General features: G+C 42.0%; 6 protein-coding genes, 4 long non-coding RNA genes and 2 pseudogenes across 14 annotated transcripts; 9 read left to right on the top strand and 3 right to left on the bottom strand.

The window, feature by feature from the left end:
* Positions 1-4193: 4193 nt before the first annotated feature.
* LOC146673259 (uncharacterized) lies at positions 4194-15709 on the top strand. Its single transcript, XR_014910480.1, has 3 exons — positions 4194-4466; positions 13477-13582; positions 14037-15709. It is a non-coding gene; the product is annotated as an uncharacterized LOC146673259 (long non-coding RNA).
* A 7741-nt stretch (positions 15710-23450) lies between these two features.
* Positions 23451-55851, top strand: LOC146673258 (uncharacterized). Of its 2 annotated transcripts, XM_085401804.1 has the most exons (4): positions 23451-23705; positions 24768-24871; positions 46612-46698; positions 52951-55851. In XM_085401804.1, exons 3-4 carry the CDS (start codon positions 46678-46680, stop codon positions 54025-54027), a joined length of 1098 nt encoding a protein of 365 aa, XP_085257930.1. In that variant the 5' UTR covers positions 23451-23705; positions 24768-24871; positions 46612-46677; the 3' UTR covers positions 54028-55851. The 2 variants fall into 2 exon arrangements, with proteins under 2 accessions (XP_085257930.1, XP_085257931.1); XM_085401805.1 differs by lacking the exon at positions 46612-46698 and having other exon boundaries at positions 23452-23705.
* On the bottom strand, positions 50304-146092 carry LOC146673253 (uncharacterized). The gene is made up of 2 exons (XR_014910525.1): positions 145996-146092; positions 50304-50333 (listed from the first exon to the last, which is right to left on the bottom strand). It is a non-coding gene; the product is annotated as an uncharacterized LOC146673253 (long non-coding RNA).
* LOC146673257 (uncharacterized) lies at positions 57505-77909 on the top strand. The gene is made up of 4 exons (XM_085401709.1): positions 57505-57766; positions 73578-73683; positions 74132-75904; positions 76154-77909. Exons 2-3 carry the CDS (start codon positions 73666-73668, stop codon positions 75878-75880), a joined length of 1767 nt encoding a protein of 588 aa, XP_085257835.1. The 5' UTR covers positions 57505-57766; positions 73578-73665; the 3' UTR covers positions 75881-75904; positions 76154-77909.
* Positions 91591-95906, top strand: LOC146673256 (uncharacterized; annotated as a pseudogene).
* Positions 121361-123134, bottom strand: LOC146673255 (uncharacterized). Its single transcript, XR_014910493.1, has 3 exons — positions 122824-123134; positions 122536-122622; positions 121361-121835 (listed from the first exon to the last, which is right to left on the bottom strand). It is a non-coding gene; the product is annotated as an uncharacterized LOC146673255 (long non-coding RNA).
* LOC146673254 (uncharacterized) lies at positions 128685-135567 on the top strand. 2 transcript variants are annotated; one of them, XM_085401898.1, is made up of 3 exons: positions 128685-132838; positions 132956-133058; positions 133503-135567. In XM_085401898.1, the coding sequence occupies exons 2-3, from the start codon at positions 133041-133043 to the stop codon at positions 134325-134327; spliced, it is 843 nt and encodes a 280-aa protein (XP_085258024.1). In that variant the 5' UTR covers positions 128685-132838; positions 132956-133040; the 3' UTR covers positions 134328-135567. The 2 variants fall into 2 exon arrangements, with proteins under 2 accessions (XP_085258024.1, XP_085258023.1); XM_085401897.1 differs by having other exon boundaries at positions 128685-133058.
* A 460-nt stretch (positions 146093-146552) lies between the features above and the next one.
* Positions 146553-161422, top strand: LOC146673252 (uncharacterized). The gene is made up of 3 exons (XM_085401705.1): positions 146553-146785; positions 157081-157186; positions 157641-161422. Exons 2-3 carry the CDS (start codon positions 157169-157171, stop codon positions 159807-159809), a joined length of 2187 nt encoding a protein of 728 aa, XP_085257831.1. The 5' UTR covers positions 146553-146785; positions 157081-157168; the 3' UTR covers positions 159810-161422.
* A 6780-nt stretch (positions 161423-168202) lies between these two features.
* LOC146673251 (uncharacterized) lies at positions 168203-180477 on the bottom strand. 2 transcript variants are annotated; one of them, XR_014910487.1, is made up of 5 exons: positions 180153-180477; positions 179865-179951; positions 179096-179164; positions 171159-171411; positions 168203-168898 (listed from the first exon to the last, which is right to left on the bottom strand). It is a non-coding gene; the product is annotated as an uncharacterized LOC146673251 (long non-coding RNA). The 2 variants fall into 2 exon arrangements; XR_014910486.1 differs by lacking the exon at positions 171159-171411 and having other exon boundaries at positions 168205-168898; positions 180153-180471.
* Positions 180478-180914: 437 nt separating this feature from the next.
* Positions 180915-202925, top strand: LOC146673250 (uncharacterized; annotated as a pseudogene). Its single transcript, XR_014910434.1, has 3 exons — positions 180915-181159; positions 198090-198195; positions 198636-202925. The product of XR_014910434.1 is annotated as an uncharacterized LOC146673250 (transcript).
* A 170-nt stretch (positions 202926-203095) lies between these two features.
* On the top strand, positions 203096-230722 carry LOC146673248 (uncharacterized). The gene is made up of 8 exons (XM_085402082.1): positions 203096-203816; positions 218420-218504; positions 221174-221288; positions 221617-221805; positions 221890-221977; positions 228770-228935; positions 229783-229862; positions 230023-230722. The coding sequence occupies exons 1-8, from the start codon at positions 203811-203813 to the stop codon at positions 230323-230325; spliced, it is 1032 nt and encodes a 343-aa protein (XP_085258208.1). The 5' UTR covers positions 203096-203810; the 3' UTR covers positions 230326-230722.
* On the top strand, positions 208996-216060 carry LOC146673249 (uncharacterized). Its single transcript, XM_085401937.1, has one exon. It carries the CDS (start codon positions 212224-212226, stop codon positions 212917-212919), a length of 696 nt encoding a protein of 231 aa, XP_085258063.1. The 5' UTR covers positions 208996-212223; the 3' UTR covers positions 212920-216060.
* Positions 230723-233253: the final 2531 nt, after the last annotated feature.

Genomic DNA, 233253 nt, shown 5'->3' with positions numbered 1-233253 from the left:
TATAGAGTTTCTCTTAATTCTGCTTCAGAGTGTTTTCTGTAATCTTGAACTTCACATTTTAAGTTTGCAGATGGTGAGCTAAAGTTGCCAGAATGTAATTTTCCTACAAAAATACAGGCTAAGTGTGTACCTGTGTTAGTGTTTTAACTGAGGAAGCTCAACAAAGCCAGTCCTTCTTTGTATTAATTGACTTGACAAAAGCAACAAACCCAGGTGAGAGATAAAGGGTATCACAACAGTGGTTATCTGTTTTCTCTTATTTTGATCTAATACAGGAGACATTAAAGTCACTTTAGCAAAATGTATTTTGATAGTTGAATGTTATTGGCAATAACCTACAAATATGACTGATCGGTGTTCTAGTTTGAGCCCTGCTAGCTCAATCAACAAAATGCAGTGAATGAACAAAAGAGAACTCTAAATCAAATCAATACTTGGTGTGAACACACTTTGCCTTCAAAACAGCATCAAGTCTTCTAGGTGCACTTGCACACAGTTTTTGAAGGAACTCAGCTGGTAGGTTGTTCTTAACATTTTGGAGAACTAAGCACAGACCTTCTGTGGATGTAGGCTTCCTCACATCCTTCTCTCTCTTCATGTGATCCCAGACAAACTTGATGATGTGCTCTGTGGGGGCTGTACAATCACTTCCAATACTTCTTGTTCTTCTTTACACTGAAGATAGTTCTTAATGACTATTCTTACCTGCAGAAAAAAATGTTGGTGCAAGAAGAACAGAGAACAAAATATGAGCTCAAGATTATAATCTATATTGACTAATCAAAGTGACCTTAAAGTTCTGTATAGTTAGTGTTTATTAGTGATGTCCTTTGGTGTATTGCAGGCCTTAGGATTAAGTTTTACTTTTCCAACTTTGTTTTATTGATTTCAACAATGACATGACACGAGGGACAGTCTGGCCATATGCTTGGCTAAGTGTGTCAAATATATTCCTCCTAAATGCACTCAGTTTCGAACAAGACCAAAACATGTGGACATGGCTGACAGGCGATAGTCCGCATCTGCTACAGGCATCACTAATGGTTGGATAGATTTTAGATAATTTTGCGTTTGTATAGTGTACTTTATAGACCACCTTGCAATGAATCAAAGCATGACGAGCACAAATTGAGGACGAGTGAATCAATTTCAAAGCAGAATCCCACTGCTGTTCTGGCAGGGTTGTCTGTAGCTCTTCCTCCCAACTCAGCTTAATATGAGAAATTGATTTGGGGACAAAAGCATCTAGTATTTTATACAAGGCCAATGAGGGTTCGTCTGCAGGATGATATCCAGATTTGTTTCTGGAGGCCGATTGGAAAAGTGAGGGAACTGCGTTTTTACAAAATCTCTAGCCTGAAGATAATGAAAAAAGTTGGAATTAGGCAGGTAATATTTAGAGGATTAAGTTTTACTTCAGTGCAGTTCAGTGATTGATGGAGGGAATTTTATTGTAGTCACAGAGATCCTTAACAGGGAGGAGAAAAAGAGTAACACCGGATCACAACGATAAATTCTAAGAAAACAATATGTATTTAATTTTATCCAATCAAAACCATCTTTATTCATAAAGCACTTTAAAATACCCAGCACAGGACTAATAGAATAAAACAAAATGGTAAAAAACAAAAAACATCAAAATTGAAACAGCCCTATATTTAAAACAAGATAAAACAGCATAGAATCAAATAATAACAAACAAACAAACAAACAAACAAACAGAAGAGGCCTGTCTTATCTGTAAACGCAGATTGTTCCACCGTTTTGGTGCTGCTACAGCACAAGCACAATCTCTTCTATGTTTATGCTCAGTTCTGATTACATTAAGGGACAGTCATCAGCTGGCATCTAAATACACATTTAGGGCTACCAAAAACCATCACCTCAGTCTTTTTGTCATTGAACAGATTTATCCAGAGGAGAGATGCATCAGTGCAAACGATTTCATTCTTTAAACCTGGACTCTGTGAACGGCCGACTGTTCGATGTGCTAAAGCAGTGGTTCCCAAACTTTTTTGACTGGGCCTCCCTTTGTTTTACAGAAAAATGTTCGCGCTCCCCCCCCCCTCGCGAGTTCACACACACACACACGCACTAACACATCCTCCAACCACACACACCCATATTTTGCTCAATTGTGGTTTATTTCACACCTCAAACATTTATTAAAAAAAATTAAGCAAATACAAGTAATCTGCAGGTAATAATAAAATAAACTACTAACTATTTTACGCTACGTCCACACCTACATGGGTATTTTTGAAAATGCAGCTGTTTCGTCCACACGTAAATGGTGTTTTGAATCACCGAAAACGGAGATGTTTTTAACTCATTTTTTACCTTTATGTGTGGACGAGGAATGCAACGTCCTGTTTGAACAGGAACAACAGTGAACAACTGTTCTGTTTGTCATGCAACGTTAAAGGTATGTGCCTCTTTTCATGTCACGCTGTGCGCCACGTTATTGCTTACATGAGAGGAATGGCAGATAGTCAGATTAACAGTATTTTGTCTCTATCTTCAGGTTTTACACGCTTACATATAAACACGCAGTTACTGTCCCTCTATTTAGAAAGGCAGAGGAATCACGGTGTAATTATTTTCCATGTAGTTGTTTTTTTCCTGTGTAATAATATTCAACATTGCTATCAATAAATTAAAAAAAAAAGCCTCTCTGTGCAAAATGGGTTTAAAAACATGAACAGCTGTGGGATACTGTTTTTCCTTGATTTGAACAGGGGGAACAAATCGTGGCAGGATCAGCCTGATATTATTTGACTTACCTTGGCACTTGTGCAGGTGAAACCAAAGGGAAGATATGCTTCACCATATTTTCTAGTCTTTGGCTTAGAATGAAGTTGGTTTGGAAACATATTCAGCTATGCTTTATCTCCTGCTTTGCGTTTGTGTAGGCACCACATGATAGCAGTGTCCAAGCGTTGTTGGGTTTTTTTTTCCCTTTTCATAGAAAACATTATTTCTCATCAGACCATGAGCAACATTTAGGCATGTAACACAGTAACACTTTTATTTTTTTACATATTCAGCAGAGAGAGTTAGCTGTGTGCACTACTAAAAAAAGGCTGTTCTAATTCTCAGCATCGCTCCTCTCTTTCCCTGAGTCCTTAGCAATTCTCCCTCTCACGATGACGTTTTGCTCAAGGCCAAGGAAAGAGTTTAGGGAAAGGAGTAGTGATGCGCGAATCATGAACGAATTGTTCAATACTCGAGAATCACTTTACTGACTCATGAATCATGATTCACAAGCCCAACTGACTCATCTCTGTTGCTGTTAGCAGCAATATATCTAGCTTATAATTAAAATTGTGGAGAAAAACACAACATCCAGTATCTTAACAAAATAATTTCTGCTCTGAACTGGAAGAAAAACCCCTGAGTAGAAGCTCACATCAAGACAATAGCTCCTCAGTTCACAGTAGCATCGCTCTGCTAACATGCTAACAGCACATTTGAGCTACTCATCCCCTCCCTTCCTGTGCTGAATCGTAGGGTAAGCAAATCACTCAGGACTCACTAACCCCCTCCCTCCTGTGCTGAATCGTAAGCGTAAGCGAATCACTCAGGACTCACTAAGCCCCTCCCTCCTGTGCTGAATCGTAAGCATAAGCGAATCACTCAGGACTCGCTCACCCCCTCCCTCCTGGCTCACAGCTTTTTCTTCTTCTTGGTTGGCAACCAATGTTAAGGTGCATTACCGCCCACTGGCTCACAGCTCAGTGGACATTTAGATGAGAAAATATATATTTGACACATTTAAGGAAAATACTAATAAAATAAAAATAAACAAAATAAATGTTTATTAAGAAATTTTGATAGGAAATTGCTTAATTTTAGAAATGTTTTGCTCTTTTTTGCTCTATAAAATAGTTTTTTTGTTTTAGAATCACTCATCTTAGCAGTAGGATTTACATGAAAAGAGAAACAAATTAAGTTTGAGTGAAAATGTACATTTTTGCACTCTCTGGTCAACTGACTCAGTGAATCAAATGACTCAAAAATTCGTTTCGCTTTGGTGAGTGACTCATTCAAACTCGATTCAGTAAAAAGAATCAAATTTACCATCACTAGAAAGGAGATTGGCGCTAATTTTGAAATAACACTCCACGTGGTTACCTTGTGACACTGAGTCATGTGACCGCACAGCCACAAATCACAGCAGAGCCGGGAAAAGGGGGCGGAGCAAAGTGTCTGTGCAGGAGTGGAGTCCAGCAGAGAGAGCTGCTTTTTCATGAAACGTGAGTAAAGTAGTGAACTTACAGGAACATATACCACTATCAACGTTTGGATCGATACCTGCATCGATCTGCACACCCTTGTCTCCTGGATTGCAGTTTAGATCAGCGTGAACCACGTGGGTCTCTGCTCCCTGATCTGTTTCCTGTGTTTGGAAAGACTTCCACCTTCATCACGGAGTTTCTCTCGGCTTTTTGTGGGCTCATCTAAAGGTAAGCACCGAGCTAACTTTAATGTGGGTTCAGTTTATGTTGAGTTTAGCTCTGTTCAGAATAATAGATTGCTTGATATACACTGGAGTTAGACAGACTGTAGAGTTTGTAATTGCTTGGAACATTATGAAATGGCGGTTGCTAGGGGGTAAGAATACATATAGAAAATTAGTCTTGGAATATGAACAAAAGGATGGGCTGCAGGGCAGGAGAACAACCAACCCCCACCAAGAACAGTCAACCCCCACCCCCAGGACAGGAAGCCACAGGTACAAGCCTGGGGGAGGGCAACCCATGGTGAATAATCCGGTTGTTCAGTGATGACGCGACGAATCCTACTTCCGGGCCTAAAGTAGTCTGCGTTTAATATGGCTTTTGTGTTGTTAACCTGTTTAATGTTTTGTATTTTCTTCTATTTGATCTCAAAAAGCTCCTAAAACAGTCAGTGATCACTGTTGACCTCCCTCGGCTTTCATTACCGCTAATCATTTATTTAAGCTCAGTTTTTAAAACCTTAGGATGTAGCTACAGCCCATCCCATGCAGCAGTATATGAAGGACTAACCTCGTATTGTGGATGGATTATCTCAGTTGTTCTCCTGGCTGAAGTTTGGTCCCTTTACAGCATCCTGCCATGCGATTACATTTGTTCATGACCACCGAGAACACTCACGTTAACTTTTATTGAGTGGAAAAAAAAGTTAGCTTGTTTATATTATGCTAACATAGCTGTGTCGCTAGCGGTCACGTAGCACATCATTATATACCAGCTAGCCAAACTTCAGTAACCCTACAAACGTCACTGCTGTTTAGTTTCCCGTCTTCATTTATGTTGGAAGTGATAACAGAGCTGTAAGTTTGAATTTGTTTCCAAAACCCCGCAGTCAGGACATGCTATATTGTATTTAGATAGAAGCTAGCGAGCTTACTCCCTGCTAACTTCTAACTCCGTTAAATGTCATAAATTCCGTTTTCATAGATGCCTGGATGTTAAACTCAATTGTTACACCTGGTAGAGCAGAACGCTGATCATTTTATTAAAGATGAAAGACTTTAGACAGTTTTTCAACTCTCAGTAATGCCATAGTAATCGTTTGATATATGGACCTGCAGCGGAGTTTAGGTCCAGACACTGCTAGTGACGTCAGACTGAACAATTGGATAGAGGCTGTGTCCCAATTCAGGGTCTGCACCCTTGAAGTACGCATTTTAAGTACCATTACCTCACCGCCACGCGACGACGGCTGTCCCAATTCGAAGTGTACTTCAAATTGGGACAATACTCCAAATGCGCCGTCGATTTCCCCAAATATCAAGCGTGGTCCGGTGCACGCTTCGTGGTCCCATATATCCCACAATTCATAGCGCGGCGGTGGGTGTGGATAATTTTGCCGCAAAATACGGCAGAAGGGAGCGGCCGAAGAGGTTGTTTTTTTTTCCCCAAACTTTATTGATATTATAAAGCGAACAGTCACTCATTCCAGTTCAGTTTGTACAGTAGACATACAAGGCAAATAAGAGTAACAATATACAGTACAATGAAATAAGAAGGATAAATAAATAAAGGATAACAAAAGAAAAAAAAGGGGGGGAATGTGACAGACTTCATAACAACTTTGTACTTGAAAGTTGTGACAGCTCATTCGTTAAACATTTCTGAATGAATTTCTATCAATGATAAACCTTTTTTATTGGAAGTTAATTTAAGAGAGTTTAACCCTTTAGAGCCGGTCGGAGCGGGCGCGCTCTGTTTTGCGTAACTATTTTTAAATCCCGGTAGCTCTGCAACCACGTAAGCTAGCGCAATAATTTTTTTTGCATATGAAACCGGAGGAGTTGTACTTACATCTTATGCCATCAGCTTGTCCTAGGTCACAGTTTCCTTTCACATATAGCTTTGCAAAAACTGCATAAAAAGCACTTGCAGCAACAAAAACATAATATTCCAGAAACACGCTTTGCCGATCCGATCAGCTGTTCGTAACACTTCCTACGTCCATCAGCACGAACTATCGCATGACCTGCCTGAAACCGGAAGTGATGTCATTTTGCGGAAATGTAGTTTTTTACCATCAAGGCCTCATGAGCTTATGCTGGTGTTTTTAAAAGTTATCTTTGACTTTATGGCTTTCTGTGTCGTTTCTGGGATGCTTAGGACTCATATTGCACTGCTGGAAATAGTTTATTTTGATGCATATGCTGCTTTTTTGCAAATTTGCATTATAATATTTATTTTCGTTTTTCCTGCAGTGTATAGAAATTGGTGTATTTCAAAAATAAAACTATGAAGACACTTAAAAAAAATTTCCCGTGGTGGGAAACTATTTTGTGCAACTTTTTTGTATTTTCAATTTTGAGGGATAAGCCTCTTAAATTTCTCTAACTAGAAATATATCTTAAAAAATCAAATACGATTTTCAATTTCTTTGTAGTTTATTGCACTTTTTTGCAATTTATGTAATTGCTATGCTCTTAATGCAAGCATATTATTAAAATTTAGGCTGTAGTGGTTGTATTGATGTATAGCAACTTGAAATGCTCCCAAAAATGGCTCTACAACATTTCAATGGGAGCAACAGGACGGTCAGATGTGGCTGATTTTACTACAGAGTAGGACAGATTGTAGAGTAGCAAACATCGTCGGAAAAGACGTTTTCAACACTGCAGGTTACCTGGGTGTGATGTTTTTCTGCTAAAAAGAAACATGGTCTGAGTCCTACCTAACTATATAAAGAGTAACTGAAGGTTAAATGCAGTAAAAGTCTCCGCCTGATTGCTACCATCAAAAAGAATCGTACTCCAACAGCTCCTGGATGAGGTCTTCTGCTGCTCTCCTCGGTATCTGTTCATAGTTTATTGAGTGAGGCTGCGTCCACACTAGCTCGGATAGATTGGAAAACGGCGTTCTCTTCTGAAAACATTTCGTGTCCACACTAGCATTTTCAGTTGTTTTCACAGCGTTGCGCGTCCACATTGAAATGGCCAAAAATCCTTATTTGCCAGTAGGGCTGGGCGATATGGCCTAAAATTCATATCGCGATATCATTTGAAGCATGTGCATTAACGATATATATCACGATATATTCTTTTCTTCTGTATAACGTATTTTCCACACTATAAGGCACACTTAAAATCCTTTAATTTTCTCAAAAATTGAGAGTGTGCCTTATGTGTGAATTCTGGTTTTGCTTACTGACCTCGAACCGATTTGGGCTGCAGAAATCTGTTAAAAAATGTTTTAGTACAACTTTGGTAAGCCGCACTGCTTGATGGATTGTCAGAGCATTACGGCTGCCATAGTGAGGAGCTTCGCGGAGTAATCTGGGTCCAAAACTCCGTCCGCTTCAGGTCCCAAAGTCAAAAGAACACTAAGAGTTAAAAACGGTCTAAATTCTTTCGTCTTTAATTAAATCATCAGCATTGCTGCTTTATCGGGTGTAACAATTAAGTTTTACATCCATGAAAACAGAATTTATTAAATTTAACAGAGTTAGAAGTTAACAGGAAGTTAGCTCGCTAGTTTCCACCTAAACATTTCATACCATGTTCTGACTGAGAGATTTTTGAAACTAATTAAAACGTACAGCTCTGCTACCACTTCCAACATAAATGAAGACAGAAAACTAAACAGCAGTGGCGTTTGCAGGGTTACTGAAGTTGGACTACCTGGTACATAATGTTGTGCTACGTGATGGCAACAGACACAGCTATGTTAGCAAATTTATATAGTTTCTATCGTATATCGTTTATATCACCCACTCCTACGTGCCAGTACTGCGCATGTGTGAAACGCAAGAAGATTTGACCTGCCTCATTTCTGTCTGCTGCTTATTTACTTTCTGGTGTTCTGACAAACAATCCTACTTTGGCAAAACTTCCTACCGTAAGTAGTTTATGCACATTTCTGCTGTCACAGAGTAATCCCAGCACAAATTTAAGTAGTTATGACACTTTGCCACTTAACTTTGCCCATCAGAGTATGATTGTAGCTCATATTCAAAAAGCCAGGACAGTTTGCCACTTAATTTTACCCGTTAAAGTATGCTTGTAGGTAACATTCACAAAGGTATCATGGTTTGGCACTTAATTTTACCCATCAGAGTATGTTTCTAGCTGTTATTGACAAAGGTAGGATGGTTCGCCACCGAATTTTAGCTGTTAAAGTATGCTTGTAGCTCAGATTAACAAAGGTAGGATGGTTTGGCGCATGTGCTGAAACAACGGGTAGGATGGTATGTCAGGTCTCCCAGATGGTATGTCTGGATTCCCAGAACACCGGCTCTTTGAAACGTGGCAGCAAAATGTTGAGGAAAAGCACAGTTTTTTAAATGGACTAACAGTGAGGTGGACTTGTTGCTGTGAGTAACACAAAAGTAAAAAGTTGCAAAAGTGATTCAGAGTTAAATAATTTCAAGAAATCTGGAGCATGTAAAGACTGATATGAATCTTTAATAGGACTGTCAAAATTGAGAGCAAACAAAACAACTGCTGTATAATGCCCTCTGCTATCTTAGTTTAATTGGTCACATGACTGCATCATAAGGTTAACATGCGTCATCGTTTTAGAACGTTTCCACTCTGCAACGCAAATCCACCGTTTTCAGATGTATTTGTTTTCAAGAGCGTTTTGAAACCACTGCGCTTTCCACCAGCGTAAACGCCGTCTCAGTGTGGACCAGATGCCAAAATGGAGAGAAAACAATACATTTTCAAACAAAAACGCATTAGTGTGGACATAGCCTCAGGCTACACTCACACTATTCAGCTGGTGTTTCCACTTCAATGTAGTCCACGTCTATTCCATTAAAATATGGTCTACAGTGTCAGTCCCATACTAAACACACTAATCTGGCTAAGTGTGTCACGGTTGGCGGGTTGAGCCGTGTGGTGTGGAGGAAAAGGAGGACCCAAAATGCAGACAGCCGACTGATGATATGAGTGAAAGTTTATTTACAGGTGACAGTGGCAGGAACAGACAACGAATCATGAGACATACTAACGGAAACCTAAACTGGGAAAACTAAAGAGCAACTAGAAATCCTCAGGACACGGGGTGAAAGGCAGAGAGACGCAGACTGACGGAGGATACCAAAAACGCAGAGATACACGGATGAAATGCAGATGAGCCGACAACGAACACAGACCGACACCCACTATATATACACACACACATACACACATACACAAGGTAATCGGGTAATCGCACACAGGAGGGAAGAACAGCTGATCTGATTACACATGATGACTGGAGGACACAAGCTGAACACAATGACAACAGACACAGACCGTCAGAATAGAACAGGAAATCCAGAACACGAGCCTTCAGCGCCATCAGATCTGATATTTTATCTAATCGCGATATGTTTGTAAACACATCTGAGGGCTCGATTGTACCTGAGGAGACACTGGACAGCTTTGTCCTGGTTAATGCTGAGAACCTTAAGAAAGTTTTCTCCACAGTGAGACCCACCACATGTCTTTTAGATCCAATCCCTTCTTCACTCTTTAAAACACTTTATGGATTTTTTGAGGCTGAGCTTTTATACATAATGAATTGCTCTCTTCAGTTGGGTGTCTTCCCTGCTGCCTTTAAAACGGCGGTGGTGAGACCCCTTCTGAAGAAGAGCAATTTGGATTGTAATGATTTTAATAACTACAGACCTGTATCCAACTTACCATTTTTAAGTAAAATCTTAGAAAAACTTGTTTTTACTCAGATTACTGTTTTTCTCAATGATAGACAGATCCTGGAGATATTCCAGTCTGGATTTAGGGTGAACCACAGCACAGAGACTGCTCTCCTAAAGGTTTTAAATGATCTTAGATGTAACTGGGACGCCCAAAAGCTCTCAGTCCTGGTGCTACTGGATCTAAGCGCAGCCTTTGATACAGTAGACCACGCTATTCTTTTAAACAGACTGAAACTCATGGTGGGCCTCTCTGGTGCTGTACATAACTGGTTCACTTCCTATCTCTCTGACAGAACTTTTATGGTGAGTATGGATACATGCTCCTCTAAGATCCATAGAATGACATGTGGTGTGCCTCAAGGGTCAGTTTTAGGCCCTGTACTTTTTAATTTGTATATGCTCCCTCTCGGCGGTGTCATCAGGAGGCATGGAGTGAACTTTCACAGTTACGCTGATGACACGCAGCTGTACATCTCCGTGTCTCCTGATGACACCAGACCAATGGATGCCCTTTTTAACTGTATCTTAGATATACAATCTTGGATGGCAGAAAACTTTTTACAACTTAACCAGGACAAGACTGAAGTTTTAATCGTCGGTCCTGAGGCTCAGAGAGAGAAACTCTTGTCTAAATTAGAGGCATTTTCACTATGTCCTTCACTACAAGTAAAAAACCTGGGTGTTATTTTTGACTCTGAGCTTGGTTTTATCCCACATGTTAAACATGTAACCAAAATTGGATTTTATCATCTAAAAAATATAGCCAGAGTCCGCCCTATTCTCTCTCGGGCCAACACGGAGATGCTGATGCATGCTTTTATTACCAGTCGCATTGATTACTATAATGCCCTGCTCTCTGGTCTTCCTAAGAAGAATATTTCAACTTTACAACTTTTGCAAAACTCTGCAGCTCGTGTTCTGACGAAGACCAGAGGGCGGGCCCACATTACACTGGTTTTAGAATCGCTGCACTGGCTCCCCGTGTGTTTCAGGATCGATTTTAAAGTTCTTTTATTGGTTTTTAAATGTCTTAATGGTCTTGGGCCTTCTTATCTCTCAGATCTGCTTTTACCATACGAACCCTCGCAGACCCTGAGGTCCTCTGGTACTGGCCTTTTGATTGTCCCTAAAGTCAGGACACATACTCACGGAGAGGCAGCTTTTCAGTGGTATGGTCCTCGTCTGTGGAACAGCCTGCCGAAGGAGCTCAGGGCCGCAGAGAACGTACATGTTTTTAAGAACAGGCTCAAGACCCACCTTTTTAATTTAGCTTTTACTTAACGTTTATTTATTTTATGCTTATTTATTCTATCCTGTTATTCTATTATTAATTTAGACTTTACCTAATATTTATTGATTTTATTCTTATTCATTTTTTAATCTTCTTACTCTATTTATATTTATATTTATATTTATATTTATATTGTATCCTGTTCTTATTTATTTTATCATTTTACCCTGTATATATCCTATTGTGTCATATCTCCAGTGTTTCCTCAGAGGGCGCTCTCTGCACCGGGGCTGTGATCGACTGTGGCTGCTGGGTTTCTGGGGGTCCTCTCAGCCTGGCTGGGGGGCTCCTTGGCCTCCCTCCTGCTGTGTGCCCAGCCTGGAGGCTGCGGTCTGTGACCGGCTCCCGGTGCAGACGGCTCCCTGTTATAGTGTTTCCTCACTTGGCTCATGCGAGCCCAGCCCAATTTTTACTCTTTAAGTGTGCGTGTGTGTGTGTGTGTGTGTGTGTGTGTGTGGGGGGGGGGGATATGTGTGTATTCACATCATTTATGTTAATGAGAGTGTGGGGAGTGAGTTGGAGGGTGGGCTGCTTTTAACTATGTAAAGCACTTTGTGCTACATTTTTTTTTGTATGAAAAGTGCTTTATAAATAAAGATTGATTGATTGATTGATTAAAGCAGGAAACACACAGACTGATTTACAACACAACACGTGGACATGAACAGAGCACCAAGGACAGACACCGGTAGGGCTGAATATACACCAAACTTTAGGTTCAACCCTAAACTAGTACAAAATCAGAATAAACACAAGGCACAAAAATGAACTTCAAGGAAACACAAAACGCTGGGTCAAAATGACCCAGGACCATGACAAAGTGTGTTTTGCTCTCCCACAAAACCATCTTCAGCTGTGTCTCCTTCTTCTCTCTGTACTAAAATTAGAACCTCTGTTGTAATTTAACACTCAGTGTCTTCCGTGTTGGGTGATTCTCTGCGTTCTTTCTCCTCTTCTTGCTTCAATCTCAGGGGTAGACTGCCCTGAGATATGTTTTTCCACAGACTAGGGGATTATTCTGCCCCTGCAGTTGAGATTTGAGATGGACAGATCCGATATTACGTATTGGTCCGATACTCACCTAAATTACTTGATCGGTTATTGAAAAGAAATACAAAATTTAATCCGATCCTTTAAATATCACAAAAGCACTTCACAAAACCTTGTGACATAGCGTAACCCAGCTCATAACCATAGCACATCGGCGCAGCATGCGTCAAGTGATAGAGCAGCTGTGGCGTAAGAGAGCTGTCGGTGGTCTGGTGGAGCATTTGGAGGCTCGCTGCAAAACTAGCATTTCATCTCAGAGAAAGCTGTCCCGGAGAAAGCAAGAAAGCATTCCCACACTAAGCTTAACAACCGATATATGGAGCGACTTCTCCCCCCTCCCTCTCCTGTTGCTACTTCAATCATGAAACTGATCAGTGATCAGCTGATCGGCAGACTTTCATCCTAAATGACTTTTATATCTCGTCGGGACTGGATTTTATATTCCTGATGGAAACTTGGCTTGGATGCGGTGAGTTTTCTTCTTTCTCGGAACTCCTTCCCCCGATTGTTCATTTTTCAACTCTCCCCAGACCAATGGTAGAGGTGGAGGGCGTGCTCCATTTGTAAAATAATTTTAGAATTCCACATTAACAAAGTGAGTTTCGAAATGTTTTTTAAAAACCTCATTACCATCCTAGCTCCCCTAGGATGGTAATGAGGTGCTTGAAATCTTGTAGGTGGCTGAGTTTATACTGCTACCATTGAGACTGATCGGAACTCCGTCTTTGTGGATCTATGGAAGTCCATATATACAGGGTGTAGCATCCCCTGGGTAAAGGCGGTGATGTGCAGGGGGGTCAGGGTTTTTTCCCTTTCAAGTTCTTGTAGGCAACTGATGACTTTCTTTTTGTAGTTGCTTCTGGGGTTTCACCTTGAAGCTTCATGGGTATTGTTGTCACTGAGGAGTTTGGTCATGTTTATTTGCTCTGCTTCTTTTTGTCAGGGATAAAATACATATATATATACTTTTTGTGTCCCAGCTGAGTAACAGGAGGAGAAGAATCTGGTGGTGCAGCAGAGGATAAATTTCAGCCATTTGGACTCAGCTCAGCCACTACAGAGGAAACAATGACTTCAACACAAAAGGTAAGAAAAACATCACAGTTACACTGTTATTGAAACTGCGTGCACAGCTGGTTGGTTTTTAAAAACCTGTTAACAGCAGCTTTATCTTTTCCATCCTGGGCTCCTCCATATATACAGAATCTACATTCACAACCAAAAACCACAGAAGTTACAAGAAAATACAAAGATCATATTTTCTCTACACACATTGAAACAACAATATCATCAGTTGAACTCTGATTTTTTTCTGAAGTAAAAGAGTTTCTCTGCTGATCAATATTTCTTCAATAATGTCATTTTCATTACAACTCTCATTGTAGCACATCATTGTAATGTGATACTATCACCAGAAGGTGGTGGAAACACACCAACAATGTGTTTGTTCTCACATTAAATTCCACCAATGGAGGGAGTTTCAGTTTGTTCCACGACTGCATTTCACTCACTGCCTCTGTTTGTATCTCTGTCACTGCAGGACCAACATGGAGCAAGAAGTCAGCGCTCTCAGGAGGCCGACAAACCTCACAGAAGAAAGGGAGAGAAAACCTACACCTGTGATGAGTGTGGGAAGGATTTTACCCTGGCTAAAAGCCTAAAAACACACCAACTCATCCACAGTGGAGTTAAAGCGAACAGTTGTGACTTGTGTGGAAAGTCTTTTACCTGGGCTAAAAGCCTAAAAACACACCAAGTCATCCACAGTGGAGTTAAAATTTACACCTGTGACTAGTGTGGAAAGTCTTTTACCCAGGCTGGAGTCTTAAAAAGACACCAAATCATCCACAGTGGAGTTAAAATTTACACCTGTGACTAGTGTGGAAAGTCTTTTACCCAGGCTGGAGTCTTAAAAAGACACCAACTCATCCACAGTGGAGTTAAACCTTACAGCTGTGACTTGTGTGGAAAGTCTTTTACCCAGGCTGGAAACTTAAAAACTCACCAACTCATCCACAGTGGAGTTAAAGCGTACAGATGTAACTTGTGTGGAAAGTCTTTTAAATATCCTCATCAGCTGAAAAAACACCAAACAAACATAACAAACATGAACGTACACACATGGAAGTGAACTTCAGCTGTGACCAGTGTGACAAGAGCTTCAGGAATCTCAGTTCATACTCCGAACACAAACGATCCCACGCTGTAAATAAACTGTTTCACTGTTACCAACGTGCAAAAACATTCACTTCATTATCTGCTCTGTGCAAACATCAGCCTGATCATGCAGGACTGAAATCACTGGATCACAATGAATCTGAAGAGAGAGAAAGATCCTCTTCTGGTTTCAGGGTCAGACTTAAAACCTTGAGATCAGGCTCCACAGAGTTCAGATGGAATCTCCTGTAAAGAGTGTCAGCTGATGCCACACTTGGATCTGATGAGGTAGCTCTGATTTCTGGAGCTGCAGTGAATAATTCTGAATGTTACATTTAGGAAGCTGCATGTATAGATATGCATATCAAGTTTATTATTTTTCCTTTGAGGGATTTTAATTCTCTAAAATTTTATCCCTGTTACATTTTAATCTTTGTTCCCTTAGGACACAGTAGTGTTTAGCAGTTGTATTCATTTTATGTGTTACCTAAGTTAAATTTCATTCACATTCATATTTAATCTTTTGCTGTGGTAAAATCTTCTCTTAAATCATTTTCTCCCAAAACTTTTCACAGCAGTTGCTCTTAAAACCTCCAAAATGAACTAAATCTGTCCACCAGCTTTGAAACAACACCTGCTGTGACTTTATGTCCAGAAAAAAGAAACTCAAGATAAACTGGTTTTGGGCTGTACTTCCATGTAATACCAGTTTGTACCTGAAGATGAAGCAGTGAGTCAGTGTAACCTTTATTTAATTAGGCAAAGAACACATTCATATTCACAGTGGCAGCAAAGAAATGTTGAAAGTTATAAACAGCAGCACACATCAGGACCATTTTAAAGATCACAGGTGACTACTTTTACTTAATTCAGATTCCTTCTAATTTTCGGCTCCTGCTTTCACTTTAGTGTATTTACTGTATCCTTGAAGTCCACATGATGTTTTTTTTTAATGAATTCATTTTGATCCACATGTTCTGCAGCTGTTTCCCTGTTGATTTGAAGTTTGTATGATGAAATCCTGATAATATTAAAGTGTTAGTTATATTTGATGAACTCTGTGTAAAGTTTGTCTTATTAAACAGTTTGGTGTGAAAATGAAGAAATGGTCTCAGAACAACTAGTTTGAGCCATGATTTCAGATTCAAACTAATTTAACTGTTTTCAGTGGTACATGTGGAGGTTTATCAGAGGAGGAGACTTGGCTGTTCTCCACTCACACAGAACAGGGTTCCTGCAGCTCATTAAAAACTCTGAAATGATCTTCAAGGACCAAAATATTTGATTTTTCTCAAAAACGTGCTGTGGGCATGACGTTTTTAGAGAGTGTATTTAAGATGCATTGTGAATAACATCTCACACATTCCAATAAAGCATATGTTCCTGCATTGCAACAGCGCTTTGCAGATGTGTTCTCCCCCCTGCCCGTGTGCACGACTCTCATGGAGCACCAATTTGAAACGCAGCTGATTGGCAGATTCCCTTGTCTGCAGAGTCCAAAGACAAAAACGGCCTCATCCACTCTGTGTGGTTCGTACCAATTCGTCACACTTCCGTTTGGCTTGTTTGAAGCCCCGGCCATTTTTCAGCACTTCCTGTAGCGATAGCTGCGTGCTCACACTGCATATGCTGTTTCCTACCTGGATGATGTTGTCATTCATAGTGATACCTCAGTGGAGCATGTGCAGTGGTTGGTCACAGTCCCGGATTCCCTGAGGCAGGCAGGGCTGATAGCAAACCCAAAGAAGTGTGTGGTTGGATGGAGGGAGGTACACAGTTTTTGGTACAATTTTGAGACCCCATTTGGAGGCTGATTACACCACAGCGACGTGATGAAGGCTGTCCCAATTCCAAATGCGGCCGGAAATGCGCAGTTCATTTCCCCGGACTTGAAGGATGAGTCAGGTGTATCATTCGCGGCCCAACATATCCCAGAATTCATAGCGCAGCTTTGACTGTAACTAGTTTTAAAAAAACAACAAAAAACAGCAGATGGTAGAAGCGTGGTGGCTGAAGAGTAAACTTTTGAGTATTGAATTTTTCAACCTCATCAGTTAACGCTGTCCATGCAGATATTATAGATTTGTAAATGATTAGCTAACAATCTTGTCAACACAAAGTTCTTTATTGACAGGCAGTGGGGAGAGGGGACACCTGGGCAGTGTATTTACTCCATATAATCTGTTATCAACCTTTTCATCTTTTCTCATTACCCACAGCTACATCCACTTCTTTTGGGCTTAGGCTACTCACTAGGGCTGGGTATCATCGCTGATTTCTATAAGCGATTTGATTAAATTCAATTTTGACTCAGTAACTGTTTCAAAGTAACTGAGGATAAAACACAGAAAAACAGCAAGCTATGCGTTTTTCAATTTGGCATAATTAAAAAAAAATTTATTAAACAGCAAAAATGAAACTTTCTTTTGGTCGAAGAGGAATAAAAGCTGCAGCTCAGAATCAGTGAGATGTTGACTTTCTGCCCCGACGGCGTGTCCGTGTTCATGTCGTCAGCTGAGAAAGGCGACATGTCACTGATGCATCGGGTCCGCCCATATGGAAAAGATATATATAAATCTTATAAAGTTTTTATCTGTCTTGTATGAAACTTGTATGAAAAGCATACAAGAGTGAAAACACATATAAGATCCCTTGAAAAATTATAAAATGAAATTTGTATGTTTTGTATACTTACTAAAAAAAAAAAATGAAAGTAATGAGAAAGTGGCCACTTTCATGAGTAAATCATATATGTTTTTACTATTTTTTTTCCATATGCGCGCGCTTTGTGTTCACGTCTTTATGTGGAATCTGTTCACCTGTTCTCATTTATTGTTTTAGCTGTTTGGTGGTCATTGAAATATATTTCTGAGCTCCCTGCGTTTCTGGCAAAATACATTTATATTTAGAAATCGATTCAGGATTTAATGAATCAATATTGCATTATTCATCGCGTTATTAATCGATACCAAGTCAGCATTGGTATCGGATCGATTCTAGCCTGGTGAGATCAATTCTTTACTTTAATTTCTGCTCTTGTTTGCAATGCTGTGCATTCGGCAAAGACGAAACAGCCAGGTCGCCGGACTCGCTGCTCCCGTGTCAGCGAAGAGCAGGCAGACTTTGCTCCTCCTCCCCCCTCTTGTGTTTAGATGTTACGCTGTCATGTGACGTGACTTTGAGGGATTGTTAAGTTGTTTACATGTATATTCACCAGTTGTTTTTGTTGTTGAGAATTTTAATTGTAATTTTTTTATATCATAGTTTCTCAACAGTACTTGTTTCTTTTAATTTGTTTACTGGTTTGCATGCACTTTTTATTTTTCTAGATTTTTCTAAAAAATAAATTTGAAAAGAATTGATAACTGTAAACCACCACGGCAGACCCAATGGCATTTTCATGCTTTGCAGCATCATTCATTCTTACAAGTCATCCAGCTTGTAAGAATAAAGGCTTTGCACCCCTGATGATCCACCAGGACAAGCTCAGCAGTGTGTGAGGAAGAGGAGGAGGAAGAGCCAGCAGCAGCTGACAGATGGAGAGAATAGACAGACTGTTCCCTGTTTGTGAAGGACTGATTGAAATGTTTTAAATGACTAATTGTCTGCCCTGAATCAGTGTTAGTAGTAATATAAAGGCACTTTTTTTGCCCCCACACCCGTACCCCTCCCCTTTCCCCCTGCGCATCCATGTGAGTGCATGTACGCGTGCGTGTCCCCCTGTAGTAGGCACTGTGAGCTCAGGCGTCATATGAGTTCACATGTGTTTAATCTGCGTTTTATTTAATGAAACTATTATATGTTTTAATTAAACAGTTTTTAAGGGATGTATAGGTCTCAGCGCTCTGTTATTTAGACACAGATGATTTATTTTAGCTAGTTTAGGAGCATTTTACTTTTAATTTAACTAGTTTAGGAGCATTTCACATTCTTTAGCGCTCTGAAAGACACAGAGGCTAATAGTTTTTAAACTGAGTACCACAAACAACAGGTATCCCTTTAGAAATAAACTGTGATACTTCTAAAAGCACATATTCACACCTAGCCACACTAGCACTGTATGAACCCCCAATGTTCCTTTAATGCAACTAGCCCTCTAATTATCTACTAGTCACAAACACCCTGTAACAGTAAGACTCAAAGATTACACATAGATGATTTAACTGCATTAGGAGCATCTCACTTTTCTTTAGCTCTCCGAAAAGACACAGAGGCTAATATTTTTAAATAGAGCACCACAAACAACAGGTATTCCTTTAGAAATAAACTTTTCTTGTGATCTCTAAAAACCACAGATTCTTAACTCTGCAACAGTTACACAGGGGGGTTACAGTTAGGCCCCCAACAGTCAACAAAAGAAGTCATAAAACAATAAAAGCGGCTCCCTTTATCAAGAGCATCCCAGCACACACATCCCAACTGTAGTTCCATAGTTTTTCCACCTTTTTCTTTACAACCTGTTCTTTATATCTGCATCTCAGAGGCCAACTGAAACCAAATCCACCTATATAAAAAACCCCATCAGACACATAGTATTTTCCTCAGCACTTCACAAATGCCGCAAGGTATACTGTATCGTTTTAACTTTTTATTTTTCCCAAACACAGTGGTGGTTAGCACACAGTATGGACATGTAGAAAGCATCGTTTGTTTGGAACACATCAGCAGAGAGGTGGAATTCATAGCTGTTCATAAGAGTTTCATTTAATCAAACCTCATTTTAGTATCTAAGTGGCTCCTCATCATTATCCAATTCACCATTTTATTTAAATACCTGAATTTTCGGAATGAGGATCCAAGAGGGACACAGAGTAGCTCATACAATGGTATAAATGTATTTTTTGCGATACTTTATAAATATGAAACTCTAAAGATTTTGAATTCATGCACATTGTGAATCAAGAATCTAAATATTTGTGTCACAATGATTTCTATAAAAGCATGTTGTTTATGGGGATAATGTGACAAATTTTTTGTGCGTCCTATTAATGATCAATGGTAATTGAAAAGGAACCCTGGCTCAGGACATTTTCATGACAAGTGACAGCGCAGACATCTGCTAATGAGAGAACACATTTTATCATCATAAACACTGTGATATGAAGCATCGTTAAAGTGTCATTTCAGTAAAGTTGACTCATGTTTTTTAATAGATGACTTAAAACACTAAACTCTAATTTCTGTGGTTTATTTTAAGTTTACAGAATATAACATGTGGTAAGACGACGAGTTTTACTTCTCACTGACCGTGTTATGTGTATCTATTTATCATGTATGCTACTTTGCTCTGCGGACTTTAAAATGTTTCATTGTGTTCATGAAATAAACCAGACTTTCACTGTCTGCATCTTTTACTGTTTTTCTGCTTTTGTTCACTCCAAGTTTGACAAACCTACAGATATCCAGAGTTAACTCACTAACAATGTGGAGCAGTCTCAGTGTATTTAGCTGCTTTTTCCCTGAACACAACCAACTGAGAGTCCTCCCTTTGGTCATTGTGAATGTTGAAGGAGATTTGTACCATAGACACTTAATACTAGTGTTTCCTGCACTTAATCCATCACTACTATGTTCTATTTAAATCCAGATTCCTTTTATAGTTTGCAGTGAAATTTATTAAACCATTGCTTAATGAGACAGAAGTACAAGTCGCTCTTTACTAACACGTTTGTAGATAAGTTTATTGCTGAACGACACAGCTAGCAGTCTCACACACTCTTTAGGTTTTTGAAGTTATGTATGTAAGGGTTTAGTCTATCAAACCTTACCCTTTTCTCCCCAGTATCACAACAGTATGACTCCCAAAGTACGGCTCAGTAAACAACCAATGATTCTAAAGCCGGAACACAAAGATACAGTTGGAAGATGAATGATTGCGTTTTTATGATGCGTAGTAAAACGACCCCCTCTTCTTCTTCTCTGTGTTGTTGCTGTTCGTGTGTGTGTGTGTGTGTGTGTGTGTGTGTGTGTGTGTGTGCCTTAGAAGTCAAATAATAGAAAAAACAAAAAAGCATTTGAATTTCATTTAGAACTGAGATTCTAAGATGTAAGCAGAAATCTTATGCACAGCCAGAAACATGTTTCCCCACTTTCACAATGCTGAGGTGTCAAATCCACAGCTTTACTTACACACACACAGTAGATTTTTAAAGTTTTTGGGTACAGGGGTTTAGCCAAAGATGCAACATCTACTTTTGATAAAGATCACTCCACCTGTTTATTTCTGAATAAATTAAGCATCTTTATTAAGCTCTTGTTTATAAATGTCTACACAATAGTAGACACCGTGTGCTCTGTGACATTATAGTCTTCTACTTCTGCTTCCATCGGTTTGCATTTTAAACTCCCAGCCTTTCAGGTTGTTATGAACGACTTATATTTCTAACATTTTGTGATATAAAAGTGAACCACGCGACTTTTTTTCTTTTCTGTTTGATGGAAGGACTTAAGACACGAGTTATTTAAACATTTCTAAATGACAGTGTGATGGCCATGGTACTTTATGTGGGCCAAATATGTTAAGGATAATGTTTATCAATGTAAAATTGCAAAGAACCTTCGGATAGATTATAACATCTTGTAAACAGTTACCTCAGAAGCTGTACTGGTAGATCTATGTATGTAAGGTAAAACTTTCCACAGTACTTCCACTTAAGTAACTAAACACATAAAGTCACCCTTACCAATAATCCACTGCTCCTTGAAAAAAGTAGCACAAACAGACAACTGACTCAGCAATGATAAGTAGAGCTACCCGAGGCCGATACTCAAGCAGAAGAAAATTAAAAGTTGTTGTTTTTGGCTCGAAGAATTAAAGAAAGTATGTTTAATAATTCAACAAGACCCGCACCTTCAACACATGTACATTCAAATTTTGGAACAGGCTCAACATTGCTGTTGTTCAATAGTTTTTATCCGTTTGAAAAAGTCATTTTATGGCTTTAATGTTTTCAGCTGATAAGGAGAATGAGTGCATTTCAAATGAGCGTCCAAAGGCTTTAAACATCTGCTTTGTCTGTAACGACAGTATCAAACTACAGAGCATTGTTTTTACTAAAATTCAACATTTTCAGATGAAAATTTGGCTGCTTTTTGTTTTTTTCACTGTAACACCCCCCTCAATGCCATTTTTAGGATATTCTTGGTGATCCCACCTTTTTTCATATTTATGCTTTTGTCACTGAGGGTATCTAATACGCACGTTGTCACTGTGTTTGTACTACCAGCTGTGAGGGCTCTGCTTTTGCTTTGAGCAGTCTGTTTTTATTTTGTCTCGTGAGTGCGTGTTTTTCAAACGAGATCCTCGTCAGTTTGATTTTGTTACCATAAACTTTGTGTGAAGTTCACAACAGAGGTAAAGAGATTTAAACACCCCAGTTTAAGGAGGCAGGCAGGGGTTGGACCAGCTGCACAGGACAGGTGAAGCAGAGAGTGTCCGGGGAGATGTGCAACATAAGCAGAGGGAACATTTTACAAGATGATAAATGGCACATTTAGGTGATTAAGGATTTGTTGACAAGATTAAAAGACACATCCGTCAGAGTTCAACAACATTACAGTTTGATTAAATAAAAAGTTTTTAAACTACATATGGTTTATTTTCTCCTCTGATAGTAATCACATTAAACATGTCAAGAAAGAAAGAGTATAAAGAAAAATAGTAAGTGTGTCTAATTAACCTCTTCCTGTGAACCTTATATCATCCTTTAATATGTTTGGTGTGACAAACTTGAAGAAGCACAGAAAATATCATCATTAATCTAATCAGTTTTCAGCCTTCATTCATATTGAAAAGTTGAAATCTTCCCTGCTAGACCGAAGTGCAGCGTTTAACACCGTTGGCCATAACATTTTATTACAGCTATTATTAAATGGCTGAAGAGAAAACCAAGGGTTGTTTCTGCATTTTATTCTAAATTTGCGGATAGGGGCATGTTTATTTATAATTTTGATAAAAGTATCATAAAAATAATCTCGTTTAAAAGCTATCTGTGACCTTGATTTTGGGAGCTTCGATTGCCTGACTACAGCTACCACACAGTGGTCACTGATATCATTTGCGAAAACCCCAGTGTGAGAATATTTATACGGCATATTAGTTAAAAATAAATCAATAAGTGATGACTTTTCTGGGCATTTAAGATTTGGACGAGTTGTGCTGTAAATTAGTTGTGTGAGATTATATGAATCACACATGGATTTAAAACTGTCTGAGGCAGAGGACAACCAGTCCCAGTTGAAATCTCCGGCCAGCACAATTTCATTAAAATCTAAAGTAGATAGTTTTTCACTAAGTGAAACTAAAGCCTCACTACTAGCTGAGGGGGGTCTATAACAGCCCACAATGGTAATAAAATAGCCCTTGAAAAGTTGGAGTTTGAGGGCAAGAAGTTCAAATTGTTTACAAACAGATACCGATGAATCGACATCGGTATCTGTAAACCTGGACTCTGTGAACGGCTGACTGTTCGATGTGCTAAAGAATAGAAAACATTATTTCCCATCAGACCATGAGCAACATTCAGGCATGTAACACAGTAACACATTTTTTACATATTCAGCAGAGAGAGTTAGCTGTGTGCACTACGAAAAAGGCTGTTCCAATTCTCAGCATCGCTCCTCTCTTTTCCTGAGACCTTGGCAATTATCCTTCTCACCATGACGTTTTCATCGAGGATAAGGAAAGAGTTTAGGGAAAGAAGACAGGCGCTAATTTTGAAATATCACCCCCACGTGGTTACGTTGCGCAGCTGAGTCACGTGACCGCACAGCAACAAATCACAGCAGAGTCGGGAAAAGAGGGCGGAGCAAAGTCTGTGTGCAGGAGAGGAGTCGCGCAGAGAGAGCTGCTTTTTCATGAAACGGGAGTAAAGTAGTGAACTTACAGGAACATATACCACTACCAACGTTTGGCTGCACACCCTTGTCTCCTGGATTGTAGCTGAGATCAGCGTGAACCACGTGGGTCTCTGCTCCCTGATCTGTTTCCTGTGTTTGGAAAGACTTCCAGCTTCATCACGGAGTTTCTCTCGGTTTGTGGGCTCATCTAAAGGTAAGCACCGAGCTAACTTTAATGTGGGTTCAGTTTATGTTGAGTTTAGCTCTGTTGAGAATAATAGATTGCTTGGTATACACTGGAGTTAGACAGACTGTAGAGTTTGTGTTTTCTTGCAACATCAATATTATGGCGGTTGCTAGAGGGAAAGAATATATATAGAAAAATAGTCTTGGAATACGAACAAAAGGATGGGGTGCAGGGCAGGAGAACAACCAACCCCCAGGACAGGAAGCCACAGGTACAAGCGTGGGGGAGGGCAACCCCAGGGTGAATAATAGAGAGAGAGTAGTGGAAGCCTACTGAGCAGGGGTGCCAAAGGGCTACCCCCGCCGCCCGTCCCCCTTTATGCTATAAAGGTGTGTGTGAGGAATGCTCCTCAGATCAGCCTTTAGAATATGACTTCATAGGATGATTTTCAGATGCGTCTGTATTTTATTTACTCCCAGCCAGGGGCGATTCTAGGATCAGAGCTTTGGGGCTGCTGTCAGTCCCTGCATCCTTAAATGTTGTTGCTGCAAAAGAAGAATGGATTGGAATATAAACAAATAATAATTACTGGGGGAGAATAATGAATGATGCTCATAGTGAGTAAAAAGTAAACTGAGTGCATTTTTTGGACAGAGATTCACTTTTAATGTGTATAATGTATAATACAGAAACATTAAAAAACACTCCCAAAACAGAATAAATTATTACAAAATATTAATAAAAACTATGAAAATGGAGGCCACTTTGCCTGTGGTAGAATGTATGCAATGTATGAAAAAAACCTTTACTGCAGATACTAATTTTACAAATTTGATAATAATAATTTTGTGTTGTAAGATTTATGAGTTTCATGCTTTCATAGTGGTACTTAGGAGAGCTTGACATTTTTATCAGGTGCTACAAAAGTGTAAAAAGTTTGAGAAAGACTGATAAGTGTATGTGTGTTTTTGGAAAACGTTTTAAGCTGCAGTGCAGAATATATATATATATATATATATATATATATATATATATATATATATATATATATATATATATATATGTGTGTGTATACTTTTTGTGTCCTAGCTGAGTAACAGGAGGAGAAGAGTGGTGGTGCAGCAGAGGAACAATTTCAGCCATTTGGACTCAGCTCAGTCACTACAGAGGAGACAATGTCTTCAACACAAAAGGTGAGAAAAACATCACAGTTACACTGTTATTGAAACTGTGTGTACAGCTTGTTGGTTTTTAAAAACCTGTTAACAGCAGCTTTTATCTTTTCCATCCTGGGGCCCGTTCTTCGTACGTCGCTTACTACATCCAAGATCAAATGACACATCCAAGACCAAACCATTGCGCTAACCGTGAGCTCTCTAATCCGGTTCCCCGAACACACCTGCTGTTGACGATCAGTACAGCTGGATGAAGTAATGTGAGATCACTGGGTGTCGTAAAAGGGGCTATGCATCGATAGTAGAAACATTGATCGGCAACCCTCTGATTGGTCGGCGAAAATGTCGAAGGAGCGCGCTCGGTATTTTTCGGCAGCAGAGCAAGAACTCCTGAGTGAGGGATTTCAGGAGTTTCAGAGTTTAATCAGAACGCAAGGGAACACTGCAAAGGCTGCAAAAGCAAGGAGAGGGGGCTGGCAGAAAGTTGCTGACAAATTAAACTCGTAAGTAATTTAATAATAACAATAATAATGGAGTGGATTTATATAGCGCTTTTCAAGGCACCCAAAGCGCTTTACAATGCCACTATTCATTCACTCTCACATTCACACACTGGTGGAGGCAGCTACAGTTGTAGCCACAGCTGCCCTGGGGCAGACTGACAGAAGCCAGGCTGCCATATCGCGCCATCGGCCCCTCTGGCCAACACCAGTAGGCGGTAGGGTAGATTTATCATATCACACTATAATATCCAATATTATATTACATTATATTATATTATGTTATATTATATCCCCTTTCACATTAGAGCCACAACAGGACCCACTAGAACATGGGAACAGGTAAAAGTGGAATATAAGAATATTCCACAGAATGGTAATATTTATCACTTATATTGCTTTTCGTCTCTTGGAAAGAGACCCTGAAATAATCTGTTTGTTTGTTCATAACAGCAACCAAGAAAAGGGCAGAGCAAAAAAAAAGACAGGTGGTGGTCCTGCACCCCCTCGTCAACAAGTTGGTTAAGTGAATAATACCCTCACGGGAATATCGATATCTCTCTATGAGCACACTGTCGCGCTGAGCTAAAGGATCCTGTCTGTCCCGCAATATACGCTGAATTCTGAAAACTCTCCTTATCAATCTTGCACCTTCCGCAATGGGCTGCTCGCGTAAACGGACAGGACATGGCTGCGACAGGCTTCCCAAATCCACCTTCGCTTTTATAGCCGTGGTCTCTCATCTTGATTACACGAAGTAATTTCCAATTACTACTCTGAAATATGAATTACATCTGTAATAATCACATACATGTAATAGAATGTTAATAGTACATTTCCCTTTTTTAGGAAATGACCTGTATGTATCTGTATGAAATCAATAAATGGATCAAGTACTGCATTATCTTTAGTTACATTGATAATATTTATTTATGGTGAAACAGTGGTGGAATATCGCTGTTGCTTTCATATAAATGAAGCGGACATACCTGCGTGGCTATGGAACGCCAGGACTGCCATAATGAATTAATTAAATACACCATTAAATAATTAATTAAATGTGGCAATAATTAATTAAAATTGGAATTAAGTAATTAAATAAATAGTTATGACACATGTAATTAATTAATTATTGACACATGTAATTAATTATTTATGTATTTCACATTTTAATTAATTATTGACACATTTAATTAATTAATTATTGACACATTTAATTAATTATTTATGTATTTCACATTTTAATTAATTATTGACACATTTAATTAATTATTTAATGATATATTTATTTATTTCATTTTGGCAGTCCTGGCGCCTGGCTCTCGTCATGAAATAATTTTATCTGTCAGCCTCACCCATCAAACTCAGGGGGCGGGGTTAACGCTGCCCATGCAGCTTCTCTAACATTTGATTAGTTGCCGTGCAAAGTAAGTCAAAACAGGTCGATCCTAGATAATCGATTGCTTGTGCAGACTTGGGGCAGCCAGTTATCCCAGAATGCAGATCAAATCACAGGCAGCAATGGTGGTGGTGTAGTTTTTCTGTCACCAGCTACACTTTTAACAGTGTTTTAGCCGCGAATGTCGCGACGTATGTCTGGTCAGGTTGTCAACATAGAACATGTTTGCAAAAGTGCTCAGATGTTTTCAGAGATTTCACTAGCTCTGCTAACAATTAGCATGCAGAGTGCACCGAGGGGGTTACGTTAACCGGTTTGTTTACATATTCCACTCTCCGTGTTCCACATGTTGCATTCGCAGATTCTCACCGAACGATCGTCTCTTTCCGCCTGGTCTTGTGTCTCTGTGCTTCTGTAACATAAAGAACGAGCTGACATTTTTCTCACGAAACCAGCGATCAGCTTAACAGACCCTCAGTTTACCTGCATGCATCCTCCTCCTCATCTGTCAGCTGTTTAACACCTGCTGCTAATTCAAGAAACACGCCTAGTTACCTGGTGATAGTCACAGTTTAACTGGGCAGCCGGTGCTCAATATAAAGCAATGTCAGCGCATTTTTCTGCACAAGATAAGTAAATATAGTGTTTTCCCCGAGCGCAGAGCTGCTGGAGCTTGTTTCCTTACAGAGCACTTTATAGGCGAGCCAGCTTTATCAGCGGCTGATGTCCAATCACCGGCACACAGCTTTCAAACCTCAGCTGAGTTTTAGCTCTCAGTGGTTAAACGCTGGACTTCATTCACTCAGGTTCTGTCTGTCGGGTCACGTTTACTTCGCTGTTTTATTTACAACTGAGCAAATCGGTTTGGCTGAGGTTAAAGTTACGTTTCATAACTGCATAGTTTCACAGACGTTTAATGGTTCACTGGCACATGTGTTAGACTGAACTATCATCTAAATATCATCTGTTTTTTAATAGTTATTCAACTGTATTCTAAGCACCAGCTGTCTGTTAGAATGTGATTTTTTTCTCTCTCTCTGTTGGCAGAGGTATAAAAATGCGCAGGAAAATCTGACGTGCATGGCGAACTTCACCGACGATATTTAGGGAGGAATAAACACACATCAAACATAAATGAACCATTTGTCTGTCTCCATAATTGAGAGCATTTTCTCTTCTTATCTCAACACTCTCTCTCTTTTTTTTTTCTTTTTCGGTCATGTTATGTTTACCTGTCAAAGGCTTGTTACAAACTATGAAACACATGGTGCAGACTTCTGGATGTTAGAAGAAAACTAATACTGCTCATGAATGAGACTAAAGGCAGGAAGGTGTCCTTTAAGACTAAACATGTTAATAGGACCTCCCTATTTATATCATAGTTTATGATACAGCACGTGTATTTCAGTAATAGCCTGCTGAGGCCACTATACGTTTGTTTATATCTAATCTTCCTTTTCAAACATTTAAACAGCAGCGAGTCTGCAGCTGAGGGAATACAAATTCAAATTGTCGGAAAAGGTTTGCTCGTTTCTTGGATTCATTTGGTGATTTATTAAATGTATAACTGTTATTCTAATCTGCTGAGTCTCTTACACTTTTCTTTATGCTGTATATTTTCACGTCTCTGGAATAGTTGGCAGTTAGATAGTCAGCTGGGAAACTTTGTGTTAACTCGTGGAGCTGAGGATATCGTGGATATGCTGACCTCGCTGCGTGGTGTACAGAGCGAGGTCAGCATGATTAATATTCACAATAAAAATATTAGCCGAACATCATGAAGTCTGTATGTGTTTCATAGTGTCGAACAACCTTTGTACAGTTAAAGCCAGCAGTTACTACATGACGGAAACACCAACGTTATCTCTTTTATGCGTTTATACACAGGTCACGCTGATTACTGAACAAAAACCCAAAGATCAGATGTTAAACAGATTAATTTGCTCTCTCTCCTCCTTAAACATGTTTTTAATGTTAGTTATAATTCAGAATTGGCGACTGAAACACGTAGGACACATAAGAACATCAGGAAATAAAACACCGATAAATATAACCTCAGTAAAAGAAGTCAGCGGGGGTTACTACAGCTGTGTACCGGGGCCTGCGCTTTGTCGGTGGGATTGCTTGCGAGGCGAGCGGGTCTATCCCACGCTTTGCCGTGAGACTGGGCAGACATCTCCGAAATCATCGAAACACTTTTGCAAAGAGGCTGTATCTTGACAAACCGACCAGACACATGAAGATTAAACCACTACATTCTCGGCTAAAAAAATATTAAAACGGTATTTGGTAACACACAAACAGGGTTTTTCAAAGCTCAGTTCTGTTAGCTTCCACATGCCGGTTGTTGTGCGCTAGAAACAATGGCCACCAGGCCAAAGCAATGGTTTTGACTCGATCAGCGTTAACCCCGCCCCCTGAGTTTGATGGGTGAGGCTGACAGATAAAATTATTTCATGATGAGAGCCAGGCGTCAGGACTGCCAAAATGAAATAAATAAATATATCATTAAATAATTAATTAAATGTGTCAATAATTAATTAAATGTGTCAATAATTAATTAAAATGTGAAATACATAAATAATTAATTAAATGTGTCAATAATTAATTAATTAAATGTGTCAATAATTAATTAAAATGTGAAATACATAAATAATTAATTAAATGTGTCAATAATTAATTAATTACATGTGTCATAACTATTTATTTAATTAATTAATTCCAATTTTAATTAATTATTGACACATTTAATTAATTATTTAATGATGTATTTAATTAATTCATTATGGCAGTCCTGGCGTTCCATACGTGGCCATGATCTAATCCTGTTTACATAAAGTAAACCTGCTCCCGAGCAGGTTTACGCTTACGGCTCTGTTGCTATGGCAGCAAGTCCCGGATGAGCTTCGGGGAACCGAACGATCCAAGATCACGCGAAATCGTCAACAATCAAATCCAGCTAACCTACTTAGCGAGGTACGAAGAATGGGCCCCCGGACTCCTCCATATATACAGAATCTACATTCACAACCAAAAACCACAGAGGTTACAAGAAAATACAAAGATCATATTTTCTCTACACACATTGAAACAACAATATCATCAGTTGAATTCAAAAAATTTTCTGAAGTAAAAGAGTTTCTCTGCTGATCGATATTTCTTCAATAATGCCGTTTTCATTACAACTCTCATTGTAGCACATCATTGTAATGTGATACTATCACCAGAAGGTGGTGGAAACACACCAACAATGTGTTTTTGTTTACATGTTTGATTCCACCAATTCAATTCAATTTTATTTATATAGCACCAAATCACAACAAAAGTCGCCTCAAGGCGCTTTATAGATACAGAGAAAAACCCAACAATCATATGACCCCCTATGAGCAAGCACTTTGGCGACAGTGGGAAGGAAAAACTCCCTTTTAACAGGAAGAAACCTCTGGCAAAACCAGGCTCAGGGAGGGGCGGCCATCTGTTGCGACCGGTTGGGGTGAGAGAAGGAAGACAGGATAAAGACATGCAGTGGAAGAGAGACAGAGGTTAATAACAGATATGATTCAATGCAGAGAGGTCTATTAACACATAGTGAGTGAGAAAGGTGACTGGAAAGGAAAAACTCAATGCATCAAATTCAAATTTTATTTGTCACACACACACAACCATACACAGTATGACATGGGGGTGAAATGCTTGTAGCTGTACAATGCCCGACCATTAAATGACAGAAGAAAAGTTTTACAATATTTACAGTTTACTAGCAAATTTACAAATTAACTTAGGAATTTACAGTAAAGAATGTGCAAATAGCAGAAGAGATTATAAAGATTATAAATTATAGGAATTATAGGATTATAGGAAATGTGTGGTGGTGCGTGTGGTGATGTGTGTGAGAGTCCAGTCTTATAGTGATGTGTGTGGGAGAGTCCAGTCCTACACCTGGTTCAGGGCCCGAACAGCCTGGGGGAAGAAGCTCCTCCTCATTCTCACTGTTTTGGCCTTAAGGGAGCGGAAGCGCTTCCCAGACCTCAACAGTGAGAAGAGTCCATTGTTGGGATGGGAGAGGTCCATCATAATCTTCCTAGCTTTGGACTTGCACCGCTTAGTGTAGATGGACAGCAGGTCAGGGAGCTCTGATTGAATGATGCGTTCGGCTGAGCACACCACTCTTTGCAGATCTCGTCTGTCCTGCTTGGTGCTGTTCCCAAACCAGGTGCAGATGTTTGCCGTCAGGACGCTCTCGATGGTGCAGGAGTAGAAGTTCTTGAGCACCTTCAGTGGCAGATGGAAGTCTCTAAGTCTTCTGAGGAAGAAGAGACGCTGACGGGCTTTCCTAACCAGGGAGTTGATGTGACAGGACCATGACAGGTCCTGAGTGATGTGGACACCCAGGTATCGGAAACTGTCCACTCTCTCCACTGGCGTGCCACTGATGATGAGGGGTTTGTAATTCCTCGCCTGCTTTGTAGTGAAGTCCACGATGAGCTCCTTAGTTTTGCTGACGTTTAGGAGGAGGTTATTCTCCTGGCACCAGGTCTCCAGGTTCCTAATCTCCTCCAGGTAGGCCGTCTCGATGTTGTCGGAGATCAGGCCCACAACAGCAGTGTTGTCAGCAAACTTGACAATGGAGGTGGTGTCTGATGTGGCTACACAGTCATAAGTGTACAGTGAGTACAGCAGGGGGCTTAAAACACAGCCCTGAGGCACTCCAGTGCTGAGTGAGATGGAGGGGGAGACTTGTTTTCCCACCCTCACTGATTGGGGTCTGTCTGTGAGGAAGTTGAGGATCCACTGACACAGTGATGAGCTGAGTCCTAGATCCGTCAACTTGGTGAAAAGCTTAGAGGGAATTATTGTGTTGAATGCTGAACTGTAGTCCACGAACAGCATCCTAACATAATTCCCTCTGCCAGTGTCCAGGTGACTCAGGGATGTGTGGAGCAGGTGACATATGGCATCGTCTGTGGAACGATTAGTCCGGTAAGCAAACTGAAGTGAGTCGATGGTGGCAGGAAGTGAAGAAGTGATGTGATCTCTCATCAGTCTTTCAAAACACTTCATCACAATTGAAGTCAGTGCTACTGGACGGTAGTCATTGTGGCAAGCGGGCTGTTGTTTCTTTGGAACAGGAACAATAATGGACTGTTTGAAGCACGTGGGAACCACAGCTTGGGCCAGGGAGAGGTTGAAGATCTCCGTGAACACCGGTGCTAGCTGGTCAGCGCAGGCTCTAAGGACCCGACCAGGGATTGCATCTGGTCCTGCTGCCTTCCTGGTGTTAACCCTCCTGAAGGTGTTCCTCACGGCATGCTCTGTGATAACGAATGCATTTTCTTCACTGGTGCACTCCAAAGTCTATTGCAGCATAACTAAGGGAGGATTCAGGGTCACCTGGTCCAGCCCTAACTATATGCTTTAGCAAAAAGGAAAGTTTTAAGCCTAATCTTAAAAGTAGAGATAGTGTCTGTCTCCTGAATCCTAACTGGAAGCTGGTTCCACAGAAGAGGGGCCTGAAAACTGAAGGCTCTCCCTCCCATTCTACTTTTAAATACTCTAGGAACAACAAGTAGGCCTGCAGAGCGAGAGCGAAGTGCTCGAATAGGGTGATATGGTACTACAAGGTCATTAGGATAAGATGGGGCCTGATTATTTAAGACCTTGTATGTGAGGAGCAGGATTTTGAATTCAATTCTGGATTTAACAGGAAGCCAATGAAGGGAAGCCAAAACAGGAGAAATCTGCTCTGTCTTTCTAATAGGGCTGCTCAATTAATCGAATTTTAATCACGATTACGATCTGGGCTTTCAACGATCATTAAAAATGACTGAGCCGATTATTAGCACCTCCCTCGTGCTTTTACTCTCGCGCTGCTCCGTGTGGCAAATCGAGCGCACCTCTCTGCATTTCGAACACGCGTCACAACAATTAAGAGGACCCGAGGGAAGCTCGGAAAGCTAAGCAGAAGTTATTTGGAGAGGAGAGTGACTGCCGTTGGTTGAAAAGAGAGGTAAAAAAAAACTTCAGTGGTGTGGAAACATTATGGGTTCGCGGAGTCAGACGTGGATCAAGTAGACATAGTGTGTAAACTTTGCTACGGTGTTGTAGCTGCACCACAGAGCAACACTGCAAAGTTCACCAAACATAGATGTTTACATTTTTCATTTATTTCTTATATTGCAAACATTTGCACTGTTATCAGTATTTGCACACTATTTTATATTATTTTTTTAAAGTCATTATTCAATACATTGTTATTGTTAACCCTTTAAAGCCGGTCAGAGTGGCACGCTCCGTTTTGCGTAACTATTTTTAAATTCCTGTAGAACCATAATCGCGTAAGCTAGCGCAATAATTCTTTTGCATATGAAACCGGAGTTGTTGTACTTACATCTTATGCCATCAGCTTGTCCTCTGTCACGGTTTTCTTCCACAAAAAGCTTTGCAAAAATTGCATAAAAGGGCTTGCAGGAACAAAAACACAATATTCCAGAAACATGCTTTGCCGATCCGATCAGCTGTTCGTAACACTTCCCACATTGAAAAAGACGTCAACGCGAACTATCGCATGTCCGCCATTTCCTGCCCGAAACCGGAAGTGACGTAATTTTTGCGGAAATGTAGTTTTTGACTTGTAGGCCTTAAAAGCCTACAAGTAAAAACTACAGTTTTTGGGATGCTTAGAACTCGAATTGCACTGCTGGAAATAGTTTATTTTGATGCACATGCTGTTTTCTTTGCAAATTTGCATCACAGGATTGTTTTTCGTCGGCACGGTGGCACGGTGGTTAGCACTGTTGCCGCACAGCAAGAAGGCCCTGAGTTCAATTCCAACATCAGGCCGGGGTCTTTCTGTGTGGAGTTTGCATGTTCTCCCCGTGTGTGCGTGGGTTCCCACCGGGTACTCCGGCTTCCTCCCACCATCCAAAGACATGCAGCTTGTGGGGATAGGTTAATTGGATAATCCAAATTGTCACTAGGTGTGAATGTGTGAGTGAGTGCGAATGGTTGTCTGTCCCTGTGTGTTGGCCCTGCGACAGACTGGCGACCTGTTCAGGGTGTACCCTGCCTCTCGCCCTATGACAGCTGGAATAGGCTCCAGCGCCCCCCGCGACCCTGAAAAGGATAAGCGGAAGCGAATGGATGGATGGATGGATGGATGGATGGATGGATGGATGGAGGATTGTTTTTCGTTTTTCCTGCCGTATATAAAAATTGCTGTATCTCCAAAATAAAACTATGAAGACACTCAAAATAAATTTCCTGTTGTTGTAAACTAATTTTTGCAAATTTTTTGTATTTAAAGTTTTGAGGGATAAACCTCTTAAATTTCTGCAAGTAGAAATATATGTAAAAAAAACAAAAATGATTTTTTGTAGTTTATTGCACTTTTTTGCAATTAATGTAGTTACTATGGACTTAATGCATACATATTATTAAAATATGGGCTATAACAGTTGTATTGATGTATAGCAACTTGAAATGCTCCCAAAAATGGCACTACAAAATGTAAAAAAAAAAATATAAGCTCTGGCGGACTTGGTTCTATGGTAGGTCTTAAAGGGTTAAATAAATATCGTCAAATAATCGAGATCTCAATTTAAGTGAAAATAATCGTGATTATCATTTTTGCCATAATCGAGCAGCCCTACTTTCTAGACCCTGTCAGTACTCTTGCTGCAGCATTTTGGATTAGCTGAAGGCTTTTCAGTGAGTTTTTTGGACATCCTGATAATAATGAATTGCAGTAGTCCAGCCTGGAAGTAGTAAATGCATGAACTAGTTTTTCAGCGTCACTCTGAGACAGGATATTTCTAATTTTAGAGATGTTGCACAAATGGAAGAACGCAGTCTTACATATTTGTTTAAAGTGTGCGTTGAAGGAGATGTCCTGGTCAAAAATGACTCCAAGGTTCCTCACAGTGTTACTGGAGGCCAAGGTAATGCCATCCAGAGTAAGAATCTGCTTAGATACCATATTTCTAAGATTTTTAGGGCAGAGTACAATAACCTCAGTTTTATCTGAATTAAGAAGCAGAAAGTTAGCGGCCATCCAGGTCTTTATGTCTTTTGGACATTACTGCAGTTTAACTAATTAGTGTGTGTTATCTGGCTTCATGGACAGACAGAGATGGGTGTCATCTGCATAGCAGTGAAAATGTATGCTATGTCTTCTAATGATGCTGCCTAAGGGAAGCATGTATAATGTAAACAGAATTGGTCCTAGCACTGAACCCTGTGGAACTCCATAATTAACCTCAGTATGTGAAGAGGACTCTCCATTTACATGCACAAACTGGAGTCTATTAGATAGATATGATACAAACCACTGCAGTGCAGTGCCTGTAATACCTACAGCATGTTCGAATCGCTCTAATAGGATATTATGGTCAACAGTATCGAATGCTGCACTAAGGTCTAGCAGGACAAGCACAGAGATGAGTCCACTGTCAGAGGCCATAAGAAGATCGTTTATAACCTTCACTAAAGCTGTTTCTGCGCTGTGATGAAGTCTGAAACCTGACTGAAACTCTTCAAATAAACCATTCCTCTGCAATGATCTGTTAACTGTTTGAAACTACTCTTTCAATGATTTTTGATATGAAAGGAAGGTTGGAGATTGTCCTATAATTAGCTAAGACTGCTGGGTCTAGAGATGGCTTTTTAAGTAAAGGTTTAACTGCAGCCAGCTTGACTTTTTGTCAGCCTGGCTACAGTGCTGAAGAGAAACCTGGGGTTGTTCTTATTTTCTTCAATCAGTGACGAATAGTAAGATGTTCTGGCTTTGCGGAGGGCTTTCTTATAAAGCAGCAAACTATTTCTCCAGGCTAAATGATGATCCTCTAAATTTGTGACACGCCATTTCCTCTCCAGATTACGAGTAATCTGCTTTAGGGTACGTGTTTGAGAATTATACCACGGAGTCAGGTACTTCTGATTAGAGACCTTAGTTTTCACAGGAGCTACAGTATCCAGAGTCGTATGTAGTGAGGAGGTGAAATTATTAACAAGATAATCGACCTCTGTTGTGGTAGCGTTCATATAGCTCCTCTCCTCTATGTTGGTACAGGGCCTTGACAATGATAACAGTGGGTGGATTTTATTCTTAAACTTAGTTACAGCGCTTTCAGAAAGACATCTACTTTGATAAAGTCTACTCTCCACTGCTGTGTAATCAATTATTGTAAATGTAAATGTTATCAGGAAATGATCAGACAGGAGAGGGTTTTCAGGAAACACTGTTAAATGTTCAGTTTCTATGCCATATGTTAAAACAAGATCTAGAGTAGGGCTGCCCAATCCCAGTCCTCGAGAGCTACTATCCTGCAGCTTTTAGATGCATCCCTACTCCAACACAGCTGAATCAAACGGTTTGATTACCTCTTCAGCATGCCATCATGTTTGGCAAAGGCCTGATAACAAGCCATTCATTTGATTCGGGTGTGTGGGAACAAGGATGCATCTCAAAGCTGCAGGACGGTAGCTCTCGAGGACCGGGATTGGGCACCCCTGATCTAGAGTGTGATTAAAGTGGTGGGTGGGTTTCTTTTACATTTTGAGAGAAACCAATTGAGTCTAATAACAGATTAAATGCCATGTTGAGGCTGCCATTTTTAGCATCTACATGGATGTTAAAATCACCCACAATAATTATTTTATCTGAGCTCAGAACTAAATTAGATATAAAGTCTGAGAAATCAGACAGAAACTCTGTGTAAGGCCCAGGTGGACGATAGATGATAAGAAGTAAGACTGGTTTCTGAGTTTTTCAGCTGGGGTGGACAATGTTAAGCATCAGGCTTTCAAATGAATTAAAAGTGTGTCTGGGTCTTTCATTAATTAATAGACTGGTGTGAAAAATTGCTGCCACACCGCCCCCTCAGCCTGTGCTGCGAGATTTCTGGTACCGTACCGTATTTTCACGATCATAAGACGCACTGTACTAAAAGGCGCAGTCTCAGTTATGTGTGCCATTACCGTATTTAACACACACATAAGGCGCACTGGATTATAGGGCGCATACAAGTACCGTATGCGTATTTAAAAATAAAGCGGGAGCAAACCTGAGTTTGGTACCTTACTCACATTTCTATTACCAGTAATCGTCATCATCAACAACACACAAGCATACAAGTGTGCATATTTAAAAATAAAGCAGGAGCAAAACAAAGTTTGGTACTCACATTTTTTATCATCAATCAAACCCATCGAAGTCCTCATCCTCTGTGTCTGAATTGAACAGCTGCGCTAAATCTCCATCAAACATGCCATCTACCAGGCCCATCTACCTACCTAGGGAGTTCACCGTTGTCATAATAACAGCTGTTTACATACCACCAGATGCTAATGCTAACTCGGCAATCGCACTCCTGCATACAAACATCAATAAACAGAGCACCTACCCTGACGCTGTACATATCGTAGCGTGGGACTTCAATCACGCAGACTTAAAAAAGAGCAATCCCCAAATTCCACCAGCACGTCAAGTGTGCCACTAGGGGTGACAAGATTCTGGACAAAGTTTATTCCAACATCAAAATGGGCTACAGGGCCAGACCTTTGCCACATCTGGGTCAGTCTGACCACTTGTCACTGTTTCTAATCCCTGCATATGCCCCCCTCAAGAAAACTGCTCTTACCATCACAAAGAATATTACCATATGGCCAGAGGGTGCCTCTCAGCAGCTGCAGGACTGTTTTGACAGGACTAACTGGGATATCTTTGAACATCAGGACTTGGAAATGTTCACCCAACCAAAAGCCCTGGATGACCCGGGAGGTCAGGCAGCTGCTGAAGGAGAGGAACATTGCGTTCAGGTCTGGCAACAGGGATTACTACACCACAGCCCGATCCAACCTGAAGAGAGGCATCAGAGAGGCAAAGGGGGACCATAGGAGGAGGATTGAGGACCATCTGAAGAGTAATACCAGCCGGCAGGTGTGGCAAGGCATCCAGCACCTAACCAACTATAAGATCAATCTCGGAGCTGCGGACGGTGACCTGGAGCTGGCAGAGGAGCTGAATATCTTCTTCGCCCGCTTTGAGACCAGGGTACCGGAGGTATTGGAGCCACAGCAGCAACACGCCACCCATAGCAGCACCACCCTCACCCTGGAAGAGCACGAGGTGAGGCGCATGCTGCAGGCTGTTAACCCGAGGAAGGCGGCGGGTCCTGATGGTGTGCCAGGTCGAATATTGAGGGATTGTGCAGAACAGCTGGCTGGGATCTTCACCAGGATCTTCAACAAATCCCTCGCACAGGCGACTGTCCCACTCTGCCTGAAGTCCTCCACCATAGTCCCCTTGCCTAAGAAGCCCCACATCACCGGCCTGAATGACTACAGACCGGTGGCACTCACCCCAGTGGTAATGAAATGCTTTGAGAAGCTGGTCCGCAGACACATCACAGCAGCCCTGCCCCGCAGCCTGGATCCACACCAGTTTGCCTACAGAGCAAACCGGTCCACGGAAGACGCTGTAGCCACAGCACTCCATGCTGCATTAACTCACCTGGAAGAGCATGGTAGCTATGTGCGGATGCTCTTCATGGATTACTGCTCAGCTTTTAACACCATCCTTCCACACAAACTGGTGGCCAAGCTACAAGACCTGGGGCTTCCATACAGCACCTGCATGTGGATCAACAGCTTCCTCTCGGGCCGTAGACAGAGAGTCAGAGTTGGCCATCACACATCCTCAGCCCTGAGTCTCAGCACTGGCTCACCCCAGGGCTGTGTGCTCAGTCCACTGCTCTACTCTCTCTACACACACGACTGCACTCCTCGTCACCACAGCAACATCTTTGTGAAATTTGCAGATGACACCACAGTGGTGGGGCTCATTTCCAAGGGAGACGAGTCTACGTACAGAGACGAGGTGGAGCAGCTGACGTCATGTAAGGCCAATAACCTCCTCCTCAACACTTCAAAAACCAAAGAACTCATAATAGATTTCAGAAGGAAAAAGGCAGAGATCCAACCACTATTCATAAATGGGGACTGTGTAGAAAGGGTGGCAAGCTTCCGCTTCCTGGGAGTCAATATAGAGGAGAACTTTTCCTGGAGTGTGAACACCTCCGAGCTGCTGAAAAAGGCCCAACAGAGACTGTACTTCCTGAGAATTCTCAGGAGGAATAACATCACACAGAAACTGCTGGTGTCCTTCTACAGAGCCACCATTGAGAGTGTTCTAACTTACTGCATATGTATTTGGTACACTAGCTGCACAGGGGCTCAGAGGAAAGCACTCCAAGGGATCATTAACACCGCCCAAAAGATCACTGGCTGCCCTCTCCCCACACTGGAAGTTCTACACAATGCCCACTGTTTTAAAAAGGCCCAAAACATCATAAAAGACACCTCACATCCTGGCCACTCCCTGTTCGAACTGTTGCCCTCAGGCAGACGGTACAGGGCAATCAGAGCAAGGACTAATAGACTCAAACACAGCTGTTATCCAACTGCAATAACACATCTGAATACTACAAAAAAATGTCCATCACGCCACTCTTGTGTTAATCTATGCACGGCCTGAAGCATGTGTGTGGGAATGTATGTGAATGTTTTACTGTTACATCTTATTAGTATTTTAAGTATTCTATCTATTTTATTTATTGAATTTTATTGTTTTATTTATATTTTGATATTGCTAGGGATGATGCAATGATCGGGGACCATTCTTCATTTCGTTGTTCTCTTGACAATGACAATAAAGTTTCTGATTCTGATTCTGATGATTCTCAAGTTCACTTTCTTCACTGTCAGAGTCACTTTCCGTGCCGTGCGGCTCCTCGGAAATGATGCCGGCTTTTGCGAAAGCTCGAACAACAGTGCCAGCAGACATGTTAGCCCAAGCATCTACAATCCATTGGCAAATTGTGGCGTAACTCGCCCGGCGCTCCCTTCCACTCTTGGTGAAACTGTGGTCTCCATCGGTCATCCATCGCCCCCAGGCCGCTCGCAGCCTTACTTTGAACGGGCGGTTCACACCGATGTCCAGCGGTTGGAGTTCCTTTGTCAGGCCTCCCGGAATGACAGCAAGCTCACAGTTCATTTGTTTCACTGGTTTTTTCACATCGGCTGTGAGATGGGCACGCATAGAGTCACAGATTAAGAGCGATGGTGATGCGTGGAAAAAACCACCTCGTCTCCTTACATACACCTCCCTCAGCCAGTCTTTCATCATTTCCTCATCCATCCAGCCCTTTTCATTTGCCTTAATGATGATTCCTGCTGGAAACTTCTCTTTAGGCAAAGTCTTTCGCTTAAAAATCACCATAGGCGGCAGTTTCTGTCCATTAGCATGGCAGCCAAGCACAACAGTAAAAGAAGACTTTTCATACCCCGTGTCAAAGCGTGTCTCTTTGCCATTTTCAGGGTTGTTAAAACAACGATGTTCCACATAATGCACATACCTGTCCTTTTATACAGGTATGTGCGATTGTCCGGTATATACGATCAACGCCCACACTTCACCCTTTAGCGTTCTCATGGTGTTCTCTACTACGTCCTCCTTACAACACACAGGGCGCACTGCGCTATAGGGCGCGCCGTACTTTTTGAAGAAAATCCAAGACTTTTAAGTGCGCCTTATGGTCGTGAAAATACGGTATAAAATAACAGGTATGTGCATTATGCAGGACATCGTTGTTTTAACAACCCTGAAAATGGCAAAGAGACACGCTTACGAAGCACAGTTTAAACTGAAGGCCATCAGCTACACGGAGGAACATGGAAATCGAGCAGCGGCGAGAGAATTTAAGATTAACGAATCGATGGTTCACAAATGGAGGAAGCTAGAAAACAAGCTCCGGCAGGTCAAGAAAACGCAGCTGAGTTTCCACGGACATAAGGCGAGGTGGCCCGAGTTGGAGGAAAGACTCGAGCGGTGGATCATCGAGCAACGAACGAGCGGGAGAAGCGTTTCGACGGTCACCATTCGGCTAAAAGCAGTTTCACTAGCTGAAGAGATGAACATTGAACATTTCCAAGGAGGTCCGTCTTGGTGCTTTTGTTTTATGAAACGGTGCCATTTTTCCATCCGGACCAGGACTACGGTAGTGCAGCAACTTCCAGCGGATTATAAGGAAAAGCTGGCCATCTTCCGCTCCTACTGCAGCAAACACATCGGCGACAAAAACATCCAGCCCAGCCACATCACAAACATGGACGAGGTCCCGCTCACTTTTGACATCCCGGTGAGTCACACTGTGGAGAAGAAGGGGACCAGCACGGTAGCGATACGCACAACGGGGTATGAAAAGTCTTCTTTTACTGTTGTGCTTGGCTGCCATGCTAATGGACAGAAACTGCTGCCTATGATGATTTTTAAGCGAAAGACTTTGCCTAAAGAGAAGTTTCCAGCAGGAATCATCATTAAGGCAAATGAAAAGGGCTGGATGGATGAGGAAATGATGAAAGACTGGCTGAGGGAGGTGTATGTAAGGAGACGAGGTGGTTTTTTCCACGCATCACCATCGCTCTTAATCTGTGACTCTATGCGTGCCCATCTCACAGCCGATGTGAAAAAACTAGTGAAACAAATGAACTGTGAGCTTGCTGTCATTCCGGGAGGCCTGACAAAGGAACTCCAACCGCTGGACATCGGTGTGAACCGCCCGTTCAAAGTAAGGCTGCGAGCGGCCTGGGAGCGATGGATGACCGATGGAGACCACAGTTTCACCAAGAGTGGAAGGCAGCGCCGGGCGAGTTACGCCACAATTTGCCAATGGATTGTAGATGCTTTGGCTAACATGTCTGCTGGCACTGTTGTTCGAGCTTTCGCAAAAGCCGGCATCATTTCCGAGGAGCCGCACGGCACGGAAAGTGACTCTGACAGTGAAGAAAGTGAACCTGGCATGTTTGATGGAGATTTAGCGCAGCTGTTCAATTCAGACACAGAGGATGAGGACTTCGATGGGTTTGATTGATGATAAAAATGTGAGTACCAAACTTTGTTTTGCTCCTGCTTTATTTTTAAATACGCACACTTGTATGCTTGTGTGTTGTTGATGATGACGATTACCGGTAATAGAAATGTGAGTAAGGTACCGAACTCAGGTTTGCTCCCGCTTTATTTTTAAATACGCATACGGTACTTGTATGCACCCTATAATCCAGTGCGCCTTATGTGTGTGTTAAATACAGTAATGGCACACATAACTGAGACTGCGCCTTTTGGTACAGTGCGTCTTATGGTCGTGAAAATACGGTAGTTAGAATGACTCGGGGGTGTTGATTCATTTAAACTAACATAATCATCCTGCTGCAACCAGGTTTCTGTAAGGCAGAGTAAATCAATTTGTTGATCAATTATTAAGTCATGTACTAACAGAGACTTGGAGGAGAGAGACCTCATATTTAATAATCCACATTTCACTGTTCTACTCTTTGGTTCAGATGTGGATACTGTATTGTTCTTTCTTTGTAATTGTTTATGTTTAAGTTGTTTGTTGCTGGTTTTTAGTTTGTTTTTTGTCTTTTTGGAAGCTGACACAGTCTCTATGGAGATGGGTTTTTTGGGGGGGTAGCAGGAGGAGAGAAGCTACAGAGAGGCGTGTAAGACTGCAACTCTGCTTCCTGGTCCCAACTCTGGATAGTCATATTTTGGGGGGTTTAATAAATTTGTCCATATTTCTAGAAATGAGAGCTGCTCCATCCAAAGTGGGATGGATGCCGTCTCTCCTAACAAGACCAGGTTTCCTCCAGAAGGTTTGCCAATTATCTATGAAGCCCACATCGTTTCTGGGACACCGCTCAGACAGCCAGCAATTTAAGGAGAACGTGCGGCTAAACATGTCACTCCTGGTCTGATTGGGGAGGGGACCAGAGAAAACTACAGAGTCCGACATTGTTTTGGCAAAGTTGCACACCGATTCAATATTGATTTTAGTGACCTCCGATTGGCGTAACCGGGTGTCATTACTGCCGACGTGAATTATGATTTTACTGAATTTACGTTTACCCTTAGCCAGCAGTTTTAAATTTCCTTCAATGTCGCCTGCTCTGGCCCCTGGAAGATAATTGACTATGGTTGCCGGTGTCTCTAGCTTCACATGTCTGAGAACAGAATCACCAATTACCAGAGTTTGACCCCTGGCGGGTGTGTTGCCAAGTGGGGAAAAACGGTTAGACACATGAACAGGTTGGTGGTGTACCTGGGGCTTAGGGTTTCCAACCATCCCTTAAAAAACGGAATCGTCCCGTATTTCGAAACAAAAGTACACGTCCCGTATTGAGCTAATAAGGGATGCACTTTGTCCCGTAATACAGTGATAATCAAAAGTAGTCTATAACTTTTAATGGAATTAACGCTTTGTTTGAAAACATAATTCCCAGCCTCTCTCCTGCTTTGTGACCAATGAGCTGACAGCACACTTATAACAATTCGAGTATGACAAGTCAGATTACCGCTTATCTCATTGGTCGAGGAAAGGTCGCTTACGGAGAAAATACCAGAAGACAACAGATGACCACAACAAGAAGCATGGCCAACAGGGAAACAAACGCCGACACTGCGGTGCAAGTCTCGGACGACAGTACACCTAAAGCTGGACATACACTGTGCGATTTTCAAACTGCACGATTGACTCGCAGGGGTTAGAAGTTGGTAGGTCACGATGCAGGGTCTCACCCGATGCTCTGATGCGACCTGAGTGCTCACACTGTGCCTCCGTAAAATGAAGGTTATAACAGAAATTCTGTCGCTCGCTCCCCCTCTCTGTCTTTCACTCACACAGACACGCACACCACCACCATCAACTTTGCTAAATTGCTAATGAAAAACATTGATCAGGCAGCTGTGATTGAGCAGCAATGTAAATCCAACTATTTTCACGGTTGTTGTGGTCGTGATAATTTTGTGAGACCACATCGAAAAGGCTCGGATGAACTTTCCAAAGTTCTACAAGTTGTGCTTCCATCCCTCGTGTCCAGATCACAGGCTGCACAGCCGTATTGTACCGTCTTTTTCACCGACGTTTACGTGTTTGCGCGTGAGCAGTGTGAGCAGCTGCGGTGACACCCTCACGAGCGATTGATGATCGGGAGCTGCTCGAGGTGTTAATCGCTTCTCGTTACCTCACGTATACTACACGATGCACGATGAAGGCCAAAATTGGGCCGATCACCAAATCGGTCGCATGACTCAAAAATCGGCTCGAAATGGGCCAAAAATCGCACAGTGTAAGCCCAGCATTAGAGCAGCAATGTTTGTTCCCGTCAGAGAAAGAAAAAAAAAAAGTCTGCAAAAGTACAGGGAGGAATGGGAAAAGGAAAACACCTGGCTGGAAAAGTGCACGATAACACCTATAAAGCGCCACTGTGTGCCAGCGCACTTTTTCCATAGGCATGCTTCTAATGGTGGGCACATGAAGAACATGAGGGGAGTGAAAGCTCGGGGAACCCTTAACCAATTTCTTGTCCACCAGGCCACGGCAGAAGCAGATATGGTATGTAAACACTGGTTTGTTTTTTAAACCCTCTGGTTAAGGTTAATATGGGCATGTGCAGTAAATACCAGCGCTATGTGGCCAGGAGTGTGATAATATAATTTCTTTTGTGTAATAAACAACTGCAAGGATAGATGATTACAACAAATAGATGACTAATACATAAAAGTAATACATAGATTAATAATGATGATGAGTTAAGATGCGTAATCATGGGAACAAGTGGGTTTACAAACAGGAGCAGCTGATTAGCATTAGAAAAGCTGATATAATACCTCAACTGAAGCCAATTGTACTAAATGCACTATATGTGCACTGTCACAAGAATATTTTTGTTCTATTGCTTTCTATTAATTTATATAATTTTAAGTTAAGCAGGACAGAGTTCTTTTAAAGAAAGATTTACTTATATTCTCATAAGTTAAGCATGACAGGCTTCTGTTTAAGAAAGAGACCTGTTTTACTGTGTTAATGTTGTCATTTTGAGCTAAAAATAAATGGCTAAATGATCATGTGTTTCCCATATGTTCATATCACAAAGAATTTGCATCTGCTTAATAATAATAATAATGGATACTTTATTGATCCCCATGGGGAAATTACTTGTTTTTCTCTGCATTTGACCCATTCACTCAGTGAAGCAGTGGGCAGCCCACTAAGCAGGCGCCCGGGGAGCAGTGTGTAGGGACGGTACCTTGCTCAGGGGTACCTCAGGGTAGCCGTTAAGTGGATTCGAACCGCCGACCTTCCGATCATGGGGCGACCACTTTACCTACTGAGCTATCCCTGCCCCAAATCAAATTCAAGTCAAATGGTTAAAAAATAATTTCACACACAAAAAAAAGAACTACAAAATTCACCACACTGGGAAGGGTGAAGACAACTGGGTTGCCCGGCCCTGGCCACGAGGTGTCCCTTATTTATTTTTCAGGGAGTTGGCAACCCTACTGGGGCTTCTGTTTAGGACTATGCTTCCTCCTCACCATCACCCAGCCGCCCTCTTTCCCCAGCTGCATGAGAGTGAGTCTTGATGGGCCAGATGGATGGGTCCGTGGCTGGATTGGTAAAGGGCCTTAGAGCTCCAGTCCGACTCAGACGCCAGCAAGGTGGAGGTGGAGTACTGGTTTGGGCTGGTATCATCAAAGATGAGCTTGTGGGGCCTTTTCGGGTTGAGGATGGAGTCCAGCTCAACTCCCAGTCCTACTGCCAGTTTCTGGAAGACACCTTCTTCAAGCAGTGGTACAGGAAGAAGTCTGCATCCTTCAAGAAAAACATGATTTTCATGCAGGACAATGCTCCATCACACGCGTCCAAGTACTCCACAGCGTGGCTGGCAAGAAAGGGTATAAAAGAAGAAAAACTAATGACATGGCCTCCTTGTTCACCTGATCTGAACCCCATTGAGAACCTGTGGTCCATCATCAAATGTGAGATTTACAAGGAGGGAAAACAGTACACCTCTCTGAACAGTGTCTGGGAGGCTGTGGTTGCTGCTGCACGCAATGTTAATGGTGAACAGATCAAAACACTGACAGAATCCATGGATGGCAGGCTTTTGAGTGTCCTTGCAAAGAAAGGTGGCTATATTGGTCGCTGATTTGTTTTTGTTTTGTTTTTGAATGTCAGAAATGTATATTTGTGAATGTGGAGATGGTATATTGGTTTCACTGGTAAAAATAAATATTTGAAATGGGTATATATTTGTTTTTTGTTAAGTTGCCTAATAATTATGCACAGTAATGGTCACCTGCACACATAGATATCCCCCTAAAATAGCTAAAACTAAAAACAAACTTAAAAACTACTTCCAAAACCATTCAGCTTTGATATTAATGAGTTTTTTGGGTTTATTGAGAACATGGTTGTTGTTCAATAATAAAATGATTCCTCAAAAATACAACTTGCCTAATAATTCTGCACTCCCTGTATGCTATCGTCGGCTGCACCAGCTACCACAAGATGACAAGATGGCGGCGCGCACGGGTGCAGCGGCTCTTAGCTCTCCAGTTTGGTGCTCGTTTTTACTTTTAATGTGGATATTTTTGAATGTTTGCAACGCCGCCATCTCTTACAGTCGCCAGAACCTAATTGACCTAGGTTTTAAATATAGTTTGTCTGTTTCTCGCGACTATCAGCGAACACACAACATCCTGGTGGAGATAGCGAGACCACCAGGGTCACCGTGGATGGTCTGCCCGCCCAGCAAGCGTAGAAGGCGACGGAGGGAAAGAAAGCAGAAGAGGGGATGCCGGTCGGGCTCAGATGCTAGGCTACGCAAACATCCACACCGGCCAGCACTTCCGAGCCTTTTCCTATCGAACCCCAGATCCATCACCCACAAACTAGACGAATTGGAGCTACAGATAGCCAACACAAGCTTTGCACGTAACTGCAGCATTATTCTTATTACAGAGACGTGGCTTCACCCGCTGATTCCCGACGCTGCAGTCGAGTTAGCAGGCCGCACGCTACACCGGCATGACAGAAACAGCAACTCAGGTAAAAGCAGAGGAGGGGGGCTATGTGTTTACGTGCATAACGAGTGGTGTTGTAACAGCAGGATCATTCACACACACTGTTCTTCTGATTTAGAAGTTCTGGCAGTCTCGTGCAGACCTTTTTACATCCCGAGGGAGTTTACAGTAGTTATTGTGATAGCTGTTTATATACCGCCGGATGCTAACGTTAGCACGGCTCTCAGCCTCTTGCTCAACACCATAAACAATCAACAGCTTGCCCACCCCGATGGGGTTTTTATTGTCGCCGGCGACTTTAACAAAGCGTGCCTAAAGACTGTGCTTCCTAAATTTGTCCAGTTTGTGGACTTTGCTACGAGAGGAGAACACACTTTGGACCATGTCAATTCAAACATCAGGCATGCTTTCAGAGCGACACCCCTCCCCCACCTGGCTGGATCTGACCACCTCTGCATGTCCCTCACCCCCACCTACACCCCCCTGCTGAGAAAAACAAAGCCCCAGACAAAGACAATAAAAACCTGGCCTGAAGGAGCCCTTTCTCAACTGCAGGACTGCTCCTCAACAACTGTATGGGATTTATTCTCCAGCCACAACCTCCAGGAGTACACAGACACTGTACTCTCGTACATCAGGAACTGTGTTGACAATGTCACCGTCAACAAAAGGGTCAGGGTGTTTCCAAATCAAAAACCCTGGATGAATAGCAAAGTGCAATCCCTCCTAAAAAGCCGCAACACTGCCTTCAAGTCAGGGGACAGGGCTGCGTATAGGGCGGCCAGGGCAGACCTGAGTAGAGGCATGAGGAAAGCTAAGGCTGCCTATAGGAGGAGGATTGAAGATCACTTTGCTGACAACCACCCCAGACAAATGTGGCAGGGGATCAATCACATTACGAACTACAGAAGCAATAACCAGGCAACATCTAGGACTGATGCCTCGCTGGCTGAGGATCTAAACTGTTTCTTCGCCCGCTTTGAGACGACCACGCCCTCAGCTGCCACACCACTTCCACCCGCCCCCAGCACTGGCACACTAACACTCAGGGAGCATCAAGTGAGGTGTGTTCTAAGGTCAGTGAATTCCAGGAAGGCGGCAGGTCCTGATGGAATACATGGAAAAGTAGGGCTGCTCAATTAATCGAATTTTAATCACGATTACGATCTGGGCTTTCAACGATCATTAAAAATGACTGAGCCGATTATTAGCCCCTCCCTCGTGCTTTACTCTCGCGCTGCTCCGTGTGGCAAATCGAGCGCACCTCTCTGCATTTCGAACACGCGTCACAACAATTAAGAGGAGCCGAGGGAAGCTCGGAAAGCTAAGCAGAAGTTATTTGGAGAGGAGAGTGACTGCCGTTGGTTGAAAAGAGGTAAAAAAAACTTCAGTGGTGTGGAAACATGATGGGTTCGCGGAGTCAGACGTGGATCAAGTAGACACAGTGTGTAAACTTTGCTACAGTGTCGTAGCTGCACCACAGAGCAACACTGCAAAGTTCACTAAACATAGATGTTTGCATTTTTCATTTATTTTTTATATAGCAAACATTTGCACTGTTATCAGTATTTGCACACTATTTTATATTATTTTTTGACAATCTTTAAAGTCATTATTCAATACATTGTTATTGTTAAATAAATATCGTCAAATAATCGAGATCTCAATTTCAGTGAAAATAATCGTGATTATCATTTTTGCCATAATCGAGCAGCCCTATGGAAAAGTTCTCAGAGCATGTGCTGACGAACTGACCGGAGTCTTCACTAAAATCTTCAACCTTTCCTTGTCATCAAACACCGTCCCGCCCTGCCTCAAAACCTCCACCATCATCCCCATCGCCAAGAAGACAGCTGTGGCCAGCCCAAATGACTACAGGCCTGTTGCACTTACGCCTGTAGTGATGAAGTGCTTTGAGAGACTGGTCTGTCAGCACATCAGGGCCGGTCTGCCTCCCACTCTGGACCCCCACCAATTTGCCTACAGGACAAATTGTTCCACCGAGGACGCTATCACCATAGCGCTCCACACTGCGCTGAGTCACCTGGAGCACTGAGGAAGCTATGTGAGAATGCTCTTTCTGGACTTCAGCTCAGCATTCAATCATATCATCCCGGAGATCCTGGTCCAGAAACTGTCTCACCTGGGACTCTCCACCCCCATCTGCCTCTGGATCAAGGACTTCCTGACAAATAGACCACAGTCTGTCAGACTCGGCCCCCACCGGTCCAGCACCATCACACTCAGCACCGGGTCTCCACAAGGATGTGTTTTGAGTCCCCTCCTCTTTACGCTCTACACATCCGACTGCTCCCCTACCCATCTCTCAAGCACCATCATAAAGTTCGCGGATGACACCACAGTGGTTGGACTCATCTCAAGGGGGGATGAGTCGGGACTACAGAGATGAGGTCAACAGACTGACTGAGTGGTGTTCAGTTAACAACCTCCAACTGAACACCACGAAAACTAAAGAACTTATCTTGGACTTCAGGAAGGGCAGAGCAGACTCGGCCCCACTTTACATTCACGGGAACTGTGTGGAGAGGGTACGCTCCATGAGGTTTCTGGGCGTGCAGATCTCTGATGACCTCTCCTGGACTGCAAATACTACAGCGGTGGTTAAAAAGGCCCAACAGCGTCTCCACTTTCTGAGAGTGCTCAGGAGGAACAACCTGGAGGAGAGGCTGCTGGTGACATTTTACAGAGCCACCATTGAGAGCATCCTAACGTACGGCATAACAACATGGTATGCAGGGTGCTCAGCTGCGGACAGGAAAGTACTGCAGAGGGTCATCAACACAGCCCAGAAGATCACTGGCTGCTCTCTGCCCAGCCTGGAGACCACTGCAAACTCTCGGTACCTCAGCAGAGCTGGCAATATCATCAAGGACCACTCTCACCCCAGCAACCAACTGTTTGAACTATTACCGTCAGGCCGACGGTACAGGTCACATAAAACCAGGACAAACAGATTCAGGGATAGCTTCTTTCCCAGAGCTATCACCGTAGTAAATAAGCACAAAAACAATTGAACCTATTCCATACCGTCACTGTCATTATATTATGCTGCTATTCATACTGTCATTATATTAATGCTGATATCCTGTATATATTGTACATACTATTGTTTGAGTACTTACGATTGGTTTTTTTTGTACTTTTTATATTTTACATTTATATTTATTATTGAAACTTGCACCAAGGGAGTGGCACTCCAATTTCGTTGTACTCTGTACAATGACAATAAAGGCTATTCTATTCTATTCTATTCTACAGCGGCCTGGTTAGCTACTAGTGATGTTCGATTCGTGAACGAATCGTTCAATACTCGAGAATCACTTTACTGACTCGTGAATCATGATTCACAAGCCCAACTGACTCACTGACTCATCCCTGTTGCTGTTAGCAAACTAATTCCATTAGTAGAAATATATCTAGCTTATAATTAAAATTGTGGGGGGAAAAACAATAGCCAGTTTCGTAACAAAAGCATTTCTGCTCTGAACTGGAAGAAAAACCCCTGAGTAGAAGCTCACATCAAGAAAATAGCTCCTCGGTTCACAGTAGCATCGCGCTGCTAACATGCTAACAGCACATTTGAGCTACTCACCCCCTCCCTTCCTGTGCTGAATCAAAGAGCGAATGAATCACTCAGGACTCACTAACCCCCTCCCTCCTGTGCTGAATCAAAGAGCAAGCGAACGAATCACTCAGGACTCACTCACCCCCTCCCTCCTGTGCTGAATCAAAGAGCGAGCGAACGAATCACTCAGGACTCACTCACCCCCTCCCGCCTGTGCTGAATCAAAGAGCGAGCGAACGAATCACTCAGGACTCACTAACCCCCTCCCTCCTGTGCTGAATCATAGAGCGAGCGAGCGAACGAATCACTCACTCACCCCCTCCCTCCTGGCTCACAGCTTCTTCTTCTTCTTGGTTGGTGTCAGAGATTTACAGTTAACAAACAGTCAGGTGAATAAACAACAATGAGACACTTGTGTAGGTTAACGTGCTGCACGGGTGAAAAGCTCAGAGCAAATCACACCGAACTGCAGTATTCGTTTATTTTTATAGGTTACATCGTCAATATGCAAATATAATCACATTTCCTGTTACGCAGGTCCTGATGCTGTCTGTGTGTGTGTGTGTGTGTGTGTGTGTGTGTGTGTCACAAAGTATGTGTGTTGCAAGTCAGTTTCTAAGAATAATATAATGCAATCCAACTTCTGCGGATATGTATTTCTGTACTGGTCTCTTGTCAGTGTCACAGGGTCAGCTTCCTGTTTCAACAGAAAACTGTGTCTGGTGAAATATGTGTAACATAACTTTTGAAGCATAAGCAAATAAAACAATAAAAACTCCCTAACATCCCTCCCTGTTGTTACCGTATTTCACCACTTCAATCATACTTTATTATCAGCTAACAATCACTTGCTTATAACATTTTCAATTGTAGCATCATTCAGTATGTGTGAATGTGTGTGTTCCTATACTAAATCTTCTTCGTCCGGTTCATCTTCTTGTGGCAGTCCAACATAGGTGATCACTGTGGCCTGTAACATTTTGCCAATCATTGATCTGATACAGGGTAGAATGCATGTAGAGAACATGCAAAGCAATAAAAGAAGAACTCCTATCAAGACAAGTCCTCTGTGTTCATGACATAGTCTTGTTGCTGTGCATTACTCAGTTGTCGTAACTTCTCCAGGGCGGTGGTCATGGTCAAGGAATGCACGTTATCTGGAATGTAGGTGCAGCAAGTGGTGTTGAATAAGACACAGAGGCCCCCTCTCTCAGCGAGAATCATGTCCAGGGCGACTCTGTGTTGCATGACCACTATTCTGATCGCGTCAATTTCCTCATTATGAGCCTTGTTTATCCATGTTGAGCTGTTCTGGAAAAGTCCAAATCGGTAGTCAAGAGTCTCGATCCTTAGCATGTTTTTTCCATTCCCGATCCATGGGAAAAGTGAGTGCAGGACTTTCTGTCCGGTGGTCCACAACTTGAACTCCGCTAGCACATCACTGCCCCAGATTGGATCATGAGGTTGCACGTCATCAGTGCTCCTCTTGCGTCTTGGTTGGTCCCTTTCTGTCCTGCGGCATCTGTAAAGTCTGGGAGCAGTTTTGGTTCATCCCCAGCTTTCTGTTACCGTATGCGAAGGTGAAACACATTGGATGTTGTATTCCTGGTTCCCTCCTGACGTTGAAAGATTTTCCCTTGTCATTGGTTGCATTCAGGTGTACCCAGTATCGGTCATCACAGCTGTAGTTCCAGTCTGAGACCTCTGGTGTACAAAACACTACCTCATTAGGTTTATAGTTGATCAGTGTTCCATTACACCGTCGCAGGTCGATTTTTGTGACTTGTCTTTTTAACCAATGTTAAGGTGCATTACCACCCCCTGGCTCACAGCGCAGTGGACATTTAGATGAGAAAATATATATTTGACACACTTAAGGAAAATACTAATAAAATACAAATAAACAAAATAAATGTTTATTAAGCAAATTTGATAAGAAATTGCTTAATTTTAGAAATGTTTTTGCTCTTTGTTCTCTATAAAATAGTTGGGTTTTTTTTTGTTTTTTTAAATCATTCATCTTAGCAGTGGGATTTACATGAAAAGGGAAACAAATTAAGTTTGAGTGAAAATGTAAAATTGTTGCACTCTCTGGTCAACTGACTCAGTGAATCAAATGACTCAAAACACCCGATTCACTTTGGTGAGTGACTCATTAACACTCGATTCAGTAAAAAGAATCAAATTGTGAATGAAGGGTGCGAAGCAGAGTCTCCAATTCAGTAATCCTGGCCTCCAAATATGCTACATTTGTTAAAGGTATCATTACTGCTAAAGGAGGCCGAGGAGTAACTAAACATCTGACACAATGAGCAAGAAAGTGCAGGAGGGACAGGTGAAGTAGCCATGGTGCTAGTGAGTCGGCTACGAGCTAAGCTAAGCTAGCGAAACAGTACAGAGACAGTGAGTGAATACTTTGGCTATAAATTAGGTGGTGAGTACACAGAAAGTGTGTTTCGGATGAAGCACGTGAAGATTATACTCTGAAAAAAGAATGTATTTAAAAGTTGTTAATTAAATTGCTAAGCAAATAAGCTACTCAGAAACACCACTGTGTTTGAGCAGGAAAAGGATGTGATACTCTCCCGCAGAGCGAGCGAACATCAAGTGACAGCGCCACTGGAGGGAGTGTCAGTTTGTTCCACGACTGCATTTCACTCAATGCCTCTGTTTGTATGTCTTTCACTGCAGGACCAACATGGAGCAAGAAGTCAGCGCTCTCAGGAGGCCGACAAACCTCACAGAAGAAAGGGAGAGAAAAACTACAGCTGTGATGAGTGTGGGAAGGATTTTACCCGGGCTGGAGACTTAAAAACACACCAACTCATCCACAGTGGAGTTAAACCTTACAGCTGTGACTTGTGTGGAAAGTCTTTTACCCAGGCTGGAAACTTAAAAAAACACCAACTCATCCACAGTGGAGTTAAAGCGTACAGCTGTGACTTGTGTGGAAAGTCTTTTACCCTGGCTCAAAGCCTAAAAACACACAAAGTCATCCACAGTGGAGTTAAAGCGTACAGCTGTGACTTGTGTGGAAAGGCTTTTAACTGGGCTGAAAACTTAAAAACACACCAACTCATCCACAGTGGAGTTAAACCTTACAGCTGTGAGTTGTGTGGAAAGTCTTTTACCCGGGCTGGAGACTTAAAAACTCACCAACTCATCCACAGTGGATTTAAACCTTACAGCTGTGACTTGTGTGGAAAGTTTTTTACCCAGGCTGGAAGCTTAAAAACACACCAAATCATCCACAGTGGAGTTAAAGCTTACACATGTGAGTTGTGTGGAAAGTCTTTTACCCTGCCTCAAAGCCTAAAAACACACCAAGTCATCCACAGTGGAGTTAAAGCCTACAACTGTGACTTGTGTGGAAAGTCTTTTACCCTGGCTCAAAGCCTAAAAACTCACCAACTCATCCACAGTGGAGTTAAACCTTACAGCTGTGAGTTGTGTGGAAAGTCTTTTACCCAGGCTGGGGGCTTAAAAACACACAAACTCATCCACAGTGGAGTTAAAGCATACAGATGTAACTTGTGTGGAAAGTCTTTTACCCAGGCTCAAAGTCTAAAAACACACCAACTCATCCACAGTGGAGTTAAACCTTACAGCTGTGAGTTGTGTGGAAAGTCTTTTACCCAGGCTGGGGGCTTAAAAACACACCAAGTCATCCATGGTGGAGTTAAAGCTTACAACTGTGACTTGTGTGGAAAGTCTTTTATATATCCACATCAGCTTAAAAAACACCAACAGATCCACACCAGAAAGTAACTCTACAAGTGCAGTTACTGTGAGGATGTATTTAGTTTATCTTGTAATTGTAACCTGATTGTTTGGAACAAGTCTGATCAGTAAACTTATGGAGTTATACTGAATGAACTGTTTGGAAAAATGAAGACTCATTTTCAGTCAGTAAGCTGAGTGTTATAATGTAAACAGTAAAATGTAATTGGATGTTGGCAGAGATGCTCTTTATTTCAGGCGACGTTCAGGATAAAAACATTGAAGGAATTCCCTGATTTACAATGTCTTTGTTTAGAAGCGGAGCGAAGCACACTGATCCATTTCTCAACCCTGTCGTCACTGTGGTGGTGGGAAAGAGTTTCTCTGTGATCTTTGTGGAAAAACTTCCAATCATCAACGGGACCTAAAACCACATCAACGTAGCCACACTGGAGACAAAATGAACTACTGCAAAGAATGTGGGAGAGGCTTCCACACACCAAGTACATTAAAATACATGAACTCTTCCACAGTGGGGTCAAAAAGCACATCTGTGACCAGTGTGGGTCATCCTTCACCACTGAACATGAGCTCAATGAAAAAGCATAAGGGAATCCACACAGGAGAGACACGATACAATTGCAGACACTGTGACAAAAGCTTCTCACAATCAGGTCATCGTAACAAACATGAACGTACACACATGGAAGTGAACTTCAGCTGTGACCAGTGTGACAAGAGCTTCAGGAATCTCAGTTCATACTCCGAACACAAACGATCCCACGCTGTAAATAAACTGTTTCACTGTTACCAATGTGCAAAAACATTCACTTCATTATCTGCTCTGTGCAAACATCAGCCTGATCATGCAGGACTGAAATCACTGGATCACAATGAATCTGAAGAGAGAGAAAGATCCTCTTCTGGTTTCAGGCTCAGACTTAAAAACCTTGAGATCAGGCTCCACAGAGTTCAGATGGAATCTCCTGTAAAGAGTGTCAGCTGATGCCACACTTGGATCTGATGAGGTAGCTCTGATTTCTGGACCTGCAGTGAATAATCCTGAATGTTACATTTAGGAAGCTGCATGTCTAGATATGCATATCAAGTTTATTATTTTTCCTTTTAGGGATTTTAATTCTCTAAAATGTTATCCCTGTTACATTTTAGTCTTTGTTTCCTTAGGATACAGTAGTGTTTAGTAGTTGTATTCATTTTATGTGTTACCTAAGTTAAATTTCAATCCTTCATTCATATTTAATCTTTTGCTGTGGTAAAATCTTCTCTTAAATCATTTTCTCCCAAAACTACAAATATTTTCACAGCAGTTGCTCTTAAAACTTCCAAAATGAACTAAATCTGTCCACCAGCTTTGAAACGACACCTGCTGTGACTTTATGTCCAGAAAAAAGAAACTCAAGCTAAACTGGTTTTGGGCTGTACTTTCATATAATACCAGTTTGTACCTGAAGATGATGCAGTGAGTCAGTGTAACCTTTATTTAATTAGGCAAAGACCACATTCGTATTCACAGTGGCAGCAAAGAAATGTTGAAAGTTAAAAACAGCAGCACACATCAGGGCCAATTTAAAGATCATAAGGTGACTACTTTTACTTAATTCAAATTCCTTCAAATTTTGGCTCCTCCTTTCACTTTAGTGTATTTACTGTATCCTTGAAGTCCACATGTTGTTTTTTAATGAATTAATTTTGATCCACATGTTCTGCAGCTGTTTTCCTGTTGATTTGAAGTTTGTATTATGAAATCCTGACAATAATAGAGTGTTAGTTATATTTGATGTACTCTGTGTAAAGTTTGTCTTATTAAACAGTTTGGTGTGAAAATGAAGAAATGGTCTCAGAACAAGTAGTTTGAGCTCTGGTTTCCCATTCAAACTAATTTAACTGTTTTCAGTGGTACATGTGGAGGTTTATCAGAGGAGGCGACTTGGCTGTTCTCCACTCACACAGAACAGGGTTCCTGCAGCTCATTAAAAACTCTGAAATGATCTTCAAGGACCAAAATATTTGAATTTTCTCAAAAACGTGCTGTGGGCATGACGTTTTTAGAGAGTGTGTTTAAAACAATTAATAGCTTGAATTTTAATTTTATTTGGAGGAATAAGTGCCATTATATATCTAAAGATGATTTGGTTAAACCATACATTGAAGGCGGTGGAAACGCAATTGATTTTGATATAATGAATGGTGTTTTGAAACTTAAATGGTTAAAATCCTTCCTAAATAATCCACACTCCATTTGGTTTTTTATACCAAGTAAGGTCTTTAACACACTGGGGGGTATCGACTTTCTCCTAAAGTGTGACTTTGAAATCACTAAGCTACCTGCTAAACTCTCTGAATTCCATAAACAGGTCCTTCTTTATTGGAAAATGTTATTTAAACATAATTTCACTCCACATAATTGCCCAATTTGGAACAATAGATATATACTGATGAACAGAAAATCTATTTTTATTCAAGATTGGTTATCAAAAGGTGTTTGGGCAATTGCCCATTTTGTAGATGAGGAAGGACATGTTCTAGGACATCAAGATTTTTGCCAAAAGTTTAATATCCAATGTTCTAAAAGTAAATTTAATCGGGTTATAAAATCCATTCCATTGTCACTTAAAAACATATTGTAAATGATATAATATATTCTGACATCTCCCCCAAGTTAAGGCAATTATATATAAATGGTATTCGATTTTGTGATGTTAAATGCAACAATAAGTTTCTTAGATCTTCATTAAGGAGTCTTTATTCTCCAAATTTACTTAGACGTAATTACATATTAAAAGATTTCCAAAGGGAAGAAATTGAAAAAATAAGAACTGATTATATCACCTTCCCTATCCCTCCTAAAGGGAAAGAAGTCCAATTTAAAATCTTGAATAAAATTTACCCGGCAAATAGACTCCTTAGTGATAGATTCAAAATAGAAACGGGTAATTGTGTATTTTGTGAAACAGAAGAGGAGGATTTGGACCATCTATTCTTTTTGTGCAATTTTATACAAATATTTTGGTTGGATTTTCATACCTGGCTTTATTCCAGTGGGATTCAAATTACCCCATTTACCTTAAATATGATAATGTTTGGAGTGTTTTTGAAAGAAAAGAAAGCTAATTATGGTGTTAATGTGTTATTAATCTTGTGCAAGCATTTTATACATAAATGTCTCTTTTTTAAGACTAAACCAACACTGGCTCACTGGAAAAACGACTTAAACCTGTTGGTTAAATCTTTGACTTTAGTTAAAAAGAAAAAGGCTGCTTTTTTGTTTCCTTTATGGAAGATTTTGATTTAGTGAGTTAATAATTTGTTAAATTATGTGACCCCATCTTTATATTTTATTTTCACTATATATGAAAGTTGCTAATATGTAAGAAATGTCTATTCTCTGAATCTGTAATATATGGTGCATTTTGTTTGTATGTTTATATTACTAATAAAAAAAAAACCTTGTGAAGCTCGGTCACGTGACCGCGCAGAAACAAATCACAGCAGAGCCGGAAAAGGAGGCGGCGCAAAGTGTCTGTGCAGGAGAGGAGTCGAGCAGAGAGAGCTGCTTTTTCATGAAACGGGAGTAAAGTAGTGAACTTACAGGAACATATACCACTACCAACGTTTGGATCGATGTCTGCATCGATCTGCACACCCTTGTCTCCTGGATCGTAGCTGAGATCAGCGTGAACCACGTGGGTCTCTGCTCCGTCTCTGTGTTTCTTAAGACTTCCAGCTTCATCACGGAGTTTCTCTCGGTTTGTGGGCTCATCTAAAGGTAAGCACCGAGCTAACTTTAATGTGGGTTCCGTTTATGTTGAGTTTAGCTCTGTTGAGAATAATAGATTGCTTGGGATACACTGGAGTTAGACAGACTGTAGAGTTTGTGATTGCTTGCAACAATATGAAATGGCGGTTGCTAGGGGGTAAGAATACATATAGAAAAATAGTCTTGGAGTATGAACAAAAGGATGGGGTGCAGGCAGGGCTCTAGAGTGCGACCAAATTGGTCGCTAATGCGACCAAATTTTTCAATGGTGCGACTAAAAAAAATCTTTGGGCGCACCACAACAACAAAAAAAAATCTCTGCAACTCTCCGTGTGGTCAACAACAGACACACGTTATGCCCCTATCGTGGACTAAACCAATCAGAGATAGTCAGGGGCGGGACCTCTCTGATTGGCCGTGGTCCAGTTGAAAGTGCAGGTGGAGAGAGGGAGGTGAGTAGTTTGAATAAAGCGATATCGAATCATTAAATCCTGAATTGACTTTTAAATATAACTGTGTTTTGCCAGATTCTCAGATTAAAGCTCACAAAACTATTTCAACATCCACCAAACATTAAGTGAGAGCAGGTACACGGATTCCACGCAAAGACGTAAACACACACCGACGCATCAGAATCAGCTTTGTCTCTTCGGCCAAAGGAGCTTGCAAAGAAAAGCGTCTGGACTCCTATAAGTTGCTTGAAGACGTCTCACCTCTCATCCGAGAAGCTTCTTCAGTTCTTTGTCTTTCTCGGCTTTCTCACCCTACAGCCCGCAGACGGACTGTCGGAGCTCAGCGATTCTGCTGTGTTGGGTCAGCTCTGTGTTTACGTCTCCAACCAAATTGACTGAGCCAGCAGCAAAAGACGCAGCAAACTAGCTTCACATTTGATAAATGTTATCATGACTGTTTCTGATAAAATGAAGAGTAGACTGATATATTAAATATTCCTTTATTGGGTGAGAAAATCATACCATGTCATAACTGCTTTAAGTCATACAGAATAGATATCAGAGCCTTAAACAGGCTGACTTCTGCTAAATGGGTCAAACTGGGCAAAAAGTATACAAACACATAACATCATTATAGAATATGATGTAACACTATAGATCAACTTACCTCAGAATATATAAAGCATATAAACAATTACAGCAATGCGATGCAACAAACGCAGCAGTACTACTAATCCACAATATTCAAAGCTTCATATAACTGAAACAAACATGGGCACTTATTTTCAGGTCCATTCTGCTACTGATACATACTTTAGGTTTCTGAATATTCTAAACATCACACACACACTCCTTTGTGCCTTTTGCTTTCCCACGTGTGGGACTAATAAAGGTTATCTTATCTTATCTTTGCCCTGTCCAGATGTTTTCCATAAAGGAGAGTGGCTATACTAAAACCTATAGGTAAATGAATAACACAAACATAAACTAAATTCAATGTTAGTGCCGTCAAAGTCTGGGGTAAAACCCAGATGTGGCCATGTACAGCCAACATATATCAAACACTTCTGAGCTAAATTTTACAACAGACTGATAGATCTTTCCTCTCTATCTATGCAGTGTACTGTACTCTTTACTATTGTAGGGCAATAGACCCATTTAAAAAGTGTAAACCCTCTCAAAGGAATTTACAATTATCTTTACTGTGCCCACATCAGTGATTGGGGAAACCAAAACAATCACATTAAACACTGGAAGAACTACCTCATTCTTTAGGTGCTTCAGGCATGTTTGAGGCCAATCAAAAATCCCTCAATGAAATGTGACGAACCCAAAATCTTACCTATACCTCCTCCCTCACAGAGAGAATTATTATGACCTTGTTTTCTGCTTGATCGTCACCTAAGGATTTACATCCCTGATAAGGAGAAGGAGTTGCACTGTGTGTTCAATGTCTCCCATTACAATGGCCTCACTGTGTTAACATTCCACATGCATGCAAACTGGTGACAGGAGTGCTCTTACTATAGGAAAGTGAGAAAGTGATATTACTTTAACTAATGTGATGTGATTAAATATGTGATTAATACATGAGAAGAAAAATCTGCCTCCACAACACCTACAGGCCAGTGGACACTCTTTCACTGATGAGGATGTACACATCCTGGACAGGGAGGAACGCCGGTTTGCGTGTGGAGTCGAGGAGGCCATTTACATGAGAAGGGAAAGACCATCTCTGAATCGAGGAGGGGGCCTAAGGGGACATCTTTCGCCATCTTACAATGCTGTGATTGCAGCCATTCTCCAACTCTCTGTGAATGGTATTCATAGCTATTGATCACTGGTCTTTGATCAGTGGTCATGAGAATTTACATAATTATGATGAAGGAACTGACCTCCCAGCCCATTGTTCCTTCAGTGGTTCTAGTTACTGTTTATAAGATTGGGGAAACCTGCAGTCAGCTGAGACTGAAGAAGTCACTTGGATGAGTGACGAAGCGTTTCTCCCACTGAAAACGCTACGTCCAGATGAACAGAATCAACTTTTTGAAATTTACTTACCTGGATGATTGAGCATGCATCAAGAAGAATTTAGAATGGATTACCTTGCTGAATCCTTTTAGACAAGGGACTTAGGACTTACTATCTAATCGAGTCCCACATAGATGTTCTCCAGTGCCCATTGTAATGTGGAGAAGCTCACTTGATGATTGTTTTCCAGCAACACTGTTGTATAGCACTTTTAGTTCCAATCATGCAGGCCTGCTTAAAGGAGAACAGATTCTCAAACATAATTCTCAGTGCACTCCTCAAAAAAAAAAAAAAAAGTAAAGAAAAGAAAAGAAAATACTAACAAATGTAAAGAATTTTAGGACTTGTCAAAGCATACTCTTCTCCTTAAACTGATAAATCAAACCAATACTTATTGACAGTGTAGCGGCGGCACTCCGTCCCTATTTCACTTTTCTGTACCGCCGTTAGGAGTCAGTCCGGCAACATGCATTGAAACGCGAGCAAGTCCAAGTATCCTTCTTGCAAACAATATGTTTATTGACACTTTTAGTTTACATGGCAAGACTCGGTCAAAAAACTGTGTCGCTTCCAGCTTATCCAACTCCTCAACTACGTAACTACAGTGCGCCGGAAGCTCAAAATACTAAAAAGCGCTTTAGAATGTTGCACTTCTCTATTCTATACATTTAACAAACAGTATTTTAAAATCAACTAGAATTATATTCTTAACATCAAACATATATATTTCTCCTCTAATCATTTTACCAGTACCAATAAAATTAACCCTTAATTGGCTCTTACATCATCCGGCCCCTAATTGGTTAGGCGAGAGAACTAAACAATTACTAACTTACACATCAATCATTAAGAGCCAACCTAATCGTAATGTCCATGAACAAACATTCCTTATCTTCATCGCTCAGATGAAGCCTCCTCCAAAAGACACAACTTGTTAACAGGTCTTTCCAGGATGTTGCTTTTAGTTTTTACTTTCAATCTTCGGACTGTTCCACTTGAGTCTGGCAACGTCTCAACCACTCTCCCCATGAGCCAGGAGTTGCGTGGAGAAGAACTGTCCACCAACAGCACAAGATCTCCGACCACGAAGTTTCTTCTTAGTTTCAGCCACTTCTGGCGCTCTTGCAGAAGTGGAAGATATTCACGAGTCCATCTGGTCCAAAACAAATCTGCTAGATATTGAACCTGTCTCCATCTTTTTCTGGTGTATGCATCATTTTTGTTGAAGACACCTGGAGGCATGAGGGGCTGTGACTTAAGCAGCAACAGATGGCTCGGCGTTAAAGCTTCAACGTCATTTATGTCATCTGAGACGCTTGTGAGAGGTCTGCCATTAATGATGCTTTCAATCTCACACATTATTGTATGAAGACAATCTTCATTTGGCACTTGTTCCTTCAAGAGAGCGCTGAGAATTCGACGCACTGTTCGAATTTGTCTCTCCCAAACTCCACCTTGATGTGAAGCAGCCGGGCTGTTAAAAATCCACTTTATACCTTTTGGTTGTAGGACTCTTTCTATTTTGTCGTTATCCAGTCTTTGAATGGCTTCCCTCAACTCCCTTTCCGCTGCCACAAAGTTTGTGCCATTATCTGACCTCATGATGGTAACTTGACCTCTTCTGCAGATGAAACGTCGAATCGCGTTGATACAGGAGTCTGTGTCAAGACTGTCTGCAACTTCAATATGCACAGCTCTGAGAGTGAGGCAGGTAAACATGACACCATATCTTTTGACAGTACCCCGGCCCCGCTTGACATCAAATGGGCCAAAGTAGTCGACACCAGTGTTTGTAAACGGAGGTTTGTCTGGTAGAAGACGGTCTTCAGGTAAGTCTGCCATCTTCTGCTCACCAACCCTTCCAGAAATCCTACGGCAAGTTTGACATTTGTTGATTATCTTTCTAACTGCCGAATTGGCTTGAGGAATCCAATATCTGCATCGCAATTGCGCCAGCACATAATTGCGACCGCAGTGACCAGTTCGTTGATGGATGTCTCTCAAAATGATTTCAGAGATTTTGCTGTGTTTAGAAAGAATTGCTGGTTGTTTAGCATTTTCTGGCAAGCCTGATTTATTGAGTCTGCCGCCAACTCTCAGCATCCCATCCCGAAGAACTGGGTCTAATTTGAACAGCTGGGCTGCTACAACTGAGCTGTCCTCCCTCCTGTAGGATTTTGATCTCCTCTCCATGATGCTGTTTCTGGCTGAAACGAACGATTACTGATTCGGCAGCCTCAAGATCCTCCAAAGCAAGCGCTTTCTTTCCCATTGCAGATTTAAATGTCCTCATGTGCACTTGCAACTTTAACTTTTGCTTTTCAGAATCATTTTCATTTTTCTGTACTATTTTTGAGTACTGTTTTCTTTCTTCTTTTAACATCCACAGCACCTTCCTTAGCTTCATTATCCAGGCTACTGCTCTTTTCAGTTTATTCCAGTCTGAATAGTAGTCTATCACACGTTTCATTGGTTCCATGCCTTCCTCAACTGTCAGTATATTAACCGTTGCTGAAGTCTTGACTTCTGGATCATTTTGAAGGTTTTCCTTCTTTCTCACTGGCTGTTCTGGCCATTCGTTTTCATCTAGAAGATAGTTCGGCCCGTGAATCCATGAACCTCCTTCCAACAGATCTTTTGCCTTTAAGCCTCTGCTTGCTTGATCTGCAGGATTTTCTGCCGATGTCACATACTTCCATTGCGATGGCTTGGTTGCTTCTCGAATCAGTGAAACTCTATTTGCAACAAATGTTTTGAAGCGAGATGTTTCGCTATCAATGTATCTAAGCACAGTTGTGCTGTCCGTCCAAAAGACTGATTGTTGCAGAGGAACTTGAAGTTCTTGTCGCAGTAATCTGTCCATCCTCACTGAAATCACTGCTGCAGTCAGCTCAAGCCTAGGAATTGTGACTTGCTTGAGCGGAGAAACTCTGGATTTCCCAATGAGAAAGGCACAATGTCTCTTGCCTTGTCTATTTTCCATCAACAGGTAAGAGACAGTTCCATATGCGTAATCTGAAGCATCGGAAAAATGGTGCAACTGCGCAACAACAGTGCATCCGAAACCTGTAGGCTTTAGGCATCTACTCACATGGAAGTTGGAGAGGAGTACAATGTCTTCTTTCCATTTTTTCCAAATTTTTGCATGCTTTTCATTGATCTCTTTGTCCCAACCATGCTGCTCTTTACAGAGATCTTTCAACAAAAGCTTTGCAGGCAAGATGACTGGTGCTAGAAAGCCAAGAGGGTCATAAATTGAATTAATGACTGACAAAATGCCTCTTCGTGTCATTGGCTTGTCTTGCAACCTTATAGTGTAAGTGAAGTTATCTGTTTCTGTGTTCCACTGTACACCTAGAGTTCTCTCAACTGGCAAAGTGTCATGCCTAAGATCCAGATCTTTCACCTCGTTGGCTCTGTGTTCTTCAGGAATTGACATCAACACTTTCCTACTGTTACTTGTCCATTTTGTTAATGTAAACCCTCCACTGGTACACAGAGCACAAAGATCACTGACTAATTTCACTGCAGCCTCTTCTGTAGCTACACTTTTAAGACAGTCATCTACGTAGAAGTTGCACAGGACTGTCTGAACAGCTTCTGGCGATGCTTCTTCCTTGTGATCTTCTGCCGTTCTTCTTAGCGCATATGAGGCGACACTTGGTGAGGAAGTAGCTCCAAAGAGGTGCACCATCATCCTATATTCCTTCATGGGCTCATCCAGCTTGCCATCTGGCCACCAGAGAAAACGAAGAAGATCAGCATCTCTTTCTGGTACGTTGACTTGGTAAAACATTGATTCAATGTCTGCCATCAGCGCTACTGGCTCTTCACGGAATCTTAAAAGAACACCCACCAGTGTGTTAGTCAGATCCGGTCCCTGCAGTAACTCCTTGTTTAGAGACATATCCTGGTATGAAGCCGTACAGTCGAACACGACCCGTAACTTTCTCTTCTTCGGGTGATACACCCCATGGTGTGGTATATAGAACACTCTGTTGTCGTCACGGCTCAACTGGTGGTCTGGCACTGGAACTGCATAGCCCTTGGTGATGATGTTTTCCATGAAGCACTTATAATCTTCAAAAAACTGAGGATTCTTCTTAAACTTTCTGAACAAACATGCTATCCGCTGCTCCGCAACACAATGGTTGTTTGGCATTTGAAGATTCTCATTCTTAAGTGGCAATCCAATGTTATAGTGTCCATTTTCGAAGGTCGTTGTCTTTTCTACCGCTCGTAGAAACTGTTTGTCTTCTTGTGACATTTCCTCTTTGTCATCATAATTACGTTCTGAAAAATCGATGTTATACTGTTGGACCAGTAGCTTCTCAACTTCCACTAAGGAGATTCGGCTCACTGAGAAATGCGGTTCTTTGTTTTCTGAGTCATTTAGTTCTTTTCTTATGGGTCCATTCACAACCCAACCAATGGTGGTCTTCACTGCATAAGGACCTCCATTTTGTCCATTAATGACACGCCATGGCTCCATTGCTTTTACACAGTTGGCTCCTATAAGCAGGTCTACATTAGCCTCTATCTCTGGTAGCCTCACTTCATGTAGATAAGGCCACTTCTGGATGTCTGACTGCTTGGGTATGTTTCCACTACTCACAGGTATACTAGTGTGAGTGAACACCTTGGGTAAGTCAACGAACTTGGAATCTTCCAACCCACACACTTCCAGGTCTGATATAACAAAACTGTTAATGAGTTTCTGTTCTCCTGGTTTTTCTTGACTCATGGTACTTAGAAGTATCCGTGTAGGCTTTCCTTTAACATTCAGTTTCCTTTGTAGATCTTCCGTGCAGAATGTTGCCGTGCTTCCCGGGTCCAAAAAGGCATATGTCTCTATATTTTTATCACTCATTTTAGATTTAATCTTGACTGGTACTATAGAGAGCACACACTCCTCTTCTCCGGCCCCTGTAAGCCCACAAGTCTCTTGACTGACAGGAACTTGAGCACAAGGTGCCTCATTACCATCAGTAACATCCTTCCTTTCTGTTTCCACAGAACTTTCTTTTTTCCCCATGTGCAGAATGTCTGGGTGCTTTAGTGAACACTCTTTACATTCCATTCTGCGCTTGCAGAACTTGCTGAGATGCCCATAAACCAAACATCCAAAACAGAGTCCCTTTGACTTCAAGAAATCCACACGTTCTTTGTGTGGTTGATTCTTAATCTTTCCACAAGAAGCAAGAGTATGAGGCTGCTGACAATACAAACATGGCTTCTCAAAGGCACTTGCTGTCTTGATTGAATTTTCAGTTTTAACGTTTGTTTTTTGCAGTCTTTTGTTCTCGGCGGAAATGTTGGTGGCAAAACTGCTTCCTCGAAACTCCTTCTTTGCTGGATATTTTTCCTTTTGGTCAGTCTTTCCACTTGTCGCTGCACGGTTGTCTGGGATATTACCAAAGAGTGGATCCATAGCTATTTTAGCCTGGCGGTCTATAAAGTTCACCAAATCTGCAAATCTTGCTCTTTTGCCCCTCTTTTCTTGGAGTTCAAATGCTTCTACGCGCCAACGTTCTCTGGTTTTGTAGGGCAGCTTGGATATCACTGTGCGTAGATTGGTTGGATTATCCATCTCTTCCAAAAATTCAACATCCTCCATGGTGTTGCGACAGCCAGTCAGGAACATAGCATAGGCATTTAATGCCTTTGCATCGTCATTTTTCACTTGCGGCCATTTGAGTGCTTTCTCAATGAATGCGCTTGCGATCCTTAGCTCATCTCCATAGTGCTTATGTAGCAACCGTCTGGCCTCACGGTAACCTTTGCTAGGAGTCATGTGTACACAACTGCGAATTAGCTCCTGTGGTTCGCCAGCAGTGAACTGTTCCAAAAAATACAGCTTATCTTGCTCGTTATCAGTCTTTTGCTCTACTGCATGTTCAAAGGCTCTTATGAAGGCCTTATACTGTAGTGCATCACCTTTAAAAACCGGAATGTCCTTTGATGGCAACTGAGCCAACTGCTGCTGTTTCACAAGTAACTCAGTGATTACATTCTGTTTCTGCATGACTGACAATAGATCATCACTTCTGTCAACGTGAGCATTAAGCCCATGAGTGGAGACTGGATGAGACAGTTGTGGTACCTGTGAGTTTTGCACTTGTGAATTAGCGTGACTACTCACATCAGCTTGTTGTGGGAGCATTATGCCAACTCTTTCCTTTTTAACTTCTCGACCTTGCGATCTTTGTATTGACACATAACTGCTCAGACCATCTTCAGATCTTTCATATTCTTTGAGCACCTTTAATTTTGCTTGACTTTCCGCTAGTGCAGTCTCCAACTCTAACTCTTCCTTTTCCGCTTTGACTCTTGCTGTTTCCAGCTCAAGATGTTGCCTAATCCTGGCCAACTCCAACTCAAGTTCTTGCCTTTTCTTCAATGCTGCGGCTCGTTCCAGCAAGGCTGCGTGTTCTGCCTCCTGTTTAGCACGAGTGGAGGAAACTCTAGATGTTGTAGATGCTCGGCTGACTTGAGACCCACGCGAGCTATGAACTGCATCCTTTCTAGCTCCAACCTGTGATGCGCTGTCATCTGGGTTAACAGCTTCTTCCAAGTCATCTGTAATGTGCTCCTGCTGCTCAGCTTCATTTGGAATCATATGCTTATGATCCTCTGCGATCCATTTCTTTGTTGTTTGCATAAACTCTCTTATAGATGCCATTTTGGGCTCAAACCAATTGTCCTGGTCAAATATTTTTTCTTCTTCAGACAAAAGGCTCATAACCTGGTTATTGTGACTGTGAAACTCATTCAGAGCCAATGCAAAGTCACTTTCCATTATTTCTTTCACATTTTGAAGGTTCTGAGCATCACTCATCATTATCTTTATCTCCTTTATTTTGCCTGTGATTGTTCCTAATGTTCGTCTTCTTAAAGCAATCCATCTGTGTAATTTTTCTTCCAAAGCTTTCTCTGTTAACTTGCATGTTCTTCCCACCTCTCTTTCCTCCGCCATCTTATAAGTTGCAGGGGTTTATTGGCTCAATTAGCATGCACTATTTGTCTTCTGCTTAGAATCTTTAATAGACATAGTGTAAACCATCTTCATAACATGCCAAAAACTCCGCATAGACCGCATCAAATCTTGTTTTACAACATGCAGTCCCACAGACAAAGAAAGAAAAAAAGAGATCGGGTTTGACGATAGCACGCAGTTAAGTTTCACTTTCGTTTTCCACCAGACTTAACAAGCCTCCGAAAAACGTATTTTTCTTCTTACTGCACGAAGTAATAAGAGAGTTTGTTACCTTCTTCTACAGAATAATCCAAAGAATTATCCGGTTTGGTGCCAGCATCCTTAAGCAGTGCCTCTTACTTTCCGTTAGGCTGCTCCCTTCCGTCCGAGCGCCGTGCAGCCGATCCTCCACATGTCGGTGAAGCTAGTTTTTTGACTTCTGTAGCGGCGGCACTCCGTCCCTATTTCACTTTTCTGTACCGCCGTTAGGAGTCAGTCCGGCAACATGCATTGAAACGCGAGCAAGTCCAAGTATCCTTCTTGCAAACAATATGTTTATTGACACTTTTAGTTTACATGGCAAGACTCGGTCAAAAAACTGTGTCGCTTCCAGCTTATCCAACTCCTCAACTACGTAACTACAGTGCGCCGGAAGCTCAAAATACTAAAAAGCGCTTTAGAATGTTGCACTTCTCTATTCTATACATTTAACAAACAGTATTTTAAAATCAACTAGAATTATATTCTTAACATCAAACATATATATTTCTCCTCTAATCATTTTACCAGTACCAATAAAATTAACCCTTAATTGGCTCTTACAGACAGGTTCCACTGTATGTAGCCGCCAAATAATTCCCCAAACATTCATTCACCAGCCAGACACATTTCACACAACCCTAATGTCCTATTAGATAATAGGTTTATTCCCATGTAACCAGGTGTATGTCATGGTAAAGTCTCCCTCACACATTTGAATTTGAAGTTATTTATTTAAAAGAGACAGTGCAGTTTGACATAGTCCAAGTACAAAACATGAAACTGATTTGTAGCTATTGCTAATTTTCAACAATTGTCCCTTGTTGGGCTTACAATCAAAATAAATACATTTTACCATAAAACATACATTTTCATGAAGCCAAAATACATCGTAAATACAACTACAATTAATAGAAAATGAATAAAAATAAAATCATTAGTTAAAATGACTACATCTCTGATTTCCCTTTAACCAAACTTTAACCTTCAATGGAAAGGATCTGATGTCTGTAATCAATTTGATTTTGGTTGGATGGATATATATGTGTGTATATACAGTGGGGCAAAAAAGTATTTAGTCAACCACCGATTGTGCAAGTTCCCCCACTTAAAATGATGACAGAGGTCAGTAATTTGCACCAGAGGTACACTTCAACTGTGAGAGACAGAATGTGAAAAAAAAAATCCATGAATTCACATGGTAGGATTTGTAAAGAATTTATTAGTAAATCAGGGTGGAAAATAAGTATTTGGTCACCTCAAACATGGACAATCTCTGGCTCTCACAGACCTGTAACGTCTTCTGTAAGAAGCTTTTCTGTCCCCCACTCGTTACCTGTATGAATGGCACCTGTTTGAACTCATCATCTGTATAAAAGACACCTGTCCACAGCCTCAAACAGTCAGACTCCAAACTCCGCCAAAGAAGACCAAATTCGGCCAAGACCAAAGAGCTTTCGAAGGACACCAGGAAAAGTATTGTAGACCTGCACCAGACTGGGAAGAGTGAATCTACAATAGGCAAGCAGCTTGGTGTGAAAAAATCAACTGTGGGAGCAATCATCAGAAAATGGAAGACATACAAGACCACTGATAATCTCCCACGATCTGGGGCTCCACGCAAGATCTCATCCCGTGGGGTCAAAATGATCATGAGAACGGTGAGCAAAGATCCCAGAACCACACGGGGGGACCTGGTGAATGACCTGCAGAGAGCTGGGACCAAAGTAACAAAGGTCACCATCAGTAACACACTACAACGGCAGGGAATCAAATCCCGCAGTGCCAGACGTGTTCCGCTGCTGAAGCCAGTGCATGTCCAGGCCCGTCTGAAGTTTGCCAGAGAGCACATGGATGATGCAGCAGAGGATTGGGAGAATGTCATGTGGTCAGATGAAACCAAAGTAGAACTTTTTGGTATAAACTCAACTCGTCGTGTTTGGAGGACGAAGAATACTGAGTTGCATCCCAAGAACACCATACCTACTGTGAAGCATGGGGGTGGAAACATCATGCTATGGGGCTGTTTTTCTGCCAAGGGGACAGGACGACTGATCCGTGTTAAGGACAGAATGAATGGGGCCATGTATGGTGAGATTTTGAGCCAAAACCTCCTTCCATCAGTGAGAACTTTGAAGATGAAACGAGGCTGGGTCTTCCAACATGACAATGATCCAAAACACACCGCCCGGGCAACAAAGGAGTGGCTCCGTAAGAAGCATTTAAAAGTCCTGGAGTGGCCTAGCCAGTCTCCAGACCTCAACCCCATAGAAAATCTGTGGCGGGAGTTGAAAGTCCGTGTTGCTCGGCGACAGCCCCAAAACATCACTGCTCTCGAGAAGATCTGCATGGAGGAATGGGCCAAAATACCAGCTACTGTGTGTGCAAACCTGGTAAAGACCTATAGTAAACGTTTGACCTCTGTTATTGCCAACAAAGGTTATGTTACAAAGTATTGAGTTGTATTTTTGTTGTTGACCAAATACTTATTTTCCACCCTGATTTACGAATAAATTCTTTACAAATCCTACCATGTGGATTCATGGATTTTTTTTTCACATTCTGTCTCTCACAGTTGAAGTGTACCTCTGGTGCAAATTACTGACCTCTGTCATCATTTTAGGTGGGGGAACTTGCACAATCGGTGGCTGACTAAATACTTTTTTGCCCCACTGTATAGGGAGTGCAGAATTATTAGGCAAGTTGTATTTTTGAGGAATAATTTTATTATTGAACAACAACCATGTTCTCAATGAACCCAAAAAACTCATTAATATCAAAGCTGAATGGTTTTGGAAGTAGTTTTTAAGTTTGTTTTTAGTTTTAGCTATTTTAGGGGGATATCTATGTGTGCAGGTGACTATTACTGTGCATAATTATTAGGCAACTTAACAAAAAACAAATATATACCCATTTCAAATATTTATTTTTACCAGTGAAACCAATATAACATCTCCACATTCACAAATATACATTTCTGACATTCAAAAACAAAACAAAAACAAATCAGCGACCAATATAGCCACCTTTCTTTGCAAGGACACTCAAAAGCCTGCCATCCATGGATTCTGTCAGTGTTTTGATCTGTTCACCATCAACATTGTGTGCAGCAGCAACTACAGCCTCCCAGACACTGTTCAGAGAGGTGTACTGTTTTCCCTCCTTGTAAATCTCACATTTGATGATGGACCACAGGTTCTCAATGGGGTTCAGATCAGGTGAACAAGGAGGCCATGTCATTAGTTTTTCTTCTTTTATACCCTTTCTTGCCAGCCACGCTGTGGAGTACTTGGACGCGTGTGATGGAGCATTGTCCTGCATGGAAATCATGTTTTTCTTGAAGGATGCAGACTTCTTCCTGTACCACTGCTTGAAGAAGGTGTCTTCCAGAAACTGGCAGTAGGACTGGGAGTTGAGCTTGACTCCATCCTCAACCCGAAAAGGCCCACAAGCTCATCTTTGATGATACCAGCCCAAACCAGTACTCCACCTCCACCTTGCTGGCGTCTGAGTCGGACTGGAGCTCTCTGCCCTTTACCAATCCAGCCACGGGCCCATCCATCTGGCCCATCAAGACTCACTCTCATTTCATCAGTCCATAAAACCTTAGAAAAATCAGTCTCGAGATATTTCTTGGCCCAGTCTTGACATTTCAGCTTGTGTGTCTTGTTCAGTGGTGGTCGTCTTTCAGCCTTTCTCACCTTGGCCATGTCTCTGAGTATTGCACACCTTGTGCTTTTGGGCACTCCAGTGATGTTGCAGCTCTGAAATATGGCCAAAGTTTTCCACACGCTTCTTGCGACCCTGTTGACTATTTTGATTGAAACACTTGATTGTTCGATGATCACGCTTCAGAAGCTTTGCAGTTTTGAGACTGCTGCATCCCTCTGCAAGATATCGCACTATTTTTGACTTTTCTGAGCCTGTCAAGTCCTTCTTCTGACCCATTTTGCCAAAGGAAAGGATGTTGCCTAATAATTATGCACACCTGATATAGGGTGTTGATGTCATTAGACCACACCCCTTCTCATTACAGAGATGCACATCACCTAATATGCTTAATTGGTAGTAGGCTTTCGAGCCTATACAGCTTGGAGTAAGACAACATGCATGAAGAGGATGATGTGGACAAAATACTCATTTGCCTAATAATTCTGCACTCTGTGTGTGTGTGTGTGTGTGTGTGTGTGTATATATATATATATATATATATATATATATATATATATATATACATATATATAATTTTTTAGGGGTGCAACGATACACAAAATTCACGGTTCGGTTCGGTTCGATACTTTGGTGTCACGGTTCGATATTTTGTCGATACAAAAAAATGTTCATGCATTTTTAATTTGTCATTTATTAAAATTATAAATATATATTTTAACTCAAAAGTACAGTTTTTAAATTTAACCCTAACCCTTGTGCGTGTTTTTTATTTTGACAGCGAATGCGCACCTGCGGACCACTTATGTGCAGCCCTGGTTATTTAGCTTGTCATATCGCAGCCACAGAAATTCTTTTGTCCATGAAACCATAAAGCTGCACTTTCTTTTTGCCTTATAGTCTGATTTGTCATAACTTCTCCGTTTTGTGGTAAGCTTTTCTTTGGCTGTCACTTCTTCACCCTGACCTGTCTTATTTGGCTCAGCAGAACTAAAATATATATCTGTCTGTGAAGGTTCTCAGTCATCCAGGTCATCGTAGTCAAATATAAATCCTGCTGCTTTTACACACGCACTCACATAAGCTCAGCGATTCTCTGCGCGATCAACCTCTCACATGTTTAAGCTGCGGGAGATTTCACTTGTCATGTTTGCATAGTAAGCTACCAATTAATAAGACGATGTCAGAGGAATTGGTGCGCAAATTATCATCACTCACAGATCAGTGCTGTCGCTCTCTATACACAGTTCGCACGATTGCAAAGTGAAAGCAAAAAAACAAGCGCAAATTCAAACGCGATTTCAATATGTCACATATTGACAGTGGCTCACCGATGCCAATGACATAATTACCCAGCTACATTTCCGAAAGAATGCAAAAGCATTGACATATATTTTTCCTTCCTACAATAGCCCGACGGGCAGGGCAGAGATAGATTTTGGTACCCCGACTGAAAAAATCGCTAGCCCCGGGACGTTGGGCTAGCGATATTGCAAGCCCTGTATCTGATTGAGGAATCACTCATCTTTGGAAAAGAGAGTTTATTACAGAGAAATGTCTCTTTCCAAAATAAAAGCTATACTATACGCTTCTTCTGGGCTATATTCTCAGCAGCATATTAAACAGCTGTCTAAATGACTCGGCTAAAGTTAGTAGCATGCTTGCTTGTTTTTTTTCTGCTTCCACTTGTCTTTGCACTAGGATGATGTCGGCGTAAGTGTGCAGTCATATTCGTTGTGTTCCCACTAGTGCTTTCAGGTTAATCTCGTTGAAATGACCTTAACGCCACAACACGGCAAATCTCCGTTAACGAGCTACCGCCGATCGCCCCGTGCATGGGGCTAGACGGCCAACACGTTAACGAGCTAACTGCGCTAACACACTAGTTCCCACCCATGTAATTGAGCATTGCATGGCGCATCCAACATACTGTTTTACTTTAGTCCATGACTCGCTTACCTTCAGGGTCATACGTCACATGAAAACCAAAATAATTCCAAACGCCAGATCTGAATGAGGGTGGAGGAGGTCCATGTTACAAGGAGAGCTTAACTTCTGTCTCGCTAGCTTGCCCTGCGCTCTTCCTTCTGACGATGCTGTCTGTGTTGAGCGCTCAGTGAATCGGTGTTCGACTACTCCGCCTAGGCTGCACTGTTGACCCTAGGCGGAATAGTCGAACGCAGATTCACTGAGCGCTCAACACAGACAGCATCGTCAGAAGGAAAGTTGATAAAATAAATTACAAATTTTGTATTGTTCGATACATATGCGTACTGAACCGAAAGCACTGTATCGAACGGTTCAATATCGATCGATACGAATATCGTTGCACCCCTTATTTATATATATATATATATATATATATATATATATATATATATATATATATATATATATATCGCTGTCAAAATAAAATATATACACATATATACAGCTGAGTAACAGGAGGAGAAGAGTCTGGTGGTGCAGCAGAGGAATAATTTCAGCCATTTGGACTCAGCTCAGCCACTACAGAGGAAACAATGACTTCAACACAAAAGGTGAGAAAAACATCACAGTTACACTGTTATTCAAACTGTGTGTACAGCCGGTCGGTTTTTCAAAACCCGTTAACAGCAGCTTTGTCTTTTCCATCCTGGGCTCCTCCATATATACAGAATCTACATTCAGAACCAAAAACCAGAGAAGTTAAAAGAAAATAAAAAGATCATATTTTCTCTAAACACATTGAAACAACATTATCATCAGTTGAACTTTTTTCTGAAGTAAAAGAGTTTCTCTACTCATCAATATTTCTTCAATAATTTCATTTTCATTACAACTCTCATTGTAGCACATCATTGTAATGTGATACTGTCACCATAAGGTGGTGGAAACACACCAACAATGTGTTTGTTCTCACTTTAAATTCCACCAATGGAGGGAGTTTCAGTTTGTTCCACGACTGCATTTCACTCACGGCCTCTGTTTGTATCTCTGTCACTGCAGGACCAACATGGAGCGAGAAGTCAGCGCTCTCAGGAGGCCGACAAACCTCACAGAAGAAAAGGAGAGAAAACCTACAGCTGTGATGAGTGTGGGAAGGATTTTACCCGGGCTGAACACTTAAAACGACACCAAATCATCCACAGTGCAGTTAAACCTTACAGCTGTGAGTTGTGTGGAAAGTGTTTTACCCAGGCTGGAAACTTAAAAACACACCAACTCATCCACAGTGGATTTAAAGCGTACAACTGTGACCTGTGTGGAAAGTCTTTTACCCTGGCTCAAAGCCTAAAAAAACACCAAGTCATCCACAGTGGAGTTAGACCTTACAGCTGTGAGTTGTGTGGAAAGTCTTTTACCCAGGCTGGACACTTAAAAACTCACCAACTCATCCACAGTGGAGTTAAAGCATACAGCTGTGACCTGTGTGGAAAGTCTTTTACCCAGGCTGGAAACTTAAAAACACACCAACTCATCCACAGTGGATTTAAAGCGTACAACTGTGACCTGTGTGGAAAATCTTTTACCCTGGCTCAAAGCCTAAAAACACACCAACTCATCCACAGTGGATTTAAACCGTACAGCTGTGACTTGTGTGGAAAGTCTTTTACCCTGGCTGGACACTTAAAAACTCACCAACTCATCCACAGTGGATTTAAAGCGTACAACTGTGACCTGTGTGGAAAGTCTTTTACCCTGGCTCAAAGCCTAAAAAAACACCAAGTCATCCACAGTGGAGTTAAACCTTACAGCTGTTACTTGTGTGGAAAATCTTTTACCCAGGCTGGAGACTTAAAAACTCACCAACTCATCCACAGTGGATTTAAAGCGTACAACTGTGACCTGTGTGGAAAGTCTTTTACCCTGGCTGGACACTTAAAAACTCACCAACTCATCCACAGTGGATTTAAAGCGTACAACTGTGACCTGTGTGGAAAGTCTTTTACCCTGGCTCAAAGCCTAAAAAAACACCAAGTCATCCACAGTGGAGTTAAAGCTTACAGTTGTGACTTGTGTGGAAAGTCTTTTACCCAGGCTGGACACTTAAAAACTCATCAAGTCATCCACAGTGGAGTTAAGCCTTACAGTTGTGACTTGTGTGGGAAGTCTTTTACCCAGGCTGGAGACTTAAAAACTCACCAAATCATCCACAGTGGAGTTAAAGCGTACAGTTGTGACTTGTGTGGAAAGTCTTTTACCCTGGCTCGAAGCCTAAAAACACACCAAGTCATCCATAGTGGAGTTAAACCTTACAGCTGTGAGTCTTGTGGAAAGTCTTTTACCCTGGCGCAAACCTTAAAAAGACACCAAGTCATCCACATTGGAGTTAAACCTTACAGCTGTGACTTGTGTGGAAAGTCTTTTGCCCAGGCTGCACACTTAAAAAAACACCAACTCATCCACAGTGGAGTTAAAGCACACAACTGTGAGTTGTGTGGTAAGGCTTTTGCTCTAAATAGCGACTTACAGAGGCATCTAGTTACCCACTCTGGAATTAAGGCGTACAGCTGCGACTTTTGTGGAAAATGTTTCAGCGACATACGGTACCGAAATATTCACGTACGGATTCACACTGGAAATGATGTTTACTGCTGTGATCAGTGTGGGAAACTGTTTGCAACAGGTGCAAAGTTACGACGACATATGATTAGCCACACTGAGGAGAGACCATATAAATGTGACCTGTGTGAGAAGACTTTTAAAGCTCCACTTCAGCTGAATAAACACCAACAGATCCACACAAGAAAGTAACTCTACAAGTGCAGTTACTGTGAGGTATGTATTTAGTTTTTTTGTCTTGTAATTTTAACCTGATTGTTTGGAACAAGTCTGATCAGTAAACTTATGGAGTTATACTGAATGAACTGTTTGGAAAAATGAAGAATAATTTTCACTCAGTAAGCTGAGTGTTGTAATGTAAACAGTAAAATGTAATTGGACGTTGGCAGAGATGCTTTTTATTTCAGGCAATGTTCAGGATAAAAATGTTGAAGGAATTCCCCAACTTACAATGTCTTTGTTTAGATGTGGAGCAAAGCACATGAATCCATTTCTCAACCCTGTCGTCACTGTGGTGGTGGGAAAGAGTTTCTCTGTGATCTTTGTGGAAAAACTTCCAATCATCAACGGGACCAAAAACCACATCAACGTAGCCACACTGGAGACAAAATGAACTACTGCAAAGAATGTGGGAGAGGCTTCCACACACCAAGTACATTAAAATACATGAACTCTTCCACAGTGGGGTCAAAAAGCACATCTGTGACCAGTGTGGGTCATCCTTCACCACTGGAAATGAGCTCAATGAAAAAGCATAAGGGAATCCACACAGGAGAGACACCATACAAGTGCAGACACTGTGACAAAAGCTGGTCACAATCAGGTCATCGTAACAAACATGAACGTACACACATGGAAGTGAACTTCAGCTGTGACCAGTGTGACAAAAGCTTCAGGAATCTCAGTTCATACTCCGAACACAAACAATCCCACACTGTAAATAAACTGTTTCACTGTTACCAATGTGCAAAAGCCTTCACTTCATTATCTGCTCTGTGCAAACATCAGCCTGATCATGCAGGACTGAAATCACTGGATGTTAATAGGAAAATTGTGCTTAGTAGTCAGTATAATCTTTCAATGATACAAGTTTGCATATGGTAGAATGCTGCATGTAATCATTTGTGTGTAGAAGTATATAGTTGGTGGCATATTGAAAGAATGTCTCATCCTAGGAGGTCTGTAACATTCTAGGGTGTTCACCAGTGTTGGTCAAGTTACTTGAAAAAAGTAATCAGTAACTAATTACTGATTACTTCCCCCCAAAAAGTAATCCCGTTACTTTACTGATTACTTATTTTCAAAAGTAATTAATTACTTAGTTACTTTTTAAAAACACGATTTTCAACCTGAAGAGGTGATGAAGCGATAGATCTTTCAGCCCAATTCTACTTTTTCTACATAATCCATCATACAAAATGTAATCAAATGGAAAAGTCTCATTTTTTTTAACTTGTTTTATCATTTTTAATCTTTTAACTTTATGCATCAAGCAAAAATTTAATTATATGCAACATTCTCTGACTGGAATAAATTAGTTTCACATTTAAACCTATTTTCTACACATTCCAGCACATAAAATAAAATATTTTTTGTGTTTACACTCACTCTTTCAAATAGATGCAAGTAAAAAACAGCAGAAAATAAATAAAGTCAAAGACTCAGCGGTCCTGTTGCTCTATTTTCACCTGTAAAGCAGGACTGAGGTAGGCGGAGGTTTACCCTGATGCAGGTGTGCCGCGGTCAGTTGAAGAATCCACGAGTTACTCTGTGAATTTCCCATTACGTCTTGGTGCTTGCTTGGAAGTTTAGGGGTTTTTTTCGCTGTAAAAAGAAGTTTTCTTCCCACGCACGATGGACGCTAATGTTTTTGTCCCTTTTTATGGAATCAAACTCAAAGTAAGGTCAGTACTTCCACGCACGAAAAAAGTAATCAGATTACAGTAACGCGTTACAACGTTACTGCCCATCTCTGGTGTTCACCCCCACATCCTAGGAGCATGAGAGAGGTCGTACCTTCTCTTATTGTTTTACGGTAGGATTAACGTTGCTACAGTATGTCAGTTTTAGTTTAAGTGCTTTTTTACATATAGATGAACTGTTGAATTTTCCAGACCAGCAGGTTAAGGGAAGTCGTTTATGGGGCCACACTCTGACCCCACACACACACACACACACACACACACACACACACACACACACACACACACACACACACACCTCCACATTCCAATGTAAGGAACAAACGCTCCCTGAAGTATAATTAAAGACCAGGGCAGTTTCTCAGTGCGAGCCTCAGTGCTGGAGGCTGCCCTTGCTAGCAAGAAGTTCTGTGTGTTTTTCTTCTCTGAGTCTTTACTGAAGAAGTGTTTTAGAGTATATTTCTTAACACTGGATCACAATGAATCTGAAGAGAGAGAAAGATCCTCTTCTGGTTTCAGGGTCAGACTTAAAAACCTTGAGATCAGGCTCCACAGAGTTCAGATGGAATCTCCTGTAAAGAGTGTCAGCTGATGCCAAACTTGGATCTGATGAGGTAGCTCTGATTTCTGGAGCTGCAGTGAATAATCCTGAATGTTACATTTAGGAAGCGGCATGTATAGATATGTATATCAAGTTTATTATTTTTCCTTTTAGGGATTTTAATTCTTCCTTCATATTTAATCTTTTGCTGAGGTAAAATCTAATCTTAAATCATTTTCTCCCAAAACTGCAAATATTTTCACAGCAGTTGCTCTTAAATCCTCCAAAATGAACTAAATCTGTCCACCAGCTTTGAAACAACACCTGCTGTGACTTTATGTCCAGAAAAAAGAAACTCAAGCTAAACTGGTTTTGGGCTGTACTTTCATATAATGCCAGTTTGTACCAGAACATGAAGCAGTGAGTCAGTGTAACATTTATTTAATTAGGCAAAGACCACATTCATATTCACAGTGGCAGCAAAGAAATGTTGAAAGTTAAAAACAGCAGCACACATCAGGGCCATTTTAAAGATCACAGGTGACTACTTTTACTTAATTCAAATTCCTTCACATTTTTTCCCCCTTTCACTTTAGTGTATTTACTGTATCCTTGAAGTCCACATGTTGTTTTTTAATGAATTCATTTTGATCCACATGTTCTGCAGCTGTTTTCCTGTTGATTTGAAGTTTGTATTATGAAATCCTGATAATGTTAAAGCGTTAGTTATATTTGATGAACTCTGTAACGTTTGTCTTATTAAACAGTGTAACTGCTCCTGAAGGTTTTTCATGTTCGAAGTAGAATGAAGGGCCATGCTCCAACTGATGTTCAGCCAGTATTTTAATCTTCTTTTCACCAGCAAACACCGTGAAAAACTGGTGAAATGATCAATGAAAAACACGGATATTACATCAGGAGAACAAAAATTCAAATAAAACATGCACACAAAGTAAATGCACCAACATACCGTGTGCGCCTTTCTACTGAACATTAATGAGCAATTGTAGTCCATATCTTCAATATTTCCACCTTTTACACAAGCCAGCATTCTCTTTCTGGCTCGAGCCTTCAGTCTCTGGTGACATGTGCGCTTAATTGAGCATCACCCCAAAGCATGCGCACCACAAAGCGTCACACTCAGGCCCACCAGTAGGTGGCGACAACACAACATGAATCCAGATTAAACACCAAATTTTGAACATTGCAATCACATAATAATTACATTTCAATGCGACAGCTACAAACAGTTTGGTGTGAAAAATGAAGAAATGGTCTCAGAACAAGTAGTTTGAGCCCTGATTTCTGATTCAAACTAATTTAACTGTTTTCAGTGGTACATGTGGAGGTTTATCACAGGAGGAGACACACCGACACATATTTCCTTTCAATTTGGTTTTCTACTTGTTTTCTATCTTTTTAGTTAATTAACTGATTTTAATTCTCAGATTTTGCCACCTAATTCATTATTTCCAAAGATATGCACGTGGCACAGTAACAGTATCTTTAGCAGTAGCTTGGGACCTGACGGTAAATGTTTACTTTGTCTCTCTGAGATTTACTGATACAAAACTTTGCAGAGAGAACAACACAGTATGAACAGTCTTCTCACGGGTACTGATAAAGAAACAAATATAGAGTTTCTCTTAATTTTGCTTCAGTTTGTTTTCTTTAATCTTGAGCTTCACATGTTAAGTTTACAGATGGTGAGCTTAAGTTGCCAGAATGTAATGTTCCTACAAAAATACAGGCTAAGTGTGTACCCGTGTTAGTGAAACTAATAAACAGTCATGAGTCTCTGCTTCTCACCTTCCGGTGTTACACTCTCAAGACTCCGGGCGGAACACATAGGTAAATGCAATTCCGCTTGCTACATCCCTTTTCTTTTACAAAGACAATGAACTATTCATAAGTTGAGAACTCAGTTTGCAACTGGAACAAAACTTAGACATGACATTTCTTTGTTGGACACCATTTTCTTCAAAAATGAAAATTCTGTCTTCCACTTACTTTTTTTTAGTGTTACTTTTAGTCATTTTTTCCATTTTGTTTCTCTTTTCCTTATTTTTTTTCTTTCCTTCCAAACAAGTAAACAGATCACAAAGCCATAACTCAAAATATTATCGCAGATGTTTTGCTCTGTTCTCTAACCAGTAAACAAATCACAACATATAACTCACACACTGCATACATAGTCCTTCAGATATCCAGGTTGTTGTACTACCCGTCCTGACCTGGTAGTGCTGTTTTGTGTGTTGTCTTTGCTCTGTGTCGGCACAGTAATGTTCTGTCCCTCAGGCTGGAGATGTGCTGACATGTCTTTTTTGACCTCCACAGCTCGCCTCAGATGGCGACGATTTCTTCTGAGGACTCTGCCGTTGTCCAACTCCACATCATAGGATCTGTTTCCCAGAGTGTTACACACTCTAGCTTTGGTCCATAAGTTGTGTGGTTCAAAAGGTTGGACTCGCACCAAGTCTCCTGGGTTTAATGTGTCCATGTCCTTCGCTGTCTTGTTGTAGTACTTTGTTTGTCTCTTTCTGTTTTTCATCAGTGCTAACTTGTTGTCAGTCACTTTGGGTTGCAACAATCTGTCTCCTATTGGGAGGAGTGTCCTCGTCCTCCTGCTTAACAGTCTCTGTGCAGGGCTGGTAGTTAAACCTTGTGGTGGGGTGTTTCTGTGGTCCAATAAGGCCAAATATGGATTTAGTGTCTCTTTCTGTTGTTTTACATCCACAGACCGACATATGTCACGTGAAGCGATGTACTTTTTGTTGTGGTCGTTCATACCGTGCCAGTAGACACAGTCTCTAGCTCTCCTGAGGCACCCTTCTGTGCCGATGTGTGTTGAGTGAATTCGCTGTGTTATATCTGCCTGCAGTGCTTCTGGAATCACCACTCTCTCTCCCTTGAAGACCAATCCATGCTGTGTGCTCAGTTCATCCTGCAAAGATTGGAACTGGGTTATTTCAACAGGTACATCTTTCTTACAGGCCGGCCACCCCTTTTGTATTGTTTTTATCAGCGTTTGTAGTGTGTGGTCGGTTCTTGTCCCTGCCCGTATTCTGTCCATGCTTTCTGTTAAAACAGGTACATAGTCTACCATGTTGACACATTCTGTCTCCAGCTCCGTCTGGCTTTTGATGCTATCCTGCAGGTAGGCTCTACTCAGCGTATCAGCAAGTAGCATGTCGCGGCCTGGAACATATGTTATGGTTATATCATATTTTTGCAGCCTTAATAACATCCTTTGCAGTCTCTTAGGTGCATGTAACAGTGGCTTTTTAATAATGTTCTCGAGTGGCTTGTGGTCTGATTGCACTCTCACAAGACGACCATATGTATATTGGTGGAATTTCTCCATCCCAAACACAATAGCTAAACATTCCTTTTCAATTTGTGCATAACCTCTTTCAGTGAGCGTCAGTGCATGACTTGCAAATGCCACTGGTTTCCAATGTTGAGTCAGAGCTGCTCCCAGTTCTGTCTCGCTGGCATCACGCTGCAGCGTCAGCTCTTCTTCAGGGCTGTAATATTTCAAAACTGGGACTTGTGTTAGTTTTTCTTTCAGTCTTTTAAATGCATCTTCCTGCATGTCTGTCCACTCCCATAGGCTGTCTCTGTGCGTCAGTTGTCTGAGAGGCTCACAGTCGTCTGACAGATGCTTGTAAAACTTTGATAAATAGTTGACCATTCCAACTAGTCTCTGCACCCCTTTTATGTCAGTTGGTGCTGGCATCTCTGTGATGGCCCGTACCTTCTCTGGGTCAGCTCTCAGCCCTTCTGCTGTGAGTAGATGTCCGATGTATGGTACTTCCTGTCTTCTAAGCTTGAGTTTTTCCACATTTAATTTGATGTTTCTCTCTCTGCAGCGTTCCAGGAAAAGTCTCAGGTTTCTGTCATGATCCATTTCTGCCAACTCAGTCGTCTCTCCTTTTCCAGTGATCAGGATGTCATCAGCAATGATGTATGTGCCTGGCAGGTTCTCTAACGCTTGCATCAGTTTGCGCTGAAAGACCTCTGGCGCTGGGCTGATCCCCATCGGCATTCTCAGCCAACGAAAGCGACCAAATGGTGTTGCGAATGTCGTGAGATGGCTTGACTCTTCTGTAAGCTTCACATGCCAAAAGCCATGTTTCACATCACAAACTGTGAAAACTTTCGCTCTTGACACATCTGGCAAGATGTCATCTATTGTTGGTAACGGGAAGTGACTACGCTTCAAAGCTTTTTTGAGTGGTCTTGGGTCAATACATATCCTGGGTTTGCCATTTGGCTTCTGCACTGTCACCATCCCACTGATCCAATCAGTACTACAATCCACTGGTGCTATTATTTGTCTTTCTGTAAGGCTCATCAGTTCCTCTTTCAGTGGTTTCATCATCGACACTGGGACTGTGCGTTTTGGCAGTTTGACGGGCTGCACTGTTGTGTCGATTTCCAGCTCATATTCACCTTGCAAACATCCATCTCCTGTAAACACATCCTGAAACTCAGTCTTTATCTCTTCCAACAACCATGCGTTTTTCTCTGATGGAGCTGTTGTCACTGAGCTGTCCAAAGCACAGATGTTATCATATTTAACTTGTATTAAATGGCCTGTATTTATATAGCGCTTTACTAGTCCCTAAGGACCCCAAAGCGCTTTACATATCCAGTCATCCACACATTCACACACACATTCACACACTGGTGATGGCAAGCTACATTGTAGCCACAGCCACCCTGGGGCGCACTGACAGAGGCGAGGCTGCCGGACACTGGCGCCACCGGGCCCTCTGACCACCACCAGTAGGCAACGGGTGAAGTGTCTTGCCCAAGGACACAACGACCGAGACTGTCCAAGCCAGGGCTCGAACCGGCAACCTTCCGATTACAAGGCGAACGCCCAACTCTTGAGCCACGATCGCCCCTATTGTATTAGCTTCATCGCTTCACTAGCTGTTCTCCCAAGTAGAGGTGGGGTGGCTGTAGCTCAGGTGGCAGAGCAGGTCAGCCACTAATCAGAAGGTCGGTGGTTCGATCCCAGGCTGCCTCCTGGCTGCATGCCAAATATCCTTGGGCAAGATACTAACCCCGTGTTTGCCTACTGGTGGTGGTCAGAGGGCCCGGTGGCGCCAGTGTCCGGCAGCCTCGCCTCTGTCAGTGCGCCCCAGGGCAGCTGTGGCTACAACGTAGCTTGCCATCGCCAGTGTGTGAATGTGTGTGTGAATGGGTGAATGACTGAATGTAGTGTGAAGCGCTTTGGGGTCCTTAGGGACTAGAAAAGCGCTATACAAATGCAGGCCATTTACCATTTTTTACCATTTACACTTTTTGTTTTTTCTTGGGTTTGTCAGCTTGACCTTACACTTTCCTAATGGACACAGCCTTGACTTATTGTACATCACAAGAACCTTGTCTGTGTGCTCCATTTTGATGTTCGGGTTCAACAAGTTGATGGGAATAACGTTGCAGGTTCCACTGCAGTCAACTTGAAACTTGACCAGGCTGTTGCCAATCATCATGCCTGCAAACAGCTGCTCTCGTTTTTTCATGTCTGATTCTCTGATGTGGTTCACTTCTACTGCAGTCTGTGTCATAGCTGTGACAGTCATTATGTCCTCACAGGAATCCGAGTCCTGCTCCGTCACTGTGTGGACCTTTTTTCCATTTTCACTCTGTCTGCTTTTACTCCTGCATGCTATAGCAAAATGATTTTCTTTGCCACATTTTTTGCATTTTTTTCCATATGCTGGGCATTTTGATTTGAGTCTTTCATGTGCTCTTCCACAAAATCTGCATGATATCTCTTTATCCAGTCTTTTTCTCTCTTTTTGTTTTACTGCATGCGGTTCCTCTACAGCCTGTCCCGCTATTGTTTTGTTGCATTCTCTTGAAATCTCCATTGCTCTACAAATATCTAGACATCTGTCTAATGTGAGGTTCTCTTCTCTGAGCAACCTTTCCCTCCAACTGGAGCTGTTCGTGTCACAGACAATCCTGTCTCTGATCAGTGAGTCTTTTAATTGTTCAAAGTTGCAGGTGCTCGCCGGCATTCTCAGGTCCGTAACATATTTATCAATATTTTCTCCTGGAGCCTGATTGCATGCAAAAAATCTGTATCTCTCGACAGTCTCATTAACTTTGGGATTACAGTGTTCATCGATTTTTCTCATCAGCTCACTTACTGTTACCCTTGCCTCAGCTCCGATCAGCGTTCCACAGAGCTCCCTGCCCCGTTCCCTGATCAGATAGTAAAACAGCTTCACTCTCGCCTTTTCCTCAGCATCCGGCAGAGCTAGTTCCGTGTAGAGGGTAAACTCTTTTTTCCATGTTTTCCACGCTTTAGACAGGTTCACTGAATCCATACTCCACTGTGCTGGTGGCTTCAATCCATCCATCGTAGACGCCGCTGCGCTCTTCTCGTCAGCGTCTCACCTGCTGTCCTGAGCCGTTAGCACCTCCGAGGCTAACTAGCCTAGCTGGACGCGTCGATACCGTCCGCTCAATCTGTTGTCTTCAAAGCGCGGTGTGGATCACTCTAGACCCCGCTGCCACCATGTTTCATCTTGTTCTCTCTATAAACTTCACAAGATGCTCGGTTGAACTTTCCCTCCTCCGAGGTAAACTTTTATTAAACTCTTAATAAACAGTCATGAGTCTCTGCTTCTCACCTTCCGGTGTTACACTCTCAATACTCCGGGCGGAACACACAGGTAAATGCAGTTCCCCTTGCTACAAACACAAATGATTAAAACTCCTAAAACTAAGTAGATTATGTTTCTCTAAAATATGAGAATGATGCCAGGGCTGCACTATTTTGCATAAAATGAGAATCACAATTTTTTTGCTTAGAATTGAGATCACGATTCTCTCACGATTTTCTTTTCCAATATAAATATTTATTGCACTTACTCCGTAATTTCTTTGTGCCTGGGGGAGTTTGACGGGTATGGGGAAGTGCTGTATAAGGTTCCCGTTATTGATGTTTGGGTGGTTGGCGGGGACGGATTTTCTCTTGTCACTTTCTTGGCCTTTACAGCTTTGTTATATTGCACTTTATGGTTGTAGAATGACCACTCGGTAGCTTTCTTGTAACTCTGCTTTATTGAACGTGTATCCAGCATGGGTTATAACAGCACAACAACGTGTGTGACAGCTAAGACATAGAACAGGATATAGACAGCCCCCTGCCACAGAGCAGGTCCTAGTGGCGTAAAGCCATAAAGCCCAGTACATGACATCTCCCCCCTTTTCATGTTATGTCCAATAACAAACCCCAAATAGAACAGCAATGACACAATGATAATAATAATAATAATAATGGATTGGATTTATATAGCGCTTTTCAAGGCACCCAAAGCGCTTTACAATACCACTATTCATTCACTCTCACATTCATACACTGGTGGAGGCAGCTACAGTTGTAGCCACAGCTGCCCTGGGGCAGACTGACAGAGGCGAGGCTGCCATATCGCGCCATCGGCCCCTCTGGCCAACACCAGTAGGCAAGTAGGGTAAAGTGTCTTGCCCAGGGACACAACGACCAGGACAGAGAGCCCAGGGATCGAACCGGCGACCTTTCGGTTACAGATGCGATTCCCAACCCCCTGAGCCACGGTCGCTCGCATGATAACATGTGACACTATGATAGCCTCAGGGCAGTTCTCTTAGGGTCGAGCACAAATGGCATACTGTCAGCCTGAAGGGCAGTGTCCACAAAACAGGAGCCATGAAACACGGCAAACCTTTAAGGTAATTCAACCAGGTAACAGCAGTATTGGGTGCAGCTGAAAACATAAGTGCAAAACAGCAACAATACAACATTCCCACTCCCCAGTCCTTCCTTCTGTCCTATCACCCCAATGTCTATAGATCCAGCCTGCTGACTGGCTTGCGTACCCGGCCGCACCTCGTGCTTAGCAGAGTCGGTACGTCAGCGTGAGTGGGTGCGACTAGACTAGGGGCCAAATGTGGGGTCTCTGGAATGGACGCACCAGCACACTGAGATGACGGCTCCTCAGCATCCACAGTGGGTGTTGGAAGGGGTTGTGGCGTAGCCCGTGGAGATGGTTCGAGGCGGAGATGGCGGCGGTTCCGTCGCAGCAATGCACCTTGGGGTGTGGCAACGAGATAGGACCTCGGAGTGACGCTCTCCTTGGAGATGATGGCCGGTGTTGCCCAAGCCTTCTCCTGGTCCAGCTTAGTTAGGACAGCATCCCCTGGATGAAGTGGAGGTAGGGGCTTAGCACCATGGCGGCGGTCGAAGTAGAATGCCTGCTCGGCCTTCTGACCAGCATCCCTTCGTTTAACTTCTCTTTTGTTTGGCCATTTAGGTAGAAGATTCTTCTCCAAGGTAGGCAGGGTTGTCCTGATCCTCCTCCCCATAAGAAGTTCCGCTGGGCTGAAGCCTGTAGTGGCACAGGGAGTAGACCTAAAGCACATTAGCGCTATCAGTGGGTCGTCGTGCTGGAGGATTTTCTTTGCAGTCTGTACTGCCCTCTCCGCGTGACCATTTCCCTGTGGGTGGTGGGGACTAGACGTTATGTGGGCGAAATCCATCTCTCTCGCGAAGGCCTGGAACTCAGAGCTGGAAAACTGAGGGCCATTGTCACTCACCACCACGTCAGGGATCCCAAACCTAGCAAAGGTCGACTTCAGTTTCTGAACAACTTGGCCGCTGGTCGTGGATGGTAGGTGAAGTATTTCCAGAAACGTGAGTAGTAGTCCGACACAACGAGATAATTATTCCGGTTGTGTTCACAGAGATCCAGGGCTATCCTTTGCCATGGACGATCTGGCAAAGGTGTGGAGATGAGCGGCTCCTTTGTCTGTGTTGGCCTCTGGGCCAGACATGTGTGGCACTGCAGCACTACATTCTTTAACTCAGTGGAGAGCCCCGGCCACCACACAGATGAATTAGCCCTATCCCTGCACTTGGTGAGGCCTTGGTGCCCTTCATGTAATTTGTGTAGAATGGCTGTTCTTTGTGACTTTGGAATGACGATTCTGCAGCCTCGTATAACCAGGCCGTCAGCCTCTGATAGCTCGTTTTTCACTTTCATGTACGCTTTAATGTGTTTCAGCGTGTTTCAGCCTCCGTGAGGCGTCTAGAGCAGTAGGCAACAGGTTTCCACTCTGCGCCATGAAGCTGAAGCAGCACAGCCCCAAGCCCGTAGCTACTAGCGTCGGCAGATACGGCTGTGAGTCTGTTGACATCATAGAAGGCGAGAACAGGTGCTGATGTAAGCGCTCTCTTTATGTTCTCGAAGGCTGCCTGCTGTGGGTGATCCCAGGTCCAACTGTTTTTGCTTTTAAGCAACTCGTACAGTGGCTGGCATATTGTGGCAAGAGCAGGAATATATCTGCCCAGGTAATTAACCATTCCTAGGATCCGTTTAAGCTCTTGCACATTTTCTGGTGACGGCAGCTGAAGAATGGCGCTCACTTTCTCAGGGTCTGGCCTGACCCAGAATGGTCGATCAGGTGCCCTAGGAAGCGAAGCTGGCTCTGTCTGAAGGAGCACTTCTCTCGGTTGAGCTTCAATCCTGCTAGCTCAATGCGCTGCAGCACCTTCTCAAGTCAAGTGTCATGTTGTTCCATGGTGGCCCATAGACCAGGATGTCATCCATAAAGACCTCCACACCTTCGAGCCCCTCTAAGGTCTCCAACATCTTTCGCTGAAAGATCTCTGGTGCACTCGTTATCCCAAAGGGCAGCCTCTTAAAGCAATACCTGCCAAATGGCGTGATGAATGTCGTTAGTTTGCAACTCTCGTGATGCAATGGGATCTGCCAAAATCCACTGGCTGCATCCAGCGAGGAGAAGACCGTTGCACCACTCAACCTGGACATCGTTTCCTCGGGGGTAGGCAAGATATAGTGCTCTCTTTTGACAGACTTATTCAGTTTTGTCAGATCAACGCAGATCCTGGCCTTTGCTGTGGTCTTCTTCAAGACAGGCACCATTGGGGCACACCATTCCGTAGGTTGGGTCACCCTCTCAATGACACCATGGTTCTCCATTCTTTTTAGTTCCTCCTTCACTGTCTGCAGCATGGGGAAAGGCACACGGCGTGCCGTATGCACCGCGTATGGCACAGCATCGTCCCTTAACTGAATTTTGACTGGCTCAGTTTTTAGTGTTCCGTGTTCACCGTAAAGTGGTTGGTTCCTGGTGGGTGTGATCGTTGCTTCATCAATTCTTCTCACCAGGTTCATCTGCACTGACAAGGAGCGGCTGAGAAGGTTGCTGACTCTGTGTCCACGAACCACATACACCTTGGACAGGTAGTCTTTGCCTTTATAACTTATTGTGGCTTTTAAGTAGCCGAGACATAACAGCTCTCCTCCGGGGCTATCTAGAGGGCGATCTGAAGGCTCTAGCGTTCTCTTATGAGCAAGAGTGTGCAATGTGTCCTCATTTATGATAGTGACATCTGCTCCTGTGTCAATCTTAAATTCTATTGGAGCAGAGTCTAACAGTAACTGCACAGTCCATGCTTCACTATTTCTGTTTGCATTACACACTGAGCCTAGAAAATATGAGGCCTGCTCTCTTTTCTCTGTCTCTGTAACCTCATTCACTGATCTGGTGTTACGACACACCCTGGCCCAGTGTCCAATTTTTTGGCATCCATGGCAAACAGATTTTGCTGACGGGGACCTTTCATCCCTGGCATGCTGTATCTTCCCACATTTACTGCATTTTCTGTAACGCCCCGCCCATTTTGTTTTCGCGGGTAGCCTACCTTGCTGTTGTTGTGATTTCCAGTCCATGCTTTTCCGTTTATAACCGTACCTCCTGTACTGAGCCTCCCGCATCTCCCTGCAAGCTGACCTGCGCTGCGACCTCCTCTGACTGTCTGACGATCTGGTTCATTTGTGCCAATGTGAGGTCCTTCATCAGCTGTAGCCTGCGGGAGAGGTCCTTGTCTCGTATCCCGACCACAATACGATCGAGGTCCTTCATCAGCTGTAGCCTGCGGGAGAGGTCCTTGTCTCGTATCCCGACCACAATACGATCGCGGATATTTTCCTCTTTACATGCACCAAACTCACAGTGCTCTGAGAGGTCATACAGGGCTCGGATAAAACTCTCCGCCGTTTCGCCTGGCCGCTGGACTCGCTGGTGAAAACATGCTCTTTCATGTATAGTGTTCCGCTGCGGGGAAAAATACTCGTCGAACTTCCTCATTACGACGGCGAAGTTGTCACGACTTTCATCGGCGGCGAAGGTGAGTGACTTGTAAATGTTCTCTGCTTCATTTCCCATCGCGTAGATTAGGCAGCTCAGCTGTACCTGTCCTTCGTCTTTGTGGAGTTTCGTTGCGATCCAGTAGCGCTCGAAACGCTGTTTCCAGTCGGGCCATTCTGTCGGCTTATCGAAGGGGAAGCCCGTCGGGGGATTAAACTTAGCCATTCTGCTGTTTTCTCCCCTATGGCGTTATTCGGCGATGGTCCGGGCCACTTCTGACACCATGTAGAATGACCACTCGGTAGCTTTCTTGTAACGCTGCTTTATTGAACGTGTATCCAGCATGGGTTATAACAGCACAACAACGTGTGTGACAGCTAAGACATAGAACAGGATATAGACAGCCCCCTGCCGCAGAGCAGGTCCTAGTGGCGTAAAGCCGTAAAGCCCAGTACATGACAATGGTGACGTTTAAAGTGGTTATACAAATTCGTAAAGTTAGCTTGCGGTGCTGCTACTATGGCAAAACACAGCTTGCAAATGATATCTTTTTGACTCTCATCTTCTTTGAAACCACAAACCTTCCACATGGAGAAACGAGAACCTTTTCTTGGAATTAATGTTACAGTGGGGTTGTCATTCTCACCACCATCAGAGCTTTTCCTCTGCACTCATTGTGGTTTCTCCCCTCCGGCAGTTTCTCTCACGTGCTCCTCGTTGTTTTTTCCCCTTCCAGCTGGCTTCTGTATCACGTGGTATAAGGCTCCGCCCTTGTCATTTGTTGAGCGTGAAGAGTGAGCGCTTGTTTTCATGCAGATTATGTCCCGGAGCAAAACACGGTACAATCGTCATCTTTTTTTTTTCTTTTCTTACATCGTTGTCATTTGGAAATGAGATTGCACATAAGTATGAATTGAGATCGTGATTTTTCTAGCATTTAATTGTGCAGCCCTAAATGATGCCATCGGACAGATATGACATAGGCCACAGACCTTCAAAATAAAACAGGAAACATGAGACACAGACATGACAATACAAACTTGATAACATAAGACACTCAGCATGAAACACAAAGGGTGAGGAAACTTAAATACAGGGGAAGAAAATAAAAGAGAAATCTAAAGAACAAATGAACTTCGCTGACCTAAAGAACTTAAACAAACTCAAAACACTGGTTCAAAAGACCCAGGAACGTGACAAATGCATAAATAACTGAGCTGCTGAAGCAGGTATATAGTGCTGAATTAACTCAAAACGATTCAGATCAGCCTTGACCGTCTTAGCAATCTTCTTTAGATGCTTGTCCAATTTAAGACGTAAATCAAAAATTATTCCTAAAAACTTCTCATCTTACTAAGTGAGTTGAACAAGATGATAAAATCAGAAATACAGGCTTAAAATACCATCTGGTATTCATTGCATTACATATGTGTGTATATGTGTTAGTAGGATTAAAACATTCTGTGCTTATGTATGTCATTTTAATTACTGTCGCCTTTTTCTGAAACAAATCTGTTTACTACACCTTCTTGTTTCAGAAACACCTAAAGAGGAAAGTCTCTATTGTAGTCAGGCACAGCTAAATTCTGCTTGTGAGTTAACCTAGCAAACCACACTGTGTGTTGTTAACACCTTAAACATGTACCTCCTCATGCCAATTCCTCTATGATTTTTGACACCCGTATATGGAGGACAACAAGAGCCACGCACATCAAAATAAAGAATTCTGTGCTTAAATAATGAATTGTAGAATAAATTCTCCATTTGTAAAATAATTCCACATTAACATAGTGAGTTTCGAAATGTTTTTTAAAGTCCTCATTACCATCCTAGCTCCCCTAGGATGGTAATGAGGTGCTTGAAATGTTGTAGGTAGCTGAGTTTATACTGCTACCATTGAGACTGATCGGGACTCCGTCTTTGTGGATCTATGGAAGTCCATATATACAGGGTGTAGCATCCCCTGGGTAAAGGTGGTGATGTGCAGGGGGGTCAGTGGTTTTTCCCTTTCAAGTTCTTGTAGGCAACTGATGAATTTCTTTTTGTAGTTGCTTCTGGGGTTTCACCTTGAAGCTTCATAGGTATTGTTGTCACTGAGGAGTTTAGTCATGTTTATTTGCTCTGCTACTTTTTGTCAGGGATAAAGTACAAATATATACTTTTTGTGTCCCAGCTGAGTAACAGGAGGAGAAGAGTCTGGTGGTGCAGCAGAGGAACAATTTCAGCCATTTGGACTCAGCTCAGCCACTACAGAGGAAACAATGACTTCAACACAAAAGGTGAGAAAAACATCACAGTTACACTGTTATTGAAACTGTGTGTACAGCTGGTTGGTTTTTAAAAACCTGTTAACAGCAGCTTTATCTTTTCCATCCTGGGCTCCTCCATATATACAGAATCTACATTCACAACCAAAAACCACAGAAGTTGCAAAAAAATACGAAGATCATATTTTCTCTACATACATTGAAACAACAAAATCATCAGTTGAACTCAAATTTTTTTCTGAAGTAAGAGTTTCTTTGATGATCAATATTTCTTCAATAATGTCATTTTCATTACAACTCTCATTGTAGCACGTCATTGTAATGTGATAGTATTACCAGAAGGTGGTGGTAACACACCAACAATGTGTTTTTTTGACATGTTTGATTCCACCAATGGAGGGAGTTTCAGTTTGTTCCACGACTGCATTTCACTCACTGCCTCTGTTTGTATCTCTGTCACTGCAGGACCAACATGGAGCAAGAAGTCAGCGCTCTCAGGAGGCTGACAAATCTCACAGAAGAAAAGGAGAGAAAACCTACAGCTGTGATGAGTGTGGGAAGGATTTTACCCGGGCTGAACACTTAAAACGACACCAAATCATCCACAGTGGAGTTAAACCTTACAGCTGTGAGTTGTGTGGAAAGTGTTTTACCCAGGCTGGGGGCTTAAAACGACACCAAATCATCCACAGTGGAGTTAAACCTTACAGCTGTGAGTTTTGTGGAAAGTCTTTTACCCAGGCTGGGGGCTTAAAACGACACCAAATCATCCACAGTGGAGTTAAACCTTACAGCTGTGAGTTGTGTGGGAAGGATTTTACCTGGGCTCTAAGCCTGAAAACACACCAAGTCATCCACAGTGGAGTTAAAGCGTACCTCTGTGAGTTGTGTGGAAAGTCTTTTACCCAGGCTGGAACCTTAAAAACACACCAACTCATCCACAGTGGATTTAAACCTTACAGCTGTGAGTTGTGTGGGAAGGATTTTACCTGGGCTCTAAGCCTGAAAAAACACCAAGTCATCCACAGTGGATTTAAATAGGGCTGGGTATCGTCACTGATTTCTAGAATCGATTCAATTCCGATTCACAAGGTCCCAAATCGATTCGATCCACGATTCGATTTAATTTGATTCGATTCGATTTAAATCTGGGAAATTTTGACAGTCAGAAGTATAATTCAGATCAGAACATTTACATATTTTTGTATTAGGGCTGGGTATCGTCACTGATTTCTAGAATCGATTCAATTCCGATTCACAAGGTCCCAAATCGATTCGATCCACGATTCGATTTAATTCGATTCGATTCGATTTAAATCTGGGAAATTTTGACAGTCAGAAGTATGATTCAGATCAGAACATTTACATATTTTTGTATCTATAAAAAGGAAGCTGACACTCGCAAGACTTTATCCAAGGTGTGAGCATCACAGCAGATGCCTTTGTGTCAAAGTAGCTGAAGATAAAACACAGAAAAACATGAAGGTGATTTTCCTGGCCTGGGATTTTATAAAAATATTCTGCAGTACATCAAAAACGAAAGAAAACCATTAATTAATGAACATTACCTCTGACGTTACAGCGGTTTTATTAGACACACGGCTAAGCATTTTGCATTTTGAATAATATTAAAAAGTTTAAATTTGTTCAGTATTGAACAGCAGAAATGAGGTTTTCTTTTCGGAAGAATGTAAAAGGGAAAAAAACAGCGGCCGACAGCGCTGTAAACAACAGTAGACTTGTGCATAACAAGCAAGCGAATAATGAAGAAAGCGAAACTGTTCGAGAGAGAGAGAGAGGGTGGGAGGGAGAGAGGGGGAGGGAGAGAGGGAGAGAGAGAGAGAGAGCTGCGCATCGCAATGGAAGCAAAACAGTAAAAGAGTGAATTCATGACGATGTTTATGTGAAGCGTTTGGATCTTCTTTAGCTGCTGGTTCGGTCAATATTGTTTGGAGAGAGATCAAACTAACAGCTTTAGAATCAGCGCATAAAGGGCGTGAACACAAAGCGCGGACCCGGATCAGCGAGCTGTCGGCTTTCAGCCCCGACTGTGAGAAAGGCGACATCTAACTGATTCTGATCCGCGGGTCGCGCTGTGTGTTTAAGTCTATGTGCAGAATCCCTGTACCTGCTCTCATTTACTGTTTGGTGGTTCTTGAAATTTTGTGAGATGTCACCAGAGATTCTGGCATTTCGGACAAAATAAATTTATATTAAAAAATCGATTCAGGATTTTAATGAATCGATTTTACGTTATCCAAGCCAGAATCGATTTTAATCGATGAATCGATTATAAAAACCCACCCCTAGATTTAAAGCGTACATCTGTGAGTTGTGTGGAAAGTCTTTTACCCAGGCTGGAACCTTAAAAACACACCAACTCATCCACAGTGGATTTAAACCTTACAGCTGTGAGTTGTGTGGGAAGGATTTTACCTGGGCTCTAAGCCTGAAAAAACACCAAGTCATCCACAGTGGATTTAAAGCCTACAGCTGTGACTTGTGTGGAAAGTCTTTTAAATTTCCACATCAGCTGAAAAAACACCAACGGATCCACACCAGAAAGTAACTCTACAAGTGCAGTAACTGTGAGGATGTAGTTAGTTTTTTTTGTCTTGTAATTGTAACCTGATTGTTTGGAACAAGTCTGATCAGTAAACTTATGGAGTTATACTGAATGAACTGTTTGGAAAATGAAGACTCATTTTCTCTCAGTAAGCTGAGTGTTATAATGTAAACAGTAAAGTGTAATTGGACGTTGGCAGAGATGCTCTTTGTTTCAGGCGACGTTCAGGATAAAAACGTTGAAGGAATTCCCTGACTTACAATGTCTTTGTTTAGAAGTGGAGCAAAGCACATGGATCCATTTCTCAACCCTGTCGTCACTGTGGTGGTGGGAAAGAGTTTCTCTGTGATCTTTGTGGAAAAACCTCCAATCATCAACGGGACCTAAAAACACATCAACGTAGACACACTGGAGACAAAATGAACTACTGCAAAGAATGTGGGAGAGGCTTCCACACACCAAGTACATTAAAAATACATGAACTCTTCCACAGTGGGGTCAAAAAGCACATCTGTGACCAGTGTGGGTCATCCTTCACCACTGGACGTGGGCTCAATGAAAAAGCATAAGGGAGTCCACACAGGAGAGACACCATACAAGTGCAGACACTGTGACAAAAGCTGGTCACAATCAGGTCATCGTAACAAACATGAACGTACACACATGGAAGTGAACTTCAGCTGTGACCAGTGTGACAAGAGTTTCAGGAATCTCAGTTCATACTCCGAACACAAACGATCCCATGCTGTAAATAAACTGTTTCACTGTTACCAGTGTGCAAAAACATTCACTTCATTATCTGCTCTGTGCAAACATCAGCCTGATCATGCAGGACTGAAATCACTGGATCACAATGAATCTGAAGAGAGAGAAAGATCCTCTTCTGGTTTCAGGGTCAGACTTAAAAGCCTTGAGATCAGGCTCCACAGAGTTCAGATGGAATCTCCTGTAAAGAGTGTCAGCTGATGTCACACTTGGATCTGATGAGGTAGCTCTGATTTCTGGAGCTGCAGTGAATAATCCTGAATGTTACATTTAGGAAGCTGCATGTATAGATATGTATATCAAGTTTATTTTTTTTCCTTTGAGGGATTTTAATTCTCTAAAATGTTATCCCTGTTACATTTTAATCTTTGTTCCCTTAGGACACAGTAGTGTTTAGTAGTTGTATTCATTTTGTGTTACCTAAGTTAAATTTCAATCCTTCATTCATATTTAATCTTTTGCTGAGGTAAAATCTTCTCTTAAGTAATTTTTTCCCAAAACTACAAATGTTTTCACAGCAGTTGCTCTTAAAACTTCCAAAATGAACTAAATCTGTCCAAAAGCTTTGAAACAACACCTGCTGTGACTTTATGTCCAGAAAAAATAAAATCAATCTAACCTGGTTTTGGGCTGTACTTCCATGTAATACCAGTTTGTACCTGAAGATGAAGCAGTGAGTCAGTGTAACCTATATTTAATTAGGCAAAGACCACATTCGTGTTCACAGTGGCAGCAAAGAAATGTTGAAAGTTAAAAACAGCAGCACACATCAGGACCAATTTAAAGATCATAAGGTGACTACTTTTACTTAATTCAAATTCCTTCAAGTTTTGGCTCCTCCATTCACTTTAGTGTATTTACTGTATCCTTGAAGTCCACATGTTGTTTTTTTAATGAATTCATTTTGATCCACATGTTCTGCAGCTGTTTCCCTGTTGATTTGAAGTTTGTATTATGAAATCTTGATAATATTAAAGTGTTACTTATATTTGATGAAGTCTGTGTAAATTTTTTCTTATTAAACAGTTTGGTGTTAAAATGAAGAAATGGGTCTCACAACAAGTAGTTTGAGCCATGATTTCAGATTCAAACTAATTTAACTGTTTTCAGTGGTACATGTGGAGGAGGCGACTTGGCTGTTCTCCACTCACACAGAACAGGGTTCCTGCAGCTCATTAAAAACTCTGAAATGATCTTCAAGGACCAAAATATTTGATTTTTCTCAAAAATGTGCTGTGGGCATGACGCTTTTAGAGCGTGTGTTTAAGATGCATTGTGATTAACATCTCACACATTCCAATAAAGCAGATGTTCCTGCATTGCAACAGCGCTTTGCAGATGTGTTCTCCCCCTTGCCCGTGTGCACGACTCTCATGGAGCACCACTTTGAAACGCAGCTGATTGGCAGATTCCCTTGTCTGCAGAGTCCAAAGACAAAAACGGCCTCCTCCACTCTGTGTGGTTCGTACCAATTCGTCACACTTCCGTTTGGCTTGTTGGAAGCCCCGGCCAGTTTTCAGCACTTCCTGTAGCGATAGCTGCGTCCTCACACTGCATATGCTGTTTCTTACCTGGATGATGTCATCATTCATAGTGATACCTCAGTGGAGCATGTGCAGTGGTTGGTCACAGTCCTGGATTCCCTGAGGCAGGCAGTGCTGATGGCAAACCCGAAGAAGTGTGTGGTTGGAGGGAGGTAGGTACAGAGTTTTTTGGTACAATTTTGAGACCCCATTTGGAGGCTGATTACACCACAGCGACATGATGAAGGCTGTCCCAATTCCAAATGCGGCCGGAAATGCGCACTTCATTTCCCCGGACTTGAAGGAGTCAGGTGTATCATTCGTGGACTACAGGAGGAATGCTGACCCACATCCACCCATCCACATTAAGGGGACAGCTGTGGAGCGTGTGAGCAGCTTCAAGTTCCTGGGAGTCCACATCTCCGAGGATCTCACCTGGACGACCAACTGCTCCAAGCTGGTCAAGAAGGCTCACAGGCGCCTCGTCTTCTTGAGGACTCTGAGGAAGAACCACCTGTCCTCAGACATCCTGGTGAACTTCTATCGCTGCACCATCGAGAGCATCCTGACCAACTGTATAACAGTCTGGTACGGGAACTGCTCTGCCTCGGACCGGAAGGCGTTGCAGAGGGTCGTGAAAACTGCCCAGCGCATCGCCGGAGGACCACTTCCTGCCATAAATGACATCTACAGGAAGCGGTGTCTGAAAAGGGCTGGGAAAATCATCAAAGACCCCAGTCACCCATCACATGGACTCTTCACCCTCCTGCCCTCTGGGAGGCGCTACAGGAGCCTCCGGACTAAGACCACCAGGTACCGGAACAGCTTCTTCCCCACAGCTGTCAGACTCCTGAACTCTGCCTCCTGACATCTGAGTTAATGCTGTCCATGCGGATATTATAGATTTGTAAATGATTACCTAACAATCTTGTCAACACAAAGTTCTTTATTGACAGGCAGTGGGGAGAGGGGACACCTGGGCAGTGTATTTACTCCATATAATCTGTTATCAACCTTTTCATCTTTTCTCATTACCTACAGCTGCCTCCACTTCTGTTGGGCTTAGGCTACTCACTAGGGCTGGGTATCATCACTGATTTCTATAATTGATTTGATTAAATTCAATTTTGACTCAGTAACTGTTTCAAAGTAACTGAGAATAAAACACAAAACAACAGCAAGCTAAGCATTTTTCAATTTGGCATAATTTTTAAAAAAAAGTATTAAGCAGAAAAAATGAAGCTTTCTTTAGGCCGGAGAGGAACAAAAGCTGCAGCTCAGAATCAGTTAGATGTTGACTTTCTGCCCCGACGGCGTGTCCGTGTTCATGTCGTCGGGTGAGAAACACGACATGTCACTGATGCATCGGGTCCGCGCTTTGTGTTCACATCTTTGTGTGGAATCTGTTCACCTGCTCTCATTTATTGTTTGTTTGGTGGTCATTGTAATAGTTTCGTGAGCGCCTGGCGTTTCTGGCAAAATACATGGAATAAATGACTGAATGAATAAATGGAGCTGCTGCAGAAAAAGCACGATCTCCTCTAAGTTTATGCTCAGTCCTGGGTACATTCAGGAACAGCTGATCAGCTGATCTGAGAGACGTGGGCGCTTCATAGATACAGAGAAAAACCCAACAATCATATGACCCCCTATGAGCAAGCACTTTGGCGACAGTGGGAAGGAAAAACTCCCTTTTAACAGGAAGAAACCTCCGGCAGAACCAGGCTCAGGGAGGGGCGGCCATCTGCTGCGACCGGTTGGGGTGAGAGAAGGAAGGCAGGATAAAAGACATGCTGTGGAAGAGAGACAGAGGTTAATAACAGATATGATTCAATGCAGAGAGGTCTATTAACACATAGTGAGTGAGAAAGGTGACTGGAAAGGAAAAACTCATCATCATGGGAATCCCCGGCAGCCTACATCTATTGAAGCATAACTAAGGGAGGATTCAGGGTCACCTGGTCCAGCCCTAACTATATGCTTTAGCAAAAAGGAAAGTTTTAAGCCTAATCTTAAAAGTAGAGATAGTGTCTGTCTCCCAAATCCAAACTGGAAGCTGGTTCCACAGAAGAGAGGCCTGAACACTGAAGGCTCTGCCTCCCACCAGTGTGTGAATGTGTGTGTGAATGGGTGGATGACTGGATATGTAAAGCGCTTTGGGGTCCTTAGGGACTAGTAAAGCGCTATATAAATACAGGCCATTTACCATTCTACTTTTAAATACTCTATGAAAAACAAGTAGTTCTGCAGAGCGAGAGCGAAGTGCTCTAATAGGGTGATATGGTACTACAAGGTCATTAAGATAAGATGGGGCCTGATTATTTAAGACCTTGTATGTGAGGAGCAGGATTTTGAATTCAATTCTGGATTTAACAGGAAGCCAATGAAGGGAAGCCAAAACAGAAGAAATCTCTCTCTTTCTAGTCCCTGTCAGGACTCTTGCTGCAGCATTTTGGATTAGCTGAAGGCTTTTCAGTGAGTTTTTTGGACATCCTGATAATAATGAATTACAGTAGTCCAGCCTGGAAGTAATAAATGCATGAACTAGTTTTTCAGCGTCACTCTGAGACAGGATATTTCTAATTTTAGAGATGTTGCGCAAATGGAAGAACGCAGTCTTACATATTTTTTTAATATGTGCGTTGAAGGACATGTCCTGGTCAAAAGTGACTCCAAGGTTCATCACAGTGTTACTTGAGGCCAAGGTAATGCCATCCAGCGTAAGAATCTGGTTAGATACCATAGTTCTAAGATTTTCAGGGCTGAGTACAATAACCTCAGTTTTATCTGAATTAAGAAGCAGAAAGTTAGCGGCCATCCAGGTCTTTATGTCTTTAAGACATTCCTGCAGTTTAACTAATTGGTATGTGTTATCTGGCTTCATAGATAGACAGAGCTGGGTGTCATCTGCATACCAGTGAAAATGTATAGAATAGAATAATCCTTTAATTGTCCCACAAGGGGAAATTTGATATGCTATGTCTTCTAATGAAACTGCCTAAGGGAAGCATGTATAATGTAAACAGAATTGGTCCTAGCACTGAACTCTGTGGAACACCATAATTAACCTCAGTGTGTGAAGAGGACTCTCCATTTACATGTACAAATTGGAGTCTATTAGATAGATATGATACAAACCACTGCAGCACAGTACCTGTAATACCTACAGCATGTTCTAATCGCTCTGATAGGATATTATGGTCAACATTATCGAACGCTGCACTGAGGTCTAGCAGGACAAGCACAGGGATGAGTCCACTGTCAGAGGCCATAAGAAGATCATTTGTAACCTTCACTAAAGCTGTTTCTGTGCTGTGCTGAGCTCTGAAACCTGACTGAAACTCTTCAAATAAGCCATTCCTCTGCAGATGATCTGTTAGCTGTTTGACAACTACTCTTTCAAGGATTTTTGATATGAAAGGAAGGTTGGAGATTGGCCTATAATTAGCTAAGATTGCTGGGTCTAGAGATGCTTTTTAACCCTTTAGAGCCGGTCGGAGCAGACCCGCTCTGTTTTACGTAACTATTTTTAAATCCCGGTAGCTCTGCAACCACGTAAGTTAACGCAATAATATTTTTTGCATATGAAACCGGAGGAGTTGTACTTACATCTTATGCCATCAGCTTGTCCTAGGTCACAGTTTCCTTCCACATAAAGCTTTGCAAAAACTGCATAAAAAGCAATTGCAGCAACAAAAACATAATATTCCAGAAACACGCTTTGCCGATCCGATCAGCTGTTCATAACACTTCCTATGTTGGAACAGACGTCAGTGCGAACTTTTGCATGTCTGCCATTTCCTGCCCGAAACCGGAAGTGACGTCATTTTGCGGAAATGTTTTTTTTACCATCAGGGCCTCAGGGCCTATACTGCTCTTTTTAAAAGTTATGTTTGACTTCATGACTTTCTGTGTTGTTTCTGGGATGCTTAGGATTCATATTGCACTGCTGGAAATAGTTTATTTTGATGCATATGCTGCTTTTTTGCAAATTTGCAGTATAATATTTATTTTCGTTTTTTTTTTTTTGCAGTGTATAAAAATTGGTGTATTTCAAAAATAAAACTATGAAGACACTCAAAATAAATTTCCTGTGGTGGGAAACTATTTTGTGCAACTTTTTTGTATTTACAGCTTTGAGGGATAAGCCTCTTAAATTTCTCTAACTAGAAATATATGTTAAAAAAGCAAAAACGATTTTCAATTTTTTTTTGTAGTTTATTGCACTTTTTTGCAATTTATGTAATTACTATGCACTTAATGAATACATATTATTAAAATCTGGGCTATAATTGTTGTATTGATGTATAGCAACTTGAAATGCTCCCAAAAATGGCACTACAGCATGTAAAAATATAATATAAGCTCTAGCGGACTTGGTTCTATGGTAGGTCTTAAAGGGTTAAGTAAAGGTTTAACTACAGCCAGCTTGAAGGCCTGTGGTACATAGCTGATTATTAGAGATAGGTTGATCATATTTAAGATCGAAGAATTAATTAATGGCAGGACTTCTTTGAGCAGTTTTGTAGGAATGGGGTCTAAAAGACACATTGATGGTTTGGAGGAAGTAATTATTGAAGTTGACTCAGAAAGATCAATTGGAGAAAAACAGTCAAACTTAACATCAATGGTATTAAGAGTAGCTGTAGATAATATTACATCTGTGGGATGATTATTGGTAATTTTTTCTCTAATGATAAAAATTTTATTTGTGAAGAAGTTCATGAAGTCATTACTAGTTAGCGTTAAAGGGATGGTTGGCTCAACAGAGCTCTGACTTTTTGTCAGCCTGGCTACAGTGCTGAAGAGAAACCTGGGGTTGTTCTTATTTTCTTCAATCAGTGATGAATAGTAAGATGTTCTGGCTTTGTGGAGGGCTTTCTTATAAAGCAACAAACTATTTCTCCAGGCTAAATGATGATCCTCTAAATTTGTGACACGCCATTTCTTCTCCAGCTTACAAGTCATCTGCTTCATGCTACGTGTTTGAGAATTATACCACGGAGTCAGGTACTTCTGATTAGAGACCTTAGTTTTCACCGGAGCTACAGTATCCAGAGTCGTACGTAGTGAGGAGGTAAAATTATTAACAAGATAATCGACCTCTGTTGGAGTAGTATTCAGATAGCTACTCTGCTCTATGTTGGTACAGGGCATTGAAGATGATAACAGTGGGTGGATTATATTCTTAAACTTTCAGAAAGACATCTACTGTGATAAAATCTACTCTCCACTGCTGTGTAATCAATTATTGTAAATGTTATCAGGAAATGATCAGACAGGAGAGGGTTTTCAGGAAACACTGTTAAATGTTCAGTTTCTATGCCATATGTTGGTGGGTGGGTTCTTTTACATTTTGAGAGAAGCAAATTGAGTCTAATAACAGATTAAATGCCATGTTGAGGCTGTCATTTTTAGCATCTACATGGATGTTAAAATCACCCACAATAATTATTTTATCTGAGCTCAGAACTAAATCAGATAAAAAGCCTGAGAAATCAGACAGAAACTCTGTGTAAGGCCCAGGTGGACGATAGATGATAACAAGTAAGACTGGTTTCTGAGTTTTACAGCTGGGGTGGACAAGGTTAAGCATCAAGCTTTCAAATGAATTAAAAGTGTGTCTGGGTCTTTCATTAATTAATAGGCTGGTGTGAAAAATTGCTGCCACACCGCCCCCTCGGCCTGTGCTTCGAGATTTCTGGTGACTCGGGGAATGACTCGGGGATGTTGATTCATTTAAACTAGCATAATCATCCTGCTGCAACCAGGTTTCTGTGAGGCAGAGTAAATCAATTTGTTGATCAATTATTAAGTCATTGTGAAATGCACTATACACAGGTACTCACACACACAGATCTTTATCACCAGGTTCCACATTTATTTACAGTTTTCCGAGGTTATGACTGAACACAGTCTGACAGCTCTCGGTCCCAGCTGATTTCCCTCTCCCTCCGCTCCTCTCCGTCTCACTATAAAAAGGGAAGGAAACCATTATCAGTCCAAATCGCCGTCAGCTGTTCTCACCGGCATCTCCAGCACCGCCACGTTGAGCCCACTGCACCACTCCTCCCCTGCAGCCGCGCCCGGGACCACACCTCCGCCACAGTCATCTACTAACAGAGACTTGGAGGAGAGAGACCTAATATTTAATAATCCACATTTCACTGTTTTACTCTTTGGTTCAGATGTGGATACTGTATTGTTCTTTCTTTGTAATTGTTTATGTTTAAGTTGTTTGTTGCTGGTTTTAGTTTGTTTTTTGTCTTTTTGGGAGCTGACATAGTCTCTATGGAGACGGGGGGTTTTTTTGGGGGGGGGGGGGTAGCAGGAACAGAGAAGCTGCAGAGAGGTGTGTAAGACTGCAACTCTGCTTCCTGGTCCCAACTCTGGATAGTCATATTTTGGGGGATTTAATAAATTTGTCTATATTTCTAGAAATGAGAGCTGCTCCATCCAAAGTGGGACGGATGCCGTCTCTCCTAATAAGACCAGGTTTCCTCCAGAAGGTTTGCCAATTATCTATGAAGACCACATCGTTTCTGGGACACCACTCAGACAGCCAGCAATTTAAGGAGAACATGCAGCTAAACATGTCATTCCTGGTCTGACTGCGGAGGGGACCAGAGAAAACTACAGAGTCCAACATTGTTTTGGCAAAGTTACACACCGATTCTATATTGATTTTAGTGACCTCCGATTGGCGTAACCAGGTGTCATTACTGCAATATGTCAGTAAAAACTTTTAAAAGGGCTGATTCATTGCTATGAAAGGGTTTAAAAATAGATTGGAAAACCTGTAAAACATTTTGCTTTTCCAGGAAGGTCATTCATTGACTGTGAACTCTCTTTTCAAGAATTTTGGAAAGAAAAGGTAGTTAGAAGATAGGCCTGTAATTTGCAAGATTCGTAGGATCAAGAACAGGTTTTTAATCAGGAGTTTGACTACAGCATGTTTACAATCTTTAGGGACTACACCTGACATCAAACTATGGTTTACCAGCTGGAGAACCAAAGGTCCAACTGTAGGTAACACCTCTTATAAGAGTCGAGGAGGGACAGCATCATTTGGAGACCCTGAAGGCTTAAAACGATCAACAGTTTCCTTTAACCCTTTAAAGCCGGTCGGAGCGGGCACGCTCCGTTTTGCATAACTATTTTTAAATCCCGGTAGCACTGGAACCATGAAAGCTAGCGCAATAATTTTTTTGCATATGAAATGGGAGGAGTTGTACTTACATCTTATGCCATCAGCTTGTCCTCGGTCACAGTTTCCTTCCACATAAAGCTTTGCAAAAATTGCATAAAAAGCACTTGCAGCAACAAAAACATAATATTCCAGAAACAGGCTTTGCCGATCCGATCAGCTTTTCGTAACACTTCCCACGTCCATCAGCGCGAACTATCACATATGCGCCATGACCTGCCCAAAACCGGAAGTGACGTCATTTTCACAGAAATTTAGTTCTTTACCATCAGGGCCTTGTAAGCCTATACTGGTGTTTTTAAAAGTTATGTTTGACTTTATGACTTTCTGTGTCGTTTCTGGGATGCTTAGGATACATATTGCACTGCTGGAAATAGTTTATTTTGATGCATATGCTATTTTTTTTTTGCAAATTTGCATTATAATACTTATTTTCGTTTTTTTTTTTGCAGTATATAAAAATTGGTGAATATCAAAAATAAAACTATGAAGACACTCATAGTCTTCATAGACAACTCTGTCGTTCAGCCACTAATTGGTGCTGCTCGGGGCTGTATCAAGACACGAGGACTAAACCCCAATTCAACCAGACCCAGAACTGGGCCCTGTTTCAGGAAGCCGGTTTAGAAAACTCAGAGTGAAAAACGATACTCAGGGTTGAGTAACCCCGAACTGTCCAACTCGGAATATTCGGTTCCAGAAAGGCTGATAACAAGTAGTTCAATCAACGCGGAGTTGCTTTAACCCCAAGTGAAGCGCGCGGACGAGGATACATAAAGCCCTGATCAGTGGAGCACAGATTAAGTGAGTCACCATGGAGACGGAGGGAAAGAAGGCGCGGTCAATGTATTTCACAGCGCTTGAGGCCGAAATTCTGATGGCAGTATATGCCGATAACATGCAAATTCCGCGGAAAAAAGTAACACAGCGACAGCTGCAAAAGAAAGTGAGCATGCATGGCAAAACATAGCCGACAGAGTCAATGCGTGAGTGTTAATTTAAACATTGATCTAGGGATTTCCACCCATTTAACACGTTATTTTATCATATGTTATTTTATTTGTTATTTTATACATTTTATTTTGTGACGTGATGTGAGCGCAGGTGCAACCCAACAGGCCCCAAACGTGCCTGGCAGCAAGTAAAAATGAAATATAAAAATATAGTCCAAACAGGTAAGGTGTAATTGTATTATGAGCCATAGTGCTTGATCTGTTTGTCCGATGTAAATCAATTGCAGTTAGAGGCTACATTAATTTTCTGTCTGTAAGCACTTATTGAAATTATCTGAGCACATTACAAGTACATATTTGCTTACTCTGTATGCTCAAATGTGGCCCGTTATAGCCAACAGAAAAAAAGCGGAGGCCCGAAAAACAGGTGGGGGTCCTCCACCACCACCACCACTCACAGAGGCTGAGCAGTTGGCCCTCAGCCAAAACAGTGGGCGCCCTGTGGCCGAAGGCATCTCTGCGGGGACATCCTCTGAGGCAATAAGCCCGCAAGACACAAGTGCCTACATAGGGGGTAAATCCAAAATAATACATGATGTGCATACATCCTTTCTTCACAGTCACCTTTGCAGTGCTACTCATTCATTTGATAAACTCTTTACCATAATGGATTATTTTGTAGTGAAGTTATTTTCCTACTGATTTTGCCTTCCCTCAGTCTTGGTTGTCTTTGAGAGCATAATGACAATGAAGTGTAAGGTGCTTGGTATGTTTGTTAATTGCCATTTGGTCCCTTGTAAGTTATAAGTGACCTGTATAAACCTCATATTCTATCAGTTGATGGTGATGGTGTACTGCATCTGGTGCAGCCTCCTGTTGAGCCAGACCAACATGCAGTTGTGAGTAATACTCCACAGATTATATGAGTTTACAGTAGAACAGCAATGTTGTTTATTTCTTTACTACAGGAAAATAATGAAGAAACATTGACAGCTGTTACAGAGGAGGAAGCAACAGAGACACTTTATGAGGTTTACATCTTTTAATACTTTGTGTACAGGAAACACAGGTGACCAATAAAGCCAGTTGAACAAAAAATCTGTTTATTCTTCTTTCAACATGTTGAGGTGATGGGTCAAAAGAAATGATTGTGACATATGGTGTCTCTGACTGCGCTTCCATCTTGTATGTCTGTGGGAGGGTCAGGATGTTCATGGTTTGGATCACTGCTGTTTGGTTCAGAAGGACAGTGTTCTCCTCTAATTGTGGCAATGTTGTGAAGAATCACACATGCCACAATAATGTCACATGCCCTTTCTGGGGTGACCCTGAGCCTTTGCAGGCACTGGAACCGGGCCTTAAGCATTCCGATAGTCATTTCAACTCTGGCTCTTGTCCTGCAATGAGCCAGATTATATCGCTGCTGTGGGCCCGGTTCAGGGTCAGAGTAAGGGGTAAGCAAATAGGGTAAACATGGATACCCCCTATCACCAAGCAAGTAGCCAGTGAACTCTCCTAAGACAGAAGGATACACTTCAGTTCAAATGTCCCTGGAGCAATTGGTCTTTATATATTTTAAAGTATTTTCAACTCACCATGTCCAAATTTTGTGCTCAGTGTACATTCACGGAATATTTGTGAGTCATGGACAGAGCCTGGCCACTTGGCTTCCACATTTGTGATAATGTTGGCAGCATCACATATGATCTTCACAGTGCAGAGAACACAAATTAGCATCCATTACTATAATGAAATAATTTGTTAGTTTGACATGCTACAGGGAACTATGTACCTGTACATTAATGCTGTGGAACGACTTCCTGTTCACATAGTCTCCTTCATTTACTGAAGGAGCAATAATTGGAATGTGAGTACCATCTATACAGCCAATCACGCCTGGGAACCCTGAAAATAAATGTACAATTTAAGTAGTAGTCCAAGTATCACCACATCATAAATTAAGTTTTGGTCATCCTGATACCTGCAATTTTGTGGCATCCCTCTTTGATGAATCTTGTGGGTCTGTGACCGGGGAACACCACAAACGAGTACAGGAGACGTTTCAGTGCAACTGTAACATTCCTGACTGCCCGACAGACGGTAGCCTTGGAAACGTGCTCAGCGTCACCAATATTATACAGAAAGCTCCCGTTTGCAAGAAACCGAAGTGCAATACAAATAATATGCAATGAACTGAGAGCATGTCCGCGATGTGTCACATGCGTAATATATGGCCTGAGGATGTTATCCAAATAAATTATAGATTGTGCTGAGAAACGGTAACGTTCGCACAGAAAATCATCAGGAAATGATAAAATGTCCAAACGCGCTCTGATCACTCTCTCCCGGCGGAGAGCTCTGCGGAGAATTTGGGCTTCACGATCTACTGGCTCTTCAAGGAAGTGGCACGCCATGTCCGACACTTCCTACTGTCAGGTTTCCGACAAAGGGGCGGAGACAGTCAGGGTTAGTTGTAGTAAACCTGCTAGGGGGCAGGTTAGCTTCACGGAGTGTGTCGTCATAGTGACTCACTCAGGCTGCAGCTGAACTCGCTTTGTGAAACCGAAAACCCAGAGTTTTCGTTAACTCAGGGTATACTTACTCAGTTTTTCCACTAAACCGGCTTCCTGAAACAGGGCCCTGATCTGGAATTAAAACTGGACTGCAACAGTTTAAAATCAGGACTACTTAGGATTTAACCAAGACAGAACCAGAATCAGAACTAGATGATAGTAGCACTAAAAATCATCATAGACCTCCATTACACTTTTTTTTTAATTCTACCAAAGTACACTATTTAGATTTTAGTGGACTTTCAAGATGGCGCCGAGTATGGCAGCCTCGTCGCGAGCTCCCCCAAGCAACAGCTTTTTTCTGTGTGTAATTTTACTTTTCCTTCATTTTTTCGCGAGTAGCACGTCTCCTTGTGTACGACCGACAAACCTTACTGGACATAAAAGACGGTCTTTCTTATAACTTTCCGGAGTTCAAGTTTTGCAACACGGACGCTCCGTTTGCAGACCCCCATTCATCTCACCTGAGACGCCTTTGTTCTCTGGCCCTGGAGGCCGCAAACGCCGACGCAGAGGGAGAAGATCTGGCGTTCTGGTTCGACTGAGACGGCGCACTAACAGACCACCGTTACCCAGTTTATTACTGGCTAATGTGCAGTCTCTGGAGAACAAGCTGTGAGAGCTTCGGGCACGGATCTCATTCCAGCGAGAGATGCGGGACTGCTGCGTGATCTGCCTCACAGAAACCTGGCTATCGGACAAGGTACCGGACTCCGCAATACAACTACCGGGGTTCTCCGTGCATCGTGCGGACAGGTCACAGGATCTTACTGGGAAAAGCAGAGGCAGTGGTGTATGTTTCATGATCAACAACAGCTGGTGTGATTATGCGAACGTGCACCCGGTCAAATCCTTCTGCTCACCAGACCTGGAGTACCTGATGATTAAGTGCCGGCCATTCTGGCTACCGAGGGAATTTACAGCAGTGATTATTACAGCTGTTTACATTCCCCCACAAGCCGACACTGACCGAGCACTCAGGGAACTGTACAGCGCGATCAACAGTGAGGAAACCGCACACCCAGAGGCAGCGTTTATCACAGCAGGAGACTTTAATAAGGGAAACCTGAAGAAAGTCTCACCGAAACTCCACCAACACATCCATTTTAACACTCGTGGAGACCAGCTACTCGACCACTGTTACACCTCTTTCCGGGATGCATACAAAGCCCTCCCCCGCGCCCCATTCGGCCAATCAGATCACCGCTCCATCCTGCTCCTGCCCGCCTACAGGCAGAAGCTGAAACAGGAAGCTCCAACCCGGAGGGCGGTGCACTGTTGGACGGACCAATCGGAGTCTGCGCTGCGGGACTGTTTTGATCATGCGGACTGGGAAATGTTTCACGTGGCTGCTAGAGACATTGATGAGTACACAGACTCAGTCTGTGGATTTATCAGGAAATGCGTGGAAGATGTCGTCCCATCCAGAACAGTTAAATCCTTCCCAAATCAAAAACCCTGGATTAACGGAGATGTTCGCACGGCACTGGCGGCACGGAACACCGCCTTTGCCTCCGCGAACACATCGGACTACAAACACACACATTACCAACTCCGGAAGACGATCGAAGCAGCCAAATGTGAGTACAGGGACAGGGTGGAGCAACAGTTTGACAACCCTCGGAGTATGTGGCAGGGACTAAACACGATCACAGACTTTAGAGGGAAAACCAGCACACCGCAGACCACAGCCTCTCTGTGTGAGGATCTAAACGTATTCTACGCTAGATTCGACACAGCGAAGACCATGAGACCGGACAGTGTGCGCACCGCGGATGACGTCAGTGCGCACACTGTGTCTGAGGAGGATGTGCGGAAGTGCTTCAGGAAGGTGAACGCACGCAAAGCTACTGGTCCGGACGGGATTCCCGGCCGCGTCCTCAAGTCATGCGCGGCTCAGCTGGCTGGAGTGTTCACACACATCTTCAACCTTTCCCTCTCTCTGTCTGTAGTCCCAGCCTGCTTCAAAATGGCCACCATCGTCCCTGTACCCAAATCCTCCACCATCTCCTCATTGAACGACTGGCGACCTGTAGCCCTGACCCCCATCGTGAGCAAATGCTTCGAGAAACTGGTCAGGGACTTCATCCGCTCTGCACTACCCGACTCACTGGACCCTCTACAGTTCGCATACCGCCACAACAGGTCCACTGATGATGCCATAGCCCTGACACTACATACTGCCCTGTCACACCTGGAGAAGAGAGACACGTATGTGAGAATGCTGTTTGTAGATTACAGCTCAGCATTCAATACCATCGTTCCCTCGAAGCTGGACAGGAAACTGCAGGATCTAGGACTGAGCAGCTCCCTCTGCAGCTGGATCCTTAGCTTCCTGTCTGACAGATGCCAAGTGGTCAGACTGGGCAGCATCACCTCATCCCCCATCACACTGAACACTGGTGCTCCACAGGGGTGTGTACTGAGCCCTCTCCTATACTCACTCTACACCTACGACTGCACAGCCACTAACAACTCCAACATCATTGTGAAGTTTGCGGACGACACTACAGTGGTGGGTCTTATCACCAACGGTGATGAGACGGCTTACAGGGAGGAGGTCAGCGCCCTGACCCACTGGTGTCAAGACAACCATCTCACCCTCAACGTTGCAAAGACAAAGGAGTTGATAGTGGACTTCCGGAGGTGCAGAGAAGTACACACCCCCATCACCATCAACGGCGCTGCTGTGGAGAGAGTGAGCAGCTTCCGGTTCCTTGGTGTACATCTGGCTGAGGATCTTACGTGGTCAGTACACACAAACAAAACAGTGAAGAAGGAGCAGCAGCGCCTCTTCTTTCTCAGGAGACTGAAAAGATTTGGCATGAGCCCCCGCATCCTCAGGACCTTCTATCACTGTGCCATTGAGAGCATCCTCACTGGATGCATCACCACCTGGTATGGCAACAGCACCGCCTACAACTGCAAAGCTCTCCAGCGAGTAGTGCGGTGCTCTGAACGGATAATTGGAGGTGAGCTTCCCTCCCTCCAAGACATCTACAGGAAGCGGTGCCTGAGGAAAGCGGGGAGGATCATCAAGGACTCCAGTCACCCCAGCCATAAACTGTTCAGACTACTTCCATCAGGAAGGAGGTTCTGCAGCATCCGGTCCCGTACCAGCAGACTGAGAGACAGCTTCTTCCACCAGGCCATCAGACTGCTGAACACGTCATAGACACCTCAGCTTCACTACTGGAACTTCAACATTATGCACTACACCCCCTACACCCCATTATGCACTATCCCCCACCGATGTAGGAGCGGTGCTGAGCAGGATCAATGTCCAAAAGGCTGCAGGCCCTGATGGCATCCCCGGGCGTGTTCTCAGAGCGTGTTCTGGGGAGCTTGCAGGAGTGCTCACAGACATATTCAATCTGTCCTTGGCCCACGCTGTGGTACCGGCCTGCTTCAAATCCACCTCCATCGTCCCGATACCCAAAAACTCCAACCCATCTTGCCTCAATGATTACCGCCCAGTAGCACTCACCCCCATCATCACTAAGTGCTTAGAGCGACTGGTCCTAGCACACTTCAAATCCTGTCTCCCCCCCACCCTGGACCCCCACCAATTCGCATACCGCCAGAACAGGAGCACAGAGGATGCAGTCTCCATCGCAATGCACTCTGTCCTCTCACACCTGGACAACAACAACACCTACGCCAGAATGCTGTTTATAGACTTCAGTTCAGCATTCAATACAATCCACCCCTCACAACTCATCAGGAAACTGACAGACCTGGGCATCAGTTCCCTCATCTGCAAATGGTTACTGGACTTCCTGACCAACCGCCCCCAACACGTCCGGCTGGATAACCACTGCTCATCTACCATCACAATGAACACTGGTGTACCACAAGGCTGTGTGATGAGCCCTTTCCTCTACTCCCTCTTCACCCACGACTGCAGACCTGCTGATGGTTCCAACACCATCATTAAGTTTGCAGATGACACCACGGTGATTGGCCTCATCAGTGACAACGATGAGGCCGCCTACAGGGAGGAGGTGGATCGTCTGGCTGAGTGGTGCGACAGAAACAACCTGCTGCTTAACACCGAGAAGACCAAGGAGCTCATCGTGGACTACAGGAGGAATGCTGACCCACATCCACCCATCCACATTAAGGGGACGGCTGTGGAGCGTGTGAGCAGCTTCAAGTTCCTGGGAGTCCACATCTCCGAGGATCTCACCTGGACGACCAACTGCTCCAAGCTGGTCAAGAAGGCTCACCAGCGCCTCTTTTTCTTGAGGACTCTGAGGAAGAACCACCTGTCCTCAGACATCCTGGTGAACTTCTATCGCTGCACCATCGAGAGCATCCTGACCAACTGTATAACAGTCTGGTACGGGAACTGCTCTGCCTCGGACCGGAAGGCGTTGCAGAAGGTCGTGAAAACTGCCCAGCGCATCGCCGGAGCACCACTTCCTGCCATAAAAGACATCTACAGGAAGCGGTGTCTGAAAAGGGCTGGGAAAATCATCAAAGACCCCAGTCACCCATCGCATGGACTCTTCACCCTCCTGCCCTCTGGGAGGCGCCACAGGAGCCTCCGGACTAAGACCACCAGGTACCGGAACAGCTTCTTCCCCACAGCTGTCAGACTCCTGAACTCTGCCTCCTGACATCTGACCCACGTTAAACTCATGGACTGAACATACACACACCCACAATGGACAACTGTACCCTCAAACACACAATAATAACATGGACTGAACCACCACTCACAACCACTAGCACTTTATATAGCCTCTGTAGAAACTATCTACACCCTCACTTATCTTAACTGCACTACTGTATAGCTCTGTGTAAATAATCATTCTGTACATTCGATAATCTTTAATCCTACAACTGTTTACAACTTTCATAGTTCCCATTTCTGTATAGCTGTATATCTCAGATTTCTGTAAAGTTATTTATTTCATATTCTGTATAGTTTTTCATATTTATATCCTGTTCATATCCTGTACATAGATTGTACTCACTACAGCCTGTACATACTTATAGTTATAGAATATTCACAACATACTTCATACCGTGTACATTATAACATACCATAATAGACCCATTTCTGTAATATACTCACATATCTATATTATTGCTAATATATATTGTAATATATCTATATCACTAAAGCACTTCTGGATGGATGCAAACTGCATTTCGTTGCCCTGTACCTGTGCATGTGCAATGACAATAAAGTTGAATTCTATTCTATTCTATTTCTACATACCGTACGGTAATGCCACTGTTTTGCACATGTCTCAACTCTGTATATTTTATTTTATTTATTTTATATATTCTATTTATTGTTTACTCTATTTAATTTGTAAAATATGTGTACACACACACACACACACACACACACACACACACACACACACGTAGGAAAATATTTAGTATACACATCCAGAAATGCATATACTATTGTATACTGTATATATATTTATTAGTTTCAGATGTAGCCATTCTTGTATTTTGCTTGTTTACATTATTGTATTTTGCACACCTCTGTTGCTTGTGAAGCTCCCACACAAGAATTTCACTCACATGTGATGTGACAATAAAAGTGATTTGATTTGATTTGAGAAAAGTTTATATAATTATTTAGCTGTGTTGTGCAAACAAGCCTGCATAACGTAATAAATATAGAATTTGAAAAATAACAAACCTAAAAAGAAACACTAGGTATGAGATACATGAGTACCTATTATACAGTGATACTTTTGGTAAACAACCATTTGACTACCATGTGTGTCTCACCTGCTCTTGTTCCATCTCTGTTCCGTCCTCATTCTCCATCTCTCTCCCTCTCTGTTTCTCTCTCTCTCTCACTGTTCCTCTCTCTCCCTCTTTGTGCTGACAATCAAGCCAAACACCAACATCATCAAATATACAGTTGAAACCAGATATTTACATACTCTTCAGATAGGAGAGGAGAGATGCATCAGTACAAACTGTTTCATCCTTTAAACCTAAACTCTGTGAACAGTTGACTGTTCGATTTGCTAAAGAACAGAAAACATTATTTCCCATCAGACCATGAGCAACATTCAGGCATGTAACACAGTAACACTTTTATTTTTTACATATTCAGCAGAAAGAGTTAGCTGTGTGCACTATAAAAAATTAAGAAGCGTAATTCATTTCTGCTTGGTTTCACATAAACTGTATTATTAAGGAACAATAAGTGGGGCTCACCTCAAAACAATCAGTATAAGATTTGACTGGAGAGTTTTAGGACAGAGCCAAACTTTTGGAACTGAAATAACAACTTTGAGCGGATCAGAGACTTGTTTTGATAACATTTCCCCCTAAAACAATAAACTGTCCTCACTATCACAACCACAGCAGGAACAAGACAGGATTCTGTGGTAGATTTTTTGCAATTTGTAGTAAATTGTGCACCACAGACTTTGTAATTTACATTTGTGTCAATCATTTAAATCTTCTTCTCCTGAAAGTGAAACTCTTACAAACACATTTGTCATAACTTCAGTCTCAAACTGACACTGAGTCTCTTCAGTAAATCCAGCAGCTTTTTAACATCAAAAGACGTCTTTGAGCTGCTGCAGATGTTAGTAAATCTGACCCTAAAGGTTCCTTCTTCTTTAAAATTTTCTTCAAAACTTTGTAATGAAAGGATATTTTGAACAGGCTGTTCTCGTTTATATGACCTCCATAAAACAACAGGGTTAGAACACATTGTGACGAAGTAAGATGTTTGTTTTGTAGTCCATCTTCTGCACAATGTAGTTTCAACGGGCGGACATCCGGTGTCACATCGCTCCTCTCTTTCCCTGAGTCCTTAGCAAATCTCCTTCCCACGATTTTCATCGAGGCCAAGGAAAAGAGTTTAGGAAAAGGAGATAGGCGCTACTTTTGAAATAACACCCCACGTGGTTACCTTGTGACGCTGAGTCACGTGACCTCGCAGCAACAAATCACAGCAGAGCCGGAAAAGGGGGCGGAGCAAAGTGTCTGTGCAGGAGAGGAGAGTCGAGCAGAGAGAGCTGCTTTTTTATGAAATCAACGGGAACCACGTGGGTCTCTGCTCCCTCATCTGTTCCCTGTTTGGAAAGAGTTCCAGCTTCATCATGGTTCTTCTCTCATTTTGTGGGCTCATCTAAAGGTAAGCACCGAGCTAACTTTAATACGGGTTCAGTTTATGTTGAGTTTAGCTCTTTTCAGAATAATAGATTGCTTGGGATACACTGGAGTTAGACACACTGTAGAGTTTGTGATTGCTTGCAACATTATGAAATGGCGGTTGCTAGGGGGTAAGAATACATATAGAAAAATAGTCTTGGAGTATGAACAAAAGGATGGGGTGCAGGGCAGGAGAACAGCCAACCCCAGGACAGGAAGCCACAGGTACAAGCCTGGGGGAGGGAAATCAGCCGTTAGAATAGGATTTCATAGGATAATCTCCAGATGCATCTGTATTTTATTTTCTTCCAGCGCAAATAAAGACGTCAGATAAAATAAAGACACTGTTTAGTCTTAATGTTTATTACGTATTATACACAAATGCAATAAGCAGCAGGTGCTATAGGCATCTGGAAGCACCTGTATATACAATTCTTACATGTGATTAACTAATAGTTACTCAGTGTCACTCTTTCTTTGCAAAACTAAGCAACTGAAAATAATCAATACTGCCTTAAAAGTGCACATATGTAATTGATATAATTACGTCACCACATCTGATTAGAGTAACATTAAGCAGTTTTATATTACACAGAACAACCACAACAGAGCCCTACAATTAATAACATCTAATATCAGCTAGTCTGACGATGAGCTGAACATCACTAATCATTACCGGTGCCTTTTTTGAGTCTCTCTGCTTTCCTCTCAATTTCTGTACATTATTTAAAAGTCTTAATAAAGTGAGATTTTCTCTATATTGGCAATGTACATCTCTGTTTAGAGCTGTTCGCACTAAAGTAAAAAGCACCATCACTTCATGCAGATACCCTTTCGGCGCCTGCTGCAGTCACAAGGCTGGAGCCGAACAAAAACACCCTGATAACGACTGTGTTTAATCTGTTCCTTCCCATTCCATGCAAGGCCACCTGGGTTGGCTGGAAGACTGTTTACTTAGCCTAGCAGGGCGAAGGACACTGTCACAGCTGAACTCTGGACACGCACACACATACATATACACTGATATGCACACACCCATCCCCCCTCCCTTTCCAAAGTTCTTCGATGCTTGTTCCCTCCAGAGGCGGAGGCAGACATTTGATACACCTGGGGCTTAGCCCTAAAGGGTAGTATGCATGTGGGATTGAGGGGGGGGGGGGGGGGGTAGAAATGACTGAAAGATTAATAGCCCCTGTGTTGAGTTTTGTTCAAAAAGGAATGATGTCATGGTCCTGGGCCGTGTTGGCCCAGTATTCTTAGTTCTCTTGTATTTTTGTATTCAGTTCCCTGTTTAGGTTCTGTTTCCTGAGTTGCCCTGTTATGTTGTTCCCTGTGTGCTTTCCCTTTGTGACTCTCACCCCCTGTGTGCCCCTCTATGTATTCATGAGCCCTTGTCCCCTTTCGTGTTTTATTCCATGTTTTCCCCAGCCTGTTATGTCTGTGTTCTCCCCGTGCTCTCTCCTCCTGTCTGAACCTCTGTGTACTTCCTGTTTGACTCTGCCCGTCTCCCGTCAGTGTTATGTTCACCCCGCCCTGTCTCGTTATGGTTATCTGTGTCAGCTGTGTTCCCCGTGTGTTCCCACTTTCCTCGTTAACCCTCTGTGTATTTCTGTCTGCGTCTTCCTCTGTTCGGCGTCGCGTTCTCCCTCATGTTGTGTGTTACTCTCCCCGTGGTTCCTGGTACATCTCATGTTTAGTTTTTCCAGTTTAGTTCAGTACTGTTTTGTGTTTCACCTTTAAGCCAGCATTAAAACTGTGATCTTTAAGTTTATCCCCGTGTCTGTGAGTCTGCATCTTGGGTCCTTCTCCTGCCTGCCACACAGCGACCATGACAAATGACTTCATATAGGGAACAATATACATCACATATGCAGGACACCTTAAACTAGTTTTTTAATTAAATGGCCTGTATCTGAATAGTCCCCCCTAGGGGACTAGTGAAAAGACCCCAAAGCGCCTAGACCCCAAAGCGCTTTACACACCCAGTCATCCACCCATTCACACACTGGTGGAGGCAATCTACAGTTGTAGCCACAGCTGCCCTGGGGCAGACTGACAGAAGCGAGGCTGCCATACCGCCTTCTGGCCAACATCAGTAGGCGGTAGGTGAAGTGTCTTGCCCAAGAACACAACAACCGAGTTGGAACAACTGGAATTAAAACTGGACTACAACAGTTTAAAATCAGGACTATTTAGGATTTAACCAAGACAGAACCAGAATCAGAACTAGATGATAGTAGCACTAAAAATCATCATAGACCTGCACTGCACTTTTTTTTAATTCTACCAAAGATTGAGAAAAGTTTAGCTGTGTTGTGCAAACAAGCCTGCATAACTTAATAAATGTAGAATTTGAAAAATAACAAACCTAAAAAGAAACACTAGGTACGAGATACATGAGTACCTATGATACAGTGATACTTTTGGTAAACAACCATTTGACTACCATGTGTGTCTCACCTGCTCTTGTTCATCTCTGTTCTGTCCTCATTCTCCATCTCTCTCCCTCTCTCTCCCTCTCTCCCTCTCTGCTCCTCTTTCTCCCTCTTTGTTCTGACAATCAAGCCAAACACCAACATCATCAAATATACAGTTGAAACCAGATATTTACATACTCTTCAGATAAAAACAGATACACTTTTTAATTGTAACATCAAATCAGACTAAATTTCTTTAGATTGATGAATATAAAAAAACACATTTGTTAACTTTAAGAGTAAAGAGAGAAACTGTCTGTATATCTTAATTGCAAATGGCACCAAATTGTATTCAAAATTGAGCCACACTTATGGAGCTCCACAATCCTTTTCCTGGTGTTTTGGTTGACATCTCTTGATTTTCCCATTTCAAAGAAACAGGCTCTGTGTTTTGCCTTATATACATCCAGAGCTGTGCCACCAATTTACTCACATGGACTCTACTAACCTATCAGAAGCTTCTTCAGCTCAGAATGGAATCGTCTGCAGTTTTCTTATTAATTAACAATAAACTTAGTGTATATGTACTCATAAATATGATGAAAGTGATAAAAAATAGACAGCTCTGTCTCTCTTTATTCTGACATTTAATTAATTCAAAAGATATTTCAATATTTATTTATCCAAAACAAAACAAGTTTACTCTAAATTGATGTTGTACAGTAAAAAAATGTTCTTCTGTTTTCCACAAAATGTATGTAAATATCTGGTTTAAACTGTGAATATACTGCTGTGTATTGAAGTTCCTCTTGTTTTGCATAGATATACTGAACAACATACAAAGCATAATATATAAAATAACATCTACCTGAGTTTTTTCTTTGAAAGAAGCCCCTTATATCCATTCTTATATTTCAGTACATAACTGAAACCGATTTATTTAGCCATGGAGCCATGGAGGAGCTGAATCAGAGTGCAGCCTGTTGCTTTTACAGTATAACACTTGTAATGAAAGTACAGTAACGATAATTAGTGACAGAGCAGCTCGGGACGGCAAATTTGCTCAAACTATATAAAAGGTAGTCCCACTCCACCCGGTCGAATGGCCTTCTCAGCATCAAGTGACAGTAGGGCTTCAGGTGTAATCCTTTGAGGGAAGGTCATGAATTATGCTTAAGATGCGTCTAATGTTGAAGAAAGAGTGTCTGCCCTTGATAAAGCCGGTTTGGTCTGTGGAGATGATTGTTAGTAACACGACCTCTAAGCGCTGTGAAAAAATCTTTGCAAGAATTTTTGCATTGGTGTTTAGCAGTGAAATCGTCCAGTATGAGCTACATTTGAGAGGGTCTTTGTTCTTTTTAAGAATGAGTGAAAAAAACCCTTCTCTCATAGTTGGAGGGAGAGTGCCAGATGAATAGGACTCCAAAAAGACTGACAGCAGAAGTGGTGCAAGTTCATTAGAAAATGTCTTTAAAAATCCATCTGGTCCAGGGGACTTGCCACTTTGCATTCCACCAATCGCCATCATGACCTCCTGGATAGAGAGGTCCCTTTCGAGTTCAGTAACCAGTTTTGGGTCAACTGTGGTTATACTGAGGTAACTAAGGAAACTGTCCATAGCAGACTCATCTTGGTGTGATTCTGCGGTATTATAAATAAGAGTAAAATTGTTGGAAGCAGGAGTTGATTTCTGCGTGGTCTGTATGCTTTAGGCCCTGTTCATCAGCTATTTCAGAGATGAACTGTTTGGATGACTTTTGACATATTTGATGTGCTAAGACACTGCCAATTCCCTCCTCATAGAAAGTACGTCTAGACTTTAGGATAGGTTGCTCCACTTGCTTTGTTGAAAAAAGATCAAATTTCATTTTGAGGGTCTGACATTCTTTAAGGGTGCTTTCCGATGGTGAGTGACTGTAGTTTATATCTAACCGCAAAATATCATATAATAGCTGTTTCAAGTGCTCAGTATCAGCTTTTTTTCTTGCTACTGAAAATGAGATAATTTGACCCCGAAGATAGGCTTTCAGTGACTCCCATATGACTGAAAAAGACATCCCAGGGGTCTGGTTTGGTTCAAGAAAGTCTCTAATCTCAGATTTTCTAAAATTCATGAATGCTTCATTAGAGAGTAAAAGAGGATTAAAACTCCAGGGGCAGTATATGCGATTGGCACCAGGGATGTGCATTCTCATCACTAGGGGAGCATGGTCTGAAATAACAATAGATTGATAATTGCAAGTTTCAACCAGTGGAAGAGCACGTTTATCAATAAAAGAAAAAAATCTATCCGAGAGAATGTTTTGTGGACAGGAGAGTAGTAGGAGTATGCCCTTGATGAAAGGTTATGAAAACGCCAAAAGGCAACAATGCCGTGGGATTGGAAAAAGCATGTAATAATTTCTGTGGGTTTTGATTTAGGAGTATCCTTATTAGATCATTGGTCTAGGCTAGAAAGCACAGCTAAGATGAGATTGTGTGTTATCATACAGTGGGGCAAAAAAGTATTTAGTCAGCCACCGATTGTGCAAGTTCCCCCACCTAAAATGATGACAGAGGTCAGTAATTTGCACCAGAGGTACACTTCAACTGTGAGAGACAGAATGTGAAAGAAAAAAAAAAATCCATGAATTCACATGGTAGGATTTGTAAAGAATTTATTCGTAAATTAGGGTGGAAAATAAGTATTTGGTCACCTCAAACATGGAAAATCTCTGGCTCTCACAGAGCTGTAACGTCTTCTGTAAGACGCTTTTCTGTCCCCCACTCGTTACCTGTATGAATGGCACCTGTTTGAACTCATCATCTGTATAAAAGACACCTGTCCACAGTCTCAAACAGACTCCAAACTCCGCCATGGCCAAGACCACAGAGCTTTCAAAGGACACCAGGAAAAGTATTGTAGACCTGCACCAGACTGGGAAGAGTGAATCTACAATAGGCAAGCAGCTTGGTGTGAAAAAATCAACTGTGGGAGCAATCATCAGAAAATGGAAGACATACAAGACCACTGATAATCTCCCTCGATCTGGGGCTCCACGCAAGATCTCATCCCGTGGGGTCAAAATGATCATGAGAACGGTGAGCAAAGATCCCAGAACCACACGGGGGGACCTGGTGAATGACCTGCAGAGAGCTGGGACCAAAGTAACAAAGGTCACCATCAGTAACACACTACAACGGCAGGGAATCAAATCCCGCAGTGCCAGACGTGTTCCGCTGCTGAAGCCAGTGCATGTCCAGGCCCGTCTGAAGTTTGCCAGAGAGCACATGGATGATACAGCAGAGGATTGGGAGAATGTCATGTGGTCAGATGAAACCAAAGTAGAACTTTTTGGTATAAACTCAACTCGTCGTGTTTGGAGGAAGAAGAATACTGAGTTGCATCCCAAGAACACCATACCTACTGTGAAGCATGGGGGTGGAAACATCATGCTATGGGGCTGTTTTTCTGCCAAGGGGACAGGACGATTGATCCGTGTTAAGGACAGAATGAATGGGGCCATGTATGGTGAGATTTTGAGCCAAAACCTCCTTCCATCAGTGAGAACTTTGAAGATGAAACGAGGCTGGGTCTTCCAACATGACAATGATCCAAAACACACCGCCCGGGCAACAAAGGAGTGGCTCCGTAAGAAGCATTTGAAAGTCCTGGAGTGGCCTAGCCAGTCTCCAGACCTCAACCCCATAGAAAATCTGTGGCGGGAGTTGAAAGTCTGTGTTGCTCGGCGACAGCCCCAAAACATCACTGCTCTCGAGAAGATCTGCATGGAGGAATGGGCCAAAATACCAGCTACTGTGTGTGCAAACCTGGTAAAGACCTATAGTAAACGTTTGACCTCTGTTATTGCCAACAAAGGTTATGTTACAAAGTATTGAGTTGTATTTTTGTTGTTGACCAAATACTTATTTTCCACCCTGATTTACGAATAAATTCTCTACAAATCCTACCATGTGGATTCATGGATTTTTCTTTCACATTCTGTCTCTCACAGTTGAAGTGTACCTCTGGTGCAAATTACTGACCTCTGTCATCATTTTAGGTGGGGGAACTTGCACAATTGGTGGCTGACTAAATACTTTTTTTCCCCCACTGTATCTGCAATTTTTGAGAGTAAATTGACAAAGAAGTTTTCATCATCCCAGTTCGGAGCATAAATGCTGGCTAAAATTAGTCTGAGTCCATAAAGTTGGCCAGCAACAATAATATAACGGCCCATGGGATCAAATAAAATGCTTGATACAGCAAAAGGGATGCTTTTACCAATAAGGATATCCAATCCTCTTCAGAGTTAAAGTTGGAATGGAATGTTTGGCCAACCCAACTATTCTTCAGTCTATGTTGGTGTGCTATACAAAGGTGAGTCTCCTGCAGAAAAGATATGTCAGCGTTGAGATTTTTGAGGTGTATAAGAACCTTTTTGCGCTTAACAGGGTGATTCATAGACTTAATGTCCCAGCTTACAAAGTTGGCTGAATAACCAGGGGTAGAAATGACTGAAAGATTAATTGGCTCTGTTTTGAGTTTTGTTCAAAAAAGAATGACTTCATATGGGGAAAAATATATATCACATGTGCAGAACACCTTAAACTAGTTTTTTAATTGAGCAGCAAGGCAGAACAAAATCAGGGCTGTATCAAGACACGAGGACTAAACCCCAATTCAACCAGACCAAGAACTGATCCAGAATTAAAACAGGACTACAACAGTTCAAAATCAGGACTACTTGGGACTTAACCAAGACAGAACCAGAATCAGAACTAGATGATAGTAGCACTAAAAATCATCATAGACCTGCACTACATTTATTTTTTAATTTTACCAAAGTACAATATTTAGATTGAGAAAAGTTTATATAATTATTTAGCCTTGTTGTGCAAACAAGCCTGCATAACTTAATAAATATAGAATTTGAAAAATAACAAACCTAAAAAGAAACACTAGGTATGAGATACATGAGTACCTATGATACGGTGATACTTTTGGTAAACAACCATTTGACTAACATGTGTGTCTCACCTGCTCTTGTTCATCTCTGTTCTGTCCTCATTCTCCATCTCCCTCTCTGTTCCTCTCTCTCTCTTTGTGCTGACAATCATCAAATATACAGATATTTACAAACTCTTCAGATAAAAACACAAACACTTTTTAATTGTAACATCAAATCAGACCAAATGTTTATTTTTTTTAGATTGATAAATATAAAAAACATATTTGTTAACTTTAAGAGTAAAGAGAGAAATCGTCTGTATTTCTTAATTGCAAATGGCACCAAATTGTATTCAAAATTGAGCCACACTTATGGAGCTCCATAGTTCTTTTCCTGGTGTTTTGGTTGACATCTCTTGATTTTCCCATGTCACAGAAACAGGCTCTGTGTTTTGCCTTATATGCATCCACAGCTGTGCCACCTGTTTACTCACATGGACTCTACTAACCTATCAGAAGCTTCTTCAGCTCAGAATGGAATCGTCTGGAGTTTTCTTATTAATTAACAATAAACTTAGTGTACATGTACTCCTAAATTTGATGAAAGTGATAAAAAACAGAAAGCTCTGTCTCTCTTTATTGTGACATTTAACTAATTCAAAAGATATTTCAATATTTATCTAAAACAAAAGTTTACTCTAAATTGATGTTGTGCAGTAAAAATGTTTTATGTTTTCTCCCTAAAGTGTAAATATCTGGTTACAAATGTGAATATCCTGCTGTGTACTGAAATCCCTCTTGTTTTGCATACAAATATACTGAACAACATACAAAGCATAATATATAAAATAACATTTACCTGAGTTTTTCTTTGAAAGAACCCTCTAATGTCCATTCTTATATTTCAGTACATAACTGAAACCGATTTAGTCGGGGAGGGTAAGAACTGAAAATATGAAATAAACACACGTAAGCTAAGAATCTCTAAAAAAAATAGCATTTGTTCGGCTTTTCATTTCGCCATTTGTTGATTCACTTGAAGAGCAAGTAACGTAATATTGGTCAAGTGATCAGTTTGATATCAATCTTTCGTGATGCACCGTCATATTTACATTATTTGTACGGTACGAATGATTTGCTTTGGTACCTGGTCAAACTTAAGCTCTCCTTAGTATGGCTGGCTCCGTCTCTCCAACAGCGCACTGACGGGCAGCAGCTGCCCCGCCCCCTCGCTCAGTCGCTTAGTGCCTGAGCTTGGATCATACCAATATCAGGGGGGGATTCACGCACAGTCGTAAATTCCCACAGTGTGCACTATGTGCTTCGAATATTGTGTGTACTTTTTGTTTTATACAGTTGTCAGCCAGGCATCTAACTATGAAAAAATTGCACTCCAAAATACCCCGGGCTTCTGACAAAACAACCCGGGCTTAAGCCCAGTAAGCCACCCCCACGCTCCGCCCCTGATTTCGGCTATTTCAAGTCTGACAAAAAACAGAGTAGCGTGCACTGTAAATTGTGCCGAAAGCAAGTCTGGAAATACAATAATGTCACGGCTGCACAGCAGTCGTGTGGTGAATTGAGAAAAGGATCCAAGATGCAGGCACTGACTGGGGTGCGAGTGAAAATTTATTTGCAGAGGTGATAAAGTGACAAAACAGGAAGAGCAGAGCGGGGAGTAAACAAACCTAAACTGGGAAAACTAAAGAACAAAACTTAAACCAGACACTCACGGGAGGAGGAGCGAAATGCACAAAGAGAGATGGCAGAGAGACGCAGAATGAATACCAGGTAACAGAATAATGCAGACTGACATGGAGTTAAACAGACGACGCGACAGAGAGCACAGGAAAACACAGGGCTTAAATACACGGGGAGTAATCAGGGAATGGGCCACAGGAGGGAGACACAGCTGGGAGCAATAAGGCTAACGAGACAGGGGAGAGGTAAAACTGAACACACTGACATGAGACATGAACTTTCAGAATAAAACAGGAAACTAACAGACACAGAGAACCAGACCGGACACTGAACTTGACAGGCAGACTCATGAGCAGACACAATAACACCATGGACAGACAGAGGGAACACAGAGAAGTGGAAGCAGGCAGGCAAAGAACAGAAACCTAACAAATGGCAAAATCACAACAGAATACACACTCTGAATGAACAAAAGCATAAGGAACACAAAACACTGAGTCCTCAGACTCAGGACCATGACAGTACCCCCCCTCAAGGGCTGGCACCAGACAGCCCAACAGAAACACAAAAACGGACCAAAGCCAAAAAAAACCCCCACGAACCAAAAAACAGAAAACGACCCGACCAGGGCGGGCGGTGGGGGTCCAGGACGGAGGGACATAGTCCGAAAAGGCCCAGACGGACAAGGTCAGGGGGCCGACCCGGAGGCCAAAACAGTTCAGTTCCGGGGGCCGACCGTGTGAAAGGCAGCAGCAGTGGGGCAGGTCCGGAGGCCGGCCACGCAGTAGGCAGTGGTGTGGAAACAGTCCTGGGGGCCGACCGTGCAGACGGCAACAGCGGCGTGGAAACAAGTCCGGAGGCCGGCCACGTGGAAGGTAGTGGCGGCGTTCAGGAGGGCGTTCAGGAGGGCGTCCACAGTGGCGGAGATGCCCAACAAGCGGCCTGGCAGATGACCGACGATGTGGAGGTGGTAGTAGGGGACCTGAAGGCTGCGTGGCCCCTGCAGCCCCAGGCGAAGCGGAGGCTGGACCAGACGAGGCGGAGGCGGAGGCTGGACCAGACGAAGCTGATGAGGATGATGAGGATGCGGAGGCTGGACCAGGCGAGGCTGAAGCAGAAGCGGAGGCTGGACCAGGCGAGGCTGATGAGTATGCTGGAGCCGGACCAGGCGAGGCTGATGAGTATGCTGGAGCCGGACCAGGCGATGCTGATGAGTATGCTGGAGCCGGACCAGGCGATGCTGATGAGGAGGCTGGAGCCGGACCAGACGAGGATGAAGCAGTGGCTGGACCAGACGAGGATGAAGCAGTGGCTGGACCAGACGAAGCAGCTGATGAGGATGAAGCAGTGGCTGGACCAGACGAAGCAGCTGATGAGGATGAAGCAGTGGCTGGACCAGACGAAGCAGCTGATGAGGATGAAGCAGTGGCTGGACCAGACGAAGCAGCTGATGAGGATGAAGCAGTGGCTGGACCAGACGAAGCAGCTGATGAGGATGAAGCAGTGGCTGGACCAGACGAAGCAGCTGATGAGGATGAAGCAGTGGCTGGACCAGACGAAGCAGCTGATGAGGATGAAGCAGTGGCTGGACCAGACGAAGCAGCTGATGAGGATGAAGCAGTGGCTGGACCAGACGAAGCAGCTGATGAGGATGCTGAGGCTGGACCAGACGAAGCAGCTGATGAGGAAGCAGATGCTGGACCAGGCGATGCTGAAGCAGATGCTGGACCAGGCGATGCTGGACCAGGCGATGCTGAAGCAGATGCTGGACCAGGCGATGCTGGACCAGGCGATGCTGAAGCAGATGCTGGACCAGGCGATGCTGGACCAGGCGATGCTGAAGCAGATGCTGGACCAGGCGATGCTGATGAGGAAGCGGAAGCTGGACCAGGCGAGGGTGATGAGACTGCAGCTGGTGATGAGACTGCAGCTGGTGATGAGACTGCAGCTGGTGATGAGACTGCAGCTGAGGGCTGGACGGGCTCCTCAGGCCCCCCAGCTGACGAGGCAGAAGGCTGGACGGGCTCCTCGGGCCCCCCAGCTGACGAGGCAGAAGGCTGGACGGGCTCCTCGGGCCCCCCAGCTGACGAGGCAGATGGCTGGACGGGCTCCTCGGGCCCCCCAGCAAAAACAGTCTCAGAACCAGTGGGCACTAAAGCCCCTGGCACACACAGGACAGAACCAGCAGGTGCGGAGACCTCTGGCAGAGACAGAAAAGAACCAGCAGGCACACGGGCCTCTGGCAGGGACGGAACAGAACCAGCAGGCGCACGGGCCTCTGGCAAACACATGGCAGACTGCAGCTGCACAGAGCATTGGGTCTGCTCAGGCAGCGACGGCCGGGTGTGGTCCTCAGCTGGCTTCTTAACCGCCAGGGGTCCTGAGTCTGCTGGGGGCTGAGACCCAGCCTCTGGGGAGGCCCTGGGGCGAGTAACAGTCTCTAAATTAGCCAGTTTCTGAGAAACTAGAGTGGTTTTAATGCATTTGTCTCTCCGCTCAAAATGGGTGCTAGGAACGAGATTCAAAATGGGTGGCACAGACACAGCCTCCAGTATGGAGGGAACGGGTGATCGGGCTAATGGCATAGATGCAGGCTGGGCTAATGAACTGGCTAAAGGCTGATGTACTGGTTGAAGTGAGACTGGAGTTGGTGGTGGAGTGGATGAAACACAGTCAGCTACTGTTATGGATGTTTTGAAAATGCCAACTTGTGAGAGGTCAGTTACCACGAAGGTAGGTAAACGCCGTGTACTGTCTTTACCCTCCCCATGAACGGCCCCAGAAAACACAGTCCCAGAAGCACCAGCGTCCTTAAAACTCACCACAGCTGGTCGCACAGGAGTCCCTGAATCCGGCTGTGGGGTGAAGCGTCGGTGGCGCAAATGTTTCCTCCCCACCGCTGACGGCTCCGACAGGCAGGGAAAAACCTCTGGGGGGGTCGGGCCGTGAAACCTCCGGTGGGTGAATCTGAGACGGATGCTTTGTGGCGGTCGTAGTCCATTGTTGCTGGGCACAATTGGCTACTTCCCGAGCTTGCACCGCTTCCTGGGCTTTATGCAGCTCAGCGATTAAGTCTGTAAATCCCCGGACCTGGTGGAGATAGGGATTTCCGGCCAGGATTGCCTCAACGGCATTTATCCCCACAACTTTCGCTCGTGCATTGGAGGTGTGGGTTACCCAGTCCACCAGGCGTAGGGCACGTGTGAGGTCGCTCTCCCCGACCAAGACCGCTGGATCCATCTTGTGGTCGCGTCGTACTGTCACGGCTGCACAGCAGTCGTGTGGTGAATTGAGAAAAGGATCCAAGATGCAGGCACTGACTGGGGTGCGAGTGAAAATTTATTTGCAGAGGTGATAAAGTGACAAAACAGGAAGAGCAGAGCGGGGAGTAAACAAACCTAAACTGGGAAAACTAAAGAACAAAACTTAAACCAGACACTCACGGGAGGAGGAGCGAAATGCACAAAGAGAGATGGCAGAGAGATGCAGAATGAATACCAGGTAACAGAATAATGCAGACTGACATGGAGTTAAACAGACGACGCGACAGAGAGCACAGGAAAACACAGGGCTTAAATACACGGGGAGTAATCAGGGAATGGGCCACAGGAGGGAGACACAGCTGGGAGCAATAAGGCTAACGAGACAGGGGAGAGGTAAAACTGAACACACTGACATGAGACATGAACTTTCAGAATAAAACAGGAAACTAACAGACACAGAGAACCAGACCGGACACTGAACTTGACAGGCAGACTCATGAGCAGACACAATAACACCATGGACAGACAGAGGGAACACAGAGAAGTGGAAGCAGGCAGGCAAAGAACAGAAACCTAACAAATGGCAAAATCACAACAGAATACACACTCTGAATGAACAAAAGCATAAGGAACACAAAACACTGAGTCCTCAGACTCAGGACCATAACAAATAAACTGGTGCATGCGTCACACTGTGCGCCACGTTATTGTTTCGGTGAAATGAATTTCTACAATACTGTTACTGTTAATTCTACTCTCTGCAGTGTTTAAATGCTTACATATACACACAGTTACTGTCCCTCCACACATACGACTCGGTTCTGCTTCTATGCCCCAGCTTTGTTTACTTTTTCCCACCGAGGCTTCTAGACTTCTGATTGGCCAACATTTCTGCACGATTAGGAATCTAGCTCCACCTGCTGCTTTGGCAAGTTCATACCAGTGTTTTCCTTCATTTCTGCCTTTATGTGTGGACGGGATTATTTTTTAAAACGAAAACGGAAAATTTCCGTTTTCAAAAATACCCGTGTACGTGTGGACGTAGCCTCAGTCTCTGACTGGAAGCGCTAATTCGTCATTCAGCTTTTGTCAGACTAAAGTAACTGTTAAAACTGTTTGAAAAGCTAAGCTATACAACAAGGAGAGATTGAGAATTTCCTTTTAGTTCTCAGTTTATTTGATATTGACAAAAGTTAGTCAGTTTTGTCTGTTCTTCTGTAAAACAAACTAAGACTTATTTTTAGAATTAATATTTTGTTTCTAAGTGGAATTGACAATTTAGTAGTCTGTTTTGTTTGTTCTATTTTGAAACTTAAACACTTTAGCCGCTGCCTTTTGTGTAGTTTGCAATATTTGCCTTTATTTATCTGAAAAAGTCTCATGTTCCTTAAGTACATCTACCCTGTTGAACTTCATCCATCCATTCGCGTCCGCTTAATGGATGAACTTATTATGGGAAATAAATATTTAAATAAAAACAAGCTGCTGATTATTTCACATTTTACTTGTGAGCAACGGCACATTTAAATCTTACAAATATAGTTATTTGGCTTATATCGTGATATATATCGTTATCGCCTGGAATGAAAAAAACATATCGTGATATGAAAAAATCTTATATCGCCCAGCTCTACTGTCCACCAAACCCTGTGTCTTGCGAAGCCTCATCATCTGCGACTGGCTAGAAACAAGTCAGTCAGGAGGGGAACTTCACCCGGCAGTTTCACTTGGTAAGATGCCGTTTTTCACGTACACCATTGCCTTCTCTGGATCCAGAAACTCCTTACTCTCGCCCCTAAAAGATATACGCAGTCTCTCTGGAAACATTATTCCATAGCGGACATCTTGACGCCCTCGAAGCAGGTTCCTCACGTCCTTAAAAGCAGAGCAAGCTATGGCAATGCTCGCGGTGTAATCAGGAAAGATGGCAACTGACCCCGCTCCCGGGCCTGCCGTAGCACAGTGACGCAGGCTTGGTAGTAATGGAGTTTGGCGATGATAACTTGAGGTTTCCCGTTAGATCTTCTGGGAGCAAGGTCTCTATGTGAGCGGTCCACCAGGATTTCTTCATCCAGTTGCAGAACATCTTTCAATAGAGTAGAAACTGAGCTGGTCGAGCTGGAACTGGCATCCTCCGCAACACCCACAATACGAATATTGCACCTCCGCATTCTTGACTCCATAGCTCCATTCTTTTCTTTTAAGCAAGCCAGCTCAGTCTGTAATCCTGCAGCCGTCTCTTGGAGGCTGACAACCTTGTCCGACCATAATGATAAACCCTCTTTCAGGTCGCTAGTAGCGGACTTGACGTTGTTAATTTCGGAGCGGACTGCTGCTGTGTTGTTAGCAATCTCCGTCTTAACTTCTCTTAGTTTGTACTTGAGGTAGTCGAAATCCTCTGCAAGCGGACTTGTCAGTACTCACCTGATAATCGTGGAGATATCATCTTTCAGAGAGGAGAGGATGTCCGATTTCAGACCTTCATACTCCATTGTGTTTCCTGACTGCGAGCTAGGCGACAAGCTAGGCGACAAGCTAGGCGACAAGCTGGGCGACAAGCTGGGCGACAAGCTGGGCGACAAGCTAGGCGACAAGCTAGGCAACAAGCTCCCACTTGCTTAAGTATAAGTATGCCGGCCCCTCGGGTTTAGATGCCCTTCCGGTTGTAACCACTGGTCCGTTTTTCCCCGTCGGTCACAGGTGTTAGGGGGAGTGATAGTTCGTTTAAATTATCCTTTAAAAGGGGCTTGGAATTGTTAAAATATAAGCTAGACAGGCGTGAGCCCAGTTCAACATGCCTTACTCCATTGTCGGCTCAGTAGCGCCCCCGAAGTCGGCGTACTTCAACAGCTCCTGAATGAAGTCTTCGGCTGCTCTCCTCGGTGTCTGTTCACAGTTTATTGTGATCACGTTGAGAGAAGGTTGAGAGGGTGTTTGGAAAAAAACACCAACTAATCATTAGCTCAGCATGCTGGGAGAAGTTGATGGTTTGCTCGCTTGTTCAATTATTTCCATTTTACTTTGACTGCAGATGTAACCAGACATATTCCAGCAGGATTTGTAAAAAGCATTTTAACAGACACACAAAGCTGGAAAAGTCTTCATAGTCTTTTTTCTTTAGGTCACGAGCAGTTGTCTAAGCATTTCACTGCATATCGTACTGTGTATGACTGTGTATGTGACAAATAAAATTTGAATTTGATTTGAATTTGGTGAACCTCTCGGCTTGTGATTGGGAGCGCATGCTCCCGTCTACGATGACATTTGTACGTGCTGCTGAACCCTTTAAGGTTTAAGATTTAGGGCAGTGCTGCTGTCTGTTCACCTTGTTGACTCTTGAAACCGACGCCTTTGCTCTCGAACTGCATTTGTCTTCTGGGAGACATTGATTGTCCTCGAAGCTTGTTCTTTAGTGTAAGATATACATGGGGATGAAGCTGAATAATATTCAACCAAAACACAGGCTCGGTGTGGTTCCAATTATGTTAATCTATCATTTTGTTCTGGCCGCTGTGCCGTGGTGGACATTGATCCAGTTCCGTAGTCACCTGTAATAACAGACTGAGACAATATCATTTTCATCACTGCTCAATAACACTTTCCCTCTCTTATTCTTCTATCCACATTTTAACACATCTCTTTCCATCACTTCTTACAGACACACACAAACACACTTCTCTTTACTGCATTCCTCAGTTTCTACACACTTCATACTCCATGTTTTCTGTTCCATATTTCTGAAAGAGGAAAAAAAGAATCATGCAATCAAAACCTGGATCCCAGCCGTACTGGTGAGCTCAGTGCTCTTACTATAGTAAAGTGAGAAAGTGATATTTCTATAACTAATGTGATATGATTAAATATGTGATTAATACATGAGAAGAAAAATCTGCCTCCACAGCACCTACTGGCCAGTGGACACTCTTTCACTGATGAGGATGTACACATCCTGGACAGGGAGGAACGCAAGTTTGAGCGTGGCGTCAAGGAGGCCATCTACATGAGAAGGGAAAGATCATCTCTGAATCGCGGAGGGGGACTAAGGGGACATCTTTTGCCATCTTACAATGCTGTGATTGCAGCCATTCTCCAACTCTCTGTGAATGGTACTCATGGCCATTGACCAGTGGTCTTTGATCAGTGGTCATGAGAATTTACATAATTATGATGAAGGAACTGACCTACCAGCCCATTGTTCCTTCAGTGGTTCTAGTTACTGTTTATAAGATTGGGGAAACCTGCAGTCAGCTGAGACTGAAGAAGTCACTTGGATGAGTGACGAAACGTTTCTCCCACTGAAAACGCTACGTCCAGATGAACAGAATCAACTTTTCGAGATTTACTTACCTGGATGATTGAGCATGCATCAAGAAGAATTTAGAATGGATTACCTTGCTGAATCCTTTTAGACAAGGGACTTAGGACTTACTATCTAATCGTGTCCCACATAGATGATGTTCTCCAGTGCCCACTGTAATGTGGAGAAGCTCACTTTACGATTTTTTGATCAGTAACAAGACAGAACCAGACGTGGAAGCTGCGGGATGCTGGACGGGCTCAGCTGAACCTCTAGCTGTCATGGCAGGATGCTGGATGGGCTCGGCTGAACATCCAGCTGGCATGGCAGGGCGAGCAGGTGCGAAAACCTCTGGCTGAGGCATGGCAGGTGACGGCATGGCAACCACAGACGGCAGGGCGGGCTCTCCAGAGCACTCAGCAGGAACTGATGGCGGAGCGGGAGCTGTGAAGTGCTGGAGTGGTTCGCCTGAACCCCCAGCAGACACTAGAAGAGTCTACACAAACTGCTCAATGACCCCCATGGAAGCAGCAACAGGCTCTTCGGGAGGTCCAGAGCAAAGTTAGTCCTCCAAATCAGCCTCTGGATCCAACCTGGCCTGGGTCTCAGTCCCACAGGGGCTTTGCTGAGCCTCACGGCTAGCATCTCCAGTGAAAACAGTCTTGAAGCCTGACTTCTTAGAAGCATGGGTCGTGGCATGATCAATACACAGAGATGCTAGATAATTGTGCAAAGGGATAAGATGTTCTGTGGAAGACTAGGGCAGTAACTTGTCAGTCTTAGTCCTTTCATGAACATGAACAGTCTCTTCATAACCGGGCCAATGAACTGGCAAATCTGTGTTGATTTTAGCTTCCTCCTTAGAAAAAACACACGGAACACAGTCACCCACCTCATGCTGCTGTAAGCCGCGGTGATGACGTGGACACCGCCTCCTCCTGGAAGCCACGGTTGTGGAAGCTGGCGCTGTCATGGCTGAGGTGAATGTGGTGCTAGAAGCAGCCACTGGTTGTGTCAAGGAAAATGCAGCACTTGTCTGCTGCTGCGTCGACATGGACCTGGAGACAGGCGGGAGGCTCAACACGCCAACTTTAATTCCTGTAGCTGGTGTAGGGAGAGCTGCATCACACAGGGGCTGGAGTGATCCAGTCTGCATGTTGAGGGGCTTGCTGCTTTGACGGTGAATGGGAAACTCCTCCAGTTGTAGCCAGTCTTTGTGATGCTCCGATAAGCGCTCCACAAAAAACAGGTTGGCAGCAATAATCCGACATAGCTGGACCCGAATAGATTCTTTCTCCACCTCCTCCCCTTGAGCAGAGAAGATAATCCAAAATCCATGGAGCTGTGTGACGTGGACACTGTTAAGCGTTCAAATATTGAGGAGGAATACAGGAGGGATTCAAAATCACAACACTTGTCCAGGAGGGTTAGATCAAATGATGATTTTAATAAACACACGTGTGGGGGGATGAACACTGTCACACACTCAGCGTCAATCTCCGCCCAATAATACACAAGCAGTTGTTTTTATAGCATCACGGTATTATTTATGATGCCCCCTCATGCGTCAAGCAGATACAACCCATATGGAAAAGAAATAGTAAAAACTTATATGATTTACTCATGAAAGTGGCCACTTTCATGAGTAAATCAAAATTATTATTTTGATAAATTTTGATAAATAAATAAATTCTCCATTTGTAAAATAATTTTAGAATTCCACATTAACAAAGTGAGTTTCGAAATGTTTTTTAAAAACCTCATTACATTTCAACCATTACCATCCTAGGGGCGCTAGGATGGTAATGAGGTGCTTGAAATGTTGTAGGTGGCTGAGTTTATACTGCTACCATTGAGACTGATCGGGACTCCGTCTTTGTGGATCTATGGAAGCTTCAAAGGTATTGTTGTCACTGAGGAGTTTAGTCATGTTTATTTGCTCTGCTTCTTTTTGTCAGGCATAAAATACATATATATATACTATACTATATACATATATATATCTTTTTGTGTCCCAGCTGAGTAACAGGAGAAGAGTCTGGTGGTGCAGCAGAGGAACAATTTCAGCCCTTTGGACTCAGCTCAGCCACTACAGAGGAAACAATGACTCCAACACAAAAGGTGAGAAGAACATCACAGTTACACTGTTATTGAAACTGTGTGTACAGCTGGTCGGTTTTTAAAAACCTGTTAACAGCAGCTTTATCTTTTCCATCCTGGGCTCCTCCATATGTACAGAATCTACATTCACAACTAAAAACCACAGAAGTTGCAAGAAAATACAAAGATCATATTTTCTCTACATATATTGAAACAACAATATCATCAGTTGAACTAATTTTTTTTTCTGAAGTAATAGAGATTCATTGATGATCAATATTTCTTCAATAGTGTCATTTTGTACAACTCTCATTGTAGCACATCATTGTAATGTGATACTATCACCAGAAGGTGGTGGTAACACACCTACAATGTGTTTTTTTGTCATGTCTGATTCCACCAATTTCAGTTTGTTCCACGACTGCATTTCACTCACTGCCTGTCTTTGTATCTCTGTCACTGCAGGACCAACATGGAGCAAGAAGTCAGCGCTCTCAGGAGGCCGACAAACCTCACAGAAGAAAGGGAGAGAAAACCTACAGCTGTGATGAGTGTGGGAAGGAATTTACCTTGGCTGGACACTTAAAACGACACCAAATCATCCACAGTGGAGTTAAAGCGTACAGTTGTGACTTGTGTGGAAAGTCTTTTACCCAGGCTGGAAACTTAAAAACTCACCAACTCATCCACAGTGGAGTTAAACCTTACAGCTGTGAGTTGTGTGGAAAGTCTTTTACCTTGGCTGGACCCTTAAAAACTCACCAACTCATCCACAGTGGAGTTAAACCTTACAGTTGTGACTTGTGTGGAAAGTCTTTTACCCAGGCTGGAGACTTAAAAAGACACCAAATCATCCACAATGGATTTAAACCTTATAGCTGTGACTTGTGTGGAAAGTCTTTTTCCCAGGCTGGAGACTTAAAAAGACACCAAATCATCCACAGTGGATTTAAACCTTACAACTGTGAGTTATGTGGAAAGTCTTTTACCTGGGCTGGAGACTTAAAAAGACACCACACCATCCACCGTGGAGTTAAACCTTACAGGTGTGAGTTTTGTGGAAAGTCTTTTACCTGGGCTGGAGACCTAAAAAAACACCAACTAATCCACAGTGGATTTAAAGCACACAGTTTTGAGTTGTGTGGTAAGGCTTTTGCTCTATATAGCAACTTACAGAGGCATCTAGTTACCCACTCTGGAATTAAAGCGTACAGCTGTGACTTGTGTGGAAAGTCTTTTAAATCTCCACATCAGCTGAAAAAACACCAACAGATCCACACAAGAAAGTAACTCTACAAGTGCAGTTACTGTGAGGTATGTATTTACACTCAACAAAAATATAAACGCAACACCTTTGTTTCTGCTCCGATTTGACATGGGATGGACATAAAGACCTAAAAGTCACTCCAGATACACAATATTACCATCCCTCCCAAACATTGTTCACAAATCAGTCTAAATGTGTGATAGTGAGCACTTCTGCTTTGCTGAGATAATCCATCCCACCTCACAGGTGTGCCACATCAGGATGCTGATCTGACATCGTGAGATATGTAGATAGATAGATATGTATATCAAGTTTATTATTTTTCCTTTTAGGGATTTTAATTCTCTAAAATGTTATCCCTGTTACATTTTATTCTTTGTTCCCATAGGACACAGTAGTGTTTAGTAGTTGTATTCATTTTATGTGTTACCTAAGTTAAATTTCAATCCTTCATTCATATTTAATCTTTTGCTGTGGTAAAATCTTCTCTTAAATCATTTTCTCCCAAAACTGCAAATATTTTCACAGCAGTTGCTCTTAAATCCTCCAAAATGAACTAAATCTGTCCACCAGCTTTGAAACAACACCTGCTGTGACTTTATGTCCAGAAAAAAGAAACTCAAGCTAAACTGGTTTTGGGCTGTACTTTCATATAATGCCAGTTTGTACCAGAACATGAAGCAGTGAGTCAGTGTAACATTTATTTAATTAGGCAAAGACCACATTCATATTCACAGTGGCAGCAAAGAAATGTTGAAAGTTAAAAACAGCAGCACACATCAGGACCATTTTAAAGATCACAGGTGACTACTTTTACTTAATTCAAATTCTTTCACATTTTTGGCTCCTCCTTTCACTTTAGTGTATTTACTATATCCTTGAAGTCCACATGTTGTTTTTTAATGAATTCATTTTGATCCACATGTTCTGCAGCTGTTTTCCTGTTGATTTGAAGTTTGTATTATGAAATCCTGATAATGTTAAAGCGTTAGTTATATTTGATGAACTCTGTAACGTTTGTCTTATTAAACAGTGTAACTGCTCCTGAAGGTTTTTCATGTTCGAAGTAGAATGAAGGGCCATGCTCCAACTGATGTTCAGCCAGTATTTTAATCTTCTTTTCACCAGCAAACACCGTGAAAAACTGGTGAAATGATCAATGAAAAACACGGATATTACATCAGGAGAACAAAAATTACAACTCAAATAAAACATGCACACAAAGTAAATGCACCAACATACCGTGTGCGCCTTTCTACTGAACATTCATGAGCAATTGTAGTCAATATCTTCAATATTTCCACCTTTTACACAAGCCAGCATTCTCTTTCTGGCTCGAGCCTTCAGTCTCTGGTGACATGTGCGTTTAATTGAGCATCACCCCAAAGCATGCGCACCACAAAGCGTCACACTCAGGCCCACCAGTAGGTGGCGACAACACAACATGAATCCAGATTAAACACCAAATGTTGAACATTGCAATTACATAATAATTACATTTCAATGCGACAGCTACAAACAGTTTGGTGTGAAAAATGAATAAATGGTCTCAGAACAAGTAGTTTGAGCCCTGATTTCTGATTCAAACTAATTTAACTGTTTTCAGTGGTACATGTGGAGGTTTATCACAGGAGGAGACACACCGACACATATTTCCTTTCAATTTGGTTTTCTACTTGTTTTCTATCTTTTTAGTTAATTAACTGATTTTAATTCTCAGATTTTGCCACCTAATTCATTATTTCCAAAGATATGCACGTGGCACAGTAACAGTATCTTTAGCAGTAGCTTGGGACCTGACGGTAAATGTTTACTTTGTCTCTCTGAGATTTACTGATAGAAAACTTTGCAGAGAGAACAACACAGTATGAACAGTCTTCTCACAGGTACTGATAAAGAAACAAATATAGAGTTTCTCTTAATTTTGCTTCAGTTTGTTTTCTTTAATCTTGAGCTTCACATGTTAAGTTTACAGATGGTGAGCTTAAGTTGCCAGAATGTAATGTTCCTACAAAAATACAGGCTAAGTGTGTACCCGTGTTAGTGATTTAACTGAGGCAGCTCAACAAAGCCAGTTCTTCTTTGTATTAATTGACTTGACAAAACCAACAAACCCAGGTGAGAGATAAAGGGTATCACAACAGTGGTTATCTGTTTTCTCTTATTTTGATCTAATACAGGGGACATTAAAGTCACTTTAGCAAAATGTATTTTAATAGTTGAACGTTATTGGCAATAGCTGTTACGGCCCTGGCCGTCTAGAGTTTGTTTCTGTGCTATGTCTTTAAGTATCTACAGGTCCTTCCTGATAGGAGAGCTGGCGGTGGGTTATTGGTCCCCTCATCATGTGGCTGTTTTTAAAACATCCCTCACCAGCAGTTGTTGGCGACAGCAGGTGACAGCAGCAGCAGACCCATCCTTGGCCTCCAAACTTTGTGACATTCGTGTGTGTGATCCTTAAGACCTACAGAGCTTTGGACATAGTATGTAGACACATTTTCACTTGTAAATAGTAAACTGTAAATAAGCACTGAAGCAGAAGAGGAGAGCTGCCTTAATATTCTCCTGTTTATTTCAGTTAGGGAGTTAAGTGTAGCATGTGTCCTTTGTTTGGTTTATGTTTCACATAGGGTTTAGACAGCACCTCCTTTCCTGACTTAGCTTGTTTTGTTGTTGCTTTTTTTTTGGGGGGGGGGGGGGGGGGGGGGGGGGGGGCGTGTTATTTCGGGCTTTGTTCATCCCAGAGTAAAGTTTTTCAGTGTAGACACAAATGAACCACCGCTCACTTCAAAGATTGGCTTCTGACTATGGTTTTTGGAACCAGGGTGGGGTCACTTCCTTTCCAACCCTTATGTTATGTTTCTGTACCCCTAGACTGGGGCGTAACAATAACCTACAAATATGACTGATTGGTTCTCTTATTTGAGCCCTGTGAGCTGAAAGTCACCATATTTTCATCAATCAACAAAATGCAGTGAATGAACAAAAGATAAATCAATAAGTGGTGTAAACACCTTTTGCCTTCAAAACAGCATCAATTCTTCTAGGTGCACTTGCACACAGTTTTTGAAGGTAGGTTGTTCCTACCAGCTTCCTCACATCCTTCTCTCTCTTCATGTAAACCCAGACACACTCGATGATGTTCAGGGTTCTGTGGTGGGCTGTACTATCACTTCCAGTACTTCTTGTTCTTCTCTACACTGAAGATAGTTCTTAATGACTGACTGTATGCTTGGGGTCATTCTCCTGCTGCAGGATAATTCAAATTCACTGAATCATCATTTGAATAGAGACAAATACATTCTTACTGCTCAGTTGCAGCTGTGGGTGACACGGGAAATTTTTACCTGCAGAAAAAATTGTTGCTGCAAGAAGAACAGAGTGTAATCAGTGTTTATTAGTGGTGTCCTTTGGTGTACTGCAGTGCTTAGGATGACGTTTTACTTCAGTGCAGTTCAGTGATGGATGGAGGGAATTTTATTGTAGTCACAGAGATCCATAACAGGGAGCAGGAAAAGAGTTCCACTGGATCACAATAATAAAGTCTAAGAGAACAAGATGTATTTAATTTTATCCAATCCAAACCATCTTTATTTATAAAGCACTTTAAAATACCCAGCACAGGACCAAAGTGCTATACAGTAAATCAGAATCAGAAAGGGTTTTATTGCCAAATGTTGAGCAGGTTTACAACATTAGGAAATTGCTGCGGTGCTTAGTGCAAACATACTGTCATAAATAACGCTTAAATAGACATGAGAAAAAAAACAAGAATAAGAATTAAAAGTGCTAAGTAGATAGATATATACATGAGTGCAGGTGGTGATCAGTGCCAAACATGGAATGATGCAGTGAACACAGCGTAGGGTCATGTGTTAGTGGCGGGGACAGTCATACGGTTATTGTTCATGTGTCCAACAGCAGAGGGGAAGAAACTGTTCTTATGGCGAGAGGTTCTGGTGCGAATGGACCGGAGCCTCCTGCCTGAGGGGAGCAGGTCAAACAGACTGTGTCCAGGGTGAGAAGGGTCAGCTGTGATCCGAGCTGCACGCCGCAATGTCCTGGAGGTGTACAGGTCCTGCAGAGATGGGAGTCTGCAGCCAATCACCTTCTCAGCAGAGCGCACAACACGCTGCAGTCTCTGTTTGTCCCTGATAGTGGCTCCAGCGTACCACACGGTGATGGAGGAGGTGAGGATGGACTCGATGATTGCAGTGTAGAATTGCATCATCGTCCGTGTTGGCAGGTTGAATTTCTTCAGCTGCCTCAGGAAGTACATCCTCTGCTGGGCTTTCTTAATGACGGAGGTGATGGTGGGCTCCCACTTCAGGTCCTGGGTGATGGTGGTACCTAGGAAGCGGAATGAGTCCACAGAGGTGATGAGGGTGTCAGTCAGGATGATGGGGGGGAGTGGGGCTGTGTGCTTCCTGAAGTCCACAATAATCTCCACTGTCTTCTGGGCATTCAGCACCAGGGCCCTGTTTCAGGAAGCCGGTTTAGTGGAAAAACTGAGTAAGTATACCCTGAGTTAACGAAAACTCTGGGTTTTCGGTTTCACAAAGCGAGTTCAGCTGCAGCCTGAGTGAGTCACTATGACGACACACTCCGTGAAGCTAACCTGCCCCCTAGCAGGTTTACTACAACTAACCCTGACTGTCTCCGCCCCTTTGTCGGAAACCTGACAGTAGGAAGTGTCGGACATGGCGTGTCCCTTCCTTGAAGAGCCAGTAGATCGTGGAGCCCAAATTCTCCGCAGAGCTCTCCGCCGGGAGAGAGTGATCAGAGCGCGTTTGGACATTTTATCATTTCCTGATGATTTTCTGTGCGAACGTTACCGTTTCTCAGCACAATCTATAATTTATTTGGATAACATCCTCAGGCCATATATTACGCATGTGACACATCGCGGACATGCTCTCAGTTCATTGCATATTATTTGTATTGCACTTCGGTTTTTTGCAAACGGGAGCTTTCTGTATAATATTGGTGACGCTGAGCACGTTTCCAAGGCTACCGTCTGTCGGGCAGTCAGGAATGTTACAGTTGCACTGAAACGTCTCCTGTACTCGTCTGTGGTGTTCCCCGGTCACAGACCCACAAGATTTATCAAAGAGGGATGCCACAAAATTGCAGGTATCAGGATGACCAAAACTTAATGTATGATGTGGTGATACTTGGACTACTACTTAAATTGCACATTTATTTTCAGGGTTCCCAGGCGTGATTGGCTGTACAGATGGCACTCACATTCCAATCATTGCTCCTTCAGTAAATGAAGGAGACTATGTGAACAGGAAGTCTTTCCACAGCATTAATGTGCAGGTACATAGTTCCCTGTAGCATGTCAAACTAACAAATTATTTCATTATAGTAATGGATGCTAATTTGTGTTCTCTGCACTGTGAAGATCATATGTGATGCTGCCAACATTATCACAAATGTGGAAGCCAAGTGGCCAGGCTCTGTCCATGACTCACAAATATTCCGTGAATGTACACTGAGCACAAAATTTGGACATGGTGAGTTGAAAATACTTTAAAATATATAAAGACCAATTGCTCCAGGGACATTTGAACTGAAGTGTATCCTTCTGTCTTAGGAGAGTTCACTGGCTACTTGCTTGGTGATAGGGGGTATCCATGTTTACCCTATTTGCTTACCCCTTACCCTGACCCTGAACCGGGCCCACAGCAGCGATATAATCTGGCTAATTGCAGGACAAGAGCCAGAATTGAAATGACTATCGGAATGCTTAAGGCCCGGTTCCAGTGCCTGCAAAGACTCAGGGTCACCCCAGAAAGGGCATGTGACATTATTGTGGCATGTGTGATTCTTCACAACATTGCCACAATTAGAGGAGAACACTGTCCTTCTGAACCAAACATCAGCAGTGATCCAAACCATGAACATCCTGACCCTCCCACGGACATACAAGATGGAAGCGCAGTCAGAGACACCATATGTCACAATCATTTCCTTTGACCCATCACCTCAACATGTTGAAAGAAGAATAAACAGATTTTTTGTTCAACTGGCTTTATTGGTCGCCTGTATTTCCTGTACACAAAGTATTAAAAGATGTAAACCTCATAAAGTGTCTCTGTTGCTTCCTCCTCTGTAACAGCTGTCAATGTTTCTTCATTATTTTCCTGTAGTAAAGAAATTAACAACATTGCTGTTCTACTGTAAACTCATATAATCTGTGGAGTATTACTCACAACTGCATGTTGGTCTGGCTCAACAGGAGGCTGCACCAGATGCAGTACACCATCACCATCAACTGATAGAATATGAGGTTTATACAGGTCACTTATAACTTACAAGGGACCAAATGGCAATTAACAAACATACCAAGCACCTTACACTTCATTGTCATTATGCTCTCAAAGACAACCAAGGCTGAGGGAAGGCAAAATCAGTCGGAAAATAACTTCACTACAAAATAATTCATTATGGTAAAGAGTTTATCAAATGAATGTGTCGCACTGCAAAGGTGACTGTGAAGAAAGGATGTATGCACATCATGTATTATTTTGAATTTGCCCCTTATGTAGGCACTTGTGTCTTGCGGGGTTATTGACTCAGAGGATATCCCCGCAGAGATGCCTTCGGCCACAGGGCGCCCACTGTTTTGGCTGAGGGCCAACTGCTCAGCCTCTGTGAGTGGTGGTGGTGGAGGACCCCCACCTGTTTTTCGGGCCTCCGCTTTTTTTCTGTTGGCTATAACGGGCCACATTTGAGCATACAGAGTAAGCAAATATGTACTTGTAATGTGCTCAGATAATTTCAATAAGTGCTTACAGAAAGAAAATTAATGTAGCCTCTAACTGCAATTGATTTACATGGGACAAACAGACCAAGCACTATGGCTCATAATACAATTACACCTTACCTGTTTGGACTATATTTTTATATTTCATTTTTACTTGCTGCCAGGAACGTTTGGGGCCTGTTGGGTTGCACCTGCGCTCACATCACATCACAAAATAAAATGTATAAAATAACAAATAAAATAACATATGATAAAATAACGTGTTAAATGGGTGGAAATCCCTAGATCAATGTTTAAATTAACACTCACGCATTGACTCTGTCGGCTATGTTTTGCCATGCATGCTCCCTTTCTTTTGCAGCTGTGGCTGTGTTACTTTTTTCCGCGGAATTTGCATGTTATCGGCATATGCTGCCATCAGAATTTCGGCCTCAAGCGCTGTGAAATACATTGACCGCGCCTTCTTTCCCTCCGTCTCCATGGTGACTCGCTTAATCTGTGCTCCGCTTATCAGGGCTTTATGTATCCTCGTCCGCGCGCTTCACTTGGGGTTAAAGCAACTCCGCGTTGACTGAACTAATTGTTATCAGCCTTTCTGAAACGGAATATTCCGAGTTGGACAGTTCGGGGTTACTCAACCGTGAGTGTCGTTTTTCACTCTGAGTTTTCCAAACCGGCTTCCTGAAACAGGGCCCAGGTTGTTGTGGCTGCACCAGGACACCAGACGTTCAACCTCCATCCTGTAGGCAGACTCATCCCCGTCCGAGATGAGTCCAATAGCGGTGGTGTCATCTGCAAACTTGATTAGCTTGACAGACTGGTGGGTGGAGGTGCAGCAGTTGGTGTATAGGGAGAAGAGCAGAGGAGAAAGAACACAGCCCTGAGGGGAGCTGGTGCTGATGGTCCGGGAGTCCGAGACATTCTTTCCCAGCCTCACATGCTGCTTCCTGTCCGTCAGGAAGTCAGTGATCCACCAGCAGATGGGATCAGGCACATTCATCTGGGAAAGCTTGCCTTGGAGATGGTCTGGAAGGATGGTGTTGAAGGCAGAACTGAAGTCCACAAACAGGATCCTGGCGTAGGTTCCTGGGGAGTCCAGATGCTCCAGGATGAAGTGTAGGGCCATGTTGATGGCGTCATCTACAGACCTGTTGGCTCTGTATGCAAACTGCAGGGGGTCCAGGAGGGGGGCCGTGAGGGTCTTGAGATAGGAGAGAACCGGGCGCTCTAATGACTTCATGACCACAGATGTCAGAGCCACGGGTCTGTAGTCATTTAGTCCAGTGATCCTAGGTTTCTTGGGCACAGGGATTATGGTAGAGGACTGAAGCAGGCAGGCACATGACATGTCTGCAGTGAGGAGTTGAAAATGCCAGAAAACACTGGGGCCAGCTCGTTTACACAGTGTCTGAGGGTGGCAGGAGACACACCGTCTGGGCCGGGAGCTTTTCGAGCATTCAGACTCTTAAACTGCTTCCTCACATCTGCTTCATGAATATGAAGAGTTGTGGTGGGAGGAGGTGGTGTGAAATCCTCCTTTGTGTGGGGTGAGGAGGGGGGTGTTGTAGGTGAAGTGTTTGATGGTGGTGATGGGGGAGAGGTGGGGGAATGTGTCCAAAGTGTCTCTATTGTTGGGGCCGTTGGAGGCGTGAAAGCTGCCTGATGGCTCGTCAAAACGGCAGTAAAAGTCGTTAAGGGTGTTGGCAAATAGGTTAAGAACGATAGAATAAAACAAAACAGTAAAAAAATAAAACACATAATACATCAAAATTAAAACAGCATAGAATAAAAAAAACACAGAAGAGGTCTGTCTTATCTCAAAAGGCATGTTGTTCCACAGTTTTGGAGCTGCTACAGAAAAAGCGTTTACGCTCAGTCCCGGGTACATTCAGGAACAGCTGATCAGCTGACCTGAGAAAGGCGGGTATATACGGCTGTAGCAGCTCAGAGAAATAAGATTAGACTAGGCCATGGAGGGCTTTAAAAGCAAATAAAATAATTTAAAAGGAATCCTAAAAAGAAATGGGCAGCAGGTGAAGTGAAGCTAAAATAGGGGAAATGTGCTCAAACTTTCAAGCTGCAGGATATTGGACGCTCTGTAGATGTTTGAAGCACTGACCCCTATATAAAGTGCATTACAGTAATCCAACCGAGTGCTAACAAAGGCGTTGATTACTGTGTCAACGTGCCTTTGTGAAAGAATTGGCTTTATTTTAGCTCGCTGCCTGAGCTGAAAGAAGCTTGATTTTACCACTGCTTTGATCTAATTGTCAAGTTTCCGATCACAGTCCACTTTGACCAGCAGGTTTGTGACAGTTGGCTTAACATACTGGGCCAAGGTATCTAAATATACATTTGGTGTCTCAGTGGGGCTGCCAAAAACCATCACCTCAGTCTTTTTGTCACTGAATTTCAAAAGGTTAAGAGACATCAAAGCCTTAATGTCATCAAGACACTAAAGTAATGGCTATGAAATAATTGCCTTTTTTCTGTAGAGTGAAATGCAATGCTGTGTTTTTCTCAGTATAGATCCAAGAGAGAGCAGATACAAAGAAAAGAGGAGGGGGCCTAGAACTGAGCTCTTTGGGACACCACACAAGAGAGGAGTGGAGGACGAAACATGGTCAGAGGCTGTGTCCCAATTCAGGGTCTGCACGCTTGAAGTACGCGCACTACGCGCACTACGCGCACTACACGCACTACGCGCACTACGTGTACTACGTACGACGCGTACTATAAGTACGAGAATATATATATATATATTGAATATTACTTAAACTCTCTTAAATTAACTTCCAATAAAAAAAGGTTTATCATTGATTGAAATTCATTCAGAAATGTTTAACGAATGAGCTGTCACAACTTTCAAGTACAAAGTTGTTATGAAGTCTGTCACATCCCCCCCCCCTTTTTTTTTCTTTTTTCTTTTTTTATCCTTTATTTATTTATCCTTCTTATTTCATTGTACTGTATATTGTTACTCTTATTTGCCTTGTATGTCTACTGTACAAACCAGAGGTGTGGACTCGAGTCACATGACTTGGACTCGAGTCAGACTCGAGTCATTAATTTTATGACTTTAGACTTGACTTGAAAAAATGTTCTAAGACTTGTGACTTGACTTGGACTTTTACACCAATGACTTGGGACTTGAATTGGACTTGAACCGGTTTACTTGAAAAGACTTGATATTTTACCCCAAATATAAAATTTAACATGCATATTATATAGAGATTGAAAATGTGACGTCATTCACTGGTAGAACCGCAAAGGATTCTGGGAACTCGTGGCAAGCGGTACTAGCGCACGCAGGCTTTCAATTAAAATCAGTCACACAGCGATAAAAAGAAACACAAAAATGTCAAGAAGCTGTTGTATTATTAACTGCAATAGCCGGTCGCATGACAGCCACGGGAAGCCGACGGGTAAAGAGATCGGTTGTTATCGGATTACGTCGTTGAAGAGAAATTGTTCGAGCCATGTTTCCGAAGTAACAAAGACGCGACGGATGGTCTGGATTGCAGCCATTCAAAGACCAAATATAACGTCCCAGAACTCTCCAGCTCACAGGTTAGTCTGCTCCAAGCATTTACACGAAGGTCAGTGTTTTTTAGTACTTAATACGTCATTTTCATAACATAATTAGTGATATAGGTTACAAGCAAGTCTGGCGCTGAACAGAAATTGTCGCGCTATGCTCCTTTGTTTATTGTGCATAAATAGTGAATTGTCCTGACACAATATTGCGTTTCGCTTCTGTTATTATGGTACATTGACAAAAACATATACTTTTATTCACAGGATAAAACAGGTTTTTTGTATCACTAATTGCCCAGTACGATTATGTATTTATGACGACGATTTGTGAGACTGGTAAACTTATGATACGTACGATGGTCTTTCGTTCTACACGGTGCATTTCAAGGTCCTGCACCCATCCGGCGGTAAACTGTACCTGGGCTTGTTGCAGTGACCGGAAGTTACTAAACTTCATGAGTGTATGCACTCACTCCAAGAACCGTATGATTATAAATATGCATATAAATATGCTAAGATGAGATAGCTGACTTCATCTAACTAGCAAATGTTGTCCAGGCTACGTTGGTGATGCAGTTTTTTTTAATGTGTATGATATTTTTGTCATGCGATTTTAAAGCTGGTCCTACAACCGCATCCAAGAATAACATGCAGCTTATCTCAGAACTGTCGGTGAAAATTATTCTTGGAGCTAGGTTTAATTGAGCTGCATTTTAAAGAGGTGCAATTTCACAATTTGTGTATATTTTCTAAGTTCACTATTTTGTCATGTGTTGAGAAAAACACAGATTTTAAAATTACATGGTCTAATATTTACATTTAGCATAACTGCAACATTATTTTTTCTTTTTTTTTTTTTAAAGACTCGAAAGGACTTGAAATTCAAAGTTTCAGACTTGTGACTTGACTCGGACTTTTACACCAGTGACTTGAGACTCGACTCTGACTTGCCTGACATTACTTGAGACTTGACTTGAGACTTGAGGATAAAGACTTGAGACTTACTTGAGACTTGCAAAACAATGACTTGGTCCCACCTCTGGTACAAACTGAACTGGAATGTCTGACTGTTCGCTTTATGATTTCCATAAAGTTTCGAAAAAAAACAAAAACCTCTTCGGCCGCTCCCTTCTGCCGTATTTTGCGGCAAAATTCTCCACACCCACCGCCGCGCTATGAATTGTGGGATATATGGGACCACGAAGCGTACAACGGACCACGCATGATATTTGGGGAAATCGATTGTGCATTTGTAGTATGCATTTGAAGTACACTTCGAATTGGGACAGCCGTCGTCGCATGGCGGTGAGGTAACCGCACTTAAAATGCGTACTTCAAGTGTGCAGCCCCTGAATTGGGACACAGCCCCTGAATTGGGACACAGCCACTCACCCCCTCCTTCCTGGCTCACAGCTTTTTCTTCTTCTTGGTTGGCAACCAATGTTAAGGCGCATTACCGCCCCCTGGCTCACAGCTCAGTGGACATTTAGATGAGAAAATATGTATTTGACACATTCAAGAAAAAAAAATAAAAATAAAAATAAACAAAATAAATGTTTATATTTTGGTAGGAACTTGCTTTATTTTAAAAATGTTTTTGCTCATTTTTGCTCTATAAAATAGTTTATTTCTTTTAGAATCACTCATCTTAGCAGTAGGATTTACATGAAAAGAGAAACAAATTAAATTTGAGTGAAAATATACATTTTTGCAATGTCTGGTCAACTGACTCAGTGAATCAAATTACTCAAATTCGATTCGCTTTGGTGAGTGACTCATTCAATCTCGATTCAGTAAAAAGAATCTAATTTACCATCACTGGAATGGAAAGGACTGGAAAGGCGCTACTTTTGAATAACTCTCTCACGTGGTTACGTTGTGCAGCTGAGTCACGTGACAGCACAGCAACAAATCACAGCAGAGCCGGGGAAAGGGGGCGGAGCAAAGTGTCTGTGCAGGAGAGGAGTCGAGCAGAGAGAGCTGCTTTTTCATGAAACGGGAGTAAAGTAGTGAACTTACAGTAACATATACCACTACCAAAGTTTGGATCGATATCTGCATCGATCTGCACACCCTTGTCTCCTGGATCGTAGCTGAGATCAGCGTGAACCACGTGGGTCTCTGCTCACTGATCTGTTTCCTGTTTCTCTCGGTTTGTGGGCTCATCTAAAGGTAAGCACCGAGCTAACTTTAATGTGGGTTCCGTTTATGTTGAGTTTAGCTCTGTTGAGGATAATAGATTGCTTGGTATACACTGGAGTTAGACAGACTGTAGAATTTGTGATTGCTTGCTACATTATGAAATGGTGGTTGCTAGGGGGTAAGAATATATATAGAAAATTAGTCTTGGTATATGAACAAAAGGATGGGCTGCAGGGCAGGAGAACAGTCTACCCCCACCCCTAGGACAGGAAGCCACAGGTACAAGCATGGGGGAGGGCAACCCCAGGGTGAATAATAGAGATTAACAGACCACGTGACGTTCGCGTAGAGCTGGGCGATATAAGATTTTTTCATATCATGACATGTTTTTTTCATTTCAGGCGATAACGATATCTAAGATAAGATAAGATAGAACTTTATTAATCCCTCGGGTGGGTTCCTCTGGGAAATTCGATTTCCAAAAAAGCACAGCACCGACAGAAGTTACAGAGTTATACACACACACATATATATAAATACAGAGACAATATAAATAAAATATACGAAGGGGATAAATAGAATAAATAGGAATAAAAATAAAAATACAAGTGAATTGCACATTTCAAGTATTGAGTCTATTGCACCGTTGACTATTTACAAAAGTATTGCACAAAAGGTATTGCACAGTGAGGTGAAGAGGCACTACAGCTTAGTTGTTCCCTCCTTTGTCCTCCTGTTTCCCCTCCCTCTCCCCTCCAGAGAGGAGTTAAACAGTCTGATGGCGTGTGGGACAAAGGAGTTTTTAAGTCTGTTAGTTCTTGTCTTTGGGAGAAGCAACCTGTCACTGAACAGACTCTTCTGGTTGTTAATGGCCGTGTGCAGAGGATGCCTGGCATTGTCCATAATGTCCATCAGTTTCTTTAATGTCCTTTTCTCTGCCACTGTCACCAGAGTGTCCAGCTTCATGCCGACCACAGAGCTAGCCCTCCTGATCAGTTTCTCCAGCCTGGATGAGTCCTATCTATCACGATATAAGCCAAATAACTATATTTGTAAGATTTAAATGTGCCGTTGCTCACAAGTAAAATTTGAAATAATCAGCAGCTTGTTTTTATTTATATATTTATTTCCCATAAGTTCATCCATTAAACGGACGCGAATGGATGGATGAAGTTCAACAGGGTAGATGTACTTAAGGAACATGAGACTTTTTCAGATAAATAAAGGCAAATATTGCAAACTACACAAAAGGCAGCCGCTAAAGCGTTTAAGTTTCAAAATAGAACAAACGAAACAGACTACTAAATTGTCAATTCCACTTAGAAACAAAATATTAATTCTAAAAATAAGTCTTAGTTTGTTTTACAGAAGAACAGACAAAACTGACTAACTTTTGTCAATATCAAATAAACTGAGAACTAAAAGGAAATTCTCAATCTCTCCTTGTTGTATAGCTTAGCTTTTCAAACAGTTTTAACAGTTACTTTAGTCTGACAAAAGCTGAATGACGAATTAGCGCTTCCAGTCAGAGACTGAGGCTACGTCCACACGTACACGGGTATTTTTGAAAACGGAGATTTTTCCATTTTCGTTTTAAAAAATAATCCCGTCCACTCATAAAGGCAGAAATGAAGGAAAACGCTGCTATGAACATGCCAAAGCAGCAGGTGGAGCTAGATTCCTAACCGTGCAGAAATGTTGGCCAATCAGATATCTAGAAGCCTCGGTGGGAAAAAGTAAACAAAGCTGGGGCATAGAAGCAGAACCGAGTCGTATGTGTGGAGGGACAGTAACTGTGTGTATATGTAAGCATTTAAACACTGCAGAGAGTAGAATTAACAGTAACAGTATTGTAGAAATTCATTTCACCGAAACAATAACGTGGCGCACAGTGTGACGCATGCACCAGTTTATTGTATTTCCAGACTTGCTTCCGGCACAATTTACAGTGCACGCTACTCTGTTTTTTGTCAGACTTGAAATAGCCGAAATACCTTCACACTACGGAACTTCTATGGCTCTCCCGTTTGACAATCTCTCCGGCATTGGAACCATCATCTGTTTTCTCTTCGGTAACCTTCGGTCACGCTCGGTTGATTTTTCTAGTTGGCACACTCATTTCCTCCATTACCCGGGCGTTAATGTTGCTGGCTGCTTCCCAAACAAATACAAATGTACGGCTTGGCACTTGTGCTGTACGTAACAAGTCATGCGACGTGACGCTGTGGCTGTGATTGGTTCGGCTCAGCGCTACTTAATTTGGATTGGCTGACCTCTTTTTTTTTTTTTTTTTTAAGAGGACAAGAGCGGCGAGGTCTATCGCGATAGTTTAATTTCTCTATCGAGTAAAAGTTATATCGCGATACATATCGTTATCGTTCTATCGCCCAGCTCTTCTTTCGCGCATTGCATGCCGGGAACTCATGGCAAAACATTCCAAGTACCGCATCAAATGCAAGCATTTGTAGCACCGCAAAACGTTCATTCTCCGGTTCCAATAAATTCTTTCTTTTTCTTTGCCCCCCAAAAAAGGTATGTACAAAACGAAGGAGAACAATGTGACCTGAAGTTAATAAACTTCATGAGTGCATACACTCATGAAGTTTAGTAACTTCAGGCCACTGCAACATGCCCAGGTACGGTTTACCGACGGATGGTTACAGGACCTTGAAATGCACCGGACTGAGGCAATTTTCCCTCAGGATGACCAGGCATCGCGTGCTGGTGATTTAGCAAAACTCACCTGAGGAATCCTGCTTGACAACGCCACATTCTTATAGAAAATTTCAAAATTAGCTGCAACACACCTTGTGAGCTGGATTTGAAGTGGGTTTAATAAACACTTTACAATTTGAATGGAAACATGCCAGCCAACACAAGGATCATCTCGGAAATTCGGCCACCACCCTTATATCTTATATACACCATCACAGACACTCTCAAACAAAGAACATTCCACAGCACATCATGCATACCTAAAGGTTCAGTCCAGCTCATCCATGACCTTCTCCCACACTAAGAAACGTTATGACCACCCGTCACCTCCCTTAGAGCAGGATGTCTGGAGCTCTTCCAGTCTACGATGGGTCCACTGTGAGGGTGCAATAACATGGGCCCACTGGTGATAACATTCTATATGCATGCATACAACTGGTGAACACTAAAGTGAGGAAATAATATTACTATTACTAATGTGATATGATTTATAGGAAAGGAAATGTGCCACTGCAACATGCATAACAGCGCTGGTAAATACACACAGAAATTAACAACTACAAGATTAAGTCTGCATGGCCCACAAGCTCATGCGACCCTAGGATGTTGCTGTCATCTTCCTGCTCCTGGAAAAACATACATACATCTACCCTTTCCTTGTCTGCTTGGAATAGGTGCAATCTGCATATCAGTGTCAAGTCAGTGAACCATTTGTCCCCATTATCAGTCCAGTCAGTCCCCATTGCGATGTGGAGAAGCTCACTTTACGATCATTTTTCCAGCAACACTATTGTATAGCACTTTTAGTTCCAATCATGCAGGCCTGCTTAACGGACAGCAGACTTTCAAACAAAACTCTCAGTGTACTCCTCAAACATGAAAAGAAAAAAAAAGAAAATACTACAAAATATAAAAATATGAAAGTCTAGTTTTAGGACTTGCCAAAGCATACTCATCTCCTTAAACTGATAAATCAAACCAAAACGTCTTGACAGGTTCCACTTGGTAAAAGAAAAATGTAGCTGCCAAATAAATCCCCAAAACATTCATCCACCAGCCACACACATTTCACACAACCCTAATGTCCTATTAGATAATAAGTTTATTCCCATGCAACCAGGTGTATGTCATGGTAAAGCATCCCTCACACATTTGAATTTGAATGTATTTATTTAAAAGGGACAGTGCAGTTTGACATAGTCCAAGTACAAAACATGAAACTGATGTAACGGACATAAGTTTATAGCTATTGCAAATTTTCAACAATTGTCCCTTGTTGGGCTTACAATCAAAATAAATACATTTTACCATAAAACATACATTTTCATAAAGCCAAAATACATCGTAAATACAACTACAATTAATAGACAATAAATAAAAATAAAATCATTAGTAAAATGACTACATCTCTGATTTCCCTCTAACCAAACTTTAACCTTCAATAGAAAGGATCTGATGTCTGTAATCAATTTGATTTTGGTTGGAAGTGGGCTCCACAGATTGCAAGCCTCTATGGAAAATGCCGTCTGACCAAATTTAGATCTGCGATATGATATCTTACAGTTTCCGTTCAATTTAAGAAAACACTGTTTCATCTTGTTCTCTCTATAAACTTCACAAGATGCTTGGTTGAACTTTCCCTCCTCTGAGGTAAACTTTTATTAAACTCTTAATAAACAGTCATGAGTCTCTGCTTCTCACCTTCCGGTGTTACACTCTCAAGACTCCGGGCGGAACACACAGGTAAATGCAATTCCGCTTGCTACATCCCTTTTCTTTTACAAAGACAATGAACTATTCATAAGTCTCTCTTTTTGTTTTACTGCATGCAGTTCCTCTACAGCCTGTCCCGCTATTGTTTTGTTGTATTCTCTTGAAATCTCCATTGCTCTACAAATATCTAGACATCTGTCTAATGTGAGGTTCTCTTCTCTGAGCAACCTTTCCCTCCAACTGGAGCTGTTCGTGCCACAGACGATCCTGTCTCTGATCAGTGAGTCTTTTAATTGTCCAAAGTTGCAGGTGCAATCAATATTTTCTCCTGGAGCCTGATTGCATGCAAAAAATCTGTATCTCTCGACAGTCTCATTAACTTTGGGATTATAGTGTTCATCAATTTTTCTCATCAGCTCACTTACTGTTACCCTTGCCTCAGCTGCCACCATGTTTCATCTTGTTCTCTCTAAACTTGCTCGGTTGAACTTTCCCTCCTCCGAGGTAAACTTTTATTAAACTCTTAATAAACAGTCATGAGTCTCTGCTTCTCACCTTCGGGTGTTACACTGTCAAGACTCCGGGCGGAACACACAGGTAAATGCAATTCCCCTTGCTACAAACACGAATGATTAAAACTCCTAAAACTAAGTAGATTATGTTTCTCTAAAATGTGACAATGATGCCAGGGCTGCACCATTTTGCATAAAATGAGAATCACAATTTTTTTGCTTAGAATTGAGATCACGATTCTCTCACGATTTTCTTTTCCAATATAAATATTTATTGCACTTACTCCGTAATTTCTTTGTGCCTGGGGGAGTTTGACGGGTATGGGGAAGTGCTGTATAAGGTTCCCGTTATTGATGTTTGGGTGGTTGACGGGGACTGATTTTCTCCTGTCACTTTCTTGGCCTTTACAGCTTCGTCATATTGCACTTTATGGTGACGTTTAAGGTGGTTATACAAATTCGTAGTGTTAGCTTGCGGTGCTGCTACTATGGCAAAACACAGCTTGCAAATGATATCTTTTTGACTCTCATCTTCTTTGAAACCAAAAACCTTCCACATGGAGGAACGAGAACCTTTTCTTGGAATTAATGTTACAGTGGGGTTGTCATTCTCACCACCATCAGAGCTTTTCCTCTGCACTCATTGTGGTTTCTCCCCTCCGGCAGTTTCTCTCACGTGCTCTTCGTTGTTTTTTCCCTTTCCAGCTGGCTTCTGTATCACGTGGTATAAGGCTCTGCCCTTGTCATGAAGAGTGAGCGCTTGTTTTCATGCAGATTATGTCCCGGAGCAAAACGCGGTACAATCGTCATCTTTTTTTTTTCTTTTCTTACATCATTGTCATTTGGAAATGAGATGGCACATAAGTATGAATTGAGATCGCGATTTTCTAACATTTAATTGTGCAGCCCTAAATGATGCCATCGGACAGATTTGACATAGGACACAGACCTTCAAAATAAAACAGGAAACATGAGACACAGACATGACAATACAAACTTGATAACATAAGACACTCGGCATGAAACACAAAGGGTGAGGAAACTTAAATACAGGGGAAGAAAATAAAAGGTAAATCTAATAACCAAATGAACTTCGCTGACCTAAAGAACTTAAACATAGAACTCAAAACACTGGTTCAAAAGACTCAGGAACGTGACAAATGCATAAATAACTGAGCTGCTGAAGCAGGTATATAGTGCTGAATTAACTCAAAACAATTCAGATTAGCCTTGACCGTCTTAGCAATCTTCTTTAGATGCTTGTCCAATTTAAGACGTAAATCAAAAATTATTCCTAAAAACTTCTCATCTTACTAAGTGAGTTGAACAAGATGATAAAATCAGAAACACAGGCTTAAAATACCATCTGGTATTCATTGCATTGCATGTGTGTGTATGTGTTAGTAGGATTAAAACACTCTGTGCTTATTAGGGCTGCCACGATTACGTTGACTAGTCACGATTACGTCGACTATCAAAAGCGTCGACGACTGATTTAATAGTCGACGCATCGTTTGAAGCTTTGTAAGATCACAAAAGACGCAGGAATAAGTAGTAGGATTTAAGAGTGTAATAACGGACTGAAACAGAAGATGGCAGCACTGCATGCACAAGGATGCTAGCTGCCGTTAAACCCCGAAGAAGAAGTAGCTCTGTCCCAGAATTCATAGCGCAGCCCAGGTCAGTTTTCAACAATGGTGGCAGCTAGTTGTAATATTACTCTTATTATTCTTTCTGTGTCACAAAATAAACGTTTAACATATTTTCAGAATGTAACTGTATAAACCTCAAATATCTGCTCAGTTTATCAAGACACCACATATTTTCAAAAGTGCTCCGACGTTTTCGGAGACGTCTGTTGCCCACTAGCTCGATAGCTAGCCGGGGTTCAAGGCTCACTAGAGCCCATGAGAGCACCGGACTCCCGGCAAATCGTTGTCAAACCCACCGCTGTCTTTCACTACTCAGGGGCCCGTTCTTCGTACCTCGCTAAGTAGGTTAGCTGGATTTGATTGTTGACGATTTCGCGTGATCTTGGATCGTTCGGTTCCCCGAAGCTCATCCGGGACTTGCTGTCATAGCAACAGAGCCGTAAGCGTAAACCTGCTCGGGAGCAGGTTTACTTTATGTAAACAGGATTAGATCGCGGCCACGCAGGTATGTCCGCTTCATTTATACGAAAGCAACAGCGATATTCCACCACAGTTTCACCATAAATAAATAACATCAATGTAACTAAAGACAATGCAGCACCTGATCCATTTATTGATTTCACACAGATACATACAGGACATTTCCTAAAAAAGGGAAATGTACTATTAACATTCTATTACATGTATGTGATTATTACAGATGTAATTCATATTTCAGAGTAGCAATTGCAAATTACTTTGTGTAATCAAGATGAGAGACCACGGCTATAAAAGCGAAGGTGGATTTGGGAAGCCTGTCGCAGTCCTGTCCGTATACGCGAGCCACCCATTGCGGAAGGTGCAAGATTGATAAGGAGAGTTTTCAGAATTCAGTGTATATTGCGGGACAGACAGGATCCTTTAGCTCAGCGCGACAGTGTGCTCATAGAGAGATATCGATTTTCCCGTGAGGATATTATTTACTTAACCAACTTGTTGACGAGGGGGTGCAGGACCACCACCTGTCTTTTTTTTGCTCTGCCCTTTTCTTGGTTGCTGTTATAAACAAACAGATTATTCCAGGGTCTCTTTCCAAGAGACGAAAAGCAATATAAGTGATAAATATTACCATTCTGTAGAATATTCTTATATTTCACTTTTACTTGTTCCCATGTTCTAGTGGGTCCTGTTGTGGCTCTAATGTGAAAGGGGATATAATATAACATATTATAATATAATGTAATATAATATTGGATAATATAGTGTAATATAATAAATCTACCCTACCGCCTACTGATGTTGGCCAGAGGGGCCGATGGCGCGATATGGCAGCCTGGCTTCTGTCAGTCTGCCCCAGGGCAGCTGTGGCTACAACTGTAGCTGCCTCCACCAGTGTGTGAATGTGAGAGTGACTGAATAGTGGCATTGTAAAGCGCTTTGGGTGCCTTGAAAAGCGCTATATCAATCCACTCCATTATTATTGTTATTATTAAATTACTTACGAGTTTAATTTGTCAGCAACTTTCTGCCAGCCCTCTCTCCTTGCTTTTGCAGCCTTTGCAGTGTTCCCTTGCGTTCTGATTAAACTCTGAAACTCCTGAAATCCCTCACTCAAGAGTTCTTGCTCTGCTGCTGAAAAATACCGAGCCGAGCGCGCTCCGTCGACATTTTCCCCGACCAATCAGAGGGTTGCCGATCAATGTTTCCACTATCGATGCGTAGCCCCTTTTACGACACCCAGTGATGTCACATTACTGCGTCCAGCTGTACTAATCGTCAACAGCAGGTGTGTTCGGGGAACCGGATTAGCGAGCTCACGGTTAGCGCGATGGTTTGGTCTTGGATGTGTCATTTGATCTTGGATGTAGTGAGCGACGTACGAAGAACGGGCCCCAGGTTAAACATATATCAGTCACTTAGATAACTTACAAATGTTATTGTTTGGCTTTTTTTTTAGTATTTTATTTGTTCCTGAGTAAATCGGTTTGGCTGAGATTAAAGTTATAGTTTTTACACAGCTGAATAAACGTCAAGCAGACAACTGATTATCAGAAGCATGAGATGCTCGAGAATATACTCTGGTGTCCCGTTATATTTTAGATAGCAAGGAGTTTATTAAACTTCACCGAAACAATCTGCAAATTTCATTAAAATGTAATAAACTATCATCTTGTCTTTATTTTTAGTTAGCACATACTTTAAACACTTAAAGCTGTAAGCTAATGATAGTTATATAAGAGCAGATGCATGCTGGTGCAATAAGCTGTATGTTTTACGTCCAATGGATGCATGATCTGATTAGTCGACTAATCGCAAAAATAATCGGTGACTAGTCGACTATCAAAATAATCATTTGTGGCAGCCCTAGTGCTTATGTATGTCGTTTTAATTACTGTCGCCTTTTTCTGAAACAAATCTGTTTACTACACCTTCTTGTTTCAGAAACACCTAAAGAGGAAAGTCTCTATTGTAGTCAGGCACAGCTAAATTCTGCTTGTGAGTTAACCTAGCAAACCACACCGTGTGTTGTTAACACCTTAAACATGTACCTCCTCATGCCACTTCCTCTATGATTTTTGACACCCCTATATGGTGTCACGGCGGGGTGCGCCGATGTGTGTGGAAACAGGACCCAAAAGCAGATGATGACGAGGAATTGTAATGATTAACAGAAAAGTGAACCTTTATTGCGATGACGGCAGGGAATGAACCAAGAGACCAAAACAAACAGGCAAAACACTAAGAAACAAAACACTATAAGGTACTAAGACCAAAAACTATAACTATAACTGAGGAGGAAATAAACAGGCTAAGACTATGACTAACGTGGAAATAACAGACGAAAACTAGACCTATGACTGAGGTGAGGTAAACAGACGAACCGACAATGGCATGAAGAAAACAAAAGGCTTAAATACAGACATGAGGTGATCAGGGGAAGTGGGGACACATGGGGGAACAGCTGACTGACATAAACCTAATGACAGGACCAGGAGAGGAAAGCTAAATACAATGAACAAAGAACACATGACACTGTCAGAATAAAACAGGAAACACTAAAACTAGACATGACAATACAAACTTAACAAACCTAATGCGTGATGAATAATACAAGAACCCAAAACATAGAAAATCAGAGGAACAATAAACAATAACAGCCCAAACTAAAGACAGATAGGAAAAGACACAAAACTAATCACATAACCAAATGAGACAAATACAAACATAAACTCAGAGCGCTGGGTCAGAGACCCAGCCTGTGACATATGGAGGACAACAAGAGCCACGCACATCAAAATAAAGAATTCTGTGCTTAAATAATGAATTGTAGAATAAATTCTCCATTTGTAAAATAATTCCACATTAACATAGTGAGTTTCGAAATGTTTTTTAAAGTCCTCATTACCATCCTAGCTCCCCTAGGATGGTAATGAGGTGCTTGAAATGTTGTAGGTGGCTGAGTTTATACTGCTACCATTAAGACTGATCAGGACTCCGTCTTGTGGATCTATGGAAGTCCATATATACAGGGTGTAGCATCCCCTGGGTAAAGGTGGTGATGTGCAGGGGGGGTCAGTGGTTTTTCCCTTTCAAGTTCTTGTAGGCAACTGATGACTTTCTTTTTGTAGTTGCTTCTGGGGTTTCACCTTGAAGCTTCATAGGTATTGTTGTCACTGAGGAGTTTAGTCATGTTTATTTGCTCTGCTTCTTTTTGTCAGGGATAAAATACAAATATATACTTTTTGTGTCCCAGCTGAGTAACAGGAGGAGAAGAGTCTGGTGGTGCAGCAGAGGAATAATTTCAGCCATTTGGACTCAGCTCAGCCACTACAGAGGAAACAATGACTTCAACACAAAAGGTAAGAAAAACATCACAGTTACACTGTTATTGAAACTGCGTGCACAGCTGGTTGGTTTTTAAAAACCTGTTAACAGCAGCTTTATCTTTTCCATCCTGGGCTCCTCCATATATACAGAATCTACATTCACAACCAAAAACCACAGAAGTTACAAGAAAATACAAAGATCATATTTTCTCTACACACATTGAAACAACAATATCATCAGTTGAACTCAAATTTTTTTCTGAAGTAAAAGAGTTTCTTTGATGATCAATATTTCTTCAATAATGTCATTTTCATTACAACTCTCATTGTAGCACATCATTGTAATGTGATACTATCACCAGAAGGTGGTGGTAACACACCTACAATGTGTTTTTTGACATGTCTGATTCCACCAATGGAGGGAGTTTCAGTTTGTTCCACGACTGCATTTCACTCACTGCCTCTGTTTGTATCTCTGTCACTGCAGGACCAACATGGAGCAAGAAGTCAGCGCTCTCAGGAGGCCGACAAACCTCACAGAAGAAAAGGAAAGAAAACCTACAGCTGTGATGAGTGTGGGAAGGATTTTACCCGGGCTGGACACTTAAAAAGACACCAACTCATCCACAGTGGAGTTAAACCTCACAGCTGTGACTTGTGTGGAAAGTCTTTTACCCTGGCTGGATATTTAAAAACACACCAACTCATCCACACTGGAGTTAAACCTTACAGCTGTGACTTGTGTGGAAAGTCTTTTACCTTGGCTGGACACTTAAAAAAACACCAACTCATCCACACTGGAGTTAAACCTTACAGCTGTGACTTGTGTGGAAAGTCTTTTACCTTGGCTGGACACTTAAAAAAACACCAACTCATCCACACTGGAGTTAAACCTTACAGCTGTGACTTGTGTGGGAAGGATTTTACCTGGGCTCTAAGCCTAAAAAAACACCAACTCATCCACAGTGGAGTTAAACCTTACAGCTGTGACTTGTGTGGAAAGTCTTTTACCCAGGCTGGAGACTTAAAAAGACACCAACTCATCCACACTGGAGTTAAACCTTACAGCTGTGAGTTGTGTGGGAAGGATTTTACCTGGGCTCAAAGCCTAAAAAAACACCAACTCAACCACAGTGGAGTTAAACCTCACAGCTGTGACTTGTGTGGAAAGTCTTTTACCCTGGCTGGATATTTAAAAACACACCAACTCATCCACACTGGAGTTAAACCTTACAGCTGTGACTTGTGTGGGAAGGATTTTACCTGGGCTCAAAGCCTAAAAAAACACCAACTCATCCACAGTGGAGTTAAACCTTACAGCTGTGACTTGTGTGGAGAGTCTTTTACCCACGCTGGAAGCTTAAAAACACACAAAGTCATCCACAGTGGATTTAAACCTTACAGCTGTGAGTTGTGTGGAAAGTCTTTTACCCACGCTGGAAGCTTAAAAATCCACCAAATCATCCACAGTGGAGTTAAATCTTACAGCTGTGAGTTGTGTGGAAAGTCTTTTACCAAGGCTGGGGGCTTAAAAACTCATCAACTCATCCACAGTGGAGTTAAAGCGTACATCTGTGACTTGTGTGGAAAGTCTTTTACCCTGGCTCAAAACCTAAAAATACACCAAATCATCCACAGTGGAGTTAAAGCGTACAACTGTGACCTGTGTGGAAAGTCTTTTACCCACGCTGGAAGCTTAAAAACACACAAAGTCATCCACAGTGGAGTTAAAGCGTACAACTGTGACCTGTGTGGAAAGTCTTTTACCCTGGCTCAAAACCTAAAAAGACACCAAATCATCCACAGTGGAGTTAAAGCGTACAACTGTGACCTGTGTGGAAAGTCTTTTACCCACGCTGGAAGCTTAAAAACACACAAAGTCATCCACAGTGGATTTAAACCTTACAGCTGTGAGTTGTGTGGAAAGTCTTTTACCCAGGCTGGGGGCTTAAAAACTCACCAACTCATCCACAGTGGAGTTAAAGCATACATCTGTGACTTGTGTGGAAAGTCTTTTACCCTGGCTCAAAACCTAAAAACACACCAAATCATCCACAGTGGAGTTAAAGCGTACAGCTGTGACTTGTGTGGAAAGTCTTTTACCCTGGCTGATAGCCTAAAAAAACACCAAGTCATCCACAGTGGAGTTAAACCTTACAGCTGTGACTTGTGTGGAAAGTCTTTTACCCACGCTGTAAACTTAAAAACACACCAACTCATCCACAGTGGAGTTAAACCTTACAGCTGTGAGTTGTGTGGAAAGCGTTTTACCCAGGCTGGGGGCTTAAAACGACACCACGTCATCCACAGTGGAGTTAAACCTTACAGCTGTGACTTGTGTGGAAAGTCTTTTACCCACGCTATAAACTTAAAAACACACCAACTCATCCACAGTGGAGTTAAACCTTACAGCTGTGAGTTGTGTGGAAAGTCTTTTACCCAGGCTGGGGGCTTAAAACGACACCACGTCATCCACAGTGGAGTTAAACCTTACAGCTGTGACTTGTGTGGAAAGTCTTTTACCCACGCTATAAACTTAAAAACACACCAACTCATCCACAGTGGAGTTAAACCTTACAGCTGTGACTTGTGTGGAAAGTCTTTTAAATCTCCACATCAGCTGAAAAAACACCAACAGATCCACACCAGAAAGTAACTCTACAAGTGCAGTTACTGTGAGGATGTCTTTAATTTTTTATCTTGTAATTTTAACCTGATTGTTTGGAACAAATATGATCAGTAAACTTATGGAGGAATTCCTCGACTTACAATGTCTTTGTTTAGAAGTGGAGCGAAGCACATGGATCCATTTCTCAACCCTGTCGTCACTGTGGTGGTGGGAAAGCATTTTTCTGTGATCTTTTTAGAAAGACTTCCAATCATCAACCACAACCACATAAAACCACATCAACATAGCCACACTGGAGACAAAATGAACTACTGCAAAGAATGCGGGAGAGGCTTCCACACACCAAGCACATTAAAAATACATGAACTCTTCCACAGTGGGGTCAAAAAGCACATCTGTGACCAGTGTGGGTCATCCTTCACCACTGAACATGAGCTCAATGAAAAAGCATAAGGGAATCCACACAGGAGAGACACCACACAAGTGCAGACACTGTGACAAAAGCTTCTCACAATCACGTCATCGTAACAAACATGAACGTACACACATGGAAGTGAAATTCAGCTGTGACCAGTGTGACAAGAGCTTCAGGAATCTCAGTTCATACTCCGAACACAAACGATCCCACGCTGTAAATAAACTGTTTCACTGTTACCAATGTGCAAAAACATTCACTTCATTATCTGCTCTGTGCAAACATCAGCCTGATCATGCAGGACTGAAATCACTGGATCACAATGAATCTGAAGAGAGAGAAAGATCCTCTTCTGGTTTCAGGCTCAGACTTAAAAACCTTGAGATCAGGCTCCACAGAGTTCAGATGGAATCTCCTGTAAAGAGTGTCAGCTGATGTCACACTTGGATCTGATGAGGTAGCTCTGATTTCTGGAGCTGCAGTGAATAATCCTGAATGCTACATTTAGGAAGCTGCATGTATAGATATGCATATCAAGTTTATTATTTTTCCTTTGAGGGATTTTAATTCTCTAAAATGTTATCCCTGTTACATTTTATTCTTTGTTTATTAGGACACAGTAGTGTTTAGTAGTTGTATTCATTTTATGTGTTACCTAAGTTAAATTTCAATCCTTCCTTCATATTTAATCTTTTGCTGAGGTAAAATCTTCTCTTAAATCATTTTCTCCCAAAACTACAAATGTTTTCACAGCAGTTGCTCTTAAAACCTCCAAAATGAACTAAATCTGTCCACCAGCTTTGAAACAACCCCTGCTGTGACTTTATGTCCAGAAAAAAAGAAACTCAAGCTGAACTAGTTTTGGGCTGTACTTCCATGTAATGCCAGTTTGTACCAGAAGATGAAGCAGTGAGTCAGTGTAACCTTTATTCAATTAGGCAAAGACCACATTCATATTCACAGTGGCAGCAAAGAAATGTTGAAAGTTAAAAACAGCAGCACACATCAGGACCATTGTAAAGATCACAGGTGACTACTTTTACTTAATTCAAATTCCTTCAAATTTTGGCTCCTCCTTTCACTTTAGTGTATTTACTGTATCCTTGAAGTCCACATGTTGTTTTTTAATGACTTCATTTTGATCCACATGTTCTGCAGCTGTTTTCCTGTTGATTTGACGTTTGTATTATGAAATCTTGATAATGTTAAAGCATTAGTTATATTTGATGAACTCTGTGTAAAGTTTGTCTTATTAAACAGTTTGTTGTGAAAATGAAGAAATGGTCTCAGAACAAGTAGTTTGAGCCATGATTTCAGATTCAAACTAATTTAACTGTTTTCAGTGGTACATGTGGAGGTTTATCAGAGGAGGCGACTTGGCTGTTCTCCACTCACACAGAACAGGGTTCCTGCAGCTCATTAAAAACTAGAGATGGCACGATACCACTTTTTTATGTCCGATACCGATATCATAAATTTGGATATCTGCCGATACCGATATGAATCCGATATAGTGTTTTTTAATCAACAAAACTGTTTTTTAAAATATCTTGCTGCATTTTGCAAGTCTGCAAGTTCATACTCAAGTTTAAAACAACAACTACACTAAAGCTATTCTGTTATACCTGTATACAAAAAAAATATTTCTTAGTTCAGCAATACTGATCAATCTAATAAACTTAAACCTACACCATCCTCCCTACTCTGGTATTTTAAAGAGTACTTAGCGTAAATATTAAGCAACCTACAGTGGGGCAAAAAAGTATTTAGTCAGCCACCGATTGTGCAAGTTCCCCCACTTAAAATGATGACAGAGGTCAGTAATTTGCACCAGAGGTACACTTCAACTGTGAGAGACAGAATGTGAAAAAAAAATCCATGAATCCACATGGTAGGATTTGTAAAGAATTTATTCGTAAATTAGGGTGGAAAATAAGTATTTGGTCACCTCAAACAAGGAAAATCTCTGGCTCTCACAGACCTGTAACGTCTTCTGTAAGAAGCTTTTCTGTCCCCCACTCGTTACCTGTATGAATGGCACCTGTTTGAACTCATCATCTGTATAAAAGACACCTGTCCACAGCCTCAAACAGTCAGACTCCAAACTCCGCCATGGCCAAGACCAAAGAGCTTTCGAAGGACACCAGGAAAAGTATTGTAGACCTGCACCAGACTGGGAAGAGTGAATCTACAATAGGCAAGCAGCTTGGTGTGAAAAAATCAACTGTGGGAGCAATCATCAGAAAATGGAAGACATACAAGACCACTGATAATCTCCCTGGATCTGGGGCTCCACGCAAGATCTCATCCCGTGGGGTCAAAATGATCATGAGAACGGTGAGCAAAGATCCCAGAACCACACGGGGGGACCTGGTGAATGACCTGCAGAGAGCTGGGACCAAAGTAACAAAGGTCACCATCAGTAACACACTACAACGGCAGGGAATCAAATCCCGCAGTGCCAGACGTGTTCCGCTGCTGAAGCCAGTGCATGTCCAGGCCCGTCTGAAGTTTGCCAGAGAGCACATGGATGATACAGCAGAGGATTGGGAGAATGTCATGTGGTCAGATGAAACCAAAGTAGAACTTTTTGGTATAAACTCAACTCGTCGTGTTTGGAGGAAGAAGAATACTGAGTTGCATCCCAAGAACACCATACCTACTGTGAAGCATGGGGGTGGAAACATCATGCTATGGGGCTGTTTTTCTGCCAAGGGGACAGGACGACTGATCCGTGTTAAGGACAGAATGAATGGGGCCATGTATGGTGAGATTTTGAGCCAAAACCTCCTTCCATCAGTGAGAACTTTGAAGATGAAACGAGGCTGGGTCTTCCAACATGACAATGATCCAAAACACACCGCCCGGGCAACAAAGGAGTGGCTCCGTAAGAAGCATTTGAAAGTCCTGGAGTGGCCTAGCCAGTCTCCAGACCTCAACCCCATAGAAAATCTGTGGCGGGAGTTGAAAGTCCGTGTTGCTCGGCGACAGCCCCAAAACATCACTGCTCTCGAGAAGATCTGCATGGAGGAATGGGCCAAAATACCAGCTACTGTGTGTGCAAACCTGGTAAAGACCTATAGTAAACGTTTGACCTCTGTTATTGCCAACAAAGGTTATGTTACAAAGTATTGAGTTGTATTTTTGTTATTGACCAAATACTTATTTTCCACCCTGATTTACGAATAAATTCTTTACAAATCCTACCATGTGGATTCATGGATTTTTTTTTCACATTCTGTCTCTCACAGTTGAAGTGTACCTCTGGTGCAAATTACTGACCTCTGTCATCATTTTAGGTGGGGGAACTTGCACAATCGGTGGCTGACTAAATACTTTTTTGCCCCACTATAAGTAATAGGGTTCCAACTCCCAGCAACAACAAAAATAAATAAATAAAAAATAGGGAACCACCCCTCACGCGCCACCTCATGATGCTTAATCGACGTAATCAACCTTAATTTGATGCAGTGTGAAAAAAAATGCACAGAAATCAATTATTTTTCAAGAAATATTAAATAGATTCAACATCTTTCTTCAACAAAATTGCAGACTGCACAGATGGTACCTTCCCAAAGTAAAAAGTACTATAGCTTACTAGGGTATATATATTAGACTTAATAGTTACTATATACAGTAATTGACTTCTATTCATTTTACATCAAATTAAAACTTTGGGTGTAAGATTTGGATAATTATTTATTAAAAGCTCGACATTTTAAATGAGAATAAGAAAGAAAAGTCTGTCTTTGTGCCCCCTTTTCCCTGTTCATGCCCTATCGGCCCCCCTAGCTAAACTTTGCTAGATCCGCCCCTGCACAGTTACAGCCGTCAGCTACGTAGAAAAAGATCCTGGTGTAGAAAGTAATATTAAATAAATTCTAACAACAGCTTATCAAGCTTAAACGTGCTGCTGTTGTTCAGCCGCTGGTTTCCTCTTTCTGGTGCAAAGTGGGCCAAAAACAAACAAGAGAGACAGACTCGCGACAGAAAAGCCGATCAGCTGATCAGTTTCACGATTGAAGTAGCAGCCGGAGAGCAAGAGGCAGTCGCTTGTTAAGCTTAACGTGGGAATGCTTTACAAACATTCAGAGATGGACTTACACACTTGCTTTACTTCTCTCGGGATAACTTTGTCGGAGATGAAATGCCAGGTTGCTAGCGAAGCTCCACATGCTATCCAGACCACCGACAGGTCCCGCATGCCACAGCCGCTCTATCACGTGATGCATACTGCTCCGACGTGCTAACGTTCTGATGTGAGTTACGGCGTGTTGCAAGTTTTGTGAGGTGCTTTCGTGATATTTAATGGATCGGATTACATTTTTTTAAATTTTCTCCGATATCCGATCCAGTAATTTAGGTCAGTATCGGACCGATACCGATACGTAATATCGGATCGGTCCATCTCTATTAAAAACTCTAAAATGATCTTCAAGGACTAAAATATTTGATTTTTCTCAAAAACGTGCTGTGGGCATGACGCTTTTAGAGCGTGTGTTTAAGATGCATTGTGATTAACATCTCACACATTCCAATAAAGCAGATGTTCCTGCATTGCAACAGCGCTTTGCAGATGTGTTCCCCCCCTGCCCGTGTGCACGACTCTCATGGAGCACCACTTTGAAACACAGCTGATTGGCAGATTCCCTTGTCTGCAGAGTCCAAAGACAAAAACGGCCTCCTCCACTCTGTGTGGTTCGTACCAATTCGTCACACTTCCGTTTGGCTTGTTGGAAGCCCCGGCCAGTTTTCAGCACTTCCTGTAGCGATAGCTGCGTCTTCACACTGCATATGCTGTTTCTTACCTGGATGATGTCATCATTCATAGTGATACCTCAGTGGAGCATGTGCAGTGGTTGGTCACGGTCCTGGATTCCCTGAGGCAGGCAGTGCTGATGGCAAACCCGAACAAGTGTGTGGTTGGAGGGAGGTACAGAATTTTTTGGTACAATTTTGAGACCCCATTTGGAGGCTGATTACACCACAGCGACGTGATGAAGGCTGTCCCAATTCCAAATGCGGCCGGAAATGCGCACTTCATTTCCCCGGACTTGAAGGAGTCAGGTGTATCATTCGTGGACTACAGGAGGAATGCTGACCCACATCCACCCATCCACATTAAGGGGACGGCTGTGGAGCGTGTGAGCAGCTTCAAGTTCCTGGGAGTCCACATCTCCGAGGATCTCACCTGGACGACCAACTGCTCCAAGCTGGTCAAGAAGGCTCACAGGCGCCTCGTCTTCTTGAGGACTCTGAGGAAGAACCACCTGTCCTCAGACATCCTGGTGAACTTCTATCGCTGCACCATCGAGAGCATCCTGACCAACTGTATAACAGTCTGGTATGGGAACTGCTCTGCCTCAGACCGGAAGGCGTTGCAGAGGGTCGTGAAAACTGCCCAGCGCATCGCCGGAGCACCACTTCCTGCCATAAAAGACATCTACAGGAAGCGGTGTCTGAAAAGGGCTGGGAAAATCATCAAAGACCCCAGTCACCCATCACATGGACTCTTCACCCTCCTGCCCTCTGGGAGGCGCTACAGGAGCCTCCGGACTAAGACCACCAGGTACCGGAACAGCTTCTTCCCCACAGCTGTCAGACTCCTGAACTCTGCCTCCTGACATCTGACCCACGTTAACACATGGACTGAACATACACACACACAATGGACAACTGTACCCTCAAACACACAATAATAACATGGAGTGAACCACTACTCACAACCACTAGCACTTTATATAGCCTCTGTAGGAATTATATCTCACTTATCTTAACTGCACTACTGTATAGCTCTGTGTAAATAATCATTGTGTACATTCGATAATTTTTAACCCTACAACTGTTTGCAGCTTGCATAGTTCCCATTTCTGTATAGCTGTATATCTCAGATTTCTGTAAAGTTGTTTATTTCATATTCTGTATAGTTTTTCATATTTATATCCTGTTCATAGCCTGTACATAGCTTGTACTCACTACAGCCTGTACATACTTATAGTTATAGAATATTTACAACATACTTCATACCGTGTACATTATAACATACCATAATAGACCCATTTCTGTAATATACTCACATATCTATAAAGTTGAATTCTATTCTATTCATTCGTGGCGCAACATATCCCAGAATTCATAGCGCAGCCTTTACTGTGGCTAATAAAAAAAAGGCAGATGGCAGAAGCGTGGTGGCTGAAGAGTAAACTTTTGAGTATTGAATTTTTCAACCTCATCAGTTAACGCTGTCCATGCAGATATTATAGATTTGTAAATGATTAGCTAACAATCTTGTCAACACAAAGTTCTTTATTGACAGGCAGTGGGGAGAGGGGACACCTGGGCAGTGTATTTACTGCATATAATGTGTTATCAACCTTTTCATCTTTTCTCATTACCCACAGCTACCTCCACTTCTGTTGGGCTTAGGCTACTCACTAGGGCTGGGTATCATCACTGATTTCTATAATTGATTTGATTAATTTCAATTTTGACTCAGTAAGTGTTTCAAAGTAACTGAGGATAAAACACAAAACAACAGCAAGCTAATCATTTTTCAATTTGGCATAATTTAAAAAAAAAGTATTAAGCAGAAAAAATATAGCTTTCTTTAGGCCGGAGAGGAACAAAAGCTGCAGCTCAGAATCGGTGAGATGTTGACTTTCTGCTCCGACGGCGTGTCCGCGTTCATGTCGTCGGGTGAGAAACACGACATGTCACTGATGCATCGGGTCCGTGCTTTGTGTTCATGTCTTTGTGTGGAATCTGTTCACCTGGGGCCTGTTCTTCGTACCTCGCTAAGTAAGTTAGCCGGATTTGACTGTTGACGATTTCGCGTGATCCTGGATCGTTCGGTTCTTCGAAGCCCATCCGGGACTTGCTGTCATAGCAACAGAGCCGTAAGCGTAAACCTGCTCGGGAGCAGGTTTACTTTATGTAAACAGGATTAGATCGCGGCCACTCAGGTATTTCCGCTTCATGTATACGAAAGCAACAGCGATATTTTACCACTGTTGTACCATAAATAAATAACATCAATGTAACTAAAGATAATGCAGCACTTGATCCTTTTATTGATGTCACACAGATACATACAGGTCATTTCCTAAAAAAGGGAAATGTACTATTAACATTCTATTACATGTATGTGATTATTACAGATGTAATTCATATTTCAGAGTAGTAATTGTAAATTACTTCGTGTAATCAAGATGGGAGACCACGGCTATAAAAGCGAAGGTGGATTTGGGAAGCCTGTTGCAGCCATGTCCGGTCCGTATACGCGAGCCACCCATTGCGGAAGGTGCAAGATTGATAAGGAGAGTCCTCAGAATCCAGCGTATATTGCGGGATAGACAGGATCCTTTAGCTCAGCGCGACAGTGTGCTCATAGAGAGATATCGATTTTCCCGTGAGGGTATTATTCACTTAACCAACTTGTTGACGAGGGGGTGCAGGACCACCACCTGTCTTTTTTTGCTCTGTCCTTTTCTTGGTTGCTGTTATGAACAAACAAACAGATTATTTCAGGGTCTCTGTCCAAGAGACGAAAAGCAATATAAGTGATCAATATTACCATTCTGTAGAATATTCTTATATTTCACTTTTACTTGTTCCCATGTTCTAGTGGGTCCTGTTGTGGCTCTAATGTGAAAGGGGATATAATATAACATAACATAATATAATGTAATATAATATTGGATAATATGGTGTGATATGATAAATCTACCCTACCACCTACTGGTGTTGGCCAGAGGGGCCGATGGCGCAATATGGCAGCCTGGCTTCTGTCAGTCTGTCCCAGGGCAGCTGTGACAGCTACCAGTGTGTGAATGTGAGAGTGACTGAATAGTGGCATTGTAAAACGCTTTGGGTGCCTTGAAGAGCGCTATATAGATCCACTCCATTATTATTGTTATTATTAAATTACTTACGAGTTTAATTTGTCAGCAACTTTCTGCCAGCCCTCTCTCCTTGCTTTTGCAGCCTTTGCAGTGTTCCCTTGCGTTTTAATTAGACTCTGAAACTCCTAAAATCCCTCACTCAAGAGTTCTTGCTCTGCTGCCGAAGAATACCGAGCGCGCTCCTTCGACATTTTCGCCGACCAATCAAAGGGTTGCCGATCAATGTTTCTACTATCGATGCGTAGCCCCTGTTGGGCCACCCAGTGATCTCACATTACTTCATCCAGCTGTACTAATCGTCAACAACAGGTGTGTTCGGGGAACCGGAATAGCGAGCTCAGAGTTAGCGCGATGATTTGATCTTGGATGTGTCATTTGATCTTGGATGTAGTAAGCGACGTACGAAGAACGGGCCCCTGCTCTCATTTATTGTTTGTTTGGTGGTCATTGTAATAGTTTTGTGAGCGCCTGGCGTTTCTGGCAAAATACATAGAATAAATGACTGAATGAATAAATGGAGCTGCTGCAGAAAAAGCACGATCTCCTCTAAGTTTATGCTCAGTCCTGGGTACATTCAGGAACAGCTGATCAGCTGATCTGAGAGACGTGGGCGCTTCATAGATACAGAGAAAAACCCAACAATCATATGACCCCCTATGAGCAAGCACTTTGGCGACAGTGGGAAGGAAAAACTCCTTTTTGACAGGAAGAAACCTCCGGCAGAACCAGGCTCAGGGAGGGGCGGGGCCATCTGCTGCGACCGGTTGGGGTGAGAGAAGGAAGGCAGGATAAAAGACATGCTGTGGAAGAGAGACAGAGGTTAACAGATATGATTCAATGCAGAGAGGTCTATTAACACATAGTGAGTGAGAAAGGTGACTGGAAAGGAAAAACTCATCATCATGGGAATCCCCGGCAGCCTACATCTATTGAAGCATAACTAAGGGAGGATTCAGGGTCACCTGGTCCAGCCCTAACTATATGCTTTAGCAAAAAGGAAAGTTTTAAGCCTAATCTTAAAAGTAGAGATAGTGTCTGTCTCCCAAATCCAAACTGGAAGCTGGTTCCACAGAAGAGGGGCCTGAACACTGAAGGCTCTGCCTCCCACCAGTGTGTGAATGTGTGTGTGAATGGGTGGATGACTGGATATGTAAAGTGCTTTGGGGTCCTTAGGGACTAGTAAAGCGCTATATAAATACAGGCCATTTGCCATTTACCATTCTACTTTTAAATACTCTAGGAAAAACAAGTAGTTCTGCAGAGCGAGAGCGAAGTGCTCTAATAGGGTGATATGGTACTACAAGGTCATTAAGATAAGATGGGGCCTGATTATTTAAGACCTTGTATGTGAGGAGCAGGATTTTGAATTCAATTCTGGATTTAACAGGAAGGCAATGAAGGGAAGCCAAAACAGAAGAAATCTCTCTCTTTCTAGTCCCTGTCAGGACTCTTGCTGCAGCATTTTGGATTAGTTGAAGACTTTTCAGTGAGTTTTTTGGACATCCTTATAATAATGAATTCTAGTAGTCCAGCCTGGAAGTAATAAATGCATGAACTAGTTTTTCAGCATCACTCTGAGACAGGATATTTCTAATTTTAGAGATGTTGCGCAAATGGAAGAAAGCAGTCTTACATATTTGTTTAATATGTGCGTTGAAGGACATGTCCTGGTCAAAAGTTACTCCAAGGTTCATCACAATGTTACTGGAGGCCAAGGTAATGCCATCCAGCGTAAGAATCTGTGTTGTGGCCATTTTTGTTGAATGCTTTTGGAAAGTGATTGGTTTATTAGTTTATGGACCATCCCATTAATTAAGAGATTAAGAGCACCCGGGATGGGTGTGGTAAAGAGGTTTTTGTTTTGTTTGCCAAATGTCAGATGGGAGGACGGGAGGGTTAAAAAATGATTTTTTGACCACTTTTGAATTGTTAAAGAAAGTTAAGTTAACTTTCGTTTAAGTTTTAAGAAGTTATTTGGCTGATTTCTGTTTGTATTTTTTTTTTCCTGAAATAAACGGCATATGATTTTTAAACAATGAGTCAGAAGTGCGTTCCAAAACAAACCTCCCGTTGCCACCCACGGCCTTTCCTTGGATTTTTTTTGTTTGGAAAGTAAAAGGCCGCGACATTTAAGTCAAAAAATCATTTTGACTCGCTTGGATGTCAACTTGGAAGATGGGAAAACTTGCATGAATTGGACTTGGAAGATTGGATCTTCGCAGAATGGACTGAAAAAATGACGCAAAGTTCGTGAGTAAATGCGAAACTTTGTTTGGATCAACCGAGATGCTGAGCTGCAACATGAAACATTTGTATTAAACAATTATCTTTTGGACCTTGTGAAACGAATTTTCTGGTTAAAATGGAGGAACAAGAAAGAGAGCTTTTTAATTTAATTAAAAAACGCAGAGCGAAGCTTGGCGTTCTGACAAGAAAACGAAATGACATTAATGCTCTCATTGATGCTGGAGAATCAAAAGCCTCCATAGATGAACACATGAGAACATTTAATGATTATTTGGGAGAGTTTATGGACTCACCGACTTCAGTTCAAAAATTGCTGAACGATGACGAAAAAGAAACAGATCACAGCGATTGGTATGAACCTAAGCTGATCAGTTTTAAAGACTTTCTGCATGAAATCGACACTTGGTTAACTGCAGACCCTGATCCACAAAAGGATGAAGTTGCAGCCTCTAATGTTGAATCAAAGGTAGCATCTCATGACAGTGACATTGCGCCGCATGATAGTGTCTCACAAGTAGCGCAAGAAGCGAGCGACATGATTTCTGAACGAGTTGCTAAACCTGGCAGCAAGGGCTCTAGTAAAGCGCCCAGTAATGTTACTGCAGCCTTAAGTTTAAGGAGTAAAAGCTCACGTGCGGCTTCAATTGCGCTGATGGAAGCTGAAGTGGAAAGAGCCGCTTTAAAAGCGGAGGTGGACGCACTGCAAGAAAAACATGCACTCGAACTGGAAGAAGTTCAATTAAAAGCAAGAAAAGAAGCATTGGCTCTAAGAACTAAGTTGATTAAGGCTGATGCAAAAAGGCAAATTCTCACCTCTGCTCAGGATCGGCAGAGCCTTGCATCCAGGGCTGAGGTTGAATCAGAAGGCGGGATTACAGCGCCTTCTGGAACATCTACAGAGTTCATACCTGCTGCTACAGCTCGAAAGGCTCCAAGACCAAAGAAAACCCCTTTAGTTCATTCTCCTTTGCCAATGCCCCTAGAGACACATGCGCCTGCTGGGGTCAAACCAGAAGGGGAGAGCCCAAAGCCAATCTCTTCACAGGTTGATGTTCACAGCAGTGCCCTAATAGAGATTATGACAAAGCAAAATGAAATTACTCAGATGCTTGTAAACCAACAGAGGTTGTCACTGCTTCCAGCTATAGACATTCCTGTTTTTGGTGGTGATCCTTTGCGTTTTAGATCCTTTCTTAAGGCTTTTGAACAAGGAATAGAGACTAAAACTGATAATATGCAGGATAGGCTTTATTATTTAGAACAGTTTACTACAGGACAGCCCAGAATTTTAGTGAGAAGTTGTATGCACATGAGTCCACAGACAGCTTATGTTGAGGCAAAAAGGCAGCTTGAGTGGAACTTTGGTAACAGAGCAAAGATAACGTCTGCATTTATAGACAAGGCTCTTAACTGGTCAGTTTTAAAGTCTGACGATGCTTCAGCATTACGTGCTTACACATTCTTTCTAAGAAGCTGCTTCAACACAATGGATGAAGCTGGGTTTCTTGATGAGCTGGAAAATTCAACCAATATGAGGATTCTTGTTTCAAAGTTGCCTTTTAGACTTCGTGATAAATGGCGACTAATAATCGTTGATATAACAGAAAAGTGCGATCGCAGAGCAGGGTTTAAAGATCTTCTTGATTTTCTTGAAAAGCAAACAAGAGCTGCATTAGATCCTGTTTTTGGAGAGAGTCAAAACACAAAAGAAAAGATAGCTTCAAAACCATCAAAGACACCGCTTAAAACTAAAAGCAGTAGCTTTGCTACTTCTGTAGCTGTAGTTTCAGAACAGATCAATGACAAACTCAAACCGGAACGGATTCAGATAAGCCATGAAGATAAAGGGTTAGATCAAACTCGGTGCTTGTTTTGTGACCAAACTCATTTTTTGGACGTATGTGACTTATTCAAACTAAAGGCCAACAAAGAAAAGGTGACATTCCTTAAGAGTAAAGGTTTATGCTTTGGTTGCTTACAGAGAGGCCACATGAGTAAAGCTTGTCCACATCGTTTGACGTGCCACACCTGTAACAAAAATCACCCTACTGTTCTCCACATAGACTCAAATGAACGGCAGTGGCAAGCAGCTAAAGCTGAATGTAAGGAATCATCAGTCTCAAATGCTCTTGTTTCTTTGAACTTTGGTAGCTATACTGGGGCCGGGGCTAATGAATGTGCCTTGTCAGTTGTTCCAGTAAAAGTGAAGTTGGAAAATGGGACGAAGGTTGTGGAGACGTACGCCTTTCTTGATCCCGGCAGCTCTGCAACGTTTTGCACTGAGGCGTTGATGATGCAGTTAAATGCATCTGGAAAAAAAGTGGAAATCATGTTAAAGACTATGGGTCAGGAAAGGCCAGTGAGTAGCTATAAACTTTTTGGTATGGAAGTAGCTGCTTTGAAACAGAATGAGTATTTGAGGTTGCCTGATGTGTACACTCAAAAGTTTATTCCTGTCACTAAAGAAAATATCCCTAAAGAAGAAAACTTAAGAAAATGGCCTTACTTAAAGGAGGTTGAGTTGACACCGATAAATGCTGGCATTGGGCTGCTTATTGGTGTGAATTCTCCCAAAGCGCTGGAACCTTGGAGAATCATTAACAGTGAGGGTAATGGACCCTATGCTGTGCTAACTCGTCTCGGTTGGGTTGTCAATGGGCCACTCAGTCAGGGTAGTGAAAGGGATGAGCATGATGCTAGTTTTGTCCAGGTAAACCGCATTTCTATAAGTAGTTTAGAGGAAATGCTGGTTAAGCAGTATAATCAAGATTTTGTGGAGAACCAGTGTAATGAGCGTGCAGAAATGTCTGTAGAAGATAAACAGTTCATGAACATAATGTCAGAGTCAGCTGTACTTAAGGATGGCCATTATTACTTGAAATTACCCTTTCGTAAACCTGAAGTAAGAATGCCAAACAACAAGCAGGTGGCTCAGCAGAGGGCGCAATATCTGCTAAAACGGTTTCAGAAGGATCAGTTATTCTTTGAAGAATACAAAGAATTCATGCACAATGTTAGTATGGAGGGACATTCAGAAATCATACCACAAGAACAGTTGAAGAATGAGGAAGGAAAGGTGTGGTATATACCTCATCATGGGGTCTACCACCCCCGCAAGAAAACACTGCGTGTTGTGTATGATTGTGCTTCAACATTTTCTGGAACATCACTGAACAAAGAGCTATTACAAGGCCCAGATCTGACTAGCACTTTATTAGGTGTGCTGATTCGCTTTCGGCAGGGTCCAATAGCACTTATGACAGACATTAAAGGGATGTTTCATCAGGTCAGAGTAGCTGAGGAACACGTAAACTTTTTACGTTTTCTCTGGTGGCCCGATGGTGACATCACAAAACAGCTGGTGGAACATAGAATGCTGGTCCACATTTTTGGTGCAGTATCCTCCCCCAGCTGTGCCACCTATGCACTACTAAAGACTGCTGATGACAACCAACATCTGTACCCAGAGGAGGTTATACATACAATCAGGCATAGTTTTTATGTAGATGACTGTCTTAAATCTGCTCAGTCTGTTGAGCAGGCCATCTCACTTTATCAGCAGCTTACTGAGGTGTGTGCCAAGGGGGGATTTAAGCTCAATAAGTGGGTATGTAGTGATCGCTCTGTCCTCTGTCAGATCCCGGAGGAAAATAGAGCCACAGGTGTAAAGATGCTGGACCTTAGTCGGGATCAGCTACCCACAGAAAGAGCTCTCGGTGTGCAATGGGATATTGAACGTGATGTTTTCACATTCAGTATTGTGAACAAGAACAAACCACTTACAAGACGTGGTATTCTGTCCAATGTCAGCTCCATTTATGACCCTTTGGGTTTCTTAGCTCCAGTCATTCTGCCTGCAAAACAAATTCTGCAACATCTATGTAAACTGAGGTTTGGCTGGGATGAGACAATACCAGCAGAAATGGCACAAACCTGGCAAAAATGGGTTGAGGATTTAGTTCTTCTTAACAAGTTTAGTATTGGTAGATGTGTCACACCCAAAGGATTTGGGGAGATAGAAAGTGCACAGCTGCATCACTTTTGCGATGCCAGTGAAACTGGATATGGTGCCGTATCATATCTTAGGCTATCTAATGGCAAGCAGGAAGTGTGTGTTTCCTTTATTATTGGTAAAGCAAGGGTGGCGCCGTTAAAACAAGTCACCATCCCACGTCTTGAGCTGGCTGCTGCAGTTTTAGCTGTGCGCTTAGACAAAATGCTATCAGTTGAACTTAATCTTAATCTGAGTGAGTCAGTCTTTTGGTCTGACAGCACAACTGTGCTACAGTACATTGCAAACACAACCATACGGTTCAAAACGTATGTAGCTAATAGAGTTTCCACCATTCATGCTTTGACAAAAGTTGAGCAGTGGAGGTACATCAGTTCAAAGCTGAATCCAGCCGATGCAGCCACAAGAGGAATGACAGTTGGCTGTTTCCTGAAATCGTCCACCTGGATCAGTGGTCCAGAATTTCTCAGTAAACCTGTTGGTCACTGGCCTGTAGGCATGAATTGTGTATCTGTCCATTTGGAAGCTGACCCAGAAATAAAAGGGGAGGGCCTGATGTGTGCAGCTGTGCTGAAAGAAGATGTGTGTCCCACTACTAAGCTGCTGTTGTACTTCTCCAGCTGGACAAAATTAAAAAGGTGTGTGGCATGGATCCTGAAAGTAAAAGAAAAACTTAAACTGCAAACAAGGAAAAGACAGAAGTTGCTGGGCACGCACTGTGGAAGTCAAATATGTGTTAAGCAAGAGGATAAATGGAACACTCTGCTCAAAACTGAGGATTTGTCCAAGGCTGAGGAAGCTATAGTGAGCTTTGTGCAGAGAAAACATTTTGCTGATGAAATGACTGCCCTAAACTCTGGCACTGTAAGTAAGTCAAGTCATCTGTATAAGCTTGATCCTGTAGTTGCTAATGGTGTCTTGAGAGTGGGTGGAAGACTGAGCAAAGCGGATTTACCTGAGGAAACAAAACATCCTGCAATTTTGCCAAAAGAAAGCAATGTTTCAAAGCTTATTCTTCAGTATATCCACGAAAAGATTGGTCACAGAGGAAGAAATCACATGCTTTCAACCCTTCGCCGTCAATACTGGATCCCTCATGCTAATTCAGCAGCTAGAAAAATAATCAAAGATTGTATAGTGTGTCAAAGACGACGGCAAAAGCCAGGTGAGCAGAAAATGTCTGATCTTCCTATTAACAGAATCTCAGCTGATCTTCCACCATTTACTTATGTTGGTGTTGATTATTTTGGACCAATAGAAGTAAAGAGAGGCAGGAGTCTTGTTAAGAGCCAAATCAAAAATAAAACTATGAAGACACTCATAGTCTTCATAGACAACTCTGTCGTTCAGCCACTAATTGGTGCTGCTCGGGTCAAAGTTGGGGCTGTATCAAGACACGAGGACTAAACCCCAATTCAACCAGACCCAGAACTGGGGGCCTGTTCTTCGTACCGCGCTAAGCGAGTTAGCTGGATTAGATTGTTGACGATTTCGCGTGATCCTGGATCGTTCGGTTCCCTGAAGCCCATCCGGGACTTGCTGTCATAGCAACAGAGCCGTAAGCGTAAACCTGCTGGGGAGCAGGTTTACTTTATGTAAACAGGATTAGATCGCGGCCACGCAGGTATGCCCGCGTCATTTATACGAAAGCAACAGCGATATTCCACCACTGTTTCACCATAAATAAATAACATCACTGTAACTAAAGATAATGCAGCACCTGATCCATTTATTGATGTCACACAGATACATACAGGTCATTTCCTAAAAAAGGGAAATGTACTATTAACATTCTATTACATGTATGTGATTATTACAGATGTAATTCATATTTCAGAGTAGTAATTGCAAATTACTTCGTGTAATCAAGATGAGAGACCACGGCTATAAAAGCGAAGGTGGATTTGGGAAGCCTGTCGCAGCCATGTCCTGTCCGTATACGCGAGCCACCCATTGCGGAAGGTGCAAGATTGATAAGGAGAGTCCTCAGAATTCAGCGTATATTGCGGGATAGACAGGATCCTTTAGCTCAGCGCGACAGTGTGCTCATTGAGAGATATCGATATTCCCGTGAGGGTATTATTTACTTAACCAACTTGTTGACGAGGGGGTGCAGGACCACCACCTGTCTTTATTTGCTCTGCCCTTTTCTTGGTTGCTGTTATGAACAAACAAACAGATTATTTCAGGGTCTCTTTCCAAGAGACGAAAAGCAATATAAGTGATAAATATTACCATTCTGTAGGATATTCTTATATTTCACTTTTACTTGTTCCCATGTTCTAGTGGGTCCTGTCGTGGCTCTAATGTGAAAGGGGATATAATATAACATATTATAATATAATATAATGTAATATAATATTGGATAATATAGTGTGATATGATAAATCTACCCTACCGCCTACTGGTGTTGGCCAGAGGGGCCGATGGCGCGATATGGCAGCCTGGCTTCTGTCAGTCTGCCCCAGGGCAGCTGTGGCTACACCTGTAGCTGCTTCCACCAGTGTGTGAATGTGAGAGTGAATGAATAGTGGCATTGTCATACGCTTTGGGTGCCTTGGAAAGCGCTATATAAACCCAATCCATTATTATTATTATTATTATTACATTACCTACGAGTTTGATTAGTCAGCAACTTTCTGCCAGCCCTCTCTCCTTGCTTTTGCAGCCTTTGCAGTGTTCTCTTGCGTTTTAATTAAACTCTGAAACTCCTGAAATCCCTCACTCAAGAGTTCTTGCTCTGCTGCCGGAAAATACCGAGCGCGCCCCTTCGACATTTTCGCCGACCAATCAGCGGGTTGCCGATCACTGTTTCTGCTATCGATGCGTATCCCCTTTTACGGCACCCAGTGATCGCACATTACTTCATCCAGCTGTACTAATCGTCAACAGCAGGTGTGTTCGGGGAACCGGATTAGCGCGCTCACGGTTAGCGCGATGGTTTGGCCTTGGATGTTTCATTTGATCTTGGATGTAGTGAGCGACGTACGAAGCACAGGGCCCTGATCTGGAATTAAAACTGGACTGCAACAGTTTAAAATCAGGACTACTTAGGATTTAACCAAGACAGAACCAGAATCAGAACTAGATGATAGTAGCACTAAAAATCATCATAGACCTGCACTGCACCTTTTTTTTAATTCTACCAAAGTCCACTATTTAGATTGAGAAAAGTTTATATAATTATTTAGCCTTGTTGTGCAGAACGTAATAAATATAGAATTTGAAAAATAACAAACCTAAAAAGAAACACTAGGTATGAGATACATGAGTACCTATGATACGGTGATACTTTTGGTAAACAACCATGTGACTACCATGTGTGTCTCACCTGCTCTTGTTCATCTCTCTCCCTCTCTGTTTCTCTCTCTCTCTCGCTGTTCCTCTCTCTCCCTCTTTGTTCTGACAATCAAGCCAAACACCAACATCATCAAATATACAGTTGAAACCAGATATTTACATACTCTTCAGATAGGAGAGGAGAGATGCATCAGTGCAAACTGTTTCATCCTTTAAACCTAAACTCTGTGAACAGTTGACTGTTCGATGTGCTAAAGAACAGAAAACATTATTTCCCATCAGACCATGAGCAACATTCAGGCATGTAACACAGTAACACTTTTAGTTTTTACATATTCAGCAGAAAGAGTTAGCTGTGTGCACTATAAAAAATTAAGAAGTGTAATTAATTTCTGCTTGGTTTCACATAAACTGTATTATTAAGGAAAAATAAGTGGGGCTCACCTCAAAATAATCAGTATAAGATCTGACTGGAGAGTTTTAGGCCAGAGCCAAACTTTTGGAACTGAAATAACAACTTTGAGCGGATCAGAGACTTGTTTTGATAACATCTCCCCCTAAAACAATAAACTGTCCTCACTATCACAACCACAGCAGGAACAAGACAGGATTCTGTGGTAGATTTTTTGCAATTTGTAGTAAATTGTGCACCACAGACTTTGTAATTTACATTTGTGTCACTCATTTAAATCTTCTTCTCCTGAAAATGAAACTCTTACAAACACATATGTCATAACTTCAGTCACAAACTGACACTGAGTCTCTTCAGTAAATCCAGCAGCTTTTTAACATCAAAAGATGTCTTTGAGCTGCTGCAGATAAGAGGCGGAGCCAGACATTTGAAACACCCGGGGCTTAGCCCAAAAGGATAGTATGCATGTGGGATTTTTTTTCCCTGGGGGGGGGTAGAAATGACTGAAAGATTAATTGGCTCTGTTTTGAGTTTTGTTCAAAAAAGAATGACTTCATATGGGGAAAAATATATATCACATGTGCAGAACACCTTAAACTAGTTTTTTAATTGAGCAGCAAGGCAGAACAAAATCAGGGCTGTATCAAGACACGAGGACTAAACCCCAATTCAACCAGACCAAGAACTGATCCAGAATTAAAACAGGACTACAACAGTTCAAAATCAGGACTACTTGGGACTTAACCAAGACAGAACCAGAATCAGAACTAGATGATAGTAGCACTAAAAATCATCATAGACCTGCACTACATTTATTTTTTAATTTTACCAAAGTACAATATTTAGATTGAGAAAAGTTTATATAATTATTTAGCCTTGTTGTGCAAACAAGCCTGCATAACTTAATAAATATAGAATTTGAAAAATAACAAACCTAAAAAGAAACACTAGGTATGAGATACATGAGTACCTATGATACGGTGATACTTTTGGTAAACAACCATTTGACTAACATGTGTGTCTCACCTGCTCTTGTTCATCTCTGTTCTGTCCTCATTCTCCATCTCCCTCTCTGTTCCTCTCTCTCTCTTTGTGCTGACAATCATCAAATATACAGATATTTACAAACTCTTCAGATAAAAACACAAACACTTTTTAATTGTAACATCAAATCAGACCAAATGTTTATTTTTTTTAGATTGATAAATATAAAAAACATATTTGTTAACTTTAAGAGTAAAGAGAGAAATCGTCTGTATTTCTTAATTGCAAATGGCACCAAATTGTATTCAAAATTGAGCCACACTTATGGAGCTCCATAGTTCTTTTCCTGGTGTTTTGGTTGACATCTCTTGATTTTCCCATGTCACAGAAACAGGCTCTGTGTTTTGCCTTATATGCATCCACAGCTGTGCCACCTGTTTACTCACATGGACTCTACTAACCTATCAGAAGCTTCTTCAGCTCAGAATGGAATCGTCTGGAGTTTTCTTATTAATTAACAATAAACTTAGTGTACATGTACTCCTAAATTTGATGAAAGTGATAAAAAACAGAAAGCTCTGTCTCTCTTTATTGTGACATTTAACTAATTCAAAAGATATTTCAATATTTATCTAAAACAAAAGTTTACTCTAAATTGATGTTGTGCAGTAAAAATGTTTTATGTTTTCTCCCTAAAGTGTAAATATCTGGTTACAAATGTGAATATCCTGCTGTGTACTGAAATCCCTCTTGTTTTGCATACAAATATACTGAACAACATACAAAGCATAATATATAAAATAACATTTACCTGAGTTTTTCTTTGAAAGAACCCTCTAATGTCCATTCTTATATTTCAGTACATAACTGAAACCGATTTAGTCGGGGAGGGTAAGAACTGAAAATATGAAATAAACACACGTAAGCTAAGAATCTCTAAAAAAAATAGCATTTGTTCGGCTTTTCATTTCGCCATTTGTTGATTCACTTGAAGAGCAAGTAACGTAATATTGGTCAAGTGATCAGTTTGATATCAATCTTTCGTGATGCACCGTCATATTTACATTATTTGTACGGTACGAATGATTTGCTTTGGTACCTGGTCAAACTTAAGCTCTCCTTAGTATGGCTGGCTCCGTCTCTCCAACAGCGCACTGACGGGCAGCAGCTGCCCCGCCCCCTCGCTCAGTCGCTTAGTGCCTGAGCTTGGATCATACCAATATCAGGGGGGGATTCACGCACAGTCGTAAATTCCCACAGTGTGCACTATGTGCTTCGAATATTGTGTGTACTTTTTGTTTTATACAGTTGTCAGCCAGGCATCTAACTATGAAAAAATTGCACTCCAAAATACCCCGGGCTTCTGACAAAACAACCCGGGCTTAAGCCCAGTAAGCCACCCCCACGCTCCGCCCCTGCTGCAGATGTTAGTAAATCTGACCCTAAAGGTTCATTCTTCTTTAAAATTCAAACTTTGTAATGAAAGGATATTTTTAACAGGCTGTTCTCGTTTATATGACCTCCATAAAACAACAGGGTTAGAACACATTGTGACGAAGTAAGAGTTTGTTTTGTAGTCCATCTTCTGCACAATGTAGTTTCAACAGGCGGACATCCGGTGTCACATTGTTACAGAGAGACGAGTGTAAGGCTGTTCCAATTCTCAGAACCGCTCCTCTCTTTCCCTGAGTACTTAGCAATTCTCCTTCCCAAGATGACGTTTTCTTCGAGGCCAAGGAAAAGAGTTTAGATATGCCCTAATTTTGAAATAACACCTCACGTGGTTACGTTGTTCAGCTGAGTCACGTGACCGCACAGCAACAAATCACAGCAGAGCCGGAAAAGGAGGCGGAGCAAAGTGTGTGTGCAGGAGAGGAGTCGAGCAGAGAGAGCTGCTTTTTCATGAAACGGGAGTAAAGTAGTAAACTTACAGGAACATATACCACTGCCAACGTTGGGATTAATTTCTGCATCGATCTGCACACCCTTGTCTCCTGGATCGTAGCTCAGATCAGCGTGAACCACGTGGGTCTCTGCTCCCTGATTTGTTTAGAAAGACTTCCAGCTTCATCACGGAGTTTCTCTCGGTTTGTGGGCTCATAAAAGGTAAACACCGAGCTAACTTTAATGTGGGTTCAGTTTATGCTGTTGATAATAATAGATTGCTTGGTATACATTGGAGTTAGGCAGACTGTAGAGTTTGTGATTGCTTGCAACATTATAATATGGCGGTTTTTAGGGGATAAGAATACATATAGAAAAATATTCTTTAAATGTGAACAAAAGGATGGGGTGCAGGGCAGGAGAACAACCAAACCCCAGGACATGAATCCACGGGTACAAGCGTGGGGGAGGGAAACCAGCCTTTAGAATAGGACTTCATAGGACCGTCTCTGTCTTGTTTCTTTATGTTGTTGTGGGTTCTTAAGAATGACACCATTACTTGAAGATAAGGTATTTTATCGAACTGTGGTTCACATGTAAACAAAGCTTCGCCATCACAGTCTACCCCGAGGTAACTCCCTCTGCTCTCTAGCTCCCCCTACAGTCTAGGAGTGTTAACAACATAGGCAAGGCAAGTTTATTTGTATAGCACAATTCAACAACAAGGTGATTCAAAGTGCTTTACAGAGACATTAGAAACAAGAACAAATAAAAAGCATGATTTAAAATTGATTAAAACAAGCAAATAAACTAACTAACTAATTAACAAACAAACAAACAAAACAGTATATAAAATCAAAACAGATAAAATCAGAACAGTAGATAAAATCAGTAGTTAAATGTAAGTTTTGAAATTTAAGCTTAAAGTGTGGATTTGGTGCTTTATTCAAATGCAGCTGAGAACAGGTGAGTCTTCAACCTGGATTTAAATAAACTGAGTGTTTCAGCTGATCTGAGGCTTTCTGGGAGTTTGTTCCAGATATAAGGAGCATAAAAGCTGAATGCAGCTTCTCCGTGTCTGGTTCTGACTCTGGGAACTGATAAAAGACCGGATCCAGATGACCTGAGGGATCTGGATGGTTCATACTGGGTCAGGAGGTCATTGATGTATTTTGGTCCTAAACCATTCAGAGCTTTATAGGCCAGCATCAGAACTTTAAAGTCTATCCTCTGACGGACAGGCAGCCAGTGTAAGGACCTCAGAGCTGGACTGATGTGGTCCACTTTTTTGGTCTTAGTGAGGACTCGAGCAGCAGAGTTCTGAATGAGCTGTAGTTGTCTGACTGATTTTTTAGGTAGACCTGTAAAGATGCTGTTACAGTAATCAAGCCTACTAAAGATGAATGCATGGACTAGTTTTTCCAGGTCCTGTTGAGACATCAGATCTTTTATCCTTGATATATTCTTGAGGTGATAGTAAGCTGACTTTGTTATTGTCTTAATGTGTTTTTCTAAGTTTAGGTCTGCATCCATCACTACACCCAAATTTCTCGCCTGGTTTGTGGTTTTTAGATGTATAGATTGAAGTTCTCTGGTGACCTGTAATCGTTTTTCTTTGGCGCCAAAGACTATTACCTCAGTTTTGTTTTTGTTTAGCTGGAGAAAATTGTGGCACAACCAGTCATTGATTTCCTCAATGCATTTACCAAGAGCCTGTACAGGGCCTCGGTCTCCTGGTGACATTGTGATATATATTTGTGTGTCATCTGCATAGCTGTGATAGTTTATTTTGTTGTTGTTTATAATCTGTGCCAGTGGGAGCATGTAGATGTTAAACAGAAGGGGTCCCAAGATGGAACCTTGGGGAACTCCACATGTGATACTTGTCTGCTCAGATGTGAAGTTACCTATTGATACAAAGTATTTCCTGTTTTCTACGTATGTTTTGATCCAGTTTAGTACAGTTCCTGAAAGACCTGTCCAGTTCTCCAGTCGTTTGAGTAATATGTTGTGGTCAACTGTATCAAATGCTGCACTGAGATCCAGTAAAACTAGGACTGACATTTTTCCACTGTCTGTATTCAGACATACAGTGGGGCAAAAAAGTATTTAGTCAGCCACCGATTGTGCAAGTTCCCCCACCTAAAATGATGACAGAGGTCAGTAATTTGCACCAGAGGTACACTTCAACTGTGAGAGACAGAATGTGAAAAAAAAAATCCATGAATCCACATGGTAGGATTTGTAAAGAATTTATTCGTAAATCAGGGTGGAAAATAAGTATTTGGTCAATAACAAAAATACAACTCAATACTTTGTAACATAACCTTTGTTGGCAATAACAGAGGTCAAACGTTTACTATAGGTCTTTACCAGGTTTGCACACACAGTAGCTGGTATTTTGGCCCATTCCTCCATGCAGATCTTCTCGAGAGCAGTGATGTTTTGGGGCTGTCGCCGAGCAACACGGACTTTCAACTCCCGCCACAGATTTTCTATGGGGTTGAGGTCTGGAGACCGGCTAGGCCACTCCAGGACTTTCAAATGCTTCTTACGGAGCCACTCCTTTGTTGCCCGGGCGGTGTGTTTTGGATCATTGTCATGTTGGAAGACCCAGCCTCGTTTCATCTTCAAAGTTCTCACTGATGGAAGGAGGTTTTGGCTCAAAATCTCACGATACATGGCCCCATTCATTCTGTCCTTAACACGGATCAGTCGTCCTGTCCCCTTGGCAGAAAAACAGCCCCATAGCATGATATTTCCACCCCCATGCTTCACAGTAGGTATGGTGTTCTTGGGATGCAACTCAGTATTCTTCTTCCTCCAAACACGACGAGCTGAGTTTATACCAAAAAGTTCTACTTTGGTTTCATCTGACCACATGACATTCTCCCAATCCTCTGCTGTATCATCCATGTGCTCTCTGGCAAACTTCAGACGGGCCTGGACATGCACTGGCTTCAGCAGCGGAACACGTCTGGCACTGCGGGATTTGATTCCCTGCCGTTGTAGTGTGTTACTGATGGTGACCTTTGTTACTTTGGTCCCAGCTCTCTGCAGGTCATTCACCAGGTCCCCCCGTGTGGTTCTGGGATCTTTGCTCACCGTTCTCATGATCATTTTGACCCCACGGGATGAGATCTTGCGTGGAGCCCCAGATCGAGGGAGATTATCAGTGGTCTTGTATGTCTTCCATTTTCTGATGATTGCTCCCACAGTTGATTTTTTCACACCAAGCTGCTTGCCTATTGTAGATTCACTCTTCCCAGTCTGGTGCAGGTCTACAATACTTTTCCTGGTGTCCTTCGAAAGCTCTTTGGTCTTGGCCATGGCGGAGTTTGGAGTCTGACTGTTTGAGGCTGTGGACAGGTGTCTTTTATACAGATGATGAGTTCAAACAGGTGCCATTCATACAGGTAACGAGTGGGGGACAGAAAAGCTTCTTACAGAAGACGTTACAGGTCTGTGAGAGCCAGAGATTTTCCTTGTTTGAGGTGACCAAATACTTATTTTCCACCCTGATTTACGAATAAATTTTTTACAAATCCTACCATGTGGATTCATGGATTTTTTTTTCACATTCTGTCTCTCACAGTTGAAGTGTACCTCTGGTGCAAATTACTGACCTCTGTCATCATTTTAAGTGGGGGAACTTGCACAATCGGTGGCTGACTAAATACTTTTTTGCCCCACTGTATGTCATTAAACACTTTGGTCAGAGCGGTTTCAGTGCTGTGGTTCTGTCTAAAACCTGACTGGAAGGCATCGTAGCAATTATTCTGTTTTAAGAAGTAACTGAGCTGTTGAGAAACTGCTTTTTCAATGATCTTACTTAAAAATGGGAGATTTGAGATCGGCCTGTAGTTGTTCATTTGTGTCTTGTCAAGATTGTCCTTTTTCAGTATAGGTTTGATTACAGCAGTTTTTAGTGATTCTGGAAACACACCTGATAATAAAGAAAAGTTGACGATCTGTAACAGGTCTGACTCTAAAGTCTTTGAGACCTTTTTGAAAAAACTTGTTGGCAGGACATCTAAACAGCAGGAGGAGGAGTTCAGTTTACCTAAGATGTCCTCCAGGTCTTTGCTGTTAATAGGTTGAAACTGTTTCATGGTGTTTAAACAGTTTTTTGGTGGACACAGTACATATCCTGGATCTGCTGTTGATGTACCAATTGCTTGTCTAATTTTTTGGATTTTTTCAGTGAAGAATTTGGCAAAGTCATTGCAGGCCATGGTCGAATGAAGTTCAGCTGCCACTGACACAGGGGGGTTTGTTAGCCTGTCAACTGTAGAAAATAAGACCCGAGCATTATGGCTGTTTTTAGTGATGATGTCAGAGAAGTAGGACCTCCTTGCATTCCTCAGTTGTAAATTATAATTGTGAAGTTTCTCTTTATAAATGTCATAATGAACCTGGAGGTTTGTTTTTCTCCATCTGCGCTCAGCTTTCCTACACTCTCTTTTTTCTTTTTTCACCAGTGTGGAGTTTCTCCATGGAGACTTTTTCCTTCCAGAGATAACCTTCACCTTAATGGGAGCAATAGTGTCCATTACATTTAACATGTTAGCATTGAAGCTATTGACGAGCTCATTGACTGACCCTCTGGGCAGGTCAGGTGTTAATGGGAAGACCTGGTTAAAAATTGCACTACTGTGTTCAGTTATACACCGTTTTGTGATCACTGTTGTTGATATATTTGTGTGGGCTGAGATTTTACTTTCAAAGAAAACACAGTAATGATCAGACAGGCCCACATCAGACACAGTAACCTTTGAAATGCTCAGGCCTTTGGAGATCAGTAGGTCAAGAGTGTGTCCTCTATTATGTGTGGCCTCTGTTACATGCTGAGTCAGCCCAAAGTTGCCCAGAGTGTTACTCAGGTCTTTAGTCCCTTTGTCCTGAGGGTTGTCCACATGAATGTTAAAATCCCCAGCAATAATTACACAGTCAAAATCAACACAGATCACAGACAGCAGTTCACTGAGGTCATTAAAAAAGTCTGTGCAGTATTTGGGAGGCCTGTAAACATTAAGAAACACAACTTTGGATGGGGCCTTCAGCTGTAAAGCCACATATTCAAAAGACTGAAAACTTCCAGGAGATAGCTGCTTACATTGAAATGATTCATTAAATAAGACAGCAACCCCTCCTCCTCTCCTGCTCGCCCTGACCTCACTGATAAAACTGTAGTTAGGAGGGGTCGTCTCGATGAGAACAGCTCCACTGTTACTTTGGTCCAACCAAGTTTCAGTTAAAAACATAAAATCAAGGCTGTGCTCAGTGATTAAATCATTAATTAAAAATGTTTTCCCAGCTAGAGATCTAATGTTTAATAAAGCCAACTTAAGTGTTTTAGAGGTATTACTTGTCCCCTCGTGTTTGGGAGCAATCTGTGGCACACAAGGTATGTTTACTATGTTTAAAGATCTTTTAGAGTGCAGCTCTCTGTGTTTTGACCAGGCCACATGTCTCCTGTCACCTAAAAGTACAGAAATTTTAAAACCTTCTAGTAAACAGGGTCCCAGCTTCTCCTGGGAAAAGTCATCACTGCCATAATCCTCACAGCCCGGACCCTTCACACATCACGCATCAGACTGCGGAGACAGGGCTCTCGTTACACTGGGTGTACACAGATGCAGTGCTACAGGCATACTTTGCTATAAACAGACTGTAATCCTGTTCAACAACTTGTGGCACGATTGCTCTTGCAGTTGTGTTTGACCTGACATGTGGCTCTTTTTCCAGGGCTCAGTGTGGAGGGTTGTGTCCGTGCCACTGTGGCACTGGGGTGTGTCACAAGTGGGTATATATATGATACAATCGTGCCACTGTGCGATGTGTTCACTGCAACAGATATACATGTGGTAAATGCAGACTACAGACACCTTGGCAGTGCCAGGATTGCTGATTGAAGTGATTGCAGAGAAGCAGTCTCCTCATCTGCAGTGTGAACAAATTCAAATTGTGAGCAATGGGAAGGTCAAACAAAATCACAAATGCATGCATAGATACTAATTATAATTCCAGTATCTCCTCCTTTGAATGTTGAAATGTACTCACTCACTCACTTTTTATTATTATTTGTAAAAATGTGTACAAATTGTTGGTTTTTTGTTCTGTTTTTATCAATAAATCTCAGCAACAAAGGACATACACCCACGTGTGTTGATTTCTCCCTAAGACGGCAAACTGAAACACTCCAAGTTGGTGACTTTTGGAGATTTATTTCCCTGGATGATTGAGAATGCATCAAGATGAAACACAAAAGGGAAGTTCACAGCTTTTAGCAGCTCCCCCACCCCCTCAATCACTCACCCCCACTCCCCTCCCTCCAGAATTCCTAGGTAACAGCCTAATTAACATATGAATGACTAGCCAATTTAGCTTCCACTTCGCTGAAGCCAAAAGCCTACCAGTCATTTGACAACTCTCTGGGTCTTATAGGTAGAAAATGTCAAATGACAGGTCTCGGAGGTGCAAGTGATATGCATCCACAGCTGTGCCACCAATTTACTCACATGGACTCTACTAACCTATCAGAAGCTTCTTCAGCTCAGAATGGAATCGTCTGCAGTTTTCTTATTAATTAACAATAAACTTAGTGTATATGTACTCCTAAATATGATGAAAGTGATAAAAAATAGACAGCTCTGTCTCTCTTTATTCTGACATTTAATTAATTCAAAATATATTTCAATACTTATTTATCCAAAACAAAACAAGTTTACTCTAAATTGATGTTGTACAGTAAAAAAAATGTTCTTCTGTTTTCCACAAAGTGTATGTAAATATCTGGTTTAAACTGTGAATATACTGCTGTGTATTGAAGTTCCTCTTGTTTTGCATAGATATACTGAACAACATACAAAGCATAATATATAAAATAACATCTACCAGAGTTTTTTCTTTGAAAGAAGCCCCTTATATCCATTCTTATATTTCAGTACATAACTGAAACCGATTTATTTAGCCGTGGAGGGTAACAACTGAAAAAATGAAATAAACACACATGTAAGCTAAGACTCTCTAAAGAAACAGCATTGTTGTTGATCGGCTTTTCATTTCGCCATTTGTTGATTCACTTGAAGAGCAAGTAACGTAATATGGGTCAAGCGATCAGTTTGATATCAATCTTTTGTGATACACCGTCATATTTACATTATTTGTACAGTACGAATGATTTGCTTTGGTACCTAGTTGAACTTTAGTTCTCCTCTGTCTGGTTGGCTGCGTTTCTCCATCAGCTCACTCGCATCACAGGCTGCAGCTCCCCCCATGCGAGTCAGTGTCTGAGCTCAGATCATACCAATATTAGGAGGATTTATGCACAGTCGTAAATTCCCACAGTGTGGGCTATGTGCTTCGAATATTGTGTGACATAAATAAATAATAAAGCTAAAGACATAAATAAAGCTAAAATACAAAGGTTTGGACACCGTTTTGCATGTTTCCCTACTGTAGGGGTCTCTGCAAGCATACAGGGCTCTGAGAGGGTACAAGATGACAACTTTGGAATTCTACTAGAAACAGTTGATCATATTTGTTTGTTAAAGCTGAATTCAGGGCAAACTACGCTAAATTAGCATTTTTAGCTAACAGCTACAATAAGCATAAAAGTTACTGTATGGCTATCATTTGTTAACATGACGCTTGTTCCTATACATGTAATTCATTTATTACTAACCTGAGAGTTTATCCGCTGGTCATTCGACATGACGAATGACTTCTGAAGTCTTAATTCAGCTCAAGACGCTGTAGATTCCCATCGGTAACACTTTCGGTCCGCTAGTAAAACGTAGTTCTATTAATCTGCACTTGACTACTCTTGAACCGGAACCGGATGTAAATCCCAAAAAACTGAATTTTGGAACTGAAATTGAATTGTAGAACTGAAACTGAATGGTGAGAAGTGAATCTGAAATTATTCGAGAGCTGAATTTTTAAAGGATAAAATGCGGTTTCAAAGCCAATTAATTCGTTTTCAAAATATAAAATTAAATTTCAATTTAGTGATGATCATTTTCAATCCAATAAATTGAATTTCAAATTAGGATAATTCATATTCAGTTTTTAAAAGCATTTATTCAAGTTACAATTCAGATTCAATCTGAGCAATTCAAATTCAAATTTAACTTATTCATATTCAGTTTCTGATGGCACAGATTTCTGCCCATAGAGGCTTCATTCAAGAAACACCAGGAAGACCGAAGCTCATGGCATTGATCAAGCGGAACTCATCATCTTCACCAGCAGCTCCCTCACTGGGAAATCTTCAGCACTCCTCATCTTCATGAACACTGTGATGGAGACTTTTGGTTTGTGTAACGTCATAAATACTCGGATACTCTCCAGAGTCTCCGGACATTTACATAAAGATATTATATTCAGTCCTGTAGAAAGTTGTATATTTAAAAATATGTTATCCTCTCTGGTTACTCTGGTATAAATAACTCTGAATCACTTTATGGTAAATAACACATTATCGGCAAAAAAACCAGAAAGAATTCCAGATGACAAGTTTATAGTGACGACCTTTGACCTCCATCAGGTTTTATTTAATTGTGTCAGAGAAACTCAAATGTGCTCTTCATGCAGCTGAGTACATCAAGTGTTTAAAATGGAAGCTGTGCAGGTCTGAGATCAGCAGCTCTCTGAAACACCAAACACGGCTATGTTAATGCGGATATATAGTGACACAGTTACATGGGTAGGGATGGGTATCGTTTAGGTTTTATCCGATACCGGTGCCAAATCGGTACTTTTGAAACGGTGCCGGTGATCGAACCGGTGCTTAAAGAATGGAGAACACAAACTTTGTCCAAAAACCTCTCATGTTCAGCTGTTTTTTGTAAAAAGATAACAATGTTAGCCTTTTCTGCAGCTATGGGGCATATATGGTATCACTCTTGGCTGGAAGCAGTGCTTAAACAATGGAAAAAAAACACACAAACCTTGTCCAAAAACCTCTCATGTTTAACAGTTTCCCTCTTTTTCTTTGGTCATTTTAGCCTTTTTGTCCAGGGTGAAGGGAGTATCTGCCATCAAACAAGAAGACAGCCGCATGTAGCTATGATGATGTTTGCTAGTTCACCTTACATGCATTAATGTAATAACGTGGTTAGCCTACTCAACGTAAATTACACTCGAACAACATTAAGCGACTCACGCAGAGAAGAACGGCTTCTGCTGCCATCATCATCCTCATCATTTCTGCTACACTGGCAGGGCTAGGGGCCAGGACTCTATTCTTCGGGTTTTTGGGGGATGTTGCTCCGGGTCCGATAACTGGCAACCCACCCAACGTGCACAGTGTGAGGTCTCGCAGCAAGCTATCAAATACGGCGCATTTCTCGGCTTTTAAAAAAACGCTATGCGTCGCCAGGTGCTTCATCGGATTCGAGGTGTTACCTCCTTTGACAGTATCACAGTATCAGCTTAAAGCACTTGTTGCTGCTGAGTTTGCATATTTTGCTGTGAAGTACAGCCAGACTTTTGACCGCTTCGCCTTGGACATTTTTAATCTGTAGCTCTGCTCTAACTGAACGTACGTACCTGGCCCCGCCTACTATCCTGGGAAACGTAAAATGATTGGCTAGAAGTGTATCACAGCTCAGGAAAAAAAAGCACCGAAATAAAGCACCGAAATGTGCGCTGCTTTTCGGTCTGGTTACTACCGTTTATGTCAGAACCGGTGCCATCATGGCACCGGACACCGGTACCCATCCCTATACATGGGTGATTAATCCTTTTGACTTTTTGTCTTTGACTTTATCAATAAAACAGCTGCAGCTTTCACTGACAGCACATGTGGTACTTTAACCTTTGTACTGTTTTCATCAGTTAATTTTGCAGTTAACATGTGAACATGTTGGATGATCTGTCTGCTGTCATTGACTGGTGCTGAGGTCTGAACCTGAGGGCAGCTCCTGTAATCACAAAGAGAACAGAACCATCACAATCATAATCCAAATTGCCACTAGGTGTGAATGTGAATGTGAGTGTGAATGGTTGTCTGTCCCTGTGTGTTAGCCCTGCGACAGACTGGCGACCTGTCCAGGGTGTACCCCGCCTTTCGCCCTATGACAGCTGGGATAGGCTCCAGCGCCCCCCGCGACCCTGAAAAGGATAAGCGGAAGCGAATGGATGGATGAAAAAAACCCTTCTCTCATAGTTGGAGGGAGAGTGCCAGATGAATAGGACTCCAAAAAGACTGACAGCAGAAGTGGTGCAAGTTCGTTAGAAAATGTCATCAAAAATCCATCTGGTCCAGGGGACTTGCCACTAGGGCTGCCACAAACGATTATTTTGATAGTCGACTAGTCACCGATTATTTATGCGATTAGTCGACTAATCAGATCATCATCCACTGGACGTAAAACTACAGTTTATTGCACCAGCAGCATCTGCTCTTATATAACTATCATTAGCTTACAGCTTTAAGCTTTTAAGGTGCTAACTAAAAATGAAGACAAGATGATAGTTTATTCAATTTTAATGAAATTTGCAGATTGTTTTGGTAAAGTTTAATAAAATCCTTGCTATCTAAAATATAACAGGACACCGGAGTATATTCTCCAGCATCTCACACTTCTGATAATCAGCTGTCTGCTTGACGTTTATTCAGCTGTGTAAAAACTATAACTTTAATCTCAGCCAAACCGATTTACTCAGGAACAAATAAAATACAAAAAAAAAAAAAAAAGCCAAACAACAACATTTTTAATTTATCTAAGTGACTCATATATATTTAACCTGAGTCGCGAAAGACGGCGGTGGGTTTGAAAACAATTTGCCGGGAGTCCGGTGTTCTCACGGCGCTAGTGACCTAGCCCCCGGCTAGCTATCGAGCTAGTGGGTAACAGACGTCTCCGAAAACGTCGGAGCGCTTTTGAAAATATGTGGTGTCCTGATAAACTGAGCAGATATTTGAGGTTTACACAGCTACATTCTCGCCTGAAAATATGTTAAACGTTTATTTTGTGACCCAGAAAGAATAATAAGAGTAATATTAAAACTAACTAGCTACCGCCATTGTTGGAAACTAAGCTGGGCCGCGCTATGAATTCTGGGACACAGCTGCTTCTTCTTCTTCGGGGTTTAACGGCAGCTGGCATCCTTGTACATGCAGTGCTGCCATCTTCTGTTTCAGTCCGTTATTACACTCTTAAATCCTGCTACTTATTCCTGCGTCTTTTGCGATCTTACAAAGCTTCAAACGACACGTCGACGATTAAGTCAGTCGTCGACGATTTTGATAGTCGACGTAATCGTGACTAGTCGACAAATCGTGGCAGCCCTACTTGCCACTTTGCATTCCACCAATCGCCATCATGACCTCCTGGATAGAGAGGTCCCTTTCGAGTTCAGTAACCAGTTTCGGGTCAACTGTGGTTATACTGAGGTAACTAAGGAAACTGTCCATAGCAGACTCATCTTGGCGTGATTCTGCGGTATATAAATAAGAGTAAAATTGATGGAAGCAGGAGTTGATTTCTGCGTGGTCTGTATGCTTTAGGCCCTGTTCATCAGCTATTTCAGAGATGAACTGTTTGGATGACTTTTGACGTATTTGATGTGCTAAGACACTGCCAATTCCCTCCTCATAGAAAGTACGTCTAGACTTTAGGATAGGTTGCTCCACTTGCTGTATTGAAATAAGATCAAATTTCATTTTGAGGGTCTGACGTTCTTTAAGGGTGCTTTCCGATGGTGAGTGACTGTAGTTTATATCTAACCACAAAATATCATATAATAGCTGTTTCAAGTGCTCAGTGTCAGCTTTTTTTCTTGCTACTGAAAATGAGATAATTTGACCCCGAAGATAGGCTTTCAGTGACTCCCATATGACTGAAATAGACATCCCAGGGGTCTGGTTTTGTTCAAGAAAGTCTCTAATCTCAGATTTTCTAAAATTCATGAATGCTTCATTAGAGAGTAAAAGAGGATTAAAACTCCAGGGGCAGTATATGCGATTGGCACCAGGGATGTGCATTCTCATCACTAGGGGAGCATGGTCTGAAATAACAATAGATTGATAATTGCAAGTTTCAACCAGTGGAAGAGCACGTTTATCAATAAAAGAAAAAAATCTATCCGAGAGAATGTTTTGTGGACAGGAGAGTAGTAGCAGTATGCCCTTGATGAAAGGTTATGAAAACGCCAAAAGGCAACAACGCCGTGGGATTGGAAAAAGCATGTAATAATTTCTGTGGGTTTTGATTTAGGAGTATCCTTATTAGACCATCGGTCTAGGCTAGAAAGCACAGCTAAGATGAGATTGTATGTTATCATATCTGCAATTTCTGAGAGTAAATTGACAAAGAAGTTTTCATCATCCCAGTTTGGAGCATAAATGCTGGCTAAAATTAGTCTGAGTCCATAAAGTTGGCCAGCAACAATAATATAACGGCCCACGGGATCAAATAAAATGCTTGATACAGCAAAAGGGATGCTTTTACCAATAAGGATATCCAATCCTCTTCAGAGTTAAAGTTGGAATGGAATGTGTGGCCAACCCAACCATTCTTCACTCTATGTTGGTCTGCTCTCATGTTCCTTAAGTACATCTACCCTGTTGAACTTCATCCATCCATTCACGTCCGCTTAATGGATGAACTTATTATGGGAAATAAATATTTAAATAAAAACAAGCTGCTGATTATTTCACATTTTACTTGTGAGCAACGGCACATTTAAATCTTACAAATATAGTTATTTGGCTTATATCGTGATAGATATCGTTATCGCCTGGAATGAAAAAAAATATCGTGATATGAAAAAATCTTATATCGCCCAGCTCTACTGTGCACCAAACCCTGTGTCTTGCGAAGCCTCATCATCTGCGACTGGCTAGAAACAATTCAGTCAGGAGGGGAACTTCACCCGGCAGTTTCACTTGGTAAGATGCCGTTTTTCACGTACACCATTGCCTTCTCTGGATCCAGAAACTCCTTACTCTCGCCCCTAAAAGATATACACAGTCTCTCTGGAAACATTATTCCGTAGCGGACATCTTGACGCCCTCGAAGCAGATTCCTCACGTCCTTAAAAGCGGAGCAAGCTTTGGCAATGCTCGCGGTGTAATCAGGAAAGATGGCCACAGGGTTCCCCTTGTGTTGCACCGCTCCCGGGCCTGCCGTAGCACATTGACGCAGTCTTGGTAGTAATGGAGTTTGGCGATGATAACTCGAGGTTTCCCGTTAGATCTTCTGGGAGCAAGGTCTCTATGTGAGCGGTCCACCAGGATTTCTTCATCCAGTTACAGAACATCTTTCAATAGAGTAGAAACTGAGCTGGTCGAGCTGGAACCAGCATCCTCCGCAACACCCATAATATGAATATTGCACCTCCGCATTCTTGACTCCATATCTCCATTCTTTTCTTTTAAGCAAGCCAGCTCAGTCTGTAATCCTGCAGCCGTCTCTTGGAGGCTGACAACCTTGTCCGACCATAATGATAAACCCTCTTTCAGGTCGCTAGTAGCGGACTTGACGTTGTTAATTTCTGAGCGGACTGCTGCTGTGTTGTTAGCAATCTCCGTCTTAACTTCTCTTAATTTGTACTTGAGGTAGTCGAAATCCTCTGCAAGCGGACTTGTCAGTACTTACCTGATAATCGTAGAGATATCATCTTTAAGAGAGGACAGGATGTCCGATTTCAGACCTTCATACTCCATTGCGTTTCCTGACTGCGAGCTAGGCGACAAGCTAGGCGACGAGCTCCCACTTGCTTAAGTATAAGTATGCTGGCCCCTCGGGTTTAGATGCCCTTCCGGTTGTAACTACTGGTCCGTTTTTCCCCGTCGGTCACAGGTGTTAGGGGGAGTGATAGTTCGTTTAAATTATCCTTTAAAAGGGGCTTGGAATTGTTAAAATATAAGCTAGACAGGCGTGAGCCCAGTTCAACATGCCTAACTCCATTGTCGGCTCAGTAGTGCCCCCGAAGTCGGAGTACTTCAACACCTCCTGAATGAAGTCTTCGGCTGCTCTCCTCGGTGTCTGTTCACAGTTTATTGTGATCACGTTGAGAGAAGGTTGAGAGGGTGTTTGGAAAAAAACACCTACTAATCATTAGCTCGGCATGCTGGGAGAAGTTGATGGTTTGCTCGCTTGTTCAATTATTTCCATCTTACTTTGACTGCAGATGTAACCAGACATATTCCAGCAGGATTTGTAAAAAGCGTTTTAACAGACACACAAAGCTGGAAAAGTCTTCATAGTCTTTTTTTCTTTAGGTCACGAGCAGTTGTCTAAGCATTTCACTGCATATCGTACTGTGTATGACTGTGTATGTGACAAATAAAATTTGAATTTGATTTGAATTTGGTGAACCTCTCGGCTTGTGATTGGGAGCGTATGCTTCCGTCTACGATGACATTTGTATGTGCTGCTGAACCCTTTAAGGTTTAAGATTTAGGGCAGTGCTGCTGTCTGTTCACCTTGTTGACTCTTGAAACCGACGCCTTTGCTCTCGAACTGCATTTGTCTTTTGGGAGACATTGATTGTCCTCGAAGCTTGTTCTTTAGTGTAAGATATACATGGGGATGAAGCTGAATAATATTCAACCAAAACACAGGCTCGGTGTGGTTCCAATTATGTTAATCTATCATTTTGCTCTGGCTGCTATGCCATGGTGGACATTGATCCAGTTCCGTAGTAACCTGTAATAACAGACTGAGACACTTATAATATCATTTTCATCACTGCTCAATAACACTTTCCCTCTCTTATTCTTCTATCCATATTTTAACACATCTCTTTCCATCACTTCTTACAGACACACACAAACACACTTCTCTTTACTGCATTCCTCAGTTTCTACACACTTCATACTCCATGTTTTCTGTTCCATATTTCTGAAAGAGGAAAAAAAAAATCATGCAATCAAAACCTGGATCCCGGCCGTACTGCTGAGCTCAGTGCTATAGTAAAGTGAGAAAGTGATATTTCTATAACTAATGTGATATGATTAAATATGTGATTAATACATGAGAAGAAAAATCTGCCTCCACAACACCTACAGGCCAGTAGACACTCTTTCACTGATGAGGATGTACACATCCTGGACAGGGAGGAACGCAAGTTTGAGCGTGGCGTCAAGGAGGCCATCTACATGAGAAGGGAAAGACCATCTCTGAATCGCGGAGGGGGGACTAAGGGGACATCTTTTGCCATCTTACAATGCTGTGATTGCAGCCATTCCCCAACTCTCTGTGAATGGTACTCATGGCCATTGATCAGTGGTCTTTGATCCGTGGTCATGAGAATTTACATAATTATGATGAAGGAACTGACCTACCAGCCCATTGTTCCTTCAGTGGTTCTAGTTACTGTTTATAAGATTGGGGAAACCTGCAGTCAGCTGAGACTGAAGAAGTCACTTGGATGAGTGACGAAACGTTTCTCCCACTGAAAACGCTACGTCCAGATGAACAGAATCAACTTTTTGAGATTTACTTACCTGAATGATTGAGCATGCATCGAGAAGAATTTAGAATGGATTACCTTGCTGAATCCTTTTAGACAAGGGACTTAGGACTTACTATCTAATTGTGTCCCACATAGATGATGTTCTCCAGTGCCCACTGTAATGTGGAGAAGCTCACTTTACGATTTTTTGATCAGTAACAAGACAGAACCAGACGTGGAAGCTGCGGGATGCTGGACGGGCTCAGCTGAACCTCTAGCTGTCATGGCAGGATGCTGGATGGGCTCGGCTGAACATCCAGCTGGCGTGGCAGGGCGAGCAGGTGCGAAAACCTCTGGCTGAGGCATGGCAGGTGACGGCATGGCAACCACAGACGGCAGGGCGGGCTCTCCAGAGCACTCAGCAGGAACTGATGGTGGAGCGGGAGCTGTGAAGTGCTGGGGTGGTTCGCCTGAACCCCCAGCAGACACTAGAAGAGTCTACACAAACTGCTCAATGACCCCCATGGAAGCAGCAACAGGCTCTTCGGGAGGTCCAGAGCAAAGTTAGTCCTCCAAATCAGCCTCTGGATAACCTGGCCTGGGTCTCAGTCCCACAGGGGCTTTGCTGAGCCTCATGGCTAGCATCTCCAGTGAAAACAGTCTTGAAGCCTGACTTCTTAGAAGCATGGGTCGTGGCATGATCAATACACAGAGATGCTAGATAATTGTGCAAAGGGATAAGATGTTCTGTGGAAGACTTGGGCAGTAACTTGTCAGTCTTAGTCCTTTCATGAACATGAACAGTCTCTTCATAACCGGGCCAATGAACTGGCAAATCTGTATTGATTTTAGCTTCCTCCTTAGAAAAAACACGCGGCACACAGTCACCCACCTCATGCTGCTGTAAGCCGCGGTGATGACGTGGACACCGCCTCCTCCTGGAAGCCACGGTTGTGGAAGTTGGCTCTGTCATGGCTGAGGCGAATGTGGTGCTAGAAGCACTGAAAATATGTTAAAAGTTTATTTTGTGACCCAGAAAGATTAGTATGAGTAATTTTAAAACTGGAGTTTGGCTGGGCCGCGCTATGAATTCTGGGATATGGTAGTAATTTGGACAGCCTTCGACACGTCGCTGTGACGTAATCGGTCTACAAATGCGGCCTCAGGAGGATGCAGCCCATGAATTTGGACATGTCCAGAGTATAATCGCAGCCTTTGCGGTTAGAAAATTGCACTTGATCATGTCGCGATATTATCGCAAATGCGATATATCGTTCAGCCCTACTAGACGGCCAACACGTTAACGAGCTAACTGCGCTAACACACCAGTTCCCACCCATGTAATTGAGCATTGCATGGCACATCCAACATACTGTTTTACTTTAGTCCATGACTCGCTTACCTTCAGGGTCATACGTCACATGAAAACCAAAATAATTCCAAACGCCAGATCTGAATGAGGTTGGGGGAGGTGCCCTGCGCTCTTCCTTCTGTCTATGCTGTCTGTCTTGAGCGCTCAGTGGATCTGTGCTCGACAGTGCAGCCTAGGCGGAGTAGTCGAACGCAGATTCACTGAGCGCTCCACACAGACAGCATCGTCAGAAGGAAAGTTGATAAAATAAATTACAAATGTTGTATTGTTCGATACATATGCGTACCGAACCGAAAGCACTGTATGGAACGGTTCAATATCGATACGAATATCGTTGCACCCCTAATATATATACTTTTTGTGTCCCAGCTGAGTAACAGGAAGAGAAGAGTCTGGTGGTGCAGCAGAGGAACAATTTCAGCCATTTGGACTCAGCTCAGCCACTACAGAGGAAACAATGACTCCAACACAAATGGTGAGAAGAACATCACAGTTACACTGTTATTGAAACTGTGTGTACAGCTGGTCGGTTTTTAAAAGCCTGTTATCTTTATCTTTTCCATCCTGGGCTCCTCCATACGTACAGAATCTACATTCACAACCAAAAACCACAGAAGTTGCAAGAAAATACAAAGATCTTATTTTCTCTACACACATTGAAACAACAATATCATCAGTTGAACTAAAAAAAATTTTCTGAAGTAAAAGAGATTCTTTGATGATCAATATTTCTTCAATAGTGTCATTTTGTACAACTCTCATTGTAGCACATCATTGTAATGTGATACTATCACCAGAAGGTGGTGGTAACACACCAACAATGTGTTTTTTTTTACATGTCTGATTCCACCAATTTCAGTTTGTTCCATGATTGAATTTCACTCACTGCCTGTGTTTGTATCTCTGTCACTGCAGGACCAACATGGAGCAAGAAGTCAGCGCTCTCAGGAGGCCGACAAACCTCACAGAAGAAAGGGGGAGAAAACCTACAGCTGTGATGAGTGTGGGAAGGAGTTTACCCTGGCTGGACACTTAAAACGACACCAAATCATCCACAGTGGAGTTAAAGCGTACAGTTGTGACTTGTGTGGAAAGTCTTTTACCCTGGCTCAAACCTTAAAAACACACCAACTCACGCACAGTGGAGTTAAACCTTACAGCTGTGAGTTTTGTGGAAAGTCGTTTACCCTGGCTCAAACCTTAAAAACACACCAACTCACTCACAGTGGAGTTAAACCTTACAGCTGTGAGTTTTGTGGAATGTCTTTTACCCTTGCTGGAAACTTAAAAACTCACCAACTCATCCACAGTGGATTTAAAGCGTACAACTGTGACTTGTGTGGAAAGTCTTTCACCAAGGCTGGAGACTTAAAAAGACATCAAACCATTCACACTGGAGTTAAACCTTACAGCTGTGGGTTGTGTGGAAAGTCTTTTACCCTGGCTAAAACCTTAAAAACACACCAACTCATCCACAATGGAGTTAAACCTTACAGCTGTGAGTTTTGTGGAAAGTCTTTTACCCTGGCTAAAACCTTAAAAACACACCAACTCATCCACAGTGGAGTTAAACCTTACAGCTGTGAGTTTTGTGGAAAGTCTTTTACCCGGGCTGATAGCCTAAAAACACACCAAGTCATCCACAGTGCAGTTAAAGCACACAGCTGTGAGTCATGTGGTAAGGCTTTTGCTCAAAATAGCAGTTTACAGAGGCATCTAGTTACCCACTCTGGAATTAAGGCATACAATTGTGACTTGTGTGGAAAGTCTTTTACCCTGGCTGGAGACTTAAAAAAACACCAACTCATCCACAGTGGAGTTAAACCTTACAGCTGTTACTTGTGTGGAAAGTCTTTTACCCTGGCTGGACACTTAAAAACTCACCAACTCATCCACAGTGGAGTTAAAGCGTACAGTTGTGACTTGTGTGGAAAGTCTTTTACCCTGGCTCATAGCCTAAAAACACACCAAGTCATCCACAGTGGAGTTAAACCTTACAGCTGTGAGTTGTGTGGAAAGTCTTTTACCCAGGCTGGAGACTTAAAAAGACACCAAATCATCCACAGTGGATTTAAACCTTATAGCTGTGACTTGTGTGGAAAGTCTTTTACCCAGGCTGGAGACTTAAAAAGACACCAAATCATTCACAGTGGAGTTAAACCTTACAGCTGTGAGTTTTGTGGAAAGTCTTTTACCAAGGCTGGAAACTTAAAAAGACACCAAATCATTCACAGTGGAGTTAAACCTTACAGCTGTGAGTTGTGTGGAAAGTCTTTTACCCAGACTCAAAGCCTAAAAACACACCAACTCATCCACAGTGGAGTTAAACCTTACAGCTGCGAGTTATGTGGAAAGTCTTTTACCCAGGCTGGAGACTTAAAAAGACACCAAATCATCCACAGTGGAGTTAAACCTTACAGCTGTGACTTGTGTGGAAAGTCTTTCACCCAGGCAGGAGACTTAAAAAGACACCAAATCATTCACAGTGGAGTTAAACCTTACAGCTGTGAGTTGTGTGGAAAGTCTTTTACCAAGGCTGGAGACTTAAAAAGACACCACACCATTCACAGTGGAGTTAAAACTTACAGCTGTGACTTGTGTGGAAAGTCTTTTACCCAGGCTCAAACCTTAAAAACACACAAACTCATCCACAGTGGAGTTAAACCTTACAGCTGTGAGTTTTGTGGAAAGTCTTTTACCCTGGCTGGAGGCCTAAAAAAACACCAACTAATCCACAGTGGATTTAAAGCACACAGTTTTGAGTTGTGTGGTAAGGCTTTTGCTCAAAATGGCAACTTACAGAGGCATCTAGTTACCCACTCTGGAATTAAGGCGTACAGCTGCGACTTTTGTGGAAAAAGTTTCAGTGACAAACAGTACCGAAATAATCACCTACGGATTCACACTGGAAATGATGTTTCCTGCTGTGATCAGTGTGGGAAACTGTTTGCAACCGATGCACAATTACGACGACACATGTTTAGCCACACTGAGGAGAGACCTTATAAATGTGACCTGTGTGAGAAGACTTTTAAAGCTCCACATCAGCTGAAAAAACACCAACAGATCCACACAAGAAAGTAACTCTACAAGTGCAGTTACTGTGAGGTATGTATTTAGTTTTTTATCTTGTAATTTTAACCTGATTGTTTGGAACAAGTCTGATCAGTAAACTTATGGAGTTATACTGAATGAACTGTTTTGAAAAATGAAGACTCATTTTCACTCAGTAAGCTGAGTGTTGTAATTAGAGCTGGGCGATAGAACGATAACGATATGTATCGCGATATAACTTTTACTCGATAGAGAAATTAAGCTATCGCGATAGACCTCGCCGCTCTCGTCCTCTTAAAAAAAAAAAAAAAAGGTCAGCCAATCTAAATTAAGTAGCGCAGAGCCGAACCAATCACAGCCGCAGCGTCACCTCACGTGACTTGTTACGTACAGCACAAGTGCCAAGCCGCACGTGGGTTTGTTTGGGAAGCAGCCAGCGGAGGAAATGAGTGTGCCGACTAGAAAAATCAACCGAGCGTGACCGAAGAGAAAACAGATGATGGTTCCAATGCCGGAGAGATTGTCGAACGGAAGAGCCATAGAAGTTCCGTAGTGTGAAGGTATTTCGGCTATTTCAAGTCTGACAAAAAACAGAGTAGCATGCACTGTAAATTGTGCCGAAAGCAAGTCTGGAAATACAATAAACTGGTGCATGCGTCACACTGTGCGCCACGTTATTGTTTCGGTGAAATGAATTTCTACAAGACTGTTTCTGTTAATTGTACTCTCTGCAGTGTTTAAATGCTTACATATATACACACAGTTACTGTCAGTCCACACATACGACTCGGTTCTGCTTCTATGCCCCAGCTTTGTTTACTTTTTCCCACCGAGGCTTCTAGACTTCTGATTGGCCAACATTTCTGCACGGTTAGGAATCTAGCTCCACCTGCTGCTTTGGCATGTTCATAGCAGCGTTTTCCTTCATTTCTGCCTTTATGTGTGGACGGGATTATTTTTTAAAACGGAAACGGAAAATCTCCGTTTTCAAAAATACCCGTGTACGTGTGGACGTAGCCTCAGTCTCTGACTGGAAGCGCTAATTCGTCATTCGGCTTTTGTCAGACTAAAGTAACTGTTAAAACTGTTTGAAAAGCTCAGCTATACAACAATGAGAGATTGAGAATTTCCTTTTAGTTCTCAGTTTATTTGATATTGACAAAAGTTAATTAGTTTTGTCTGTTCTTCTGTAAAACAAACTAAGATTTATTTTTAGAATTAATATTTTGTTTCTAAGTGGAATTGACAATTTAGTAGTCTGTTTCGTTTGTTCTGTTTTGAAACTTAAACGCTTTAGCGGCTGCCTTTTGTGTAGTTTGCAATATTTGCCTTTATTTATCTGAAAAAGTCTCATGTTCCTTAAGTACATCTACCCTGTTGAACTTATTATGGGAAATAAATATTTAAATAAAAACAAGCTGCTGATTATTTCACATTTTACTTGTGAGCAACAGCACATTTAAATCTTACAAATATAGTTATTTGGCTTATATAGTGATAGATATCGTTATCGCCTGAAATGAAAAAAACATATCGTGATATGAAAAAATCTCATATCGCCCAGCTCTAGTTGTAATGTAATATTAGATTATTCTGTTATTATATGTTACCTTATATATGTAATCAAAGTAGTTGAATTAGAATACTGCTGTAGATCACATTATACCCTTTAATATAGAGTGTGTGAGCTGTATGTAGTTTAGTTCTCATTATACTTTTGAGTTAACAGAACATATTCACATATTAGTTCATTAGATAAATGTGCATCACTCTGTATCCTTGATCTGCTGGGAATGTGTTACACTGTTTTCTTGACATGCTTAATTGTTGAATCATGAAGAGAAGGTTGTAAGCAGGAGACTCTGTGTCTAAAGACAGGGGAGATAGACAGACCACATTCCACACCCCCACCTTACAGAAAGCAGAGAAACAACTGCCGAGGTCATAACTTAGGCGCTGTAACAGAGAAAAAATGTGATGTTTTGGCTTTTACGACTAGCTGGGGGCCACTAGAGACTATAAAAAGCTGAGCAACCCGTCACCATTTTGAGACATGTGCCTGACCCTCTGGTAGCATCTCTCCCGTCCGGACGTTGTAATGCTCTGACTGTTGAATTGTATGGAAATAAATGATTGTTGATTGAGCATTTATACACCGAGTATTGTCCCTCCTTCAGCCCAAAGATTCAAAGAATTGGGAGAATTCAACAGTAAACATTAAAATATAATTGGACGTTGGCAGAGATGCTCTTTATTTCAGGCAACGTTCAGGATAAAATTGTTGAAGGATTTCCCCGACTTACAACGTCTTTGTTTAGAAGTGGAGCGACGCACATGGATCCATTTCTCAACCCTGTCGTCACTGTGGTGGTGGGAAAGAGTTTCTCTGTGATCTTTGTGGAAAAACTTCCAATCATCAACGGGACCTAAATCCACATCAACGTAGCCACACTGGAGACAAAGTGAACTACTGCAAAGAATGTGGGAGAGGCTTCCACACACCAAGTACATTAAAAATACATGAACTCTTCCACAGTGTGGTCAAAAAGCACATCTGTGACCAGTGTGGGTCATCCTTCACCACTGGAAATAAGTTCAATGAAAAAGCATAAGGGAATCCACACGGGAGAGACACCATACAAGTGCAGACACTGTGACAAAAGCTGGTCACAATCAGGTCATAGTAGAGCTGGGCGATAGAACGATAACAATATGTATCGCGATATAACTTTTACTCGATAGAGAAATTAAACTATCGCGATAGACCTCGCCGCTCTTGTCCTCTTAAAAAAAAAAAAAAAAAGGTCAGCCAATCCAAATTAAGTAGCGCAGAGCCGAACCAATCACAGCCGCAGCGTCACGTCGCGTGACTTGTTACGTACAGCACAAGTGCCAAGCCAAGCGGGTAATGGAGGAAATGAGTGTGCCAACTAGAAAAATCAACCGAGCGTGACCGAAGGTTACCGAAGAGAAAACAGATGATGGTTCCAATGCCGGAGAGATTGTCGAACGGAAGAGCCATAGAAGTTCCGTAGTATGAAGGTATTTCGGCTATTTCAAGTCTGACAAAAAACAGAGTAGCGTGCACTGTAAATTGTGCCGAAAGCAAGTCTGGAAATACAATAAACTGGTGCATGCGTCACACTGTGCGCCACGTTATTGTTTCGGTGAAATGAATTTCTACCAAATTTGTGTAAAGTTGCAAATAGAAATTTCCAGTTAACTCTGTCAAATGCTTTTTCTGCGTCTAAAGAGAATATTGTAGTTTCTAGGTTTTTACTGTATGAGTAGTCTATCAAATTAAGTAATCTACGTGTATTTGTTGATGAGTGCCTACCTTTTATGAAACCAGTTTGGTCAGGATGAATTAAGAGGGGGGTTATTTTCTCCAGTCTCTTTGAGAGAGCTTTGCAGATTATTTTAAGGTCTACATTTATAAGGGATATTGGACGATAGCTTGAGGGATATACAGGGTCTTTGCCTGGTTTTAGCAGGAGATTAATGTTTTCAGAATTCATATTTGATGGAAGTCTGCCCTTTTCTTTAATTTCCAACAACGTTCTGTAGAAAACTGGTGCTAGAATCGACCAGAATTCTTTGTAGAATTCTGCAGGAAAGCCATCTGGACCTGGAGCCTTATTATTGTGCATACTTATCAGGGCTTCCTGGAGTTTACCTGGTGTCAGTGCTGAATCCAGTGCCATTGCTTGAGTGTCCAATAATTTTGGAAGAGTTATGTTGTCCAAAAACTGATCAATTTCTTTTTTAGATGGGTTTATTTGTGGTGAATACAACGTTTTATAGAAATCCCTGAAAATGTTGTTTTGGATCCTCTTTCATAAACTGGTTAAAAATATTATATAATTCCCCAACAGCTTGTGTTAGAACAAATGACCAGACATCCTCCAGCTTCTGTCTCTTGAGGGGCACCAGGCAGGGATGCCCACTCTCCCCTTCACTATTTGCAATTTTTATTGAACCACTAGCAGCAGCAATTAGACAGAATTCAGTAATTAAGGGCATAAAATGCAAGAACGTGGAACATAAAATCAGCCTTTATGCGGATGATGTGTTACTCTTTCTCCAAAATTCACAAACCAATATCTCTGGGGTGATTGAATTGATAAACTCTTTTGCAAGAATATCAGATTACTCAATTAACTGGTCAAAATCTACAGTCCTACCGATTAATTGCTCCTTCCATAATTCCTCTTCTACACCACTGCAATCGGGAAATATAAAATATTTAGGTATAAATGTTTCTCCCAAGCTTGCAGATCTAACTAAATTAAACCATATCCCACTTTTAAAGAAGGTAGAAGATGATCTGGCTAGATGGAAATGTCTACCCATATCACTCATGGGAAGGGTTGCCGCTATAAAAATGATGGTCTTACCAAAAATAAATTATTTATTCTCAATGATCCCAACTAAACCGCCACAAGATTGGTTCAGATCTCTAGATTCATGTATGTCCAAATTCCTTTGGAAAAATAAACCCCCACGTATAAGCTTAAAAACACTACAAAAGACCAAGGATAAAGGAGGACTAGAACTGCCTAACTTTCAGCACTACTTCTTAGCCAACAGTCTTCAGTTTATCTCAGGATGGCTAAAACACACCCTCTTAGATGAACCTTGGCTAGATGTAGAACAAGCACTCTGCAATAATCTAGAGATCTCAGACCTACCATTTATCAGCTCAAACATCCAACGACATGAATGCTTTAAAAGCATCAACATCAGCTCTTCTCTGACAGCATGGTGGGAGTTTCTAAAATTGACGGCGTCTTCATTAATCCCATGCAAACGTACACCTATCTGGAACAACCCTGACATATTACAAAACAATAATATGATAAACTTTTCAGATTGGAGTGATAAAGGAATCAAATATTTAGAACATATACTAGAAGGAACAGAATTTATTTCATTTGACGGACTAGTTACACAATATGGGATCAACAAGAAAAGATTTTTAGAATATCAACAAATTAAATCCATAGTAAAAAAGAAATTTAAACCGGGTCAAGTTGAACTACAAACACCACCAAGTGTGGTTCAATTTCTTACTCTTAAACCCCCCAAATTACTATCCAAAATATACAGAATGCTTTCTAAAACAGATGAATCAATATCACTTCCTATTGCAAAATGGGAAGCGGATTTATCAGTTAACTTAGACCTAAACTTCTGGTCTCAGATTTGCTTAAAAACCTTTCATCTAATTAGAAATCCCAGTCTTCAATTAATTCAATACAAAATATTACATAGAGTGCACTATACAGGTCATCGGATGTTCAAGATGGGCTTTACGTCTACCAACAACTGCTCACACTGCCAAACCAATTCACCGGACAATTATATCCACGCTCTTTGGTTCTGTCCACCAGTTCAGAAGTTTTGGCGCGAGATATGTGAAGACTTATCAAAGTGTCTGAAATGTAACATTCCAACTTCCCCCTTAGTGTGTTTGTTGGGCAGCTTAGATAATGGCACTTCAGAAAAGAATATCGCCCATGTGGTTTTCACTGCCCTATGCATAGCCAAGAAAACAGTCCTCATGAACTGGAAAAATAAAAATAATCTTAATTCTAACCAATATAGAAATTATCTATTAGATTACATTAGTCTTGATACAGCCTCTGCCACCACATCAGATCAATTGCTCTGGGCTCCTTTGATCAGCTCCATCACCTAGTGGGGGTGGGGGGTCATAGTTTGGTCCCGCCTTCACTGTTGTGATGGTGTGGGGGTAGGGACAGGCTTAGGGCATCGGTCGGTTCCCCGGAGGCATCTTCCTTGGGGGGCTCAACCCGGGGTAGCGGTCATGTCCGGTTAGGGGCTCTGTTGGCTCTCGGGTGACTGTTTCCTCGCGGCTGCGTGCAGCGGGCTAGGGGAGGGTCTGTGCTGACGGACGTGGGTTACTGACCTGGTAGCCTGGCTGCCCCTGGGTGGGTCCGGGATGGGCGTGAGGTTCTGGGGGCGCTCCGTCTCTGGGTTGGGGCCCGGGCCGGGCCTCGGGGGCCCGGGTCCTGGTTGGTGTGTTGCCGGAGTTGTGGGCGGGTGGGTGCATGGGGGCCCAGTCCTGGAGCAGGGTGCCGCCGGTGCATCGAGCCACCTGGGGGGCTCTTCAACTGGTGGGGGAGATTGTCACATCTTGCAGGAGCTTTCCTCTCTTCAGGAGCTCTCTCTGCAGGAGGGGGAGATACAGGAGAGGTGGAGGAAGATCTCAGCCTGGGTGTTTATTGTCTTATGTAGTCTGGAAGATGAGTGGATGGTGGGGTGGGTGCAGTTTTCTCTGTGGTGGGGTTGGGTGGACTGTCCCGGGCTCTGTGGGGCCGGGCGGCGCTGCTGCACTGGGCCCGGTCTGGATGGGCCTGGGCCCCCTTTCCCTGGCGGGTCGCGGAGTATGGGGGTGCCTACTGGGGTCAGCGGGGGAGCTGGCCCCAGGGAGGGGTCACTTGCCCCTCCCTTCCTTCCCTCCCCATCTCCAGCTGCCTCCCTCTTCCCGCTCCACCACAACCACCCACACATGCAGGGCCTTGGAGTAGGGGTATGTCACCAGGGTGCAGAGGAGGCTACCCCCCCCCTCTGTTCCCTTCTGGCTGCCTCTGCCTCAATTTTATCCCACAACTTAGACATTCACATTACTCACACTCTCATTACACATACATATAGGATCTTGGGGGTGGGCACGATACACGGAGTCCAAAGTACCATCAGGGTGTACACCCCACCCCTGGCATCGTTGCCCACCTCTCAATTTTAAATACACGTAGACATTGAGGGCTAGCAGGAGGGACCATGCGCTTACCTGCTGCTCTCTGGCAGGTAGCTCCAAGCCCTCCTGGGTTTTAAATGCACCTTAGAACACACATGCATCAACATTACAATGAGCGGGTGGAGGGAGGTTCGGAGTCTTCTCTCACCCCCGTTCTCTGCGACCTGCTGGAGCAGGGGGGCTAGGACTAGGAGGAGGAGTTGGCCGTCCGACTGCGGTCTGGAGTGTGGAGCCTTCCTGCTGCTGCGGAGTCGGGGCGGTCTGCCTCCCCCCACCGCAGGGAAAAGGGAAACACCACCTGGGTCTGGGTGCAGTTCCCCCATCCAGGGGCGGGGGCACCTAGACCCGGTTTGTAGAGTACGCTTGGGGAGTGTGATCATGTGTACAACGTCTCTTTATGTCTGTCTCCACGTTGGTTGAGTGTGGAGTAAGTGCATATGAGAGCATGAGGGTGGGAATGGATGTTTGTATCTGTGTGTGCCTGTATGTCTGTGTCTATATGTCAGGTTGGGTGTCAGGCGCCACCTCTCTGGGGACATCTCAGGCCCTCCAAGGTTTGGAGGCCTATCTCCCCCTACCACCACTTCCCCTGCCAGTGGCGGACCCCCTCAGACATCGGTGCGTTGGTGGTTCTTTGTGTCCGGGGATGGGCGTCCGGGTACACACCGGCTCACTCCTTGGCGGCCGCTTATCGGGGCCTGGAGCCTGGGGCTCGCTCGGGCCACTTCGGAGGTGGGGTGCCCCCGGCCTCTCGGCCTGGGGCTCGGTCACTCAGGCGCAGCTGGCTGCCGGCGGAGCTCACGGGCGCGTCACTGCAACTCCCCCTGGCTTCTGCTCCGCGGCTGCTGAGTGAGCCCTCATCTGGGACTCTCCTCAGCTCTTTCCGGGACAGTGGCGCAGCTGCCCCTCTGTTGGTCTTCCTTGGTCTCTTGTGTTCTGGGGGCCTCTGGATGTCTGGAGTTTTGATCTCCTCCACACCTGCTTCACGCCCTGGAGAACGGGGCTGTGGCCCCCCCACACCCTCTAGCAGATTATTACATGAAGGAACCTTTTAAAAAACAAAAAACAAGTGCGTCCATGCTCACAGGTATACACACGGGTGATCACACCCACAAACTACACCCTTTTTGGCTCCTACCTCAAAGCACACTGTGTTCTGTTGATCTTATGTGCTGCACAATAATGTTTAACATTTAGTATTTACTGTCATATTCCCATATATCATTGTGATGTTGTTTATTCTATTACTCTTGTTCTCTTCTGCTTGCTTTCTTTTTTTCTTTCTCAGCAGGTGATCCAGGTGATTGATATATGCATTTTTTTTCTCTGCCCGTTCTGTTGGTTTTTGTCTTTTGCCCTTCTCCCCCGTCCCTCTTCTCAGCTGTTTCTCTTTCCCTCTTTCTTTCTCCCCTTCTTTCCCCCAGTCAAGTCTGTCCCGTATTCAGTAAGTGAAAATAAAATAAACAATAAAAGGTGAATCAAATGGACCATTACGGCAAGGCTGGGATGGTCAGTTTGGTAAAGTAAATCCGTTGGGCATCTTTCTTTGCCTTTAGACAACAATTCTGATGGCAAAAGAGCCAAACGGGACAGGCCAAAAAAAAAAAAAAGAAGAAAAAAAAGAAATGAATTTCTACAATACTGTTAATTCTACTCTCTGCAGTGTTTAATTGCTTGCACACAGTTACTGTCCGTCCACACATACGACTCGGTTCTGCTTCTATGCCCCAGCTTTGTTTACTTTTTCCCACCGAGGCTTCTAGACTTCTGATTGGCCAACATTTCTGCACGGTTAGGAATCTAGCTCCACCTGCTGCTTTGACATGTTCATAGCAGCGTTTTCCTTCATTTCTGCCTTTATGAGTGGATGGGATTATTTTTTAAACCGAAAACGGAAAATCTCAGTTTTCAAAAATACCCGTGTACGTGTGGACGTAGCCTCAGTCTCTGACTTGAAGCACTAATTCGTCATTCGGCTTTTGTCATACTAAAGTAACTGTTAAAACTGTTTGAAAAGCTCAGCTATACAACAAGGAGAGATTGAGAATTTCCTTTTAGTTCTCAGTTTATTTGATATTGACAAAAGTTAGTCAGTTTTGTCTGTTCTTCTGTAAAAGAAACTATTTTTAGAATTAATATTTTGTTTCTAAGTGGAATTGACAGTTTAGTAGTCTGTTTTGTTTGTTCTATTTTGAAACTTAAACGCTTTAGCGGCTGCCTTTTGTGTAGTTTGCAATATTTGCCTTTATTTATCTGAAAAAGTCTCATGTTCCTTAAGTACATCTACCCTGTTGAACTTATTATGGGAAATAAATATTTAAATAAAAACAAGCTGCTGATTATTTCACATTTTACTTGTGAGCAACGGCACATTTAAATCTTACAAATATAGTTATTTGGCTTATATCGTGATAGATATCGTTATCGCCTGAAATGAAAAAAACATATCGTGATATGAAAAAATCTTATATCGCCCAGCTCTAGGTGATAGTAACAAACTTGAACGTACACACATGGAAGTGAACTTCAGCTGTGACCAGTGTGACAAGAGCTTCAGGAATCTCAGTTCATACTCCAAACACAAACGATCCCAAGCTGTAAATAAACTGTTTCACTGTTACCAATGTGCAAAGACATTCACTTCATTATCTGCTCTGTGCAAACATCAGTCTGATCATGCAGGACTGAAATCACTGGATGTTAATAGGAAAATTGTGCTTACTAGTCAGTATAATCTTTCAATGATATAAGTTTGCATATGGTAGAATGCTGCATGTAATCATTTTTGTGTAGAAGTATATAGTTGGTGGCATATTGAAAGAATGTCTCATCCTAGGAGGTCTGTAACATTCTAGGGTGTTCACCCCCACCTCCTAGGAGCACGAGAGCGGTCGTACCTTGTCTTATTGTTTTACGGTAGGATTAACGTTGCTATGTCAGTTTTAATTTAAGTGCTTTTTTACATATAGATGAACTGTTGGATTTTCCAGACCAGCAGGTTAAGGGAAGTAGTTTATGGGGCCACACTCTGACGACCACACACACACACACACACACACACACACACACACACACACACACACACACACACACACACACACACACACACCTCCACATTCCAATGTAAGGAACAAACGCTCCCTGAAGTATAAATAAAGACCAGGGCAGTTTCTCAGTGCGAGCCTCAGTGCTGGAAGCTGCCCTTGCTAGCAAGAAGTTCTGTGTGTTTCTCTTCTCTGAGTCTTTACTGAAGAAGTGTTTTAGAGTATATTTCTTAACACTGGATCACAATGAATCTGAAGAGAGAGAAAGATCCTCTTCTGGTTTCAGGCTCAGACTTAAGAACCTTGAGATCAGGCTCCACAGAGTTCAGATGGAATCTCCTGTAAAGAGTGTCAGCTGATGTCACACTTGGATCTGATGAGGTACTCTGATTTCTGGACCTGCAGTGAATAATCCTGAATGTTACATTTAGGAAGCTGCATGTATCAAGTTTATATCAAGTTTATTATTTTTCCTTTTAGAGATTTTAATTCTCTAAAATGTTATCCCTGTTACATTATAGTCTTTGTTTCCTTAGGACACAGTAGTGTTTAGTAGTTGTATTCATTTTATGTGTTACCTAAGTTAAATTTCAATCCTTCATTCATATTTAATCTTTTGCTGAGGTAAAATCTTCTCTTAAATCATTTTCTCCCAAAGCTGCAAATATTTTCACAGCAGTTGCTCTTAAAACTTCCAAAATGAACTAAATCTGTCCACCAGCTTTGAAACAACACCTACTATGACTTTATGTCCAGAAAAAAGAAACTCAAGCTAACCTGGTTTTGGGCTGTACTTCCATGTAATGCCAGTTTGTACCAAAAGATGAAGCAGTGAGTCAGTGTAACATTTATTTAATTAGGCAAAGACCACATTCATATTCACAGTGGCAGCAAAGAATTGTTGAAAGTTAAAAACAGCAGCACACATCAGGGCCATTTTAAAGATCACAGGTGACTACTTTTACTGGCAGCCACTCTCAGAAAAATTTGGGTTCTTAAATGGTTCTTCTGATGTCTCTATGGTTCTTTAAAGAACCATCATACGTCAAAGAACCTTTTTATTTTGAAGATGGTTCTTTAGCTATTACAAATGGTTCTTTAAAGAACAAAAGGTTCTTCATCCTTAGCTATCTGAGTTTGTTGGTGTAAAATGGCATAAATAATATTCACTTTAATGAGGGAGTGAATTAAACTGTGTGTTTTGTTTGTGTGCAGGGGGGGGGGAGGGGCAGATGGTGGAATACTGAATATTCAAATTAAAGTTAGAAACACTTGCTTAAAAATATTCTGGTGGCAGGGGTGGGGGCCAAAGCCTAAAGACCCCCAACACCCACCCTGCAAACCCACTGATCACAAATAATGTGGTAACAGAATATAGAATTTATTATTAAGCCGTTTATGAATATGGTGAATTTATAAATTAGCAATTCATTCGGGGGATATTAGACAGATTCAGATACTGATCTATATCAGATCTCTCGCTCGCTCTCGCTCTCTCTCTCTATATATATATATATATATATATATACATATATATATATATACACACATTCTGGGAAGAAAGGATTCTGGGAAGTAGCTAGCCGGTCGTCACGGCAAAGCTACGAGAGCGTCTCTCAGCATGGGCCCGAAAAAAGTTCTGTCAGCCGAGGAAGGAGACGATATTAAGAAGTCGCTGGAGTTTATGACAGAGGAGATTTCTACTGTCAAACTGCAGCAGAAAGCCATCCTGGACCTGGTCGAGGAAGTTAAGGCTCTCCGCATCCAGAACGCCGAGAAGGATCGGCGGCTGGCGTACCTGGAGAACAGAGTGGCGGATTTGGAGCAGTACACCCGGATGAACGATGTTATCATCACGGGGCTTCGCATCAAACCCCGGTCATACGCCCGGGCGGTCGCCACTGATAATGTAGGAGGGCCAGGAGAGGAAGATGTCAACTCCACGGAGCATCAAGTGGTTACCTTTCTACGGTCCAAAGGTGTGGAAGTGGATTATAACAACATTGAGGCTTGCCACCCTCTACCCCGAAAAAATGACAGTAACAAACCAGCCATCATTGTGAGATTTGCAAACAGAAAACAGAAAACAGCACTGTTAAAACAAGGAAGGAAACTGAAAGGATCCGATGTCTTCATGAACGAACATCTGATAAAAAGAAATGCGGACATTGCCAGGAAAGCACGTTACTTGAAGAAACAGGGAAAAATTCAAAATACATGGACCACCAACTGCAAAGTATTCATTAAACTCAATGGAACACCGGAACAAGCCAAAGTGTTGGTCATCAGAAATATGGAAGAGCTGGACAAATACTGAGGTCAACTTACTCTGGAGGTATGAATACACATGTGACGTGACACACAACACAACACATGGCACAGTCCAAAAGAGCTTCATCTGCATCCGGCAACAATATCAACATGACTCATTGGAATTCTCTTTATGATAATCTGGAACTGAGAACATTTCGATACACAGACCATAATGTTCTAGACTTAGAAAAGGATATAGACCCGGAAAATAATTTCTTCTACAACATCAGCTGTAACTGCTGCTACTTCACTGATGAACAGTTTAAGCACACCATCAACACGGAAAATAAATGATCAATAATCCATTTTAATAGCAGAAGTCTGTATGCCAACTTCAACAATATAAAGGAATATCTAAATGAGTTGACAAATCCATTTGGAATTATTGCCATTTCTGAAACATGGATCAATGCGGAGAAAGGAATGGACTTTGGACTGGAGGGATATGAAGTGAATTTTGTAAATAGAAGGAACAAGAGTGGAGGGGGAGTAGCTGTGTATGTGGATAAAAACCTAAACTACAAGGTGGTAGAAAGTATGACAACTGTAATTGATAATTTACTAGAATGTATAACAATTGAAATTTATAAGGAAAAAGAAAAAAATGTAATAATTAGCTGTATATATAGAACACCTGGCTCTAGTATTCAAGTATTTAATGACTTCATAGAGGAAATAGTCTCTAAAACAAATCAAAAAGTTATGTTTATCTGTGGTGATTTTAATATTGACCTGTTGAATCCAAAAAAGCATAAAATGACCGACGAATTCCTAAACACTATGTACAGTTTGAGTTTACATCCTAAAATAACCAGGCCTAGCAGAATTACACCACATTGTGCCACCTTACTTGACAATATTTTCACTAACAATATGGAAAACAACATTGTGAGCGGAATATTAATTAATGACATCAGTGATCACCTACCAGTTTTTGCAGTTTATGACACTAATTATAAGAAAAATCAGCATGAAGAACAACTGAGATACAGACGGGACAAGGTGTACAAAGAAGCTGATATTGATATTGCATATGGAATATTTTTAAGAATATTCATGGAGTTGTACGATAAAAACTGTCCAACAATAAAATACAACAGAAAGCACAAATATTCAGATAGACCATGGCTCACTAAGGGTTTACAAAATGCATGTAAAAAGAAAAATACACTCTATAGGGAATACCTAAAACAAAGAACAAAAGAAGCTGAAAATAAATATAAAAAATACAAAAATAAGTTGACCAATATTATACGTGTATGTAGAAAGGAGTATTATCGTAAAATATTGAACAACAATAAACATAATATGAAAGGAATATGGGATGTTTTAAACGGTATCATTAAAAATAATTCTGGACAACAAAGTTATCCACAATACTTTATCGATAATGGCAATATTATGGAAAACACTGCTGATAAGGTCAACAGCTTTAATCATTATTTTGTAAATATTGGACCAAAACTGGCAGAACAAATTCCTGAGTCACTGCCATCAGTAGAATGTAGTGAAAACCTGATTGATAGGAACCCTAACTCAATGTTCTTCACATCAGTGGAGGAAAAAGAAATAATTGACATTGTACACATGTGTAAATATAAAACATCCACTGATTGTAATGATATTGACATGAAAATCGTCAAGAAGGTGATTGAAGGAATTGTAGGACCTCTAACATATATTTGCAACTTATCATTTCAGACGGGAAAAGTGCCAAACAAAATGAAAATAGCTAAAGTTGTGCCGCTGTATAAAACCGGGGATAGACGCCACTTCACAAATTACAGGCCTGTTTCTTTACTACCACAATTCTCCAAAATCCTAGAAAACCTGTTTAATAAACGATTAGACAAATTCTTAGATAAATATAAATTACTCTCTGACAGTCAATATGGATTCAGATCAAAAAGATCAACATCTCTGGCATTAATCGAATCAATTGAGGAGATTACGAATGCTATAGATCAGAAACAGTATGCAGCTGGAGTATTTCTGGATCTCAAGAAAGCATTCGACACAATCAATCATGACATATTAATTAATAAACTGGAACGGTATGGGATTAGGGGGGTTGTACTGCAATGGGTGAAAAATTATTTAAGTGACCGGAAACAATTTGTGAAGCTGGGTGTCCATTCCTCATCATGCTTGGACATTGCTTGTGGTGTTCCACAAGGCTCTGTACTGGGTCCAAAATTATTTATTATTTATATAAATGATATTTGTAAGGCATCTGATATATTAAAATTAGTATTATTTGCAGATGACACAAATATTTTCTGTTCTGGGGGGAATCTAAAGGAGCTGCTGGATACAATTACTTCAGAAATGTGCAAAATTAAAAAATGGTTTAACAGGAACAAACTATCGCTAAATCTAAGTAAAACTAAAATTATCTTATTTGGGAATTCCCTTAGAAATGCACAAGTGCAGATTCATGTAGATGGTGTGGAAATTGAAAGAGTACTTGAACATAAGTTTCTTGGTGTGATTATAGATGATAAATTAAACTGGAAGTCTCATATAAATCATATACATAACAAAATTTCAAGAAGTGTCTCAATCTTGAGTAAAGTAAAACACATTCTGGACCACAAATCACTCCACATTCTCTATTGTTCCCTGATTGCACCGTATTTGAATTACTGTGCAGAGGTTTGGGGCAATACTTACAAATGTTCGCTATCATCAATCTTTATATTACAAAAAAGGGCCATAAGGATAATCCATAAAACTGGTTACAGAGATCATACAAATCCACTATTCTTAAAATCAAAAATTCTAAAATTCACAGATCTGGTTCATTTTCTCACAGCACAAATTATATATAAAGCAATAAATAACCTGCTTCCTGACAATATTCTAAAAATGTTTTCTAAAAGGGAACGGGGATACAATTTGAGGGGGGAATTAAATTTAAAACATCCTCGTATCCGTACAACATTAAAAAGTTTTTGCATCTCTGTGTGTGGAGTGAAGCTGTGGAACAGACTAAGTAAAGATATGAAGCAATGTCCAAGCATGGCGCAGTTTAAAAAGCGGTTTAAGGATATGGTTTTTACAGGGTACAGGGAAAAGGTAGAGATTTGATAGGGTGTTCTTGTCTAATATTTTCATGGGTGTGCGCATGCACGGGTTTGTTGGTATGGGTATATATGTATGTGTATATGTGTATATATATGTGTATATATATATATATATATATGTATATGTATATGTATGTATATATATATATATATATATATATATATATATATGTATATGTATGTATATATATATATATATATATATATATATATATATATATATATATATATATATTTTTTTTTTTTTTTTTTTTTAATTTGTCATTTATTAAAAGTATAAATATATATTTTAAATATATATATATTTTAACTCAAAAGTACAGTTTTTAAATTTAACCCTAACCCTTGTGCGCGTTTTTTATTTTGACAGCGAATGCGCACCTGCGGACCACTTATGTGCAGCCCTGGTTATTTAGCTCGTCATATTGCAGCCACAGAAATTATTTTGTCCATGAAACCATAAAGCTGCACTTTCTTTTTGCCTTATAGTCTGATTTGTCATAACTTCTCCGTTTTGTGGTAAGCTTTTCTTTGGCTGTCACTTCTTCACCCTGACCTGTCTTAATTGGCTCAGCAGAACTAAAATATATATCATGCTGCTTTTACACACGCACTCACATAAGCTCAGCGATTCTCTGCGCGATCAACCTCTCACATGTTTAAGCTTGCTGCGGGAGGTTTCACTTGTCATGTTTGGATAGTAAGCTAACGATTAATAAGACGATGTCAGAGGAATTGGTGCACAAATTATCATCACTCACAGATCAGTGCTGTCGCTCTCTATACACAGTTGCACGATTATAAAGTGAAAGCAAAAAAACAAGCGCAAATTCAAACGCGATTTCAATATGTCACATATTGACAGTGGCTCACCGATGCCAATGACATAATTACCCAGCTACATTTCTGAAAGAATGCAAAAGCATTGACATATATTTTTCCTTCCTACAATAGCCCGACGGGCAGGGTAGCCCATCTGAAAAAAATCGCTAGCCCCAGGACGTCGGGCTAGCGATATTGCGAGCCCTGTATCTGATTGAGGAATCACTCATCTTTGGGGAAGAGAGTTTATTACAGAGAAATGTCTCTTTCCAAAATAAAAGCTATACTATCCGCTTCTTCTGGGCTATATTCTCAGCAGCATAAGGAGAATCATGTGCTAACAGCTGTCTAAATGACTCGGCTAAAGTTAGTAGCATGCTTGTTGTTTTTGTCTTTGCACTAGGATGATGTCGGCGTAAATGTGCAGTCATATTCGTTGTGTTCCCACTAGTGCTTTCAGGTTAATCTCGTTGAAATGACCTTAATGCCACAACACGGCAAATCTCCATTAACGAGCTACCGCCGATCGCCCCGTGCATGGGGCTAGACGGCCAACACGTTAACGAGCTAACTGCGCTAACACACTAGTTCCCACCCATGTAATTGAGCATTGCATGGCACATCCAACATACTGTTTTACTTTAGTCCATGACTCGCTTACCTTCAGGGTCATACGTCACATGAAAACCAAAATAATTCCAAACACCACATCTGAATGAAGGTGGGGGAGGTCCATGTTACAAGGAGAGCTTAACTTCTGTCTCGCTAGCTTTCCCAGCGCTCTTCCTTCTGATGATGCTGTCTGTGTTGAGCGCTCAGTGGATCTGCGCTCGACAGTGCAGCCTAGGCGGAGTAGTCGAACGCCGATTCACTGAGCGCTCAACACAGACAGCATCGTCAGAAGGAAAGTTGATCAAATAAATTACAAATGTTGTATTGTTCGATACATATGCGTACCGAACCGAAAGCACTGTATGGAACGGTTCAATATCGATACGAATATCGTTGCACCCCTAATATAAATGTGTATATATATATACATATATATATATGACAAATTATGCTCCAGTCATTTGATGTTACCAAGATAATGTCCGTTTTTATTATAGTTAAAAAAAAATTATGTACATTTCATTTATTGAACATCATATATTAGGCAAAAAAAGAGGTCATTATACTAACAAGACCAGATAATCCAAAGCATAAAATATTCAATATTTATCTGAAGAAGGCTTAAAAGTTAGAATAAACGGTGGTACAGTGGTTAGCGCTGCTGCCTCACAGCTAGAAAGACTCTGTTCAATTCCCGGGGTCAACATGGTGCCTTTTTGTGTGGAGTTTGCATGTTCTCCCTGTTTCTGTGTGGGTTTCCACCCACAATCCAAACATACATATCTGAATGACGACCCTGCCATGGACTGGCAACCTGTCCAGGGTCTACCCCGCCTAAAAAAAACAGCTGGGATAGGCTCCAGCACTCCTCCGATCCTTATGATGATAAAGCGGCTTGGAAAATGAATGAACAAAAAATAAATAAATAAGTTTTTGATGTCACAGAATAAAACAATGTAATGGCATTTTGTTTTGTTTTAATAGATCATGGCTCAGCAGTGGACTGTTGGAGAAGTATCTCTTTGGCTTGGGGAAAATGAATTGGCAGATTATCAACAGGTCTTTGTAGGTGAGCATTTCTATGGATGTGCTATATCAGTGTCCACGGTGCTCCACAAGAAAACCAACATATGAAAAACTGCTGAAACATCAACAGATATACCATGAAAGTGAATGTGGATTCTTCATTGTCTGCGGACTAGAAGACTGTCCCAGAAAGTTTTTGTCTGTGAAATCTTTGAAAAATCACATAAGGAAGAAACATAAATATCAGAAACAAGGATTAGAGTCTGCCCCAGACTGTGACCCTGTCATCCAGGAAACTGTTGAATTTCCCCAATCATCTGAACGAACTCTGAGTGAACTTGTAGAGAACTTTACGGAGACTGTGAGAAAACAACTGGCATTGTTTTCCTTGAATCTCCAAGAGAAAAGTATTGTAAATAGAAAAGTTCAAACATTTGTTATTAGTGAAGTAGAGTCAATTTTCAAGTATTTTATTGAAAACTATAGGGAGATATTTTCTAAATGTTTGCAGACTCTTAATTTTGATATATCAAGTTTTCATTATATTGATGACAATAGTTTGGTAGAACATTGCTTCACTGCAGTCAGCAACACATATCAACTAGACAGATACTGTGTTGAGAAATTAAACTTGATTGAACCTGTTGAATGTATCCTGGGGATAGATCCTTTTACTGGGAAACAGGACACTTTTCAGTATATTCCACTTCTAAAAGTCTTAGAATTAATATGTAATGATCCTAACATTTTAAGACAATTTTTTAGGCCAGAGTCCCGTGCTCCTGAAACCTTAACAGATTTTAGTGATGGGAAAATTTACAAAGAAAGTGATTTTTTTTAACACAGACAACCCACATTTGAGAATTCAGTTGTACAGTGATGAATTTGAAGTTGCTAATCCATTAGGATCAAAGAAACGTCTACATAAAGTGTCTGCATTTTATTTTACTTTGGGAAATATTCCACCAAACGACAGATCTGTTTTAAGACATATTCATCTGTTGATACTTGTCAAACATAGATTGGTGAAAACATATGGATTTGAGAAAATATTAGAACCATTAATTTGTGACCTACAGGTTTTGCAAGAACGTGGATTACGATTAAAATTTGAAGACAGACAGTACTGCATCAAAGGTGGTCTGGCCACAATATCTGCAGACAATCTAACCTCTCACACACTTGCAGGTTTTAGCTGCTCATTCAGTAATGGTAGAATATGCAGGTTTTGTATGTGTCATTACAAGGACCTGTCTAGGATCATTAGTGAGGGAGATTGTGTTCTTAGAACAAAGACTGTTCATGCATACCATCTGCAATGTGTTGAAGATGACCCCCACTGTAGGTCAGTGTATGGTGTAACTGGCCCATGTGCCTTCAACAAGCTGTCATATTTTGATACCACAAATGCATTCCCACCTGATGTAATGCATGATTTTCTTGAGGGGGTCATTCCTCTTGTTTTGAAGTCTGTTTTAAAAGCCTTGCACAAGGACAAAACCGTTACTATCCAAGAGGTGAATGACAGCATAAGGACTTTTAGTTTTGGACAGAATGACTGCACTTCCAAACCTGCTCTAATATCTGAGAAGGTAGCACTGGATGGAAATATCTCTGGAACTGCTGTTGAGAAATGGACATTATTTAGGACTCTGCCTTTCCTCATAGGCTCCAGGATTGAAAAGGGTAACAAGTTTTGGCAGCTTTATCTTTTGGTTCGAGAAATAGGAGAGATTATTCTTGGTCCAACCATCAGCACTGACTGGATTAGTAATCTACATGAACTGATCACTTACTTTTTGACAGATTTCAAGAATCTGTTTCCTGGTGTGTTTACACCCAAGCTGCATTTTCTGCTACATTATCCTCGGCTCATCCTTGATTATGGGTCACTCCGCTCTCATTGGTGCATGAGGTTTGAAGCCAGACATCAATATTTCAAGACAGTAGCAAGAATCACCAATAACTATATTAATATTTGTCAGACTTTGGCAAAGAGGAATCAGCTTCGTCAATGCTGGGAGTAGCAGCCTGAACGGATCATCAGGAGCGATCATACACAAGCAGCCGTTAATAACTTATCACTTCAAGAACTTCCAGTGAACTTGCAGATTTGTTTGCAAAACTTGGAGACAGCCGTTACTGTGGATGAGAAACTCTGGACAAGTAAATGCATCATTTTAAACTCTGTAAAATATGCAGTTGGAGATTTCTTCATTTTGGAACTTGTGCATGCAGAGCAAATTCCACTGTTTGTGAAAATAGTCCTGATTGTGTATATCAGGGCCAACTGGTTTCTTGTTGGAAGACTTTTCACAACACTGGAGTTTATAAGACACCTTCAATCATACCACATCAGAGAGACTGATGATCTGTTGATATTCAAGCCTGGGGATGAGGTAGACTTTCATGCTTTGGACGCATACAGATGTGATGGTCAAGACTTCATTACACTGATCCACCGACCTTTTAAGGCAGTCCATACCAAAGTCAGATAAGATACATCCTAAACCATGACTTTTTAGTTAGTTGTCAACCACTGTTAAAATGATTTTAACCACTTTTTGGCTATTCCACAGGTCTGTCATCATCTATAGTCACTAATGAACTCATAGCTGTTTTTTTTAGTAATGTTTTATTATATTTTTATTCTTTATCTTCGACATGCTCATTTCTGTTTTGATCGTGTCTTATTGTTTTTCTGTGCCACAGACAATGAAATCGATGGATCGACACTTCTGCAGATGACTGAAAGAATGAGTGAGCGTCTTTTTCCAAAAGTGAAAGACCAAGTGAAATTTTTGTCTGCTGTAGAGAAGCTGAAAGAGTGAGTCTTAAGTTGACTGGTTGATTCACTGAATTGTACATTCATACAATCCAGTGTTTCCCCTCCCCTAGGTTTATGGTGTTGGAGGGTGGGGGGCAAGGGGTTGACGCAAGCCCTGTTCTGTTTCTCCAGCGTTGATGTGCATCACACACTCATTTACTTTCAAATTGAAATGTCACAGCCACTCTTACTCTCTGTTATGATTCTGTTTCTGTAGTTCAGCAGCTGTTATTGTACGTTTTAAATATGCGGATATTCCAGATGCAGGACACAAGGACACGCATGTCTTGTAACAAACTCTAAACATACTTCTTACTTCTTCTTGCAGTGGAAGGCAACACAAAGAAAAGCATACTGTGTCAGCACTCCAACTTATGTTTAACTGCAAAGTGCAGTTTCCTCCAGCTGTGATCACTGCGTTGACCAATAAAGATGCAGCACTAAAGTCACCCACCAAGAACAGACTCAAAAACATGCTTATTCAAGCACTGTTTGACCACTTGAGTAATGAGACAATGTAAGTCTATATATAATTAAGATTTGATTAATTTAAAATACAGTATGTACATCAGAATTTAAGTTCATCATTCAAAATTTGCAGGTATCCCTCTCATGTGCAGTATGTAGAGCGTCTGAGGACTGTCCTTCTGAGTTTTCCATTATTGAAGGAGAGTTATGGCTCTGGATCGGCTGACTCTTGGTGGCGCTATCACTTGGTGTTCGCTCGCTCTGTGGTAGAGTATCACTTCCTGTTCCTGCTCAAACACAGTGGTGTTTCTGAGTAGCTTATTTGCTTAGCGATTTAATTAACAACTTTTAAATACATTCTTCTTTCATAGTATAATCTTCACGTGCTTCCTCCGAAGCACACTTTCTGTGTACTCACTACCTAATTTATAGCCAAAGTATTCACTCACTGTCTCTGTACTGTCTCGCTAGCCTAGCTTAGCTCGTAGCCGACTCATTAGCACCATGGCTACTTCACCTGTCCCTCCTGCACTTTCTTGCTCATTGTGTCAGATGTTTAGTTACTCCTCGGCCTCCTTTAGCAGTAATGATATCTGTAACAAATGTAGCATATTTGCAGCGCTGGAGGCCAGGATTACTGAATTGGAGACTCGGCTTCGCACCCTTCATTCACCCGCAGCTAGCCAGGCCCCTGTAGCTGGTGCAGCCGAAAATAGCGTAGGCCCCGCTAGCTGTTCCCCGGCAGGTCCCAAGCAGCTGGGGAATCAGGGCGGCTGGGTCACGGTGAGGAGGAAGCATAGTCCTAAACAGAAGCCCCAGGTACACCACCAACCCGTTCATGTGTCTAACCGTTTTTCCCCACTCGGCGACACACCCGCCGGGGGTCAAACTCTGGTAATTGGCGATTCTGTTCTCAGACATGTGAAGCTAGAGACACCAGCAACCATAGTCAATTGTCTTCCAGGGGCCAGAGCAGGCGACATTGAAGGAAATTTAAAACTGCTGGCTAAGGGTAAACGTAAATTCAGTAAAATCATAATTCACGTCGGCAGTAATGACACCCGGTTACGCCAATCGGAGGTCACTAAAATCAATATTGAATCGGTGTGCAACTTTGCCAAAACAATGTCGGACTCTGTAGTTTTCTCTGGTCCCCTCCCCAATCAGACCAGGAGTGACATGTTTAGCCGCATGTTCTCCTTAAATTGCTGGCTGTCTGAGTGGTGTCCCAGAAACGATGTGGGCTTCATAGATAATTGGCAAACCTTCTGGAGGAAACCTGGTCTTGTTAGGAGAGACGGCATCCATCCCACTTTGGATGGAGCAGCTCTCATTTCTAGAAATATGGACAAATTTATTAAACCCCCCAAAATATGACTATCCAGAGTTGGGACCAGGAAGCAGAGTTGCAGTCTTACACGCTTCTCTGCAGCTTCTCTCCTCCTGCTACCCCCCCAAAAACCCATCTCCATAGAGACTGTGTCAGCTTCCAAAAAGACAAAAAACAAACTAAAAACCAGCAACAAACAACTTAAACATAAACAATCACAAAGAAAGAACAATACAGTATCCACATCTGAACCAAAGAGTAAAACAGTGAAATGTGGATTATTAAATATTAGGTCTCTCTCCTCCAAGTCTCTGTTAGTACATGACTTAATAATTGATCAACAAATTGATTTACTCTGCCTTACAGAAACCTGGTTGCAGCAGGATGATTATGTTAGGCTACGTTCACACTGCAGGTCTTAATGCTCAATTCCGATTTTTTGATCAAATCCGATTTTTTTGTCTGCTCGTTCACACTACAAATAAAATGCGACAGCAAACGCGCTCTAGTGTGAACGCTCAAAGCGGCCCGCATGCGCAAAAGAAGCTGTCACACACAACGAGCTCTGTTTAGACCCAGAGCAACAGTATTGTTTGACTGATGGCCCTTAATATGCAGACTTCGGACTTCGTTTCCCAATTTTTGCTTTAAGTTATTTTGTTATTTACATAATAATGTAAATAACCTAATAATGATCCTTATTGCTGTTTAAGAGAGGAGCGGTGCTTCAAATGATAGCTGCAGATTTCTGTCAGAATCTGCAGATTATACAGTACAAATAAAATGTTCACATTGTCTTCCCAACAGTTTCACTAACATCTACACTGGATGGCCAGGAAGCGTTCGCGATGTCTTCTCGGGCGCTTCTCTGGCGCTGATAATTGGCTTCAGTCTTGTGTCGGTGACGTAAAAGGCGGATTTAATGCGACTTGACCGTTCAAACAGCAGTCGCTTTCTAAAACATCGGATATGTATCGGATTCAGTACCACATACGAAAGTGACCCAGATCGGATTTGAAAATATCGGATTTGCGCCGTTCACACTGTCATAGCATGATCGGATATGGGTCGCATAGGGTCAAAAAAATCGGATTTGATGCGCTTTCGCCTGCAGTGTGAACGTAGCCTCAGTTTAAATGAATCAACACCCCCGAGCCATTCTAACTACCAGAAATCTCGAAGCACAGGCCGAGGGGGCGGTGTGGCAGCAATTTTTCACACCAGCCTATTAATTAATGAAAGACCAAGACAGACTTTTAATTCATTTGAAAGCCTGATGCTTAACATTGTCCACCCCAGCTGTGAAACTCAGAAACCAGTCTTACTTGTTATCATCTATCGTCCACCTGGGCCTTACACAGAGTTTCTGTCTGATTTCTCAGACTTTTTATCTGATTTAGTTCTGAGCTCAGATAAAATAATTATTGTGGGTGATTTTAACATCCATGTAGATGCTAAAAATGACAGCCTCAACATGGCATTTAATCTGTTATTAGACTCAATTGGTTTCTCTCAAAATGTAAAAGAACCCACCCACCACTTTAATCACACTCTAGATCTTGTTTTAACATATGGCATCGAACCTGAACATTTAACAGTGTTTCCTGAAAACCCTCTCCTGTCTGATCATTTCCTGATAACATTTACTTTTACAATAATTGATTACACAGCGGTGAAGAGTAGACTTTATCAAAGTAGATGTCTTTCTGAAAGCACTGTAACTAAGTTTAAGAATATAATCCACCCACTGTTATCATCTCCAATGCCCTGTACCAACACAGAGCAAAGCAGCTATCTGAACGCTACCCCAACAGAGGTCGATTATCTTGTTAATAATTTCACCTCCTCACTATGTACGACTCTGGATACTGTAGCTCCTGTGAAAACTAAGGCCTCAAATCAGAAGTACCTGACTCCGTGGTATAATTCTGAAACACGTACCCTAAAGCAGATGACTCGTAATCTGGAGAGGAAATGGCGTGTCACAAATCTAGAGGATCATCATTTAGCCTGGAGAAATAGTTTGCTGCTTTATAAGAAAGCCCTCCGCAAAGCCAGAACATCTTACTATTCATCACTGATTGAAGAAAATAAGAACAACCCTAGGTTTCTCTTCAGCACTGTAGCCAGGCTGACAAAAAGTCAGAGCTCTTTTGAGCCAACCATCCCTTTAACGTTAACTAGTAATGACTTCATGAACTTCTTCACAAATAAAATTTTTATCATTAGAGAAAAAATTACCAATAATCATCCCACAGATGTAATATTATCTACAGCTACTCTTAGTACCATTGATATTAAGTTAGACTCTTTTTCTCCAATTGATCTTTCTGAGTTAACTTCAATAATTACTTCCTCCAAACCATCAACGTGTCTTTTAGACCCCATTCCTACAAAACTGCTCAAAGAAGTCCTGCCATTAATTAATTCTTCGATCTTAAATATGATCAACCTATCTCTAATAATCGGCTATGTACCACAGGCCTTCAAGCTGGCTGTAGTTAAACCTTTACTCAAAAAGCCATCTCTAGACCCAGCAGTCTTAGCTAATTATAGGCCAATCTCCAACCTTCCTTTCATATCAAAAATCCTTGAAAGAGTAGTTGTCAAACAGCTAACAGATCATCTGCAGAGGAATGGTTTATTTGAAGAGTTTCAGTCAGGTTTCAGAGCTCAGCACAGCACAGAAACAGCTTTAGTGAAGGTTACAAATGATCTTCTTATGGCCTCTGACAGTGGACTCATCTCTGTGCTTGTCCTGCTAGACCTCAGTGCAGCGTTCGATACTGTTGATCATAATATCCTATTAGAGCGATTAGAACATGCTGTAGGTATTACAAGTACTGCGCTGCAGTGGTTTGTATCATATCTATCTAATAGACTCCAGTTTGTGCATGTAAATGGAGAGTCCTCTTCACACACTGAGGTTAATTATGGAGTTCCACAGGGTTCAGTGCTAGGACCAATTCTGTTTACATTATACATGCTTCCCTTAGGCAGTATCATTAGAAGACATAGCATACATTTTCACTGCTATGCAGATGACACCCAGCTCTATCTGTCCATGAAGCCAGATAACACACACCAATTAGTTAAACTGCAGGAATGTCTTAAAGACATAAAGACCTGGATGGCCGCTAACTTTCTGCTTCTTAATTCAGATAAAACTGAGGTTATTGTACTCGGCCCTGAAAATCTTAGAAATATGGTATCTAATCAGATTCTTACTCTGGATGGCATTACCTTGGCCTCCAGTAACGCGGTGAGGAACCTTGGAGTCATTTTTGACCAGGACATGTCCTTCAACGCACATATTAAACAAATATGTAAGACTGCTTTCTTCCATTTGCGCAACATCTCTAAAATTAGAAATATCCTGTCTCAGAGTGACGCTGAAAAACTAGTTCATGCATTTATTACTTCCAGGCTGGACTACTGTAATTCATTATTATCAGGATGTCCAAAAAACTCACTGAAAAGCCTTCAGCTAATCCAAAATGCTGCAGCAAGAGTCCTGACAGGGACTAGAAAGAGAGAGCATATTTCTCCTGTTTTGGCTTCCCTTCATTGGCTTCCTGTTAAATCCAGAATTGAATTCAAAATCCTGCTCCTCACATACAAGGTCTTAAATAATCAGGCCCCATCTTATCTTAATGACCTTGTAGTACCATATCACCCTATTAGAGCGCTCCGCTCTCGCTCTGCAGGCCTACTTGTTGTTCCTAGAGTATTTAAAAGTAGAATGGGAGGGAGAGCCTTCAGTTTTCAGGCCCCTCTTCTGTGGAACCAGCTTCCAGTTTGGATTCGGGAGACAGACACTATCTCTACTTTTAAGATTAGGCTTAAAACTTTCCTTTTTTCTAAAGCATATAGTTAGGGCTGGACCAGGTGACCCTGAATCCTCCCTTTGTTATGCTGCAATAGATGTAGGCTGCCGGGGGATTCCCATGATGCATTGAGTTTTTCCTTTCCAGTCACCTTTCTCACTCACTATGTATTAATAGACCTCTCTGCATTGAATCAGAATCAGAATCAGAATCAGAATACTTTATTGATCCCTGGGGGAAATTATTTTTTGTTACAGTGCTCCATTTTAAACCAATCATATCTGTTATTAACCTCTGTCTCTCTTCCACAGCATGTCTTTATCCTGTCTTCCTTCTCTCACCCCAACCGGTCGCAGCAGATGGCCGCCCCTCCCTGAGCCTGGTTCTGCCGGAGGTTTCTTCCTGTTAAAAGGGAGTTTTTCCTTCCCACTGTCGCCAAAGTGCTTGCTCATAGGGGGTCATATGATTGTTGGGTTTTTCTCTGTATCTATGAAGCGCCTTGAGGCGACTTTTGTTGTGATTTGGCGCTATATAAATAAAATTGAATTGAATTGAATTGAATTGATATGTAAGTATTCCTGAAAAGCAAACATTGATACAATTGTCCAACAAATTGTCTTTGAATTGCCCAATTATTGGCTAACGAGTGTAACATGCTAACATTTTCATTGTTACATATTCAGAGGTTATCTGTTCCCTTGTGGCCACTACAATACAAGTATTAGTATTGTGATTTTTGAGGCAGATCTCATGCAGTATGGTCAAACAATAAATAAAATATCAATTGCTCTTTTAAATTAATTGTTTCATTTCTCTGTGGATTCTCAAGTGAATGGTGTGAAATTCAGCATTATATTAGCTCTGTTTGCCTTTGTATCAGAATAGTGTAGTTTTTGTATTTAAAAAATTAAATTTGAAAATAGGGCAGGGATAGCTCAGTAGGTAGTGTGGTTATCCCATGATCAGAAGATCGGGGGTTTGAATCAACTGAACGGCTACCCTTAGGTACCCTTGAGCAAGGTACCGTCCCTACACACTGCTCCCCAGGCGCCTGATTAGTGGCTGCCCACTGCTTCACTGAGTGAATGGGTTAAATGCAAAGAGAGAAATTTCCCTGTGGGGATCAATAAAGTATACATTATTATTAAAAGGTAGAGGTATTAACATATAGACGGAAAGATCATGACGAGTATGCTTGTAGGACATAATGCCATTAATACTTTATCTACCTTTTATAGTGTATTTAGCCAATCTAAAGTGCTCCAAACCTTTATATCATGTGTTTGATCAACTCCTAAGAGTTAAAGAAGAGATCTGTAAATAGGACAATCGCTTGTCGATTGACTCCAGGATGTCTGCGATGTCTTTGCCGGCAGGCGATGTTGTACCGGGGGAGTCTGCCGGGCGACATCTCTTCGATGACGGCGTCTCAATTTTGGCCGGGGAGGATGCACTCTGGGCCTTATTCATTACTAAATCTTGAAAACAGCGGTCGATGTAATCTTGGAGAGCGTCTAAACTCTCCCCGTTGTCCTCCAGGGTGTTAGAGATGATAGAACAGATGTTGTTAGTTATATGACAATTGATTAGTATATTTGGTAATACTGAAGCTTGAAAAACCTTTGTTAAACTCTATGCTACCATTTGCTTTTTTTTTTTTTTATTCCGCCAAATCTCCGGCGTCTGACGTCACCTACAACATGGGTCGCTTACCTACTCGTCACTTCCGTCACTTACCGTCTCACCGTCTTCTCTAATGATAATTGATGCGTGAAATAATGATTGTTCTGGTTTGCTATATAATGGTATATATTATGGTACAAAGCTAATATGTATATGTTTATCCTTTATTTTAGCTTCTTGAAGAGGCTTCCATGTTACTTAAAACTGATGTGGACAAAAAAGTAATCCGAGGATTCAGTAAGTTGGCAGCGAAGCTTGTGTCAATAGCCCCAAACAGCAACCTTAAAAGCCTCTGCTTAAAATCTGTTGATGAGAGCCAGACAGACACTGAAAGAAAAGGTGAGGGCACTTGGCAATAATGAGCAAAAACATTTTTAACTCCTATCTCAGATACCACTTTTTAAGGTTTCACATACAGCACATTAGTAAACACAGTGTCCCTTACAACAGCGGTCCCCAACCACCGCGCCTCGGACTGGTACCGGTCCATGAGTCGTTTGGTACCGGGCCGCGAGAGTTGAGGCTCAGGTGTGAAATGTATCGTTTTTCAGGGTTTTTATCGGTTTTCAGCGTTATTTTGTTATCATTTTTATCGTTTACTCGGTTTTCCTGGGTCTTTTCACGTGTGTTATGAATGAATTTTCTCTTTTTCGGCACCGGTACTAGTTTTATTTTGTTGTATTTATCCGCGACACCTTAAAGGCCGGTCCATGAAAATATTGTCGGGCATAAACCAGTCTGTGGCGCAAAAAAGGTTGGGGACCGCTGCTTTACAATATCCACAGACTGACATTTCTCCTGTCTCGTCTCTGCAATGATGTACTTTAAGATTTAACTGATATACCCTCGATGCTATATGTATCTCTATGAAGATTTTCAGTCATTCACACAATGTTTATCTCAAAAAATGTTCAGTGGCAGCTAGACTTGCTCTGCAAGTTCTTTAGGACTCAAATTATTTAAAGCTAGCAACTTACAGAACTGAACAACATTTTGGGGGTTTTGTATAAATGCTTAACATTTACACTGAATTATACTGAAAAGTTAATTAGGTATACATTTACTGCACTAATGCTTATGTTCTGCAAGACATTCAACGCCTGATAAAGGCACTCATATGGCCTTTACTGCTTTGTATTAACAAAATTGGCCAGAAAATATTTACATATTTCTCTTTATTTTTCAGGTCAGATGGTAAACACAGCTGTTCTTCTCCTGCCATCTATTTTCAAAGAAAATGCCTCTCATCTCTTCGTCATAAATAAGGTAAATTTATATATTTTTTGGTATGGTGAGAGGAGGGGGGGGGGGGGGTCCTTGAACAAATCCAGTATTTTACAGGAGTTTTATACTTTCATTGGGACAGCTGTTGTTTATACTTATTTAAACTATACTCCTCATTTCAAGAATTTAATTTCTGTTTCAGGATCCACACAGCCCGATACCTACAATCGTACTCAGCAGCAGTGACGGCAAGCCCTTGAGTGATTCAACTGAGGTCAATGTCCAGATGGATGGACAAAAAATGATTCTGGACAGTGGGGAAATGGACATTTCATTGGCGATGGGTATTGTCTTCTCCCTGTACCATGTTTACAATGTTGCCTATCCAAGTGAACTAAAAAAGACATTTTGCTTTTTGGAGGCATTTGTTCTCAACTTGGGAACTCTGACTACACCTGTACCAGTAGCTGTGCAAAGAGTGACAAATGCATTAAATATCTCCTAGATTGCCAGCATAGTGCAGGTGAGAGACTGAAATTGTCCCAGTGTGGACTAACAAAGGACCATGAGTCCCACGTTAAACTTAACTTACATAACTTAAGGCTGCAGTTCATTGATAATTTAAATAAAAAGATTGTTCTTGAAATAGTTTTACTGAAAATGCAAACATGCTGATGAAAATGTGTTGTTTAATTGTCTGTTATGAAAGTATTGCTATTTCTAATGTAAAAATTGTTGTTTTATCTATAGTATAATATTTATATGTATTTATAGTAAAGATATTTAATTATTACTGTTTAAATGACTTATATGCTATTATTAGTAGTGGTGTTGTGCTTAGCATTAAAATGCCTTTTTGTCTTTTTCTGTAATACAAAGTGCCAATAAACCATTAATCTATGTCTATGCTGTGCTCGTATTTATTTTACCCTACTCAAATTCAATTTATTATACATTTTATTTTGAAATATTTAAAATGGTTCTTTAAAGAACCACTCAAAAAAGGTTCTTAAAAATGGTTCTTTAAAGAACCTTTATTTTTCTGAGTGTAAAGGTTCCTTCTTCTTTAAAATTCAAACTTTGTAATGAAAGGATATTTTTAACAGGCTGTTCTCGTTTATATGACCTCCATAAAAGAACAGGGTTAGAACACATTGTGACGAAGTAAGATGTTTGTTTTGTAGTCCATCTTCTGCACAATGTAGTTTCAACGGGCGGACATCCGGTGTCACATCGCTCCTCTCTTTCCCTGAGTCCTTAGCAAATCTCCTTCCCACGATGACATTTTCATCGAGGCCAAGGAAAAGAGTTTAGGAAAAGGAGATAGGCGCTACTTTTGAAATAACACCCCACGTGGTTACTTTGAGACGCTGAGTCACGTGACCTCGCAGCAACAAATCACAGCCGAGCCGGAAAAGGGGGCGGAGCAAAGTGTCTGTGCAGGAGAGGAGTCGAGCAGAGAGAGCTGCTTTTTTATGAAACGGGAGTAAAGGAGTGAACTTACAGGAACATATACCACTACCAACCTTTGGATCGATATCTGCATCAATCTGCACACCCTTGTCTCCTGAATTGTAGCTGAGATCAGCGTGAACCATGTGGGTCTCTGCTCCCTCATCTGTTTCCTGTTTGGAAAGACTTCCAGCGGGGCGGCCTGCCTCTCCCCACTGCAGGGAAAAGGGTAACACCACCTGGGTCTGGGTGCAGTTCCCCCCTCCAGGGGCGGGGGTACCTAGACCCGGTTCGTAGAGTACGCTTGGGGAGTGTGATCGTGTGTACAGCGTCTCTTTATGTCTGTCTCCACTTCGGTTGAGTGTGGAGTAAGTGCATATGAGAGCATGAGGGTGGGAATGGATGTTTGTATCTGTGTGTGCCTGTATGTCTGTGTCTATATGTCAGGTTGGGTATCAGACGCCACCTCTCTGGGGACATCTCAGGCCCTCCAAGGTTTGGAGGCCTATCTCCCACCACCACCACTTCCCCTGCCAGTGGCGGACTCCCTCAGACATCGGTGCGGCTGCCCCTCTGTTGGTCTTCCTTGGTCTCTTGTGTTCTGGGGACCTCTGGATGTCTGGAGTTTTGATCTCCTCCATACCTGCTTCATGCCCTGGAGGACGGGGCTGTGGCCCCCCCACACCCTCTAGCAGATCATTACATGAAGGAACCTTTTAAAAAAAAACAAGCGCGTCCATGCTCACAGGTGTACACACGGGTGATTACACCCACAAACTACACCCTTTTTGGCTCCTACCTCAAAGCACACTGTGTTCTGTTGATCTTATGTGCTGCACAATAATGTTTAATATTTAGTATTTACTGTCATATTCCCATATATCATTGTGATGTTGTTTATTCTATTACTCTTGTTCTCTTCTGCTTGTTTTCTTTTTTCTTTCTCTACAGGTGATCCAGGTGATCAATATATGCATTTTTTTACTTTTTTTAAATTTATTTTTTTCTGCTCATTCTATTGGTTTTTGTTTTTTGCCCTTCTCCCCGTCCCTCTTCTCAGCTGTTTCTCTTTCCCTCTTTCTTTCTCCCCTTCTTTCCCCCAGTCAAGTCTGTCCCGTATTCAGCAAGTGAAAATAAAATAAACAATAAAAGGTGAATCAAATGGACCATTACGGCAAGGCTGGGATGGTCAGTTTGGTAAAGTAAAATTTTGGTAAAGTAAAATTTGGTAAAATTTTGGTAAAATCCGTTGGGCATCTTTCTTTGCCTTTAGACAATAATTCTGATGCAAAAGAGCCAAACGGGACAGGCAAAAAAAAAAAAAAAAGGAAAGACTTCCAGCTTCATCACGGAGTTTCTCTCGGTTTGTGGGATCATCTAAAGGTAAGCACCGAGCTAACTTTAATGTGGGTTCCGTTTATGTTGAGTTTATCTCTGTTGAGGATAATAGATTGCTTGGGATACACTGGAGTCAGACAGACTGTAGAGTTTGTGATTGCTTGCAACAATATGAAATGGCGGTTGCTAGGGGGTAAGAATACATATAGAAAAATAGTCTTGGAATATGAACAAAAGGATGGAGTGCAGGCAGGGCTCTAGAGAACAGCCAACCCCCACCCCTAGGACAGGAAGCCACAGGTACAAGCCTGGGGGAGGGAAATCAGCCTTTAGAATAGGACTTCATAGGATAATCTCCAGATGCATCTGTATTTTATTTTCTTCCAGCGCAAATAAGGACGTCTGATTTTGGAAGTAAAAGTCTCTGCCTGATTGCTACCATCAAAAAGAATCCGTGAAGGTGCCATACTACTTCTTCTTCTTCTTCTTTTAACACTGTTTAGTCTTAATGTTTATTACGTATTATATACAAATGCAATAAGCAGCAGGTGCTATAGGCATCTGGAAGCAACTGTATATACAATTCTAACATGTGATTAACTATTAGTTACTCAGTGTCACTCTTTCTATGCAAAACTAAGCA

Source organism: Rhamphochromis longiceps, linkage group LG3 (genome assembly GCF_057381845.1).
Source record: "Rhamphochromis longiceps isolate RC_006_pf linkage group LG3, R_longiceps_female_GT1.1, whole genome shotgun sequence".
NCBI classification, from domain to species: Eukaryota; Metazoa; Chordata; class Actinopteri; order Cichliformes; family Cichlidae; genus Rhamphochromis; species Rhamphochromis longiceps.
The sequence above is the reverse complement of the archived record's forward strand: the minus strand, read 5'-3'. Positions and strand labels throughout refer to the sequence as shown.

Excerpts from the sequence above, each read along its gene's own strand:
- LOC146673258 (XM_085401804.1), top strand. The coding sequence starts at position 46,678 with ATGACAGAAACAGCAACTCAG. Across the intron at positions 46,699-52,950 it reads TGACAGAAACAGCAACTCAG|GACCAACATGGAGCAAGAAG; the intron begins GTAAAAGCAGAG and ends CTTTCACTGCAG.
- LOC146673248 (XM_085402082.1), top strand. Across the intron at positions 221,289-221,616 it reads GCTGTAGAGAAGCTGAAAGA|TGGAAGGCAACACAAAGAAA; the intron begins GTGAGTCTTAAG and ends TTCTTCTTGCAG. Across the intron at positions 221,978-228,769 it reads AGAGTTATGGCTCTGGATCG|CTTCTTGAAGAGGCTTCCAT; the intron begins GCTGACTCTTGG and ends CCTTTATTTTAG.
- LOC146673249 (XM_085401937.1), top strand. The coding sequence starts at position 212,224 with ATGGGCCCGAAAAAAGTTCTGTCAGCCGAGGAAGGAGACGATATTAAG.